The sequence below is a fragment of the Archocentrus centrarchus genome, chromosome 16 (genome assembly GCF_007364275.1).
Source record: "Archocentrus centrarchus isolate MPI-CPG fArcCen1 chromosome 16, fArcCen1, whole genome shotgun sequence".
Classification (NCBI taxonomy): domain Eukaryota; kingdom Metazoa; phylum Chordata; class Actinopteri; order Cichliformes; family Cichlidae; genus Archocentrus; species Archocentrus centrarchus.
Window position 1 is genome coordinate 25,015,367 of NC_044361.1, and position 227,937 is coordinate 25,243,303.

At 41.4% G+C, this 227,937-nt stretch overlaps 13 protein-coding genes and 1 long non-coding RNA gene across 21 annotated transcripts; 13 read left to right on the top strand and 1 right to left on the bottom strand.

Moving 5' to 3' along the window:
* The first annotated feature begins 700 nt into the window (after positions 1-700).
* On the top strand, positions 701-34,162 carry celf3b (cugbp, Elav-like family member 3b). Of its 2 annotated transcripts, none has more exons than XM_030749309.1 (15): positions 701-1,351; positions 1,635-1,665; positions 2,131-2,374; positions 4,358-4,440; positions 25,623-25,671; positions 26,254-26,382; positions 26,469-26,548; positions 26,874-27,029; positions 27,468-27,612; positions 28,265-28,408; positions 28,724-28,789; positions 29,513-29,617; positions 29,800-29,943; positions 30,116-30,279; positions 32,750-32,808. In XM_030749309.1, the coding sequence occupies exons 3-14, from the start codon at positions 2,230-2,232 to the stop codon at positions 30,241-30,243; spliced, it is 1,374 nt and encodes a 457-aa protein (XP_030605169.1). In that variant the 5' UTR covers positions 701-1,351; positions 1,635-1,665; positions 2,131-2,229; the 3' UTR covers positions 30,244-30,279; positions 32,750-32,808. The 2 variants fall into 2 exon arrangements, with proteins under 2 accessions (XP_030605169.1, XP_030605168.1); XM_030749308.1 differs by lacking the exon at positions 32,750-32,808 and adding an exon at positions 33,723-34,162 and having other exon boundaries at positions 702-1,351.
* A 2,548-nt stretch (positions 34,163-36,710) lies between these two features.
* Positions 36,711-61,087, top strand: cers2b (ceramide synthase 2b). Its single transcript, XM_030749868.1, has 11 exons — positions 36,711-37,190; positions 48,733-48,906; positions 50,074-50,191; positions 50,289-50,407; positions 53,125-53,182; positions 53,419-53,469; positions 57,506-57,598; positions 58,640-58,768; positions 59,641-59,747; positions 59,835-59,988; positions 60,850-61,087. Exons 2-11 carry the CDS (start codon positions 48,734-48,736, stop codon positions 61,003-61,005), a joined length of 1,158 nt encoding a protein of 385 aa, XP_030605728.1. The 5' UTR covers positions 36,711-37,190; position 48,733; the 3' UTR covers positions 61,006-61,087.
* Positions 61,088-65,920: 4,833 nt separating this feature from the next.
* On the top strand, positions 65,921-81,714 carry arnt (aryl hydrocarbon receptor nuclear translocator). 5 transcript variants are annotated; one of them, XM_030749471.1, is made up of 21 exons: positions 65,921-66,268; positions 66,845-66,938; positions 67,093-67,131; positions 67,212-67,262; positions 67,461-67,508; positions 68,149-68,362; positions 69,997-70,210; positions 70,306-70,408; positions 70,498-70,563; positions 70,693-70,778; positions 70,949-71,025; positions 71,440-71,574; positions 71,690-71,764; positions 73,582-73,733; positions 73,940-74,062; positions 74,531-74,609; positions 77,144-77,334; positions 78,573-78,768; positions 78,945-79,143; positions 79,228-79,349; positions 79,438-81,714. In XM_030749471.1, the coding sequence occupies exons 1-21, from the start codon at positions 66,232-66,234 to the stop codon at positions 79,519-79,521; spliced, it is 2,385 nt and encodes a 794-aa protein (XP_030605331.1). In that variant the 5' UTR covers positions 65,921-66,231; the 3' UTR covers positions 79,522-81,714. The 5 variants fall into 5 exon arrangements, with proteins under 5 accessions (XP_030605331.1, XP_030605332.1, XP_030605334.1 ...); XM_030749472.1 differs by having other exon boundaries at positions 78,948-79,143; XM_030749474.1 differs by lacking the exon at positions 73,940-74,062.
* Positions 81,715-86,436: 4,722 nt separating this feature from the next.
* On the top strand, positions 86,437-106,178 carry setdb1b (SET domain bifurcated histone lysine methyltransferase 1b). The gene is made up of 25 exons (XM_030750606.1): positions 86,437-86,556; positions 89,242-89,445; positions 89,579-89,745; positions 89,847-89,890; positions 91,254-91,380; positions 91,466-91,636; positions 91,745-91,946; positions 92,032-92,105; positions 92,196-92,386; positions 96,148-96,271; positions 96,383-96,569; positions 98,171-98,284; positions 98,385-98,688; positions 98,788-99,049; positions 99,791-99,881; positions 99,990-100,106; positions 100,242-100,411; positions 100,495-100,719; positions 100,822-100,992; positions 101,731-101,858; positions 102,028-102,047; positions 102,193-102,311; positions 102,446-102,696; positions 102,796-102,884; positions 105,876-106,178. The coding sequence occupies exons 1-25, from the start codon at positions 86,540-86,542 to the stop codon at positions 105,991-105,993; spliced, it is 3,687 nt and encodes a 1,228-aa protein (XP_030606466.1). The 5' UTR covers positions 86,437-86,539; the 3' UTR covers positions 105,994-106,178.
* A 357-nt stretch (positions 106,179-106,535) lies between these two features.
* Positions 106,536-116,417, top strand: LOC115794052 (meiotic recombination protein REC8 homolog). The gene is made up of 17 exons (XM_030749289.1): positions 106,536-106,591; positions 108,718-108,786; positions 108,862-109,004; positions 109,078-109,153; positions 109,243-109,363; positions 109,470-109,551; positions 110,556-110,623; positions 110,707-110,785; positions 110,920-111,043; positions 111,137-111,314; positions 113,013-113,214; positions 113,592-113,743; positions 113,831-113,873; positions 114,606-114,684; positions 114,762-114,851; positions 114,936-115,039; positions 115,975-116,417. Exons 1-17 carry the CDS (start codon positions 106,536-106,538, stop codon positions 116,076-116,078), a joined length of 1,770 nt encoding a protein of 589 aa, XP_030605149.1. The 3' UTR covers positions 116,079-116,417.
* Positions 116,418-117,000: 583 nt separating this feature from the next.
* Positions 117,001-123,922, top strand: clk2b (CDC-like kinase 2b). The gene is made up of 11 exons (XM_030750127.1): positions 117,001-117,166; positions 117,682-117,772; positions 117,856-117,922; positions 118,012-118,128; positions 118,225-118,391; positions 120,793-120,887; positions 122,828-122,957; positions 123,038-123,120; positions 123,199-123,278; positions 123,360-123,450; positions 123,532-123,922. Exons 1-11 carry the CDS (start codon positions 117,101-117,103, stop codon positions 123,706-123,708), a joined length of 1,164 nt encoding a protein of 387 aa, XP_030605987.1. The 5' UTR covers positions 117,001-117,100; the 3' UTR covers positions 123,709-123,922.
* Positions 123,923-125,357: 1,435 nt separating this feature from the next.
* On the bottom strand, positions 125,358-129,782 carry LOC115794556 (retinol-binding protein 1-like). Its single transcript, XM_030750129.1, has 5 exons — positions 129,636-129,782; positions 129,158-129,336; positions 128,686-128,870; positions 126,438-126,539; positions 125,358-125,627 (listed from the first exon to the last, which is right to left on the bottom strand). Exons 2-5 carry the CDS (start codon positions 129,231-129,233, stop codon positions 125,574-125,576), a joined length of 417 nt encoding a protein of 138 aa, XP_030605989.1. The 5' UTR covers positions 129,234-129,336; positions 129,636-129,782; the 3' UTR covers positions 125,358-125,573.
* Positions 129,783-130,142: 360 nt separating this feature from the next.
* Positions 130,143-133,655, top strand: LOC115794557 (uncharacterized). Its single transcript, XR_004021180.1, has 3 exons — positions 130,143-130,331; positions 130,479-130,535; positions 133,326-133,655. It is a non-coding gene; the product is annotated as an uncharacterized LOC115794557 (long non-coding RNA).
* A 2,617-nt stretch (positions 133,656-136,272) lies between these two features.
* LOC115794555 (complexin-4-like) lies at positions 136,273-140,780 on the top strand. The gene is made up of 4 exons (XM_030750128.1): positions 136,273-136,554; positions 136,809-137,178; positions 138,968-139,055; positions 139,996-140,780. The coding sequence occupies exons 2-4, from the start codon at positions 136,943-136,945 to the stop codon at positions 140,218-140,220; spliced, it is 549 nt and encodes a 182-aa protein (XP_030605988.1). The 5' UTR covers positions 136,273-136,554; positions 136,809-136,942; the 3' UTR covers positions 140,221-140,780.
* A 392-nt stretch (positions 140,781-141,172) lies between these two features.
* Positions 141,173-150,091, top strand: cyp11c1 (cytochrome P450, family 11, subfamily C, polypeptide 1). Of its 2 annotated transcripts, XM_030750125.1 has the most exons (9): positions 141,174-141,564; positions 141,646-141,801; positions 145,081-145,295; positions 146,580-146,783; positions 146,873-147,054; positions 147,165-147,331; positions 148,635-148,713; positions 148,849-149,055; positions 149,862-150,091. In XM_030750125.1, exons 1-9 carry the CDS (start codon positions 141,272-141,274, stop codon positions 149,970-149,972), a joined length of 1,614 nt encoding a protein of 537 aa, XP_030605985.1. In that variant the 5' UTR covers positions 141,174-141,271; the 3' UTR covers positions 149,973-150,091. The 2 variants fall into 2 exon arrangements, with proteins under 2 accessions (XP_030605986.1, XP_030605985.1); XM_030750126.1 differs by lacking the exon at positions 148,849-149,055 and having other exon boundaries at positions 141,173-141,564.
* A 131-nt stretch (positions 150,092-150,222) lies between these two features.
* On the top strand, positions 150,223-169,637 carry pklr (pyruvate kinase L/R). 2 transcript variants are annotated; one of them, XM_030750123.1, is made up of 12 exons: positions 150,223-150,306; positions 157,143-157,307; positions 157,905-157,996; positions 158,486-158,617; positions 159,973-160,159; positions 161,020-161,293; positions 162,052-162,202; positions 162,970-163,122; positions 163,237-163,403; positions 165,400-165,466; positions 169,062-169,176; positions 169,265-169,637. In XM_030750123.1, the coding sequence occupies exons 2-12, from the start codon at positions 157,169-157,171 to the stop codon at positions 169,369-169,371; spliced, it is 1,584 nt and encodes a 527-aa protein (XP_030605983.1). In that variant the 5' UTR covers positions 150,223-150,306; positions 157,143-157,168; the 3' UTR covers positions 169,372-169,637. The 2 variants fall into 2 exon arrangements, with proteins under 2 accessions (XP_030605983.1, XP_030605982.1); XM_030750122.1 differs by lacking the exon at positions 150,223-150,306 and adding an exon at positions 151,858-152,063.
* A 2,864-nt stretch (positions 169,638-172,501) lies between these two features.
* On the top strand, positions 172,502-192,232 carry LOC115794449 (potassium/sodium hyperpolarization-activated cyclic nucleotide-gated channel 1). Its single transcript, XM_030749974.1, has 9 exons — positions 172,502-173,199; positions 182,603-182,809; positions 183,197-183,410; positions 183,643-183,804; positions 184,686-184,904; positions 188,712-188,858; positions 188,960-189,200; positions 189,359-189,523; positions 189,916-192,232. The coding sequence occupies exons 1-9, from the start codon at positions 172,502-172,504 to the stop codon at positions 192,141-192,143; spliced, it is 4,281 nt and encodes a 1,426-aa protein (XP_030605834.1). The 3' UTR covers positions 192,144-192,232.
* A 6,574-nt stretch (positions 192,233-198,806) lies between these two features.
* zbtb7b (zinc finger and BTB domain containing 7B) lies at positions 198,807-218,590 on the top strand. Its single transcript, XM_030750884.1, has 4 exons — positions 198,807-199,200; positions 201,447-201,564; positions 214,985-216,063; positions 216,188-218,590. Exons 3-4 carry the CDS (start codon positions 214,991-214,993, stop codon positions 216,816-216,818), a joined length of 1,704 nt encoding a protein of 567 aa, XP_030606744.1. The 5' UTR covers positions 198,807-199,200; positions 201,447-201,564; positions 214,985-214,990; the 3' UTR covers positions 216,819-218,590.
* A 3,759-nt stretch (positions 218,591-222,349) lies between these two features.
* On the top strand, positions 222,350-227,661 carry LOC115794068 (NADH dehydrogenase [ubiquinone] flavoprotein 1, mitochondrial-like). The gene is made up of 10 exons (XM_030749310.1): positions 222,350-222,597; positions 223,398-223,483; positions 223,591-223,761; positions 223,864-224,047; positions 224,123-224,312; positions 224,445-224,657; positions 224,769-224,935; positions 225,019-225,100; positions 227,040-227,185; positions 227,322-227,661. The coding sequence occupies exons 1-10, from the start codon at positions 222,514-222,516 to the stop codon at positions 227,415-227,417; spliced, it is 1,419 nt and encodes a 472-aa protein (XP_030605170.1). The 5' UTR covers positions 222,350-222,513; the 3' UTR covers positions 227,418-227,661.
* Positions 227,662-227,937: the final 276 nt, after the last annotated feature.

A 227,937-nucleotide genomic window follows, 5' to 3' on the forward strand; every position in this document is an offset into this window, starting at 1 on the left:
ATGGTGACCTTTGGGAGTAAATTACCATGAACCTTATGACTCCGTTCGCTCAGGCTCCCTCTCCTTCAAAGGCTCAGGGCACGCACACTGGCTTACAATTCAAAGATATGAAAAGCGAGCGTGCTGTTATCAGTAACTAGTAAAATGCCTTTTTTTTGTTTGATATCACAGTTAAATAGCCCAGTGTCTGCCGGTTTTCCAAAGTACAGGCTGTAAAGTAGGCCAACTCCAACCTCGAGCTATCTCTCTTCCCTCTGTCACACATTTCACTCTGTGTGGGTGTGAGCGTGATTTTCGGGCTCGGGCGTGAACAGCTGTAGTAGTCGTGACTGCGTGCTCGTTGGCGGTGGCGCGCTTCGGCTTCACGTCAAGAAGCATCGTTTCAGCACCAAGGCCAGGGCTCGCGGCGAGAACAATAGGCGGCTCCGCGCACGGTGTCGGCTAGGCATCCTCTTTAAAGTAGTCACCCGCAAAGATAAGATGGGGCTAAAAAAAAAATACTTTAAATGCCTCTAAAAAATTTACTTTTCGTTATAAATACCGACGCCACATCCAAAAGTTTATGAGTAAAGCTTTAACAGATAATTGAAGCGTTTAATGAGGATTTCTATTTTGACTTTTCGTGTGTGTCGGAGAGTACTGTTATTGATGGTCCCTGCGGCTGACGTCACAGGCTAGCAACCGCTTTGGCGATAGGAGGGGGAGGGGGAGATAGAAAGTAGAGAGACACCGGTAGGACGTTAAAAGCCATACAACCGTTGGACGGGCCAGTAGCTACAAGAAATAGAAAATAGTTAGTAAGAGCAGCCCCCATTAACGGTTAGAACAATAACGACAAGGCTGAAAGAGGCCGTTACGAGTGAGCAATCAACTTTAAGCAGCTATAATAAGCTAGCCAAATTTAAGAAGCTGCTTTACCCGTTATCACTTTATTAATATAGCAGGACTCAAGAGTAGTGAAAGTGATAACCGGCCAGCTCCGTCAACTCTGGATTTTTAAAGGTGGGGACCAAGTGCCAAAAGCGGTGGCGTTCGGGCTCACCTGCCACCAGGACTTCTCCTCCGTCACTTCCACACCCGAAGACCGGGAACACCGGGGTTTTTTGTTTTGTTTTTTGTAAAAACACAAGTCGAGCCTATAGTATCGGTACACCGAGAAAAGAGGAGGAGGACACACACACACACACGGAGAGAGAGCACGGCAGGCACAAAGAGCGGAGAGCATCCAGAGAGGGGAGGAAGGCGGACCGGACGGAGACAGAGCGCGGTGAGGACAACAACCCGACAGAGCGCATCCCTCTTTAATTTTTGATCTGCATAGGAAACACTGCACGAGTGGAAAGTACAAACGGTAAGAGCTTTAATGTGTGTAGCCTGTATATTTCCATGTGTTGTTTTGTTATGGCGTGACTGTATATATATATATGTATGTGCGTGTGCGTGTGTGTGTGTGTGTGTGTGTGTGTGTGTACATTGAGGGGGGGGGGGGGGGGGGGGGGTATCGGACAAAGAGCAAGGGAGCCCCATGACATCCGTGTGTATGCTGTAACCTACAGCTGGCTAAACAAAGAAACCGCTCTATTGCAATGTTTTACCCCCAATCACACTGTTTCCTCTCCTTTTTCTATGTGTAGGGGGTCCCGAACGCCGTTTATCCACGGAAAGGTAACGCATGTGCACACATATTTCCTTTTCATATATATTTAATTGGAGGGAAAAGTGCCATTATTGTTTTTTGATTGGCTAATTAACATTTGCATAATTGTTTTACCAGAAGCAACTGGAGCCCTTTGTCATCAGCGTGGGCAATAAATACACAAATAATCTGTACTTTCTTTTCTTTTAACGTAATGGATGCATATATTTTATAGTTTAATATATTCAAACAGATATTTGATTAAGAATTTATCATCTTTTAACAATACAATTGCAAATTTGCTAATTCTATAATACATGTAATTAATGTTGTATAGAATAAAAATAACCAAGTATCCTACAAATATTACTATAATAAATACTATAAAAAATACTGATTATTATATATTACATTAAATAAATATTCTAAGGATGATAATAGAGTTTTGTCAATTGTTTTCTTTTCCTCTCCACCTTTCTGGCTATGACCCAAAGACTCCTCCAGCATCAGTTGCTCCTCTCCAGGGATAGCTGCTCCCGATCTGTTTGCCCCTGAGCCCTGCAGTACCCAGTCGTCCTCTCCACTTTGTCCCGATGAAGGAGGCTGATGCCATCAAGTTGTTTGTGGGGCAGATTCCCCGTAATCTGGAGGAGAAGGACCTCAAGCCTATCTTTGAGCAGTTTGGCAAGATCTATGAGCTAACTGTGATTAAGGACAAATACACTGGCATGCACAAAGGTAGGATTTGCCTTCATAATGCACAGTTAAAAATACACCTCAGTGCTAGATAGATGTGCATCACTGAGGCAGATAGATGGGTGAAAAATTTTCTTTGGGTATGTCACATGTATCCATGGAAACTGTCACAGCGCCTTCATGTCTTCATCGCGTGTTAACACTGAGGCATGAGAACCTGAAGACGAGCAAGCAAAGTCAGTTACTGCACATACACTGAGAGCAAAAACACTGTTTTGCAGACGCGTGCTTCATAAAACAGTCGGTGCCTACTGTATTTAAAAATTTACTCAGATTTGTGACGCTTGTGTTCCACGGGGGAAAAAATGTAATGAAAAGGTTTATATAGTAGAAATAAGCATCTGTTGGTAGATTTTGGTGATGAAAAAATAACTTTCTACTATACACGTGCACATACACACGCACACTGACCTGGGGTCCTTTGTGTTATGAGCCAGATTAGACTGTATGCTCCAATCAGTGTAATGGGCCTGTAAGCCCGGGTGACACAAGGGAAAGAATCTGTTGTTTTGAGAATCCCCACAGCCACAGTAAGCCCCTCTTAAAAGCAATGAGATGGACCATAAGATGCATGTGTGTATGTATGTGTGGTCTGTATACTGATCTGAGTGCCATGCCAGGTGTGTGTCTTCATTCTTTGTATTTTTTTGTTACTTTCGCATGGCACCATCAAGTTTCGAGATGCACACTCTGTGAATGTTAACTTCATTTCTCTAATCTGAATCTACATGAGCCTGTCTGAGATGTCACCAGGATGCTAACCTGCTGCTAATCTTGTTGTCTTAGTGCTGGTGACAGGTGTAGTAAACAGCTCTGGGCAGCCAGCTCTACTACCCACCCCTCCCTCACACACACAGGCACAGGTACAGCACGTAGGAAAACAGAGGGAGTGTATTTGGAGTGATCGTGAGGCATGCATAGTGGTTGGTATAGGGCAGGAACCTGACAGTGGCAAGCCTGTAAGGCCTTGTTAGTTCCGCGCACACGTCTGTGGTGCTGTCATGTGTGCTGACTCGTGCCGTGCCGTACTGAAATGTGCCGTGCCGTGGAGTGTCCTCTTCTGCTCTAGAGTAACATCATTAGGGAGCATAGTTACTGTACAGTGCATGATTATTTATCTATATTTTTAATCTTCACACACATTTATCTAGAATAGATGATGACAAGTAATCAGGGAAGGTATCAGAAAAGGGCAAAATTTAAGTGATTTAAATGGATAATGACTGTGTGTATATGATGGTGTGTGTGTGTTTGTTGGGGTGCAAAATAACAACACAGTCTCAAGGCAGTGGTGAAATAGTCATAACCTCTAATCTATTGATTCATGCTTCTGGACACGAATGTTTCATTTTTTTTATGTCCTTGCACACATTTTTTTAATCTGTATGCCTCATATGTACTGATTCATGTTCATGTACATTAAATTAATATTTTACACTTTTAAAGTGAAAAAAGTCCACATTCAGAGACTGAAGGGGTTGGTGTCAAAGCGAATCATTTCATCACTTACACCAGAGACCACAGTTTGAGTCAAAAAAGACAGATATTGACATTTCATTTGTGTCATCCATTATTAATTGCCATTAAAAATGACTTGGGTAGGTTTAGAAAAAGATCAAGGTTTGGTTAATAAAGTGCATCATAAAGCTCTGTTTTCTTGCTTGCCAGGTGACACATCCCCGGTCAAGACTCTGAACAGCACATGTGCTGCAGACATGAAATCTCCTTCCTATTAAAAAACATTACTTTCAAAGTTGTGCTGATTGTCTCGAAAAACCATGACAATTTGTGTCCGTGAACATGAACAAATACATTACTTTTTTTTGTGACTATTTCACATTTTGTTGTGAGACCCGGCTGACAAAGACAGAGATAGAGGATGACAAATAGAGCCGTTCCCTGACCTTTTCTACTATTACTCTCTCCCTCTCTCTTTCTCTTTCTCTGCCTCTTTCTGTCTGACAGGATGTGCGTTTCTGACGTACTGTGCGAGAGAGTCTGCGCTGAAAGCCCAGAGCGCCCTTCATGAGCAGAAAACACTACCGGGGGTAAGTGCACATCAACAGACATAAACACACACATACATCCCCAGATAAATCATACTTAACACTTATATAACAATACACACATGCTTCCATGTACATTCATATTGCAGTGAACACAGAGACGCTGTCATCCACCTTGTCCAAACACACACACACACACATAGACATTCAAGTGGCCTTGCATCAGTGTGCGTCTGTCTGATTGGAGGTTCAGCTCCCATTAGTAACCCTGACATAACTCAGCAGCCGGCAGGCGTCTTGCTGCTAAGGACAAACACTCCCTCTCACTGGAAACACATAGGGTACTCCGTAAACATTATCATTTCCATTTCTCTATCGTTCTCTGTCGCTCCATCTCTCTGTCGGTCCCTGCGTTAGCCTCCGGTGATAGCTCCCGCCTAGAGAGTGTGTGTAATTAATGTGGCCATTCCCCTTTGTCTCATCCCAGACTCCCTCCGGTCTCTCTAGTGAGGGATTGTGCGCTTACACCGGGGCTGGGGTAGGACGCTGTTCATTATGGATGGGAGACTGTGCGGGAGCAGTGTCTGTCTCATAGGCTCTACCTCTCTGTCACTCCCTCTCTCTCTTTTTTTCCTCTCTGACCTGGTTTCCACTGCAGTTAAAAACCGGATTTTACAGTATGTGTTTTGGAGCATTTTGCAACTTGCACACAGTGCTTAATGCTTAAGCGAAGTGACATTTTCCCAGTTTTATCCAACTTCTAATTTCCACCATTTATAACAGAATAGTAAGTGTACTTCTACCATCCCTGAGCTGTTCTCTCTCTAATTCTCTGTTATAAACACCTTGCTTGTGATCAGAATTTCACGTTATGCACCTTGTTCCCGAGTTAGTGTTGATAAAATCTATGTGAAAAAATTGTGGAAAGAGAGCATGAGAAAAAGGCATTGGGGGAAGGGAAGTGTTGTGATACACACAAGCACAAAATCTCTACATACATATTGCAGTCATGCATGCTTTTTTTTCAACCAGAGAAGGTCTGTGCACTCGCACATTCACAGTCACCTATACAAACACACTATAGTGACAGTAATCCAATTAGGGACTGCTAAGAAGTCTGAGCTTTTTTCATAATCACCTTTCTGCTGTCTGCTGTGCCTCCTTTTTCTTGTGCGCTGCCCTTTGTCCTTTAATTCGTTCTTAGTTTCTCTACATTCCTCTTTGACATCTCTAAGCGCAAAGGGGAAATCGTCTATACGCCTGACATACAAGAAGATAATTGCTGCAAATTTCCAGTTAAATTGTGATAAATATTCTGGACACACAGAGGAAACATTTGCAGGGGAGGATACTCATTAGCTGCAAAGATTTACTAAAGAGTCAGCATGCAACAATCAGAGGCACCACTCCCCTGAGGACGACTGGTGCTGAAACAAGGGTGTGGCATTCTTGAGCTGATATACTGTAGGCCTCTTAATGAAAAACATTACTTTTTCTGCATTTGGTGTGTCTTGCTTTCTAGTTCAGTAACTTATTCTAATTTGAGCCAGAAGTCTTCAGAATGAAGCACTTGCAAGAATTTTAGCATGTCTGAGCTCAGTGAATTGGTTCATGAATAGCAGTAAATGAGGGGCTGACACAGTTTGTCATCAACACTTGCCTTTATTCAAAGCACTCACAAATATTTCCATCAGCAGCCCCGTTAATCACTCTGGATGTCATTTGAGGTTGGAATGAGGACCAAAGTGGAGACGCTGAAGTAGAGGGAAGTAGCAAAAGTCAAGTCTTTAGTTTGGCTGACATAAAAAGGCCAGAAAGGGAAGTGACACAGAAATCCAAAAAAATAAGCACAAAGAGTCTGTGAATCAATCAGGAGAACATGCAAACAAGCAGAAGAAGACAAGACTGAGTACACAAAGAGACACAGGTGAAAACAGTCAACAGGTGAAGTCAGTTTGGGGCAGGGCAGGTGATCACAGTGGAGGGAAAAGAACAGAAAATAAGACTAGAACAAGGCACAAAACTAACTTCAAAGTAAAGTGATAATCAAAAGACAAATAAGACTAAAAAACTGAGACAAAAGAGAGACACAAAGACAGAGACAGGGAAACACAGGGGGAAGAGTCATTAACGGAGAGAGACAAAATGGAGAAACAATAAACTAAAAACACAAGAGGAATCAATAACCTGACTCAAAAAAGAAATCAAAACAAGAATCAGAATTCAATAATATTTAATAAATACCCGGGACTATGACACACTAGTATGGTCACTACAGCTAATATTTGATAACAATTCAAAAGGATAAACCAAATGAAATTTCCCCATTTAAGTCCATATTTTGATGGATATTTCTTAGCTTAGATGCCTCTACATAACACAGCTAAGGTTTAGCTCAGCTATCATTTCCACTAACCACTGCACCCTGTTTGTTGACCTGGTGTCATGGCAAAATGTGAAACAGTAAAAGCAAAAGTTCATGTTCATGGATGTGAATGTTTTTGGTTTTTTTGGGTTTTTTGTGACAGCCAGCACAACTTTAAACTAATGTTTTTCACTGCTAAGTATGTTTTGTGAGGAAACCAAGAAGATGGAGCTTTAAAGGAAGTGGCAAACATTGGTCAACCCCCAAACCATGATGTTTTCTAAACCTAAGCCCATAGTTTAAATGCCCAAACATAAAAGGGTCATCCACACAGGAAGCAATTCTCTTTGTCTTGCATAGCTTTGTAACCGATGGCTAGTCGCGAAGGATATTTCAACCTTCACTTGCCGAGGTAACCCTCTAATGTATTTACCACTCTGGCATATGTTAGTGGTATGTTTTGCTTTAATGGTTATCACTTCAGTCAATGTCCTTGAAGTTGAAAATTTGGGATTCACCCATTTCACAGCTTCCATTGTTTCTTGAAGTTGCTGAATTTCATTGCCTTTCTATGGTCTCTGGTTGCCACGTCACAGTTTAAATGCCTAAACCTAACCAGGTTGTTTTTAATGACAAATAATAACATATTTGAAATTAATAAAATCTTAAAAAATAAGAAAATGTTTAAAAATCTGTCACATGTAGGACTCGAACAATGTCTCCGATGTGACTGATGGAATCATTCATTTCTACCACCACTAACCCCTCTAGTGTCCAAATATGAATTTTTTTTACTTTTTTTTTTTTAAACTTTTAAAAGTGAAAAATATTAAAATTTTGTGTACACGAGCACAAATCAGTACGTATGAGAACAACAGAACAAAAATCATGCTCAGGGCCATTAATGTAAGGATGGGAAATTTGTGTACAGGAACACGAAAAAGCTGAAAAATTCATGTACAGAAACACAAGTTAATAGATGTGACTGTTTCACAAACTGTCGTGCATGTCTTCCTTCTCCTTCCTGCCTTTCCCTTGCCTATATTGACTTCTTTGACAGGATTTAGAAATGACTTAAGAAGATTTTTCACTCTCTTTCACACATCCTCCCTTTGTCCCATTCTTTTCTCTCCCTAAGAAATGCTTTTTCATCTCTTCTGTATTCCTCCTTTTATTTCCCCAGACCTGCCATATGCTTTCCCTCTCATTCAATTTCAACCCCCCCCCCTCCCCCCCAAAATCCCCTCTGTCCTGTGTTCAACTCCTCCTCCTCACGTCTTCCAGTTTCTCTGCAGCAGTCGAATATTACACTAGCCTGAACCCTTTCATTTCATGGTATCCCTCTCTCATCCCTCCTTTTCCCTCCCTGCTGTCTTTTACTCATTTTTTTCTCTCACTGCACACTAGCGCTTCCTCCTCGGATTCTCATTTCACAGTCATTAATGGTAACCCTTCTAAGTCCTCCTCCTTCTCTCTCTCTCACCATCTCCCTTGTCCGCCCTCCCCCTCACAGTTCCTCCACCCCTTGTCTCATTTCCCCTCCTCTTGATTAGTTGACCCCTTTGACCGTTTCACACACACCCCTCATCTCCCCCTTTCTTCTTTGCCAGCTCTATTTGTTAAGCTTCGTGATGAGTTTATCACAAACTCATTTTCATAGTCAGATTCTGAGCTCACTGTGAGGCAAGAGGGCTGAGGTGCATGTGTGTGTGTGTGTGTGTGCGTGTCTTGAATCTTGGGATCACTCTAAACTGCAGGCAGCGGAGGAATGTCAGGCACCTCATGCAACTTTAATTGAACTGTAGCATCGTACACTCAGATTTGTTGCTTTTACAGCCACAGCCAAGCAATTAAATGTTCGATGACAAGTCCAATGCTACAGAGTGTTACTGCTCCTGTCTGCCACTCACTGATGGGATTTAATGCTCCGATCAGCCAGTAGAGAAATGAGAAGAAGGAGAGAAATGCATAGAGGTATGCTCTATAGATTCAGCAAGGGGCAACAGACTGTCAGATTGAATAAGAAAAAAAGTACAGAGAGATTGAGAGAGGGAGATATAAACAGATGGCCTTATCAGAGTGTCCTGCGCCTTGTGTTTAATTTGGACACAGAGGGAATGAAAAGCAAAGAGGGAGCATGACATGAAGAGAGTGAGAGGGAGGGGGAGAGAGATAGTACATGATATTTGTCACAGTAGCAGAAATTTAACAGTGGAACCACTAGCAAAGTCCCACTGTAGCATGCAGATGTTTTGGTGTATTAGAGGTGGTGCAAAATTTCCCTCTGGGATACATCCATATCAAAGAGCTTATTTTTATCCGTCATACATTATATTCACATGTGCATGCAGGGGTTTCCTCATTATTCCCAAATGTGAGTAATGTAAATATGCAATGATGTAAAAGCCTACCCACACCCATGTATTTTTGGTCTTGCTTTGTAGATATTTCATTAAAGGGAAGGATGCATCTCATTCTGGCAGTCATTTTTAATTATTTTGATAGGAAAAATAATATTTTATTCATACCAACAGCTGGGAAATTATTGTATCACGGCAGCCAAAACACTACACAAAACCTATAACAACATAGCTTAAATAAAATAGAATAGCTCAACAGAATACACACAATAGCAAGGCAAACCCTCAGTGATCATATTATCTAAACATACATACATTTCATCTATTTATTTAAATTTAAAGCTTTGATGATCTGCTATTCTAGGGACAGAAATACGCTTTTGGTTGGTGTGGGTCTTGTTATTTCAGAGAGATTGTAGCACTCGGGTGATAGCATGAGTCCGAGGTCAGAGGTCAAGGCTCAGCCTCCAGTGAACAAATCCAGGATAACCATTAGAAGGACATGACATCCCCAAAGAGTGTTTGGACCACTGTAATTTAGCACATTGCATTTGATGCAGTGGCAACATCTATTTCCACAGTATAATTAGTTTGACATATTGATTTGTTCTCTGATTTTTTTCTCATATCTTAAGCTTTTTTTTCCCACAGTTTTGTCTATAAGTTAAAAAGTTTGTACTTCTGAAAACAGAAACCATGGCTTAAAAGGCATAATCCTAATTTGGCGTTAATACTCTGTCATTTCCGAGAGCTCTCATCATTTACCATCCATTGGCAACACTAACAGATACACGGCTCAGTAATAATTAGCACAAATGTTTTAATAGACTGGTAAAAGACCCTCTTATACACATAGGCACACTTGTGCGTTTGCAAACAGCAAATTTAGAAAAATCACTGATACAAAACTATCCCTGTTTCGTCCTAATCCCCCCACGCATCCCTCCCTCCCTCGGTCGCTGTTCATCAGGCCACACTTCCCTCCCAGCCTGGTTAGATTATAACCTCGTATCTCCCTCTGCTCGCCATCTATCGCTCTATCTCTCTGCAGCCCTACTGCTGCTGTATTTCCTCCCATATCTCTCCTCTTATCTGCTGCTTTTGTTCTATGCTGTCGATATCTCTCTCTCCATTTAATCTGCACGCGCTCTTCTCTTTGTGTTTATCACTCCCTTCATCTTTGTGCTACTTCAAACACAACTGTTTGTACACACACATACATCTACCCACTTGTACACACACTCTCTCTCACACACACACACATATCTGTTTGGTCACACCGACATCCGCAGATCTCAATGTAGGTGAAATTAAAGTGTGATAAGCAGCTTACCAGGTGTGTGTTGTCATGCTTCACTGCTCTCCAGGCAGTACTCTGCTCCCTGTTTTTTGATTAGAGCCAAATCCAGGCTCACACACCTACACCTACACATGCATACACACATTGTACTTCCCATGACACACCGATGTCTAATGAATTATTATAAAGGCAGAAGAAGCATTACAAAACAAGTACTTAACAATAACAGATACAGCAGAGGCTTGATGCATTTATTATAAAAAATATAAAAGCTTGTAGTGGTGGTATTGATTAAATAAATTTGGTCTGACTGTAATTGTAATTGACGCACTGCTCTGGCTTTTTTCATTTCCGATATGACACAGTTACCTTAGCTTTGGGTTTCTTCTGATAAAGAGTACTGATCTGATACCAGCCTTAAATTAATAAGCTGTAATCCTCACTGCGAGGAAGGGACTGGGAATCGTTCCTTTATTTATAAGACAACATCGGGCTACATTTAAACATTGCTTTCCTAATAAAATAAACACATCTAAGAATATAAATGTACTGAATTATATTTAATGAAATAATATGAGACAACAGGATCAAGATAGAGACAATGGAAAAATAAAAGATGAATTTATTTGCACTAGTCTCTGTAGACTACTTCATGCTGCTGTCTTTTATATTCCTGCTAGCTTCTGCTTAATATAATGTTTCTGACTGAACTTAATGTCTGAGCGTTACAGACGTGTTGACTCGCTAGACCAAACTTAGCAACGAAATAAAACACTTTTTCATACACAAAGAAATTCTGTTAGTGTAGCAGCGTGAAATCCCTCCAAACTCTTGACCCTTTGCTGTTAGCTTCCTCCATTCTACGTTAGCTCTCCTGCTAACAACCAGTTTGCAGCCGCTGCATGGACTAGAAAACAGAACAACAGAGAACTAATGTGAATAGATGAGCATGATGCACCAGTTTCAGGGTTAATGCTGGATCTTGGAAATGTGTCAGGAGCTGTTGTGCATTTTACTCACTCTGTGAGGTCTAAGTACTTTCTGGTTATGACCCGCAACCCTAACCCTATGTTGTGGAGAAATAGTTTGTATAGTATGTCAGAGTCAGCTGATGACATTTCACAGGGTTCAGCTTTTTGGCTGTAGAAATTTAAATAAAGTAGTTTCAGGGTCTGGATCAAAAGCAGGAAGACTGAATTTATTTGCATCCTGGGTGTGTATAATATTGACTAGCTTGGACACAGCTGGTTTAGAGGGTGTAGTAACAGCAGCTTCTTCTTTACAATTAATGTCACTTCATTCTTTAAAGTCAGCCCAAGAAACAGAAACAACACTGCAGATATCACCATAAATAACCGCTTTTCCCTTTAAGTACAGTACCAGTCAAAAGTTTGGACACACTTACCCAATGTGTCCAAACTTTTAACTGGTACTGTATGTCAGTAGTCTTATGAGCCTGGGAAGATGGATGCTATCTTTTCAGGTGTCCATCATCTACTACTTTTAGTTGATGTTTATCAGATCCACTTAGGATATGTGCATGTTGTGTATGTCCTGTGTGTGTTTCCATGTGGAATCTAAGATGCTTGGCAGACAGCCTCCCTGTGGGGCAAAGCTATGATGAGCAATTATCCACTAGGGCGACTTTGTAGGCTAATTTAGCATATTTATGTGGTCAGCAGCACTGTTTACTATTCCCCTTCACTGCTTACTGCTGCACTTTCAATTTAGAACAGACCCCAAATCCCTCTCTCCCTCTTTCTCTCTATATTTCCTCTCTGTCTCTTCCTCCTCTCCCACTATCTCTCCCCTCCTGATGGGGTTTGTGATGTGTATCGCTTCCCCCCTCCCTCATGCTGTTTCTCTATTTTTATCCACACTGTGTGTGGGATGGGAAGGGAGTAGAGGGACAGGTGTAAAATTGTGTGTGTGTGTGTGTGTGTGTGTGTGTGTGTGTGTGTGTGTGTGTGTGTGTGTGTGTGTGTACAAGAAGAGACAGAAAGAGGAGGAGCTAGAGAGAGTGATGCAGAGGGGATATGCAGAGCAGAAGGGTGTTTGTGAGGGGATGTGTACAGCTAAGACCAAAGGGGATTTGGCTTGTTTGTTTAAAACAAAAGTCTTTGCTCTGTGAGTGCGTGTGTGTGTGTGTGTGTGTGTGTGTGTGTGTGTGTGTGTGTGTGGGGGGGGGGGGGGGGGGGGGGGGGGGGGGGGGTTGTACATTTTTGCATGAAACATAGGGAGAGAAAAAGTGCCTGCCTCATATTTCACCACAAAAATGAGGCAGAATCTAATCATAGCCTCATAAAAACCTGACCCTGGAGAGTGCCTGCCTCTTTAAGGCTTAACACACACACACACACACACACACACACACACACACACACACACACACACACACACGTGCACTCACAAACCAGTACACACTGTTGTTTATACATGACTTCAGAGGACATTACACTGACTTACATTAATTTCCTAGAGACTTACCTTAACCCTAAGCTAGTGCTGGGTAGTATAAAAATATGTGTGGTAGTTTTTAGGATTCTGGTATGTCACAGTATTGTTATTAATAGTATTATTTTTGCTTATAAGCCTACAGATAGGCTTACAGTGGCTCATTTTTATGTTATTTCTATACTACATAGACTATAGTAAAATGACTTTAATGTCATAATAAAAAAAGAAATAAACCTTAAAATAAAGCTACACAACCAAAAGCAATACATATTCAAATTTTAGGATGTGCTAATGAAAATTAGTGGCACAGGGCTATAGAGTCCATCCTTAACAGGCTGCTTATGCATATGTCAACATATGCTTCATTACCAGTAAGAGCTGTGATGTGGAGCTTTGAAACAAACTCCATTTGGACTTATTTTTCAAAATGTTATGGTCCAAATTTCTGTCGCTGAGTATAAACACCTGCTTAGTTTGAGTATCATGTTATCTTTGCCTTACCTCATTCACTGTCATTGTGAGTGCCCCATAACATATGTGTATAACATGTATAAGCAGATTTTAGTGAGTATTACCTGAACCAAATAAACACAGGGGTACCTTTATATGTTGGCCAGTTTGTAAAGTAATGTTTGTGTGGATGGATGATTACCAGGGCATGTGTTCTCAGATGCTGAACTCTAAAGTAGCACTAAAGTTGAGTGCGTATCACCCACCATCTGTTTTGTAAATCCAGGCAGCTTTTGCACAGCCTTGTGTCCACATTCAGTGAATGAAAAGAACTGCTGAGCTGTAATTTAAAGTTTGCTTCAAAACTTGCACAAGCACAGACGGCTTTGTTGTGGCCATTTATATCTTCGGTTCACACATCGACTTATTGTAAGCTGCATGCTTGATGAATTTGGAAATCAAACCTTGCATATTGAATCTAAAATCTTCATATTTATGTTTCCCTGGCTGACAGTGGGCCTTTAAGGTGACTATGCAAGCAAGCATGATCTGTCAAGGCAATGAGTTTGTGTTAACTTAATATATAAAGAAAGGTGCACATTTGTGCTTTTCTGGCCAACTGATAGAAAAAATATATGTATACTTAAGTAAATTACCTCCACTTAAAAAAAAAAGATTTTCTTTTTTGGTGAAGGCCATTTGATGTGCACCTATTTTTTTTTTTTTTTTACAAACCCTGGATAAATAAGATAAAAGTTACACATCAATGCAGATAGAAACTGGAAATACATTTGACTGTTTATTGTTGATTGAATTGAATTGAATTGAATTGTAAGCTTACAATAGAATTATCTTTCCCTTTTGAACTTTTTAATACATTTTAAGAGAACAATTGCCAGAAAGCAGAACATACCAAAAATCACCCTAAATGCAGTGATCTTAGCAAATCTCAGCATTTGCACTTGCATAGGGCTTTCATCTGTGATGTCTAGTTCCAGAGTATATAGCAACCCCCTTGTTTTACATAAATTACTCTACTCTTATGAACACTCAGTTTTTCATAGATTGCCATGCCATGCTTTGGCATGAGTTGGCATCTTTTATTTTGCCCATGTCCATGTGAAACTCTGTCTTTCACAAACCTACAGCATGCAATCCAGACATGTTGGCTCAGCATGTAATATTTATGTGTCTGTACTGAGGTGGACGTATAGAGCCGGATCGTGCCAGGGGGGTGAATGAATGTGTGAATGAAAGGGGAGGTTAAGCGGAGTGGAGGAGGGCCGTGAAGAGGTTTGGCATGAATAGGGGTGTATAGACGGGGAGGGGGGAAGGGTGAGACAGGGGAGGAGTAGAGGAGTTTGGGTTAGAGAGAAGGAGGAAACAAGACAAAAGTTTCCCATAATGAGCGTGGAGGAAGGGGCAGGCGGGTGGTGTGTGGAAGAAAGGGCTTTTTCTGGGTGGTGGAGGAGTGGGAGGGAGTCAGGGCGCACTTCTGTCAATTTAAACAGAGACATCTGTCAGAGGGGGCCGCTGGTGTGTGTCTGAATATGTGTGTATGTGATTAGGCGGGCAGGGGGATGACAGGACTTTAGTTGCACCTGGGGTATGACCTCCACTCCGAGGTCCCCTCTCAAGCCACACTTCAACCTCGTGTCTGAATAATGGCCTTTTTCCTCTGACCACAGGGGCAGTGCTGGAGCTTTATATGACCAAATTACACAGGTGTAGATCACCATACTTAATAATGCTGTGTTCAAAAAACAAAAGACAATGAGAACAGGACTGCAATCCCTGTATATCCCTGTTGGTTCTTACAGGAGAACAGAGGAAACTGAGCTTCAGCTTTTGCTTTTAGTTCATGCAGATTTAGACAAGTTTAATTAACAGGGACTATGGCTGACTGGTTGATGTTGAATACCAGAAATCAGGCTTTATCCTGGCTCACTGTGTGTCTTTGGGGAGGGTGATTCAAGCATGTAAGCATGATATGGTAAAGGCAATGGCCCACATTTACTAACATTTGTATCGAAACATTTTTACACGGCACAAAAAAGCGTGTACACAAAATGACCTTCAGATTTATGAAATGTGTGCACCAGCAAATAATAATAATGATAATAATAATGTTACTGTTAGTAGTAGTGTTCATTTTAAAGAGTTTAAATTTCCTAAGACAGCCAGGCCTTCATCATTTTTTCATACACATGGTCAGAGGTATTTCTAAATTTGTTCATAAAGTACATACAAATTCAGGTATGAAAATATTGATAAATCACTGATTTGTGAATGAAACGTTTGATTTACACACTGATTTGTGCTGTTAGTAAATTATGTTGTGCCTTATTTGACAGAAGTCTATGCCTTTTTTCTGTTATTTCTGACAATTTGATAAGCAAAAATGTCTGTAATGCCTGTATAGATTCAATTCCAACTAACAAAACTGGTTTAAAAAATATATTTTATTACCATGCTGGTGATTTTACTTTGGCACTGGCTAAAATCTCTTTAGGGAATCCAAAAATGTGTCTATGTGAGAAAACCCTCAAAATAATGCTTAAATTACTTACTTTATTAATATAAAGCAGCCACTACCTGTTGGTTAAATATTACTCCGTCACCTGCCACTGGCTGCAGGCTGTGCCTTTCCTTCTCTCTGTGATGGAAAGTTGTGAACAAAAACTGAAAATCATCACAAGAACAACAATAAAGTCAAAATGTGAATAAAAAAAACAAAAATAAACATTGCATATTAATGGACATCAATAAAAAATATAAATGTAAAGAAGCCACATTTTAGTAAAACTGCAAATTTACATCTACAGTCCCTGGACAGGTTACATGGAACTACACACTATACAAGTAACACACAGATTAACAACAAAGCACAAAGAAACAAAAGACAAATACAAGCAATAAATCATGCTAAATTAAATATGATCACAGCTCTGGTTTGCTGTAAGCCTTTGTGGGATATGTAGAGTGTTCCTTTGTTACAATAGGTAAGCTATTCCAACATTTACTTTTCTTTACTGATAGCACAGTTTGTCCAAATGTGGTTTGCCCGGAGGCACCTCACAGTGAGTTCTTTGTTTAATAAATTCATTTATAGAAGGAGAGGGAAGGCCATGCAAAACCTTACACATAAAAACTAACACAGTTTTAATTTTTTTTTTTATTCTCAAAGCTAAAAAAAAACATTTTTTTTCCCAAAAATGTCCCAGTGATGAAATTAAAAAATGACCTTTTATCAAACATTTTTATGGCTTTTATGAAAAGTGATCCTGTTGAGTGCCGATTTACCTACTACTCAATATGTGAAAAAAAGTCAGAGCATAAGAGCTGTTTTGCTAATGAATGAAATCTATATAAATTATATAAGTTTTATCACATTTTGCATTTTATAATATAGATTTGGATTGGCTTGAAATGTAAACTTCAGGGTTAAATTCTCTCAACATGTTTTAATCAAAATGACATCCTTTCTCTATTTAACCCTGAAACAATGACTGAGTCGGATCATTTATTATATCATTATATTTTATACAGATATACTTTTTAAATTCATGTTTATAATCTCAATCCAGCTTTCTGTACCAACAAAATTCAATTTTTTAGACAGTCCTTATCAGTTACCTCTTTTAAGAAAAGTAAAAATACATTTTAAAACTTAAAGTATCTTTAAATAAAATGTGTCTTACACTATGCCAGTATTTTAACACAAAATAATAATAAAGATAGTTTGATCAACAACAAATTCCAGTGTTGGTTTTTTGTGCTTTATTACTTCCATGCTTCTCTTTAAAACTAGATCTTAACAAACATCTTGTTTCTAGATAATGTAATATATGTGTAATATTTAAAATATTTTGTGCAGAAACACTTAAAATACTGAAATACATGAAATTTCTTACTCTCAAAATGAGATGTATAATTATGGAGTAATTACCAACAAATCATAATAAAATCAGACTGTAATGTTTAGAAAAAAAATAATTATGGGGTTATAAATGGTCCCACACAACTTTCCTTTTTCCTGTAAAACAGATGTGAAAGGTTTTAGTAGAAGATTGTGAATTATTGAGATTTATTGTAGCAAGATTTTTAGCAATAAAAAAATATATATATACCATAGCAGTGCAAATAAATATACAGCTGTGGTCATAAGCTCCACTTAACTCCACTTGGTCACTTGAAGTTGTTTTCCTGGACTTTATAGAACAGAGTAAGGAAATTACTTTCTGGTTAGAATAAGGCATGTGTAAACCACCAGATTTATACAGTTAAAGTAAGAAAAGGCTAACACAGTATACCTTTTAAATTTTTAAGTATGACTGAATTGTTTCTCATGAAATAGAAGTAGTTTAAAATAAAGATGGAAAAAAAACCAGTTTCATACATCTATTTTATTCTATTTTATTCTTGTGACATGCAACAAAAAGCTAAATCATGAAGTCAGTGTGGTGTTTTGAGTTCTGTTAGAACACACAAGTCATTTGCATGTTTTTCTTGCTTTCATTTTCTGGGATCCTGCCTCATGCTGTAACTATCTGAGCATTCAAAAACGTGTCGCTGGCTCTGTGTTGAATGTAATCTTGGTGAATATGAGATTTTTGCTATTATGAATTTGTATGGTTTTGAGCAGCCTTTTTAACGCAACAGTACATTTCTCAAAGGACTTACACTCCCTAAAATAGAAAGAAGGTCCAAGTGCATAGGTCTAGCAGTTATCTGCTATAGTGCTGTTGGATTATGTTGGACTAAATCCAGAGGATCAAATTTCAGTGAGTGCTCCACTGCTGCATGTAGAATGTTCTCATTGGGGTTTGACAAAAACAGCATAATATTATAGGGATCAACAGGGTAGTTAGTTCTGCTTTATGGATGGTTTGCTGCCATTACTATGAAGCGTGATAAAGAGAAAAAGAGAAGGAAAAAGAAAAAGAATATGTTGCTAATCCAATCTCCAGCTGATCAAGGGTTAACTGCTACACAGAGTATTGAGTGGAGAAGAAGGAGGGCGGACTTCTCAGGTGTGAAGAAGAGAATGAGGGAGAGACAGAAAGAGGAGGGATGAGAGCAGGGGGATGGGCCGCTCAGGAGCTTGCATTGTGGTTGCAGGCCCCCGTTACCAGGCAACGGAGCTGAGCTGAGATGCCAGGTTGCTAGGTAACCTGAGGGATGCAAAGCCTAACGTGGTGTGATAGAGAGACGAGGTGGGGTGGAGCTGTGCTGCTGGGCTGCTCCACCTCAACACTCACTGTCTCTGTCGCTCACGTTTCAGTATCTTCATCCAGCTGTGACCGAGGGGTGCGAGCCAGGGTGTCGCATTTACAATATCCTAAATGTGACACCCTGGGGTGACTACACATGTAACCACTACTGGTCACATGTAGTGAAAGCAAAGAGTCTGTCTTACCTTACTTAGCAGAGGTCTATTTGTTTTCCTTGTATTTTTGGCCATCTTTTACTGTTGAATAACAGTTTAATTTTTTTTTTTATAATTTACAATGAATAATATCTTTATCACAATCCTGATGATTTTCCTTTGGTGGAAGGCCAAAATGTCTTTGGCAGGGCCAAAATTTTAAATATGTAGGAAAAATTCTGACTGAAGATAAATTACTGATAGTGTATTTTTAGACTAAATATTCCCAGTAATATTGATTAACATGGAGTATCTCTCTGTCTTTAGATATGAGTTAAAATTAGGGCTGCTTGATTATGACAAAAATTATAATCCCAATTAATTAGCAAGGACCACAACCCTAAATGTGAATGAAAAAAAGGGGCCACAAGCCAGTCTACTCTTTGTGCCGTTCCCAAGCCTGGAAAAATGAGGTGAGTTGTCTCAGGAAGGGCATCCGGCGTAAATCCTTGCAAAACTCAAATGTGCAGATCACAGTAACTCCACACCAGTTTGGTCCAGGCCCGCATGGAGGGAGGTGATGAAGAAGACGAAGAATGAAGATAACTGATTAATTAGAAGCTATGAGCTAGGCCAGGGAAGGCCTCAGTGAGGATCGGCAGCAGCTTGCAGGCCTGGCTGATCCCTCTGATATCTTTGAGAGGAGGACGGAGGGTGGGGAATGTGGAACATTTATAGATGTACGACAGCAAGGAAAGTGTTCGGGGGTGTGGTTCTTCTCCTGAACTTCAAATGAATTATGTCAGAGTTTTTTGGCCACTATCTAGATTAAAGTTGCCTATATTATGCACATTTGTTGGGTTTTTAGGAGAAACCAGCTTTGTATTTGTCGCTTCTTGCCGGACTTCTTGAAACCAGTGTTTCCAAACGGCTGAATTGGTTTCACTACTCTTGGTAATCTTTCCCTTTCATCTTGGCTTTAGCTGAGCTAAACCTGCCGCAGCCTGTTGGAGAGTGACTTTGGTGTTTTAGAGGAAAAAGTGTGCCGCTGTGAACAAAAGATGAAAGACGAGCATCACTGGAAAGAAGAAGACAGTAATTGCTGCAAATGCTGTACTGAAATTATCCATTATCACTTTGTTTATTTTGCATATTTTTCTATAAATACATATTTTCTAGTGGTTTTTTTTTTTTTTGGGGTAATGGATAAATTAGAGTACACTGTAAAGGTAGGCAGGGAATAAGATAGGAGAGAGAGAGATCTTAAACATTAGGCCACTAGACACTGGAACCAGGGATTTTAAAAAAAAAACCAAACTGAAGCAAATAATCTTTTAACAAAATCACTACACAGTTATTTCCACTCATTTAATTATTGATTTGTCTTCATTTTGAAAGTGTTAGGAAAATTCAAAATTTGCATTCTAGCTTAGATTCTAGATGGTACACAGTACCATCCATACAATTGTTTGCCTTGTTTTCAATTAATTTAGAGTGATTTAATTTTATCAGACTTACATTGTGGACATGCTGGAGTCCCTCAAATTAATCAGCATGTAAAGTTGAGTTCAGAATAAATCCAGAGTCATATAAAATATTCATGCAGTTTATTCTAAAATAATGGTTTCAAGATGTACAGATATACAGTGAACAGTACTGCTGCTTAGCTTAGTTTTGGTGCACCGATAATGAGGATGAGTTCACAAAAAGGAAGAAAAAGTTAAGTGAGACAGTAATGGAAAGAAAGAAGAAATAGAAAGAGATAAAAATGCTGTGACGGCCACGTCATCAGGCAGGGTATGGAGGGATTATGGAGCCGAGAGTTGGGGAGAATTGACGATAGGCAAGAGGGAGAGAAATAATGCTAGATCGTGGAGAAGGGGTAAAAAAAGTTTTCCTTTCTTGTGCACTCTGGAAAATAGACATCTGAAATTGTGTGGATGGAGTGCTCCGGAGGGAGACTGAAGGGGGAAGGGTGTACAAACACACACAGACTCACACACATGTGCCCGCTCACGATTGAATGTTGTGATGCTGTACTCTGTAATCAGTTTTATATTACTGTTTGTGATAACATTTCATTCTTCTTGTGATTTAATGGCAAAAAAGGGTCAAAAGCACAAAACGATAACATTGATTCAGCGCTGTTGTTTAATCCATGTTCCAAATAGTGTGTGTGCTCACACATTTACATGCACACACTACCCCCTTCCCTCATAACATGGCGCAATGGTTTATTCCACTGATTTTGTGTAGGTGGGGGAGGGGGGAGAATACGATTTGATTGGATAATCCAAGGATTTAATATCCCCTAATCCTGGCACAATCCTCTCTGCATTACTGCAGGGAGTAAGATTAACAGTATGTGTGTAGTATGTGTTTGTTTCGGTGTGTGCCAAAGGGCGGGTGCTCTGAGAAGGGGGAAAAGTGTAGTGGATACTGTGTGTGTGTGTGTGTGTGTGTGTGTGTGTGTGTGTGTGTGTGTGTGTGTGTGTTTGTGTGTGTGTGTGTGTGTGTGTGTGTGTGTGTGTGTGTGTGTGTGTGTGTGTTTTCGTGCGTGCGTGCATGCGTGTTGTCACCACAGCATGCAAATGGAGCTGTGTTTGCACGCGGTATATGGTCATGCATGCCCGCGCCTGTGTGTGTGTGTGTGTGTGTGTGTATGTGGTGGTGGTGGTGGTGGGGGGGGGAAGGGCACCCCACCCCCACCCCCACCCCACCCCACACACACACACACCATCATATATCACATATCTCGCCCTCATGCGTGGCCTCACATATGAATTCACTTTCCTCCGAGATACAGAAACTCTGCCTCTCAGGGAGTGCTTCTTAGTATGCAGCAGGACGGATCAAACCACGCTCCAGTATGAAGCCAGCTCCTTGTGCGTGTTTGCAGATGGTTACTGTTAATTAAGCCCTAATTGGAACGTGAGTAATTAGAGGATAATTCGACTCGAAAGGAGCGTGTGGCTGTTCATGAGTGTTGGAATAAAGGAGAGACAGAAATACAGTGTGAGTGACTAGCAGGGGCTATACTATTTTTGCATTTTTCACTCAGGCTCAAGGGAATTTTAATTACTACAATATAGATTCAGTCCCTCACCCTTACTTCTTAAGATTGCCTATATCTCTCTCCATTATTCTCAGCCAATTTTTCATATATATTTACTCATATTCAGTGCTCATTTCGCTCTCTTATGTTACAATAAGAGGACGTGTTAGAGGGAGGTTAAAGTCAGGAAAGCAGACGTCACAACAAAAAGATTAACCTGGTATCAAAATGTAGGTAAACAGGAGACCTTTACAGTGGTACAGTTTGTTTTGACCAGCCACATAGCCCACATAGTGATATGACCCATGTGAAAAGATTAAACATCCAGGATACTGGTGGTGGTGGTGGGAGAGATTAAATGGGTGCAATTTTGCTTTTGTGACATATCCTGTGATACTGATTGTACAAAGGTGGTTATAGAAAAAAACATTCTAATCCAAATCTAAAACTTTGAGTGGGTTTAAAATTGATTTGATTGCTGTTTTTAAAAGAGCTTAAATGTGATTTTCAGCCCTGAAAATTTTATATGGCTACCTCCTTATTTACCACCAAATTTCGACCCACCCCTGTGTACACTAAAATTTTCTGTAACTCAGAAAATTTTCGTGCAGGGCTTCATTAAATATGGTGAAGTTATTTTACAAAGAAATCTGCTGATTCTGAGGGGTTCACAATATTTTTATGGTGTGACCTTATGATAAATGCTCGTTTTTCTCTTATTATTTCACAACCCAAAAAAATGTGTGATTTAAAGCCAGCAAATCCTCCTCCAGCACAAATTCTTTGTTTACTCAAAGAGCACAGGAGTCGCCCTTGGCAACCAGCGTCCTTGTTTACCTACCCAGTGTGCCGTCATACGATTGCCATGACAACGATCTGGTTGCTATGCCAATTTTCCGATGCCATTGTGTTGTATTTGTAGCAACCGAGAGCACCTCTCACCTGCTGATTTTCCTCATCTCTTCTGATTCTTCCTCTCATCTTTCTCAATACATCATGTGGGATTCATATTATATGGTTCCATTAAAGTTCACACACGCTCACACACCTACCCACACACACACACAACACATTCACACACCTAGAGACACACGCACACACTTGCACAAATGCTTTGATAAGCTGTGGCCTTAGTTTGAAATCAGGAGGTGTTTCTGTTCTGTCTGTTTCAAGGGTGAGGTTGAATAGGCCTAATGAAAGAACAAATGGAAGACGTGATGGATGGCTAGAGGGATAGGGAAAGGGTCAGTGGACGTAGATCCTGCTACAATCGGCCTGCTCTACAACACAATCCGAAATCAATAGACAAGACGGAGCTAATCAATGAGTTTGTACCTCAAGATGGATGGTAGTATAGATGGACAGCAAAAATACCATGAGTAGGGATGGATGGATGGATGGATGGTTGGATGGACGGACGGTAGGCCTCAAGGTTAGGGAAAATGGTCAGGGTGAAGTGTGTGTGTATTTTCCGTAAGTTTATGTTGATGCTGACAGCTCAAGTCGATAAAGGTGTGGGGTTAAAAGTATATATCATTCCTTCCTCTGCAAACCTCTTGCATATGTGTGTGTGTGTGTGTGTGTGTGTGTGTGTGTGTGTGTGTGTGTGTGTGTGTGTGTGTGTGTGTGTGTGTGTGTGTGTGTGTGCGTGTGTGCGTGTGCGTATGTGATGGCCGTGCCTTAGATCAATAGCTTTGTGGTGACAGCTAAGAGCTGATTAATCAAATGTATGGATCAGTCTCTCTCTGCTCTGCCCTCTCCTCAATTACCAGCTTCATTACATTGCCTTAACACCCCACTGGGACCTCTCTCCATTCTTTCTCTCCCCTTCCTCACTTTCTTCCATCCTCCTCTCTGCCCCTTCCCATCTCTTTTCTCTTCCTCTCTTTTTACCCTGATCTTTCAATAACTCCCTATAGCTGTAAAGTACATATTATTGAGCTAAAAATCATATTTTCACTGGCAGTGAGACATTAATTAGTAGATGATTTCTTTAACCCTGAGCCCTATCTATAACAATATTTATTTAAAACTTTTAGAAGTCCTGATTTATTTGTTCTATTTTTTCTTTTCTTTTTTTTGCTTAAAATGAAAAATGGAAGTAATTTTGATTCTTTTTTGCAAACTGTAAAACTGCACCTCATAAGCGTGCTTTGGTTTGCTGCAAATTTTGATGTCATCTCCCTGCCACATATCTCCTTTACCCTTGTCTCCTCCCTCCATCACTCCTCTCGATCCATCCTCCTTTTTTCTCTTCTTGTTCCCCTCTTTTCCATCACACTCATTCTGCAGCCCTCATCCTCCTTCTCTCTGTCCCTTCCCATCCCTTTCTCTTCCAGCGTTTTTATCCCCATCTTTTGGTAACTCCTCATAGATGTAAAGTACATATTTTAAAGGAAATATCACATTTTGACTGGCAGTGAGGCATTAATTAGTACGTGATTTCTTTAAATCTGAGCCCTATCTATAACATTATTTATTTAAAACTTTTAGAAGTTATTATGAAAACTAGAATAGTATTCTACATCTTTACTGCTTTGCCCTCATCCTTTCCTTCCATACCTCCTCTGGATCCATCCCCCTCCTTCTCTTCTTGCTTCCCTCTTTTCACCGCCATCATTCTGCAGCCCTCCTCCTCCTCCTCTTCCTCCTCCCCCAGCCCATTCCCTTGGCATTAACACTGTGCCTCATTGCCTTAGTGCTATGACTAAGCACTGTGTGTGTTTAGTATGTTTTCGTGCCTGTGTGTGCTTCTATATGTGTATTGGTTTTTCTAAATAGCGTATGAATAAGAGAGACATTGAGAATGTGTTTGCATGCGGGCATTAGCATTCATGGCAGTGGATCTGTGTAGTCGTGACATTTTTTAAAGATAGAGCAAGTCACGACTGAATCACGCCCGGCTCCTCCCATCATCCCCTATTTCTCTTTCTATTCTTTTTGAATCATCCTCTTAGGGGCAGCTCTGCTTTCATCCTCCTACACTCAGTCTCTCTGTCTCGCTCTTCATGTACTACTTCTTTTTCCAGCCTTTTCCATTCATTCCCCAGGTTCCTCTTGGCCTTCCACCTGCCCTTTCAGTCGGTCGAAGTCAGTCAGGGTCCCCCAGGCCTCTCTATTGCTGTCTCTCGTTCAACATCCTTTTATTTTTAGCTGAAAGCGCCTGGTCCCATTACACACTTGTCATTTCACCCCATTATAAAATATCTCTCTCTCTCTCTCTCCCTTTCCCCTGCCTCCCCCGCCTCTTCTCCGTATCTCAACCTCCTCTTGTCCCTCATCTAATCCGTAGTTCTTCAGTAATCCTGATCAGCTGGCCTGCATTCTTAATCTCGTCACTTCTCAATCCTCCTCAGTACTCGTGTGTGTGTGTGTGTGTGTGTGTGTGAGAGAGAGAGAGAGAGAGAGAGAGAGAGTGATAAATCAAAGGTAGTAAGACTGTGCATATTTGACACAGAAAGGGATCAGCCAGCCTTGGGCAGAGTTCAGACACACCTGTTACCTGCTAACCTTGATTTATCAGCTACTTAAAAAAGACGCACAAAATGTTACGTGAGCTGCATAATGGGAAAAATATCAGCTACAGTCTGATATATTTACTATTACAATAATATTAGTATTGTCCTCTAATTTCTCATTTCACTTGATGCTTTTCTGGATCTCAAAAGTCCACCAAAATCAGACCTTGATTATGCACATAAGTGTAAATATTAAGTAACAGTAGCATAAATGAATAAAGAAAGCAAAATATGTTAGCTAAAATGTAATGAGAGAATTTACTGTATGTTAAGTCAGTCTTAGAAAACAAATATGTCCCGTAGAAACTTGTTTATGTTGACCATCTGCCTTCCTCCTTGTTTGTCCCTCAGATGAATCGGCCAATCCAGGTGAAACCTGCTGACAGCGAGGGCAGAGGCGGTGAGTAACAGGCTTTAACATCCTAACACACACGCACAAACACACGTGCCTCTCATTGACCATAATGCATTCCCTCACCCCTTACTGTAAACTTAAGCATCATAATTTTTGCCAAAAAACCCTAAACCGTTCTAGCCAGCACTGTAAAATCAAGTCTGCAGTAAACCTTTGACGTTTTGCAGACTGTCCAAAATTTCCTCATAGTGTACAAATGTCCTTGCTTGACAGATAGAAGGTGTTAAGATGGATCAGATAGAGATGAAAAGTAGTCTGTGGGGTGCTTGGCAAGTTGATTTTTGTACTGTTTGCACGCATACATTCACATTCAGATCACACTCTTTTCACTCCACTTTCTTTGTAACAGTCGCTGGAGTCAATACTGCACCCTGGTGGACAAAATTGGTAGTTTCCATAAAGAAATAGTTCTGTTTTGCTTTGGGATTTTTTTTTTTGGGGGGGGGGGGGGGGGGGGGGGGCAGCCTTTAGTCTTTAACAGAGATGTGATGTCTCCAGCTTTGGGGATATCAAGTTGAATTCATATCTTTTTTTCCCCCTTTCCTCCACACATCTTTGGCCTCTCAGAGGACAGAAAGTTGTTTGTGGGCATGCTGGGAAAGCAGCAAAGCGATGAGGACGTCAGAAGGCTGTTTGAGCCCTTTGGCAGCATAGACGAGTGTACAGTGTTGAGAGGGCCTGATGGCACCAGTAAAGGTAAAATGCACTCAAATACAATACCACAAAAGGACTTGATGCCATGCAGTACTGTTCTTTTTTAACTGAATGACTGTTTTTTATAGGGTGCGCTTTTGTGAAATTCCAAGGACACGCTGAAGCCCAAGCTGCCATCAACAGCTTGCATGGGAGCCGTACAATGCCTGTAAGCAGCATGCCCATGATTACAAATGATAAATAAGATACATAAAACAAACACACACACACAATAAAATGTGGGTACAGACTTCTAAAGGCTTATACAGTCAATTGCAGGGGAGCATTTACATTTTCTATAGATAATAATGTAATGTAAATGTATTTGCTTTGGTCCTGCACTCATTGTGCTGGGATGAGCGTGAGTCCCATGAGACTCATAACAGATTAACTGGATAGAGGAAACGAATGAATCAACACGAAGGCTAGGCCCATTAACACTGAAAATTACTTGCAATTGAAACTTAATTCTGTCTTCACCTCTGTCCTCATAGGGGGCGTCGTCCAGTCTGGTGGTGAAGTTTGCGGACACAGAGAAGGAGCGGGGGCTGCGGAGGATGCAGCAGGTGGCCTCCCAACTCGGCATCTTCAGCCCCATGACCCTCAACTTCCCCGCCTACAATGCCTACACGCAGGCGGTCAATGCACAGGCAAGTACGGACACACAAACATTCATTGTATTGCGCACACGCGCACCAAGTTTGTAAGAGGAGTGCTGTGCTTATGAAAGGATGTAATAAGTTTGAAGAGGCTATCAGTGGTCTAATTCAGGCTAATGTTATTACCTAGACAACAGAACATACGTCATCTGGCATTAGCCTTCCCGCAACACACAACCATTAACCCACTGACTCGGGACATAATGGCCTTGTAATTAGATCTCTATTCATCTGTTCCTCCATCACTCCCTCTCTCTGCCCCTTCCTCTCATTTTTCTTCCCCTTTTTCTCTCTATCTCTTTCTTTTTCCCATACCCATTTAACTGGCTTTGTTTTCTCTCTCACCCTCACTTTTCCCCCTCTCTTTCTACCTCCTCCTCTTCTGCTTCTCCATCTCCTTCCTGTCTCTGCTTCCTTCCTTGTCTACAGCTTGTCCAACAGCAAGCCCTGGTTGCCCAGTCAGCGTACTTGTCTCCTGTGGCAACAGTTGCCGCCGTACAGATGCAGCAGATGGCAGCACTCAATGCCAATGGAATCATTGCCACACCCATTACACCCATCACACCGTCCTCGGGTAGGCTCACACGCCATGCATACCTAAAAACATTCTTGAATTATTGGTAGATAGGATCTTCTAGTTGTACCTACCAGTGCATTATAGCACCAAACATGATGTATTGGAATAATAGTTTAGACTCTTTTCCCTTTTACTGCTTTATGTTCTCAAAAAAAAGTCAGTGTTGCTGCTTCTAGACGTTTAAAGCCTTCAGTTGTTCATATTTTTACAGTGTAAGTATAGCAAGATGAATGCATAAATGAATGTTTGGGGATAGAAACAGGTGTAGTCACACAGGAAATATAGTTAATGTCGTTCTACATGCAAGACAGGCCATTTGGTAGTGATCTTAAATGGCCTAAGGGTGCTTATTTTGAATCTATCTTAATCTTAGTTAATTTTATTTTCACTGGTTACTGGGACATATATAGAATTGCCAGTCAACTTTAACTTTAAAAAAGAACAAACACTTAAAAGGTTTCCTGACTTTGTTCCAAAATAGGTTTTCAAAATCTGAAAGTTATAATTCTACCACCATCTTTGCACGTGTTGCACAGTTCTCCCATATATCTGAATTCATGATTCCTTAAGAGCCACATCTGTCATGTTCTGGTACAGTAGAATATTTTCCGTGACAGACTCTTTGTTTCGTTGTGATCTCTGTCTGTAGGTACAAACACCCCACCAACTATCGCGGCAACACCTGTTCCAGCGCTTCCTCCAATAGGAGTGAATGGTTACAGCAGTGTGCCAGCTCCCTCCAATGGACAACAAACAGAAACACTATACACCAATGGTGTTCACCCATATCAAGGTATTTTGATCAAATCTAAGGATAGAGACATGTAGACTAGTGCGATGTTGTCAGTGATGAGCGTGATGAGGAGAGGACCCAAATTATGGACATGAAGCAGACAAAGTGAAATAAAGCAGGTGTTAAAAAAAAAACAAAAAAAAAAACCTAACAGATGGAAGCCGAAACAGGGAGGGAAAATGAAGAGGAAGCAGAGACAGGGAAAAACTGGGGGAACTGAAGTAACAATAAAAATCCAAATGGGAAAGAAGAACTCTGTAAAGCCTCCTTTTTTTTTTTTTTTGATTCTCACTTTTTATAATTTTATATCCCCAGCTCAGAGTCCAGCAGCAGCCTTGGATCCACTACAGCAGGCCTACGCAGGCATGCAGCACTACACAGGTTGGTGTATGGACAGATCAAAGAACCAAAAGGTTGTAGTTTTCATCTGAATTCTTCATAGAAATTAATTTCTAGGTACTTGACTTACATTCAGATGGGAGGCATTCAAACACAATCCATAGTAAATGCAGCAGCTCAAAAGCAGCTGAAGATGATTTGACAAATGTTCACCATATTTATGTCCTAGTAAATACAAAACTGCACATATGTGTATACAATATGTGGCTCTAAAAATCAGTTCAGGTTCAGTGAAGTCATGCGTGTGTCTAATCCATATTCGGCTGTATTATTAGTAATGCATATGTGTCTATCTCAGCAGAGAGCTCAGGGAGGAGGTTAAACCAAGATGAGCACACTTGTGACTGTGTTATGAATCTGTCTGCTCTCAGATTGTCAAGGATAAAAAGACAGTTTGATTGATTGAATTCATTTTGTTTTGATTTATCTGATTTAATTAAGACACAAAGGGCTGGCGATAATTTAATACAGCACGTATCATATGTACATGATTCAATATCAAGGGGAGATGAAATGTGTGTACCAGGCTCAGATCAACAGTGTCATTGTCTGGTGAACTTATTCCACTCATATGTTACAGTTAATAGTTTTCACCTTCAGTAGAAGACGTTCAGTTCAAACAGAGTGACTCTATTGGATGCGCCTATGTTGCCACTCGTTTTTATGGTCCAGTCATATTTTGTTGCTCTCTGTCTCTCCCAATAGCGGCATACCCTGCTGCATACGGATTGGTCGGGCAGCCGTTCCCCCAGCAGCCAACACTTGTTGCCCAGCAACACCAGCAGCCCCAGCAACAGCAGCAGAGAGAAGGTGATGTGGTTTCCTTTCTGGCTGGGGCCACGCCCCTGTCTCTCCAGTGATCTTATTTAAAGTTTTTTTTTTGCAAAGTTTTCACAGCCTGAGATCATTTATCAAACTTTGTCTAATGTGTGTGTGTGTGTGTGTGTGTGTGTGTGTGTGCGCGCGCGCGGACGCATGTGTGTGTGTGGTAGGACCAGAGGGGTGTAACATCTTCATCTACCACCTGCCTCAAGAGTTCAGTGACTCTGAGATGCTGCAGATGTTCCTGCCTTTTGGCAATGTCATCTCAGCTAAGGTGTTTGTGGACCGTGCCACCAACCAGAGCAAATGCTTCGGTGAGACATGCAGACAGGGGAAAAAGAGGGGGGGAACAGGGGAGGACTGGTTTATCAGAGCGAAGAAAGGACAAGTGGAAAAAGTCACTGGCTGATGAAATACTGTGTTAATTAATGCATGTAAACTTGGCTGACAAAATGGGAAAAAGTGAATATTTTGTCTCTTTTTCAGGATTTGTGAGTTTTGACAACCCAGCCAGTGCTCAGGCTGCCATCCAGGCCATGAATGGTTTCCAGATTGGCATGAAGAGACTGAAAGTGCAGCTCAAAAGGCCGAAAGATGCCAACCGCCCATACTGAGTGATTACTGAGAGGAGGAAGAACAAGTAAAGAGAGGTGAGGAGGTGGAGAGCAGGTGAAGAGTGGCACTATATGAGGGAAGTGAGCCTTAGTATAGAGACAGAGTGCAATTAAGCCCCGCCCAACCAAACCCTTATAAAGACAAACTAACCCTAAAACACTAAAACTGGTAAGTGTGCAATAGGCATTTTGTTACTTATATCCAAATGTCAGTTTTAAGGGATGCTACTGGGATGTCTACATGACAGTGAGTCATATTCAGAAAGTATTTAATTTGTATTGTAATATTTTTTTAATTTTCCCCCCTGACAATTACTTTTATATATTAATATTATATTCTTTAGTAAAATTAGTAACGATCCTTGAAAAATCTTGAAGCTAAACAATAAGATTAAACAATAAGAGCTAAACTGAAATAAATAAACCCAGGTTATAAACTAAATGAAACTAAACTGAACTGAAAATAAATAATTAAAAATAAAGAAAAATAAAAACTATTATAAATATGGGGAGTTTCTCTCCCTACGTTGGATGTGGTTTTCAGATGCATTGCGCTCTGTCTCTATGTTTGGGGGGCAGTTGGATAAATTTGGGTTAGTGAGAAGAGAAAGTGGACAAGGTAACTTAGAATTGACGGTGCAAAGCTAACTGAAGGGGGAAAGCTTTAACATGACATTTCAGTGAAATATGCTTTGAATAACTTATAGAAAAACAACTTAATCAACTCAAAAAGAGTGAAAATACTAAAATATTGTTTCCCTTTTTTATTTTCTTTGACAATCTTATTTATTTTCTTTCCTGCTGTTTTGATCTTTTCCTGAAACACCCAAGATCCTTCCGTCCAATCATAATTCACGAGGACCCCATCGCTATGGCAATGGTTGCCTAGTGACCGATAAAGCCCCGACCCCCCCTTCCTCTCGCATTGTTGTAAGTTGATTGGTTGGCCTGTGTTTGGGTTGCTGTGGCGATTGATTGCCTGTGTTGGTTGCCCTTGGCAATTTTTGTTCTGTCACCTCGAGCAACCAGCCATGCGTTGACCTGCATGTCCTGTTGCTGTAGTGACCACAGACTGTGTTTGGTGCATTGTGACTTTATTTTGTATTGACCTGTGCACATACTGATCAATAACTGTCAATAGTCAGGACTGTACTCAGACTCAACTGATTCGATTGGATATTTGATACTCTTAATCATTTTATAGTAATTTGATCAATTCTGTAGCAACGCTCGTTATTTTTTTCAGCCTCGTTTTTGATCAGTTTCTGTAGTGTTCTGTTTGGTGTCTTTATTATTTGAACAAATGGTTTGGGTAAAGTAGTGAGCGTGGGCAACTGTGTGTACGTATGTGTCTGTGTTACACTGTTAGTGTGTAATACAGGAGAGCATAATCCTCGTTGTACTGGTGTCTGTACAGAAAGGTGTGCAGAGGCTTCCACGGTGGACTGCTGGAGAAATGTAGAGCAACAATACAGTTTACTGCAAATTACAGTTATTTGCATATTTTATTTTATGCAACATACAATAGCAGGCCATGTTGGACAAGAGGCCATGATGTGGTTGAACAGAACTCTAAATATGGCCACAGACTGGTCCAAAGTATGGGCTGCACAGGCTAGGAGGGAGACAGACAAGGTTACTTTAATTCTACTGACAAAGGCACACTGTACTTTGGGGCGAGCATGCATTTTGTTGAGCTGTGCTCTGATAGGCTGAATTTATAATCCTGGATTGTGATTTATTACACTGTTCGATGTGCCACTTTAGTTTTTTTTTGCTCCTTCGTTTTTCTCTCCTGAGCCGTTTTCACACATGAACTCCAGACAATGTCGGGAGAAACAGGTCGGCACGTTGTCCGAACTTGCCCTTCATCACGTAGTCCACTTAGAACACGATGGCACTACAATTCATCGGACAATTACCTGCTCTATTTATATCTATTGGGGATGTTTATTCTATGGAAAAGGAACAATGCACATTAATTAACATGAGCACTTAGGTCCATTATGTAAATGAGCTGGATTTAGAGACACAGGCTAACTTTCATCTGCAGCCCCTGACAGGTTGAGGGCATTTATAGGCAGAAAAAGAAAAGGAATGATTTGAGGGCACCTGAGCACAGGTAAGAGCCAGAATCATATGAATGATAAAACAAAGGCATCAGGCTACAACATTATAAACATTTATGAAACTCTCATACAGACACAAAAGCTCATAAACACAATTACAAAAACTGCGACCTACAGTAGCACTAAATCCGATTATGTCATGTTTGACTGAAATGGACTTTGTACTGGAGAGCAGGCACTTTAAAAACTGTTTCATTTTTCACGTGCACCTCTTTCACGTCATTTCTAGAAAAGTTCAGCGCTCCAGTGCATGTATGAAAACAGCTCCTTATATATTTCTATCACTTCTTTTGTGCTCTTTTCTCCCTCTTCCCTTCACCACCTCCTTCCTGCTCCTCCTTCCTTCTCATCTTCTTGTTCCCTCCTTTCTCTGTCAGATTTTTCTCTCTACTCCCCTCCAGTCTTCTTTTTCTATCCCTCTAGCTCGTGTTGTAAGGTAAAGGGTATGTGGTTACCATGGTGGTTAAAAAAATAATAATAATAAAACTGTGAAAAAAAAGTGCCTCTTGCTTACTGGAGAACAGCCTTCAACTATAGGAATTCTGGGAGAAAAATGACAAGAGAGACTGTGACGTAAATGTAATCCTCCACAAACCCTAACCTTTACCAGAGAGGAGAAAATGTGTAGCTGCTGTCAGGTCGGTGTGTGGAGGCACTTTCAAATGGCAGTGCACATTATAAATAAAGGATTCAGTTTCTATTTCTAGACAAGCTTTTACATAACAAATCCTTGTGGGTAATAAGAAGGCCATATAATACCTCTGTATAATAAAAGTTGCGGCCACTTCTTTATCCGATTAAAATGATCACCCAGAATTTCTATACTGCAAATGCCAGAGAGTGATGCATGTTGGTAGTAGTGTTTGCTTGCTATGAATCGAGGCACACGTTCATAAGGACACAGACATAAATGCATATGTCGAGATTCTGTAGAATTACTAACACACACATTTACACACACACACACACACACACACACACACACCTTCAATCCCACAATTACACATTTGAGTGATTTTCACTGTAATGAGTTGCATGATCCAGGCACTGTGTGTGTATGTGTTTAAAGCACCATGAATTACCGCTGCTGAAAGACAGAATGATGCTTTCTTGTTTTAACGCACTCACCTGAGACTGGAACTAAGTGAAGCTAGGAGCATCCTAAGGTGCAGTTTGCTGCAGGAAGTGTGGCAGTCAGGCCTACAGAGGAGTCTTGTTTGACAAGATGTGAAGATCAGAGAGAAACGCAGAGCCTCAGAGTATTTATAACTCTAACAGATCCTCCCTCCCTCTCTGTCCCACTCTCCTTGTATCACTCCCCTCTACCCTCCAACTCTCCTGCCTTCACAGGTGACCTTTCAGAGTCCAGCCGAGGAGGAATCCCAGGGTTCATTGTGCTTTCAGACTGTCTGCTGCCTGTGAGCGTACGCGGAGTGCAGCCACACTCACACAAACACACAAACATACATCAACACCGAATCTCGAACGATTCATGGCTGATATGTACATAAAATGCACAAACACACCACACACACACACACCTGCTGACACTTACACAAATACACACACAAGTCAGTAATCTCACCCATACAGCCGAGACCTTGGTTTGGCCACAGACTGTGTGGAACAGGGTGTTAAGTTCAGCTAATACAACTCAGACCAAGTGTGAACGGAGGGTGAAACCAACCTGCTGATATATCACTCTAATAGACTTTAACTTGTCTATACCATGTCTAATACATGACAAATATAGAGGGACCGATGTTTCATAATAAAAATACAAAAAAATTTAAAAAAAGACGACTAAATGAGTAGGTTAGAGAGACTTTGGAGAAGATCCTAATGACCTGTAAATAGTTTAGTTTACAAAGAGCAGCATTTAAAAAACAAGAAAAAAAATGCAAAAAGAATACTACTTTAGATAAACACTGAGCAGGACACAGCAACATTATTATTATTATTATTATTATCATTATTATTATTATTATTATTATTATTATTACCACTAGTAACATCATCATCTTCATGAAAGGATAATACATTCCAAATTGTAAAATGGGAAATCACTAACCTATTTTAAATTTCTACTTAGATTTTAGGTGAAACACGGGGGAGGGAGGGATTGCACTTTTATTCGGGAGGTTTTAATATTTGAGCTATTTTTTATTTATTTACTAATTTATCAATTATTTTGTTTATTGGGAGAAAGGGGTTTGAGTGGGTTGCAATATTTTGATTTAGAATTTTCTAGAGAAAAAAAAAACTTTTGAGGGTCTGTTTCTCTCACTCTTGCAATCGAGTAATTATAATGTATGTATTAATTATTACAGCAATTATATTTATTTCTAATTTATTGAATCCTGTTTTTGATCCACTCTCTTTTTAAGTTTAAATAAAAAGTATCATACGAAATGCCTGATGTAATTCATGTGTGAGTGTGTTTGTGTTTGCGTGCGGGAGAAGAAGCAAAGGAGCGGCACAGGTCATAAAACTCTGGTTTTTAAAGGTTCAACGGGGAAGAGAGCGCACATCCATGTTTTCACCAGAAGAGGGCACCACTAGAGAGCAGTAATCAGAAAAGTGGGAGAGCATTTTAATACCAATTACGCTACAAAACTTGTGATTTCATCTGTTCTTTTATGTTATCAGGCTACTTATTTTTTAGTTTTATTTATTTATTTTGTGTGCATGTTTACTTATATGTAATGATACTCTCCTTTTCTCCTCCGAAAGGCTTTGCCCTTCCCAGGCCACAGTTGTAAATAAGAACATGTTCTTAATCTGTCTGCCTGGTTAAATAAAGGTTTAAGTAAGTAAGGCTACTTATTCATCAGCAGGTTTAATTGTCTTTCTCTGGAACAAGATTTTTTTCTAATGATCAATTTCCCAAAAGAGAGAAAAAAAATAATAATAATTTGATGTGTGCAGACCACATTTTTAAAGACAGAAGCTCTAAGTCCACAGGTGCAGGATTTGTCTGAGCATCGAGGGGATGCATTAAGTAGAGGGTCTGGGGGTCCTCCACCAGGACATTTTGAGTGCTTTGGTCAATTTATTTCCTTCTCTACTTCAGCATATGGTGGAACTGTCTTGATTTATGTAAAAGGACACACAAAAATCAGGCAGCAAGTAACAGTTGGGTATTTGGTCTCACTTTCACATAACATTCAGAGTTAAAGCAGCTGTTTGACATAATCCCTCTGCTTTGATGTTTTCCTCTGAAATCTACACCTACAAACGCAGGAGTGTTTTTCTTGCCAAAACAAGTATAGAATTTAATAGGAAGAGATCAGTCTGTCATTTGCAATGTTTATTGAGGTTAGCAGCTGAAAAAGACTGGCAACTAGAACTCATCAATTTCATATTTCTTATAATTATTTTTTTGGACATGAGCCCATTTAAAGATAAGACATAAGATAAGGAATATTTTAGGATATGACAGCGGTCTACTATATTTTTGTGACCCTGTGGGCTTTCTTAATATTTTTTCAGTAATTGTATTGAAGTATATACTATTCTACTTATTGAAGCGCTTTTGTTATAGATTATGCTGGATTGAACTTTTAGCTGTTGCAACAAATAGATAAATAATGTATATCTCATCTAATTTGATCTTTCAGATTCTTCCAATGATCCTCATTTAAGGTAACACCAACAACCTTATTTAGTATTTAATATTGTTAAATCGAGGTAAACTCAAACACGGCCTGAACTGAACTGTGACCATCTGGGACAAACTTTTACAGGTTACCTGTGAGTCAGAAATGACACAGTCTCTCTATCACATCCTTTGACCCCTCACCTGCTTCTCTTCTTGTTCATGTGTCAATAGAAAAATAGATAAGGCCATACAAAATATACTAAATAAAATATCCTAACCTGCAAAGGCAAGCATTTAGGACAGTTTTATTAAGATTTACTGCAACTGCACGTTGACCCATTAAATCCAAATAATATTTAATTAAATGCCCGATGAAATGTAATAGAAAGGTCAAGAGTGTGAGCGAGACCTCAGGAAAAGATTTCTATATAGTAAACATCAGATGCTACGTCAGCAAATAACGAGGTTAAAGGTCCGCCACAGCAAAGCCCTACGAGCAGGAAAGTATAATTCCTAAAAATTCCAGGAATTAAGAGGGTTTTTTTTTTTTTTTAATTTATTTTAAGAATCAGACACCTCGGATTAACGTAGCTCTTTCTGGCACAAAGATTTAGGGGTAAAACTTTCTTCTGAGCGGAAACCAAACGCGTATGTCAGCCAAATGCTCACTCTCATGTGCTTGGACGTCATCCGCGCCCCTCCCTCTCCGTTATCCCCTCACTCCTCCTTCTGTCTGCGCCTCTCAGTCCGCTCTCCTGCCGGCCCGACCCGACCCGATCCTCTGTCCGGCCACAAAGACCCCCGCCGACTCCCGGGACACACGAGGGGGAATTAGCTGGGACACGACGAGGAAGGGGGGGAGAACAACTGCCTGAACATTGTTGGGAGATAAGCCGCCGGTCGCATTGCAGCATCTCACATACTCTCTCCATATGCAGCTACCTTTTTCCTTCCCTTTTTCTCGCACGTTGTTCTCCATGGAAACATGTAAAAATCACTCAGCGCCCTTCTGAGCACAACCAGCGGGCTGGGCGCACGCAACGGGACCGTTAGGTTTTTTTCTTTTGTTTTGGTTTTTTTTTTTTTGTTTTTTGTTTTTTGTTTTTTTTTCCAGCGAGCTACACGGGACCAAAAAGAAAAAAGGAAGAAAAAAAAATAGCTGATTTTTGTTGGAAAAACGGAATTTTCGCTTCTTCACCGAGGAGAAAAACACCAAAGTAAGTACCCTTTCACTTTCATGTAGGTAAGTAGACGTTTGTCGTTTTTGTGCGCGTGAGTGAGTGAGTGTTTGCGGGACACGCACGCTCCGCGCAGACGTCATTACGTATTCATGCAGGAAACGGGTAATTAAATATAACAGGCCGCTTTCGGCCTTTTAACGTGAAGAAAACAATAAAAGCACGGTTTTAGTTGGATATATGTGTGATGGTAGGTTTACTATTTTCAGCAGTGGCTATCTCATTTATGGGCACGAGGGCAGCCTGGCGCGTGGTTCAACGGTGGCTCTCTGACGTTTCCTATTAGTACTAGCCGCATTATCACTGTAGCTAACACACACACAAGTCACAGCTCCACTATACAAATATCATTTTAAAATGATATGTTTATTTATATCCGTTTAGGTCTCTCCTCTTCCTCTCGTCTTCAATCTGCTTCACTTAAGAGTAGCTGCATTAAAGCTGAAAGCAAACATCAATGTGAACGCTTTAAATGAGAGGTGGCAGCTGTAGCTACCATATGGGGAATAGTGTTGCTTGTTTTGCTGACATTGACCACGATGAGGCTCGTTCATTCTCAGACACCTGTGTAAATACATGACATCATAACAGGCAAAATATGTGTGATATACTGTCATAGTCATTATATTCATAACAAGCTAATTACAGTGGTGTCATATTTAATCTTAAGTTCTTTTCCCCCCTTTCTTAAATGTAAAGAAGGACACTGAAAATGTTTGCTAACACCTCAACCAAGATTTAATAAGCTGAAGCCAAAAGTGAAAAAAAGACACCCCACTTTATCCTCCTGCTTCAAAATTGTTAGAGAATAGAATGTTTTGTTTCTTGTTAAATTTTTTCATTTAATTAGCAGTTCAGTAACAAAACAGATGATAGCCTGAGATTTCTTAGGAAAAAAAATTGCAATTTTGTTTTGTCCACATTCATTGAGTCTACTGTCATTACATTGTGCATTACAGTGGAAAGGCACAGTATATATATTTGAGGCTTCAGTGTAGGAACCATTATTGTTTTGTGTTTGCACGTCTGGCTACCAGCTGGCACTTGTTGTGTTTACTGGTTAATTACGTGTATGTATATAAGGGGCAGCTACAGGTGCTGTCTGCTACCAAAGCAAACAGTTTTTTGACTGTGCTATTGTGCAGCCATTATGTGGTGAGGAGATGTGCACTCAGTGGCACTTTAAAAAAGACACTGCATTTACAATTCAGTCAACTTGTGTGGGTATAGAAGTACTTTTATCTGTAAAATCATTTTCACTCCTGTGTAGTAGTGCTGGCATCACCACAAAAGGAATAGCAGTGCATTTTATTGAAAAGTAATAGTTAATGACTTTTCACACTTTGGAACACCATAGAGTGGGCCAAATGGGATCACTAATTAGGATTTATACTTCTGTGTGAAATCTACACTGTAACCTATGCTGTAACCTTACATTCACCTCCTTGAAAATGTAAATAGAAGTCATAACGACACAGTGTGCACCAGCTGTCATTGGACTGTTTGGTACTGTTGTTTCCTCCTGTGTATTTCCAGCTACTTGTTCTTCTGCTTCCATTTTTATTTAATGACTGAAGGATCTGCCAACTATTGTTTTGGCTGGTGTGCACGCCAGCAAAATACTGCGTTCCAGTTGAAGTCAGAAGTGAGAATTTTTGAGTTCCTAGTTAGAATTTTCAACTGGAACAGCCCCTCGAGTTGAATTCCCAACTTGGGTTAGAAAGCTTAGGCGTAGAAGAAAGTGCTTGTATGAATGTATGTGTGTGAATGCATGAATGAGACTCATAGTACGAAAGAGCTTTGAGAACTCAAATGGAGAAGAAAAGCACTTTACAAATACTAGTCCATTACCACTACACTATGCAGCCGTCCTTATACATAGATTCAAAATATAAGTTTAAATTAAGCTTTTCTGGAATTCACAGTATTGCATTGTGTCCATTTGGGTTGGCATTTGGATACGCTGAGTGAAGTATTGTGGGTATGCAATTTTTGGTGATGTACTTGAGTGCAGTTCTCCAAAAAAACCAACAGTAGGATGAAAGGTGTGTGTGCGTCAAATGCTGATTGGTTGAAAAGCTTGAAAAGGAAAGGGAGGGACAGTGAAGTACACTGGAAAGAGGGAGAATTGCGATCAAAGATCAAAAGGGTAGCATGAGAAGCATAAACAGCGGCTACAGTGGACAGTTTTCATTATTTTTTAACACTTGGTTTCACTTTAAAGACGTTTTGTCTATTTTGACTAATGTGGTAGGAGCTAAGCTAAAGGAACACAATCAAGAGTAGCCCTCAGACTGTGTACTTTTGACCAACGCACAGCCATGTGGATTGTGATGACGTCACAATTAGCAGCAATGTGATGACCAGAACCACGGCTTTAGATGGGCTAGTGCTGGCCTGTGCCCGAGCTGTGCCACAGTGTTGGCTGATGGCTATTTTAAACTTCTTTTTTTTTTTTAAAGCTTTAATGCAGCAATTTAAATGATTAATCAATCATCCAATTAATAATGCCTATGATTATCATCTTGTGACAGATTTCTTAGGAATAAAATGACTCTTGCTCAGGGTTCTAGACAGTGGTTGATTGCCCGGCTCTGTGCTGGGCTGAGGTACTGTCGCGCTGGGCTGAGAATTTCACTGGTTATCGGAACTGTTTGCTATTACCACAATTAGCAAGAGGGCGCGGCTTTTAACTCTAGGGGTCGTCTGATACCCATGGGAACTCCCCTGGTCATCCCATACTGCTGGGCTGTGAATTGTCTAGAAATAGAAACTGAATCCTCCAATTAAGAGGGTTAAGCGAAATGTCAAAAAAGCAACTCAAAGGGCCAAATTGTATGTTATTTTTGACATCAATTTGCGGACCAGAAGGGGGCGGGGCCGGAAGCGGCCCACGGGTCGCAAGTTTGGGCACCCCTGGTCTAGATCCCTGTTACTGACTAAATCTTTGCATCCATCCAGGTTAAACAGTGTAGAAGTCCAACAGTAGAGAAAACACAACACACAACAGTTTTTCATTTATCTCTACCTAACCTGGACAGATAGCAGCTGCCAGCTGTCAATGATTACATCTTCTTCTTCCGAACTGTTCAAATGAGTAATCAGTAATTCTGTTGGGCCTCATTTTTGTGTTGCCTGCTTTTGAGGCGACACAAAGAATAGCCTCAGCAAAAAGAATAGCCCTGCATATATACCCAGAGGGCAAACTAATTGCCCTCAGCAAGGGCACTGTGCTTGCTCAAAGGGCCAAACTGGACTGTGAGAAGAAAATCAGCGTGACAATACCCCCACCCCACCTGAGTGAGCCTATTCAAATCAGTCCGCAGCCTGATTGAACTGCCTCATCAATAATTCATCAGTGTCAGAGGTACTAAAACAGACTTACATGTGATCTCTATCTAAAACACAGCAGACTGCATAACAGTGGTGAAACTGTTCACTGAACTGTCGGTCTGCTTCAGGATGATTTGGCATTTTCTTATAAATTACATATACTCTTTTGTGTGTTTGTTTATTCACTGCGTCAAATAAAATGCATACAAAAAAAAATGTTTTTTTTTTTTTAATCAAGTGCAAGAATGTCTAAAATGTGAAGGATGTGTATGACTCACCCTGAAAAGCCTCTGGCTCAGAATATCCAAAGCATGACCTGAGTTACGGCTAATGAACCATGTGCAGAAAGCATCCCAGCCTCCTGAACTGCAACTTCATCCCACAGTGTGTGCATTCAGGTTTTCACGGCTTTTACTGTGATTCCTAATCTGTGGCAGTGAGCTGAAATGAACATTGTATGTAGAGAAGCTTGACATGCTGTATTTATTGTGCAGCTGTATGTTTCCGTCTTGAAGGATAAGATGAAAGTATTTGGAGGGTTTGAGTTGCAGAAAATTACATGAATCCAATGTTTCCCCCAAACCCTGGGCTACATTTTGGGGTTGATGTGGCCGATTATGTGGGCAGATATTCCAGCCTGGTCTCACAGCAAAGCATGAGGAAGTAATGAAAATGTAATTTTAATGTGAAGTATGTTTCATGTCTGCAGCACGTATGTTGTCCAGACTGTTCAACAGGGGAAGTGTCAGCATGACAGCAAAGAAAATAGAGCTTTAAAAGAAGTGGCGGCCACTGTATTTTAACCTAAACCACAATTTTTTTCCTAAACCTAACTGAGTAGTTTTGCCAGACTATAACTGAGTTGTTTTTAATGGCTAAACCTAAAAATCTATCGTGTGTAGGAAATGTGGACTTTTCTGCCCCTTTAAGTCTCATTGCAAAAGCTTTGTTTCCAAAGGTCAGAAAAGACATCAGATCAGAATATTTCCTCAGTACTTGTATGTTATTGCTACTCTGGTTATTTGTTATTGTTCATTTGTTATGCATGGTGCAATAATAAAAATCAATCACTCAATCAATAATGAAGAGTGGTAAATATTAATTCTGTGTGTATGGGCACAAATCATTACATAAGAGCAGAAAAAAAATGCAAATCAATAGATTGGATGTTGTGACTATACCAAAGGGGCAGCACAAAGGTGCAGTGGTCAGACGTGTTGCTTCACAGCAAGAAGGGTCTGGGTTCAAATCTTCTGTCTTTTTGTGGGTCAGGTTTACAGATTCTCCATGTGGCTGTATAGGTTTCCTCAAGAAATCCAAAGACATGAACTTTAGTTTAGTTAGAAATTTTAAATTGACTCCAAGTGTGAATCTGTTTATACTGACTGTGACAGACTGGTGACCTTTTGCCCAGATCAGCTGGGATAGGCTCCAACAATCCCATGACCCTGAAAAAGAAAATGGATTGATGTTTTTTTTCCCGATATCTGCAGAGATATTTCCTTCAGTGTGGCTTAACACTATCTCCACCAATGATGAAGTTTTCCAGCTTAAAAAAAAAATATGTGTGTGTGTGTGTGTGTGTGTGTGTGTGTGTGTGTGTGTGTGTGTGTGTGTGTGTGTGTGTGTGTGTGTGTGTGTGTGTGTGTGTGTGTGTCATTGATGAGTAGATTGATAATGATGGATAGATCTGGAAATTCTTCAGTGCAGGCTCCACTATTGTTACGGACCTTAAGGACTCAAATTTAAAGCAGTCAAATTTATGAAATTCATAAAATATCTCAGTAAACAAGAATGAGCAAGAGCCAAGTGGCTGAGAAATAACTCAATATCCAAATCAGACCAGTAATAAATCACCTGGCAAGTGAGTGAGATATTTTATCAACTAAAATTAATTAGATCATTTATGACTCCATTATATTTTACACACTAATGCTATATGCAATAGCTCTGTTTGTGTTTATATCCCTAAACTGTTTCCTTTATCTGTGACAGATATTCTATATTCTTTATCTAGTCTATGTAATTATTATGATTTTCTAACATTTTTATGTAAAAAGCAATTAAAAGACAGAAATCCTGCAAAGTTACATTTATTTTGTCTGTTACCTTTTACAAAACATGTTATTTGTTTCAGTAATACTAGAAAAAATACATTGAACTTAAGGTATGTTTGAATTAATTGCGTCTTGCAGTATGATGTTTAATGCTGTTTAAATAATAAACAGCCACCCTGTTTTTTAGATGTGGACTGTGTAACAGGGTTTGATCCAGCAGCTGATCACCCGGCACCGAGGTATCTCTGTGCCAGGCTGAGAATTTCATTGGTTCGCTGATTGCTATCACCACTAAGCGTGTGCGGCTATTAGCACTAGCAAACAATTGTCCGATACCCAGTGGAATATCTAGGAGGGAAGAAATTTCACAAACTGGCTTGTTGCAATGGTGGCATCCTGTTACAGTACCACACTTGAATTCAGTGAGTTTTTTAGAACAACCCATTCTTAAACAAATGTTTGGTGTATTCTTTATAGAAACACTCAAAATCAGCAGCAGACCTTGCTGCTCTAGATCTGTTTCTGTGGCAAAGTACAATAAGATCAAAAGACTGTAATGTTTGAAGACCGCATGTAATTCTATGGTTATAAATGACCTTGTGTGACTTTCCATTATCCATGTCACACCAATGGAACAGATCTTGTTAGAATATATATATATATATATATATATATATATATATATATATATATAGTATGAAAGTTGTAGGAGAAGCAGATTTTTACAATCAAAATGATGAGAACAGCACATATAAATATGCAGCTACTCAGTCAGTAGAGGTGTACCTCTAAAGTGACAATAATTAGTTCATGAAAGTAGTCATGGCCACGATTTAATTCACTTTTCACTTGTCCATCTCTGCTGCCTTTTTACTCCAGTCTTGTAACTTTTGGTAAAAGTAGTCAGTGTGCCATTCTTTCTCTTAACTTATCAAACCTGAAACTCATGTAGTATCAGTAGCCGTATAAATTGTCCTTTTTCTCTGCGTCGATCTCCCATAATAGTTTTTAAAGATTGTGGTGTGGGTGACTCAGCTACTGGTGAACATGCTAAGTAAATGTGTAGTTGTACAATCATAGGTGGTATGGTACAAGTGACTCACAGTTCGAGCACATCACTACTGTCTCATGACTTATGTTCCTATGGCTGACTCAGTCCTCTACCATCCAGAAAAAGGCTGACTATAAATCTCCAAGAGATGTTCTTAATCTGTGGAGATGAATGGGGAATCTGGAGTGCTTCCTTTTTGTGGTGGCAGCATGTTTACATTCCCCAGATATTCCTGGACTCGGTACCAGGTTAAGTCAGGTCTGTGTAGGTTTTCCTAAAATTTCAGAGAAACAACATCACTTGTTTGAAAACCCAGGATCCAGGAAAAAAACAAAAAAAAAAACAGCAGTGACAGCTGGAGCGAGACATCTGTTGATAATCACCAAACATGCTTATACTGTACATTCATTGTCAGAAAAAGAGAAGGAAAGTGCCAGACACACAGAACTTCCTTTTCCCTCCCCTGCCAGAGGCATCCTTTATTTTTATTGGACATTTAAAATGGTCAGAGTCTGGTCATATGATCTAGTGGGCCAATGGCATGTGGGGTTAGAAAAACTGTGGGGGTGTGGTGGGGGGTTGTAACATGCTGAATTCACTGCATGATCTCTACAAGTCACCCTAAAAATACCCTCTTGCATCCTAAATTGAACCAACTCCACATACTGCTGCAATAATGAGAAATTGAACTTTGTCCCTCCCCCCTTTTTTTTTCTGTGTGTGTGTGTGTGTGTGTGTGTGTGTGTGTGTGTGTGTGTGTGTGTGTGTATGTGTATGTGTATGTGTGTGTGTGTGTGTGTGTGTGTGTGTGTGTGTGTGTGTGTGTGTGTGTGTTTGGTGAGCTAATTACAGCTGACACACATATAAACAGTGTGTAGTTTTTAATTATAGGAAATCACATATTTGCACAGGAAAATAAATGCTATCTGCTCTTTGGACCATCCATTGTGATGCTAAGAAGCTTGATTGGTTATCAGATTTCGATTAGATTAAACCACTTTTTTTATGGAGCCAGACATGCACACAAAACTCTTAAGATCTGGCAGCACACTTCGGGAAAAGTGAGATGTAGTGCTACCGAAGTGGAAGAAGCTGGCAAAATGAACAGAAAAAATATGTCACCCTTCCCATCCACCACTACCTGTGTTAAAAGGGGGGAAGAGGTGAGAGAGGGGGGCAACCCAGTGCTCAGCCAGGCATGCTGCTGCAACAGGAAACGGGGGCCATGACTAACATGACATGATGAGGAAAATAACTGACACACTCAACCATGAGAAGTAATCAAAAGTGTCAGTGAGCTGCAGTTTACATCAAGTGAAGCTGAATTTGGAGAACTAGTTAAGGAGTTAAACATAAAGATAGATTAGGGCTTCTCTATTACAGCAACAACAACAACAAAAAAATCACAGTGATTAGAAAAATGGTGGATTAATCCCTAAAATTTAGTTATAATCAAAATAAAAAACAAAATAAATTAATAAATGTTAACTGAGCTAATGCTGCCTCAGTCTATCTGGGAGTGAATCTGGAGTTTTGAGGAAGGACAACAGAAAAGGAAAAGGATGTGCTGAAAGGCAAAAAGGAGAAGTGTTGCGAAACAGAATGTGGCTTAATAATTGTTTTAATAATTTGTAGAAGCTGAAATTTTAAACGTAATGGTGTTTAAAATTCAACTAATTGTACAGCCTTAATAAATGGGTTGAATAGCTGGTCACGTTCTTGAATTTGAAAAGACTTCTGCACATGAACTGTTCGAGGAATCAGATCAAGATTTTGAAGTCACTGAAGTATTCAGTTTGATTCAGGTGATTTTGTATGAGCAGGATAGAGGTGGGTGGTAGGGCTGTCCATTTGGTTATGTTTCACTCACAATTTTGGCTCCCAGTTATTAATAAAACAAGATAAAGATAATGTTGTTATTATACTGCATTTTTTTAATGTCACATTTGATACATTTTCCCAAAGTCTGTGATTGAGTTAAATACATTTACATTAGCTGCCCTTCCTGACACAATCCCAAAGGGATTTCTGTCTCATCCTGGGATCGAACTGGGACTCTTTTGCTTATGTAAAAGGTGTAAACTACTATGCAATGGAGCCGGTAATAATCACGATCTCAGTATTGACCAAAATTATTGTGATTGTAATTTTTGCCATAGCTTGCAGCCCTAATTTGTGGCACAGCTTCAGCAACTTCTACAGTGTGTGAGGATAAAGTACGGGAGAGAACAAAGTCTGAAGAGGTCAAAACACCAACAACATTTGGAGTATGTAGAACAACTATTAAACCAGATGAAGGCCAGTAGAGGAAAGGGGTCAGTCAAGCAATAAATTTCTTCTGTATACACTGCTAGAATAGGCAGGAAACAGGAGACTTTTATGATTGCTCTTGCTATTCAAATCAGTGTGAATAGACATTGCACAGACTTTGATGAGACTGATAATCTGAAAGGTTAAATTTACATTCTCACTTGCACCTCTGCCAGATAATGCCTAGAAAAGCTCAGGGCTGCACTGCATGCTTGATAACAGCTTCATTCTTTGATCCGATTGTTCCTGATTTCAGTCAAAAAAAAAGAATATGAATAAAATGCATTTTTAATCAATTTAGTACAATACAAAAGAAAACTCTGGTTTCCACACTGTGGAAGAGAGCCAGAGATTAATAATAACTAATGATTAAATGCAGAGTGGTGTATATAGAGACTGAACAGAGGTGAGTGAAGGAGAAACACTCACTGCATTTTGGGAATCCCTCCAGTGGCCTAGGCCTAAGCAGTGGAACTAAGGGAGGGTTCAGGGTCACCTGATCCAGCCCTAACTATAAGCTTGATCATAAAGGAAAGTTTTAAGCCTAATTTTAGAAATAGAGAGGGTGTCTGTCTCCCGAATCCAAACTGGGAGCTGGTTCCACAGAAGAGGAGCCTGAACACTGAATGCTCTGCCTCCCGTTCTACTTTTAAGTATTTTAGGAACCACACGTAAGCCAGCAGTCTGAGAGCGAAGTGCTCTATTAGGGTGATATGGTACTATGAGGTGTTTAAGATAAGATGGTGCCTAATTATTGTATGTGAGAAAATCAGTAATTCCAGTTACTATTTTTAAGTGGAATTTTCTTGGGTATTAAAACTGAATGTTTTTCAGGTTCTATCTGTTGGTCAGGAGAAGCAAGCAATGTTTAGATGTCCTCTTTGGGTCCATTTAATGGGTGTTTTTCACATTATTATGGAATAATTTGAAGAAAAGAGGTTCCTTTATTTCTCAGAGTAACTTGGTGTCCGTATTGATTCTCGGGTATTTCGTGTGGACTCTAATCAGAAACATTAAAACCAAACCCAACTCCAAACACAGATAAGGACATGCAAACAATTTTGTGAATCACACAGTTGTTTTTCTGCTTCTGCTTCTCTTACTGTAAAACTCTCAGTATAAATAGCCAAATATAGTTTAGGCTGTAATTTTTAAAGATAGTCAAGACAGGGAGGCATTATGCATGGTTTTGGCTCTCTAAGCCAAGGAGGGAATCCTTTTTAAATAACTGGCAGGGTGCAGCAGGGTGGGGATGGGAGTGGGAATGAAGCGGTTACAAGGCTTTGGCATTTGTGGTTGCTGATGGTGGGAGGGAAGTTACTGTAGATCTGCAAGGGGACTCCGGAGTGCAATGGGGGCGCCCCCGCTGCTCTGCACTTACGAATGACTCATAATTCACATCCCTCAGATACTCATTCAAACCCCTTTACACACTCTGTCTCTGCCACTCCCTGAACTTTGCAGCAGAAATATTCAGCTCTGTCTGAGGAAAAACCGACTCCAGCAGCTGCCCTCGACTAAAGCACATGTGGAGGAAAAGATTTGCTCAGTTGTTGGTCTCCTTTCTCCTCCCTTGTGAGGGCCTCCTTACTTCAATGCATGCTGTCTGTGCTCTGTTATATGCATTATGAGAAACATACAGGGAGGCTTCCACTGAGGGGGAAATCATCCAGTTCTCTAAATTCACAGCTGTCTTCCTATATACAAAGCCAGGCATGTAGGTGTATAGTAGGTGCCTATATAGCCAGCCTATAGACCAAACATGGGCAAAGTATGGTCTGAGGGCTGGGACCAGCTTGCAAACAATCTCAGTCCAGCTCATGACATCCTCAAGGGCAAACAATACAATGGCTTCAAAAAATCATTAAGAGGCAGCAACTTAGGTGTGTTTTCAGTGATCTCTGCAGTGGTGCATATCAGATAACAAGATGTAGGCTAATTCAAGTGTTCTCATAGCACTTTGTTTTTTAAAAATTTATTCTCCCTCCCCATCAGGGGAGGGAGCAGAGCTGCTGCTCCTCCACATTGAAAGGAGCTAGTTGAAGTGGTTCACAACATCTGACTGGGATGCCTCCTGGAGAGACCTAATCTCTCCAGAACACACTGGAGAGATTAGGTCTCTCGGCTGGCTTGGGAACATCTCGTGTCCCCTAAGAAGAGCTGGAGGAGGTGGCTGAAGAGAGGGAGGTCTGGGCGTCTCTGCTTACACTAATGCCCTTGCCACCTGGACATGGATGGATGTTAGTTATATTTACATTGTTGTAACCTGTAACAAGGTTATTATGGTGAACTAAAACAAAACTAAAAATGAATTAAAATAAGGTCGTAAATATAGCCAAAATCCACACTAACTCCTGAGCTACAGCCATCACATGGACCCCGCCCCATATTACAGTAATTAAAAGACTATAGGTAACAGTGAAACTATTAAAAACTTAACTGACACATGCAAACCCACTCTCAAAACTAACTGAATCTAAACCAAAAAAAATAAAGATTCAGTAGCGGCTGCAGCCAAAAACTGCTTCTGTTTGTCCTCCACTGTCCAACGGCTTTTCCTCAAACAGATTTCTGCCAGGACTATGATGGAACATAAATTCAAAAATCTAGGTGTGGCCTTGCAAATAGTGACCCTGCAAGATCCAGCAACGATCCAGCGGTTCTTTTCTTCATTTCTTTTTCTATTTGGACAACTTCAGAGATTGTGGATCTATAACAGAGTAGCCTGGGTCTCTGAATGTGCTGACACTGTGTGTGTCCTGTGTTTCAGGATGTTGTCGGAGATCAGTGACTGGTTCTGGCAGGAGCGGCTGTGGTTCCCGGAGGGCCTGGGCTGGGCTGATCTGGAGGATCGGGATGGACGAGTATACGCCAAGGCCCGGGACTTGTGGGTGGCGCTGCCCATCGCCCTCGTATTCCTCATTATCCGTCAGATCTTTGAAAGGTCAGTCCATTTTTCATTCTGTCTTACTGTGTCTCAAACATTTACTTTCAGTGTATTCATACATTTTTTTCTTTCTTTTTATCCTTCAATCTTCCCGTCAGTTATCTCTTCTTCTGACTTTTTATTCAGTTAGTTTATATCACAGACGATTTTTTTTTTCCTCCTCTGTAGTTGCTTAATCTTTTCTTTGTTGCGACCTGATTTATGATGAGCAAATGCCCATTGTTTCTTCGACTGGTATTCTTTTCCACATAAGAGCAGTGTTCCTGTTTCCAGGAGTTAATCCTTTGGAAATCAGACAATCATTACAGAGTTCACCTATGTTTCCCTTGCTAATGCCAGGAGGCTCTTTTCCTCATTGTTGCTTTTCATTTCTACCTCCTGTTCAGTCACAGAATGGCTATAAAAAATGATTTAAAAAATGTAATCAGTACAACACAATCTTTTTGTCATCCTGTCTTTTTTTACAGGGTTCTAGCCAGAAAAAAAAATTACAGGCCAGCCTGCGTGTGTGTTGGTGGGGTGGGGCTAATGAAGTAGGTACTTGGATAGACCCACTTGCGCGTGTCAACAGTGTGTTACAACACCGGAGGAAGAATTAGCGATTCGTGTTGACTTGCTCTGCGTTAAACGCTAAAAAAACGGGACACCGCAGCTCCCGGATATGACGTCATTTTCATTATCCGCCATCGGGGGTCTCCCCCAAAGTTTGTCCGGTTCAGATCCAATTTCTCTAAAACAAAGTTATATTTTTACAAAGAAAGGTGAATTTTAATCCAATATCTTGCACCCTCACACCGCTCATACCACCAAGAAAACCCTCTATATAGATTATTTGGTCCCTTAATCACAAAACTATGAAGTTTGAAACGATTGTTCGACCGCGCCGGCACTTTACTAGGCACCGCCTTGTGACATTTGGAAGGTACCAGGAATTGCCGAAAAAACTTAAATTAAGATTAGCTTGCTAATGCTAAGCGCTAAACGCCGTGCCCACTTGCTAATTGCTGTGATAGGATTCCCGGCGCAAGACGACCTCAGCGTGGTGCAGCCGCTGGCTAGAACCCTGGTATATAATAGCTTGAACAATAGTTTATGTGATATTTATCACATCTAGGCTTCTTCTGTTTGCCACTGTCTTTTAATCTTATCATTTTATGGTTGCAGGATTGTGGCCACGCCTCTGGCCTCGCTGCTCGGGGTTAAAGACACAGTGCGGCTCAAGGCCCCACACAACCCCACACTGGAGTCCTACTACTGTAACATTACCAAAACCCCCAACCAGGTAGATCTCTGCAGCCTTCCATACAGAATTACAGATAGTCTAATATGTTTGTGTCACTGGGAAATAATTGAATCTGATCTCTTTGTGCTGTTCTCAGTCTTCAGTAGCAAGCCTTTGCAAGAAGACTGGCTACTCAGAAAGACAAGTGCAACGATGGTTCAGAAGACGAAGGAACCAGGACAGACCAAGTTTGCTCAAAAAATTTCGAGAGGCCAGGTATGCACCCGTACTCTTCTAAACATATGTGACTGCCGTAGAGTCCAGAGGATTGTACACTCTTGCGTTCCTCTGGCCATATAAGTGCATTTCTGAGGGCAAAAGTAGCCCTCTATTCTTGCACTCATTACAGTGTTACTACACACACACACACACACACACACACACACACACATACAGATCCAACCATCCACATGCTTATTAGCACAGGGCCTCTGCAGCTGGGGCTCTGTCACCACTGCCAACATTTACTGTAACAGAAGCCGAGTTAAACCAACGGCCTGATTACCTGATAAGACCAGCTAATGCCAGCTGCCAGGATTCACACTTGAAGATACAGTACAACAGACAATAAGCAGCAGATAACATGATACTGGTAGTAGAACTAATAATGAAGATGTACTGTACACTGATATGCATGTAGACAGATCTAATGATTATACTATCATATATGTCCTATGCCTAAGTTTGTCATGGCCATTAGCTTCAATGTCATGGACACTGATCAAGTTTGATGACAGAGCCATGAAAGCTCTTTTGACTTACAGCATCACCGTAATTATAAGAAGACAGTGAACACACTGAACACTGGATGAAAAAAGTCCCTGTAATAATGGTTGCGATAGAAATTAAGTTTTATTTTTTTAATTTTAAAAGACAAAAATAATCACACTACTTGGTCTCTGTAGTTTTTCCGGAGCCTCTGATTGTATCACTCAGTCTTCCTCAGATGGAGTTATAACGGAAGCATTACAGCTTTGTTTTTTCCGACAGGGTTCAAAAGACACGACATTTTACACTGCAGGATCACCCTGGTAACCCGTTTCATACCCCCACTCTCTCACCCCATATTTCCTGTCCACCAGTTCACTCTTTGTGCTTAATAACGACAAAAAATGCTGCTGTTTTTGTCAACCTATAAATGTGGCTCATGATTATATACATTTATATTAATTTTGGAACTTTCTGTGGAGAGATGTCGCTGATAAAAATGACATTTACAGGATGGGTTCATATCAGCCTTGTTTGACTGATATTGTTGACAGCAGTGTTGGGTTTTTGTATTACACATTATTTGTTACTTTTTAAAGACATTATACTTTATTCCCTGAAGAAACTACTCATTACATTATTTCTTGTTCATATGTACTGAGATGCTTTGTCACATAATTACCAGTTAACAATATAAAGCTTAAGCTGCAGTCACACACTCTAGCACTCAAATCTCTATCCTAATGAAGACACACATGACACTCGCATGAAGCAGCTGTAGAAATGGGCAGCAGCAGAAATGGAGGCTTCAGTGCTACAAGCCCGACTGCTCATCACTGTTTTTGTTACTTGTTATAAATCAAGCTTTGGTTACTCGGTTGGAGTCGGCTTTAGCGTCACTCTGGGTCTTGGGTTCTTCACTGCTAGCTTTGTTTTAGCTTATTGCAGATGTTTGCCAAGAGTTGATGTCATGTTAAGTGCAGTTGCTTCTAGGTAGGGTGCAGTTTGCACTTTACCAGCAAAAGCAAAAAACATCATATGAAATTGTTGAAAATGTGCATCTCTAGTTTTAATTAATGCAGTTTACATATATAATCTGTCACTGTCTGGCCCTTGAGCCGTGACAAATAATGGGAGACACAGTTTTAACCAAAAATATATACAAATGTTTTAACCAAAAGCAAAGACCATAATTAACCTCATGAGTCTGTTAACAGTGTGTTAGCAGTTTGATGAGCGTTTGAATCAGCTCAAAACCAACCAAACAAATAGCATAGTGAGGACAAAGACTTAGGCAGCCAGCTCTTAAAGGCTACTGACCAGGTGCTCCCAGTTAACTCTGAGAACCTGCAAGGCAACGCAGAGGGACAAACACAGAGCAAGCCCAGCCAAGGCAGAGAGGGCCATCAAAAATATCAGAAAGAAATATCTTTATATTGTGTTAAATTAATCATTTTGGTGAACTGACACTTCATTCTGGTGCCTTTACAGTACTTCAGCTCATTTATAGTGATGTATGTGCAGATGTGATGTGTGTGTGTGTGGATGTGTGCAGGCGTGCATGTGACTGCATGCTTGTCGCTCCCTGGTTATGGTGTGTCTTTCACTGTGCGCACTACAACATAATGGCATTTTTCTTCTGAATCGATCTATTGTTTATGTGCACACAACAGGCTTTCTGTCTTTCTTCCTTATTACCCCCCCCCCCAACCTAGCCCAATGGTGTATCTCCCACACTCCCACTCCTTCTTCTCTGTATCCGTGTCTCTGCTGCATCGTTCTCTGTGATGTCTTATGACGACACCTGTATGAGCAGGGGCAATTGCAGTTGCTGTCTCTGATACAGGGTGTTTGTCTAGTAGCCCTCATTGTTTGTTAACACATGTTTGGTGTCCTGGTTTGACATTCTCAGCAGATTTTTCCAGGCAGTTCACACAGCCTGGCAGCTTGCTCTAACTTGTGTGTTTGTGACTGTAAGCAGGAATTTGTGTGTGTGTGTGTGTGTGTGTGTGTGTGTGTGTGTGTGTGTGTGTGTGTGTGTGTGTGTGTGTGTGTGTGTGTGTGTGTGTGTGTGTGTGTGTGTGTGTGCATGTGTGTGTGTGCGTGTGTGTGTGTGTGTGTGTGTGTGTGTGTGTGTGTGTGTCTGCTGGTAGAAAATGTGCCTAATGTCTTTTCTCATTGACTGAGTAGAAAGTGTGTTTGTATGTGTGTGTGTTCTCTTGCAGTTGGAGATTTACCTTTTACCTTCTTGCTTTCATTGCTGGCCTGGCCGCCCTCATCGATGTGAGTACTGCCATTTTAACCTTGACCACTCCTCTTCCTCCTCTCATGCCTTTATATGTTCACCAACTGTCCGGCTATCAGACCTTTTCTATGGTAGTCTGCCTTTTTTGCAGTGATAATGTCACCTCTTGCACTGTCAGAGGGAGAAGCATTGACTCATCCTTGTGCTGAGTCAGTTGTTATAAATATACCTGTCGTGTTTTGCTGTCTCATTCATATCCTGCATCTCCTTCCAGAAACCTTGGCTGTATGACCTGAAGGAGATGTGGCAAGGCTTTCCTGTGCTGGTACGTCTGTAGGATGACTAAGTACAATAAGTGCACCAGGTATCGCTTCATTAAATTAGGGTCCTGAACAAAAAGGCCCTGGAAGGTAGTAAAATTCCCCCCCTGCCTGTTTAAGTGATGACAGAAGCAAAGTTTCCAGAGTGGATTTCCTGGTTTTAGCTTAGTTTTGATTCGTTTCAGAATCAAAATCAGCTTTATTCATCATATACATGTGAACCTACTAGGAGTTTGGCCTCTGTAATTTTCTTTCTTGGGTGTTATTTACATAAAGTTTAGAAAGTGCAAAAAATTATATAGTACTAATGGCCATGCCTGTTTGCTAATTGTGGTAATAGTGAACAGTTCCGATAGTGAACCAGTGAAATTCTCAGCCCAGCGCAACAGTACCTCAGCCTGGTGCAGCCAGCAATCAGCCACTGGCTAGAAGCCTGGATTAAGCTCCAGGTGGTTCTGATCACAACAGAGGGCGAGGGTCACCTCATGTCTGTAGGAGGCCTCGTGGCCGATGCCTGTTGTGTCATCCGCAAACTTTAGGAGTTTGACAGACTGGTCCTCTGAGATGCAGTTGTTGGTGTAGAACAGGGGTATTCAACTCCAGGCCTCCAGGGCCGGTGTCCTGCAGGTTTTAGATGTGTCTCTGCTTCAACACACCTGAGTCAAATATAGAAGTCATTAGCGGGACTCTGGAGAACTTGACTGCATACTGAGGAGACAATTCAGCCATTTGATTCAGGTGTGTTGGATCAGGGACACATCTAAAACCTGCAGGACACTGGCTCTGGAGGCCTGGAGTTGAATACCCCTGGTGTAGAGAGAGAAGAGCAGCAGGGAAAGAACACACCCCTGGGGGGGCCCCCAGTGCTGATGGGCTGGGTGCTGGAGGTGATCCTCCCTGGCTTCACCTGCTGCCTCCTGTCAGTGAGGAAGTTGTAGATCCACTGACAGGTGGAGGCCGGCACTGTGAGCTGTGATATTTTTGGTGGAGGGTTTCTGGGATGATGGTATTGAACGCAGAGCTAAAGTCCACAAATAGGATCCTTCCATAAGTCCCAGAGTTGTTGAGGTGTTGAAGGATGGAGTGCAATACCGTGTTGACTGTGTCATCCACTGACAGGTTTGCCCAGTAGTCAAACTGCAGGGAGTCAAGCAGGGGACTTGTGGTGATCTTCACATGGTGCAGAATCAGTCGCTCAAAGGATTTCATGACCACTGATGTCAGGGCAACAGGCTTGTAGTCATTCAACCCTGTGGTGGTGAGTTTTTTGGGGCCGGGGATGATAATAGAACATTTGAACCAGGGAGGAAGTCACATAGCTCCAGAACTCTGTTGAAGTGCCACCTGGTCAGCTCAGATTCTCAGACAGCAGCAACACACACCATTGGGTCCTGGAGCTTTCCTGACCTTCTTTCTCTGGAAGAGCCGACACAAATCCTTTATACAGACTCTCAGTGCAGGTGGGTGGTCTGAGTGGAGGGGGGAGGGGTGGCAGGGGGTTCAGGTAGGACACAGAAGTTGAGTGTTGTAGATGGGGTGGGAGATGGGCGTGAAAAACAACAGTAGAAGCCATTCAGCTCCTCTGCCAGACACTTGTTTACCCGTGGGGGTGGGGGGGCTCCTGTAGTTGGTATCATCTCACAGGCCTCTCCACACTGACGCCCTGTTTACACAAGAACATTTTCAGGTGAAAATGGTAACGTTTTGATGCGTTAAGGCCTCCCGTTTACACGAGAATGGTGTTTCCAGTCTCTTAAAACGATACTTTTTCCAGAGTGGAGCATTTTTGAAATGCTCTCTTTCCGTGTTGTGACTACTATGCCCACACCGCCAGCTTGTGGCCCGGCAATGGGAACTACATCATTTTCAACATCTTGTGCTTCTGTGTAAACGGAGTTAGTTTTTAAAACATTTCCATCTGAACACGTTACTTTTCGAACTCGAAACCAGAAAAACAACACCGTTTCCACTGGATCATTCTCATGTACAGGGGACCTGAAGCAGGGTCGGTGCCTGAAAACTTGTATTTCAGCTTCTCATAGTAGCTCCTCTTAGCTGCTCTGATCTCCCTTGTTAGTGTGTTCCTGGCCTGTTTGTACAGGGCCCGGTCCCTACCTCTGTGGGCCTCCTCCTTGGCTTGGCGCAGCTTGCTGTTTGGTGGTGAACTCTGGCTTATTGTTGTTGTATGTGCAGACGGTTTTGGTCTGCACGCACGAGTCCTCGCAAAAGCTGATGTAAGATGTCACAGTGTCAGACAGCTCATTGAGGTCTGTAGCTGCAGCTTCAAAGACACTCAAGTCAGTGCAGTCAAAGTAGACCTGTGACTTCAGCTTTGACTCAGCTGTCCATCTCTTGTCCTCACTACAGGCTTTAAACTACCTAACTTCTGCCTGTAAGCTGGGATGAGATGGACCATGCAGTGGTCAGAGTCCCAAAGCAGCATAGGGAACAGAGTGATAAGAATCCTTTAAAATAGTGTAGCAGTGGTCCAGTGTGTTAACATCCCTGGTGAGACACTTTTTCTGCCATCTATATTTAGGGAGTTCATAGCTGAGGTTTGCTCTGTTAAAATCCCCAAGAATGATGAGCAGAGAGTCCGGCTGTTTTTTAATCCACATCTTTTACCTGGTCAGCCAGGTGTTCTAACACTTGTATTGCACAGGCCTGAGGTGGAATGTAAACATTGACCGTGATGAACAAGGAGAACTCCTGCTGTGAATAAAAATGGTTTGCAGTTACTGAAAATAGTCTCTAGATGAGGGTTGCATTGAAAACTAAAAGTAAAGAGGAAGAAAGTACAAGAAAAATCACCCATATGCTGAGGAGAAATTGTGGTTGGCGTCATCTTGTTTCAGTGTTAGTTTTAGTTCAGTGTCTGTTATGGGTGGCATTTGTCAAGGTCAGATTTCAGGACTTTGAAACAATACAAACACTTAGTTCACAGTCTCACAGAAGATGTCCCAGTCTCAAACATCTGTGCCAAAGCCTCCTCAGACTGACTGTGTTGACAAATTAAAATATTTTAGTTATTTTACTTTTATAAGTGCACAGTTTTTAGTTAGTTTTTTTTTTCATGTTTAGTTTTTAGTTTCGTTTTAGCTAACCTTGGGTGGGAGGCCTTACACTCACTGACTAGTACTGAATTCATCCCCCTTTTGCCTCAGAACTGCCCTACTTCTTCATGGCATAGATTCATCAAGGTGCTGGAAACATTCCTCACAGATTTTGGTCCATATTGATATGACAGCATCGCACACTTGCTGCAGATTTGTCGGCTGCACAGCCATTGCGCAAATCTCCTGTTCCACCACGTCACCTTTCTTCCTCATTCTGAGTCTTGCTTTGAACTCCAGCAGGTTGCCTTGACCATATCTGCATGCCTCAATGCATTGAACGGCTGCCATGTGATTGGCTGATTAGATATTTGTGTAAACATGCAGTTGAACAGGTATACGTAATGTACTGGCTGATGAGCTTATTAACTGCAAGTTAGAGCAAGTCAGCACTGTTAGTACTGCTACTTACAACTAAAAGGATATCAGAAACATTTTTTTTCATTAACAAGAATTAATAAATTATTTTTGATTTGGGGTCAGGTCATGTTGACTTATTAATTATATTACTGGGAGTCACTGTCATGTACTTTGGTAAACACTACAAAACAAAACAAAACAAAATATACCATTCACAGACAGTTCATAATGTGCTTGATGTGATTAACTGATTGATTTAGATCACTGGTCTATTATTTGAGATAACGGGTCTCCGTCTCTCAAATGTCAATATGTGCTGGTTCTCTAAGTCTTATGTGATAATCAGCTGATTATCTTTGGATGTTGGAGAAATAAAACAAAGTGTTAACTGGGATCATTTGAACTTACAACAGACATTTGTCATTTTTAAAATGTCACTTTTAATCATTTTTTCAGAGAACATTTAGAAGGTTAATCTATAATGCAAACAAATATACAGTTCCCAATACTGATTTGTACAAACTGTTCTATCAATTTTGAAATTAACGATCTGTCTCTTCCTCTTCAGACTCTCCTGCCGTCCCAATATTGGTACTATATGATTGAACTGGGTTTCTATGGCTCTCTACTCTTCAGCGTGGCCTCTGATGTCAAACGCAAAGTAAGTGACTTTATCTCACGAACACTAAACTTTTCCTTATTCAGGAATACAAAGGATTTGAACAGGAAAAGGTGGAAAAGACATCCATCCAGCCATCCATTTCTTGCTGCTTACCCAGTCCGGATCTCAGGGGCAGCAGCCTAAGGCCTGAATTATGCTTCTGCATCAGGTCTTTGCCGGTCCTACGTACGTAACCGTATCTGATCTATCTATTACCCTATGTGGTAATCACAGGCCTTGCGGGCTGCATCCACTCGATGTGTAGTTATATTATTTGAGAGGTGCGCATCAGGTTACAGCGTAAGTTACATACGTAGGACCGACTCAGAAGGATAATAAATAAGCAGGCATCCTGTTCAGATGTCCGAACCACGTCAGCTGGCTTTTTTTCCATGTGGAAGATCAGCTCTACTCCGAGACCCTCCTACATGACCGAGCTCCTCACCCTATCTCTAAGGGAGAGCTTAGCTACCCTTCGGTGGGAGCTCATTCTCATTCTTTCAGTCGCTACCCAGAGCTTGTGACCCCAGGTGAGGGTAGAAACAAAGACTGACCAGTAAATAGACAGCTTCACTTTCATGCTCAGCTCTCTCTTTATCACAGCAGACTGGTCAGACTGCCATTCATGCAGATATGGCAACCACTGGATGTCTGTGTGGTTATAGCATCATAATTGTACACAAGAGACTGACAGTCTTTTGTCACTCTCTGATCGGTTTCACATCTGCCATTTGACTGTGAGTGGATAGACTGTTGTGACAAGTGTATGTGTGTGTGTCTGTGTCTGTCTGCCTTTGTGTGTTTGACTTGGACTTTGCTCAGCTTGGTCAGCTGAGCACAGTGGGGTGAAAACTCTTGCCAAACTCTTTCACAGCGTGTTTCACCAACACAAATGTCTAACCCGGATAATGTTAAGCTGGATTTACCAACACTCTCGCAGACCTGATTAAAAAGCAGCGCACAGTTATATATGTGTTCTGTTTTGATGTCTGCAGAATAAAAAAAGCATGTTTGTTTCCCCACATATCTCTCCCTCTCCAGGACTTTAAAGAGCAGATCGTTCACCATGTAGCAACAATCCTCCTCATCAGCTTCTCGTGGTGCGTTAACTACATTCGTTGTGGAACTCTCATCATGCTGGTGCACGACTCCTCTGATTACCTCCTCGAGGTAAAGCCTCATCACAGTATTTTATATATTGATGACAAATGTGCCCAAAAATCAACTGACATGTAGCTCCACATGCATTTACAACCCGTGTCCGGGTGAAGTTAAACTCAGTAAGATGTGGGAACTGTGTTTGTCATTATGTAAACAGAGTGAATATGAATGTTGCACAGTTTGTGTTGATGCCATTTACCTCTACCACTAAGTGGGATGTTTTGGCTTTTGAGCCATGTGTGTGATGACAACACACTGATCATATTCTGCCCCCTTGTGGAGAAAACTGCACTTAAGTTATTATTTGTGCGATACAAGCACTGTCACTTTCATTATTACTTATCATGGTTTTCCTTTTAGCAGGGAAGTCACTGGGATTGTAATAAAAATATTTATTTTTTTTAAGTTTTTTTAAACCAGACATGGCGAGCGAGGGGGTGGAGCTTACTGTGAAACTGAGGGACACTGCTCACAAGTTGCTAGCCAATGAGCATATCCTGGATAATCCTCCTTTCTGACTTTAATATTGACCATAATTTACATAATTAACTACAGATGGAGCCCATAAAGTTATCAGGAAAGTAATACTGCGGTCACAGAGCGAGGGATTAGAAGACCAGAAGCCCAAACCTGTATTTTTTTAAAAAGACTTCAAGTTTGGACTTTGGCTTCACTTTTCAGAAGCTACGTCCCTCTTTTAATACCCTCTATGCTCTTTGGGTTTGGCTACACAGACCAGTCGTGCCTGTCTGTGTAGCCAAACCCAAAAAGACCAATTTAAAGCCAGGAAAACCACTGACTAAAGCAAGCATCAAATGCTTTTTTTTTTTCCCAGAAACTTTGCCTTTTCAGTCTTTTGTTTTTATCTGTTCCACTCACAGTCTGCAAAGATGTTCAACTATGCTGGGTGGCGAAATGCCTGTAACTACATCTTCATTGTATTTGCTGCAGTCTTCATTGTCACCCGCCTTGTTATCTTCCCCTTCTGGTAAACACACTACACTTCTACATTTTAAACAATTACTCTAACTCTTTGTTATGGTACACTCTCCTTAATTCTCGCTGTCTCTTTCAGGATTATTTACTGTACGTGGGTGTACCCAGTGACCATCTATGAGCCATTTTTCGGCTACTACTTTTTCAACGGACTGCTGATGACTCTTCAGTGTCTACATATCTTCTGGGCTGTTCTCATTATACGCATAGCAATCCGCTTCCTCAGCAACAACGTAAGCAAACCAAATGACAAACATTAAGTGGTCTGTTTTTTTTTGTTTTATTTTACATCCATTAAGTCAAACAGTAAGTGAAAAAGAAAAAAAAATACTAAAAAACACATTTTTTCCTGAATCAAATGTGAGCATACTCTCTTATGAAGACCTGCTGTTCAAAAATGGATAAAGCTATGAAAAAATATTAAGAATTGTACTAAAAGAGCCGGTTGAAGTCCAGGCACTGTGAATGTGTTTTAATCCTAAAGGTTTAGTCAAAAATAATAACTCAGACCTAAAAGAATTTGAACTTTGTCACTTGATGTGAAAGCTCTGAAAGTGAGTGAGTGTGAAACACTGGAAGTAGCAGTTTAACCAGCAATATCTGATTATCCCACACTGAGTGGGGTCACTGAACAAAACACTGCATACATAAAAGTTTTCTTACATTTTTGTGGCAAACAGTTCCTTATTTTTCCTTATTACCTGAAGTTCATTTATTGAGACCATCTCCTGTTGTGGTGTCCCAGATACCAAATATTTGAAAACGTGAAAAAACGCTGGCTCTGTCTGATTAAGATTTCAGTGTGGACACGAAGTTTTAAGTTTACAAAGTCATGGATGGATTCAGACCAGAGTTCATGTAATACAGGTGTGAACGCGACCTTTCTGTCAGAGAAGGTGGCATAAATGAGTGGGTTTGTCACTTCAAGCTTTTGCACACACTTCAAGGATATTTTTATAGCTGCTTTGCGTACAGCTGAGTTTGTTCTGACACTAGCCAGAGCTTCAGGATAGGGTGAGCCGGAGGTCTCCTCGATTAATGGCGTGTTTCTAAAGGGACACCTCTTCTCACACGTTCTTCTTCATATTTTTCAGGAAAAAGTGGATGATGACAGGAGCGACAAAGATGAAACAGACGAATCAGAAGAGGAGGAAGAAGAGGAGGCAGGAGTGAAAAAGCATATGAAGAAAAATGGACCAGTGCAGAATGGTCACGCAGTCCACAACAACAACCACAGCAAGAGGAAGTGAAATAAAGTGACGGGATGGAAGAATGTTAGAAGGACTTGTATCCCTCAGTAGGGGAGCAGCAGGGAGGGAAAGGAGAGAAAAAGATGAAAGGTGGCGTGTGTGTGTGTGTGGGGGGGGGGGGGGGGGGGTGATTCCCTAAATCCAAGAACAGCAGGTATCTGAGGAAATTTGACACTGTTACTTTTACACAAAAAAACACGTTCATTTTTTAGAGGGCACAGAGATCCAGCAGATGACATACACTACATTAAGTGGCACGGCTTTTCACTTTGTCATCCGAGAAAAATTTATCACAGCCTTTGTTTGATGTTAGTCCCAAACATTTTCAGTGAGACAGGGAAGAAAATGGAGACAAGCAAAGTTTGGAGAACACAGATTGGGGGGGGGGGCTACTACTTTAGCTTTGATGTTCTGACTGTGTGCCTTAGAGCCAGCTGATGGCTGCTAAAAAAAAAAAAAAAAAAAAAAAGCCATTTTAAAGCCTTCTGCTTTGAAGTTGTGTTGCTTTATTCTTTGTTTGCTTTTTACTAAAAGAACAAAACAAACTGAAAGTGAGTTACATGAAGGTGAGACAATAGGGCGTTTATTTCCCTAGGTTTCTGTCTATGCAACTATCTGTTCAGCTATTGCAGTGTCTTTGCACATACGTACAGTGTGTCTCTCATATAAAGTAATAACCTGCAGTAGGACTGTTCACCTCTGCTCTCCAACATGACTTGTGCCATTTATAAAGTGCTCTGATTTCAGTTGTGCAATCAGCAAGAAACGTTTTAATGGGGACCTATCAAACTCTTCCATATTTTCTGTCATATACTTTTAATGGTGGGTGTTCATATTAAACATGGCCAATGTTTCAAAGAATGAGGTCTGTTTACGTGCGGGTAATCCCTGTGAGCCAAAAGCTCAGATTTCATATTGCTCTAAATGCACTGTTTTAGGCAGTTTTTTTCTACTCTTGAATCTGTATGATGTCACAGAGAGAGGTTATCCCTAATATGGTATACTTGGGCACACAGCTCCACCCACTTGCTGTCAAAATCTTTTGTTTACAAGGGGCAGCCAATCAGAAAAAAAAGCTGTCTTATGCTTGATTTATAGCACTGTGTTAAATGTGTGACATAGACCTCACCAACTGCAATACATTTGTTTCGTAGTAACACACAGTGTAAACTCAGTACGCTGGTTAGCACAAGGATAAGAGTTTGGTTAATAGGCTTTAATTGTATCTAATTTGCTCCTTACACTAATAAATAGCTAGTATTCTGCCAGATTTATCAGCTCCAAATCCAATATAGACAGCTCAGTTTTATTCATGTTGACAGAGTGACAGCACCCGAGTGTGAATGCAAATGTCGCCCTCTACAGTGAAGATTCAGCACAGTACTATAAACTGTGCTTTAAAGGGAGCAGGCAGGTAGCTAAAGCTGCTTCTTTCAAGATAAACCATGATTATTCTGAACTCTGGATTATACAAAGCTACTTTAGTTCAAGAATAAAAATACGGTGCTGGAAACGAGCATCATGGGTCCCCTTTAACTTCTGTTCATTCCTAATCAAGCAAAGCTCACTTTGTACAATTCCTGTTTCCAGTAGAGCCATCTCAACAGTTCCCTGTAGGCAGTAAACAAGAGCCAGAAATTAATATAAAAGCTGGTAGAAAAATCTAACTTCCTGCTGAATAACCTTTTCCTCTCTGCTTCAGCTCAAGCAGTTTGACCGCATTGACGATGCCGCCCACTGAAAAGCAATGACTCAATGTAATCACTGCAAAGGGGTGTTGCTCTGTTGAAATGCTGGATTCTCACTAAGTACAGTGGAGCAGGACGGTTTCACAATTTCAGATTTCCCGAGTTCACTGCCCAATAGTGCGGGTTATGTTTGTTAACCTGACCGCAGGATTTAAAGTGTTGATCTGAGTTGATGATTTCAAGTATCATTCTGGGTATTAAATGTGTTTACAGGTATGTTCTTTGATGCTTTTTGAAGGAAATTTGTTGTAGTTTTTAGATGAAATCATTCAATGAGTGTTACAGAGTTTTGTTGCTCTAAAGCTTTGTATGTCAAGTGCCTTATCTGTAATGTGTGGGAAGCTCTCCTGTCTTCATGCCCTCTCCTTTTCTTTCCTGTTTCCACCTCACATACAGTAGATCCAATTCTAAGACGACAACATGCTCTCACTCACTTCTCCTCTTTATAAAAACGCCTTCCTGTTTAATTCACCCATATTCCACTACCATGTTCTTTTTAACTAACCCTGACCAACCAGCAACCTCTCTTTCCCAGCGATACAGTAGAAACAGCTGTGTCCCAATTACAGTGTTATTTTTTTATTTTTTTTGTTTCTTTTGATTGTTTAATGATGCCTAAGTATTGTTATTAATGATAAAAGCAAAGATAATGAATCACAATGAAAGCAGTTTGAAGTTGTGGTTATTTTTGCATTCATCATACCTGGAGGAAACACACTGGACACGTTAACCATCAGATATGATCTAACCTCTAGCAGGAAATCAGTTCTGTTAAAATAAGAATATACCATGCATACAAGGGGGTCACACTCATTTTACATCATGGGCCACATATAGTGATCTTAAGTTTAGCCTAATAAAAAATAGTTTAAAAAAAAAAAAACCCCTCCAAGTTGTTTGCCTGTCTTTCAGTGTAATAGTTTATACATTTAATCCCTGAAGTGTCTTAAGAAAAGGAAGTGAATTTTCAAAAAGTCTCAGTTTTATACATAGCAAAGAAACGCTGCTGCTGAAAATTAAGAAACTTGTCAGCACAGTTCTGTGGCCTTAGACTTTTAAAAAAAAAAAGGAAAACAAAGTGAAAATTTAAAGAAAAAGCACTAACAGCTCAGTATCTGGACTTTGTCCCATAATTAAAAAACTGAAAGTTTCTGTTAATTCACACAAAACATCCTGTTTTTTACTGTGGACCCAATGTAAAAAAATTAAATCATAATAAAAGATGTCAAAGTCGTGCAGTAGTTGACACTGTCACCTCATACCAACAAGGTCCTGGGTTTGAATCTACCATCTGGCTGGGGCCTTTCTGCGTGGGTTCTATCTCTGCTCCAGCTTCCTCTCACAGTCCAAAGACGTGCGTGCTGAGGTTAACTGCTTATTCTAAATTGGCTGTAGGTGTGAATGTGAGCATGCATGGTTGTATCTCTGTGTTAGCACCATGATAGACCACCCGAGACAGGTGGTCTATCATGGTTGTATCTCTGTGTTAGCACCATGATAGACCACCTGTCTCGGGTGTACCCTGCCTCTTATCCCTGGGATAAGCTCCAACCCCCTGCAACCTGAATTGGACAAGCGTAATAAAACTTTTGTAAATACTAGAAAAAACAGAACTTTTTTGTTATTTATTGAATGCCAACAATAAAATAAAAATTTAAAAAAAACCTCAATTTCTGTCTTTTTTGGTTTATTTACTACATAGTTTAGTGTATGACAGGCAATGGGTGATGTCTCTGCTAGTAAGACTGTAAAACTAAGGAAAATATAGCTGTGCCCTCTTTCTTTGCAGTTTTCACATTTTCCAAAGCTATTCAGTGTGGGTCACTTTGGGCCATTTGGCCGGCCCATTCTGGTCCCCAAGTTGTACATTTGTCACCCCTGATTTATACAGTTAGAAAATTACTGTGCTAAAGTACAATTTTGTACCATGCCCACTCCATTTCAGAGGGAAATACTGTACTTTCCATCTAACTAAGTTTATTTGCTGCATTTGTTTTCATACATTTTAAGTCTAAAGTTAGAGATTGTTGCAAAATAAAAAAAACACTTGTAAAGCGAATGATAATGCAGTATACAAAGTGTAGTGTAGACAACATGGCAACAACACTGAAATATTTACAATATCAAGAAAAATAGACCTTTTTACTGCACGCTGTTGAGAACCTTTAACAGTTTACCCAACCTGCGTAAAGCTATAATGCAGGACTGTCATTCAGAAAATAGCTTGACTTATGGTGTACTTTAATTTACATAGAAATGTTTCCATAATTTTCCATAATCAATTTAATCAAAGCTTGGTTTGATTAATTACTCAAGGAAGGTTTTTGGTAATAATCATTTCTGTACTTTATGTACCTAAACACTTTGTGTTTCCTTGTTTCTTTTTTCTTTGGTAAGTATATGTCATATTAACATTATGTTAAATCTATGTCATGTAAATATGACTGGAAACTTTTAGTTAATGCACAGAATAAAATATTTTGGAGGGACAGTATAAAGTGATCTATTTAAAGGTCTGTTCTAACAGTGCTGTGATATTTGATTTGTGTGGCATCTTAGAAACGCTCAGGTTGAGCAGTTTGCAGACAAAGTTAGAGAGGTGAGGCTGAGTTGGTTTGAACGTGTGCAGAGGAGGGATAGTGGATGAAGTGGACAAATGATGCTGAATATGGAGCTGCCGGGGCAAGAGGAAAAGAGGGAGACCACAGAGAAGATTGGTGTGACAGGTGAGGATGCAGCTGAAGGCAGATGATCTGCTGTGGCGACCCCTAAAGGGAGTAGCCAAAAGAAGAAGAAGAAGATATATTACAAGCACTAAACAAATAATCCAACCTTCAGAAACAAAAGCAGCGGTGCATAAACACCAATTTCTCTCTCTTTTTTTTTAAACCAGTCTTTTATCAAAACATTTACTGGAAAAATCTTCCACGTTCAGGGGCAGGAAGCAGGATTCCTGTTCACGGCTGTGCAGTTAAAGTCTGCAGTAACATTATGTGAGTGTTATTGTGTGACACGAGTTTCAGTCGAGCTGGTTATGTACTAAAAGCCCATCACATATGCATTATGTACCTTTGTCACGCGAAGCGGAGGAGCTGCAGTTCCCTTCGCTGCCAGCAGTTCGGGTATAGAGCAGTGACGTCACTGGTGTCGATACTCTGTAGCTTTAGTCCGACTGGCGAGAAACGCCATCTTAAGTTGACGGGGGTTTTAAACGGGGTGAAAACAGGAAAACGGGCACAGAGGGAGATAACCTGTTAGTTTGTAATTAAAATTACCAGAAGTATCTGTATTAGTGTTAATTATGGCTCGGGGAGATTCATAAACACAAAGGAAAAAAGCGCGATAAGTGAGGAAATCGGCAAGATACTAGTTAGCACTTAGCAGGTTAGCGAGCGAGCAAGGGGGAGGGGCGGGGTATTGAAGGTTTTTTTTTTTTTTTTTTTTTTTTTTTTTTTGGGAGAAGCTGAAGTTTTTGTTTATGTTATTCCACACGGACATGTCTTCTTCAAATGCAGGTAAGGTCAACTTGAAGTCACGGAGACGATGTAGTCGCACTGCATCATGCAGCCGTCAACTGCTGGTGAGGGATTTCTCGAGCGGGGCTTTAAGCAGACACTTTCCCAAAGATAGCGTGACAGCGTCGGCTAACTTAGCTCCGTAGCTCGGCTAGCCTTGTTACTGCATAAACATGCTAACTAGCACGTAGGAGCTAACTTTTAATGTGGATTTTTGCACCAGTAACTGAGCTGTGCTGAAGATCCCAACCTGAGTTAGGTGACTGTCAAGTTGCGATAGGCGGACTCTTCAAATGTTTCGTTTTCAGGCAATGCTGCGCACAAGATTGCATCTATATGATAGATGTAGCTTTATGCTTAGCTCAAGAGTCATGGCAGACACGAACCAAGGGAACATGGGGTTCATTTTCTGTATTGTAGCCGTGAAATCAAACCTTACGTTAATGTTAATTTGAGCTCCGTGAGGTGGTTTAGTTGGGGGTTTTTTTGTTTTTGTTTTTTAGTACATCAGGCACACTATTAAATCAGTTGTCATCTCGATCATTGCGCCTCTCTGTCGTCCTGTGTTATTAATAGAGTTGTCAGACGCAAATCTGGGTATGGGGGCCAGTGGGACCCAAACAAGTGGCGGGGCTGTTGTACCAAAAGGGACCAACAAAAGACGAGCTGCGTAAGTGTGTGTTACTGGTAATTTTTGTGCTGATGTATACATATTGTGTTATGCGCATTTGCTGACTGGCCAACTTTTGTTTCTGTTAGTTGTGGTTGAAAATTCTTGTCGGAATAAATGTGAGTCTGTGACTCTCTTGTTTCTTCTCTCGCAGGCTGGACTTTGATGATGTTGATGAAGGGAAGATGAGCAGGTTTGTTTCTCTAAGATATGTTGAATATCAAGGGTTTAAACTGGCTGCACTGCCTTTACCATCTCCCTGTTTCTCCTTAGGTTTGATGATGACACAGGAGGCTCCAGCAATGACAAAGAGCGCTTTGCCAGGTAGGAGGATGAATTTAGAAGAATAGATACGTGCAAAGGGAACATAGCAGATTTTTAATATAGCTGCAGCAGCTATCCCCATGCCTCGCTCCGCACTTCTTTTTTTTTTTTTTGTTTTTTTTTGTTTTGTAGTCTTACTCTTTTTCTTTTGGTAGTGATTTTTGGGCATGTTTTTTAGCGGGTTGGTTTCATTTCCAGGTTTTTGGAAGAAGATCAGAGTTTTGCAGATAAGGAAAAACTAGCCAGGTATGGCCTGTACCACTGTGGAAGGTTCCCTCCCCTGCTTGTATCCACATCAATATTGAATGCACTGATCAAATACTTCTCTGTCCCGCTGGGTTCCCAGCACATTGTGGTTTCAACAGCACAAAACTACCAGTATATTTTGCCGCTCTGCATCTGTTTTGGTGCTGTCAGAATGTTTTGCTTCTTTCCTCAAAGCGGCTGGTTTCCCCTTTAAACCCACCACTGTTATGTGTCACTAACTGCTACACTGTGTCTGAGTTAAGGACCTTTTTTCTCCAGTAATCCCTTCCTCTTCAGCAACTATCCTTTCTGTCTGTTTTTGTCTCCCTCGTCCCTCTCAGGTTAACTGAAGGGTCTTTCTCTTTCGGCACTTGCTCTCTTTTATCACACAAACTGGCCTTGAAAGACCGGGCTCTTTTGCTTTCTCACTTTCATTTTTATAGCTCATTGACTTCATGTTATTGTTTGACGCATCCATTACATGTTTCACCTTCTCTCACTCCCACCACTTGGTCCTGATTGGCATCTTTGCATTGTGACATAAACGCTAAAATGTACTCCATGTTGTCCACCCGCCCATCTTTTTCCCCCATCTCGATCCCTCCTCTCCACCTCTGCCACCCTCGTTTCCTCACTCCAGGGAGAACCACAGTGAGATTGAGAGGCGGAGGCGTAACAAGATGACTGCCTATATCACAGAATTGTCCGACATGGTGCCCACCTGCAGCGCACTAGCACGGAAACCAGACAAACTAACTATCCTGCGAATGGCAGTGTCCCATATGAAGTCTCTGAGAGGAAGCGGCAATACCAATGCAGATGGGTCATACAAACCTTCGTTTCTCACTGACCAGGTATGAGAAACAGAAATGTCTGCTAAAATTTGAAGAACCCTTACTGTGTCATTTTCAGGAGAGGCCACAATTAAATGACTACATAGCTACATGACTACTGCTTATGTAAGAATTGGTAATACAAAGGTTTCACAGTCACAGTGGAGCTCGCACTAAATCTGAGATCAGTAGAATTGTGGGAGACTGAAAGTAACACCTTGATAAATGTGTAAGTTATATGTGTTTTCTCACGTTGTGGCTGACGGTTGGCTTCTACTTTCAGTGACTTTCTTTATTAGGTAGTTGGTGTCGGCTGAATTAGTAATGTCAAAACTTGTGTTCATTTTTATTTTACCCATCTTTAATCCAGGCCCTTGTTCAATATGTAAATTTTTCATAAACAACTATTAATATGCCTTGTGTTCAAGTGAGCCTCATACACTTGTATATGAAACGTGTGTGTGTGTGTGTGTGCGCTCACACGCATGCGTGCTGTTAGCACTGGAAGGTGGGTGTGTGAATTTAGGGTTGTCTGTAGGTGGTGTTTGTGACTAAATTTATTACATAATAGTACTCACTAAAGTGATGATCTCCTTCATTTTGACGCTGAGTAACATGCTGCATCAGCTTCACCCCACTCTCACTGGGTATTGGTAGAATGGGATTTGATTGGCTCATATTTGAACTATCAGTGGGAGTGGGAAAGTTCAAGTCTGAAATGCGTGCATGCACATTGCTATAGTGGAAGAATCTACTACAAGAATTTGCTGTGTGGTGTTTTTATTGAGTATTCCAGGTTAGTGTGGGCTTACCAACCCAGAGAGTGGGTCTGGGAAGGTAGGCCTACCCCAAACCACTGAAAAAGCCCTTCACATCCTCATACATAAGATGTGAAGGGACGACAATCAGTGAGCGCATAATCAACATGTTGAGGTTAAGCAGAGACAAAAACATCAATGTGACAAGATGAAAGACTAAGACACACAGGTAAAACAAATATCTGCTAAGGGGCAAATGCAACCGGGGGGCAGGCAGGAGCAGCACCTTTTCACCTGAATATGATATAAGTCAAGATTTCTCTTTATTTTTCAAACAAAGTGGAAAGGAAGACAGATGATAGCAGTGCATGCTTATGCAGTTCTGCAGTACTTTGATCTAGGAAATGAATGAATGAATGTATGTCAGAGTAAAACTGATGTATGACCGCTAGAAACGTGTGAGTGTGAGAGATGATATGCACAGTGCAAAGGTGCAGCACATTTCAGTGACATTTAAAACACAATTTGATGGTTTCAAATGGATCTAAAATTCATATATAGATGTTTGGATGGACTGTAACCTCACACTAGATTGTGCTCAGTTGTTACTCTTGCCTGATGGGTTCTTAGTTTTAGACTTGTTGGTTGTTTGGTAACATACCTAGATGAAACCATCAGGTTTGAAGTCTACCTATTAAATAACCAGGTAGCCAATGCCTGTATACACTCTCCCCATAGAAGTGTGTACAGTGTATAAGCAAGTGGTTGCTCTCAATTTAGAGAACAAAACAAAACAAAAGAAGGATTTCCTGCATTTGCACAAAGACTTTAGATTGATGCCTCCACGACAGACCTTTGATCTTCACTGCTTGCTCTTTGATGCTGTCTTGTCCGTAGGAGCTGAAGCACCTCATCCTGGAGGCAGCTGATGGCTTCCTGTTTGTGGTGTCATGTGAGACGGGGCGCATTGTTTATGTCTCTGACTCCCTGACCCCCGTCCTCAACCAGTCACAGTCTGATTGGTTGGGCTCCTCCCTGTATGATCAGCTCCACCCAGATGATAAAGACAAGCTCCAGGAGCAGCTCTCGACTGCAGAGAATAACAACACAGGTATAAAAAAACAGAGTAGTAGAGTGTCACAGTGATGAGGGAAAATGTGTGTTTCCTTTGTGAGCACAGTTTAGTGTTGTCTTTGCCTACAAAAGGGAGGATGTTGGACTTAAAGACAGGAACAGTGAAGAAGGAGAGTCAGCAATCTTCAGCTAGAATGAGTATGGGAGCTCGGCGATCATTCATCTGCAGAATGAGGTGACCTACAGTTAATGATATTGTTTGTTCACTGTATTGAAACGTGGTGGCATGCACAGGTTCATGTGGTGGTCTGTTTGTGTTTGCAGGTGTGGCACGTGTCCAGTGGAACCAATGTCAATGAACAGACTGCACTTTCTTAGGAATAGGAACAGGTGATCAAAACCAAAAAAGATCTCCTTTAACAATTTGAATGAATGAATTTATTGTGCAGAGAACAAGCATACCTGATTATACGCAATGTGGAAATTGATATTTTCATTGTCTTTACTTCTTCACCTAAGAAATGGTTTAGGTGCAGCCAAAGAAGGGGAGACACAGTACGTAGTGGTGCACTGTACAGGATACATAAAGTCCTGGCCCCCTGCAGGTAAAACAAGTAATTCTGGGTCTTTAGATACACAATCTTCTGTTATATTTGCGTCATTGTGTTGAAAAGACCTTTTTAAGATGCTTACAATCATAGAGCTAGAGAAATAACTTTAATCCCTTATATTTTTTTGCTGATGTCTACACAAGTTTTCCATGTTTGTCTTTCAGGAGTATCATTAACAGACGATGAAGCAGACAACACTCAGGGGAGTCGCTACTGTCTAGTTGCCATTGGGAGATTACAGGTACAGTGGATGTCTTGTGTATGAAGATGTGCATGTCTGTTTTGCTGAGAAGCAATTTAAAACACGCTCATCATGCTTGTTGATAACAAACTGCAATAACCTTTGACCCTTAAATCATCTGAACATGAATAAAGCCACCTGTACAGCTGGTGGGAGCATCATTTATTAGGTAGAAGAGAGAGCATTTTCACTTTTTAATAGTCTTATCTAAAGTTGATTTTGGACTGTTAGTAGAAATAATTGTGAAATATTGATATGATTAAGAACTTCTGCATTTTGTTTTGTTCTGTTATTCCTAGAACAAAAACTGAACTGAAACTGATTATGGAAAAAATATAATTAATCTTACTCATGCTCATTATAACTTTTAAATGACTTGTTTCGTTTGCCTCTTGCTGTTTCACTCTTCTACAGGTTACTAGTTGTCCAGGTGATACAGACCTCAATGCAATCAGCGTTCCCGTGGAGTTCATCTCCCGCCACAACTGTCAGGGCATGTTCACCTTTGTAGACCACCGCTGCTTGCCTGCTGTTGGCTATCAGACCCAGGTAAACATAGCTGGCTGAAGTTCAAGGGTCGCATTGCATTTCCTCAAAAATGCTTTATGTCAGAAGTTTGTATTCATGTCTTGTAAACTAATCATATTTTCTGCTGCTGTTGCAGGATTTGCTGGGGAAGAATATCCTAGACTTCGCCCACCATGAAGATCAGGGCTTATTAAGAGACAGCTTCCAGCAGGTGAACTAAAAACTGTTATCTCTTGTCTTTAATTTAGCATTGCAGTTCTATAATTGGGGATGCACTGATCCAACATTTTCCAGTTCCAATATGAAGCACATACCTTGCCTTTGGGTATCTGCTGATACAGTGTTAGCTGTGTTAAATTTATACAATGTCAGGAGACCATTCTTATCTACAAGGTGCCATCAGGCTTGACTTCAAAAACACTGCTTTCCTAACTCTGTAAACTAAAATGCAACAAATAAATACGGCCACAAATATACAGTTATTGAATTTACTGGACCAAGATAAATAAATAAATTTTAAAAATGTATTCACCTAATGCCTTAGTCACATAGACCTAGAAATCAGTCGGCAATGAAGTGGTTGCTGGGGGAAAATGTGTATTCCCTGACCAGTTCGCATGAAGTTGCTGGACATTGTTGGCTGTTGCTGGGTGAAGTTGGTCACAAAAACCTGCTTGTGATTGCTTTGGTCACTAGCAGATGGTCTTGATTGCCCATAGTTTGCATGGAATACAGTTTCACTGCTGCTTGGTGAATAGTTTTCAAACAAGTTGGATGTCAGTGTGCTGCCGTATACCTCTTTATAACCAATTTCATGCTCGCAGTAAAGAGCAACCTCCAGCAACTACCGCCAACCAGTCAGGAGAATACACATTTCTCCCCTAGCGACAAGTTGTTGCCAGATGGTTGCCATTTGATCTCTAGGCCTGTGTGACTGAGGCCTGATCTTTTCAGTACTGTGCCCGTCATTAGACTCCTGAATTCTTCTGTCCCTGTTTGTTTCTCTTTTCCCTGCTCTCACTGTGAGTGTACCTGCTCCAAACGTAACAAGGTAATAAGTGAAAGAGAGGAGCTGACACTGCAGTTTGAGCCTTTCAGTTGTGTCCACTCACGCTACCACTGTTTGTAGTTAAGTGATAAACATTTAACATAGAAAGAAAAGCATTTCAGACATTGTGTACCATGTCTGAAACACCTCCAAACTGCTGACCCATGGCTATTAGCTTCCTACCCGGCTCTCCTGCTAGCAAATGGTGCACTGCTGCTGGCATGTAGTGAAGTAAACCCAGAGCAACATAACATTTAATAGATTGGCCTGTTTGATTTCAGCTGTAGAAACAGACCTCTTCAGGGTTGCATCAGGAAGGACATCGGACTTAAAACTCTACCAAATCAATAGTGATGATGAGAGAGCGGCCAAAAATAGCTTTTAGTATGGATAAACTGTTGTTGGTGTACTCTGGAGCAACAAAAGACTTCTCCAACACCACTTAGATATGTGAACTTTAAGGAATTGGATTCATGTTTCCTGTAGTTGTATTTGAGAAACACAATTTATTTAATCTGAATAATGTGAACGAGATTTCAGTGAAAACTAATTTGCAGTTTGGACATTTATTTGTTTAACTACATATATTTAAATGTACAGGTCTGCGTGTGCAAAATGGGGAAAGCATTGTTGCAAGAGTAGTGTAGCAAAAATGAAAGATAAGATCTAAGAACATTCAAAGTAAATGATGCAAATTCAGACTAAAATTGAAACTGACCATATATGTGTAAACCTTCTATCTTGCAGAGCAGTTGCCTGATTGTTCCTGTTGCAAGGGAGAATGTTCTGTCATTATAGACAGAACATTTTACATAGTCTGTAACATAACATAGTCTGTCTGCACCACCAGTTTCGGTCGTAGATACTGTTGTAACCTGATATCTCCAAGTCACTCTGTTTCTTTGTATGTGCATGTAAGCCCTGTGCTATGAAAACACCACAATATGAATGTTTGGCTTGTTGGACATGTGTGTCCACAGGTGATTAAGCTGAAGGGTCAAGTTCTGTCAGTGATGTTTCGGTTTCGCACCAAAACGAGAGAATTCATCTGGATGCGAACCAGCTCCTTCACCTTCCAGAACCCGTTTTCAGAGGAAATCGAGTACATCATCTGTACCAATGTCAACGTCAAGTGAGTCAAACTGACATGATTACGCAATCAACTGTGTCAAATAATGAAAGCATTGAAGTTTCACTGTGCCTGTGAAACATTCCTGTGTCAACGGTTACAGTTCCTCTTGCACCCACAACTACCACAGCCTCTTTTAATAAACCACACACTGATCACTCTCTCCCAACACTTCTCCTCTGCACCCGTCAATAATTGTGGGGCAGTAGAAACTCGACTCAGGACCCCCTCACTCCCATCTCCTCCCCCGGGGGTTCGATGCCCCCCTCCTTGGGTCAGAGCAGCCCAAGTGGTCCTCCTGTAGTGCTCAGCCCGGGCCAGATGGCCACCAGGTGAGACCAGGCTTGACCTGCCTATCCCCCCCACCCCTGCATGGGAGAACAGGGGCTGTTTCTTCATGGGAGAATTCTGCTACTACTAGCAATCTACAGTCCTTCTGTTTTGTTTTGTTTTTTGTTTGTTTCTCATTTCCCTCTCTGGGTCGCTCTTGCTTCCTTCATTTCTGTAGTGTCTGAATAGTGGTGCTAAAATAGAGCATGTCTTATTTTTCTTGGTTAGTATTAAATGTACTTTAAAGAAGTGAGCTTTTAATCTAGGTGGTGTGGCATGTTAGCTGTATGGATTCTCACGTTCTTCTCCTGACACCTTTTATGTTACCGCGGTGGATGGTGGCGGGTTGAGTGCTAGTTTGTCAGCAGGTGTTTGGGATTTGTCACACAACAGTGGAGTGTATGAGAATGAAAATTAGGATGTTTTAGGCACACTTCAATTAACGCACTTTTTCTCTTTTGCTTTTTCAGGCAGTTACAACAGCAACAGCAGGGCGACCTGGAAGGACGAGATGGCCCATATGAATCAGGCTCAATCACTCACCCACAGGTCAGGGAACACAAATTTACTGCTTTATTTTAAGCTTTTTTTTTTCTTTTGGGTTATTTGCTTTAGTGACTAATGAAGGCTCTTTTTATAGAAACAGTAGCAGGATGAGAATTGTTTTGCTTTCCAGGAAAACACATTGTTGGAAGAGTTTTCGCAACTTCCTTATGACTGCCTGCTATTCTTGGTTCAATTAACTGCAACACTTTCCGTTGTAATACTTAGTCATTTAAAGCAGGGATATGGACAATTTTGACATTATATATATATATATATATATATATATATATATATATATATATATATATATATATATATATTTATTTATTTATTTTTTCCCGACCTGCATGAATCATGCTGATCTGTTAGATATTATATGCCAATCACAATAAACTAGATTCCAACACCGTGTCCCTCATAATTGTTGGGTTTTCCAGTCAATTTAGTGCTGACTTTTTGAGAACTGACCACAGAAGAAAAAAAACATTGCAGCAGTTCCACAATCACATTGAAAAGTAAAGTGTCTATAGGGAGTAGCTAAAGCAGGTCAATATTTACTTGTTCTTACATCTGAATAAATGCTGGAAGCGGTGACATCAGTTAAACTGTAACTCCTGTGGATCTGTGCCAGTATTGGCTACTAAAACAACAGAGTATTCACAACCAACTGAAACCAGCTGCCGGTGGTAGAACGCATGTTTATTTGATGGTCTGTGTTCACAAGCAGCTGCTTGTGTTGGCAGCATCAGTTTTTACATTGCCCACCTCTTACTGCAAAATGACCGTCAGTGTGCAGATTTTATTGGTCAGACTGGCAGCATAGGACGGTTGTTGGGTGTTTTTGATGTTACCAGCTAATATCTAGCAAATAGGTTACAAATACCTGAACTTGAGAGGCATCCCGTTCTTAATCCATAGGGGTTAATGTTGGTGCACCATTTGCAGCAATAATAGCTTCAAGCCTCTGGGGAGGCTTTCCGCAAGGTTTACGAGTGTGTTTATGGGAATTTTTGACCAATATCTTCCAGAGGCACACATGTGAGGTCAGACACTGATGTTGAATGAGAGCCTGGCCTGCAGTCTCTGCGGTAATTCATCCCCAAAGGTGTTCTATCAGGTTGACGTCAGGACTTTGTGCAGGCCAGTCAAGTTCTTCCACACCAAACATGCTCATTCATGTCTTTATGGACCTTGCTTTGTTCTCTGGTACGCAGTCGTGTTGGAACAGGAAGGGGCCATCTCCAAAGTGTTCTTGCATGAAATTGTCAAAAATGCCTTGGTATGCTGAAGCATTAAGAGTTCCTTGCACTGGAACTAAGGGGCCGAGCCCAACTCCTGAAAAACAATTCCACACCATAATCCCCCCCTCCACCAAACTTCACATTTGGCACAATGCAGTCAGATGAGTACTGTTCTCCTGGCAACCGCCAAACTTAGACTCATCCATCAGGTTGTCAGACAGAGAAGCGTGTCTCAACTGCTCTAGAGTCCAGTGGCGACATGCTTTACACCACTGCATCCAGTTCTTTGGATTGCGCTTGGATGCAGCTGCTCAGCCATGGAAACCCATTCCATGAAGCTCTCTACGCACTCATTTTGAGCTAATCTGAAGGTCACATGAAGTTTGGAGGTTTGCAGCAATTGACTCTGCAGAAAGTTGGCGACTTGTGCAGACTATGCACCTCAGCATCTGCTGACCCCCCTTTGTGATTTTTCATGACCTACCACTTCATGGCTGAGTTGCTGTCATTCCCAATGGCTTCCACTTTTTTATAATACCACTAACAGTTGACTGTGGAATATTTAGTAGCGAGGAAATTTCACGACTGGACTTGTTGCACAGGGGGCATCCTATCATGGTTACACGGTGGTATTCACTGAGCTCCTGAGAGCGACCCATTCTTTCACAAATGTTTGTAGAAGCAGGTGCTTCATTTTATACACATACGGCCATGGAATTCAGTGGTTTCAATGGGTGAGTGAATACTTTTGACAAAACATTGTATGTCTTTTTCTTTTTAGACTTTAGGTGCACTGCTGCTGGCGTAAGGAGAGAGAATGATTTAGGCCATCATAAGTACATAAGTAGATAACGTCTGTACATCTAAAGGGAAACAGTTTAGTCATAACATTTGCCTGGTTTTACCATTTTCTTTGTCTGGGATTTGTTGGCCAATTTTGACATCCTTAATGATTATCTTTTTGTTATCCTCATTCTACTGTGACTAGATCTATTGTAGACCAAATTGACCAACTGATAAAAGGTTGGGCAACTATATTATGTTTGTTCACTCTGTCCATTCTTGCTGTATGTTTGTCCATGTCCAACTTGGAAAAGCGACCTATCCTGTACATCTGAGCTATTAAGCCTTTACCTTGGGATGGGCTGCAGCCATCATTTATTTCCATTATTGATTACCACAAATGTTCACGATTTAATTTTTGAGCCTGTTCGTCACCATTTATACACTTCCCGAATGCAACTCCTGACTGACATTTTTTTTTTTTTTTTTTTTTTGGGGGGGGGTGGGCTTCAGATGCCAGTGCAAGCAGTGACAGCAGCAGGGCCGGACCACAGCAAGAACATTGAGAAGCCAGAGCTCTACCCCTCACTCTTCCAAGGACAAGATCAGACAAAGGGCCTTCCCTCCTCTACCTCTGCTGTAGCCGCTCAGATCTATGCCCCAAACAGCAACTTCGCTCCTGGTCGTTCTAGCGACGCATACAGGTAGGAAGTCTTTTGTGCCCGTATGAGTACATGTACAACTGATCTTAAACCTCAAGGCAGCTCAGTCATTGTGACTGTGGCTTCTGTTGTGTACTATCACATTTGAACACGTTTACTTTGAGAGATTTAATCTCAGTTACGTAAGTCACTAAGTATGTAGTTATTTTTTGCATAAATGAGCATTGTTTCTAAGTTCCTTTAGTTATCGTGTTAACTTGTAATATGACGTAAATAGTTTGTTGTCACTTTGGGAAAATTGAGATGTAAAGTTAATGCTGTAAACCTCACTGTAGTAAAAATTTTGAAATGTTTGTTGTCTACCAACTAGTTTGCATGGCAAATCAGATGCTAATTTACATCAGCAGCTCATGTGGAAAACTCCATTATTCCAGTTTTGAATCTTCCACTGTGTCTTGTCCAGATGAAGGAAGATGGGATTAAAGGCTTTAAGTGGGTGCAGAAGGTGCCTGGCAAATATGTTTATAGGTCCCTTCAAAATCTGCTCTCCAAAACATGAAGTAGTTACACTCCTTGTTCTGCTGACTTTAAATATAATTTGCTATCATTTTTATGTGTAGTGAATGGTTTCTATTTTTATTTCAGTAGATTTCCTGCAACACTGAATAAATCATAATATAAAATGTGGCATATATAGCCTGTCATAACAAAATATTGTATGTGTGTAGAGATAGAATATGGGCTGAGAAATGGATCAGCACAAATACACTATCTACAATAGCAAGACCAAGCTGCTATGGTCAGAAAGCCAGATGATGGAATAAAATGAAAGATTTTCCAACCTGTTTGAAGTTCTCTCCGTGTTATCACATCATCAAACTTGCTAAAAGGCCATGAGTAAGTCCTTAATCATCACTGTATCCCTGAGATATGTATTAGTAGGAGCGCTTAACCACTGGTATTACATACAGGCACTTATGGATGTCACTTATGGTAACTTCCATGTTTCTTCCATAGTTTGCGTTTTCAGAGGCCTAAAAAAAATTAAGTTGTTTGTCCAATCTAAATCTGGCAATGAAGCAGCAAAAATGTTGACATGCAGTGATGTTAACAGCAGTTATTGTCCTTCAAATGTATGTGCATCACAACATTAGTGAGGAGATGCAGACAAAGCCAGAACACTATAACGCATCTGAAAGTTATATACACATAGACATTATGGCTGATTATTGGGCTCTGATTTTTATTTTGTCCTTGTGTGTGCCATCAATTTCCTCCAGACCAGTCAGTATGAATCAACAGATGCCTCAGCCCACTCACTCAGCGTCAGCAGGGCAGATGCTGGCTCAGATGACTCGTCAGAATGGAGCCCCGCAGTCAGTTACCCAATCCAGCACTACCAGCCCCCTCCATGGAGGCCCAGCAGGAGGATGGCCTGGGGCTGGACCTGCAGCCAGACCACAATTTAATAACCAGGTAAACTAGTACAATGAAATTTAGAGTCTAGTTTTGTGTTTAGTCATTCTTCATTCACAAAATAAGCAGATAATATCAAGAATAATGTGTTTATGTGTCTGGTTGGTTATTGATCACATACTTGACAATACTTAACAGCTAGCAAATGAAGAAGTCACTGTTTCTATTCTAACCAGCAGGTAGCTCCCCAGGCAGCAAAGACAATGTCACCACCATTTACTCCCATGGGAGGGTTTGGAGGTGGCTCTTCTAATACTTTCAGCCAGATGCCTACAGGTGCCGCTCCCATGCCTACAGGTGCTGCTCCCACCCCTACCAGCGGTGCAAACTACCCGCAAATCAATGCTCGTGCCAGCCTCAACAACAACGGTTTTGGTAGGTTGTGTGCATATTGTGTGCGAGTCTCTGTCACTTTAGTTATACTGGTCCATAGTCTCACTCTTCTCTGCTTTGTACCAGATGGCTCTCAGTCTGGGGCACAGTTCCCCCCTCGAGCAGCTGAGGCAGTGTGGCCCCAGTGGCAAGGCCAGCAGCATTCACAGAGTAATTCAGAGCAGGGGAACCAGCAAGACATGTTTCCTGTGAGTGACACATGCTTATTCACTTTCAAATGTTGTTTTACCTTTGTATTTGGTGACACTTAAAATAAATTTGTTTCTTTTGACTCAGGATGTGCTGTCCATGTTGGACCAGCCTGCCAACTTCAACAACGAGGACTTTGAGATTCCTATGTATACGCCATTTAACGAGTGACCTGGACAGTACTTCTGGGCTACCCCTTTGTATTCTTGCCTGGTTTTGACCTCACAGTTTCTTAAATTTAGCTCTTCTGCTCATCTGTTCTTCCTGCTCCTGAGAGTAGCACTCTGCCCCTTCTTTGCATGGCTTTAGCTGCAAGACAGTTAAGGATGGAAGGATAAAGTTGAATACATATTATGTAAGGGAGAAAACTTAAGAATTTGCTACTGACTAAAAGATTATTTTAACAATATACAGCCATTGTAAGAGAATTCTCTAGCTAGCACTGCCCAAAGCTCAACAATCCATATTGTAGATATGTGATATACAATATATATATGAATATATATATATATATATATAAAAATATATAAAACGCACAATCTCACAACCACACTTGAATAGCCTTCACAAAACCATTCTCCTGTACTCTGGTAAATGGAAATTAAAAATGGAAGTACTCACACACACAAAGGCCTTTTATCCTAATGTATTCATGGTTTTTCTCAGGCATTTTTTAAGAGTGTGTTTTACTATTTTAGCCTTAGGCATGTAGACTAATCACTCCAGTCACTGATTTAAACTCTCGGGAAATTGCAGGGATATACAGCGTTTGTGATTTTTTTTTTTTTTTTTTTTCTTCTCAGTTCTCAGCTAATGTCACTCTGTTTTCTATCCACAGCATGTCTCTGCATGGCTGAACTGCTTTCATACAGTGTGTGTCCATTGCGTAGATTTTTATTGTGTAGTTTTCCATGTACAAAGTTGGCCTCACCTGTAAATTCATTTATTTTCCCTTTTTGTGAATCACGTGAGTTTTTTTCTTTGTGTACTTCAACACATTACAGTGGCTTACATACAGGTTTTTTCTTTTACAGCGTCCATTGGAAACGTATACAGTCTATTTTTCTTTGCCTAGATAGACATAGATACAGTATGCACGTGTTAATGTTTGTTAAATGGATGCATACAGTATCATAATCAACTCAATCTTCTAAGGTTTTTGCCTTGCTTGATTTACTTCTTTCTGCTTCCCTGATTACTCATTAATTACAGGCTTTTGTACTCATTTTATAAGAGAAATATTTTTTAAAAATCACAGCAATAATTAACAAGCAGGAATTCTGTACTTTTCAAGCCATTTTTATTGTTACATTTCCTTTAAATGTTTTGAAATGGATACGTGTGATTTTATCTAAATGTCTATAAGATTGTTCGATCTCTTGACCTATCCATTAACCCTTCTCTGACTGGTATTTTATTAATGGTTTAATCAGGGTATTCAGGATTAAAATGGAATCAACAAAGATAAAACTGATATAAGTGAGAATGTCTGTCTACATATTTATCTATCTATATATTTTTTAATCAGTGTTTTGTCCTTGTGCTTTTTACACTTGGACTACAACTGAGTTTTTTTGGCAAATTCCTTTTCTACCAGAATGTCTCGTGATGAAAGGCAGCGCTTCAAAGATGATTTAATGTTTAATATGTGGAGTTTAAAGTTGACCCGTGGCGTTAGGTTCCCTTGTTTGTGTGTAACATGCACACGGTCACGATAAGAGATTATGTCATTGTATGTAAACCCATGTAGATATCTGCCCAGGCTTCATCTTGCAGAGGATGGTATGTTGGTGACTGTTTTGTCTTTGTTAATGATGAAAACCTCTTTGGTTACTCTGTATCCATTTTTTTCCCCCCTCACTCATAGAAACACAAATATATAAATATACTGTATAGGTATATGAAATTTTAAACAAGAGAAAAATATGTTTTTGGTTTTGTATTAAATTGTTATAATGTCCAACATGAAAGTGTTTTATTGTAATTTGAAATGGACATTTTTTTAGTTATGGTGGGTTTCTATTTTATTATGTTCATTTTCAGCTCCAGGTTTTGATTCTTTACTAAAGTCACTTTGTGCGAGTGACAATTCAGTATCATCTTTATTTTATACTGATCCTTGGTGCAACCCCTCAGTTCATACAGTATCTGAATCGAGTTGCTTTAGCACCGTCCTCCCTCTCCTGTCAAGCCAACTTTATTCTGATTGGCCGCCCCTCTCAAAGAAAAGTTTTGAAAAGTTGGTTGAGCATCTTTGCTCACAGCCAAAGCTGTGACCCTGAGTTGACTATATTAAAGATATGCTTGATGAAAGTCAAGATGTGTTTGAAGTGCAGACTTTTGTCTTTTATTCAAGACATTTAACAGCAATATTTTATTAATTGGGAATTAAAGCCATTTTAAACACATTGCCCTCAAAAGTAGTGGATTAACAAGTTTAAAATGATTCTTTTAATATTTTAATTGGATGAAAACCCTTTGCAGTCAGTGACTGCCTGAAGATGCTCTGCCAGGCTGTTACTGCAGCCACCTTCAGCTGTTTGCGGGCCTCTGAATTCAGGTTCGTCTTCAGTAAATGAAAAGCTGCTCTATTGGATGGAGATCAGGTGACTGACTAGACCATTTGCAGTATGGTTTGGGACATTATCCATTTGTACTGTGAAGCACTAACCAATCAGTTTTGCTGCATTTGGGTGAATCTGAGCAGAGAGTATACCCCTGTACACTTCAGAATTTATTCCGCTACTTCTGTCAGCAGTCACATTAAACACCTGTGACCCGGTTTCACTGGCAGCCATACATTCCCATACCGTAACATTACCTCCATGTTTGACATAGTGCAGTGTCCCTCAAGTTGTATCTTGTTGTAAACGCTTTATTTTCATCCGTGGAGGCGACTATTAATTGTAGACTGACAATGACGCACAGTGGTGGAGCGATTAGCATTGTTGCATCACTGCAAGCTAACTCCTAGGTTGAACCCTGAGTGAGTGGAATTTGCATGTTCTCCTTGTTCCTGTGTGGGTTCTCTCCAGATACTCTGGCTTCTTCCCACAGTCCAAAGACGTGCATGTTAATTGTTAATTGGTGACTGAATTGACCGTAGATGTGAGGTACATAAAGTGTTTGAAGTGTATTAAAGCACCCCATGAATGTATGGCTTGTGGTCTAAAGTGATTTGCGTCATCAGTAAGTCTAGAAAAATGTTGAATGTGAGTAGAGTGCACATCATGCACTTTAGTTGCTTTCTTTTGGTGGTGCTGAGCAGGTCAGTGCGTTCATTCTTTTTAACCAGTTGACGTTATTGGACACGCCTACATTTTTTTGCTATCTCTGATAGGTTTATTTGGGTTTTTCGGCCTAATGATTTCTTCTTTCACTTGCATCCACATCTCTTTGGACCTCATATTGAGAGTTCTAGTAAAAAGCTAACAAATGAAAGTTCATTTTGAATCAAGAAATGGAAGATTGTGTATAAAAACTGTAATTCTTCAACAGCTAATACAGTGCTTTTCCTTTTCTTCAGGTATGCAAATTGATCTTGTTTGTTTTTTTGTGGTGCTGCACAGAGGCAAAATTACAAATAATATCTCAAATATAGGAGCTGTTTATGATAATGGTCTCTCTTAGTTACTTCCATTCTTGCATTTGCCTTCTTTAAACAGTTCTGTGTTCTTATTTGCAGAAGAAACAAAAGCTGCCTCTCTCTGGATTGTATCCGTTTTCTTTCCTCTTTCTGTGTATGAGTGAAGACTGAGAGATCTGTGGGTATCTCCTGGGATCAGGTTCCACCTTCGTCCTTCCCTCCTCTCTTTCACAGGCCGGGGGTGAAAACGGATGGAAGTAATGCTGCAACTCGTCTAAAACAGGTTTACAATGTCAGCTCTGCAGTCTTTGGGTTGCACTTGAGTGGCAGCGTGTGCTGTAAATCTTGTTTTCCTGGTATCGTTTCAACAAATTCGTACTCTTTGCCAGACTTTTTACCCGGATCCACTGTTATTTACGCAGAGTCACTTTACTCATTGTGCGTGTGTGCGTGTCTGTTGGTGGCATCAGAATACAAGCAATCTGCATTTTTTTGGTCAGGATCAGTTTCCAAACCCTCTCAAGTGGATTACCACTAAGGCATCATGTCCTCTTTCTCCTTTTCAACCCCCTTTCCCCGCCCTTTTCTCTGCATCTTGACCATCCTCTACTCTCACCCTCATCCTCTAATCTTTCCATCTCTTTTAGGCCATAAAATGGCCCAAACTTCTCACGGCTGTGCGGGAGGGCTTGTGGTGCAGTAGATGGAGAATCTCAGTCTGTACACTTGAGAAAGATGTGACAACTTTCTGCCACGTTGTCATGTGTCCACACCTTGCACTGAGAGCCTGCTAAGGTGTAATCTCCTGTAAAGGTCTCATCTCCTGAAGAGATGCCTCAGTGTTCTAATCTCAGGAACGACCCAGTTGTTACCAAACTCCTACTTATTAACTATTCATTGAACACACGGTTGCCAAATGGGACTCTGTGTGTTCATCAGTAAATCTTATCATTGGGAGGAGGACGATAGGTGTCAGTGTGCAGTGAGGAAAAGCAGACAAAACAGAAGAGCTGTATGATACATGATGAAGTGAAGGCATCAGCAGATGAGAAGAGAACTGTGAAGTAGGGAAACTTTGGATTTATTTGGATATTTCAACATGGACCCTCCAGTCCTCCCTGTGGCCAGGCTGGATGTGGATGTAGATTTTGGGTTTGTCCTCTTCTTCTTCTTCCTCCTCTGCTTTTTCTTGTTGGTGACCATCATCCGCTGTGCTCAGATGGTGCTGGACCCTTACAGTGCAGTCACCGTAACGACATACCAGGAGGAGCAAACAGAGGAGTGATGGAGACCAGAGACCAATTCAAACTCAACAGATGGGATAACAGAAATTAAAACCCAGACACCACAGAACATTTTTAGGCATTTTTTTTTTTTGTGAATAAGTCAGTGGGTTTGAGCGGTTTGAGACCCTCTTTTCTTTTTTTTTTATTGTTTTATAAAGTTTCTACCATACTGCAGTGATAAGAAGTGATGCCAACAGCATGTGCACCTTCCAGTCATGTAAGCATCCTTCTTAATACGCAGAACATGTTTAATGATGTGTTTTGTTAAAACCAACATTAACGCCCACAGGTCCCTATAATATATCATATAACTTTTAAATGCCAGAGCAAAGTTTTCAGGGGGAAAAAAACAGTCTGGGGTGACTTTAGGATTAAATGGAATCTGTTCATCATACCAGAAAGTATATTGTGAAAAGCTGCTTGATTTCAACAAAAGCAAATCCCCTCCCTTCCACACTAATGAAGCACAGATGTTTTCAAAAGTTCTCAATGCAAAACAGATGTTCGATTCATTCCCCAAACTCTGTCACACTATGGTTTTGAGCTATTTGCGCAAACTCTCGTGCAAGTAGCTTGTTATTGAACAAATTGTCTAAGTAAGTTAGCTTGCAGCAGGTGTCAGCAGTGGTAGTGGGTCTTTTTGTAGAGGAAAAGATGAAGAAGTGCTCTCTGTGTGCAGTGGTTTTATAGTAAATCATTTGCATTGTGGGACGTGAATTTTCAGCTCCCAGAGTCCTCTAAATGACACCACAAACTGTTAAAGGCAACCTTTGAGATACTAAGTTTTTAGCATTTTTCACATGTTTGTTGTTTGTTTTTGTTTAGTTTATGTTGCTGTATCGCTTTGTAGCTTTCACTCTTTCAAATGCAGGAATTCACACCCAACGCTCCTGTCAGGAGAGACTGACTCATTCCATGGTTAATTAACTAATTGCTCTACACTAGCTGGACACCTTATTAGGGACTCCTTGCTAGTACTGGGTTGGATCCTCTTTTGCCTTCAGAGCTGCTTTAATTCTGCATGGCACAGATTCAACAAGGTGCTGGAAACGTTCCTCACATTTTTGGTCCATATTGACATGAAAGAATCACACAGCTGCTGCAGATCTGTTGGCTGCACATCCATAATGAAAATCTCCTGTTCCACCACATCCCAAAGGTGCTCTATTAGACTGAGATCTGGTGAAAGTGGAGGCCATTTGAGTGCAGTTGACTCACTGTCAAGTTCAAGAAACCAGTTTGTGATGATCTGAGCTTTGTGATATGGTGTGTTATCCTGCTGGAAGCAGGAGGAAGATGGATACACAGTGGTCATAAAGAAATGGACTGTACTCAGGCAGGCTGTGGCGTGTAAACAGCGCACAGTCAGTATGAAGGGGCCCAAAGTGTGCCAATAAAATATCCCCCACACCATGACACCACCAGCAGCCTGAAAACCATTGATACAAGACCAGATGGATCCATGCTTTCATGTTGGCACCTTTCTTCTCCATTGTGACTCTTGGTTTCAACTTCAGCAGGTCATTTTGACCATGACCTGAATGCACTGAGTTGCTGCCATTAACATTTGTGTTAATGAACAGTTTAACAGGTGTACCTAATAAAGTAAGAAAAGACACTGTAAAATTCCTGGATGGAGAGAACCTATGAAAGCAGTGTTTAAAGCAGATTTTGTTCACGTCCACACAGTTAGTTAAATCTCACGTGCAGTGTTGTACAGCTTAACTACACTTGTGTGGAGTCTGTTAATAAAAATGTTGCAATCTAGCTTCATTTGTTGTTGCTGTTGTTCTTGTTGTTTTGGGATTTTTGGAGCAAAAGTTTTATGATGATGAAAAGAGGCCCCAGGGTGATTGGGGGTCTTTCCCAGGAAATTTCAACCTTGACACTTGATTTTCTTAATTTCTGGTAAATTTAGTACTTTTTTCTGTATCAGTTTATGATGGAAATATCTGTATTTATGTGAGGAAAAACACAAAAAGTTGAACATATAACATATACTTGGGTGGCTGTCCTAAGCAAATCTCTTTCCATACTTTAATCTCTGGTGGGGGTGGGGGTGTCTCCCTGTGTCCCATGTGAAATCTAGCCCAATGGTCCTCAGTATTCAGAGCATACCGAAGACTGCACAGGCTGCACTTTTCTAAAACCTGGGTAACCCGTGTGGGTGGAGCTTTTAAGTCTTTCACATTACAGAACGTAACCAAGCGAGCTAACACCGCCCACGTCGGTTTCCTTGATACACAAAGCATGCACACCCCCATCGTAGCTAGCCGGTAGCATTGACTAGCTAGCTATATATTTGGGAGCGAAGAGGATGGAAACCGTCGAGGGGTGAGTGTTGTTTTTAGGAGAAATATTACATGTCGGGCCCGGCCTTTCTTTGACTGCAGCTCCACAGCACGCATAGCAGTCTGTTTTCCAGCCGCACCTATCAGTTATTCAGCAGACGAGACATTTATTTATGCTAGGCTAACGAGCTAGCCTGCACTCCCTTGTGTCTGTGTGGCTTCTTTCGGCTCCTCTGCACGTCTGAATGAAACGTAAATGGAGTCATGGTGGTCAGCAGCTACGCTAAAATTAAACTGAAAATGATCCAAAATAAATTAAGTGGATTTTTAATTCAGAGCGTCTCCATGTGTGCAGTCCTGTAGCAGCCTACTATATTCACTCGTGCAGCTGCTTTATTAATAGGTCGACTGGCGATTAAAGATTTAACTATAAAATAATTATTGCGATTATTAGCACAAACAGCTTCTATCTTTGCTTCTTTTATCTGCACTGCACTTCAGGTTCAAGTTTAAGCAGCAGCATGTAAACAAAGGCACTCGTGACATGTTGTGGGTACACTGAGGAGGTCATGTGCGGTTTCTACATATGAGGGCATGCAGTCTAAGATCATTTTACACATTTGCAGCAATTGATGTTTTTTAGTGTGTCTTATCAGACACTTTCACACAGTCCAACACATGTTCAGTCTGGGTGAGAGCCAACGCTTTACAGTAGGTAAAGTTTCTCTCACAAGGATCTCGGGTTTCCAGGTGTCTCTGTAACTTGCTTGGTACCATGTTGGCTGTTACAGTAGTTGCTTTTGACAGTTTTTTTTGTGTGTGTGGTGATCAGTTTTACCTCCTCACACACCTTATCCTCCTCAAAGTCTCCCTATCAAGTTTAATGGGCCTTTGGTGTGCAGTAATTTAAATTTCATTCATTGCTTTCTGTCCATTTTACAGTATTAATGTTTGGTTCACACAGATTCCCCAGGCACACCTGGACTCGCCTCAAAGCAGGCCACAGTGCTTCACCACAACAGTGGTTACTGTTTGTATGTGTGTGGCTGGTGTTAAATATGCAGGTTTATTGGTCTTTGTAGACAAGTTCATGAAAAACAAGGCATTAAAAATGCAATAAAGTAGCAGTTACATATACATTACTGTTCTTGCAGCATTCATTAGGTCCTGATCCCTGATTGCCTGCAGCAGTTATGGCATTAGGGTTAGGATCTTATATCGGACTACCAATCATGCCGCGTGGACATGACAACATGGCGTTGCAAGACTACTCACATGAAATGAGCTACTAATCCCTTTTCATTACTTTTGTTTGGCTATATTTATTTTATGAAAAAATTTACATCAGTACTTGTTTAGTTTTCTGTACCTCTTAGTATATTTTAAACATAAGGATTTAAGGATTCTTTATTGTCATTCCATTGCATTTGCATGCAGTGGAATGAAATTCCATTCTCAGGTCCCAGTGTTGCCCATGTAACGGTTATGACATTCAAGTAATTAAAAAAAAAATATATAAGTAACAGTAGTATAAAGAAAATATATACATATATATAAAGAAAAAAAAATACACACACACACACAAATATATATATATATATATATATATATATATATATATATATATATATATATATATATATATACACATACACCTTACTCCCCCAGAGTAGTAAGGTCTCAAAATGGCAGGTAGATTAGATCTTGAAAATGAAAAAATATGCACATATTTAACAAAATTATTTTCTCAGTTATAATTGGAGTACCATCTGGAAACTCCAGAATTTTGTTCTTTTCGGATTAGGCTATTTACTGGTATTTTGTTTTTTGTGGTGCAACTTGTGATATTTACTAAATCCAGCATTTTTGTGACTAAGAATTTCACGTTGAGAAGTATTCTTCGTGTTTCATTTTGCATTATTGTGAAATACAGCTGTATACCGTTCTGAAATTGTTACTAGTTGTCTTATGCAATGTGATTTTTTTTTTTTTTTTTTTTTGCTCAAATATGGGACTTTACAGCACAGCTTTAATTTTATTTATTTATTTATTGGATGAATCTGTCCTGATTTACAGATCGTGATTTATGGTAAGGGAGGCCAGTGAAAATTTCAGCAATTTTTTGAGAGATTCATGTTCAAACATTGCCTCAGATTTTAAAGTGAGGGAAAAGAAACATGCTGGAAGTGGTTTAACAGACTATTTTTCCAAAAAAAAAAAAAATTTAACAGCAATTGTTTTATATACCGTACCAGTCAAAAGTTTGGACACATCCATTAATATGAATGGGTAAGTGTGAAATTTTTAAATGAAAATTTAAAAGTAAAGAAGAGATGGGAGACACACTCTTCAGCTATGTTATGAGCATTGAGGTTGCATAGTTTGTCAGCCAGAGGGCACTCTGCAACTTCCCTGTTGGCAACAGGCTTTTGGACCATCACAAAAACAACAACCAGCTGATCCGTGTAGAGTTGAGAAGAGCATAAGGGGTAAATGAATAACTACACATAACAAATGTTAGGAAGTTCTGTTTACGTTTCATATGTCTGAAAGAAAGAAAATCAGCTAATATATCAGAATATTGTATTTTTAAATCACCAAATATCAGTATCAGTCTTTAAAATACTATATCAGGGTGTGAGAAAGAGTTTAATGGGCAAATATGAAGAAATCTTTGGAAGACGGAGCAGTATGTACACAATTACATGTTTTTGTGTTCCTTTCTCAGAATGGAGGTGGATGGCTGGGACTCCAGTCTGGAAGAAGAGCTGGGTGTTTCTTTGGATGAGCTGAAAAAATGGATTGAAGAAGCTGTGGAGAAGAGCGAGATTGTGCAGAAGAAAAAGGCTCAGTTGTCAGAACTGAAGGAATGGGTGGAGCAGAAAGAGGAAGAGAAGGCCGAGACAGAGAAGCTTCTCAATGATGCCAACCAGTGAGCAGCAATTAAGATATTTCTTTTATTCATTAAGGGATGTGTGTGTTGGGCTGCAAATCAACTGTCTATACTGCCATATGATGCACCAATCCACAGCTCACTTATCCCCCCCCCCCACATTATTTCTCAGATCTGTATTGGAGTGTGAGAAGCTGGTGAAGGCAACTTACAGAAAAAACGGTCTCGTCTACCAAGAGAGCAGCTCAGAGGATGAGGGAGGTGGAGGAGCCGTGTTGTCCTCTGAAGTCATTGAGATAGACGACGATGATGATGATGATGTCATTGCTGTCGGCTGTTGTAAGTTGTGCCGTGTAGTTTTGTGAAGAGTTGCAATTCAGTGCTCGTATGTAACGATCATCCTGTTAATGATCCGTTTTGCTTCTGTTCCTCATTTTCAGTGGTTCCTCCAAAGAAGCCTCTAACTCCAGGGAGAGATCCAACGGTGAGAGCATCAGAAAGCATTACTGTATTTACTGTATTCTCTTTTATATTGGTCTGTTTGGGGAGGGTATTTATCAGTAGAATAATTGCTATTTTGCTGGTTTAACGCTCTTAGTTGGCTCAGTTTTTCCTGATATCAAACAAACGTATTGCCAGACATGACTGCTAAAGCCCTTGGTAAAACCGGTGGGGCAAAACCACCATCTGTCCTGCTGGATTTAATCCTGGATGACTGACCAAAATCAGACAATTTGCTTGATAGTTTTTCACATTGATCGCACAGAGCAGGAGAAATGCTTCATACTTTATTCAGCTTTTAGGAGTTCATAAACGGTGCCTTCAAAGTCATGATGTTTGTAAGCACCGTTTCTTCATTTCAAAGGTTCTTTTTATTGTTTTACTTTTTTCTAACTTGCATATATAGGCATTGTGAAAAGGCTGATACATTATTAATATTAGCAATGTAAAAAAAAATCATCAATAAGTGTGGAATCTTGGTATCATTTGCACATTTCATTTCTATACATGTGGATTTTTACAACTATGCTAGCACTGACTTGCATTTTACAGTGTGCACACAACCTTCAGTAATCTTTTTTTCTGTAAATTAGTTATTCACTTGTGCCTGTTTTAATGACCGTTTATCACACCTTTTGTTCATATGGTTGTTTTCTAACACTTAGGACAATTTAAATATACTGCAGATATAAACTCACAGTTGCCAAATTGTTTACCACATTTTATCGTTATTTTTTTGCTGTGCTAACAAAACTTATTAAAAGTCATGAATACACTTTTAGTGATAGTTTACTGTCACTGGGTGTTTCTTAATACTCAAGTATGAAAGTGAATGACGCAGTGCGGTCATTCTATGACTGGAACAGTAGCGTACTTGATGACATCACAGCTGACCTCCAGTGTTTTTACTGCTTTTCCTCCTTAATTTCACTGATTAATATTTGCAATGAAAATTGCCCACGATATATATATCCCACCATTAGCTACACTGAGGCTATCCAAGCTGTCATAAGGCAAGAATCAGAGTACACCACGGACGGGTCACCAGGCACAGAGCTATGATTTCTATTCAGTGTTTTTCCTGCATATGAAAAACTTTGGCACCCACCAAAGGAAAATCACCAGGACTGTGGTTAAAAAAAAATTCTAACCACTAAGTGTGATTTAATTTACCCATGCTTGAAATACTTTTTTATCAAACTGACAAAAAAAAATAAGTGACAGGGTGAGGTAACAAAAACTGTTCCTTCAGTATACGTAACCAGTTGTGCTTACATGCACCCTCCACCAAAGGCCCAGTGTGAGCAAGGAAAAAACCCTCATGTCCTTTTTATTTCTAATGCCAGTTAAAGGATGCTTCTACAGCGCTGCAGAAAAGCTCCCAGCAGGTGCAGAAATTGGTCCAAATGGTCAACAAGCCATCACCAGCTGTTCCATTGCTCCGACCGCCAGCACAGCCTTCGGCTCAGTCAGGTGAACACACACTAAGGTGCTGCTGCATTCATCAGGCCTGTGTTGAAATACTGATTCTAATGTGTGTTGCTCTTCTACCCTTCAGGTATTCACAGCTCAACACCTGCCGTGTTTGTATCCCAAATAACATCTCAGTCACTGGCCCAGCCGAACCCTAACATGCCAGAGGATGAGCTCAGAGTCGGGATGAGCATTCTGGGAAAGAAACGCACCAAAACGTGGCACAAAGGCAACCTCGTCGCTATCAACCCGGTTGGTGCGTTATCATTTTCCTTTTCTGCCAGGTTCTATTGCATGTGCTTTTTTTTTATTTTTCCTTTGTCTGCTTTGTCTTTAATGCCCCACACCCTCTGTCCATTTTCAGGAAATGGTATATTCAAGTATAAAGTGAAATTTGATAAAGGCAAGAGTCTGCTGTCTGGAAATCATGTGGCTTTTGACTATAACCCCACTCTGGAGAGTCTGTATGTCGGTGCTCGTGTGGTCGCCAAGTACAAGGATGGAAACCTGGTGTGGCTCTATGCTGGAATAGTAGCAGAAATGCCCAACAACAAAAACCGCATGAGGTGGGTTTGAAGGACCAAAATCTCAGGAGTTGTGGTGGTGCTGATTGCCTGGGATTCTTCATAAATTTCTATGTGTTTGTTTCAGGTTTCTGATCTTCTTTGATGATGGCTATGCTTCATATGTGACACTACCTGAGCTCTACCCAGTTTGCCGACCACGTAAGAGCCCTTCTCTCAGATTTTCTTAGATTTAAAGAAGGGAAAAAAAGTTGCGCTTTCTGTTAAATTTCATTGTTCTTGTTTTTACAGTAAGGCGTACTTGGGAGGACATAGAGGATGCATCATGTCGAGACTTTATCGAGGAATACATAACCGCATATCCCAGTAGGCCAATGGTGCTCCTAAAGGTTGGCCAGATAATCAAGACAGAGTGGGAGGGAACGTGGTGGAAGAGCAAAGTGGAGGAGGTGGATGGCAGCTTGGTCAAGATTCTCTTCTTGGTATGTTTGCACCAGAAATGGCATTAATTTAGTGCTTGTTTATAAAAGATATGAACTGTGCTAATATGAAGTTTTATTTAAGCCGCGTTTCCATACTGAACGACTCAGCGCGGGTCGACTCACTCAACACAACTCTCCACGGTCGTGTTGTGTTTCCATTGCAATTAAGGACCACCGCAGTGTTGGTAGAGTCGATATAGCAGCGCGGGCAGTAGTGTCTTTACGTTATTTGTATGCGGCTCAAAACACAACACAACAATGGATGAGATAGAGGCAAGCTAACAGCTAATGACGGTTTAATATCATCATCATGCATAAATCCCCCGTACAGTGTTTTAATGGATTAAGGTAATCGTTGTTAAGTCCCTATGTCCCGAACATGTCGTAATCGGTGTACTTCAAAAGTGCCGCCGTTCGCGGACTTACGGCAACAATTACCGTAATAACAACAGAGTAATACCCTATGTTTGTTGTGAAGTTCAGTTTCGCAGCTTTCAGGAACAGTTTGAATTTTTCCGATAGGACAAACGGTAATTCAAAGTTCCTTTGATCAGCCGCCTCAGGCTCTGTGCAGGTAACGGGTGCTTCATCGGCGATCGCCCGGCAGTATAGGGTTATAATATGTATGCAGGGTGTGCGTTTCAGATGACTCTCATGTTGCAAAACTGCCGCTGCAAACTGTCGGTCTGGGCATTCAACTTGTGCTTTGTAGCTCCAGTTTCTTGCTGTCAGGTTTTGAAAATGGCACGGTTGATCGATTCTGGTAAAGTAGTCGCTCTCCTGACTCCGCTAGTGACGACACTCGCTGGCCAATCAGTGGCATGCTGTTCTTCCGCGTCACATTTTCGGATCTCCTCGGATCGCTAGAACCTCGAGTGAGCAAGTATGAAAAAAGGACCGCAGCCTTGAACCTGAATCTAATGGAAATGCCGGTGTTGTGCCAAAAAGTGATCGTCTGCCAGAAAGTGATTTTTGATGTTTCTATGTGCTTTTATGTGTAATGTATTTGCTCATATTGGTGAATAGAGTGTAGTCAATAGGATTTATGAAGGGCTTAGATAAAAAATGAAGAAATGACCTGTTATTCAAGTATGTTTATGACTTTGCATTATTGTACGTACATTATAATAAATCTAGTCCTCTTTGGTCACTTAAAATATCTTTATAGAGTGTAATGTCATATTTGTTCTGATTTCTGCTGCCCTCTTGGCCACATATCTCTTTAAAAATCTGGCCAATCGCAGTTTTTACCCTGATAAATAAAGAATATATAAAAGTCGCTGCCAAAAACTGATTGCAGCTTCTACCTTGTGACAGAAATGTTGTTTCTTACTCAAAATGACTTGATATCATTCACGAGAGAAATGTTTGACATATTTTTCACAGATTATAAGTCAGAAAGTCATTTACAACAGTTTAAATATGGACAATCACTTTCTGGCAATCACTTTTTGGCAGATGATCACTTTTTGGCACAACACCGGCAAATCGCGGCGAGTCGAGTCGTTCTGTATGGAAACGCGGCTTTATTGACCTGCTATATCTGTGGAATTACACACTACAGCGCCCTGTATCACCTAAAACATGAAATATTTTATAGAGGATGCTTTTTAGGCCTACACAAACACATGGAACCACTGATGCCACTGATTGTGAAGAACCTGCCTTCTTGCTGCCAGCAAACCGGATTGTGTTTCTACTTCTGTGAGCTTTTACATAGGGATGCTTAATTAATGATGAAATCATAATCACAATGATTTTTTTTCAATATTAAGATCACAGTTATTTAACACGGAGCTTCATTATCCTTTGAAAACAGAATCTCAGGCTTTATTTAAGTAGATTTTCATGATCTTGAATTATAATTCAGCTGTAAAAAATTTTAAACTGATCCTAACTAAACCTGCCTGACAGGGAGTCAGTTTGGACTTTTAGTGAGGGGGGAAAAGTAAAACAAATTGTAGGGAGTAGGTGGAAGAGAACCTGGAGAGGTGAAGGTATTCTCTGGAGAGAAGAGGAATGAAAGCCAGTAGAAGCAAGACAGAATACATGTCTGTGAATGAGAGGGAGACCGGTGTAACGGTGAACATGCAGGGAGCAGAGATAGTGAAGGTAGATGATTTTAAATACCTGGGGGTCAACCATACAAAGCAATGAACAGTGCACAAGAGAGAGGACAAAAACAGAGTGCAGGCAGGGTGGAGTGGGTGGAGACGAGTGTCAGGGGTAATTTGTGACAGAAGGATAGCAGCAAGAGTGAAAGGGAAGGTTTAGAACATGATAGAGGTCGAGCTGGAGGTGGCGGAGCTGAAGATGCTAAGATCTTTAATGGGAGTGACCACAATGGACAGGATTAGAAATGGACTGGACATGTGCAGAGGAGGGATAGTAGATATAAACAATGATAACAATGGCATTCACTAATAGTTACAAATTAAGTATTGCTGTTATTGTGAATAGAGGTATATCCCTGTATTCACACCCTTCCTTAAGGATGTACAAACGGATAAGCAAATGAAAACTAGACCGTTTCAGTTTGGATAAATGTCCCTTATAAAAACTGACCTACAGTGGCTTGCAACATATTCATACCCCTTGAACTTTTCCATATTTTGCCACATTACAACCACAAACATAAATATTACACAAAATTATACATGATCCAAAACATTTTTTACAAATAAAAAACTGAAAAGTGCGGTGTGCAAAAGTATTCAGCCCCCTTTTCTCTGAGTGCAACCAATTGCATTCAGAAGTTGCCTGATGACTGCTAATGATTAAAAAGAGTCCACCTGTGTGTAATCTAATCTCAGTACAAATACAGCTGCTCCGTGACGGCCTCAGAGGTTGGTTAAGAGAATATTGGGGAGTAAACAGCATCATGAAGTCCAAAGAACACAGCAGACAGGTCAGGAATAAGGTTGTGGAGAAGTTTAAAGCAGGCTTAGGCTATAAAAAGATTTCCCAAGCTTTGAACATCTCACGGAGCACTGTTCAATCCATTATCCAGAAATGGAAAGAGTATGGCACAACTGTAAACCTACCAAGACAAGGCCGTCCACCTAAACTTACAGGCCGAACAAGGAGAGCACTGATCAGAGATGCAGCCAAGAGGCCCATGGTGACTCTGGACGAAATGCAGAGATCCACAGCTCAGGTGGGGGAATCTGTCCACAGGACAACTATTAGTCGTGCACTGCACAAATGTGGTCTTTATGGAAGAGTGGCAAGAAGAAAGCCATTGTTCAAAGAAAACCATAAAAAGTCCCAATGGCCCAGTCAAAGTCCAGACCTAAACCCAATCGAGAATTTGTGGCAAGATCTGAAAACTGCTGTTCACAAACGCTCTCCATCTAATCTGACTGAGCTTGAGCTGTTTTGCAAAGAAGAACGGGTAAAAATTTCAGTCACTAGATGTGCAAAGCTGGTGGAGACATACCCTAAAAGACTTGCAGCTGTAATTGCGGCAAAAGGTGGTTCCACAAAGTATTGACTCAGGGGGGCTGAGTACTTTTTTCCGCACTTTTCAGTTTTTTATTTGTAAAAAATGTTTTGGATCATGTATAATTTTCTTTCCACTTCACAATTGTATACCACTTTGTGTTGGTCTTTCACTTAAAATTCCAGTGAAATACATTTATGTTTGTGGTTTTAATGTGACAAAATATGGAAAAGTTCAAGGGGTATGAATACTTTTGCAAGCCACTGTAACACCTGAGCAGCTGAGTGACTACACCTCTTGTGTTGCCTGGTGTTGACAGGATGATAAGAGAAGTGAGTGGATCTACAGAGGCTCCACCAGGCTCGAGCCGATGTTCAATCTGAAGATGACCACAGCCAACACCCAGAAGCAAGCTGGCCAGCAGAGGACAAGACCTAGCATGGGTAAAAACCCTTCACACACATACATTAACAATCCCTTCATTAACATTGTGATTTTCAATTTTTGGTCTTTCTAATTGAGCTTTATTTCTTGCCCTGTTTTAATGTCCCCAGGGGCATTGAGGAGCAAAGGCCCAGTAGTTCAGTACACCAGTGACGGACATGTTGGTGCGTCTCCCGTCAAAGCACCGCAGCCCTCGACCAGCCAGACTTCACCAGCAGCACAGCTTCAGCAGCGCCCACAGACCCTGCAGCCTCAACAAAGCTCTCAGCCCACGCTTCCATCACAGCCACCTTCACAGTGAGCGATGCTTATAAACATGTTGGCTTTACTTGGCTGAAAAAAGTGGAACTTAAGGCAGATTTAGAGTTAGAGCTTCATGCCAGGTCCAATTTAAAAAAATATTTTACAAATCGTTTTATTTGCTTATTATAATGTTGTAGATTTTAATGAGTTTTCATTTCACCAATGCAATGTGACATGTTTCTAAATGAAAAGGAATATGTGGGTGGAATGTTACAAGATATGATTCGTTTTCTCCAAAATCAGCATAGGATTATATTTATGTAATTGCCAAATCTTTTGAGATTAACAGGATTATCAGCAGGTGGGTGAGGTGGTGCTGTCACCTCATATCACCTCATATATTTGTTGTCCTGGGTGGCTGGGGTCTTTTGTGTGGAGTTTGCACATACTCCCTCTGCCTGTGTGGATTTCCTCCAGCCCCTCCGGCTTCCTCCTACAGTCCAAAGACATGCAGGTTAGGTTAGGTTAACCAGTGATTCTACATTGGGTGTGTGGATGTGAGAGTTTGTGGTTGCCTCTCTGTTTGTGTTAGCCTTGTGACGGACTGGCGATCTGTCTAGGGTGTATCCCACTGCTAACTTGGATAATTGGTTAAAAGATTAAAGGGATGGGTTCTCAGCAGGTCCACATTCTCCTTATATCCCAACAGCAAACAAACACTGAGGCACCACTTAGACTAAAAGGGGTCCAAATTTCTCAAAGTTATCTTTAGCTGTTCTACCATGTGTCACAATCAAGCAGAAGGGGGAAAGGGGGAAGTTAAATGTTCACAGTAAATTTAATAGTTATTTATTAAAAAAAAAAAAAACAGGGTTCTAGCCAGCGGTTGCGCCATGCTGAGGTCGTCTCCCGCCGGGCTGAGAATTTCACCATTAGCTGTTCTGCCACTGCAATTAGCAAGCCCGCATTCTGTGCTTCTAATTTTAGAGCAGCCTAACATTGACTACAGGGATCCACACTCCCTATCCGGACGTCACTTCTGGGTCCAGATGTCCATAAATGGACAGCAATGGCAGCCCAGTCACTGTTCACTATTACATTCGGATCGGTCAAAACAACGAGGGACACAGCATTGCTGAGTATTGAACACAGGAGAGTTTGGACCCGGAAATGGAATTCTACGTCATCACTTAAAGACCAGATTGGCATCAAGTCACATGGTCCAATCAGATTCAGGTGCCTTCAATGACCCATAGGACCAACCATTATAACAGAATATTACATACATAATATTGTCCAACTGTTCACATCACTGAATTAGCAAGCTTGCACAGCATTTAGCATTAGCTTGCTAATGCTAATCCCCCCCCCCCAAAAAAAAACAAAAAACAAAAACAAAACAAACAAAAAAACAACAGCAAAAAACACACTTGTGCACTGGGCTGAGATTTTTTTTCTGGCTAGAACCCTGCAAAATGTTTAGAACTGCTCTAAAAACTACCAGCATGATTTTGCTGATATTTCAGCAATTGCTAGAGTCAGATGGGGAAAGGTATGGCAGAAAGAAAAGAAAAACATTGAAATGTTGAGGGTTTGGATTGTTTTTTTCTTTAGCTGACTGTTCTTGTGTTCTTTTCCTTTTCACTGACTTGAAGGAATAAACATCAGATGGCCAAGAAGAGTACTTCTCCATTTGTTCCTGGGGTGGGAGGCACCCATGCCTCTAAGGTCTTGCAGTCTCTTTCATCCACTAACAGCAACCTCTCAGGGTGAGTCCGTCTTCTTATGTTGATGAAACTAGCCACGCACAGCACAGAAAGCATTAACTTCACTCTCTGTTTTTTCCCTGTTTTGCTCATCAATCCACAGTGCAAGAGTGTTGAGTGCCCCAAATACTGTGGCACCCACCTTTACACAAACGTATCAGAGACAGATGACCCCTCTAGCTCCAGCCCCTGCTCCTATTACCCACGCAATGGCCACCATCCCACACCAGCCCTCGTACCGCGCCCCGACCGACCGCATCTTCTACTTGGCGCACACGTGTCAGCCCGCCTGTCTGAAGCGCGTCCGACCCCCAACAACAAGCATGCACAGAGGGAAGAACCCGCTCCTCACACCTTTGCTGTACGACTTCAGACGTATGACGGGACGGCGCAAAGTCAACCGCAAGGTAAACATGAACAGCAACATGACTGATGACCTTAAAATGTATTTCTTGGTTTATTTATATTTATGTATAACGCTTCCTTTTTACATGCCTACTCCTCAGATGTCTTTCCACGTGATCTACAAGGCTCCATGTGGACTCTGCCTGCGTAACATGGCGGAGATCCAGCAGTACCTCTTCCAGACGACCTGTGACTTTATATTCCTAGAGATGTTCTGCCTGGACCCCTACGTGCTCGTCGATCGTCCCTTCCAGCCACAAAGGCCGTTCTATTACATTCCAGACATAACTGGAGGAAAAGAGGATATTCCACTTTCCTGCGTCAATGAGATCGATTCCACTCCACCTCCTGCTGTAGCTTACAGTAAGAACTACACTGAGATGGTAACAAAGGGACAGAGATTATTTTGGGTTTGTTTTGAAGGTGGGATTTTTATCTTTTTGGTCAGATCTTTGTTTTATTGGGGAACCAACATTAGAGTATGTTTACTGATCTTGTAAAGTACTAAAGAGACAACACTAACAAGATCTTTTTTTTTTTTCTTTTTCATTCGCCCATTACATGCTCATAATTTAAACTGTTAGAGGTGAGCAAAAAAAAAATGGTATTGATTAAAAAAAAAAAATAGTTTTGATGAGAAAACCTGTCCTTTATTTAGTTTAATTTAATTTAATTTTAAGTTTGCTGGTCTGGGCATTCAGGTGTGTGTTACCACAATGCCACAATCTTCATAGGAGTGGACATCCCAGCAAATTCACCTCAAGGACAGATCGTACAATTCTCAGAGAAACTGCAAAAACCCAAGAGCTACATCTCAGTTTCTGTGGGCCTCAGTTAACATGTTAAATGTTAAAGTTCATGAAAAAAAGACTGAACAAGAATGGTTTGTTTGGGAGGGTTGCCAAGAGAAGATCTCTTGTGTCTAAAAAGAACATGGTCGTAAAACTTAGATTTTTAGAGTTGCATCTGAACAAACCACAAGACTTCAGGATCATGTGGATTTTTCCCAGCCAGAAACTCATTTTTATTAGTATTCTGACACCATGTGAATTCACAGTTACTTTGTAATGAGAGTCTAATAGAGCGTGTTGTCCTCTCTTTCAGGTAAAGAGCGTATTCCTGAAGGTGGAGTAAACATCAACACCAGTGCAGACTTCTTAGTTGGCTGTGATTGCACCGATGGCTGTCAGGACAAGTTAGTGAAGCAGCTTTTTTGTGGCTGTTCATTTTTCATATTTCTCCCAGTGCCAGAGCTCTGAGGATGTGTCTTTTGGTTTTAATACCTTTTATGTTTTAATTACAGGTCCAAATGCTCTTGCCACCAGCTGACCCTTCAGGCTACAGCTTGCACACCAGGGGCACAGATCAACCCAAATGCAGGATATTCATACAAACGATTAGAGGAGTGCCTGCCCACAGGGTAGGACACTGAACAATAATACTGAACGTTCTCACCCCTTCTAACCTCATAAGATGATAATTACTGTTGAGCAGAACAGCTTATTGGGCTGTCTTATCTCTCGTCTTCTTGTTTCCCACTCCCGCTCTCTTTCAGGATCTATGAGTGTAATAAAAGATGCAAATGTAACCCTCAGATGTGCACCAACCGGCTGGTGCAGCACGGCCTGCAGGTCCGTCTTCAACTCTTCAAGACCCAGAACAAAGGCTGGGGCATCCGATGTCTGGATGATGTGGCTAAGGGCTCATTTGTGTGCATTTATGCTGGTGAGGAACAGACTTTGAATTCAGATGATGACTTGATTGCAAGAAGACTTAATTGCTTTCTTTTTTTTCTGCCACGCTATCAGGTAAAATCTTGACAGATGACTTTGCTGACAAAGAAGGTCTAGAGATGGGTGATGAGTATTTTGCTAACTTGGACCACATAGAGAGTGTGGAGAACTTCAAGGAGGGCTATGAGAGCGAGGCTCACTGTTCAGACAGCGAAGGAAGTGGCGTTGATGTATCCAGGATAAAAATCCAGCCTTCTGCTTTAGTATCTGCTAACACTGTGGGGCGACAGTCTAAGAAGAGTAAGTCCAAATCCAACAATGAGAGATCAAGGTGTTCTCATAACCCCCAGCTGATCTTCTCATTCTCTATATAATTTTTCAATTTTCTTTTTTTTCTTACAGCCCAAATCTCGAGCTCATCTGGCGACAGCAATGACGATGAGGACAAAGACTCTAAGAGTGAAGATGAAAGCGATAGTTCAGATGACACATTTGTGAAGGACAGCTACTACAGCTCCAGCTCTGTGTGGAGGAGTTACACCACACGTGGGCAGGTCAAAGGCAACAAGGAAGGTGAGCCATCTTTGTAGTGTAACTTTGATTAAAAAAAGATTCACTGTTTTTTATTTGCACAGATTTCACAGCAGGGACAGTTCACATTAGACCTGGTTATACGTGAATATGGGAAGTTTGTGTATGTGTGCTTTGAGATCTCTCTTACAATCACTTTAGGCTTTTCTATCATCTCCCTCCCATCTCCTGTGTTATAGGTGGCTGATAGTTGGTGTTGCAGGCCACCACTTCTGTTCAGTAATGGTCATTTGCAGTGTACATTGATTGGCCTTATTTACTCTCAAATAGTCTCTATTATCTGGGCAAAATGTGAACACAAGTATGGTCAAAAGAGTCTGTTTAAGTACAGATGGACAGCTGAGTCTTGTCCTGATGAGTGGGCTCTCCTGTGTTGTCCATGAGTTTTGGTGTAATACACAGCCATTAATAATAAAAAAAAAAAAAAAAAAAGGTTTTTGTAAATAGGAATAATCAACAATGTTTTCCTCTTATGTTATTCTAATAATACATATATAATATAATACTGAGTGTAGCTTTGGTCAAGTGAGACTTTCAAAGTGTCCCATATGGTGAGAGTTAGGGACAGCCTGATTTTGTACGGATTACATGGAACACATTTAAGCTTTCCTCCCTCAATTCATGTACAGTATTTCCTCATTAATTATGTCGGTCTGAAGCCATATTTAAAAGATTTCTGAGCTGTGTTTTTATACTTGACTCTCTCCTGCTCTGCCTTAGGGAGTCAAGATAGTAAAGATGGAATGAGCGTCTCAGCCAGAACAGATGATGATAAGCCACCATCCATGCCAGAGGAGACGGGAAAAAGTAAAGTGGCTTCCTGGCTAACGAGCCAGGGGCTCAAAAAGGTGATTAAAGATTTTAAAGTGTCTACACAGAAATAAAGGTGTAATCCTACTTTCATCTTAGTACTGTAGGAGGATGAGTATTAAAAGGTGGCTTTTTTTTTAAGGTTATTTTGTTTATGAATTGTTGCATGATTATCAGTAACCCCTCCTTTTTTGTTTTCCCTCACAGGAAGCTGGAGATAATAAGAGGTCAGTTTGGATTCCACAAAAATTTACTTAAAACTGATGTTTAGATTGTTTTTGTTTTTACATGTATTTCAGTTAATTTTGCAGCTAAGCATTCCTGTTGAGATTAATGTTTTTTTTTTGTTTGTTTGTTTGTTTGTTTTTGCAGTCCAGTCAAGGCAGAAGTGGTGAAGAAGCAGGATGTGATGACTCTGTCTGACAGTGATGATGTTCAGACCATCAGCTCAGGATCTGAAGACAACAAGGAGAAAGAGAAAGCCACGCCAGGTAAAGAGAAAGGAAGAAATTGGATTGCTTTTTTAAATATGTATTTATTTATGTATGTATCTATTTAATTATTTTTAGTCACCACACTTACAATAACTTTCCACTGGCTTTCTCTCTTCTTGCATCTGGATCAGGTGTGACTAAAAAGCAGGTGGCTGTGAAGTCTACTCGTGGCATTGCCCTGAAAAACAGCCACGGGATGATGGTAAAAACAGGTGGACCTGGAGGCGGAGGGCCTGGAGGAGGTAAAGCTGGACAGCAGGGGCAGACGGGAGGAGGTGGAGACAACACTCCCACAAAAAACACCCGCCAGTTCTTTGATGGTGAAGAGTCCTGCTACATCATTGATGCCAAATTGGAAGGAAACCTCGGCCGTTACCTCAACGTAGGAATCTGAGGCAGTGTGACCATTTTATGCCACGTTAATGCCACTCTGATTATTTTGCTCTTACATTTTCGTCTGTGCTCTCTGTTTGTGTTACAGCACAGCTGCAGTCCAAACCTTTTTGTCCAAAATGTGTTTGTAGACACACATGACTTGAGGTTCCCCTGGGTGGCCTTCTTTGCCAGCAAGTGAGTTTTGAAACTATTTTTTTAAGTTTTCTACTTAATCTTATAATTTATATTACTGAGGAAAGGATTACCATACAATAGTCTTTCATTGTCTGTAGTCAAATGTGCCTGCAAAACAGTAGTATTTTTGTCATTACCATTGGGTGCATTCATGGAAGAAAAGTTGAGAAACGTTCAACATATCTGCCGTTTCATTTTGTTTTGATATACTGTTACTGAGGTCAGTGGCCCCCTGGCTACCACAGATCACCAGGGAAAAATGCGCATTCCCTGAGGTTGGAGAGTGGTTGCTGAAGTTTGCTGGCAATTGCTAGGTGAAATTGGTCGCAAAGAGGTATGCCGTACTACACCAAAACCGTTCTCATAAATGTTTTGCTCTGTAGCAGATTGCAGCAGTTGCCTGTGGTTTGTGTGGAAGACACCAATTTGTCTTCACTCATCACCTACTCTCAGGCGAAGCTGAAAAGTGCAAGATCATGAGGGTAAACGTTGCACTTTTTGAAATGTGTTAGCTGCCGTGGTCAGGCACTTTGAAGGTGAACATTCTACGTTTCAGATTTCTTCAAGATTTATGACTGCTTGGTGAGTAGTTGGCGAGTGTTTGCAGACAAGCTGGTGTCTTCCATGCAAACTACTGATGTCTGTGGTGATCTGCTAGTGACCAAAGCAATCACAAGGAGGTTTTTTTGGTGCAGAACCCTCTTTGTGACACTGATCAACCTCCAGCAACCACTTGCCAGCCTGTTGAGAATACACTGAGACTGTGGCCCCAAAGCATTACATCTTCTCTCATACTGCAGGAGAGATTTACTTCCCACAAGAAACCAGCTAAATCAGACTGAGCCACTCACACGTGCAGTTAGGCTGTTACGTTTTTAAGTGAAGAGATGGAGATTCTTAATTTAAATGCAGTTTTGTTCTCTCCCCTTGCTGCATCTCCTATGCCAGACCAAACAATACAAAAGCTTGGCCAAAGAAGACACCAAGCAGCCAAGCTGCAAAAACTCCACTTGTATATGGGTGTCCTATTCGGTCATCCATGGTAGTGACAAGTAACAAGCTTGGTTGTATTTGACTTGCTTGCCCCCCTAATAAATATTTAGTGTGAAAGTCTACATTCATAAATTCATGTAAAATTCAGTGAAATTAGGGCTCACTTTTGCTTATATGCTTGAAATTTTCCCTACCTCCATTCTTCAGCTCAGTAATAAGTGCCAGATATTTGCCCTGCACATATTTAAACTTATATTTATTTTAACTGAGAGATCAAAAATCTCAGAACTGATCATCAGAAAACGTATGTGTTCCTCTGAGGGATGGTGGTTGTGTTCTAAAGCATTGATAATGTCTGTTAGTTTGTCCTCCATAATCAGGAATCAGTTAATTCACTAACAGATAAATCATGTGATTTGGAGCCACTACAAAAGGGAAATGCTGCCCTTTAAGGTAAAGCAGTACGCTTCTGAGTTGGATCACATGATATGATAGCACAGTATCCCCAGTGAGTCACGCGACGAGTCCAGCTGAGTGAGTGGAATCTTATTTTGGTCAGTCTTTTGAATTGTTTGTCCTCCTCACCTCTCTGCTTATCCAGTGTTTGAGCTAGTTCCCCTGTGAGACTGAATTGTGACTCATGGGTGTTTTTTTGTTTTTTTTTGAAAGGATTGTCTCCTTTTCTCAGTGAGTCACTGCAGTTTGATGCTCCATTTTAGCTTCATGATGTGCAGTGGACAGATTGACTCCTGCATGCATCACTGACAGTTATTCATACTGGTTTAGCCAATTTATTATTTTTTTTGTTTCCTGTGCCTTATTAGTTAAATCATCCATAATTATCTTAATTTTATTTATTACTTAATTTTATTAGTTATCAACATGTGAATTATTTTGTCCGTGATAATGGTATTGAGACAGCCATGCTTTGACTTCTTTTAAACAGGCTGGTGTATAGAAATGTGAAAGATGCAGAGTTGTTTTCTGTGTGAGCACAGCCGCAGGGTGGCACTGCTGCTCATCTTTAGGCCTGCCTTTGGGTTGTACAGGAATGGTGTTATAGTTGTGGAAAGTTGTTGCCATCAGCAAAGACATCATGTAAATGGACTGGATTCATGTCAGTGACCTAAACAACAAGTGAGCTAGATTGCTTCACACTCGCAGGCCACTTCATTAGGTATACCTTGCTGGTACTGGGTGGGATGCCAGTTTGTCTTCAGAGCTGCTTTAATTTTTCATGGCACAGATTCAACGAGATGCTGGAGATTTTGGTCCATATCGACACGACAGTATCACACAGTTGCTGCTGATTTGTCTGCTGCTCATCCATGATGCCAATCTTTCATTCCACCACATCCCAAATGGGCTTTAATGGATTGAGATCCGGTGACTGTGGGGTGCAGTGAGCTCATTGACATGTTTAAGAAACTAGTTTTAGATGATTTGAGCTTTGTGACATGATGTGTTATCCTGCTGGAAGCACCTGCCAGAAGATGGGTACACTGTGGTCATAAACATGATCAGCAACAGTACTCAGGCTGGCTGGGGTGTTTAAGTGAGGCTTAGTTAGCACAGTGTACCAAGAAAATGGCCTCCACACCATTACACCACCAGCAGCCTGAACCATTGCTACAAGGCAGGGTGGATCCATGGTTTTAAGCTGTTTACACCAAATTCTGACCCTACCATCTGGATGTTGCAGCAGACATGGAGACTCATCAGACCAGACAAAATTTTCCCAGTATTCTGTTGTCCAATTTTGGTGAACCTGTGTGAATTGTAGCCTCAGTTTCCTGTTTTTATCTGCCAAGAGTGGCACCTGGTGTGGTCTTCTGCTGCTGTAGCCAAGTGGTTATTTGAGTCCATCTCTCTACATACCTGAATGCACAGAGTTTCTGCTATGTGACATTTGTGTTAATGAGCAGCTGAACATATGTACCTAACAAAGTTGTCGATCTATCTTAACATGTTCTTGCACTGATTTGTGTCCTCGTGCAGGCGGATCCGGGCCGGCACAGAGCTGACCTGGGACTATAACTATGAGGTGGGCAGCGTGGAGGGTAAGGTCCTGCTCTGCTGCTGCGGCTCCACCGAGTGCAGAGGAAGACTACTGTGATCCATGAGGAAGCTTAGACCCCATCAACACTGTACCTGAGTTTGTTTTGTTTTGTTTTTGAAATTTTACTTTTACATTTTATTACTGCTGCCTTTTTGGTTTTCTTTTATATGAGTATGTTGATTTGTCACGTTTTATCCATGACCTGTTCCTTTGCATCTCAATAAAATATACTTTCCTTGAAACTGACGAAAGCTCCTGAATCTAAAAAAAAACCCAACTTCACAATAAAACCAGTGTATTAGAAACATTTTTACTACTGTATTGATTTTAATTGATCTTTAACCTTTTGTGTACTTATTTTTTTTTAAATCACATCTTAGTTCAAGCTCTCACTGTTGAGGCTCCAGAGTGACCAGCAAATCACGTAAATGCTCACAGAAGGACTGACCAACCATCTTGTCTCAAACAAATAAACAAACTGGCTAACACGCATCCCACACAGTGGACAGAATCGGCTCCGATGTAGACCAAGAAGCTGTAATCTGTCAGCTTTTATCGCCTATTTGATTGTATTATTATTTTTTAAAACCTTTGCTAAAATGTTTTACTACCCTGCAGTTTTAAAGCGTCACACAGGATGCTTTTCTACCATCTGGTGAGTAAAAATCTTTTAAAAATCTTTAAATTGAGCTTTTTAGGTGTACTCCACAGTGCTTAGTCAGAAGGCTAATTAGATTATATCAGTGGAGTGTTAACTAACCTCATGGATGGGATATCTTAAAAAAGGATTGATAGTAAAACATTATCTTAGATTCATTCCAAACCATAAAAAAGCTTCCCAACAGTGCTGCTATTCCGCACAAACCCCTGAAGTCTACATTCAGGCTCACAAGTGGTTCCATTTTGTGCCCCAGTTGTCCTTTAACCAGACAGAACAGGACATTTATGTACATTTGAAGTGGTTAAACATATCAATAATTTAGCCTCTAAAAGCCTGATTAGAGGCATATATCTGTTGACCTGTTAGGAGTGATCAAATGTATGCGCTTCCTCACTGGAAAATGTCCAGTGCGCTGTATGTCACAGCTGAGGAGGGAGTTTGGTGCTTTATCATTTTTACATACATTTTACTGACATTTTTGTGTATTTAAAACTCATATTCAGCTATATTTCAAAGTACCTTTTGAGTGTGCATTTATTTAACTGGATTAAGAAAGAGTGCAGGTGCATCTGAGGTAAAGCAAATGTAAACAAAGTTTAAAGTGTTTGAAGCTGTTTATAAAAGGCGTTAGCTTTGAAGATGGAGAGATCAAAGGCTACGTGATTCCTAGGTGTAAAATGAGGGCATTCCCAACTTTGCAAGGTATGTTCAGACATTTTTATATCTGTAAAATAGGAATTTATATATTGAACAAAAGAATTTTGATCAATATTAGTTGAAAAGCAAATTAAACTGCATCCATAAAAGGTTAAAAACTGGTAGATTACCAATGTGCCTAAGCTAGAAGAACTTCTCATGCACCAATGTGTACTTTAAAAATAGCACTTATTTTCAACACCTTGTCCCAGCTGCAGAGCAGCAAACTGACATGCAACTAATTAGGTTAACTGCTAACATGATTGGGTGTAAAAGAATATCTTTTTGGGCAGAATTGATCAGAAGTAGAGATGGGCAGAGGGCACCAATCTGATGGAACAATTTCCTTAATATAAAATTGCAAAGTCTTTAAATATCTCGTCATCTACAGTACATAATATCATCCGAAGATTCAGAGACAAGGCTGAAAACCATTACTGGATGCCCTCAGGCGGCATTGCATTAAAAACAGACATGATTCTGTCATGGAGATCACTGCTGTCTGTGAACACAATTCACTCTGACATCCACACAGCCGGGTTAAAGTTCTATCATGCAAAGAAGAAACCATAAGTTAACATGATCCAGAAACACTGCTGTCTTCTCTGAGCCAAATCTCATTTAAGATGGACTGAGGCAAAGTGGAAAACTGTTCTGTGGTGGGACAAAAAAACATGGACGGAAGAGGAGAGGGACTATACAGCTTGTTATCAGTGCTCAATTCAAAAGCCTGCATCTCTGATGGTGTGGGGGTGTATTCCATGCAATACTGCCTATGGAATTGTGTGAATTCGTAACTACATAGCTGTCTATGGAACTGGAGGCTGAACTGGCCTGCCTGCAGACCATTCACCAACTGAAAACATAAATGACCTTTATGTTTTTTCCTAAACTGGTACATTTTCTCAGTTTAAATATTTGAAATGTTTTATTATGAATAAAATATGTATTTATGAGATTTGCAAATCCTTGGATTCTATTTTGAATTTACGTTTTGCACAGTGTCCCAACTTTTTTGGGATTGGGGTTGTGGTTTATCAGTGAGCCTCTTTTATCAGTATATTTGTAATGATTCAAACAACTGAGTCCATGCAAGCAACACATACTGACCAAAATCCAGCATCAAGCTTCAAATTGTGTCAAAACTATAAGAATATATTCACATTTATAACTGATATTTTCTCAGTTTTACTTAAAAAAAAAAAAAGGGCCACAACCGCAAGTGGCAGGAAAGGTCTGTGGGGATTTAATTCAATGGTCCCATAAACTGTTCCTAACCATAGACTGTCTTTGGTTCTTCTTTTGTACAGTTTAAAAAAAGTTACACATTCTCTAGTTCCCTTCATTCTTTAGCTTTTAATCTTGATATTCATCTTTAATAAAATATGAAATCAGACTGCATCAGTGCCTTGTGCCCATTTCAGGCTGGTAGCTACAAAAGGCATCAGAGTTCCCCGCCGCGATTTCCTGAAAGTCAACGTTGGAAGCACCTGGTGAGGAGTTATTTGAATCAGTTTCTCATATTTATAGTTGGCTTAGATGTTAAAATACAGCTAATGTCCATCCAGTGACAACATCATAAACTATGTCCTGGAGCGGGTCCCGCCACCTCATCTGGGTCTGCCACGGCCTCGCTTCTCCCTCTACCTGTCCTCCCAGCTCCAGTATGGTGTCATTGTGGTCTACCACCGGCAGTGTGCTCTTTTTCTGGGTAAGGAGGCATTAACACACTGGGAAGGAATGGCATAAGTGCTCTTGATGTTGATGAGCTTCTGTCCTTATAGAGGAACTTCAGTCCATTGTGGGACAGATGGCCAAACAGAGAACCTCACAGAAAATTGATTTGGATGACCACAGCAGGTGAAGAATGGTGCTCAGCACATTTACCTTCATGTACAAGCACAAAATAACAGCCTTTTCCTGCTACTGATCTTCCTGTTGTTTTCCAGACCATCTCTGGTCCTGCCAGATTTCTTGGCTCTACTGGAGGACACAGAAGGAGCTCCTGACCCTCTATTTGGAGTGATGCAGCTGCAGGACACCATGCCCAGCCCCAGTACACTGATACAGGTCACAACTAACCCTATGAATAATAGAAGTTAATAAGTGAAGATGGAGCTGTAAATCATCTCATTAGTTCATAAACTAAGAGTCATCTGGCTGTATTGATTCTCAGATGAGTCGGGAGTATCTGAGAGAAGCTTCTCCTGAGCATCCTGAACTGATCAGTCCAGCTGCTGCTGCTGCGCTAGAAAGTGGTAGGATGTGTTAAAGTCCTGTAATGACATGCAGAGTCATGTGCAAAAGCACATGCCTTTTCATTGCTAAGGTTTTGTGTATTAAGGCATACTAAAAAATAATGTATGTGTTCCTTAGCAGTTCTTAAAATAACTTAAAATATATGAATATGAGAAAACATTGGTTACTGGAGTATGGCATTAATCAAGCACTTTTAATTAGCTGCTAATCAACCTCTTAATTCTTATGGAAGCAGGAATGGTGTACTTAATCTTTCACACACTGCTTATCATATTTACTTCAACACAACTGGGAGATAAAAACATTTTCACTGTAAAACATGGCGTTAGTTTTTCCTAAGCATTTGGAGTCTAACAATAAGTTGCTCCTGGCTTTTATTGGAACTGTAAAATCTCTCTGCTTTACGGCAGTGAAACAGTAAATCCCTGCAGCACCTTTTCAAGGCCTGTTGTTCAAAGCGTATTCACTGACCAGTTACATTGAAAAGTGGCTTTCGGTAATGATTTTAAGCACATAAACCTGTACTAATCTAACAAAATAATCTCAGCTCACTGGCTTTATTTTTCAGGTCTAAATACAAAGGGTTTAAAATATTAATTGATTGACAGCTGAGAAAAAGCACAAAAACAAAGGTCCTGTATGCTTGAAATGCTGGAAATCCTGATTATCTGTAGAAATGTGACCAGGGATGTGCAGCACGTCAGGTTTCGTGCAGTGATATGAACAAAGAATTCCAGCAGGACGGAGCTCACATTGCAAATCCAGTCAGGAGTACAGAGCAGAAAGAAACGGCAGGTCCGAGCAGCGCGCCTTCAAACAGTTAATTTTCAGAACGTGATGCCACAGAGTCAGGAGGGGTTCGTTAAGCTAAAATTCACTCTGCAGAAGAGAGCACTTTAATTTAAAAACGTGATTAGTCATAGCTTCTGCTGGCCTCTGTGGAGCTGCTGTTGAAATTGTGACTTTTTTTTATTAATGTCCATTAAGGATTCTGTTTTCTCAGGTATAACTGTAACTCCAGAAGCCATCACTCTGAGAGAGGCGGAGCCTGTTGGTATCCCCATCGCTGAGGTACGGCTGTAAAAAGAAAACAGATTTTTCAGTGTAATTTCTCTTTGATTTTTGTTCCTCATCTGCCTTCTTTTCACTGCTAGTTTGAGGGTGCAGAGCTCGTTGATGACCAGGTAGACACCATTGACCTCCTGCTGGCACAAACAGATCACTTTCCAGAAGGTGTGTGGCAAAACTATGAGCTTCTGTTTGCGTGTGAGCAATAAGCATTTTCAAGAAAAAAAAAAAGAGTAGAATGAAGGAGAGATGTCAGTTATTAGTATGTTTTTTTTTTTTCCTTTAACCTTTTCTAACAGGAGATTTGGAGATGCCAGGAGAAAAGGTGGCACCGGGAGAAGAAGAAATAGAGGTGGAAAGGGAAGAAAGAGTGGGAGAACCGGAGAAAGAGGGAACAAAGGAGATCACGGGATCCACTCTAGAGTAACTTATAGACGCTTATGTAGACAAAAAACAAAACAAAAGCACCACCACAAATGCACAGTGATCCGCTGACTCTGTTTGTACCTGTGTCAGATTGCAGCCCACTATTGTTTCCAGTGAGGAAGCCATTTTGTTGCCTCAGGAAGAGTCAGACATGCCTGTGGAGAAGTCCCCCATAGACCAGCTCACCCCCGTCTCTGTGCCCGGCCTGCCTTTGCCACCCTCTGCAGCAAAGATACATGAAAGGCATGAACGAAGTTTGGAGTTGGAGGTGCTGGCTTTTTACTTATGAGTTTGACTTTTGAGATGGTGCTTATGACTAAGACAGGTCCTACTTAATGAAATACACACTCACTGGACACTTCATTAGGTACACCTTTGTTAGTACTGGGTTGGACCCCCGTTTCCATTCAAATCTACTTTTTCATGGCACAGATTCAACAAAGTGCTGCAAACATTCCTCATGAATTTTGGTCCATATTGACATGATAGCATCACACAGTTGCTGCAGATTTGTTGGCTGCACATGTGTGGTGTGACTCTCCCATTTCGCCACATCCCAAAGGTGCTCTGTTGGATGGAGATCAGGTGACTGTGGAGGCCATTTGAGTCGAGTGAACATGTTCTTCACTCTTTCTGCTGCTGCGATGTTCAGTTTGAGAAAATATGAGCTTTGTGACATGTGTTATCCTGTTGACCTGCTGACCTGTAGAAGTTGGGTACACTGTTGTCATAAAGGGATGGACATGGTCAGCAACCATACTCAGGTAGGCTGTGGGGTTTAAACAATGCTCAGTTGGTACTTAAAGGGGTCCGGAGTGTGCCAATAAAACATCTCCCACAACATTATATATTCATCAGCCTGAGCTGTTTGGATCTATGCCTTCAGGTTGTTTACACCACATTCTGACCCTACCATCTGAGTGTTGCACTAGAAATAAAGACTCATCAGACCAAGCAACATTTTTCCAATCTTTTATTGTCCAGTGTTGGTGAGCCTGTGTCAATTGTAGCCTCAGTTTCCTGTTCTTAGCTGACAGGAGTGGCACCTGCTGTGGTCTTCTGCTGCCTTAGCCCATCTGCTTCAAGGTTCAACATGTTGTGCATTCAGAGATGCTCTTCTGCACACCCTGGTTGTAACGATTGGTTATTTGCTTTCCTATCATCTCAAAGCAGTCTGGCTGTTCTTCTCTGAGCTCTGGCATCAACAAGAGATTTTTGCTCAGAGAACTGCTGCTCACTGGATATTTCCTCTTTTTCGGCTCATTCTCTGTAAACCTTAGAGATGGTTGTGCGGAAAAAAAAAAATCCCAGTAGAGCAGCAGTTTCTGAAATACTCAACAACAACCATGCCACTTTCAAAGTGGCTGTTGCTCAGAAGGTAGAGCAGGCCATCTACTAATTAGAAGGTGTGTAGTTTGATTCCGGGCTGCTCCAGTCTCTGTGTCAAAGTATCCTTGGGCAAGATACTGAACCCCGAGTTGCTCCCAATGTGTTCATCAGAGTGTGAATGCTAGACGGAAAGTGCTCGCATGAATGTGGGTGAATGAGACATGTTGTATAAAGTGCTCATGTAGAGTTCAAAAGCCCGATTTAAGAACCAGTCCATTTAGCAGCCGCTGCACTGAGACCTGAAGTGTTGGCACCTGTCTTACAAGCAACAAACTGCATCCTTTGAATCATTGTTGAAAGATAAAATTGTTTTCCTGGGAAAATTATTGTCATTTTTCTTTGTTCAGATCTTTTAAAGGTGTAGAAATTTCTTAAATTTGAGTGTGATACCTCCCTGAAAGCATTCCATTCTGGTGGAAGATAAACACCAGCTAGAGGTCAGCTCTATGATGACGCTCCAAAAATGCCCCTAACTGTCTTTTACTGATGGCTTATGACATTACAACAAGACATAAGTTACAACTTACAAATCCCTAAAGTTGTACCCTCTGGTAAATCTACTTCCTCCAACCACCAGGATGTGTCTCCACCAGAGGTGAAGAAGAGGAAGAGGAGAAGGAGGCAGCTGATCTTCTTCGACCCGGAGACGCAGCTCTCCCAGGACGTTCTGCAGCAGCAGATTGACGACCCTTTGACCGAGACCAGGCGTCCACGTCTCGCCCCACTTTCCTCTCAGCGGATCCTTCCTGCTGCTGATCTCTTCAACAAGCCCTGCACCTGTCAGTATCACAGCTGCTAAAAATAGAGCAAAGCATCCTCACATCACCCTAAAAATACGCCTAAAATCTCACCTATTCTTAACTTAGGTCGAAATTGAGTAGAGCAATGCATGCATTCCTACACTAATGATTTTCTAGTATGGCCATACTATGCTGCAAGCCTCTTTCTCTTCTGATTAGAGGTTTCTAATAATCTAACTGCTGACATTTTTCATGCTGTTTTCTCTAAATTGCTGCAGTACAAAGCTGCACGTGGAACCTTGAATTCTATTTGTTTCCCTCACTTTTTACACTCAGCAGCCGCCCCAGCTCTATTAATGGTGTGACTCAAGTAACCTTTTCAAAAATAAACCACAAAGCTATTTTTCCCCCTGCAGTCTTGCCTGAAGAGGTTCAGTTTCTATGGAGACAGAGTGCAACCATCACACCCCTCTCAGGCTCGGACCTGCAGGCCGGGGAGAGAGGCCCCGAATCCACTGATTCTGAAAAGGAGGGAGAGCGTGAGATGATGGAGGCTCACGAGAGAGAGGTGTGGCAAAGTGTTTTGTGTGCAGCGATGCTTTGGAAAAATACTGAAGGTCATTAACTCATTATATGTGTCTGTGTGCGAATGCAGGTCCCCAGAGAAATGGCAGAAACAGAGATGCTTGATATTTCAGGTAAAATTATCAGCTGTATATAAAGATAGATGTAGATTCCATTTCTAAAAATTGAAGCCGCTGCTTAAGTGTCATGGCCAGCAGGGGGCGACTCCTCTTATTGCAAAAAAAGTCTCAGGAAAAACAACCCAACTTCTGGCTTAGTAAACACTTCTGAAGAGTTTAAGATTCCAGGTGATAGGTTCAGGTCTTTTCTTTTGTTACATTATAAAAAAAAAAGAACCATAAATGCTTTAGGCCGGGCCTACATTGTGATTGACGTGCTGCTACTGTGTGCAGGTCCATCTGATTCTAAATCAACCAATTGCTCATCACATATGATTTTAAAACACCAAGATTTGCAAAACAAAATTCGATTCAATTTTATTTCTAGAGCGCTGACAGCCACAACTGGGTGGAGGTGAGGGGACGAAAAGAAACGCTCAGGTTGTGGCTTCAACGGGATCTCACTAACCAGAGGGTGCTGTCACAGTGGCTACATCCATCTTAATGTAGAAATTCATAACACACAAAACTGAACAGAGACAAATTCTAGATTTAAACAGGCAGTTCTTTTAAGCTTCACCGGGCATAACATTTTGTCCTCAGTGTGTTAGCATTGCAGATGCATTTGGCACAAGCTAAAGTGTTCTGTGCATTCACATGGCCTGAGGCCGAGGTTAGAGGTTGGTTGAGGCAAATATCACTCGTGGCAAAAGGATGTATTCATTTAATATGCATGTGTACATCCAGCCCAGGATACACTGCCACTGGAGGGAACTGACCAAAGAGAGGTGTCTCGAGAGATCTCCCCCTTGTACACATCTGAAGGGTAGGCATCAGAGAAAGATCTCTCTGCGTGTGGGTGTGTCTGAGCAATCACACTTATGCGCACACATCTTTTGGCAGGTCCACTGTCTCCAGGTCTGTTTCTATAATGCAGGACATCCCAGAGGTGGTAGACAAGCTGCCTGAGAGAGTAGCTGCAGAGCCTCCTGGGTAAAACAGAGATGACTTTCTTTTTATTTTCTCCTGATCTTTGAGTTTGATTCAAAGACTGATATATGGTTTGTTTGTTTCCAGTTTGATACCAGAGTTGGCTGAAGCAGAGACTGTGCTTTTTCAGTCCCTCTTGCCGCCTGAGGTCACCCGCAAAACTGTCAGCAACATTTTTCATCGGCTGCTGGGTAAGGAGGCACTTATCGAATCATCGTGTTACAGCATCTATGGTAGAGGAAGCTCTCTGTCGTAGTCCTCGAGTAATGATGCGTGAGCTTCAGTTTAAACAAGTCCTGAGTTAAGTCTCAAGAAAATAACAAGCGGTGTCACTAGTGGATGCTTCAGTAATGACCCAATGCTGTTGGAACCAACAACAAACACACTGGTGCTTCATGTACATTCATAGTCATTTGATTTAATTTAATTCAACTCAGTTTTTTTTTTTTATTGCACCAAATTACAACAAACAGTTCCCTTAAGGCGCTTTATATTGTAAAGTACAAACCATACAATAAACAACCAAAACAACCCCCTATGAGCAGCACTTGGTGAGAGTGGGAAGGAAAAACTCCCTTTTAACAGGAAGAAACCTCCAGCAGAACCAGGCTCAGGGAGGGGCAGTCATCTGCTGCAACAGGTTAGGGGTGAGGGGTCGGAGAATGGACAAGGCACACTGTGGAAGAGAGCCAGAGATTAATATTAATCAATGATTAAATGCAGATGTGTATAAACACTGAGAGTGAAAAGAGGTGAGTGAAAAAGAAACATCTCAGTGCATCATGGGAACCCCCCAGCAGTTCAGGCCTATTGCAGCATAACTAATTAAGGGGTCAGGGTCACCTGATCCAGCCCTAACTATTAGCTTGATCAAAATGGAAAGTTTTAAGCCTAATCTTAAAAGGAGAGAGGGTGCCCGTCTCCCAAATCCAAACTGGGAGCTGTTTCCACAGAAGAGGAGCCTGAAAGCTGAAGGCTCCGCCTCCCATTCTGCTTTTCAGTATCCTAGGAACCACAAGTGAACCAGCATTCAAACCAGTTTAATAAGAAGACTTTTATTTCCTTTATGTAAATAGAGCCTGTTTCAGTAACTGTTTGTGTGTGTGTGTGTTATGTTGGCGTGTAGTGTCTTTATCTGCCAGGAAGCTGCGTGCGGAGCAGGATGAGCCCTATGGTGACATCTTGATATTTCCTGGCTCCAGCTATGAAGAAATGCATCTGATGTTGTAACATGGAAACAGTCAGCGAAGCAGCCGTGGGCCTCCTGTTGGGACTTTTCCTGCATTAAAGTCAGACTGTAAACTTCTGGTTCAAGTTCAAACTGTTTCATACATACAAAACGGCCACATGAATTAAATGTTTTGTGAGAGATCATTTTGTGAGAAGCATTTTATCTGGTCTTTTTATGCGATTGTAATTGTTCCTTATTGCTTATGAGACCAGCTTTATGAGATTTCGGATAACTGGTTTAACAGTTTTGATTGTTTTATCTGTGATCAAACTTTAATGAACTGCCCTCTTGTTATTCTGCACACTCTGTTCGAGAACTGTGTTCCTTTGAACCGCAAAATAAACAACATTATATGACCTTTGCCAGTTATTTCTGTGAAGAAAGCGTTGACTGTATAAAGTATCTGTAGCATGCAGAGGAGGTCGGGTATGGAAAAACATACTGCCGGGGTTAAGGAGGTGCAAGGTGAAGAGTAAATAAGTTAGGTGAAACTGGATCCACTCAGCCCCTGTGACCACATCTTGACTCTCCTCTGAAGACTTTCTCAGGGGGTTGCGACCAAAGTTTATTCTTAGCGTCCGTCTCAGCCGTCTCTCGTCTCTGTCATTCTGTTCCGCACTTTTTGGGGTTTGTCTGCACTTCAGCTGTCTTAATCGCTTATTTTCTGTGTTTGCCTTTTACTTTTTCTTTAATCTTCCTGAAATTGTTTTTTTTTTCCTTTGTCACTTTTGTGGCTAGACTTTGTTGTCATGTCTTCCTTGCGCTTCTGGTTTCCGCTGACAACACTGCAGGCTATTTTTTACTTTGTCACAACTCCACGTCCTCTAGTTTGTTCCTGTGCCACTGCTTGAATATTTATTGTCCCCACCTTGGCGCTTTTTCTCTCCACAACTCCTTGCTGTCTTTTGCTCCTGCCGACTCTTCACCTGCCTCTCGCCTTCATCTCATTGCGACATCCCTCCATCCCCTTCTCTTCTGCTCAGGCTCGTCTTTTCCCAGAGTAGATCTGCACTGCTGTGTGATGGGAAAGACAGAGCTGTATTCTCTATTTAAGGGTTTTCTGGACTGTATTTGCCTCTGCCTTTCTGTGAGTATCTGCATTTTTTGCGCACGTTCTTGCATCTCTTTCTGAATCTGTGTGATTTACTTTTAACCAGCTGCACTACGTGGAGATCTCTTAAAGATCTCCAGCTTTCTAACAATAAATCCCATGCAGATTGGATGTGTTTATTTATGTCAGTGGCTCATGCCCTGCGCTAAGTGTCACTTACTCACATGCTGAGCTTCTGATATTAATAACAGTCTCAGAATGTAGATGTAAATAGAGCCTCAGCTCCTTCAAAAAGAGTCATCTGGCATTTCTCATTAGCCCCATTTGGAGCAGGCTCATGTCTTTGCCATCAAGCTTAATGCATTAATCATGGCTGTGTTAGGACAGTCTCAGCAGCAGGAAATACACAAAGCTGTGTGAGCTTTTATAACCATGCATGGATATGTCCAGCTGGTGACCCAGAGGTCAGATGTTAGTCTGTTTTTACTTGGACTGTGACAGAAGCAGATTTTTTAAATCTTTGTCATGAATGCAGCTGACTTTGTTTACAGAGGGGCAGCGGCAAGGCTGCAGAAGACAGTAAGAGGGACTCTGAAAACGGTCACCTGATCTACAAAAGTGGTGACATCCTTGAAGACAGATGTAGGTGATAGTATAGATGAAGGAAGAGTGAGCAGCCTCTTTATGCTGCTCCATCATTAAGCTGATCACAATCTGTCTTACAGATGAGATAGTCGACACTTTGGGCGAGGGGACTTTTGGAAAAGTGGTTCAGTGTGTGGACCACAGCAGGTAACTTTTTCACTTAGAAATTCAAGTTGAACCAATATGCAGTGTGTGTGTGGGTTATTGCTTTTAAAAAACTCTGTTTAAACACACAGAGGAGGAAGTCAAATTGCACTGAAGATCATTAAAAACAAGGACAAATACAGAGAAGCAGCTAAACTGGAAATCAACGTGCTGGAGAAGATCAGTGAGAACGATCCGCCCAACAAACAGTGAGCCTGTGGTTATGAACGGGGCTGAAATGATGTCACTTGTTTCACGTGCTTCATGTTTCACCTCTTTCCCCCCCCCCCTCTCTTTCCCATCAGTAACTGCGTGCAGATGCTCCACTGGTTTAACTACTATGGCCATGTGTGCATCTCCTTTGAGCTGCTGTCTCTCAGCACATTTGACTTCTTAAAATCAAACAACTTCCTGCCATTTCCAATGAACCAGGTCCGACACATGGCCCAGCAGATCTGCCACGCTGTCAGCTGTGAGTTCAATATGCATCATGCAGACTGTGCAGCACCATTTTCTCTTGTCTTCTATACCTCTGCTTTAATGTCAGTGATGATACTAAGCAGATTACAGCAAACAGGTTATTTAGAGGGTAAATATTATCTGAAAATTGTGCACATTCCTCTGTTTTAAAAACTGCAGGCCAAGTTAAAGTAACAGGTCAGTGACAAACTGAGCTCCCTCATGATGTCATATTTATTACTATGGCCCTATAAATAACTTGGTCAGGTAAATAATTTGGCCAAATGTAAATAAAAACAGAATGCAATGATTTGTAATACCATAAACCAATATTTAATAGAACATAGAAAGCATATCAAATGGTTAAACTGAGAAATAGAAATGGACAATTTTAAGAAAGAGTTTGGAAAAGTAGGTGATACTGAAAAGAAACAGCTGGAGGACCATTTTGCAAATAATTAGGTTCACTGGAACAGGTCAGTAACATGGTTGGGTATAAAAATAGCATCTTAGAGAGGAAGAATTTATCAGAAGTAAAGATCTGCAAAGGTTCATCAATCTGCAAAAAAACTGCATCTACAAATTAACAATTTCAGGATAATGTGCTTCAACATAAAATTGCAAAGAGTTTGTCTATCTCATCATCAACAGTACATAATATCAAAAGATTCAGGGAATCTGGAGAAATCTCTTTGTGCAAGGCTAAAAATAAATGTTGGATGTCTGCGATCTTCGATGGCACTGCATTAAAAACAGACATGATTCTGTCATGGACATCACTGCATGGGCTCAGGAACGCTTGCAGAAATCATTGTCTGTGAACACAGTTCTCTGTGCCACAGATGCAGGCTAAAGCTCAGTCATACAAAGAAGAAGCCATGTGTGAACATGATCCAGAAACACTGCTGTCTTCTCTGGGCCAAAGCTCATTTAAAATGGACTGAGGCAAAATGAAAAGCTGTTCTGTGGTCAAACTAATCAAAATTGGATTTTTTTTTTTTTTTTTTGGAAAACATGGATGCCGCGTCCTTTGGACTACAGCAAAGAGAGACCATCCAGCTTGTTATCAGTGCTTAATTCAAAAGCCTGCATCTCTGATGGTATGGAGGTGAATTAGTGCCTGTGGAATCGGCGGCGTGCACATCTGGAAAGGCACCATCAGTGCTGAAAGGAGTCTACAGGTTTTAGAGCAGCATGTGCTCCTATCCAGATGACTTTTTCAGAGAAAGCTGTGCATATTTCAGCAAGACAATACTACTGCAGCGTAGTGCACATGCCCCTGGAGACAACTTTTTTGTTTCACTGGGAGTTTTTGAAGGCTCTTTACAGCTTAACTACTCAAAAAAAAGGGCACTATTGAGTAAAGAGCAAATGGCTTGAGACACAGTGTGCTACAAGCATGGTTAAAAAGGAAGTCTGCTATATCTAGCCATACCAAGCACTGATTTAATAATCAGTGCAAACATTTGTTATGATGCCGTAACGTAATTTACTCGACAATTTACGGACAAATTAACTTCAGAATGAAACAGGATGCTGCCAACTATGGCCCATAATTATCCAACGGAACAACAGAAGAGCACACGCTTAAATATTTGAAATGCAAACATAAACACCATTAAAGCTGAACTGCAACCACAGATTGTTTAAGAGATGGATGTAGCCACTGTGAGATCACGCTCTGGTTTTGGACTATGCATTCTGCAGCTGTAGCACTACCTTTTTGGCCATCACCATATTTATTGGAGGCAGAAGTTTTCATATTTGCATGAAACCTGTACAAGTGCAATGTACAGATCAAATACTGAAGCACAACACAGCACATTATAATAATAAAGGTTTCTATTAAAAACTCATTAAAATGCATGCATTAGGACACCTGACAATCAAAGCAGGTATGCCTCTAACTCCAATGTACAGATGGATAAGTCGTAAAAAAAACAAAACAAAAGTCACCTCTGTAGAGTTGTTATGAAAGAGGAAACTATCTGTAGAGGCCAAAACTGGTTTTGTACCAGGCTGTAAACATGCTTTTTAACACAGGGGTCAATGGGGACTGACTTGCTTTTGGAACCAGCCATTAGAGCAGCTTTAGTTTTTGGCAGCGTCACCTTGGTTTCACTTTCAGCCCTGGATGTTGCCCCTTGGCAACGACACATCACACTATCAAAGATTTTCTCTTGCTTTAATTAAACCAACATTTTATCAGATGGGATGGCTTTATTTGGGTTTCTGATGTATAAGCTTTGCAATATTTTCTTCACTAAAATTTAATTAGCTCCTGTAAATCTATCATGACATCCATCTGTTTAACCGGCCAACCAACCGAGATTTGACCAGAGGAGGGCGTCTGCTCCTGATAAATTTACTCAGTTTAATTCCCTCCTCTCCCTCTTGCTCTGTCTCCTCTGCAGTTCTCCATGACAACAAGCTGACTCACACTGACCTGAAGCCCGAGAACATCCTCTTTGTCAACTCAGACTACTCCCTCATATACAATGCTGAGAAGGTCAGAAACAGCTGTAGGCATGAAAGCTGGGCCCTTAAGGGAATGTTAAAAAAAAAAAAAAGACAGAAACACTTGGGATAAGTTTTTATGGCTTTGTGTTCATTTGGGTGCAAATTTGTTTAAGCAGAACTCTGAGCCACCCATATGTATTCTCGTTATAGGCTCAGGAAGGCTGCAGCTTGTTTGTTGACCTCTGCAGAAGAATGGGTGCCATCTCTGAGGCATACTGTTATAAAATTTTATTCATGGAAATCTTTAGTTTATTTAATTAGCAATTATTCCAGTCATATTATACAGCCATGTGAAAAAGAATGTTTTCCCAGGACTCTATGCAGCCCTGTGAAAAAGTAAGTACACACTTACTGCTTCCATAGGAATTCAGAGGGTAAGCAGCAGCCAGGTGCTGCATTTAATTAACTGATCATCAGCAAGTTTGACCACCTCTGTAAAAGCAGATGTTTTGGCAGTTTGCTGGTCTGGAGCATTCAGGTGTGTGTTAACACAATGCCGCGATCTTCCCAGGAGTGGATGTCCCAGCAAATTCAGCCCAAGGTCAGACTGTGCAGTGGACACAGAAAAAAAGCAAACAAACATCACAGACTCTGCAGGCCTCAGTTAGCATGTAAATGCTAAAGTTCATGGCAGTACAATTAGGAGAAGACTGAACAAGTATTGGCTTGTTTGGAAGGGTTGGCAGGAGAAAGCCTCTTCTCTCTAAAAAGATCATGTCAGCATGACTTAGGCTTACAAAGTTACAGCTGATCAAACCACATGACTTCTGGAAACTGTCCTTTGGACAAACAAGACCAACCTGGAGATGTTTGGCAAGAAAACATAGATCTACATTTGTTGAAAACTAAACACAGAACACCTCATACCAGCTGTGGTGGAGGGGAGATGATTTGGGCTAGTTTTGCAGCCACAGGACCTGGGCACCTGCAGTCATTAAGTTCACTGTGAACCCCTCTGTATACCGAAGTATTTTAGAGTCAAATATGAGAGCAAAAAAAAAAAAAGTGAGACCATCTGTTAACAGGTAAAGCTTGGCCCAAATTATGCCATGCAGCGGGACAATGATCCCAAGCACAGCAGCAAATCTACAACAGGATGCCTGAAAAAAGAAAAAAAAAAAAAGAATCACGGTGTTGCAATGACCTCTTAGCTGTGCATAAACAAATACCTGCAACAAAGAAAAATGAGCAAATGATCATGATATGAGAGACTGATAAAGACATACAGAAAACAATTACCTCAAACTAAAAGTGGTTCTGCAAGCTAATGAATTATTGGGTGCCCTTAGTTTTTCCACAGGACTGCACAGAGTCCTGAGACACTGCTCTTCTTCACATGACTGTATTTGCTTTAACACAGCCAAGACTGAAAGAGAAACAAAGGCAAACAGAAAAAAAAAAACGGAATTATTTGATGTTACAGAAAACGTGCTTGTTGACATTCCTGGTATGGTGACCAGGGTTTTTTTTTTAAGGTTAACTGGGTTAATTGAGACATTGATTCAGTTAGTTAATTGAGCTGTTTAATCTAATTAGGTTAATCCAACCCAAAAAGAAGTCACGGATTAAGGGGGTTTATCTGTTGGATGGGGTTGCATCAGTAAGGGCAACTGGCGTAAAATGCTGTCAAATCAAACATGCAGAGTTAGCCGCTACGGCGACACGTGAACAAGAGAGCAGCCAAAAGTAGCTTTAAAAAAAAATAAAAAATCTGGTGGACTAGTTCTTGTTTTGTCCCACCATGTTGCTTTGTAGCTAAAGAAAATCATCATCATAGCTTTTTACCATTTATGTTGTTTTATTTACTCAGGCCTAATACACTTTATTTTTTATCAAACATCATAAAAAATGGCAAAATATGTAGATTAAACTTTAAATGATGAGTGAAGTTAGGAGGCTTCTCACTGTTTCCATCTGTCATCCATTTAGAAGTGCAACGAAAGGCGGGTAAACAACACCACGGTGCGGCTGGTTGACTTTGGCAGTGCCACCTTTGACCACGAACACCACTCTGTCATCATCTCTACTCGTCACTACCGAGCCCCGGAGGTCATACTTGGTAAGAAATGTAACTTTAGCCTGAAAAGTATCCAGAAGCCGTCAGTCCAGCGGGTAACAAAGCTCTTCCTTCTCCCACAGAGCTGGGTTGGAGTCAGCCGTGCGATGTGTGGAGTATTGGCTGCATCTTGTTTGAGTACTACAAAGGCCTCACACTATTCCAGGTCACATATTCAGCAGAAAAGTGAGATGAACCTTGCCTTGTTGTCATGGGCTTCACTTCATCTTGTGTCCTTTTACAGACGCATGGCAATAAGGAGCATCTTGCTATGATGGAGAGAATGCAGGGACCAATTCCTCAGAGGATGATTGAAAGGAGCAGGTATCACACTTGTACACTTTCTTGCCCTTAAAATCATCTGAAACACTTTAATCTGACGGCATTTAATTTTTTTACCCTTAGAAAGCAGAAGTATTTCCACCGTGAACATCTAGATTGGAACGAGTGCTCCAAGGCTGGACGCTACGTCAAGTCCAAATGCAAACCGTTAAGGGTGAGCTGCAGGCAGGTGGAGGTGAAATGACCTGCTCTGTGCCCACTGTTTGAATAACATGCTTCTCTCTTTGTTTTCAAGGAATATTTGCTGTCACATGCGACAGAACACCACCACTTGTTCGATCTCCTAGAGAGAATGCTGGAGTATGAGCCCTCAGAGCGCATCTCTCTTCCCTCTGCTCTGAGCCATCCTTTCTTCCAGCCCCTGACAGGAAGGACTCATGTGTGGAGGAACAGCTGCGACATGAGCAGATGACCTTTCTTAGACACTCAACCTTATGTGGACCATACAGGAGTGTTTACAAGCTTTAGCGATTTTTCATTTGAGAGAGACTAATTCAAAGAGGTTTATTTATTATGGTATGCTCAGCGCATCTTTGAAAGTGGAGTTGAGGTGGACTGCAGCAGCTGAACACTGAAATGACAGCTAACAGCAGCAGAGAAAAAGGAACAGATTTTAAAGTCTGAAGGCATCATTGTAAGCAGGTCCTCAGATAATGTGGCTCGCTGAGCTGAAAAGTATGAACATTTACAGCTGATTGAGCTGGAAGAGGGAGCACAACAATAATAAGACAAATCGGAGTGGTTTCTATTGTATAGTACAGTTCATTTCAAGTAGGACCTGCTTTTTTTTAAAAAAAAAAAAAAATAAAACAAGCTTTATTCATTTAGTAGAGTTTTTTTTTTTTTTTCCAGAGGGGCTAACAGTTTTTCTGAGCATGGTTTAGAGCACATTCAGATCATCAGTTTTAAGTTTACCTGCTTTTCTATGCTTCTGTTAAACTTGAATAGAAAGACTTGACAAATATAAACTATGTAACATCATATTTACCTAAATCTGCAAAGTCTGTGACTTTCTGGTAACTTCTTTCCCTGATGGGTATAGCATTAAGCAGGCTAACCTCCACTTGAATATGATAAATAGCCATCCTTGCTTTCTTTACATTAGGTAGCAGCCAGATTTTAGAAAAGTGCACATCCTGCAGAGCCAGTAAATATGTGAAACAGGAGAACAAGGGATAAAAACACTACGAGTCCCACATAAAGGGAGACATCTGGCCACCCGAGCCACAGCACCTTTAAGTTTGAAAAACGCATCTAGTAAATACACATTTAGGAGTCAGTGGGTTATAACATGAACAAAAGCTATAGTCCTTTACAGACAGACGGCTCTCGTGCTAATAGAAAAATATGTTCTAAATTCAAAATTTAAAAGGAAGAAAGTAAAATGCATTCATGTCTTTAAAATTTATAGATGTTGCACATGCATGCTGAAGGTCTGTGATCCGTTCAGTTTTGTACTTTCAGTCACTTTATAGCAATTTTTGTAATAAATTTTGCATAAAATAGCATCTTCAGTCATAAATTCACTTCATGTTTTGCTTTCAACCTTTCTCACACACACACACACACACACACACACACACACACACACACACACACACACACACACACACACACACACACACACACAGAGCTCATGTAAATGTCACTGACTCTCAGCCCTCCTCTGGGCATCTTGATATTGAATGCAGCTCAGCAGAGAGCACGATCACACTGCTGAGCGTGCACGTGTACTCGCCTGTTTTCCTCACGATGCCCACTCGCCAGCAGTGAATGTGCCACATATTTAGGTGTTCTACTGTCACATGGGTACAATCTGATATCACGCAGACTTTGAAACAAGGAAGCTGGAGGTTAAAGATCAGTTAATGTCCGATCTGAATGTATCAGACTACTGCGTTATTTCCACATGTACCTCCGTTTGGTAATTTCTAGAAAAGCTCAGGGCTGCAGTGCATGTGTGAAAATGGCTTTAGATATGAAACAGCAACAAAACACACACACACACACACACACACACACACACACACACACAATTCAAGACACAGAAGAGAGACATCACAGATTCGTGACTTCTTTATAAGATTGTAAACTTCCTTCCTCATACTGCACAAAGTCTCTACTGCTCTCTTTGTTAAAACCATCTGAAAGAACACAAATGTTTCACAAATGTTCAGTTTTCTTGTTATATTTAAAATATACTGTTAATAATGCTATAAACATGACAACAGCTACTTTTAAAATACGATTATTCACTGTAAACATTTTCCAGTGACTTCAATCAGCCTTCTTGAAGACTTGCTTGGCTACGATGCCTTGAACTCTCATCTCCTGCAGAGAAGAGAGAGGAAAAAATAAGAGAAGAGAGGGAGTAAATGAATAGTGAGAATCAACAAGAACATTTGGCACATCAAGGAAGAGCACAAAACTGGGTTTGTAGCCAGACACCCCCCCCCCCCCCCCCCCCACCAAAAAAAAAAAATCCTTTGACCTTGTGATCCGTCTTACACTTTTTCACCATCTATTCATCTGGTCTTTTCAGCCCGCTCCCACCTTCCTCCCCCACCTCTTCATTAGTCCCCCACCATCCCCTTCCACTGCTTTGTGTAGCCTTTAAATCCCACCATTTTAAGTCTTCACTGGCATTTCTTTCCCAATTCTCTCCCAAGTTTAGCATCAACAACAAACTGTTTTCTCCTAAATGTGAGAGCTTTTTAGTGGGACAATAGGATTGTTTCAGCATATAACCAGCAAGGAAAGATAAGCTATGAGCTTTGACTGTTTTAGAACAAAAGTGCCACTGAGCTCCTGCAGCACTTCATAAGACGAGCATTCAGGGCTCCTCTGCCTCTTTGTGTGTGCGCGCTCCTTTGTCAGGTCATGGAGTTTTCCTCTTTAGGCACATAAAAATTCCACAGACCTCTTAATAAAAACCTCTTCCCACAAAGACGGTAACAGAATTAGACAATGAATAACCTCCAAAATTTGCCTTATTTGCAAACCCTCCCTCATTTAGCATATCAATTTCTTCATCACTTCCCTTTATGCTTTCATTTTCCTTGTTCCATCTCCCCCTGCCTTGCTTTCTCTTTGCACTGGCCTCTTCTTCCCCCTCTTTTCACTCTGCCCATGCACTCTTACCAAATGCAGCTTGTCACCCTCCAGCCAGTGCGTCCAGCCTCGTCCCTCTTTCTCGCCTCGCTGTACACAAACCAGCTTGTCTCCATCCCAATCCACTGTAGTCTGTGTAACCACAGAGATGCCGCATTAGTGTGTGACATTAGAATGTAAAGTAGCTTAAGCCATACAGACACAAGAAACTTTGTGCAGTGCAAAAAAAGGGGAGACTGATACAGTGGTGCGTGAAAGGTCGTAAACCCTTTAAAATGTGCTAAATCTTTTCAAAAACATCTCATTTTTATACAAGCAGATTTGAATGTAAAAATGACACACATGTATTAACTGGTCATTTGTTCACTAAGAAAAATGATCCAAAATTATATCTCTAAATAGAAAAAGTATCATGTGACCCCCTGCAGGCTGCAAAAAAGAAAAAAAAAGAAAAAAGAAAAAAGTTTGACTTTCACTTTCAAAAACATGTTTTTTCTTCTTTTCCTGACTTTGGTAGAGCAGCTTTTGTCCTTGTTGCATGACTCACCTTCTCTTGAGATTTAGTCCACAGACAGATGTGCTGTCGAATTTGCTGGTATAATTCAGAATTCACTGTTTCATCATCGAGGACAAGTCGTTTAAATGCAGCAAAGCAGGTCGAAACCACCACTTCCTTTGTCCAAACAGAACACGTCTCAGTTTATACCAAAAGGTTCTGGTTCAGTATCATCTGTACATGAATAACAGTTGGAACAACCTCCTGGTTTGTTCATGAAATCTTTATCAACCTGCAGATGGAGAGCAGTGATTTCCTTCTATCCCTGACTGCAGATTAATGGAGTCCAAAAGGTTTTGGAACCTTCCCAGCCTGATGAGCATCAACAAATCATTTTCTGAGAAACCTCCTTTGTTTGGGCCATGATGCACATTTGTGTTTTTGAACATCAGACTTCAGATCCCCATCCCGCTCACACCTGATTACCATGCAAAGGACCGACAACATCTCACTCAATTTTACCTCAAAATTTCACAGCTGGGCTGAAAACATAAATTTACGATTGTGTTGTTTTTTTAACCACCTTTTAAAGAATATATAAGCACAGAAGCTCAGAGACTCACAGTTCATACAGAGGGAGATGCTGCAACAGTCTGAAAAGATGAGACTTCCAATCAATTTTTGAAGTATTTTATCTCACAAGATCATAATGTATAAACTGTCTTTGATGTCAAACTGTAAATTTTCATCAAAAGATAAATTTATCCAAAGATAAATCTTCCACTCAAACTATCACCCAGTACAGGACATGCAAGGTTAAAACACAATTAACAAAAAAAAACAAACAAACAAACAAACAACAACAACAACAACAACAACAACAACAGGGAAGGAAGGAGTGCTCTCAGTTACTTCATCATTAGTGGCTGGCCTTCAGCGAGAGATTCTTGTAATGAATCACAGAAAACTAGGAAGGCTCTCCATGTGTTCATAAAAGTTTGAAGGGACCCTTTGATTGCGCATCTAATTTTTTGTCATTTTAAGAAATATAACGTATTTAATCCATTGCAGAAAGGCTGGAGGAGCATGCTCTATCCATTTCAGAAGAATCAAGTGGCTTGCAAGCAGCACGGTAAAGGCTACTATCACACCAGCCCCGGATGGCAGGAGTGCACAGGACTGTACTGATAAAAGACCAAAAAGGGCAAACAGTGTCATATCACATTTTAAACATTTCACTAAATGTTTTAAAAATCCGTAACCATTAGGAAGGCAATCTCGGGCATGATCAAATCATATGTGCCAGATCTGCCATCTGGCCTCTAAACTGAGGACATTTGGGGTCAACATTTGGATAAATCCTCTCTAATCTAGGATTTATTAAGTGAACACTTTGCACCAGTAGAGACAGATGATTAGTGCACCAAGTTTAGGACAGAGTTCCACTGCTCATCAGTTAAAGTTATCCCCAAGTCAATGTCCCAGGTCCTGCTCAGATTGTCAGTGGAGTAGGGATTAAGGTTAAGTTGATAAGTTCTGTTTTGAATTCAGCTGAAGAATATCGTCTATATATGTTTATATGGGAAGAAGCTGAATGTCTTGTGTGTTTTTTTAAATACACGTCACTGCTAATCGCTCATTTAAACAACGAGCAATGGTTACAGAAAAACCATCGCTAATTCTGCTCAAATACTTAGCACACAAAGCAAAACTTGTATAAGAAGTAATGATTTACATACAAAATCAAGCCTGTGTTCGCATTTGAAAAAACAAAGCACACACCTGACAGGTACGGCCGTCCACTATCCCCAGGTCCTCCGTAAATTCTTTTCCAATAATGAAATCCATGTTGAAGTTCTTGAAGGTGGTGACTGTGTTGATTTTCATGGCACCTGTCTCCGGGTCATGGGTGATCTCTTTAGTGGGCGTCAGCATACACACGATCTTCCTCAGAGCAATGTTAACGTCTGAGAGAAGACAGAGAGAGATTTTGAAGCATAACCTAGACTTCATGGAGGGCGCTTTGGTCTCACACACACACACACACACACTGCAGGCGGAGGGAACACAAATGAAGATGACCCACATCACTGAATCAGACACTGAAGATTACAAATCAGTGAACATAGACAAAATAATTAAAAAAAATAAAAGATTAATGTTACATTGGAGGGTTTTAGCTGCATGCCTGTTACACAAGAAAATGTGTTTGATGGTTATAATAGTATAAAATATGCTGCATAAAGACTCGTACCTAAACCTGTCAAGTAGGCGTCCATATTCTCCTGCTCCATCATGTGATAGGTGCCGGTGTAATTAGGTTTAGACATTTTTTGTTTGTTTGGTCCTTACGAAATTCCAGAGATTCCTGCTTTTCGTTCTTCTTGCTTTTCCTCCAGTCCTGTCTGGATCCCACAGATCTGCTGCCGCTTTCTGAGTGGAGTGAAATTAGTCCCAAAGTGATATGATCCGCAAGCCTAAACTAAGATTTACAAACGTGAACAATTATTTGTGTGTAAATTTTGAGCACTCTCAAATGCCTGCTCCGATCCACACACAAATACAATTCAAACACACGTAAAACCAATTTAAAAATAACATTAATAAATAGTGACAATTAAACACAATTTTTTAAGCTCAGCTTCACAAATCTGATCATTTTCGCCTTCAAAGAGCTTCCTGTGCGTACAAATGTCTAAAAAATAAGTGTAACACCCGTCTCGCTCACTTACAGATCGGTAAAATAGGCGTGCACGAACCGGCTCTTGATTGCAGAATCAACACTTCTGCTGTGAACCTTTGTAAAGCCGGCGACGTAACCTACGTAAGTGACCAACGCAGTTGCCAACTTGTGCGTGGTGTTGATGGGTTAATTAACTTGTGCTCATGTCCCGGTGTTATCGGTGCCAGCCTCCCGATTCCCCTCTCCTCCTGGGTCCTCTTTATTTGTTGTTTTCTTTTTTTTCTTTTTTTCCGGAGGCAAACATATTCGTTTCTGGAGTTTCTCATTTTGTACATTCTCTCACAATCTTACTGAAAATTACTGATAGTTTCATCAATATCCCACCCATCCATCCATCCATCTTCTCCCGCTTATCCAATTCAGGGTCTGTGAGTCCTCATATGATTCTTATTCCCTCAGTGATAAATTCAAAAACTGCGGCGAAAAAGTATCCGGAAACACATAGGAGGAATCCACGGTACTGTACAGGCCAATCACAACAGCTGCGGACCTCGTCGATGCCACGTGTAGTTACATTTACAGGTAGGTGCACGTCAGGTTACGGAGTAGGGTTCGGAGGGGGTTGCGGTTACGACGTGCCTTCACAAAAGTATTAAATCCCGGTGACGTGCACAGATCCCGTCACATGTGCACGTGGGGTTTGGAGACACTTTGCAGGCTTCCAGCTTCTCACAGACCCACAAAGGTAAGCTGCGTTCATGTGCTAGGAGAAAACTCGGCTGGAAGCATACATTTATCACCTTTACATATGCCATATAGTAGCCTATGAAAGTTAATATATGCTTTAAATAATCAGCACTACATGCTGGGTGTTCTTCTGTTGGGAAAACAGCACAGCTGCAGACAGGAACACACCATGGCCGCTCATCACTGTGGCTCATTCTCTGAAGTGAGTATATGCTAACTAGGCTCTTACATTGTTTTTGTTTTTTTTTAAGTGATGTGGAAAATCTAGGCTACTATATGGCATCTGGACATAGGAATCTATAGGAAGCCCAGATGTACCAGGTTTTTCTGTAGCATTTAAACGCAGCTTACATTAGTGGATCTGTGCCGGCATCCCGAAAAAGAGTCTCAAAACCCCACGTGCACATGTGACGTGATCTGTAATACCCTCTGCATCGGTCTGTGCGTGTATCCACTCGTGTAGCCGGCCAAATGAGGATCAGTTCACGTTTATCCTGCCATGTGGGGTCTTTAACCTGATAGCCCACCAACCTGTGTGGAGTTTTGTCACCATGAAGAGAAAAACTGAGGACCCCATGAGCCCCCTTTTTGTCACAAACACTTGCTTTTTGGCTGGTCCTTTATGGATCCACATATTTGATTTGGTGGCAGATTTCACACCAGATGCCCCTCCTGATGCATCCCTCCCATTTGTCCAGGCTTGAGACCAACAATAGGAGTACACTAGCTTGTGTCTCCTGCTCTCAAACCTGGGATCTTTTGCATGTTAACCACTATACCACTGAGCCACTTGCTGAAGGTTAGGGTAAGGGGCTAAGGAAGGCATTAGCCTTCCTTATTGCGTGAATCCACCTGTGTGCATGTGTGTGAGAGACAGCTTTTCATGGAAGTCACCCCCAAAAGGAAAAAAGAGCCAGTTAAGGAATTTTCAGCTGGATCAGTAACAAAACAACAACACACACACAGCTTGAGTATGATCATTTTACATGATAGTGCTGATTTTGTTGTCGAAATGAGACAGCTTTGCAATACTGGAGACTATGAACATGTTTTCATAATGGTCCGTAATGTGCTCTGTTAGGTTCGGACCACCGTTAAATAAGGAAAGACACAGAAACCCGTAGTTGATCTTTTCACCTGCAGGAAGAGTCTCCGTCAGCCAACACGCGTGTGTGTGTATGTCTGAGGGAGAGTCTGATCCGTCTTCCTGCTTGGCTCTTTTATTTTAGCATCACGTGAGTTTACACAAAGCTCAGGTAACAACATCACTCATGTCACATGATGTAATCATGTATGTGTATGTGGGTGTGTGTGTGTGTGTGTCCTCAGGAAACAGGCGTTACCTGCTTTCCATGTGCATGTTTATGATAAACACATTGTGATACATAGAAAAACAGTTAAACGTTTATCTATTCTAACATGCTCCTTAGCTGTGTCGCCCTTTGTCCTGTTAATAATTTATATTAACTGATGCAGGATCACCCCAGGCCCTCTCCATTCAGTGGTAAAAGCCTACACTTTGGAATAGCAAACTGATTTCAGACCTGTATGAGCTCAGTCGTGGCATGGCTTTGCTCTGTGATCTTGTTAAAGCATTAAAGCTTCCTCACCTGTTAGAAATCAAAGTGGTCTGGGCATCAGATGGTGGTGGGGGGTGAAAATGAGTGAGGGACTTTAAACGGGTTGGTTGAGGTGTCCATATGTGCTCTCAGTGCCAAGTAGGGCATTAGAGTGGGTCACAGAGAATAAAACTCACGGTGGAGTCGTTCCAAGACATTCAAACAAATGTGCCAAAAAAAGAAATCAGGAGAAGAGCTGAACACATTTCTCAAAAAAAAAAGGGACACAGAGAGGCCTGAGTATCCTCATTTTGCATTCAACAGCAGTATGTAGTTATATTTAATATATAATTTATCACAATGTTGTAAGCAGATAAATTCTTTATAATCTATTTGTCTTTGGAGGCAAATAATAAAATTAAAAGCTATGTTGTTTTGCTTTGTTTTTTACAATGAAGAATGTTCTGACAGTGGAAATTATAGTTGTTGGTAGCAAATAACTTGGATTACATAATATTGTGTTACAAACAATTTAGTAAACACTTATATTGTAAATGTTAACTACAGTGACTTCAAGCAGACATTTTTATAAATGGGTTCTTGCAGTATTCACTGTTTAGGCAGTTTCTTTTTGATAGAAACATATCTGCAAACTGTAGTCAGTTAAATATGAAGAATTTAATTTAATGTATCAATTCAAGAAGCAACAAAGCCAAGATCAGCAAGGAATTAGGGTGGAATAATTGAAGAAAAAAAAAAACTGATGTCAGTGCCAGTCCGAGTCAGCTGATGGCTCAGCTAAAATCTTGGTCTCCATCCAATTTGCTGTCTTGTGTAAAGCACGTTATTTAAAGAGACTCTGACTGCCTATAGTTGCATGTGTTATCCCCTTTGCAATCCACTTCCAGGTCAGTTCCTTCCAACTTAAAGTCTGTTGTCTCTGAAGCCTGTTTTGTCCTGGGGGACTTCCCTGCACTTTCATGTACTCACATGGAGGTGCAGGGAAGTCCCAGAACAGCCATACCTGACATGCAGCCAATGGCAATGACTCACCCTGAACATCTAATTCTGGGTCAGACTGACCTGTTGTCACTTTCAGAGTGTCTCTCTCTTCCTCTTTGCCTCTCTCTTTCTCTGTGATGATGTGCCTGCTTTTGGAGGAGTGGAAACAGGTGTACTTTGGTCAAAGCAGAGCTTCACCAGCTGCAGCCAGTTCTTTAAATCAGTGTTTTTCAACCTTTTTTGAGCCACAGCACATTTTTTTTTTTTTTACATAAAAAAAATCCTGCGGCACACCACCACTCACTTGTTGTTTAATCTGTGTCTTGTAGTTACAGATAAGATAACTGACATGTGCAATCATTTTTTTCAGAAGAAAACATTCAAAACTATTCATTTGAAATCTTCTTCTTTGACTTATCTATGTCTTGCAGGATTTTGGAAGTGATTCTGATTATTATGATTCAGATGTGGTCCACACAGACAGCAGCAACTCTGAAGACAAATGCTTCACCTGCAGTTTGCCACAGCAGACAGGATATGGAAAAAGTGCAGCTCCTCCATGCACGTAACACAGAGTGCAATTATGTTCTGTGTTTAAAATAAGTCCACATGCTGGACATGCTAAAAAGTTGTGCCTTGTTATTAGTGCTTTATAACAGCAAGACATTTGAATATTTAACAATTTCTGTTATGTTCTGACTTTGTGCCTTGTCTGTTAAGATTTCAACATTACTGTTCTGTCATGAATATTCTATACTGTCAATGGCTTCAATCTTAAATGTTTTTCAAATTCAAATATATAATTGGAATTCATCTTTGTTGTTTCTATCATTCTGAAATTGTGACTTCCACTATCTGTACTGGGACTCCAATTTCAATAGGAGTACTAAATCCAGGCAAATAAAATAACCATCTCCTATTACCAGCATCAATTCACTTTTTATATCAAATGCATTTATATAACAATGGAACTATGTGTATATTTGAATACAATCAAACTGTCTCTTATTACTGTGGGCCCGAAGCATGACACCATGGTTTGGGAACAAATGAAGTACAGGAATGTAACTGGATTTTGCGCATAATTTTGTCCAAAACCGTACAGTTATTTGAGATGAAAGTCAGTCCATACACAGTGGGGGTCAAGCTGAGCAAGAATCAGGTTTAAGACCTGCGTCAATTTAACAGTGCTCCTATAAATTATAAATACAATTCAAAAACGTCAGTTTGAGTAAAACAGTGCAGTATACATTAATTCATTTTTGTATTGAAAGTTTGAGATGATAAGAAAATTACACCTTTACAAAGCTGAGTATTTAGAGGCTTGACAGTATTTCTTTTTTATGAAATATGCATTACAATGGTCGAAATTGAAGGATAATAAGACTTCCGATGTGTTTTTTAGGTCGACCGGCAGCCGTACTGTAATATGTGGTATAAATGCGCAACGTAATTCTACGTGCGGCTAGCTTGACTGTGTCTTCGAAAATGAGGGCTCACATGACCGCAGTCATCGGTTGTCGGTTAAAAAAAAAAAAAACTATCTTCTTTTTCTTCTGTAAGCTTTATTCACGCTGGACATTCCTATTTGGCTCATTAGTGCTACTGGTGTTTCTGCACGAAATTGCATTTGATCCTCGCTCTCGGACAAAGGACAGATGAGTGACAGGACAGGGGCACTTCAGGGGGCCAATCAGATTTCAAATAGGGCCAACGTCCCTGTGGCCCCGCCCCTAGAACCGCCAATGTTTTCAGGGGTCTTGACGTTACAAAGTTTACCATCCGCACGACATCATCCAACACAGGCGCTAGGTCTGCTGGTAAAGTCTTTGCAACGAGCGCCTCGTGGTGCAAAAAACAGTGCGTAACAATAACAGCTGGGTGTTTCTCTTTAACTCTGTCTTTCTCTGCACCCAGCCCAGTGGCCTCTCTCAATCCTCACGCTCTCAGCCATCAGTGCAGCCACCCCATCTGGCTATATTCTTGCCTGCTGGCAACCCCTGGCCCTCTTCCTTTCCACGAGAGATTTATAATAAATCAGTTTAGCTCATCTCATGTCTCATGGTCTGTGTCTGCACATAGGTTTACTTGGTTTGTGGTTTGACATAATATTGATAGATACACTCACTGGTCACTTCATTAGTTACACCTTGCTTGTACAGCTTTGGACCTCCTTTTGCCTTCAGAACGGCCTTAATTCTTCATGGCATGCATAATAGTGGCCTGGAATACATAATATTGTGTTTAGTTAGTGTTATGAATTTTTACTACTGTTTTTCTTTGTGTATGTAGATTTAAATATTGCAGCTTTCATTAAGAGACTGTCTGCATGCCTAAATGCGCTGAGTTGCAGCCACGTGACTGGCTGATTAGACATTTGCGTTAACGAGTAGTTTAACAGCTGTACCTAAACCACCCGTAACAATCCTAATAACAATCCTCTTTGTCTGTAGTGATCCTAACAGAAACTGAAGTGATTAGCAGAGGAAGAAAATGCCTCAATGAACGTTTTTTTTTTAAATTAAAGTGACAGAGGGGTAAAATGAATAAACAAAAACTTTTACATGGATACAGTTGCAGTGTAATAGATTACACTGCAGTTACACTGATTATTTTAGTTAGGGGTAGTTTAGTGAGTATCCACGTAAAAGGCATCTTAGTTTTTATACCTAGAAACATTTTACCATTAAATCAATTATGCAGCTGTTTTAATCAACTGATTTATTATTTGTCTTTGCAGATAATATTTAATATTTATTTAAGACATTGTTAAAACATCTTTGATGCAGGAAAACATGCTCGGCATTTAAACAAATTTCAGCACTGATTACACACACACACACACACACACACACACACAAATAATGCTATTTATGGCTATTTTTGTTGTTGTTTTTTGGGTGAAGAGGCTGAGGGAGACTGGAGGGTGACCCCACTCTGTCCCTTCCTTTTTGACAGTTTGGGCAGCTTTTCTGGCCAGCTGTCAGTACGTTTCTCTTATCTCCCACTGACTCAGACGCTGCTGTCTCAGGCTGGATTCCCTGCATCCAGGTTTCATTTCTTCTTTCTACATCTCTGGTCATTTTTTAATCTATGAATATTCAGTGAACTAAATGCCAGCATTATTCTTCTTGGAAAAAAAAAATAGCACTACAATTCTCTGAACTAGATTATGCAAACAACACACACAGGAAATGGAGCTATGCAATAGCACAAATGAATCTATAAATATACAAACAATGCTGATGTCAGGCCTGTAAATACATGCGTGTGTCACTCAACATCACCTCTAAATCTTCATCACACACGTGAGTCATCGGGTGCATTCCCTGCCACAGCTAACAAGATTCCCCTCATTAAGTCCTTTAGGTAGTAATCTGTATGGTAGAGTTGGGGGTAGCGAAATGTGAAAACGAGCCTGAGGGAGGGAAAGAGGGAAGGAGAGGCTGAAACCTGAACAGCAAACAATAATTTTCTCCTGTGAAGGCTGGGAAGGTGCTGGCTTAACATCTTGTGGAGAGTCTACTGTTTTTTCTTCTTGTTTTCCTCAGTTAGTTGGGATTGCCTGGTGGTGGTGGTGGTGGTGAAGGCCATCTGGCAGGGGTGCTTTACCAGGATTTTATGCTGTAAGCCTTAGGCCAACTGTGACCACCTGCACGGGTAAGATAACTGTGAACAGGAACACCATGGCAAACCTAATTTGGGTTTAAATCAGTGGTGTCAGACCTTGAAAAATTGGCCTGTCCAACATGTTAGTGTGGCATTTGTGATGTTTTGCCTTTGCATAGTTTTCGTGTTTCTCCTTTAGTGCCCTCCTTAACCTCATCTAGATGATAAATACTTCATCTGTGTATGTAACCTTTGTGAGTCTGTATGTCTGAGCCTCGTCTGACTGCCGTCCTTGTCCTTGGCAGGAGTTATTGCTGTGAGATGTCAGACTGAGCGTCCTGAGTTTGTCCTGTCAGAGCAACACAACATGAGGGAAGGAGAGAACAACTGTAAATTCACCTGTCATTTGTTGAGGAAATAAGGGTGTGTTTGGTATATCATGGAGTCTGTGATGAGATTAAAAAATTCCCTGAGCATGCCCATCAGGAAACTGACCAGCTGCGTGTCGGAGGTGAAGGGGAAGAAGTTGTGCGCCAAACGCAGGAACAAGTGGGGCATGGGTGGCGGAAGCCGAGGAGGATGCGCAAAGTTGGGGAAAACACCCCCACCCCGAGCTGCACATCCCAAAGATTTATCTATCATTTGCTCATACCAGACAGAGCTGGAGAAGGAGAGGCAAGTAATGCTGTGTATGATGTAGAAACAGACATGCAAGGGTGAAGGAAGTCTTCAGATACTTTAAAGTAGCAACAGTTACTATTGTAAACATGAAATATTACAAGTAACATTGTTACAGTGAAAATGTTACTTATAGGTGTCTTTTTAAAAATATATATATATAAATCACATTTCTGGAATCTAAATGAGAAAAAGTTATTTATTTTCTCCTGAATTGTTACGGAGAAGAAATAAAAATGAAATATAATGACTGGCTCACAAACTGGCAGAAGGAAGCGGTCCACACAAGAATTTCTCTTGAATAAAAGAGAAATTATGAAAGATAAACAAAGCACAAATACTAAAGAGGGTTGATGCCAGGTAGAGAGGGCGTGTGTCATATTGTTTCTCACCAGCAGACGACCCTCCCGTATCAGCTGATTGCTGCCCTTAACTGGCTCTGAGACAGTGGGAGGGGCATCACAAATGGAAAACTCCTGTGTATCTCACGTATCACAAAACTGCACAGCACTTACACCAATCAAGCGTAACATTATGACCACTGACAGGTGAAGTGAATAACACTGATTATCCCTCCATCGTTGCACCTGTTAGTGAGTGGGGAAATACTTGGGAGCAAGTGTACATTTTGTCCACAAAGCTACTGTGTTACAAGCAGGAAAAAGTGTCTATCAAAAGTGGTCCAAGGAAGGAAAAAAGTGGCAACAGCGTCGTGGTCGGCCGAGGCTCACTGATGCACGTGGTGAGCAAAGTTTGAGCCAACAGACGAGCTACTGTAGCTCAAATTGCCGATTTAATGCTGGTGCTGATAGAAAGGTGTTAGAATACACAGTGCATCGCAGTTTGTTGTGTATAGGGCTGCATAGCTGCAGACCACTCAGGGTGACAATGGGCACGTGAGCATCAGAATTGGACTACGGAGCAATGGAAGAAGCCTGATCTGACGAATCACGTTTTCTTTTACATCACGTGGATGGCCGTGCACGTCGCTTAGCTGGAGAACACCTTGCACCAGGATGCACTATGGGAAGAAGGCAAGCCAGCGGAGGCAGTGTGATTCTTTGGGCAATGTTCTGCTGGAAAACCTTGGGTCCTGCCATCCGTGCTGATGTTACTTTGATATGTTCATGGAAACATTATTCCCTGATGACTGTGGCCTCTTTCAGCAGGATAATGCTCTCTGCCACAAAGCAAAATGGTTCAGGAATGGTGTGAGGTGCACAACAACGAGTTTGAGGTGTTGACTTGGCCTCCAAATTCCCCAGATCTCAATCCAATCAAGTATCTGTGGGATGTGCTGGACAAACAACTCCGATCCGTGGAGGCCCCACCTCGGAGTTTACAGGACTTAAAGGATCTGTTGCTAACATCTTGGTGCAGATACCACACCTTCAGGGATGCAGTGATGGGTCAGAGCAGCACAATATTAAACAAATGGTCATATTATGCCTGATCGGGGTATTTTCTGCCATTACAAATGACAGGCATAGTTGCTTTTTAGATGCATATTGTAAACAGGTGTTATAATTCTCAGACTTTGAACACACATGAAATCAAGTTTTTTTTTTTTCCCCCGAGTTACATGCAATTAAAGCACAAAGTGAAACCACCTGAAGTCCTTGTCTGCTCAGGTCACGTGCTTTTTTGTTTTGTTTTGTTTTTTTTTTTTTTGTTCTCCCTCTGTGCTCTCACTGCAGGATGAATCTAAGATTAACTGAGTTAATGTCACCTGTGCAGAGATTTCATCTTGTTATATTTAAGATGTATTTGTCTGCTGTGTTTACAGGAAGCTGCGGGAAGCCACGAACGCTCAGAAGAACGCAGAGAGGGCAGCTATGAGAGCTCACTTCAGGAGAAAATATCAGCTCTCTGAGGTCTGTTTGGAAAATATTTATACTCTAGTTTTCTCTTTTTTTTTTTTTTTTTTTTTTTGTTTTTTTTTTTTGTTTTTTTGTTTTTTTTTCCCCCCCTTTCAGTATCTTGCAGAATTCACACTGGTTTTATTGCTTTGAAACAGTCTTTACATCTTCACTAAGAATTGAATGGTAAATATTGGAGAGATTTCAAATATCTATGCATCCATTTTCTTAACTGCTTATCCAATTCAGGGTTGTGGGAGAGCTGGAGCCAAGGTGGGGGTACACCCCTGCAGATCACCAGTCTATCACAGGGTTAAAACAACCAGTCACACCTGTGGCCAACTTAGAATCACCAGTTAACCTAATATACATGCCTTTGGCCTGTTGGAGGAAGATGGAGTACCCATGTGTATATACATGGAGAACATGAAAACTCCACAAGGCCCCAGCTGGCTGGTGGATGTCAACTCTGCACCCTCTTGCTGTAAGGTGACAGTGCTAACCACTGCACCACTATGCAGAATGAAATTTCATAATCATTAGACCGGGCCTTTTCAACTCCAGGCCTCGAGATCCCCTGTCCTGCAGGTTTTAGATGTGTCCCTGATCCAACACACCTGAATCAAATGGCTGAATTACAAGTTCAAGTTCTCCAGAGTCCTGTTAATGACTTCTATATTTGACTTGGGTGTGTTGAAGCAGAGATGCATCTAAAACCTGCAGGACAGGGGCTCAAGAGGGCTGGAGTTGAAGAGCCCTGCATTAGACATTTAAATGTTTGTAGATCAAAGTTATAAATCAAACTTGTATACAGTTTCTCTTATACAGAGACTTAATATTCTCTAACATTCTCTACAAATACTCTGCACACTTTGATGCATGCAGTTGATCTTTTATTTTTTTGCCACATGTTCAGCCCTGTAACCCATTTATTTATTTTTCATTCATCCTTCAGAACCCCAAGGACGCGAACCACCTGAGGTCAGTCGGAGGCAAAGTGTCACTCCCCCACGAGCTAGCAAAGATAATTCATCCTGAAACCGAAACCAAGGACGACGGCTTCAACCTGCTGAGTGCCTTTCAAGGCCTCAGCTTCAGCACAGCAGTGCTCACAGGGAGAAGAAAACGCAGCGGGACGCCCACTCCTACAGCAAATGGGGCTTCATGTAAAGTCATGTAATCAATGTGTAGCCACAGTGCTGATTATTACTTAGTAAAGGGAACAGCATGGGAGTTTATGATTGCTGCTCACATCTGACTTCTTCAAATGAACTGAACTCAGACTTCTATTATTGTGTGGCTATCATAAGTAAATTTCTTACTTAAAATGACCAAAGATTTGAGGCAAGCTGTAATTATGATCCCCACATAACTTTGATGTATATGACAGTGAAATGTGCTTACTATTTATAAGCTATTACATATATACGCAAACAATTTTATCCTTATAAGGTGTTGAATTATTGGTCAATACATGACCATGAAAGTAAAAGTTGTATTAGTGATCCCTTTAATGGTTTCCCTCCTTTAAAATTTTCTGTTTTAGAAAGCTGTTTTATAATTACATTATAGATTTAATGGTGATATAAGCTAACAGGGTTTTTTTTTTAATTAATATAAGCTAAGTCACAGCTACTCTAGAGCTGTTGGTGCTCTTTTAAATGAGATCCATCTTGGTGATCTATACACAAGTGAGGAACCTCAGGGCAACATGTTCACAACACATTCACACAGCAAATGTAAAAAAAAACATGAAACTTGCTTATTAAATGTCTTGTTTTCTTGTAAAGTTGTTTCTACATCATGTCTATAGTATCTGGTGCGTATGAACCAAATCTGCTAGTTTCTAAAGACTGTTAAGCTTATCTTGGTGCATTAATTGTTGAATTTTATACAACATGAAGAAAACCAGGAACTCACCATAGTAGACATTTAGCCTGTTTATTTGCAGCTGATTAGCTGTGATTGAACTTGAAATAAAACACATTTTGGGAAGCTATACTTGCCCCTTATGTGGTTTGTGTGTAATCAGCTTGACATTTTGGCTCTGTTGTGTTTCTCTTGAACTCTGGCGCTCAGATTTATAAATCATCAAACTCCTGTCAGCAATAAATCCCATTCAAGGGTGAAGTTTGGTGTTGGGGGAGGGCAGTGATGAGCCCTGCAGAGACAAGAAGTGTCACAATTCTGGATGAGACTGCCTGGTACAGCTCACTCAGACCAGAGCCAGCATGTCCACACGAGTGACTGCAAGTATCAGAGCAAAGGGCACTTGTGGATCCAGAAATGTGTTTTTTGGCGTCACACCACAAAAGAGTCTTTGTGTAACTGCAACAGGGGCTGTGGTGGATAGAAAGCTAGAAGGGGGGAAAAGAGCAGTGAAAGGGGTGCAAAGCTTTGAGGAGATCCCTCACACAGGCAGGAGTGGATGGCTCAACCTGGTGAAATTCTGGAGAGAAAACCGTTTCCAGCAGCTCCACAAGCACATGGAGTCGACCTTCAACACACTGGGTCCCATCTACAGGTATAGCGAAGTTTAAAGCTTAATGTTCTTCAGTATATTGATGTGCTTACACCATATCCTTTCTGTGTGTGACTGGAATAGAGAGAAAGTGGGCACCCTAAGCAGTGTGAACATCATGCTGCCATCTGACATCAGTGAGCTGTTTAAGTCCGAGGGCCTGCACCCCCGACGGATGACCCTGCAGCCCTGGGCGACACATCGAGAAATACGCAACCACCGCAAAGGAATCTTCCTCAAGTGAGTGCCACATCTGTGTTTTAAATTACTCATGATGTGGTGATATGAATCTGTTTAAGCAGTCACATGATGGGGACTCTCCTCCCCTCCGTGGGTAAAATCTCATTATTCTACTGATTAAATTTTAAGTGTCGAAATTTGACTAAATCAGTTCAGTGTTCCCTCGAGCGATGGAAACAACACAGTCTGTGTAAATTAATATAATCACTTGTACCATCATCATGTCGCTTGATTTTGGGGGGGGGTGATTTAATCAGCGGGGAAACTTTTTGTTCATTATTTAATTTCTTCTGACAGCATAAGTTTTGCATTGAGTGTTGCTTTCTGCTCATTCATTTCTATGACAGATGATAAACATCGCTGCAAAGGTACCAAAGCTGACACATGTATGGAGATCAAGCAATAATTATGACTTTAAAAAGCACACTGAAGATGTTAATGATAAGACCACAACAAAGTGTAGTTAAATTTCAGTTTCAAAATGAAGCCCTAAAAGAACAGCTTTTCCAATAACATTTCAATTAGTAGGAGAAAATACAAAATTAAAACAACGGATGAAGAAGTCTTCTCATTTCATAGTGGCATAGTAGCACAACTAAATGGAAGTGAGCCTACTTAAAAGGCCACTGTTGTAATATAAATTTAAAATTATATATAACTAGAGATCTATAGACATTACTTTGCTGTAGGCAGTGGCGGATCTAGGATTTTTCTAAGGGGCATCAAGGGGCCACAGTATTCATAGAGTTGCCAAGTATTTGTGGTAGATGTGGTGATATACGGACCAATAAAAATTAAAGCCATTACATTAAAGTTATGGTAAATCTTATCACCATGAGGTGATTCAGTGAACTTATGTGCCATTTCACTAAATAACAATATCAGAAGTTTCATACATTACAGCATTAACTGTTGTTGCTCTCCCTAAATGATTTCTGACCTGATGAAAAGGGACTGGAGGTGCTCTGCTCTTGACCAGCCTCTGGTCTGCTGTGTCCTGCTGCTCTCTCCCTCCTCTCACCCTGCTCATTTTCAGCTGGCAGACTCACTCTGCTCAAAAACTGCTGAATTCCCGCCTGAGACTGACCCTTTCTTTTCATATTCTTCTCTGTCACTGCCAAACATTATAGTTAATGTCAACACACAAATGCAAATTACAAAGTACATGAATTAGTGAAATGCTAACATTCATGTCCAAACACAAGTAGGGCCTCAGTTAACATTACTCTTAACTAACTTTGCCTCTTAAATTAATGTTTGTCAGACTTACGCTGTAACAGCTGTGAGCAAAAAGGGATTTATGACTTATTACCAACAAACTCCTCAAAATGTAGACTGGCATCGGTTGCCGGTTAAAAAACTTTCTCCGCGAGAGCGTTCAAATCTTCTCTTTCTTCTGTAAGCTTTATTCACACTGAGCATTCCTATATTGGCTCATTAGCGCTACTGGTGTTTCGGCATGGAATTGCATCCACCTCTAATTTGATCCTCGCTCTCGGACAAAGGACAGATGAGTGACAGGACAGGGGCACTTCAGGGGGCCAATCAGATTTCAGATGGGGCCAATGACCCTGTGGCCCCGCCCCTAGAACCGCCAATGGCTGTAGGTATGTAGTAAATTTGTTGTTTTGGATGGAAAAGTTCTTTAAAAAGTTGTGATTTTAGTGCATTCACACATTGTCTAATTCATTATTTGCAAGTAAAACAAATTCTTTATGCAGTTAGGATTGCTGGAAAATTCTAGCCAGTGATTTGGTATCATGCCCATAAAGTCGGGACACTCACATGAGAATTTAAAAAAAAAAGATAAAAACTAATCATCAAAATCAAAGCAGCAGAGGCTGAGGAGGTATGCTGAATCCCATATTTTCCATAATTTATAATGAATTATCTTTTCTTACTCTTTTAGGCTCAGAGTTTGGAAAGCCATAATGAAGGGTAACTTGAGATTCCCCATTTTAATTTGCTTTAACTCAAGCAAAGACACACACACTGCAGTCTAACTGCATATATAGGAGCTGTAATCACAAATGTGCTTTCAATTTAAATAAAAATCTTATACATTTTAAATTAACTGGCTAATATATTTCAGTTATATTAAAATGGTCACAGTTGTTTAGTTTCAAGGGGTCAACAATGCAAAAATACACAAAAGACACAAAACATTTTGTGTGGGGCTTTTTGTACCTGACAGTCATATTAATCCCACCGCTGTCTTCAGGTGCATGTGGAAAAGAAAATTTTCACAGGATTCTGTGGCGTTCTGTGAAAAACTAAATACACACCATGATTGAACAGCTTGTAATGACCTTTAACAGCAGTAACTTGAAGTAATGACTTGCTTTGCATTTGGTGTTTGTTTGACTTTATCAGTCTCTTACATCATTGTGGAGGAATTTTCCCAGTCTTTTTTACAAAGTCAATTCAGTTCATTGAAGTTTACGGGCCCTTGTGAGCCTGTGGCTGAAAAACAAGCCCAAATCTTCAGCCCTCTGACACCATGCTTGACCGTTAGTTAGATGAGCTGTTTGTGCCGATGTGCCGTGTTTGGTTTTTGCAAACTTGGTGGCCAAACATCTCTACGTTGGTTTTGTCTGTCCAAAGGATATCGTTCCAAAAGTGTTGTGGTTTGTTCAGATGCAACTGTGCAAACCTAAGTCATGCTGTCATGTTCTTTTTAGAAGGAAGAGGCTTTCTCTTGACAATCCTTCAAAACAAGTCATGCTTGATCAGTCGTTTTCTAATTGTACTGTCATGAACTTTTACATGCTAACTGAGGCCTGTAGAGTCTAAGATGTAGCTCTTGTTTTTTTTCTGTGAGCATTGCACAGTCTGACCTTGGGGTGAATTTGCTGTGATGTCCACTCCTGGGAAAATGGTGGCATTGTGTTAGCATACACCTGAAAGCTCTAGACCAGCAAACTGGCCACCTGGCTGCAACTTACCCTTTTAATTCCTATGTAAGCAGTAAGGGTGTATTTAATTTTTCAGAGGACTACATAGTGAAAATTTTCTTTTTCACATGACTGTATGTTCCATATTGAGGATTGGAGAAGTAAATGGTTTGGGTAAAGGTGGAGGAGAGGTTAGAAACAGGTCAAGTACCAAAAAAGAGACTTCTTTCATTTGGGCTTTCTTGGAATTCATGTTTAGGCAACAATAAATCTAAACTGATAGGGAATCAGACTTGAACATGATGCCCTTACTTTATTTCACAGTGACTGAGCAGAAATAAAAGAGGCTCATTTTAATGCTTCACTTCCACCTTTCTCTCTGCAGGAATGGTGAAGAGTGGAGAGCTGACCGTGTTCAGCTGAACAAGGAGGTGATGATGAGTGCTGCAGTAAAGCGCTTTCTCCCGCACCTTGATGAGGTGGCGAAGGATTTCTGTCGAATGCTGCAGTCAAGAGTGGAAAAGGAGGGAAGAGGAGAGAAGGGAAAACACAGTATCACCATCGATCCCAGCGCTGACCTTTTCCGCTTCGCGCTGGAAGGTTGGAGGTCACCTCCCCCCCATGATATCTTTGTGTATCTCTATCTGTCACAGATAGTAAAATGAGTATTAATGAATTCCTGTTTGTTTACAATAGGGACAAAAAAACTGACTTATTCTATCTAGAAAAAGTGTAAGTATAGAGAGGTGTGAAAGGATGGATGTTTGATGGAAACATCCCATCCCATCCCATAACTGTCAAGTCTTGTTTTTCATCCAGCAGTGATCGACCTTGAAGCCCTGGGGGATGGGAGGGCGTGGATTCATGTTGCCTCCCCCTTTTGACAGTCTTTCATTCAGCCTAACTATCAGTTCTATGCATTGACTCACAAATGCTGACGTGAGCTGCGGCAGCTTTTGACGTCAGAGGAATTATAAAATCTGCAGGAGCATCACCTCTTTAAAATCTTCACACACACACACACACACACACACACACACACACACACACACACACACACACACACACACACACACAAAAGAAAAACTTCACCCTTGCAAATAAATCAGTGCTGCTCTCTCTGCTTTAATTCCAAAATATTCACACCTTTCATGAGAATCAAACCTCATCCTATCCCCAGGCATCTCTTAGCGTACTCTGGGTGTAGGAGGTCAAAGAGAACATGCACCTTTAAAAATAGAAACGCCAACAAAGATGATCAAAGCTCCGGCGTTATTTCAGCAGGTCTGCTCCTTTCATGTGCCTATCTGCTGTATGCCATGTTCACAAGTGTGAAAGCCTGTATGACTCAGTGAGCTGTACACTTGTTTGCATCTGTGTGTATGTGAGTGTAAAGGGGACAGAGCTGATGACTTTGAGTCATGCTGCTTTTCTCCTAATGGATCCCAGCACCAGAAACCAAGTGCTAAGCCGGAGTAAGAAACTCTATTCCAGTCACTGATGTTGTGTTAATATAACTCAAGCATGTCTGATAGGTGATGGATGGCTGCTGGAGGGGAAACATCATGTGCACTGTGGGGAGATGCATATGAGAAAGGGTCTTTTTTTTCCCTCTCTTTTTTTGTTTACAGTTAATAAGAAAAAAATTTGGCTTTTTGAATTTGATTATCTGTTATTTGGAAGAAATAAATGAATTCATGACTCATAGAGACATTCAGTACAAAGGTCCATGTAATCCTCCAGGAGGTGTAATAGTCTACTTAATAAGTCTCAGCGATTATTCTATAAATCCTTTGTTTGCTCATGTTTAAGCACATCAGTTATCTGTCTCATCTTAACCTACCTATACCTCCCTCTTTTTTTCCTCCCTTCCTCCCCTTCTAGCCAGCTGCCACGTGCTCTACGGAGAGCGTATTGGCCTCTTCTCCTCATCCCCCTCCCTGGAGTCTCAGAAGTTCATCTGGGCTGTGGAGCGAATGCTAACAACCACTCCTCCTCTCCTCTACCTGCCCCCTCGCCTACTTCTACGCATGGGTGCACCCCTGTGGACCCAGCACGCCACTGCGTGGGACCACATCTTCAGTCATGGTAGAAATAGCTATAATCACACAAGTCTCAAATCAGTGTCAGTGTGCTTCCTTGTCCTGTCTCTTCTGACCTGACTCTGCTTCTTCCAGCGGAGGCGAGGATCCAGAGGGGGTACCAGCGCCTGTCATCCTCCCTAGGTCGAGGGTCTGTGACTGGGGTAGCTAGAGGCCAGTACACTGGAGTTCTGGGGCAACTGATGGAGAAAGGGCAGCTATCTTTGGACCTCATCAAAGCCAACATCACTGAGCTGATGGCTGGAGGAGTTGACACGGTGTGTGTGGGTGTGTGTGTGTGTGTGTGTGCTGATACGTCTGATACCCTAACTCAGCCTGCGTCTCTATACCTGATTCTGTGTCACTTCTTATCCCATCCTCTCTGCAGACAGCAGTGCCCCTGCAGTTTGCTCTGTTTGAGCTGGGACGCAACCCTGAGGTGCAGGAGAGGGTCAGGCAGCAGGTGAGGGTGTCGTGGGCACAGGCTGGTGGGGACCCTCAGAAAGCCCTGCAGGGGGCACCACTTCTGAAAGGCACAATTAAAGAGGTTCTCAGGTACACACATCAAGACTCTGACTGCATATGGTCTGTTGTATCCATTTGTTTGCACCTGGGAAATAAATGGATACAACACCTACACAGACACATCTCTGCAGCCTGTTTCCAGTGCCCACACTATGGAGGACACGTTTACTACATGTCCCAGGGCTCACATGTTTTCAATCACCTGTCATTGGGGACACCGTGGATTTGTTGACATGTGACTCATATACGATTTTTCCCACTGCACATTAGGACTTTTGTTTTATGTTGGTGAAAAATTGAATCATGAAAGGTGATTACTGACCTTGGAAAAAAGCAGTTTGTTCAATCAATACCAGCTCAGTGCCCACTTACCACCACATGATCACCAGATCTGCTGACTTGGAAACTTAGTTTGTGTCTGTCTTGTCTAAGCATTTTCATTGATTAAATCAAAAATATCTACTGGGTTCACATGTCAACATGTCAATCTACCAATGAAGACTTTGTAACAGATTTAAAAGCTCCAGAAAAAAAAATATTGAGTTCTCCTTGAACCATCTTGGTACTTTCGATGTCAAGACTGAAACTTTGCCCTTAAAATTTCAACTACTGTTGCAAAAGAAGTGCGATGTATCAAGGATACTTTTAACCTTTTATTCTCCTAATATCCTTTGCTTATAAAGGAGAAATATGTGGCAGACAAAATGAATAAATTAGGTGGGTAATAGTGCTGTAAAACTGAAATGGCTGCACTTAGGATTAATTTATTTACTTAACATTGCTTTGAACAGTCATTTTAAATATGCATTTACACACCTCAAAAAGACTCAGCCACAAGCCTAAGAATGTGGGATACAGATGCTGTATGCTGTATGATGAAAGCTTGAAATTCATAGTTTATCACACTGCAAGCAGCTGACACACAGTGAATCTGGAGCATTTAATGGGATGTGGCAAATGACCAATAAATAAATCCAGCCTTGTGTCTGCATATCCATGAAACTGACATGAAACCATAAAGGGCTGCAGGTTTTAGTAAATATTAATGTGAAGCAAAAACATCTCTAGCAACTTCAAACAGGAATGGCCTACAGTAATCGATGTCAGTGAAGATAAAACAAATTGTTCCTTCAAATCACGTGTTGAGATTTAGATCAGCCATCTGAGACTCTGTGTCCATCACAAGGAATTTCATCAGAAGACGTTTCCATCAAGCACCTATACTGGGAATTGATTACCAATAATCTTGACCATATGAGACAATTGATGGAGGAGTCAAAGGTAATATCTTGAAAACTTAAGGTTTTATATGTTTGGCTTGCTTTTGGTTTAGGTTATACCCAGTGGGAATCACAGTGCAGCGGTATCCAGTCAGAGACATCATTCTCCAGAACTATCACATACCTGCTGGGGTGAGTGTTCAGACTGCAACTCTGACTTTTTTCTGTTAGTTTCTTCCATGCATTCACATAGACATTGATATACTCACATTCAGGTCTACATCTCACATGTGTCTAACGTGTGTTTGGTGGTAAATTCTCCATCAGACATTAGTCCAGGCCTGTATTTACTCAATGGGGAGGAGTTCAAAGGTATTTGAAGACCCACTGCGCTTTGACCCCATGCGATGGAGCAGAGAAGAGGCCCAAAGGGGAGAAACTGCAGGATTTCGCTCCCTGGCGTTTGGGTTCGGGGCAAGGCAGTGTGTTGGGAGGAGGATTGCTGAGAACGAGATGCAGCTTTTACTCATGCATGTGAGTGACAGCAGACAAGGGAAGGGGAAAGAGCAAGGAAGCAAGAAAACAAGTGCTGGGATGGGATGAGAGTGAAAGGACATGATGCAAGATGAAAAGAAGAGCTGTAAATGCTAGAGCTGAGTTATAAGGCTGGAAAGGCAGACACAAAATTTGACACTCTGCTGAGAATTATTCTGAACCTTGACTTGAATATAAGTAAAGATACCACAAAGTAAAAATAGAAGTAAAAGCTGTGTGTTTAAAAATTCACTCAGTGCGTTATAAGTAATTGTTTTGCAGAAAATCAGCCCCTGTGAATTATTAATACTGATGCCTAAATCCATAAGCACCATTTTACAATACTGGTTAAGGTGAAGATACTTTTAGCTGGATTATTAACAAGTAGGCAGCTTAGTCCATTGGTTATAGACACAGGGGCCCAATGATTAATGGGAGGAGACAAACACACAATAATAGAATTTAACACTATATTAAAGTTTTGGAGGGAATATGTTACATGTATGTTTATGCAATGAGTAAATAAAGCTGTGAAGTGTGAGGTAAAATTTATTTCACTGAATTATAATGTACCAGAACTATAAGGAATGGGAAATGTAAATGCAAACTATTTAAAGTACAACAAAATATACAGCATTTTGAGCAAATACACTTATTTCTATCCCACCCCTCACTGAAGCATGATTTTAATCCCTGTAAACGTCTCTGCTCCCTCTCCTCATCTCTTTCTTGATGCTTCCATCACCTCCTCCCCCTCCCTGCCTCCATCCTACCCTCTTCTCCCTCCTCCCTCTCTGCATGTCTAGATCCTGCTGAGCTTCCATCTCAGCGTGCCGTCCTCAGAGGACCTCCAAACCACAGTCACCCTCATCCTCCAGCCCAAGACTCCACCGAGGATCATTTTCAGCAAGCTCTGACACACATGCACATAGGAGAGAGTCATGCTGTCATCATTTGACAAGTTTAATCGCGTAGCTTAGTGTGCTTTAATTATTTATTTCTGATTATTCCTAATAAAGGTTACTGAGCTTTTTAAGAGTCCTTATACACTTTGCATTTGAAACTGAGGTAAATAAAGATGAACTGTATCCACTGTTGTATTTTCATGATGACTAAGGCAGCTTCCAAATGCAGCATTAACGTCTACGTCCATCAGGTGGCAGTAAAACTCACACCAACTCATTCATTCACATTTGTAGCCGGTCCCTCCTCACCTTTCACTTGTTACCTGCTTGAGGAGAGGTTCGACAGGTTGGTCACTTCCCTTGTAAACATTAAAACCTTGCAGCATAACGTAAACGGACTGTTGGGGCCAAGTAAATACTTAATTCTGCTTATCAGTACTTGCCTTTGTATCCTTCTGTTATGGAATTAGCTGCTAGATTTTTTTGTGTTTTTATCTGGAAATCTTTCTTGCTGATTATTCCCGCCGCTCCACCTGATAGTGATCGCTCTGTGTGTCCCTTTTTCTGCAACTTACACTAAAAAGTAGTCGATGTAGGCGCCACATGGGAGCAAGTTTTCATAGTAATCCAATAGCATTGGGAATTCTCATATTTGTAGTGTTGCAAATGTAGTTTTAACTTTGGTTTCCGTGCGTAAAATTGACCTTTACTCCTGATAATAAGTGCAGTATCTAGATCATACAGGGTGTGTGCTTTGCACGTCAGATGACTGCAGGGGTAAATTTTCAGCAGTCAACATAGGGGCAAAGTTCTGTTTGTCCTCTGGCTAACGATTTACACTCCCTGTCAACCAACCCGGGTCCATGCGTGACCGTGCATAGAAACAGCTCTGCAGAACGCCACTCCACGGACACGCAAAGTGTTTCTTAAGTGGAAGCCACGTCTCTTCTGCGCGTTACCTCATTTCTCAAAGTCTTACACTTCACTAAAAGCCTTTATCGATCCCACAGTTTTCTAATAGCTGCTGTTGCGAGTAAACACTAAATGTGCAAGAAAAACAAACGCTGTTTGACGTCAGCATCCTCAAGCACCAATACACCCCTTTAATTATTTGCGAACAAGAAGGGCTCCACTGTCTACTCTGAGATCACTCTTTGTAAAAGCTTTATATGTCGTGTAATTGTGGTTAATTATTTTATTGCCCCCAATAGATCAGTTGTAGTGCATTATTAAGAATCAAATTTGGATTGTGGTTGGTGTTTATGATTCCATCAGTAAATAATTTACCTGGTATTAATAAAATGAAAATATTTTGACATACTGACATAATGGTTAAAGTGGCGCTCTGTTGGAAATGTTTAGAATATGCATCACTAAGCCAAAATATTTGTTTTGAAATGTTCTAAAAATGTTGGAAAATATGTAGAAATTTTTTTCCAACCTATTCATATTTCTAGTTTTGTCCAGACAATAGTAGAAACCAGAAGATAATTAGTTTAGAACAGGCTAAAACCACTGGAAGAACTGGAGGGGTGCATTTATTTAGCACTTTTCTTAAATAAGTGATAAATTATTGTTGATCATTTTTCTGCCAATAATATATTACCATTTCATACCAATATGTAACAGGATGAGTTGTGATATTTGGCTTGGGGTTCACATTTTGAGGTCAAGGGAAGGGTTATATAATTTGCAAGCACACATGTGACCCTGTGGTGTACCCTGATGGTTTACTGGACTATTGACAAAGATTTTCCATTTTTAGCATCATTTTTAGCCAGGTCACACTGGCTCTCCTATGCTAATTCAGCCCAATCACGTAAGTGTTGCATGCTGTGGACCCAGTCCAGATGGTGTGAGTGGGAGGAGAGCTAGATGAGGGGGGCAGCAGAGGGGAAAGTGAAAAAATGAATGAAAGCGACATGAACAGGCTTGTTCAGGTGACACAGGACCAGCTCACAACGTTAGTGCGTTAAAGGACAAAGAAGAGGAAATTTGTAAAAACAACAACAACAAAAAAACCAAACCAAGCAGAGACAGGAGAAAGAATAGGACGGTGGAGCAGTGGGTTTGGATCCATAATGGAAGGGTTACTCAACATGGGTAAGCAGATTCATGCACTCTCATGCAGCTTTAGCTTGATTTACAATCCAAAAATGAAAACTTACTGATTGTTCTACACTTACTGCTATTTCATTAAGTACACCTGCTCAGCTATTCAATACTGCAAATATCAAATCAGCCAACCACATGGCACCAACTCAGTACATTTAGAAACATAATGCTTTATTAATGCCTAGGGGGTTAAATGCTTAAAGATGACCTCCCATTACTAGAAGCCAGGGTTGAACCAGGGACCCTGTAGGGCATCAGGCTAATCCTATCCCAACTGCGCTATTTCAGCAGTACTACTTAAGCATGAATGCATGATCAAAGTGACCTGCTGAAGTTCAAGCAAAGCATCAGAATGGGGAAGAAAGGTGATTTAAGTGACTTTGAATGCAGCATGGTTGTTGGTACCAGATGGGCTGGTCTAAGTATTTCAGAAACTGCTGATCTACTGGGATTTTCCTGCATAACCAACTCTAGAGTTTATAGACAAACTATCCAGTGAGCAGTAGTTCACTGGGTGAAAATGCCTTGCCAGAGGTCAGAGGAGAATGGCCAGTCTGCTTTAAGCTGATAGAAAAGCAAAAGTAACTCAAAGGACCACTGGTTACAACCAAGGTATGCAGAAGAGCATCTGTGAATGCACAACATGTAGAACCTTGAAGCAGATGGGGTACAGCAGCAGAAGACCACACCAGGTGCCACTCCTGTCATCTAAGAACAGGAAACTGAGGCTACAGTTCCCACTCACCAAAACTGGACAATAGAAGATTGGAAAATGATTTCTGGTCTAACATTAAGATGGTAGGGTCAGAATTTGGCAAAAAAAAAAATTAGGAAAGCATGGATCCATCCTGTCTATTAACAGTTAAGGCTGTTTGCTGTGGTGTATTGGTGTGGGGGATATATTCTTGGCACACTTTGGGCCCATTAGCACCAACTGAGCATTGTTTAAACACCACAGCCTACCTGAGTATTCCTGCTGAGCATCTTCTGTGTACCCATCTTCTGATGGCTGCCTCCAGGAGGATAACATGTCATGTCTGAAAGCTCAGATCATCTCAAACTGGTTTCTTGAACATGACAGTGAGTCCTCTGTACTCAAATGGCCTCCATTTGGCCTTTCAATGCAACAGAGCACCTTTGGGATGTGGTGGCACGGGATGTGCAGTTGACACATTTGCAGCCACTGTGCGATGCTATCATGTAAATAGGACCAAAATCTCTAAGAAATGTTTCCAGCACATCGTTGAATCTGTAACATCATGAATTAAAGGGGATCCAACCCAGTACTAGCAAAGAGAGCCTAATAATGTGGCCATTAGTGTATGTGGATTGGTGTTTAGTTTAAACAGCCAGGATAAATTGTGTGTGATTTATGAGGTATATCATAATGGCTAAATTTATTTTTTGGAATATCAGTGATTGTGCAGTATCACATTTTTACATTATGTCCTATTTAACTTGTACAACAGATGTTGCCCTGCTGTGTCATCTGTCAAATGCTTTTGAACTTTAGTGCCACCACAGTTGGATAAATATCAGCACTCTTACCGTGGGTTCACTGATCGACTGCACACACTATGAAAATATGAGCAAGTCCAGAGCATTCCTGATATACTGGGGCCACACCCATCACTGGTTTTAATTTTGTTATCTGTCATGAAGCTTCAGTGTTGACCGTTACTTTGCAACTTTGCTGTCTTTGACCTAATGTCTGCTCTATTTATAGCCCGCCTTCCAGTAACAGGTATCTGTGTGTGTACATTTGTCTGCATGTTTGCTTTGCAGGTGTGTGTGTATTGAATGTGTGTATGTTTCCATGTGTACTGTCTAAGATGTGTCAGGAGAGGATCTCAGTGGGACACGTAATGATGTGTGCAGCAGTGCGGCAGAACTGGGTCACAGGGAGGTGGAGAGGAGAGAAATAGAAAATAGAGACATTGAATCCACAGGATAGATGAGTTTTGCAAGTTCACATTATTCTGCAAAACCACCATTACCCATTTTCATCAGGGAATTTCCTTTGCAGACTACAAGCCATGTCCTCGCATGTTTCTGCTTATCCATTCATTGTAGAGCCCTAATGCATAATTAAAAAAACTGCAGACATGCTTAAGACAGTTGCAAAACACACAATTTTGTAAAATTCATCCCTTTTGTCACCTGTTCATCATTCTTTCTTCTGTCGTCTTTCTTTTCTTTGTCGTCACCTCTTCACACAAACCCTAATGTCAGACTCAGCTCTCATCTTCATGGTCTCTAGTCTCTTGTCCTTGTGGTGGCTGAAATTGCAGGCTTGACTGACTGTGACATTCTTTAAAATGGATTCCATTGTACTGGCTCAAAGTCCTTAGTCAGGTACCACAATGCTCTGGATGAAAGGCATGGGCTCCATTTCCTGGTTATTAGTACTCTCAGTTTGCACAGCCCATAAACTGTATATAGAAGATGAAGGTAGCCACTATGCCATCACCCACATTTTTGAACAGTCCTGTTTTGAAGATCTGAGTTTGTTATTACGGCTTTTGCCATTTTTTTTTTTTTTTTGGTTAGCAATGTCCAGCCATAAACTGTAGGCACCATCTCTCATTTCTTCATATTTTGCTAGGAAAATGGGGAAAAGGTGCAGTGATTTATTGAATCATTCAATCATACATGGAAATACAGTATATAAGGCAACAACATAGTGTCTGCAATTCTAACAAGCTTGAAAGTCAATATTTCTTATGTTCACCTTTATTCTTCAGCACAGCCTGAACTCTCTGAGGCAGCTTTCTTGTAATTTCTCAAAGTAGTCTTCAGGAATAGTTCTCCAGGCTTCTTGAAGGACATTCAGAACTTTTCTTTGGAAAATTCTTTCCAAAATTTTTTCAGTACCATGTCTCTCTCTCTCTCGTTGATGTCTCTCATAATGTTTCTGCTGCTACCCATGACCTAATCTAGCTGTGACCATGTATACCATATTCTGTCCTGCACCAGTCTAGCATAGTCCTACATACCAAGCCACAATACTGCAAACTACCGAGTTCAGCCTGCACTTACTGTCCTCTATAACCTCTGAAAAACATGGAATGATTACTTCGTCATTTGTTGTTATAGACCTTCCTCTATATGAAATAACCAGGGAACTTCAGCAGCACATCATGCACAGATCCACTGCCTTGTTAAAAAAGTCTAATAAGAATGAGGACAGTACATGTAAGCTGCAAATTTCCACTTAATCAAATGTCACTTGCTGAGTAGTCTTTACCTTCAAAAATAATCTCTCATCTTCCTCTCCTGTCCTTTCTTACAGCTTTCTTCATCTCTCCAAATTACCTGCTACTTCAAAAAAAAAAACCCTTCATTCATGCTTGCTTCTTTTCAGCAGAGTTAGCTACATGCTGAAGTACTGTGACCACAATGTTACTGATACATGCATGCATGGATATATGACAGAGATGAGAAAGCTGTGTGCAGGCGGGGGCACGTAGTAACTTAACGGGCATGAGCTGCAATCTACACCAGGCTGTAGGACATGAAAAATTAACTCCCATGACAGTATTTTGTATTAAATTGCCAATCAAATTTAACTACTCACCGGACTGAAGGTTCAAACGCAGTTCAGGACGGTTTTGTAACCTCTGAGTACACCTACTTGTATAGCATCTATCAATTTGAGCACTGAAAGCACTTTCTACTATAACTCTCATTCACCTAATCATACACACACATTCATACAGTGCTTGACTAGCACTTTTATCTAATATTCTCACACACACACACACACACACACACGCACAGACAGACAGACAGACAGACAGACAGACATGCATCAGGAGAAACTTGAGGTTCAGTATCTGGCTTAAGGATACTTTGACACATGCACCGTAGGAGCCGGGGATCAATCCACCAACCTTCTGATTGGTAGATGACCCACCCAAAATAGTTAAATAGTAATCTACAACATCAAAGTTTTCTTTAAAAATTGGTGTAATTAATATGTTTATAACAACAGATCAAATGAAAGGGGACGCTGTTCATTATTAAACTGTAGATTTATTAGCCAAGTTCTCTGGTTTCCCTCAGATCGATAAAGGATTGCAGCATTTTCAGCTCGCTGCACTGGTTTTAATGCCCACAACTGTAGTGTTTTGGTTCACTCTCTCAACTCTTGCAGTTTCTTTTCCAGCAGCAGAAGCAGCTGTCAGACTGCCAGATGCTTCTCTCTGGATTTGTCGGAAAGCAAAAACAGAGCTAAAAGGAGAATAAACATTAAACTTAGATCATCTTTGTCGAGTGTACAGCGCTGCACATGAATGCTAATGTTCCTGGAACACTTTTGCCATAACAGCTTTATAGCTCAAAATATCACCGTTACTGAATTACTGAATTATTATTGCTGATATGTGGTTTTAGCTCTTCCAGCCACTCCTTTGCCATTTGCTTCTGGAGGATTTGTTTTTATTATGCTTCACATGCTGACAGTCTGGATAACAACAGAAATACAGCCGCTGTCTCCTTTCAGTCTCAGTGCCTCTTCTTTAAAATAAATACTGTATCCAGTAGAGAGAGAGAGAGAGAGAGAGAATACTTTATTAAACTGTATGCATCTTCGTTTCATTTGGAGGAAAAACAGCCGGCCTTAAATTAAATGGTTGCCACTAGCTTGAAATGTCAGCATAAATACCTTTATTACCTCCCATATTATCAGTCATCATCTCTGCTTTCAAATGACATTTTAGTGCTTGTCAGAGTATAGTGTATCTGCATGGCAGCTGTGTATTGTTTTCATATTAGTGACTCATAAGATGGGTGAATGCCAGCATGTAAACCTGTGTGACCCCTGCCGGTGGCAGTTAATGTCAGGTCGGTGTCTGTTGTGTTTTATGTGAGCATATTCTGTGTGCTTACTCTGGTCCCTCCTTCTTAACACACAGCAGAAGTGTTGTTCCTCTTCACCATTAAAACTGAAGTCACACACTTTGTTCAGTCGGAGGCGTTCAGTTCATTTGTTTTTCACAGGTGCAGTTGGCAGTTGAGTTTCGTACTTAACTTCACCCCACTGACAGCATTTCTCTGTCTCTACAGCTCGCATCAGGCGCTACTCCGATGTGATGACTCTGCCGGACTCTTTCATCCAGCGCCAGCAGCTCGACGCCAGCATGGCTGACACCTTCCTCGAGCATCTCTGTCTCCTGGACATCAACCAGGAGCCAATCACAGCGCGCAACACCAGCATAATCTGCACCATCGGTGAGTGTGACAGATAGTGAGTCTCAGTTTCAAGTTTGTTGTCTAACAACTGTTACGTGTCATCGTTGGCTCCCTGTCAGAAAGCCAAGCTCCTGGAGGGGGGTGGGGGGGTGGTCTTCAGCGTGTTGGCAGGGCTTCTTGGCTGACGCACTTTGAAGCTTTTGCTGCCCAGAACAGATGAAAAATAATTAGTAGGAAATACATTATACAAAATGCTTCTTAGTCATCCAGAGCTCTGACTTTCCAGCTGATGTTTTGATTCCTCGCGAGGGCAGGTGTTTGTTTACTGCTCGCTGAAGGATTTGCATTTAAGTGATAAAGTAACAGAAAGGTGGGCAGACAAAGTTCATTTAATGTCTCTCTGTAACTAACAATCATCTCCATCATAAATGAAATATACAATTAATACAATTATTAATAAAATAGGAAGAAAGGAGATTTTTGTCTTAACTGTCCAAAACCCAAAGATCCTGCCACAGAAAACAAATAAAATCTTTTTTTCTGGGGGGTGGGGGGGTGGGGGGGTGTAAATGTGATGAATGAACATTTAATTATTAAAGCTGCTGTTTTTTTTATTTGCTCTTTTTTCTCTCTCAGGTCCTGCATCTCGATCGGTCCCCAAACTTCAAGAGATGGTCAAGGCTGGAATGAATATTGCCCGTCTTAATTTCTCTCATGGATCACATGAAGTATGTACAGTATACACACTTATCAGCCACAATATTAAAACCGCCTGCTTAATGTTGTGGAGGTCCTCACACCACCAAAACACCTTTTGATCCATTGGGGCATGAAGACACTGGGAGATTGGCAGCTAATCCTGTTGGTCCTGTGGGTTGCAGGGAGGGATTTACATGACTTGTTCTGATGCATCCCACAGAGGCTCAGTCAGACTGGACTCTGGGGAGTTTAGAGACTTTATGGTCTTTGTTTCTTGTGTTCCTTGGGCTGTTCCTGTGTAGTTGGGATGTGTGAATGCCATCTGGAACAATGTTTAGGATGGTGGCTTGTGAGGAAGTAAACGCCAGCACCCAAAGCTTTCCCAGCAGAACAGCGATGATAATCCATGTGATTAATTTCACCTGCTATTGGTTTTAATATTGTGGTTGATTTGTGTACATACAAATGCCTTGATTTTCCACTCAGCCAGGTATTGATTCTCTGTCTGTGTCTTTCAGTATCACGGTGAAACCATCAAGAACATCAGAGAGGCGGTGGAGACAATAACCTCTGACCCATTGTACTATCGACCAGTTGCCATCGCTTTGGATACAAAGGGCCCCGAGATCCGCACCGGATTAGTTAAAGGGGTAAACATACTTTGCTTCATCTATCAAACAGTCTAAACCTAATCAAACAGTCACATGCAGTCAGGTGTAAGAGGTGCAGAAAATATGCCGACATTTGTTACAGGTTGCTACTTTTCTTGGAAAAGCAACAGCTGTGGGCGTGTGCTCATCTGCCTTTTCATCATCGTCTTATTGTGTTGTTCATCGTGTTGCTGTTGCCTGCTGTCTGCTTTGCTGAACAAATAACTCCAGGCTGCTGGAAACCTCTTCGTGCCTTGATTAGCTTCAAAAGTGCTCTGCATGGCATTTGATCTGAGTCTGAGTACTCTAATTGGGAGGTGCTGTATATAACTGTGTTTTTATTAAACATTTGTTTTTTTAACAGACAAGAGATTTACATTATACAGTATTATATAGCTGTACCGACATCAGGAGACATAATCAGTTGTTGTTTAACTCTGAATGTATGTAATTTCAAGCAATTAATTATTATTTTGAAGATATTGGAAGAGAGATGGCGTATCATGACACTTAAAAGTGCAGGTCTTTCCTACAGAGAAACTGTGAAGAGAGTCAAGGCGTCAGTGAGTACAGTCTCCTTCACCATCAAAAGGAAACTGGGGGAAACTGACAGGAAGAGGTCTGGCAGAGGCAAAGCCACAACAGAATCAGATGACAAGTTTCTGAGAGTCAGCAGCTTGCATGATAGGCAGCTCACAGAACCACAGCTTCAAGCACAGCTTAATAGTGGTTGTAGTAAGCAAGTCCCAGTTTCAACTGTAAAGAAAAGACTTCAAGTTGCAGGTTTGGCAGGTCGAGTTGCAGCAAGAAAGCCATTGTTAAGATGTCAGACTAAGACTGTCACACCAACCCTCTGCACGTCCTCCTTCACTACATCCATGAACCTTCTCTGTGGGCTTCCTCTTTTTCTCCTGCCTGGCAGCTCCATATTCAACATCCTTTGTCCATTATATCCACTATCCCTCCTCTGCACATGTCCAAAGCATCCCAGCCCTTCCTCTCTAAATTTGTCTCCAAACTGCTCAACATGAGACGTCCCTCTGAAATACCCATTTGTATTTTTGTATACTCATGATGTATTTCTGTGACAGTTTTCATCATTGCTTGTACCAGAACCACTCATTACAAGGATTATCAACACACAAGCTTTTTGTAACACAGCAAGCCTTTTAATCAATCAGTTGTGGGTTTCACAGTCAGCTTTTCTTCTTCTTCTTTTTTTTTTGCAGCAGCAGCAACCAGAGATCCTGTATCACAGAAAAATCAGTGTGCTAGAAATGACAAGACTGCTGCATGTTTGCTTGGAATAATAGCAGTAATTGGACATTTTGTGCTTCACGTCTGTGTTTACACAGAAAGTGGAAGAAGAGGTGGAGCTGGTGAAGGGCAGCCATGTGCGTGTGGTGACAGCAGAGAGTGACAAAGACAAGACAGATGCAAAGATTATCTGGGTGGACTATCACAACCTGCCCAAAGTCCTCAGGAAGGGAGGAAAGATCTACATTGATGATGGCCTCATTGGACTCAGAGTATTAGAAACAGGTGATATCATTACACAAACTTTAGCATGTCTGTTTTACTTCTGTTGTTGAAACATCAGAAAACAAAATATTGGAATTTATGCTCCCACACCAGTGACAGCTGTGGTCAGAGGCACTATGTTTTTGGTTTGTCTCTCTTATTATTATATTATATTATTAATGTATTTCTTAAAATTTGGCAACAGTTCCTGTGACCTCTCAACACATGTGTTTGGCCATAAAGCGAGAATTCATATGCTAATAATGAATTTCATTCAAATGTCTGATTAGAATGACTTTAGGGTGTCAACACCACTGTGACGCCCTGAAGTCATTGAAACACACATTTCTGGCTATTCTTCCAGTCAGAAACAGAAACAGAGTTCAGATACTAGATATTTATCTCCCCCTCAAAAACCACAGCCCACTAGTGGGGCCCAACCCACAGTTTGAAAACCATTGCCTCCTTTTTTATAGAATCAGGGTGCTGTGTGTGAACATTTGGTGTGAAATATATTGTTTTCCATGTCATATCCTGCTGCAAGGTGATAATTTCAATTTTTAATTTGCAGCAACTTTGCTTTTAAAGAAATCAATGCATTCTTATATACTGTATATTGATACAAACATGTATATACAGTAGGCCTATAAACCTACATTCCTGCATACACAAATATTAATTGTAATTCTTTCTATAGCTTCCTGAGTTCCATTATTATATATTACTTCTCATTCATTTTTCCATATTATCCAACTATTGCTCAATTTCCTGTGCCCTGCTTTGGGTTCCCAAATGTTTTTATAGTGTCAATGCACCACTCTGTTTGTGAGTTCCTTAACCAAACCTGCATCTCCAACAATTGTCTTGTGCGGTCTCCTCAGGTTCTGACTGGGTGGACACAGTGGTGGAATCAGGCGGCGTCCTCTGCAGTCGTAAAGGTGTTAACCTTCCCGGCTGCGACCTAATCGGCATGCAGGCGGTCAGCGAGCGGGACGAGGCTGACCTGAGGTTCGGCGTGGCACAGGGTGTTGACATGGTGTTCGCCAGCTTCATTCGCTCGGCCCAGGATGTCAAGGATGTGCGTCGGGCTCTGGGACCGCACGGACGAGAAATCAAAGTGATCAGCAAGGTGGAAAGCCGGCAAGGAGTTCAAAAGTGAGTCAAGGAAAATGCTTTCCAATAAAGACCATTTCTGGAGAGTTATTTTTAGCAACACAGGCGCTCACGGCAGTGAGTCTTTTATAATGAGGCTTTGACAGGTCTTTTAAATTCACCACTGATGTGATCTGCCGCTCCTGTGGACAGCCAGCTGTCAGCGAAGGAGAAACATATGTCAGCTCTGGATTTTACACATCTATGATAGGCACGATCTCTGTGGCTGTGCGCGAGAGTTATGGCAGCCAATTAATATATCAGACACAATTTATTTCCCTGCCTTCTTACCTCCATTACTTATCTCATGCTTTGTCTTGCTGCTCCCTGGCTGCTGACAGTGTTTAACTGCAGCTTTAATGGAGTAGGATTTTTTTTTAGATTGGATCATAAAGATTAATTCTTAACAATTGTGAGGCTGTGTGTGAAGATTTGATGTTAAAAGTCCTGTTTACATATCCTGCAGCTGTTTCTTTTTTCTTAAATATGCATCAGCGTTACAGCTTCCTGCTCTTTCTCACTTTCTTTGTTTGTTACTCACATAAGCGTTTGGATTTCATCCAGATGATTTAGGATTTAAATTGCAATTTTACGCTATCCTCAATATTTTCTGAAGATCTAAAAGCAGTGCGAAAAAAAAAATCTGTAGTTGAAGACCTAGATTTTGGATAATGTGTAGAATCTCTGCCTCATTCCTCCTTTTGTGCTCTTTTCCAACTCTCTCTTCTTCATCCTACTCCTTCCCCTAATCTGTCTGTCAGTTTTGAGGAGATCCTGGCTGAGAGCGATGGCGTGATGGTTGCCAGAGGCGACCTGGGGATTGAGATCCCTGCGGAGAAAGTCTTCATCGCCCAGAAGATGATGATTGGGCGATGCAACTCTGCTGGGAAGCCTGTCATCTGTGCCACACAGGTCAGAGATGAGCATGTACACACACACACAGAAAAAGGATATAAAAATGATAAAATATTCAGATTAAGACTCTTAAATGCAGTTTTAGTCAGTCAAATTTCAAATGGCTCCAACTGCGCATTAGCCTTACATTCATGCATAATGTCACTTGTCCAGTGAGTTCATTTTGAGAGATGTACACATTCCCTCTCTTTCACACCCCTCTCCTTTTACACACATACACACACATGCATGCACACTCCTGCAGCCATGTTGAGTCACAGTGCTGTACTTTGTTTATGCTACAGCTCTTGACTCAGAGTGACAGCGTTATAGCAGGTTTGCTACTCCAGACCTGAGCCCACAAACAACACCCACACACATGCACTAATCAGCATTAGCTGGAGCTTCTTAACTAAAAATGCAGTCTCACAGGCGATGCTGCAAGCTATCTCATTTTCCAACTGTCAGCCTCGCTTATTGACTCATAACACTGAGTCTCCAGCATACCAATAACAATCTCGCTAAGTCATACTCACCTGCGTCAGCCTAAACAATCTCTCATTACACCTACTCTATCATTTATCCATCTACAAAGCCATTACCTCCTCTCTTTCTACTCTCCCATATCACTTTGCCATACTGGACAAAAATTGACATACAAATACTCAGAGTGGCTTATTTTTAATGGACTCATTGACAAAATTTATAGTACCTTTATAGAGACTTTCTGGTTATAGCTGAAATGTATTATGTGTGTGTCTTTTTGTATTTCTGTCTGTTTGCAGATGCTTGAGAGCATGGTGGCCCACCCACGGCCAACTAGAGCAGAGAGCAGTGACGTTGCCAATGCTGTGCTGGATGGAGCTGACTGTGTAATGCTATCTGGAGAAACTGCCAAGGGACTGTTTCCTGTGGAGGCAGTGGCAATGATGCATTCGGTGTGTGTTTCTGTGTGAATGTGATGTGTGCTCTATTCCATCTGACTTAGTGACCTCTGATAATGCTCTAACCCTCTGCCTGCCCCTCTCTCGGTCTCTGTCGCTCTGTCTCAGATCTGCAGGGAGGCAGAGGCGGCTATTTTCCACCAGCAGCTGTTTGAGGAGTTGCGCCGCCTCACTCCTCTCTCCTCTGACCCCACGGAGGTCACGGCAATCGGAGCTGTGGAGTCTTCCTTCAAATGCTGTGCTGGGGCAATTATAGTCCTCACCATCACTGGCAGGTTGGTATACCAACTTGTAAGAGTGTCATAGCTGGATCATTATGCTAAACCCTGGATCAATCATACTTTTTCAGTTTGGGACAGCACTAATATTTTGAGCATTAGATATATACGGACTCTGTCATGATATGCCACAAATCAGAGTTTTGTGTGAATTTGCATGCCATGATCTTCAGTGAGACCCGAACCCTTATGAAACCTCTGCAGTTTGCCTTCCAGCATGTTTCTTACCAAGAAAGAATAAGTCAGTCAGGACCACTATAGTCAAAAGAAGTGTATTGTTTCCATCTGTTCTGGAGGAGCAGCAGCAAGACCCAGTGCAGTGCAGAACAGGAGATCAGTGATGAAGTCAGAAATGGCATGAAAGGAAGAGCTGTGGTAGAGGTGGGTTGCAAAGTAGCTCACAGATGTGAAGCTGCTATGGGGAGGCTAAAGGAACTTAAATAGTGCACTCTATATGACATTTATTGGTTATATGTGCAGAAGAGCATCAGTCAATGTGGCCTGACACTGAGATCAGCTGATCTACCAGGACTGTAGCTGGACTTGATTTTGTGTCCTGTTAGTTTAATAGAGAGATGTTGGTAGGTGGATATACTGCCATATTGCTTTATTTATCCAGTCCCATTGCAGTGTTTAGCTAACTGGGTCTTGGCTTAGATTAGATTTGGAAAACCATTTGAAAATAATTAACATAAATAAGTTATCATTATTTGGGCAGCATGGTGGTGTTGTGGTTAAAACTGCTGCCTCACAGCAAGAAGGTGTTTGAATCCAGCCTGGGCCTCCCTGTGCGTACAGTTCAAAGACATACCTGTTAGGTTAACTGGTGATCCTAAATTGGCTATAGGTGTGAATGTGAGTGTAAAATGCTGGCTGTCTCTCTGTGGTAGCTGTGCAACAGATTGGAGGTTTAATCAGGCTGTTTCCCACCTCTCGCTCCACAACAGCTGGGACAGGCTCCAGCCCTCCTGCAACTCTGGACTGGATAAGAGGAAGAACATGGGTGGCTATTATGTTATTTAGAATACTTAAGTTTGGTTTAAGGTGCATTATCTGAAGTTAATGTTAATTCTCAAATATGGTACAGTGCATACAATGAAATGCATGCACTGTAGACTTATACATTAATTTCTGTGTTAGACCTCACAGGTGCTGGAAACACAGTTTATTTGTCCCTCTGCAAACAAGCATTCAGTGTAGGCTCTTTAAAGGTTGCAGCTACAGATGTTTGTCTTTTATCCCGAAGGTCCAGGCTGAATATTGCAGTAATTTTCGCTGCTTGAGCATCCTCTGGGTGGAGTTTTATGTTGCTTTATTGCGCACTCTATGTGTTTTTGTGTATTTTGTGATGTATACTCTTCTACCACAACAAGGATTCATCTTCTCATGCAAATCACAAGAGGACATACACATATATATCTCCTGTTACCAAAAAGTAGTGGCATTACATCTAATTGAAAACTGTACAATAATGACAACATATAAGATATTAGAACCAAGAAATTTAATTATGTCTGCAACATGTTTCAAAAATGTCAGGACAGAAGATGTACATAAACAAAGTGTGTGCATGTGGGTGACACTTGAAAGCAAAAACTTGTATAAATGAGTGAAGGTTTCTGCACAGGTGCACTGCACTTAATATCCTACTGAGTTCTGGGTGTTAAGCTGCTGAGTAAGTGGAGATTTCACTTTAAGATGTCAAGAGGAAGAAGTCTAAATGACCTTGAAAGAGGGTTTAATAATGGGGCACGGATGACAGCAGCTTCAATCATAAAATGTGAGTTATTATCTTTGGAAAAAAGCATCAGATATGCAGGAATAGGATGATGTTTTTGAAGAATAGAGTTCATGCCTTGGAGTAGAGGTCAGGGCCCTGTATGAGGAGCACCAAAGCTGCTTTAGTTTTTCCCTCAGTATGAAAGTGTTGTTTAGTGCGTGCCATCACTGATAATTTATTCTCCATCCTCAACTTTGCACTTCTTCTCTGCAGGTCGGCTCATCTTCTGTCCAGGTACCGCCCTCGCTGTCCGATCGTTGCCGTCACCAGAAGCCCGCAGGTACACTCTGCTTCTGCGAACCAAAACCTTTATTTTTGTGCTGACACCCGGTGCATTCGTCTTGTGGTAAACACAGCTTAGATGATGATAACTCACACTTTTCAAAAGTAAACAATTCGCGATGTCTACTCTTACTGTATGGCGTGGTGAATTGCGACAGCGTTGTCAGAATGGTATCACCAATCTAGAGTATTTATTACTGAGTGTATTTCTGTTTTATAGAGTTGTTTTATGCAGTTGTCCCGTTCTGACACCGGCAATCGAAACGTGTCACACAGTCTTTTAAAAGGACTCATGGCCACCTATAATGTTAAAGCAATAATCAGTAAATCTGTATAGAAATCAGTGAATATCAGAGTTAGCTTTGAAGGAGCACAAAATAAAGCTCTATAATAATCCCAATACTATGAATAATCACTGACATGAGGGTTTCTCCCTGTGACCCTCCTTATGACAACAGCCATACTGTTTAATCAGTTCAGGGCCATCTTTTAATGTCAATTAAAATCCCAGGATAAAACATACAGAATAAGTCTGTGTAAGTCATTTGCACTTTTCTTAAAAGCTTATATGCATCATCAACATCATCTGTCTGCCCTCACAAAAATATCCAGAATGATTTTCATGTGGAGTTTTGAGCATAAGTCAAAATATATATGAAAACAGAGTACAGAAAAATAACACAAAGCACCTACAAAATAAAATGATGTCAGTTAACCAAACAACAAGGAATGCATTAGCATTAAATCATTTAACTAAGCAAACGTTTTAGTGTCGACATCATCACCTTTCTGTGTAATGAAAGATATTAAATTGTCTAATAGTGAAATAGACAAAGCTACGTGACATGGGTCCTAGAGCTTTGTGTTGTTTTCTGGTTGTGAATTTTTAGTTAATATATTTGTTTTGGAGTTTCTATTTAGGTTTGAAGTTTTGATTTTTATGTGTTGTGCTGAGCTGAATTTTGGATACCTGTTCTGATGTATTTATTGTTCCAGTAATGTTGAATTAGTTTTATTGTATTATTTAAATTCCTGTTTAGTTTTTATGGATTCTTGGACTCCCTTTAAGTTGGCTTTACTGTCCTAGTGTAAGTTTTGCTTTCTTCATCTTTATAAAGCTTCAATTCCTATTTTAGTTTTATTTCTTGTGTATTTAGTTCCCTCAGTGTTTCTTTGTTCCTTCCTCTCTCTGTATTTATGTATGTACTGTATGTCTTTGCCCTCCAGTGTTCCCTCGTCTCTTTGTTCATGTTTAATGTGAACCTTCAGAGACCTGTACTACAAAGCACAATTTTGGCTTATCCAGGTAACTTCAGGGTTAGTCTTGGGTTTTCTGCACTAAGAAGGTGCTTCACTTCTTACCGGGGTAAATCACCATGGTAACTTATGCTATAGACCAGACCCCCTCTGGACCAGGTTAGCTTCCAGATTTAGAGATCAGCAGGTATGAAATCACTGCCTACTGACAAAGCACGTCTCTAGATAATAGCGTCACCATTCCTGGAATATCCCTCATATCTCTGCGGGGAGAGTAGGCGGGTATTAAGCTTTTCAGTGGTGTCTAAAGTCTTTGTCTTTCCCTGATGAGCATCAGTAATAAATATAGATTCTTAGATCCAACTTTATTCTTTTTTTTTTTTTCTATTGGCTGTAAACAATTTTACAACAGTTTTATTGTTCTACAAGTGTTAATATATGATCCTAAAACAGGACACCTACACTGTATTTTCAAACCGTATATCAAATTTGTATATGTAGAATAAGCCTATGTTTTAATTCTATTTTTATATTTAATCTTTACTCTCAAACCCTTGAACAGCACTGAGTCTGCAGCTGAGAGAATAAAAAGTAGCAGGTTATGTTCAGAGTGTCAGTTTAAAATTAGACTCTGTGAATACATTTTTTTTAATGGCTTATTAAGCCGTACCTTAATAGTGCATACTATGTCTCACAATTTGGGGGTTTGGGAAATGTATAAAATGTTCAACTTGATTCTAATCTGCTGCTGAGTCTCTTTTACTCCGCTAGAACACAGAACACACAGCAAGAGTACCTGTTTGATCAAATTAATTTAACTTTGATCTTCCAAGAAACTAAAGTGACTTCCACATGTCCTTTATCAGGCTGTGGAACAGTAACCTTAAATGTTTAAATGTATCCAGTTTAAAGCTTCAGAGCTCTAATGTGCAGCCATCAACTTACAGCAGCACTGAGCGAGCACTCAGTAATAAAATAATTAACTGGAAGTAAAATGTTTATTTTACCACTCTACGCGCTAAATCCCCTGATTAATGATTTGCTGCAGCATTAATCTCTTGCCCTTTTTACAACCATGTTGCATTTTGCTGTATATTTTTTATGTTCTTTATATCATTTTTAATCACCATTTGATAAACATCTGGTGTTTATCAAATGGTGGAAGAAAAGTCACATGACCCGCAAAACACCCCTTTTAGATTGGTTAGATGCTCCTTTAATGTCAACCCCTGTGCGTGTGACTGTTTTTCCTGATTGCAATGTTAGGGTAAGTGAATCCAGATAACAGAAAGATACCCGGGGTATGTTGAACTCACTTCATAGTATACAGCCCAGGCCTCCATATTTAGTATGTGTCTTTAGGATTTTTTTCCTGTTTTACTTTGATTGTTCATTTTCTGCGCTGTCTTGTTTTCAGTTTTTCTTCCTGTCTGTCTGATTGTCTTGATTGCTTTCATCTGTGTCTCCCTCCTCTCCCGTTTGCCCTCATTGTATATCTATACACTCCTAGATAGATATACATTGTATATCTATACACTCCTCTTTGTCATGCTCTGTTTGTATTCCTGTTTTTGCTTCCCTATTTGCTTCCAATTGAACCCCTCTGTGTTCTCTTATTTCTTTGCTCTTGTCACGACAGAAAAAAAGAATCCAAACAATAAATTACATATTATTTAGAAAAAAAGACATCTTAAAAATCCAACACAACCATCAGAGAGAGTAACAGGATAGAGCTGATAACATATGACACAGTGGTTAATGTGCTTCCATTATTTTGGCAAGTGAAAAAACAAAAATGGAAAAACTGAGCAGCCATCGCTTTATTTACCATTCAGCGCTGAGCAAGCAAGGGGTGCATCTGAGTTACAAAATGAGGATACTTATCTAACCAGCAGCACCAGCCTGAAGTGTATCTTGCTTTGTCATTTATTTTACTTTAAATAGAACCATAATTTACTAATTGGATACTGTGATGTATAAAAGCAGACTTGATACTAACAATAATTACTCAATTTAGGATTTATAAATAAAGTGAGAAGTAGGCTCATTTTCTCATAGACTTCTATGCATTTTGAAATAGGAGGGGTTGCCCCTGCTGGTCATTAAAAAGAATGCAGGTGTAAGGCATTTTCCCCACTGGTGGACCTTGAGGCCCCGCCCATCTTTTATATATGGTCTGTGCATTAAATTTACCAGGGTGTGACCGGGGACTTGACAGATTGACAAACTTTTATTGCCATATATAAGAAAATTTAATAAGCAACAAACAATCTGCAGTTATTTGACAAAAAATATATATCAGCTGTAATATACCCAATCTTTTTCCTCTTCCTCAGGTCGCCCGACAGTCTCAGCTGTTACGAGGCGTGTTTCCTGCCCTCTTCCATCCTCTGCCTGCTCCTGTGTGGGCTGATGATGTGGACAACAGGGTCAACTTTGGCATGGAAATTGGTCAGTCTGTGCTCCGTTCAGCCTGCTGCCAGTTCTTATATAATATAAAGCATATTACTCACATGCCCTTATCTGTCTAACACCACAGGGAAAGCAAGAGGATTCTTCAAGTCTGGCGACATGGTGATCGTGGTGACAGGCTGGATCCCAGGGTCCGGTCACACCAACATTATGAGGGCAGTGAATGTCCCATAACAGCATGACATTACCAGACATCTGACTTCCTCGCTGGCCATCCATTAACAGAGCCTTTAAAATCTAATGATGCGCCTAGAACCCAAGAACCACCACTAAAATTAAACCAATGACCTCTGTCAAAAGCAGCAACAACACTCTCATTTGAACTTGAGGTTATTACGAGGAAACACTTGCTCTAATAGCTGTTCATATGAATGTACTATGACTCCCCTGAAATAAAACTTGACTTTAACACATTGTTCTCCAGTTCTTGTCAGGACACAGGTTTCACTAACTGAGCTGTCCAGCCTCCTGTTTTCATATTGAAAGTGAAAGTATTGTCTCTGTGGCTGCCATTGTTGAAGCACATTGGTGCTCTTTACAGAATTTGGAGATAAGGCTTTCATTCCTGCCCAGAGTCCCAAGCTTATCTCTGTGCAGCTGCAATTATTTGGCTATTATAAGCAGCACCGGATGATGCAGAGCTGACACCCCCTTTGTCAACTGAGATGACCCAGATGTCCACATCTGCATATTGCTCTCCCATAAAGTAATTATATCTGTTCCAGTGTGGGTCTTCCTTATGTCTCATAATCCTTTATTTTGTGACATCCTTGCTCCTCCTCCTTATTTTGCCATTTCCTTTTGAGCTTTAATGTGCCTGGAATCCTCCTGCCGCAGTTTATCTCTCTCGCTCTCTCTTTCTGCCACTAATAGCCACTTTTCCAGAGGCTGACTCACTGTAAATATTTCTGTGGTTAGTCTAATAACAATTTGTCTTTCAAGGACAAATGGAGCAAAGAGTTTTATGTCTATATTTGCAGAAATCTGTTGTCCTCAAAACTGCAGACATAAGAGTGTTTTTCATTGTCTTCATATACATGTATTCAGATCAACTGCCAACGTTAAAGTAGTAATACCACAATTCAGAGGAAAACTTTAAAGTACAGACATCAGCTAAATGTATATTTAATCTTTGAAGCCTCTAATCTGAACAATATATCTAAAAATTGTAACACCACATAAAAATTAGTCTGTTAAAATTCCTTCATTCACTATATTTCTTGACTGAAAGTACTAACAGGATAATCTTTAAAGTACCTTATTTAAGTAGAATATCCAATAAACCGCTAACAAACAAGGTCAGTCTTTTTCTAAAAAAAATTAGTGGAGTTGTTGAATGCATTTAAAATACTTTAAAGAAAAAAGCACATGAAAAATGGCATTTAAGTAAACTATCCTATCATCAATTTTATATTGTATGGGCCTCAATATTTCTCTAGATTAACTCAAGCGCTGGAATTTAACTACAGACTATTATTTCCGTTATAAACGGTATAAAGGTTTTATCTGCTTCTTTTAGTTTGTAAAACAGCGTTTTTAATGACCTAATACAACTGTGTTTGATTTTTCCTTTATTACTTTTGATGTTTTTTTCACTTGTGATTCCTTCCCATTGTTGATACAAAAAGAAGGCTTGCTCCTTTTTCCTATTTAAATAAAGTTTCATCATCCCTCTTTCCATCACGCGCTCCCTCGCCGCATTGGTGAGAAGGGATGACGCGCATCCTGTACCTGCGAGGGATGCGTGCGTCTCGCGCCGGCTGGGCATGCGGCCTTGGGGGAAGGATGATGGGGATGCGGATGCCATGGCAACAAGCTGATTAGATTCCGACTATTATATAGACAGTTATTTATTTAATATTTCATTTGCACGCGCTAGCTGCGCGCTTCAGTGGACGTGCCAGACCGACCTTTGAGTGTTGAGTCAGAAAAGGAAGTAAATTCAGCTGTAAACTGGACTCCATCTGCTGTGTACAATCTGCGGAGGACCAAAGCATATTAAAGGCTCAACAAGTTGCTTTATTTTTCTTTAATGAAGGTTTGAAATTCTTGAGAGCGCACCGTTTTACCTTGGAGCGGCTTTCTTTATTTAAATGTAGAGCCTATGCCCTTGGTGCCACAAGAGGGGAAGGGACATATCCGTATCCCTGTAGACTGGACACAATGTCATTGAAAGTCGGTAGAAGTGGGAGTGCATGGCAGCGCCCACATGTGAGGGAACATGGGATTTGGAGCGTCAGGCTGTGAGAACCTGATCAAGTTAATTCCGGCATCAGTTTTTGCAAAATAGCTTTGTTGTAGAGGAGGTAATCTTTTCTCTGTCTGTCTGAGCGCTTCAGTCGCGGGTAGACGGGTATTTTGATGCGCCTTCCGTCATGGTGAAGGTGTTTTTTCCGTACGGATACTGAAAATGACAACGTGTGGCGGACTCAGTGAAAACATGGGCTAGATCTGGGGTAATTTGACTTCTGTCTCCTCAGCCGTGTTTGTCCCTGTTTTTTTTTTTTCTGTGTGCGTGTTTCTGGTTGCTGGTAATGTGCGTGTCTGTATGAATCAGTGCGCCTCGGAGTGCGAGCGCTCGCGTGTGGCTTTTATGTGCGTCCCTTCTGTCCATTAACAACCCATCCCTCCTAACAGAGTATCGAGTGTCCTTGTCTTTCATCCTCGGATGAATGTTCCCTACTCTGACACCTTAGCGCCCAAAACATCTCTTACATAATGCTATATGTTGAAAGAGGCAAAGATTGGGTAAGCAGTCTGGACATATAGGTTACACAGACAGGACACGGACGGCCAATGAGCGTCGAGCGCTGTTATCTACAATAGACCGGGAATCCGGTGCCAATATGACCGGTGTCGGAGCGTTAAGGGCGACTGAGAAGAGGAGAGGGAGGGCCTCTGGCGGAGAACAGCGTTTCAAGGACGAGGAAGGAGGAATGGTACAGAAACATCTGTAAGGACAAACGAGACTCTTTAAGAAAAGAGGGAAAGTAAAGCTGCTGGCATCACACTGGCAAGGGGAGAGATTTTTTTGTCTGGATGGGGCTTTTTCCAAGGGCACTGAGGTAAGGATGGCCACAACCGCGGAGAGAGGGCGGAGGTGTGAGCTTACGACTCCAGGAGAATGACTGGAGACACAGAGCACTTTTCTTTCGCGTTTTCAGTTTAACAGTCAGAGCGACGTGACACTCTCACCTATGTAACCTAGACAGGTCGACGATACTAAGTAGTTTTTTTTCTGAGGGGTGGGAGTTACAGGTTATATTGATCCTCCCCTCACACTCCTCCTGTTCCCTGAATTGGGATGGATGGGGTGGTGGGAGGTGTGGGTACCCCCAGCAGCACCGGGGGGTCCGGGGGTGACAGCCTACCCAGGCGTAACGGAGGGGACTCGAAGCGGCGCAGTAAGGGCAGCCTACCCTCTCCGGGCTACAGGCTGTCCCAGGCCTCACTGGAGGGAGAGAAGGGCTCCTTTGGGGCAGATAGCACTTCCTCAGGTGGACGCGGGCGTCGCCTCTCCATCATGAGTTCCTCCACCAGGGACGGCCTGCCCTTCCGTACAGCAGGCACTCCAACTACCCCGGTTCCCCTGCCGCCCCCTCCTTCCTCCTCTTCTGGCACAGCCCATCCTCCTCCGCGATCAGTAGGTTTTGCCGCCTCACGTGCAGCCCTGGCCTCTACCTCCTCCACCGGGACTGGAGTCATGGTGGTGGCCACCGGCGCAGAGACGACCACCACCACAGCATGCAACACCACTGCAGCAGGAACTCCTGAGATGGTGGGTCAGTCTGGGCTGGGTGGGTTTGGCATGGGGCTGGATGGGGAAGACTACAGCAACTCCAACCAGAGCACCTTCATCCAGAGACAGTTTGGAGCCATGCTTCAGCCTGGGGTCAACAAGTTCAGCCTGCGCATGTTTGGATCCCACAAAGCTGTGGAACAGGAGCAGGAAAGACTGAAATCCGCAGGAGCATGGATCATCCACCCCTACAGTGACTTCAGGTATGGAGCCCTACCATGCACACACACACACACACACACACACACACCCTCCACAGCAGCTGGTCACGCTGATGTTGGTTTGTGAATTAAATGCCACTTGTAGCATATTCAAGACAGATGATGTTTTTTTTTCTGAGAAATGTGGATCAAAGCAAGTTGAATCTGTGCTCACGTTTACAGAGCCCACTTGAAGCATAATGATGGACACTTAACTACAGAGAGAAACAGGAAAAAGAAAACAGATCATACATTCAGCAGCCTCTTCAGTTATTAACAGGGGAAATGGGGAAGAGGAAAAATGGGAAAGGAGAAAGAAATGCAAGAGGCTAAATTTATATTTCTGGGTGGGACATCAGTAGTGAATTGCAAGTTATGTCAGGGTTAGAGGAGAAGATGAAGCTTAGTGGGTACAACAAAGAAACAGTTATAGGTACTCATGGAAAGAGCAGTGGATAGGAGACAAGGTCTCCAAGATATACGCAACACTACAATGGCTGATCTCCATTTTTAAGTGAAAGCAAAAAACGTTATTGTAGCCTGCTGTTTTCTAGAAATAATGTTTTACAGATATAGACAAGAGGAGACACAAATTAGGAGGACAGCTTTAGCCAAGAGGTACATGATGCCTTCCATGTCACTTAAGTGAAATGTTAAGTATGTCTTCATGTGAACAGTGGCTTAACCCAGCACAGCACTCCCTGTTGGCGACTTTACAGAGGGATTTTGATTTTTCCACTACCTGAGCTGAACAATTAGTACAGGGATGAGTAACTTCAGGGGTGAAAAATGAGTACTGAGACTGGTAAGTTTGGGCTTCCTCCAAATGAGAGACTGGTCTTAAAGGGAAAGAAAGTGAATTTTCATTAAGTTGCTTTTTGGCATCCAGTCTTTTGAATGGAGGCAAGTATGGGAGAGAAAAGTCATGGATGTCTGCCAGGTTGTCTTTAACACTCCAAGCCAGATTGCATGCACCATTGCATACATTAAATATGCATTATTATTTATTAGTTAACAAGTCAGGTATTCACAGACAACAGCTCTCCATAACTGCACGTTCCTAAGACGTGCAGATGGACAGCAAAGGGATAGACAGCGTTCATAATCTCCAGACAGACTGCAGCAACAATGGATGCCTTGATCCCCAAGGCTCCTGGCCCACTTTTGTCTCATCAACCACACACAGGCACACACACTGACTGTGTCATTTTGTATTGTCTGTCAATGTAATGATCACTCTCAAGTGCTTCTTATGGGGTTGCTCACAGGTAATATGATGTAGGTGGTCAGTGGAGAACATAGGGCAGGATCGATAAAGGGTGTTGTGGATGGGTTTCTGTTACGTTGAATCTCAGCCTGTCCTGCACTAATTGATATTCAACCAGGACATCTGAAGAGTTTAATAGTTCTAATTAGCCTATTGCAGAATTACAATTGAATTCTATTCAATTATGTATGGCATTCTAAATTATGCAAGTTGAGTATGCATTATGCATTATTCAGTCATATAACTTTTCCGTTAAGTACCTGAGGAGGAACTTTGCAAGGCCGAGCACGAGAGAAGAGAAGGCATTACCTTCAAAGCTCCTTTATGTGTTTTGGTCTTGGCATCCGCAAGAAACTATATGTGTGTGCAGCAAGTGTGGTAAAATTTATGCTTGTACATTGGGTCTGTCCTTACTGAGTCTGCTGATAAGCGCTCACACCTTTCACCTCATTAAGAAAAGATGTGTTGCTGCTGCACCTATAAGAATACATAACGAGGGGCAGAAGAGGTGAAGAAAATACATACTGTGGCATGAGGAGCGTACAGAATGAGAGATAAAGGAGAGGAGACGTAGGAATAGAAGGGTGAGTTCCCTGCAGAGAGGATTCATGATGAATCAGGGATGCTGGTGATACATGTACAGTTGTGCTTGTTTGTCTGTATATGCAAAGAAGGATGATGGGTGGAAACTTGCAAGAAACTGACATCTGGCCAACTGCAAACAGGGAACCAATCACAGGTGACACAGGAGACACTTGGCCGCAATTATAGTAGATTTAGTTTTTGATATGACAACAGCTGAGCAGGTAGATGCAGGTCGGTTACCCTCCACCACCTGTTCATGTTCAAAATGGAATACTGATGAGGCCACGGAGAACAGCTTTGATTGCATTTGCAATTCTTGTGTGTGTGTGTGTGTGTGTGTGTGTAGTTCACAAGTGCGCACAGCATGCATTTATACCTGAATGAACCGCACAGAATACACGGTACCTGGTGTTGCATCAGTCACCAGGTGGAAAATCAGACACTGGGTCTTGTCAGGTATTTATCCTGATGATTGGATCTCACATCTTCTTGTCTGTTTGGGTCTTCCCTTGCTCATTCAGGTTTGAATCAGCTGCCACATCCCCATGGAAACAGCAAACTGTAGTACATAGAAGCAAATTCATGTGCAGTGTACTTGGACAGTGTCACTTAGTATGTTTCTTAGCAAACTAAAGCAGCATATAAAACCCAAATTCAAATCTGTGCAAGATGTCTGGTAGATAGTGGAGAAGACTGCAAGAATAAATATACTTTCTAAAAACAAATTTCCTAAATACATCATAGAAGGGCAATTCCCTGAAGGGTAATGTACTATATTGGGTAGTAGGAGTAAGTACTCAATAAGTACTCAAGCAAAAACATCAGTACAACAAGAGCTTTGCTCCATTAAAAGAAAAGGTCAAACAGGAATGTTACTGTTTTATTTTATCAAAGGGACAAAGAGAGAGAGAGAGACAGACAGTGAAATTTTCTTTAGGTGAACTGCTAAAAAGTCACCATCTAAAATTTCAGAGTGTGAGTTGTTAACTGGTACTGTAATACATACATACATACATACAAGGAAGCAGCATAAACAAATAGAAATAAAATTAATAGGCCAAAGAGCAAATGCACATGGAAATAAATCCAAGCACTTCAAAATTTATTATGTACATAAATATACACCATCAGGCATGACATTATGACCACTGACTGGTGAAGTGAATAATGATTATCTCTTCATCGTGGCACCTGTTAGTGGATGGGCTATATTAGGGAGAAAGTGAACGTTTTGACCTAAAAATGGGCAAGCATAAGGATTTGAGTGAGTTTAACAAGGGACAAATTGTGATGGCTGGACGACTGGGTCAGAGCATCTCCAAAACTGCAGCTCTTGTGGGGTGTTCCCGGTCTGCAGTGATCAGTATCTATCAAAAGTGGTCCAAGGAAGGAACAGTGGTGAACCAGTAACAGGGTCATGGGCAGCTGAGGCTCAATGATGCACATGAGGAGCAAAGACTGGCCCGTGTGATCTGATCCAACAGACGAGCACGCCCATCCCTTTATGACCACAGTGAACCCATCTTCTGATGGCTGCGTAGGATAACGCACCATGTCACAAAGCTCAAATCATCTGAAACTGATTTCTTGGACACGACAGTGTGTTGACTGCACCCAAATGGCCTCCGCAGTCAACAGATCTCAATATAATATAGCACTTTTGGGATGTGGTGAAATGGGAGATTCACATCATGGATGTGCAGTCGACAAATCAGCGGCAACTGTGTATCTGTGTGTCATGTCAATATGGACCAAAGTCTCTGAGGGATGTTTCCAGCACGTTGCTGAATCTGTGCCATGAAGAAGGCGGTTGTGATGGGAAAAGGGGTCCAACCTGGTACTAGCAGGGTGTATCTAATAAAGTGTCAGGGGAGTGTACGTGCTCTGTAATGTAATTTTTCATAATCTGTTAGATGTGGGAATCAGACAGTAAGCTTTGACATGATATAATCACAATATGTTATTACAATAACAATGATATCACAATATATTAATCATAGCAAGACAGGTATCCACAATGGATCTGAATAATTTAATGGGGAGAAAACCTCAGCTGGCAAATTCCATCCATCCATCCATTTTCTTCCGCTTATCCGGGGCCGGGTCGCGGGGGCAGAAGCCTAAGCAGAGAAGCCCAGGCTTCCCTCTCCCCAGCCACCTCCTCCAGCTCATCCGGAGGGACCCCAAGGCGTTCCCAGGCCAGCCGAGATACATAATCTCTCCAGCGTGTCCTGGGTCTACCACGGGGCCTCTTCCCGGTGGGACATGCCCGGAACACCTCACCCAGGAGGCGGCCAGGAGGCATCCTAATCAGATGCCCGAGCCACCTCAACTGGCTCCTTTCGATGTGGAGGAGCAGCGGCTCTACTCTGAGCCCCTCCCGGATGGCCGCACTCCTCACCTTATCTCTAAGGGAAAGGCCAGCCACCCTTCGAAGGAAACTCATTTCTGCCGCTTGTATTCGCGATCTTATTCTTTCGGTCACTACCCAAAGCTCGTGACCATAGGTGAGGGTAGGAACGTAGATCGACCGGTAAATCGAGAGCTTCGCTTTTACGCTAAGCTCCCTCTTCACCACGACGGACCGGTGCAGCGTCCGCATCACTGCAGAAGCAGCCCCGATCCGCCTGTCGATCTCCCGTTCCCTTCTCCCATCACTCGTGAACAAGACCCCGAGATACTTAAACTCCTCCACTTGAGGCAAGAACTCGTTCCTGAGCCGGAGATGGCACTCCACCCTTTTCCGGCTGAGGACCATGGCCTCAGACTTAGAGGTGCTGATTCTCATGCCAGCCGCTTCACACTCGGCTGCGAACCGTTCCACTGCGAGCTGGAGGCCCCCCCCTGATGAAGCCAACAGAACCGCATCATCTGCAAAAAGCAGAGATGAGACTCTGAGGCCACCAAGGAAGAAGCCTTCCGCCACCTGGCTACGCCTAGAAATTCTGTCCATAAAAATTATGAACAGAATCGGTGACAAAGGGCAGCCCTGACGGAGTCCAACACCCACAGGAAACAAATCCGACTTATTACCGGCTATACGGACCAAGCTCTCACTGTGGTTGTACAAGGACTGAATGGCCCGCAACAATGGGCCAGACACCCCATACTCCCGCAGAACCTCCCAAAGAACACCCCGAGGAACACGGTCGAATGCCTTCTCCAAGTCCACAAAGCACATGTAGACTGGTTGGGCAAACTCCCACGCACACTCGAATATCCTTGAGAGGATAAAGAGCTGGTCCAGCGTTCCACGACCAGGACGAAAACCGCATTGTTCCTCCTGAATCCGAGGTTCGACTAACGGACGCACCCTCCTTTCCAGCACCCTGGCATAGACCTTACCGGGGAGGCTGAGTAGTGTGATACCCCGAAAGTTGTGCTCCAACAGCTGGCAAATTGCAGGAATTATATATATGAATTCACCGAAGCATGGTGTTTGTGTGTATTATCGCTGTAATTCAATTTCAATAATTTGTCAGAGTTAATTAACTGAATTGCTTTCCCCCACCATCTACCGTTTTCCCCCTGTGACCTTCTTCTTTTTGACTGCATCTTCTGTTCACCTTAATCTCATTGGTTTGCCAAGTGTTACCAAAAGGAGTCATGAAATAGTGGCTCTGGTAAGTTAAATTTACTGGGGATCAATTTCAGAGCTCCTACATGTTTTCATTTATTTAAATATTGACATTGTATCAACATCTACAATAAGTGGATTGTAAGAGGAAGAACAACCATACATTACTGTATCCAAGCAATGTTTTTACAAGTGATTAATCCATTATCAAGGGTTGGATAATTGATTAATCACTGGTGTGTGATTATTTTCTGTTGATCAATTACTCACTTCAATAAACACTTTTTTACAAAAGCAAAAGCAAAGACCATACATCAATGTTAAACTAATCATTTTTAAAATACTTTGTCTCTGCAGGAGCTCTGTAAGGTTTTCCATCAGAACCTCGTTAGGTACGGCATTATGGATCATATTATTTCTGTAGTCCAGACAGGCGTGATGTGATTTACAGATGTGTTCGCCACAGTCTGAGTTAACAAAGCGAGTTCTCAAGGTCTGGAGTAAATCGCCTTCACTGCTACGAAAACTACAGAGCCGCTGTGTTGCTGTAAATAATCCCTGTCTTTGTTGCCAGTGATTATGAAGTGATACATCTGTCACTGTAAGTGACAAAGTCAGACAGAAGAGTGTGTGTGGCCAAGCGATGACTCATGCATGCTTAATATTCATCAGTCTAGTGGTAGCATCACACCATGAGGTTGCGTTACTAAATTAGCGCTCAATAGCAATCGACCACAGAGCTTGAGTGTACTTTCTCCAAAAAAGAGACAGTGTATATGTAAATGAGCGAGACAGAGACAGAGTGAGGATGCAAGGATACACAAGTCATTGATAACATGACAGTTAAAGGGCTTAGCAGAAACGAGAGAGATGACACAAATCCTCTCCTGATGATTGGATTGGCTCTTCTCTCATACTTTAATCACTTTCAGCATCCAAATGACATGACTGATCGCCTGCCTTTTTATGAGACCACTACCTCACAGAGTCCTCCAGCATGACATACAGATTGATGAGGCCTCCCAAGGTTACTGATTGTTTGCCTCTCTCTGGTACTCACTGTCTCCTTTTCTTAAATCATTTGTGGTTTGTTTTATTAGTATGAAACACAGGTACTTTATCTTGCCAAAGCACAGGATGAAACTGTCTTGAGGGAAACATTCATATCTACTACAGCTTGACTTTCACTATATTGCCAAAAGTATTCACTCACCCATCCAAATCCAATCAATTCCATGGCCACAGGTGTATAAAATCAAGCACCTAGGCATGCAGACTGCTTCAACAAGCATTTGTGAAAGAATGGGTCGCTCTCAGGAGCTCAGTGAATTCCAGCGTGGTGCTGTGATAAGATGCCACCTGTGCAACAAGTCCAGTCGTGAAATTTCCTCAGTACTAAATATTCCACAGTCAACTGTTAGTGGCATTGCAACAAAGTGGAAGTGACTGGGAATGGCAGCAACTCAGCCATGAAGCGGTAGGCCACGTAAAATCACAATGGGTCAACTGATGCTGAGGCGCATAGTGTGCAGAGGTTGCCAACTCTCTGCAGAGTTAAACTTCATGTGGCCTTCAGATTAGCTCAAGAACAGTGTGTAGAGAGCTTCATGGAATGGCTTTCCATGACCGAGCAGCTGCATCAAGCCTTACATCACCAAGCACAATGCAAAGTATCAAAGGCCGTGGTGTAAAGCGTGGCCCCTTAGTTCCTATAAAAGGATAACAGGACATTTTGGACAATTTGATGCTGCCAACGTTGTGGGAACAGTTTGGGGATGGCCCCTTTCTGTTCTAACATGACTGCGCACCAGCGCACAAAGTAAGGTCCATAGAGACATGGATGAGGGAGTTTGGTGTGGAAGAACTTAACTGGCCTGCAGAGAGTCCTGACCTCAAACCGATAGAACACCTTTGGGATGAATTAGAGTGGAGACTGTGAGCCAGGCCTTCTCCTCCAACATCAGTGTCTGACTTCACAAATGTGCTTCTGGAAGAATGGTCAAAAATTCCCATAAACACAATCCTAAACATTGTGCAAAGCCAGAAGAGTTGAAGCTGTTACAGTTGCAAAGGCTGACATATTAAACTCTACGGATCAAGAATGGGATGTCACTCAAGTTCATAACCCTGTGAAGGCAGACAACAGAATACTTTTGGCAATCTAGTGTATTTAACGAGGACTGCACTCATTATTGATCCTGTTCAGGCATGGAATAAACAGAAGTTATTTAAAGAAAGAAACTCACATTCAAATGTATTTCAGAAAAAAAAGACATACTTTGTCTACTCTCAAACCTGTACAAACACCTGTTTGGTAGTTTATAAGCTGTCCTTTTTATGACAGCTTTCTAAAGCTTAAAGAAAATCATGAGTGTGTCTGTTTGTTTGGTAGAAATGGAAATTTTGAAAGGTCAGGGTGTTTATCAGGCAGGATGGATCCAATGTGAGAAAAAGTTCAGTTGTTTTTTGAGCAACCAGCAGCTGGCCCTCATTCTGCAAGTTTGAGAGCTGAATGTTACATAAAGTTGGGCCCTACTTTTCACAGACACGCCTCTCCTGCTTTAACTAATGTGTCTTGCAGTAGCACCTCCCACAGCCACTGGCATCAGATCCTCCAACTTTGGGACCACCTATGTTGGGTAACTGTACCAGCAGCACCTTTTTACCACTAGCACCAGTCTTTTTTTTTTTTTCCCTCTGTAGATGTAATGTAAGTAACAATTTCTAGAAAATGCACCTGCACCAAGTCAGTAGGAAAGCTTTAAGACTCCTGATACTTATCTTGCCCTCAGCTGCTTCAACTTTGACCAGTCTTGTTTTGATGTGTTTCTTTGAACTGATGGAAATGTAATATTGAATCGTTTGAATTTAATTTTTCAGGTTTACATGTTCAGGATGGGAATGTAAAATGCACAGATGTGTCAGCTCTGCCTTCTGCGGTGTGCAGCAGCACAAGAGAAAGACATGGACACACAGCCCCCTCATCCAGCTTAAAAAAGATTTTTTAAATGAATATGGAGGATACATTATAAGATTAAGTCCATATATGCAGGATACAGTCTTTTTTTTTTATCTTTACAGCAGGCATTTTTTTTCTCTTCACAGTAGAAGAAACAGAAGTGTTATGTGGAATATTTTTGTCTTTCTATACTGTCTCATCTTATTATACTTGACCACATTGTCATATCACAAACAGCTTATCAGATTCACACCAGAAAAGTGAGAAAGTGACACATGGCAGATTTCAGTCACAGTGCATGCTAATCCTGTTGATTTTGAGTATGCTGTTAATCCGCATCATTTCTCTGCAGTGTAACAGATGAGCTGCTCACAGGTGAAAAAACTGTGGTGTCTCTTTGTTAAATATAACTGCCAGTGGCTGTTAGGAAAATCATGTTGATATTTCAGCATATTAACCTATGTTGAACATCCATATATTCACAGCTTATATTTTTGCCAGTAAAGATAGAAGAGAAATTTTACTGACATTAATATTTAATACTTATTTCTTTTGCTTTCCAAGATGTTTCTAAAGCTCTTTCACCACCATATGCAAGTGCTTTTCCTGTTTTTGGAAAGTATTTTTTTAGCATTTGTACCCTATGATTTATGTCATTTTACAATTTTTACAGTGCAAAATTATTTTGCGCAAAAAAACATGCCAAGAATTAGTGTGTAATATGGATTTGGGTCATGTGGCATATTCAGCTCGTTAAGATGCTGCCAAAGTGTGCAAATCTGTTATCAGTCCAAACAGTTGCTTGAGTTTTCTTTTCTTTTTCTTTTTTTTTTTTAAATGTTCTTTGCCTCTATTTTATGTTCCATTTATGTTATTTCATGTTTTAGGTGTCCTCAACATTCTTCTACAAGGGCGCAACTTTAAAAACAAAAAAAACAATCTAAGGACATGAAAAGATGAAATTAGATGGATAGACTAAGGGGCAAATAATAAGTAACTCTTCATCTTTACTGCCTAGATTCTACTGGGACCTGTTGATGTTACTGTTGATGATGGGAAATTTAATCATCCTGCCAGTAGGCATCACGTTCTTTCGAGACGAGAATACTCCTTCGTGGATCATCTTTAACGTGGTCTCGGACACTCTCTTCATGGTCGACTTGGTCCTTAACTTCAGGACTGGCATCGTCAAGGAAGACAACACTGAGATATTACTGGATCCAAGGTTAGAAGAGGGATTTACGTGTGTGTGTGTGTGTGTGTGTGTGTGTGTGTGTGTGTGTGTGTGTGTGTGTGTGTGTGTGTGTGTGTGTGTGTGTGTGTGTGTGAGCGTGTGTGTGTGTGTGGTCTAGAATATCAGCGCAACAGGCCCAATGCCATAAATTTAAATTTGCTCTTCTGGCCATCTGCTGGGTTTGTGTTCAAACAAATTAATGTGTGGGATGTGAAAAGGTGATGTGGGGCCAGTGGCATAGCTTTGTTCAAATCCCAGTGTTTTCCTGTTGAATATTGATGAGGAGGGTTTCATGCCAAGCAAATGTTGAACTCTCTTCCACGAGACTAGACTGCCAAATGAGGACTGACACTGGTCTTCCATCTCACTCTAACTCAGGGCGATCCGCCAGAAATACCTGAAGAGCTGGTTTCTAGTGGACTTTGTGTCATCCATCCCAGTGGATTACATCTTCCTGATGGTGGACAGTCTGGACTCAGAGGTCTACAGGACAGCCAGGGCACTGCGCATAGTCCGTTTCACCAAAATCCTGAGCCTGCTTCGGCTCCTGCGCCTGTCCAGGCTCATCCGTTACATCCACCAGTGGGAAGAGGTGAGAAGCACAAACACAGATATTTGTAAAAAAGATTTTGCTCCCAGCTTATTTAATATTGAAGGCATGACCCATCACAAGCCCCTTTTGTATGAAATAGCATGTTTTGAGGACAGAGGTCCCCTTATTTTGGATGCATTGCTGATTAAGAAGCTTTTTGAGATAAAAACCTAAATCCCCATTTGCTCTCTTTATCCACACTTATTTTAACCTCTTCTTTCTTTCTTCTCAGATCTTCCATATGACCTATGACCTTGCCAGTGCTATGGTAAGGATAGTAAATCTAATTGGCATGATGCTGCTGCTGTGCCACTGGGATGGCTGTCTCCAGTTTTTGGTCCCCATGCTGCAGGACTTCCCTCCTGACTGCTGGGTTTCCAAGAACCTGATGGTGGTGAGCGTCTGTGTTATTTTTAATATGTTTTCGGCGAATGACTTTATTGTCAGATAAACAGACGCAGGACGTGGCGTTTGGGCTGAGCTGAGTGAGTCACACAAGGCCCTATCTGGGATTGTTTGAACAGCATGTGCAATATTTGTTTGAGATTAAAGCAAACCACTGCTTCTGAAAAGACTCGGTGTTTATCAGATTTGACATGCTTTGCTCCTTATCTGTGTTAATTGGCTCATGCAGCAACATGTCCAGTTGGATTGAGATTGACTATAATTAAAGACCTCCTAGAGATCAGGTGTAGGTGTGAATGAGCTCAATCAGTGGAAGGCCTGGGGACCTGCTGGAGATTTTGCATGAAGGCATACAAACTCAGATATTCAGCTGCATGAAAAGCTGACTCATGTCTCACAGTTGCCTATGTGATGGTTGCTAAGCAGATTGATGCTGGGATTTTCCCCAGAGAAGGTCCCTTCATCCATTGGACCATTAAAATCTTAGTATAATTGGAGTCTCTCTCTCTCTCTCTCTCTCTCTCTCTCTCTCTCACACACACACACACACACAAATAGAGGCGGCTCATTTTATTGGCAGTCTTTAGAACATATATTTAATAATGCAAGGTGACGGCCCTTTTATTGTCTTATATGTAGTGCAGCCATTCAGTTTTATGATTTTGATCAGCACAATGGGCTTTGACAGTTAAATTGCTCTCCTGCAATATGTTATATCTCCACTGTATTTTCTAAAGTGAGCAATTCAGAGGGGAAAAGGCTCCCATAACCTGACTAAAATAAGAACAGTTCAAGGCCGCAGTGTCTTGGTAATTAACACTTGAAACTTGTATTCCTCTGTCACCCTTCCTTTCCGTCTTCCACTCACAGAACGACACATGGGGCGTGCAGTACTCTTATGCTCTGTTCAAAGCCATGAGCCACATGTTGTGTATCGGCTACGGTGCCCAGGCTCCAGAGGGGATGACTGATGTGTGGCTCACCATGCTCAGTATGATCGTAGGCGCCACCTGCTACGCCATGTTCATCGGCCATGCCACCGCTCTGATCCAGTCCCTAGACTCATCACGACGACAGTATCAGGAAAAGGTGAAACATGACTCTCATTTATGAGCGTGGTACGAGTGTGGGTATGTCTCACTAAGTACATCTACATTTTAAATTGAGGTGTCAGATTTAAAATGACACCTCAGAGGTCAGAGGCTGTATATGACCTATGGGTCACAATTTGATCTGAAGTGGGCGAAACCAGTAAAACCACTAGATGAAAACCAATAAGAAAAATGCTTTGTTCCTTTACAGAACAAATGTAAAACACCCTGAGACATCAGAAGAAAAATAAACAGAATTTCAAAGATATTCAGTCACTCTACTTAAAGTATGGCTACTTGATTTGTAATGCAAACCTCTGGCTCGAATGACACGAAGACTCTCATTATGTGATTGATTCTTAATGACTTGCAACACAGTGCTTCCATGTAAAGCCCAAAACCTTTGCCCTCCTCCTCTAAAATCTTTTGCTCTTTGCAAAGCCATAAGCCTGGGCTGGTTCTGGCCTGTAGGAATTAAGATGACTCCATTAGTTTAAACATTGAACTTTGTTCAGTATATTTCTGTCTGGAGATTCAACTGTTATTATGAGCTGTAGGCTAGTTTTTGCATTAATTAGTCCATTAATCCTGAAGTTCTGGAACAATGGTGCTAAGAAAAACAATTTAAAATGAGACAAAAAGGCTGCAAATGCAAATGAGAGCCCCAAACCATCAAATGTTTGGTATTTTCTTATTAATCATGATTTAAATACTCCTACATCATTTTCAATATAAGGACTACTCTACTAGTCCACAGTGGTTCCCAAACTGCAGGGCATAAGGGGTGCAAGGGGGAGCATAAATGACCAAGACGGGGAAAAAAAGTTTAGTAAATATGAGTTATGTTGGAAAAATAAACAAGTTTGCTAATGTTATCACAGTGACCCACAGTTACACACACACACACACACACACACACACACACACACACACACACACACACACACACACACACACACACACACATAGGTCCTTTTCATTGTTAATGATTGATAATTGTGGGAGGCATGAACTTTTTTAGCTTCTAATGGGGACATGCCAGAAAAAACTTTGATAACCTCTGCGATAGTGTTTCCCAACTTGGGGGATGCACCCACCAAGGAGTTCATGAGATAAACCAGAGAGTTCAAAAGAGGGGGAAAAAAAAACACATTTAAGTGTATTTTTAAAGCCTGTAAATGAAGCATTTGAGAAGACAGACACAAAAATTCTACTGCATGATAAATATCCACTGCCTGGCCAAAATAAAAAAGTCGCCACCAAAAAAAAAAGGTCACACACTAATATTTCGTTGGACTGCCTTTAGCATGCATCTGCTGTGGCATTGTTTCGAGAAGCTTCTGCAATGTCACAAGATTTATTTCCATCCAGTGTTGCATTAATTTATCACCAAGATCTTGCAGTGATGATGGCAGATTCTGACCACTGCACAAAGCCTTCTCCAACACATCCCAAAGATTCTCAATGGGGTTGAGGTCTGGACTCTGTGGTGGCCAATCCATGTGTGAAAATGATGTCTCATGTTCCCAGAACCACCCTTTCACAATTCGAGCCCAACGAATCATGGCATTGCCATCTTGGAAAAAAATCAGTTGATGGAATAACCTGCTCATTCAGTATATTCAGGTAGTCAGCTGACCTCATTCTTTGAGCACATAATGTTGCTGAACCTAGACCTGACCAACTGCAGCAACCCCAGATCATAGCACTGCCCCCACAGGCTTGTACATTAGGCACTAGGCGTGATGGGTGCATCACTTCACCTGCCTCTCTTCTTACCCTGATGCACCCATCACTCTGGAACAGGGTAAATCTGGACTCATCAGACCACATGACCTTCTTCCATTGCTCCAGAGTCCAATCTTTATGGTCCCTAGCAAATTGAAGTCTTTTTTTCTGGTTAGCCTCACTGATTAGTGGTTTTCTTAAGGCTACACAGCTGTTCAGTCCCAATCCCTTGAGTTCCCTTCACATTGTGCATGTGAAAATGCTCTTACTTTCACTATTAAACATAGCCCTGAGTGATACTGTTGTTTTTCTTCGATTTGATTTCACCAAATGTTTAAGTGATCGCCGATCACGATCATTCAGGATTTTTTTTCCGGCCACATTTCTTCCTTGAAGACGATGGGTCCCCATTATCCTTCCAGTTTTTAATAATGCGTTGGATAGTTCTTAACCCAATTTTAGTAGTTTCTGCAATCTCCTTAGAGGTTTTCTCTACTTGATGCATGCCAATGATATGACCCTTCTCAAACAGACTGACATCTTTTCCACGACCACACGGTGTGTCTTTCGACATGGTTGTTTAAGAAATGAGAAGCAACTCATTGCACCATTTGGGGTTAAATAACTTGTTGCCAGCTGAAAGATAATCACCCCTGCAATAATTATCCAATAGGAGGCTTGTACCTGTTTGCTTAGTTAAATCCAGGTGGCGACTTCTTTTTTTGGCCAGGCAGTGTAAGTGTATAATGAATTAGTGTAATTTATGTTGTACAGTTAAAAGTAATATTACAGTGCTGTGAAAAATATTTGCCCTCTTCCCGATTTTTGTCTTATTTTGTATATATTTGTCACACTTAAATGATTCAAATGATGCTGACCAAAAAGAACACAAAGGCTCGTCTCACCTTTACCAAAAAACATCTTGATGATCCCCAAGACCTTTGGGAAAATATTCTGTGAACTGATGAGACAAAAGTTGAACTTTTTGGAAGGTTTAAGTGCTGTTACATATGGCATAAAGCTAACACATCATTTCATTAAAGAACCACATACTAAGAGTCAAACATGGTGGGGGTAGTGTGATGGGCTGGGGCTGCTTTGCTGAACTATGAGTTCTGTTCTCTACCAGAAAATCCTGAAGGAGAATATCTGGCCATCAGTTCATGCCCTGAAGCTGTAGTGCATTCGGGTTGTGCAGGAGGACAATGATCCAAAACACACCAGCAAGTCCACCTCTGAATGGCTCAAAAAAATAATTAAATAAATGAAGGTTTTGGAGCGGCCTCGTCAAATTCTGGACTAAAATCAGACTGAAATTTTTTGGTATGACCTTAAACAGGCCTGATCTCAAAAACCATCCAGTGTGGCTGAATTAAAGCAATTCTGCAAAGAAGAATAGGCCAAAAATTCCTTCACAGCGATGTGAAAGACTCATTGCCATTTATCACAAACACTTGATTGCAGTTCTTGCTGCCAAGGGTTATTAGTTTAGGGGGCAATTACTTTTTTGCATAGTGCGAGGTAGGTTTGGATAGCTTTTTTTCCCCTTAATTAATGAAATCATCATTTAAAATCTGCATTTTTTATTTACTCAGATTATCTTTGTCTGATATTAAGATCTGTTTGATGATCTGAAATATGTAAGTGTGACAAAGTGGGCAAACACCTTTTCACAGCACTGTATGCCTATGAAAATGTCCACATTGTTAAAGAGATGCACAAAAATCTCTGCTAACTCTCCACTGGAGCTGTGAGTCAACATTTATAGATTTGAAAATTATGGTTGTTCAATGTTACACCTCTCTGTGATTGTGGAAAATAATGATGATGACGATGGTTTACTTTCTAACATTTATAGATCTCATTATTGAATAAAGGTTTGAGTATGTGCTCAGGCACTGACTCACACACAGCCACAAACATATTAAACTGGGGTCACATGAGAAGTTGACTCTTTTAAAAGACAAAAATTTTGGTAGAATTTCTAAGGGAGGTATTTGCACAGTGGCAATGGCAACAAATCACATTATGTACCTTTCTTTGTACACTGAATGTGTTTGTGCCTTTGTTATTGCAGTACAAGCAAGTGGAGCAGTACATGTCGTTCCATAAGCTCCCGGCAGATGTTCGGCAGAAGATCCACGAGTACTACGAGCACCGCTTCCAGGGAAAAATGTTCGATGAAGAGAACATCCTGGGTGAACTTAGTGAGCCGCTTAAAGAGGTAATAAATTCACAAACACCCACACTATCACACAAATGCTCCATTCATGCCTGCAGCAGATCTCTGACTCCTGTCTTTATCCCTTCTTCCTCTTCGTTTAGGAGATAGTCAGCTTTAACTGCCGCAGCCTGGTTGCTAACATGCCGCTGTTCGCCAACGCTGATCCCAACTTTGTGACCGCCGTACTGACCAAGCTCCGCTTTGAAGTTTTTCAGCCATCAGACTTCATCATCCGTGAGGGCACAGTTGGACGTAAGATGTACTTTATCCAGCACGGACGAGTCAGTGTGCTGACCCGTGGCAACAAGGAGACCAAGCTGAGTGATGGGTCTTATTTTGGAGGTGAGGATGCTTTGGGGACTTGTTAAACAAAAATAAGGAGGCGTTTGACGGTAGAGTAGAAGATGAAGATGGTGATAGTTTATTCAGTGGTTGGTTTTGCAAAACTACTAAATGTACTGCAATTTCCCCTATGGAACTGTTTCTCCTCTCATTGTCAGAGATCTGCTTATTGACTCGAGGACGAAGGACAGCCAGTGTCCGTGCAGACACATATTGCCGTTTGTACTCTCTCAGTGTGGACAGCTTTAATGAGGTTCTGGAAGAACACCCGATGATGCGGCGCGCCTTTGAAACTGTCGCAGCTGACCGACTGGACCGTATTGGTAACTTGTGGTTTTCTGATTGCTACATACATTTTCTCACCATCTTGTATGTCCATTCACTATCTGTTTTTTTTAACAATGACAATGCCAAATACTTATCCCTGCAGTTATCCCAGACCCTTTGTTAGGATTGTTCAAACAGCTGAAAGGTCAGGAATCCCCTTTGAAAAGAAACTGCAAGAATTAAAAGTTGAAAATAATTAAAGAATAGAAATATTCTTCATAAAAAACAGAAAATGCTTGAGGCTAGAATTCTAGCTAGATGACAAGTTTACCTTCTTTAACATCATTCCTTTATGCCTATTTTTTTCACACTTAATATCTCAGGTTACAAAGACATCTTTGAGGATTTTATTTTGTTTACATTTGCTCTTTCTTTTTCTCCTCTGCAGGCAGGAAGAACTCCATGCTCCTGCGGAAGTCGTCCCAGGGTGGTTCTCTTGGTGGCAGTATGGGTCGTGGTGGAGGCCGGGGTGGAGGGGGTCCAGGAGCTGGAGGTGGCATGACAGCAGGTGGTCTGGGTTCCTGTGACAGCATGCTGGTGCAGCAGATTGTTAAACACGACAGCATGCCAGCCATGCAGGATGCCATCGCAGCCGCTGCTGCAGGAAGAAGTGGCACCGTGTCTCCTCGGCCTCGCCCTGTCATCTGGGCACCGCTGGTCCATGCTCCCCTGCAGACTGCAGCTGCCACAAGTAATGTAGCCATTGCCCTCATGCACCAGCAGCAACAGCAACAGCAGCAGCTTCAGCAACTGCAGCAGCAGCATGCTCTTGGAGGGGCTTTTTACCTGCCCTCCCCTCTCATTTCCCCGTCTCCCTCCTCCTCTTTCCCTCTTTCTCCTCCTCGTGCTCCTGTGTTGCAGCCCCTTCGCCCCTCTGTGAGCTCTCTCATTGGGATGATGGCAATGGGAGGAATGGGTGGTTTGTCTCCAAGAGGAGGATTTCCCACCTCTCCCTCAACCATGGGCCCTCCTGGTGGGGTGACATCGCCCCCTATTGCTAAAACTCCACCCACTCCAGCCTCCTCTGTCCCAACTTCTGCCCAACAAGGAAGAAATCTCCATTACAGCCTCCGCCTTCAGGCTGATCATCCCTCAGGGATTTCTGGATCTCTGGGAACCCCAACAGGGGGAGGACCAGCCCCACCACCCCACAAGGCATCAGCTACCAACCCTCCTGCCTCCAGTGGCCCATCAGATGGCAACACTTCTGTTACAGCTCAGCAAGGTGCAAAAGAGGCTCTGTTACGTCATGGAGGAAACACTCCACAGGGTCTCCCAGCATTGGGAAGGCTCACCCAGGAGGCCAGGCTGCTGTCAGCCTCACAGCCCACCCTGCCTCATCGTTCTTGGGCTGGAGTACAGCCTCACCCTCCTCTTCATCGGAAGGCCTCTGGTGGTAATTTATTAGCAGCTCCCTTTCTGGCAGGGCAATTAGCCAGGGGAAGCAGTGCAGGCCTGTTGACCTCTAATCCATCAGTGCAGCTGGTGACAAATATGCCATTTAATGCACAAACACAAGCACAGGGCACAGTTCCTGTCCAGCCCACTATAGCACAGTCTGCAGCTCACACTGCCTCTGTACCCACAGCTGCACACATGCCTTCTGCAGTTTCTGTGCCAGCATCTATCTCTCCTCCAAAGCATACCCCACTCTCCTCTGCAACCCCTTCCCCTGCACCCACTCCTTCATCTCCTACACCTATTCTCTCCCAGACACCTCGCCCAAAACCAATCCCAATGACCCCTTCCCGCTCCTCCTCTCCTCCTCTCTGCTCCACCCCTCCATCAGCAGGAACAAGCCCACTGTCATTCTCTTCAACTCCTCGTCCCAAACCGATTCCTACACCCTCCTCCCGCTCGTCCTCTCCCTCTCCATCTTCCACACCACCTCCATCCTCTGTTTCTACCCCTGTTCCACTACCTCAGCCTTACGGGACCAAATCCTCACTTACATCCTCCTCTCCCCCTTCCTCTTTGGTTTCTTCGTCTTCTCCACCCCATCCCCAGAGCCCCAGAGCCAAGGCATCTAACACACCACCTTCTGCTTCTCCATTGTCTGGGGCCAGCCCTGTCCTGACTCCAGTCCCTTCTCCCACTCAAACATCCCGCACCCGAACATCTACCCCCTCCCAAACTACAACTCCCTCCCAAACACCTGCCAGCACTAATGTGCCAACGAAGGTAACTTTTTCAGTTCATCCTGTAAAGCAAACATCTCCTGTCCTTACTCCAAGCTCCACTGCCAAACAAATCATATCCACAACCTCCTGCTCAATAACTTTATGCCCAAACCAGAGCTCCCCTAACTCCCCCTCTCTTTCTACCCCCTCCTCCACGACCACTACCAGCAGCTCTCCTTGTGTCCAGTCGGCCTCTTCTAACCCCCCAAAACAATTACCAAGCACCGTGGCTGCCCCTACCCAGTCCTCAAAACTCAATACACCCTCCACCCCTGTCCAGACCTCACAAGCATCCACCACTGCACCCACCCAGTCAGCACTTGCAGACTCCCCTGCCAAATCCACCTCCCCTAAAGGTGGACAAAAAGACCCTCAGCTGTCACTCAGCAAAAAAGACTCAGAGGGACTACGACACAAGCTGCCCGCCAACATGTAGAAAAAAAATTTAAATTAAAAAAAAAAAAAAAAAAATGAGGAGGTAAACCTCATAGGATGTTGGACTTTGTGTTGTGGCGGGTACCTGAATAGCAGAGCCATGGATATGCAGAGTTGTGTCAAACCTGGCACCAGACAACAAATGATCTCATGAGGACAGGTAGTACATGTCGTTTGCATTCACTCTAGGATGTGATTGTCTTAGAACATCAGGTGTTCATGTGACTCACAGCCAAGCCATCGATCAAGGAGAAAGACTTTATGTGGCTGTGGAGCGATTGATAAGGCAGAGTCTAAAAAAACATCCAAATGTATACATACATATCTGTGTTAGTGATTGTTGGAGCAAGCGGGGGAGCTGAAGTGGAAATATGCTGCAGTGTATCTACACAATAAAACTGGATGGAAGCAATGGCTGAGAGTCTGAAAAATATTTTTAAAAAATAGTTAATGAAAAAAAAGCAATACTTGTGAAGCATTTTTCTCAGTAATTTAACAGGAAATTTCCTTGACAATAATAATGAATGTGGGAAGATAATAATCATTTTGCTGTTGGAAAGAAAGTCAATTATGATGTCAAGATGCAGGCAATAGAGCAGATACTTCCTGGTTTCCAGCTCCAACTCCCTCTTGCCTCCCATTCTTCACCAAAGTGTAATATTTTCTCATCAGAATAATAATAATTATACTGATATAGCGTTTGAAAAGCACTGTAAAGTCAATATTAATATTAATTTGAATAATTAGGAGCAGTCCACTTGTAGTTTTGTTGTCCCAGGTGTGTGGTGTTTAGTTTTTGAACAATACAAACCTTTTAAACCTACATGTTCACTTTAACAGCTTCTGTAAATTGTATTTTTTTTTTCTGCGTGTGTGTGTGAGTGTGTGTGTGTGTGTCACACACAATACTGCTCAGCTGTGCACTGTGGCTGACTCGATTTTTTTTTTTTCCACCCGTCTCACTGTACTGTAAATACGTGCCTCTCTGTGGGTCTGTTGTGTGCTTTCTCACTCCTCGGTCTCTTTGTCTTTCATCTCTCGCCTGTCTAGCTGCCTTTCATCTGATTTCACAGCTCTGGTCGCTAACTGTTTCTTTGACGCTCACAGACTCACTCCCTTTCTCTCAGTTTGCCCGACACTTTGCTCTCTGCTGCCGTCAGCCTCATGTTCAATTAGCGGTCTCCTTCTTCTGTCGCCCTATGACACTGTTTCAGCACAATTTCCAGTGATGTTTGATGTTTTCTGTGGGTAGCAACAAGGCATTTCTGTCTTAATCCCTGATACCATGTTGCCTAGACTATATATTTAAGGACCAAATGTTTTATTTTTTATTTATCACAGCTTTAGTTTTTGGAAAGAAAAGACAGCTAATAGTGCTGTCAAACTGATGATCATGAGCGTGGCATTGAGGATGATGATTCTGCTTGTGATGATGATGCTGACAAGATGATGATTATGGTGGTGTATATCTGGATGTAAGAATAAAGTGGATTTAGATATCATCTTGTTAAGTGTGTTGAGTCGTGAGCTTATTGTGTGTGTGTGTGTGTGTGTGTGTGTGTGTGTGTGTGTGTGTGTGTCCAGTCTGGCAGAGTTAATTTAGATTTGAAACTGTATTGAATCCATAATTTTTGGAACATTTAAGCAGAAATATTACGCGGGCATTCATGACTAACACCCCCCCACACACACAAACTCAAGCAATGTGAAATAATTATATAGTTTAGTGCCACAAAATTATGGAAAAAAAAAAACCCTGAACACTGTCAAAAGTGACCTCTTCAGTAATGAGTGCGTTGTGTTTTTGTAAATGTGTTGTTTAATTATCCTCGGAGCTGTGACTGGGCCTGAAACCAGGAGTCAAAACACTCCCACACAACTGTGAAATTTTTGACCAGAAAAGTACAAAGATTGTCTCACAGATTTTCTGGGGTTTTTTTGTTTGTTTGTTTGTTTTATTTTGCAGCTCAAATATATTTTGCATTGTGATTTTTTTTTCATCAAAAAGGTGTAAATGATCCCATAAATACAATTCTCAGGAAAGTACCAGCATAATTTGTATAAATAATCAAATTTAAAACTCTAATTGTCTTGTAGTATATCCGTATTTTGCAACTATAGGTTGTAAAAAATTTTAAACCTTATTTTGGGGGGATAAACTCAAAGTTTTTTCCTTATAGTTTTTTTTTTTTTTCAGATTTTAGTGGCAATCCACAGTGTAATCATTTTCTGATGGCTGCTTCGAGCAGGATAGTGTGCCATGTCACAAAGCTTAAATCATCTCAAACTGGTTTCTTGAACATAACAATGAGTTCACTGCACTCACATGACTTCCACAGTCACCAGCTCTCAATCCAATAGGGCACCTTTGGAATGTGGTGAAATGGCAAATTATCATCATGGGTGTGCAGCCAACAAATTTGCAGCAACTGTGTGACACTGTAATGTCAATATGGTCCAAAATCCCTGAGGAATGCTTCCAGCACATTGTTGGATATGTGCCATGAAGAATTAATGCAATTCTGAAGGCAAAAGGGGGTCCAACTCGGTACTAGCAAGGTGTGCCTAATAAAATGGATGGTGAGTTTTTAAGACAAAAAAAAAACATTTACTATTGGGTGACCTGAGAGCTTCTAATAAGTTTTTCTTTTTCAGATTGGGATGTGATGAGCTTATCATATGTTTTTCATGTAAAATCCTTAAATTAGTAACAGTCAGCAAAATGCCAGATGTACATTATTATATACAAGACGCAGAAATTAGACAGTGCAAACTCCAAACGTGCCTTAAAATTCAACTCAAGCACAGAAAATAAACAAAAATCAGCTACTGCTACTTCCTTTCACTGCCACTATCTGCCAGTTTTATTTCCTGTTGAATAGATTACTTGGATGGATTATCCGTCCACAGAGTATCACTTGAGGCCCGACTTGGACTTGACCCCTGTGATTCAGACTTGGAGTCATACATGATCTCTGAGGCTTTAGGACTGAAGGTTTAGTGATTCAGGCCCAGCGCTGTGCAGTATAACCTTTACCTGCGTGGGATGTGTCTCTCCTCAGCCACCCATTCTAGCTCTGCTGCTGCTGCCTGCTGCTCATGGATCCCCAACCCTAATCCTGTACCTCTCCGCAGAGGGCAGGCACACTCACATTCAAGGTTAAGCTTGTGAATGTGGGGACACTTAAATCTCTGCCGCTCTTGAGAGGAACTAAATGAATATCCGCCTTCATGAGGGTGGATTACATTCTCACTGATATACCTGCTAACTTTCTGTCTCTCGCATATATTTCCCCTCCCCTCTCATTACAGCCCAAGAGGTTTTCAACAGCTCTTCAGCCTCTGTGGGTGTCAGAGAGGGAATTATTTTTCACATCTACGAGTTAAGAGGCATTACCATATTGGATTTGCACTTGTTTTTATTTGCACTGTGTTTAAATAGCCCCTGCAGAGTCTCACAAAGCAGCATTAATGTTTTGGTAAAAGGATGAGTGCCTCCTTGTAAACATTTCAGCGTTTTAGCACCTGTACTGGCATTTTAATTGAGAGATTAATTGAGAGAGAGGTGTGAGGCTGGAGAAAGCGGAAAGAAATGTGCTTCTAACCCATTGGCGGTTCTAGGGGCGGGGCCACAGGGTCATTGGCCCCATCTGAAATCTGATTGGCCCCCTGAAGTGCCCCTGTCCTGTCACTCATCTGTCCTTTGTCCGAGAGCGAGGATCAAATTAGAGGTGGATGCAATTCCATGCTGAAACACCAGTAGCGCTAATGAGCCAATATAGGAATGCTCAGTGTGAATAAAGCTTACAGAAGAAAGAGAAGATTTGAACGCTCTCGCGGAGAAAGTTTTTTAACCGGCAACCGATGCCAGTCTACATTTTGAGGAGTTTGTTGGTAATAAGTCATAAATCCCTTTTTGCTCACAGCTGTCACATAGCGTAAGTCTGACAAACATTAATTTAAGAGGCAAAGTTAGTTAAGAGTAATGTTAACTGAGGCCCTACTTGTGTTTGGACATGAATGTTAGCATTTCACTAATTCATGTACTTTGTAATTTGCATTTGTGTGTTAACATTAACTATAATGTTTGGCAGTGACAGAGAAGAATATGAAAAGAAAGGGTCAGTCTCAGGCGGGAATTCAGCAGTTTTTGAGCAGAGTGAGTCTGCCAGCTGAAAATGAGCAGGGTGAGAGGAGGGAGAGAGGAGGGAGAGAGCAGCAGGACACAGCAGACCAGAGGCTGGTCAAGAGCAGAGCACCTCCAGTCCCTTTTCATCAGGTCAGAAATCATTTAGGGAGAGCAACAACAGTTAATGCTGTAATGTATGAAACTTCTGATATTGTTATTTAGTGAAATGGCACATAAGTTCACTGAATCACCTCATGGTGATAAGATTTACCATAACTTTAATGTAATGGCTTTAATTTTTATTGGTCCGTATATCACCACATCTACCACAAATACTTGGCAACTCTATGAATACTGTGGCCCCTTGATGCCCCTTACTTAGAAAAATCCTAGATCCGCCACTGTTCTAACCACATTTATACACTTACACAATGAAGCAGAGCAGGTTTGGAGGCCCTCAGTTCAGCAGACAGACTCGAGCCTGCCGGTGATAAAGTGGCCACTAGATGGCGACGACACTCTAATAATCAGGTGAGCACATTAGGAAAAACGAGCATCTTGAGAGATAGACGCATGCATGTTTGAATATGTTTCTCTAGAGTAACGCGAGAACAGGCGAGCCATTAAAGCGATGACAGTCTGTGAAGTGAAGAGGAGAACCCAGTGTGGAGCCAGGAGCGTAAACGAGGTTAATAAAGGCAGACCAGCCTGGATTACCAGCCATGAATAGAGGCGGGGGGGATGAACAGGACTTGTAATTGCCGCTTGTAACCTAGGCTCGGAAATAGACTTAGAGGGAAGTCTTCCTGCTGGAAACTAACCAGCCTAACAGGCTATTTGCGAAGGCAACTTTGATTATTTGAATTCTCATTATTCTATAATACACAGTGACAGCAGTCAGCCAACAAGCAGATTAAAGGGCATTTATTTTTTTGCTTCCGATATTAAAAGCAATGTAATGTCTGTCTCACAGGCTGTCAGTCCGGACATAGACTCGTGCTGCCTTCTCAGAGTGCTTCCTCTGAATATTGTTAGATTAGGTGGTGCACCTAAAGAATGTTTTGTACCTAAGTAATCTTTTTAAAATTTATATTTCATGGTTTACGATCTAAAACTCCCTTACTGATTAATTACATTTCACTCCATTAAGTCTACTGGGAGTTTTTCAAAAAAAAAAAAACTTGTACACCCAAAACATATGATCAGTTTATAAAATACCCCCCAGTGTGACCACACCAAAAGATTAAAATGTATCAGTAAAAATAATCCAGTAATCGGACCTGGTACATTTCTTTATGAACACCTTTCTTTTCTTTCTTTCTTTTTTCCAGAAAATACTAAAATTCTGTGACTGTGTGTTACATATTGTAATGAATTTAAAATAATAGAAAAACTAGAATAACAATTTTTGAAGCAGCAGCTTTTCAAGCATTTTGGGAGGTCCCGACCCTCAGTTTATGAGCCACTGTATAGTCTTATGTGGGGGAAAAGGTGCATTTATGTAGCGCGTAACATGTTATTCTGGTAGCACAACCACAGCACAAGCACAGATTTAGTGTGTGTATGTATGTATGTATGTGTGTGTGTGTGGGGGGGGGGGGGGGGGGGCAATGGGTGGGCTCACCACAAAATTATATATAGACTTCCTGCACCTTCACTGCAAAACCCACCGACGCACACTCCAGGAGCTACAGTAGATGAGGATAAGACTGAAGCTTTGAAAGAGCGAGGTGATTCCCATAACCACTTCAAACACGAGGCGCAGGCTTATACGCAAGTCTTGAAAGTTCAGTAGGGAAATGAGGCTGCTGTTTAGTGTCTGTGGCTGTGTCACAAAAAAATATACCCCACTGTTCTCTCTCTGGAAAAAAATGTTCATAAATGAACTGCTGTGTTTTGCACTTCAGCAGATTATAGCTTATACTTCTTTTTTCTCTCTCTTAACTGATTCACTGATTCACCAAAAGTCCTTTTAAAAAGTCCCTTTACAGTTGCCCTTTGTAGACACCACATTGGATGTGACACATCCTCTATACGAGTTTCATTTATCATATTCGTTTCCGTTTAACTTGAATCATCTATCAGCATATGTCCTTGCCTTTAATTGGAGTTGGTACCCTTTCTCTTGGCTGTCTTCCACTTCTCCATCCCTGGTCACCTCCAGATGACTTCTCAGGGAATATTGCTGAGTCATGATGAGGGCGAGAGGGGGCGATGTTTCGACTCAAAATACTTGAACCTGTGGCAAGTGTTCTGCGCAAATAGGCAGATATCCTTCAATCCGCTTTCAGCGCCCACTGTGCTCTGCTTACCTTTGCACGGTGATGCCCAGAGGAGAGAAGGGGAGGAGCGGGGTCTCCAAACCTGCCCACCTTTCTCCTCCCTCCGCTACTGACAGCTCGACAGACACCGCTGCTGGCCTATCGCACCAGAGCCGGACCCCCTCTGGTCCTTTCTCTCCCTCCCTCTGTGCCCTGCCCACCCCGGCGGTCTCCTCTCCAGCCCTGCCAGAGCCAATCCGCGACTGGGTGTAAGTAGGGCAAGCCGCTTCCTGGTTCTCAGAAAGGAGGAGCTGGGAGTCGGAGTGGGCCAGCGGAGGCAGAAGACAGGGGGTCAGAGCAGCCCAGAGAGCCGGCGGTCTGCAGAAAGAAGCGAAGGGAGCTAGAACAGGGAGAGGAAAAAAAAAAACGCCGACGCACAATTTGGCGAGTAATAAAACCTCGCAGGTGTCGAGCCGAGGACTACAGGGGCGGCGAACCCCCCCCCGCCCCGTTCGCCCCCTCCAGGCGAAGAAGAAGCAAGAGCTGGAAGCATAAAAAATAAATATAAGAAGTAGAAGTCTGCAAGGTGGGAAGGAATAATCCAGGAAGTGTGGAGGACGGTCAGGTGGGAGGCGACGAACCAGGACAGGTGACACACCGGCACTCAGGTAACTATTCACCTGTCTGCCTTCGAAATGACAGCAAACTAGAACAAACCTGAAAGGTAAATGTTGTTTAGGAGACATGTTTTGCCGTGACAGCACCGGCTTGCCTCAAGCGCTTGCGTCCCTCCTCCCTCCTTCCCGGTTCTGATCGGGGTCACGGGAGGACTAAACACGTCACGGCTATTGAGTAACTCCCGTCGACATTTATTAAGCGGTTTCGGTTTACTTTTTGAAGCGCACAAAATAACACACAGTCTCGTGGTTTCTTTGCGGGGGGAGAAGCAGGTGCTGCAGCCGCTGTTTGATACGTGCGTCTGTGCGCGGCGGCCAGGTGAGCGATAGAGAGCGGGGTCGCCGGGTACATTTCTGGAGACTGGGCTGCTAATTATAGCCGAGAACACCGGCTGACATCCAAAACCTATAACCTGTTCTCACGCACATCACCTGCCTCTCTGCGCCGCTCTCGGGCACGCAGTACAGTGGATCTGCTGGATTTAGTCTCTTGCACCTAAATGATCCACCCTCAGTGGTCTGTTAATCATCATCATCATCATCATCCTCCCCGTGGCGCACCCAGTGTTTTATTTTAATCCTGTCACAATCCTGTGTTACAAAGGCTGTAATGTTAGGTTAAGGTTTCAGCCTGCATCGTGGGTGGAGAGGGCTGTCATACCAGTGGGCTTCTGTATGTGTATGTGTGTGTGTGCCGTTGAAGAGGTAACTGTGTTGCTGACTTGCCCCTCTGACAGACCGGCCTAACAAGCTCAACTGGCTTGGGTTTGGTTTCCCTGTGTTGTGAGCAGCTTGTTTGGTTAAATCTTTAGGTGCCCTTGCAGGCAGTTAAAGCCTCATGAAGATTCCAGGCTCAGGTGTTACCAAAGCCTTTTTATTGTCTTCCTTCTGCCTCACTTCTCTGTCTATGAGGGGCAAGAGTGGGAGGCTGTGAAACCAGGGAGAGAAAGTAGCAAAAGACAAGCAGGAGACCATGAAAGACAGCCTGGGTACTTTCTGTTTTCATTTAGTCTGTGTCTCTATGAACCAGTTACCACCATCATGTGACAGGGCATTTCTAACACTTATACTGGGCTGGCTCTGCACATGGAAGAACCATCAGGGGTTTTGAAATAATTTCTTAAAGCCAGCTCTGTTTGCCCTAATGTTGTCTGCAACATAATTAGACATCTGCGCTTCATCCCTCGTTCTCGCTGTCCTAACATGACCTCCATCCTGGCCTGCTGTCTACACGCCTGCTTCTTGAAGCCTCGGTCATTTCATCATCGTGTTTAGTCTGAATCTGCAGGTACATGAATACATATTCACTGTCCTTCATTTACAGAGCTGGGGACATTAAAAAAAAAATGCCCTCATCACTTCTGCGTGGTATGTTGCTAATCATGTTCATCTAAAAGATATGTGTGTGTAGGGGTGGGTGGGTGTGTGTGTGTGTGTGCGTGTGTGTGGGCTTTCCCAACCCTACTTACAGTTGGAGAACTTCTTTTCCGAAGAAGTCAAAGTAGGAAGCAGTTGGTTTCTGTCGGTGATTTTTTTTTTTCTGTTCTTCTGCAAGAACTCCCCACTCCACTCTAAATTACATCTGGTGCATCATATGATAACTTGTGGGTGTGCAAATGTGTGTGTGCTTATCCACATGCACCGTAGCTAACCCAACATATTTGACAGAACAAAAAACGAAACAGGCGTTAGTCAGCACCTTGTTTTATCTTTATCAATTGATCAAAACTCCTGTGCTTGTTCGTGCACCGTTTGGTTAAAGGTAATAATATAGTTAAATCTGCAGGCATTGTGTTCTTTGATATTATTGGGCAAAAATCAATAACAGGCTCTCATATTGTGATTCAAGTGCTCTAAGAGAGAGCGACACTCCCGCACCTCCTCGGAGCTTTGTTTTCAGCTTTTAGCTTTTTTTAAAATCTAGACTATGACAGGAAACGAGTTACAGGTATTTTATAGACCAGATCAAGAGAGTAACACAGAGCAGTATAAAAAGTGAAAATTAGCAAAAGTAAGGCAGAGTGATGTATTCAGTTTAAAGCAGAAGGTTTAAATTGTATCTGAAGGCAAGAGTATATACAGTACTCATTTTTAGCCCATAGCGACTACTCTTTTGGAGGAAGGGGTATACAGCAGAGAAGGGAGCTGGTTTGTGTATCTTCTAGGTTTCTCTGTGTGTCATTAAATTTGATAATTTTGTTATTAAATCGTTAAACCTCCTTTATTTTTTTTCCCAGGTGTATGACCTCTGCGGACCTCTCTGCAAAGAACCAAAGAGGAGGGGGGGGTGTGTGTGTGTGAAAGAGAGAGAACAGAAAGCAGGCACCCATCTTCTCCTAGGTTTATGGACTGGAGGTAGGGATCTCACACCTTTTTTATAATATGGTTAACACTGTAAAGAGGCGTGCATTCAGGAAGAGACTAGCACTTATGTGGCAACCAGAGACCATGAAATGTCAATAGATTTCAGGAGGGTGAAATAATCAGTAGCAACACAAAGTGGGCAGGTACAGAATTATCCTAATCTCAGCTTTGAGGTGAGCAATTGGAAAAATACTGTTGACTGGCATGTTGCGTATAACCTACACAACCAGAGTTCGGAAAGTCCAGGAGCAGCTGTCAGCCGTGGAGCGATGGCAGACGGGCAAAGCTTTAGTCTGCATGTCACACTCACTCTCTCCGTCTTCCTGACACTTACGCTGTCAAGCAGTGGCGCGTTGCTGTGTAATGGGAAAGCGATTATCTTGAAATGCTATTGTGTCATTCAAGCATATTTAAAAGCCAGGGTTTTAACACCTGTTTAAAAAATGGCCACGCTCAGAAATGGAGCTGAAAGTGTGAGTCAAGGACTAGGTGGAAATTAACAGTACGAGTGGAGATAACACTTGCAGGACATGTGTTATAAAAGTTATGTGTGGTGTTGAGTCACAAAAGTAATTGTGTGAAAAGGATGAAAGGAGCTTGCGTCAGTGTGTATAAGGTCACCTCAGGAACTGTGATTTTCCTGTAACTTCAGGATGCGGGTCTCGCCTAATAATATTCAAAAATTGTGACGTGGGAAGGGATTTCAAAATGAGACGTTACCCTGCTAGACTTTCTTCCTTCCTTAACAATTGTTGCTCTCTTCACCTTGATGGTATGCGTCATATTGATACTAACCAGCCCCCCCTGGAAGCACACAGATGAATTAGAAAAGCGGCATTAAACTTTATAACTTTTCATATTTATTGTAGAGAAAAGTCAGCATTAAGATGGTGTCACATTAGCAATGCTTTTTCACCCCATTGCTAACTTGTTAAAATGCAATAATGCAAATGTGAACGTTAATACGCTGGATGAATTTCATAACAATGTATTAATTTAAAACTTTTGCAGATTTCGGCAGTTAAGCCTGCTTTAATTGCCACCAAAACTTGTCTTTATATCGTCATTGTCATATATGAAACAAGATCAATCACTCCCTTAATGGCTTTAAATATTCTGAGCTCCATTTACACTCATTTATCACGCTGAGTAGTACATACATGACTAATTTCTCTGATATTACCTAAACATGAGCTTTATTAAATCAAACATGTTGCGTTCGGGGGGGGGGGGGGGTCAGTCCTCAGGAAATACTGGTCTCCGTGGGATGGGAGCAGCATCTTGAAAGCATCCCTGTCCTTGGAATAAATATGAGCTGAATAAAGTGGTCAAACAGTTAAATATTTTATAGGCAACCTGGAAGTTAACTCCACTGTGGTTTGTTGGCTGCAGATGCTCTACTGGCTTTTAAAGATGGTTCAGGAATAAGGCCAAAAATAAACCCTTGTGTTTTTAAACCAGGCTGATGATATTTATAGGTTTTTGTTGTTGGAAAATAAGCACAAAGGAGCTTTTGAGAAGCTTTAAGGACATCATAACAGTAATGTTAGACGTAATCACATAGCAGAGGATGCAATCTTCGAGGATTAGCAGCTCCTTCACCTTCAGCGAACAATTTGCTGGCTAATTTAAAAAACACGCAATTAAAATGGAACTATGAATCTTATTCATTTTTTTTTAAAGACCCAAAGCTAAATTGTAATTCCAGTTTTGATTGTAAAATTGTTATTAACAAACAAACCATGCAATGCATGATACCCCTTCTGCTAACATATTGTCAGCTCAACCTACTGAGAAAATTGAACTCTAAAATAAGTCTTAAGGCCAGATTACTCATGCTGATTATTATTTAAATGACGACGTTAGAGTTTCCTGTCAATTTCAGCAAGAGCCCGCAAATCTAACAAAATTTATGCTTAATGAAGTACAGTTCCAGCCACATTCAGGGCACATTTTGTTGTGTTTCGACACAATCCAGACAACTCTGATATTTAGATCAAGTTAAATTTCACCTATAAAACAGCTGCATTTCTGTCTCATAACCGTCATAGGAAGCAAAGTATCTTTAAAAAAAATTGCATCATCACATCATATAGATGACACTGCAGAAGACTTCTCTTTTAAGGAAGTTGGAGCATGAAAAATGTTCTGTATAGTTATCTACACTGAAGGTTAATTTGAATTAGGTTTGAATTGGTTTATGACTTTGTGTGTGTGTGTGTGTGTGTGTGTGTGTGTGTGTGTGTGTGTGTGTGTGTGTGTGTGTGTGTGTGTGTGTGGTGGGCAAGCTGGTGTGACAGTTCATGTGATCACTGTTTTGCTAGAGTATGACTACTGACTACCATGTGTCCGTGAAAGGGTGGGTAAAGGGAAGTGACATTGAGTGGTCTGTGAGGCGAGACACACACACACACACACACACACACACACACACACACACACACACACACACACACACACACACACACACACACAAAAAAAACACATACATGCATGCACACAGTTCTGGGAAATGCTTTAATTAGGGCATGTGAGCCCATATAAATTCCCCCTATTCAGACATGGGTCTTTCAGTTTCATATGAGCCGACTGAGTGGGAGGAAGGTGGGGGGGAGAGAGACAAGAGAGAGAGAACGGGGGATGGAGGATGGAGTTGAAAGAAGTCAAGCTTTCTATTTTAGCCCCAGATATTTGAAGGTGTCTCACCCTCTGTCTTGTGTCTCCTTTGTTCTCATCCACCATCAGTCCATTTACCAACACCTTAAATAACGCCTCTGCACTCAGGCTTGTGTGTCATGCTGTGTGTGATCACGATGTGTTCCTCCAGTGGTTTACTGTCATGATATCCTTAAATAAATCCACTGCGGTAACTGTGCTAATCAGATTTGTGCCCCAAAGTTCCCTTTATTTAAGCATGCATGTAAACCATAATCTTTGAGTTTTGGACTAATTGCGCGTTTTCACCATATATGGCAGTTGTTTCTCCACTTTAAAGCAGTAGTGACAGAGGGGGTGACTACATGGTGTCCGTAATCCAGTCTGCAGTGACTACAGTTGAGTCTTGCCCCCACTCGATCTGTGTCAATAGAGGAAGTTATGTATCTGCCATTTCCTCTTTTCAGTCATGAGTTTCTGTAGCATTTGACAGCCCTCCCTTGCTCTCGACCACCAGCCTCGCAGCCCACGCCACCCTAGTGTTAACCAAGCAGCAGGTGGCCATGACTCTTCTTCTTCTTGTAAAGAGTTAAAAAAAAAGGGGAGGGGGGCTGAGAAAAAGCTACAGGCTGAAGGAGTGATCATGATTCAGCTCTTCTAGTAACAGTGCAATTGTTTCTGTACACATTGAGCGGGCGGTTATCATAAATAGGTACAATGAGACAACACTTCAGGGAAAGTGAGAATAAACACCCAAACATGCACAGGCAAAGGGAGTCATTGCAGCTGAAACTGACCCCTTTCATGTGTGCTGTTCAGAGGGGGAACTCCAGCTGCAAATGGAGGTGTTCATTCCAAAAGGCTGCACATTATCCCTTTTGGAAAAATACAATCACTTTTGGTTTTGTTAAAATGTGGATTGCATTGTTTTGTTTTCAATGTATTCGGCATTTTTGGACCACAGAGTTTTGGTGAAGTGTTTCTCCCTTCGTTCGAGCTGCAGAGGTTCCACTAACCGATCATTTATCAGATAAAGGTTCAGGTTTGTTGTTGGTTTTTTTGTTCTTGCCTGGTTTCTGATACCACAGCAGTGGGTGTTGCAGTTGTACACCAGTCAGTTCCACAGTAAAGCCCTCCCTGACACTACGCTGAAGTTCTGATAATATTTCATGGATTGTAGTTACAGTAAACACAAACTGCCTCCTCCTCTCACATACAGCTGAGCCGATTTGTCAGGAAAGTGACACATTGTGCACTCATATCCTCTGGTTGTCTTTCTTTTGATTTCTACCAGTCTGACGATGTTTACCTGTTTTTGTGCCTAATCTTCCCCTGAGCCATTTCTTTTTTCATGTGTTTGCCTTGCATTTATCTCTCCATCTGTTCTAGTGGTCGACCTTTTTTTTTTGTTGTTTTTTTTACTGAGCACAGGAAGAGGAAATTGATCAGGATCAGTTAGTTTTGCAACATTGCTCTCTCTGAGGATGTGTGTGTGTCCAGTGCTTTTGCAATATCTTCCTCTGATGTGGGAGTGTATTTGTGCAGGAAAACAGCAGCTGTTAAGACCCCTCCCACTGTTTTGGCAACTTAATGTAATGGACCCGCAATTACACACATGCATATGAAGTGCTTATCTAGGTTTTTCCGTTGATTCCTCCATCCTCAAGTGAGATATTTATAAATATACTGAGCTAAGCTGAATTGCAGTATATTTACTGGCAATGTACAGCAGTACACTTAAAAATCCTGCAAAAATATGTTGCTGAATGGTTTCACCTAACTTCTTTTACCGCATCTACTGATTGCTGTCTCCAAAAACACCTCACCTGCCCCACCTACCACGGCCTTAACTGTATTCTCAAACACCCTCGAGAATATACACCTAAAAGTTTGCTTAGCGTTTTTGGTTTAGGTCTTCTGTAATTTCTGCAGCGCAGGTGATGGTGGGGGTTTGCGTTTGACTGCATTAGGCTGATCACAGGGTGAAACCTCCCCAGCAGTCCTATAAATATCATTTTATATGCTGCACCTCAAGGCTGAACGCTTCAGTTGGACATTATATTATAAGCGGCTCCATGATGAGTATTGCGCAGGACAAGTTAGTTTTCATTTAGCTCGAGGAGGGAACTGGAAATGTCTAGTGTAGAGTACAGGCAGGGCTGTCACGATTTCAGATTTTAAATGCGTGATCACTGCAGCCAAAGAATTCATGGTAATGATATTATTGTGATCTCGCTAGAAAACTGTGAATTGTTGAGTGGTTTGTCTTTTTTTTTTTTACAGCAAATTAATTATTAACCATAAATCTGCAAAAAATATATATTTTTTAAATTACGAGTATTATTTTCATGGTATATTGCTGCACACTTAGTAGTACATTATACATATTTCTATCATTTTCACAGTACATATATCGGATAGGATTGTGGCATTTACATACTTGCTTTCCACAGTCAGGACATTGTTAGTTGTTCTTATAATATTGCTCATATGTTTACACACACAGACATACACACACTTATACACCTATGTATACAGACCAGGAAAAAAAAAAAAAGAAAAATAATATTTTATGTGTGTGGGTATCACATGTAATTGCATATGTATTACTTATCTACGTTTTATTTTCATTCACAAATAAAGTCTGTTTAAATATGTTATTGCTTTGTTTCTGTGTTCCTCATTTTTGACACTTTTTTTTAAAAATTTAAACAGCTGGGGGTCATAAAACTATTTGCATTTACAAATTATGTTTTACTAATACAGGCTTCTTTAGCGAAGGTTACTTTGAAAGCTCACACTGGCTTGGATTGAAAGTGTTACTGAAAAATGACTTTCTAGTTGCTCGTGAACTTTACTACTGCACCTGATTTAAATATTTTCTCAGGTAGTTTTTTAAATTAACATAATGAATAAATATAATTTATTTATTCTTGGCTCTCCAAGTGATTGCTCATCTAAAACTAACTGAGCGACTTTAGGTTATGATTTTGACCACAGTTACTGCACTCGGTGCACTACGCCCACACACTTCATTTGCTGTACCTGATTGTCATGTTTAAATAACTGACAGCAAGTATATGTTTCCATATGTTTGACTGTAATGATACTTTATAATGCTTTCGTGGATTCTTTCTTGTTTTCACATGTAGTCGTACGTTGTCGTTCTCTCGGTGGAAACATTCCTCAACTTCATCAGCTCAGTTCAGCTCATCAGATATAAAAGCGCACTCAATAAGATAACGTTTCCTGCTTTTTGCCTATTAATTGACGCAGGGCGCGGCATTCAATTCGCCCACACACCTTGATGCTCCAGTGTTCACACATGCACAGCTGTTTAGTGCTGGGGCTAGAAACTGCTGACCAGATAAGGAGCTAAAAGAGGGGGAGAGCAAAGTGTGAAACCACTCCGTCAGCATGCCTTCTCTCTCACACATCTGTGCATTTTCTAAATCTTAGGGTGAAACTCCCTTTTGGTGATGCTAATGATAGAGGTGGCTGCTACCCTCAGACATCTGCACACACACGCACCCACACACACACACACACACACAAATGCGTACACCTGCAAGGACTCAGTGACTTCCTGTGGCTGCGTGCATGTGTTCACCTCTTGCTCTATCTCTCTGTTTACCTCCCAGTCTTCATGTCAAGGCTCCTCTCCCTTCTCTTTTTCTGTCTCCCCCTTCCTCCCCTCCACCCCTTGTAACTTAACCCTCTCTACTCTTGTTTCATGTCTCTTCACTAACACAGATTGTTCGAGGCCGGGACTAGATTTTCCTGTCTTAACCTCCTCTCTGCTTTATCTTTCAGAGTATCTCAACACCCACTCCCCATTCACTCACTCACTCACTCACTCTCATGTGTTTCTCCTCCCCCATACCCTCCTTATACTTGTTTGATTTCTAAGAACATGTGTGTTTTTAGAAAACATACCTCCCTCATGTTCCTTTTTTTAACTTTTGTTGCCTCTTCTCAAATCTCAGACCATTTTCCTTCCAACCTCAGATTGATTTTCCTTTTGTGCTTCTCCTTCTTTAACTGGGGCAAACAAACAGAAACAGTCGACCTAACGCCGAGTTTGGAAAAAAAATGGGTTTTTTTGTTTGTTTTATGGAAAAACCATATTACACTCAATGATCTGCTTTAGAAAATATTTTCAGAATCCAAAACTGAAATGGCTTTAAGTAAAAATTGGAAAATTCACTGGAAATTTAAATTGTGTCTGCCAGTGTTCTGCTCTGTTTTCTTTCAAATACAAAATCATTTTGGAGCCTAAACACGAGTTTACTTTTATAATTCTATTACACGGAGGAAAAAAAAAAATCTAAAATGCAGATATGGTATTGTTTGAAAGTCTTGCAGCATCCCCTCATCCTCTTCCCCTGCAGCAATAAAATACACACATGCATAAAATTACATTCATCTCTAAAAAAATATAATTGTTAGAAATGGTAGCCCCACACAGCATAAATCCTGCATTCTAGGTTACAGCTAAACAATGTTCATAAAATAAAATAATGTCTTTCTAGCAATTATTTCTAAAAAGCCAAATATTTGTCCCATGCAGATTATTATAATTAAGGTTTTCAGTAGAGGCTTTGGATGTTCAGTTTTGTAGATCGCTCATATGGTAAAGCTTTTATTCACATAGACCTCAGGTTAGAAGTTGGTGGATATTACACAATGTATATGTGCACCCAAATGTCTTGCCCCATGTGCTGATAAGCTGATAATCCTCCAACAGATTCACACGGGTGTTCAGGTCTGGCATGCAAACCGGCTGCTGTTATAGCTCGCAGTGGAGTGTTGTGGTGTGGGAGGGCGAGGGGATAAGGGCCTTCGCTCTGCCAACCAAATGAATAATGTAATGTGTTCTTGGAACTAAGACCACAGTGTGCGCATGCGTCACACTTTATGCACACACACACACGCACGCACGCACACACACACACACACACATATCATAACGCCCCAGTTACAGTAAGGACAGAGGAGGGCTTGGTTGCAGGGGCTCTGTTAAATAAAGAACAAACTTCAGCTGCGTAACATCGACTCAGCGGACTTCTCTTTTCTTCTTTTCTTTTTTTTCTAAATTCCTCTTCAGTTAATGCTGGGTGCAATCGTTGTAATTATCAGGATGGTGTCTCAAGTCTTGTCTTTGACAAATTCAAATGGCGATTCAAATTCAGCCCCCGGCTGCGTCTGTTTTTATATCTCCTGGTGGGATGCAAATGTTCAGTCCGGAGGGAACTGTCGGGACACAGAGCAGGTGGAGTTTGTGTTTTATCTCCCAGCAGAGACGAGGTGCTTTATTAGAAGGCCAACCTGTGTCCATTTTAGTATTTTTTTTTAATTTTTTAAATGCAGTTTTGGACACGGCTGTCACTCAGATGTGAAGGTTTTGCGCCCCTGTAGTTCTTTTTGAGAGCGCTCAGCCTGGCTGAAAGCAGCAGTTCTGGTTTGGCAGACATTATGTGTACACTCTCATCTCTTCTCATCCCCCCCATTTCCTCCTCCCCTACTCTTCCTCAGCGAAGGTGTCCCAGTACCACATTCAGCTCACTACCCCAAATAAGTGAGGTGTAAAAAAAAAAAGAAAAAAGGGTGAAATCTTTCTAAACCCTCTAAATCTGTCTGTCACACAGAGAAGAGAAGTGGTGTGAGCAGGACGAGGTGTGTGGAGGAGAAACGGTATGAGCTCGAATCTTACTTTCCATGTCTTTGGCTGCTTAGTGGTTTGTTTGTTTTTTTGTTTGCTTGCTTTGTTTTTTTGTGGCAAAGGTTGTTCAGCATCATCATTTGTTTTGTTGTGGTTTGGATTAACTTTGTGCTAAATGCGGGTTTTTATATGAATGAAAACACTTGCACACGTGTTTTGTTTCTTAGTCAGTGTGTGCCTCCGTAGGAGGAATTTCATTTCATACAGAAACTCCATTTGTAATGAGGATTTTTTATAATATATTCAGAGCTGCTAAAGTGCATCTATGTGTTCCTTTTGAGGCACTGAACAACATAAATGTTTAAACATAAAGATGTTTAAAACTGCTGCAAAATTTCCTTAAGCCTGCTTTAAAAATGTTTTGCTCGTTTGCTAATTCACATGCACTTAATGACGTTGATAAAGTCTAAAATTGATCCATAAACTTGTCCTTCAGTCAGCGCAAGTACTGAGAAAGCCTGTCGCAACACCACAAGTGCTCACATTAACCAGCATGGACACACAGACGCATAGTCACAAACACACACATGAGCAGGCACTCTCGAAAACATCTGACATCAGAATTCATAAAAGCTTTTCTCCTTCTCCCTCTCAGCCACAGTTTTCTGTGAATAGTATAAAGTCATATTTTCCCCCTTAGTGCTGGAGCCTGATATAATTGAGGTGGACTGGGAAAACTTACAGCCTTTAACGGAAAATAAGAGCCATAAAAATAATACCAACAGTTCTAGTTCCAGTTACCACACGCTCTTAGTGTGTGCAGTGGGATTTCACGATATAGACGGTGGAAGCTGCTTTTATACTGAAGAGTAAATCTTTGTGCACAGGTTTGGTCAATCTTACAGCTGTCATTTTCCTGGCCTTCGCACAAGCTGCTCTCTTTTTCTATTAGGGGCCGCAGAGAGTTGAGCTAGTGGACAGTAACAGTGGATTTAAGTTTCCATTTCCTCTTCAGTAAAAGCAAATCCACGGCAGATTCTCCTCTGCGTTGTTTAATAACTTCTTTGATTTATTTTTATTTTTTTTGTATTTTTCATAACCTGCAGGTTTTTGGCCATTGGTCTGGCAGTTAGAGGGAGACAAAAGTGATTTGAAGTTTTCATCTGTATATTTAAAAAAAACAAATAATTCTTTGTTGTTAAAAGAGAGGAAGAGCGTGCACACAATGAAAGCAAGGGATGAGGAAACCGTAGAGTTGCAGAGGTGGTGAATTCCTCCACCGTCGACTAAGAGTAGGAGGTGAGAGCAAAAAAACTAAGAAAGAGATGAGATGCAATTGTTGGAAAGATAACATCCGCAGCATTAAATGCACAGAAAATGAAGACATAACAAAAATTGGAGAGCTAAAATCCCTTTTTAACCTACTTTGCATACTCACTCATTTGTAGGTGTATGTTTTGGCAAGAGTAAGAGTGACATTAAAAGACACACCTAAAAGCAAACAGTCCTATCACTTATTTGACTTTAAGGTACTGAGTCCTGTTTAACATAAATAAACTAAGCGTGACAGTTATTAAGAGTTATGCTAGTAGTTGATTTGCTTGAAAGTTCTCAAGTGCATGACAATGTGCATTTGTGGTGTCTGCCTGTGGGCTGGTATAACATTAGTTACAATGTGTTGCAAGATTCAGCAACTTATGCAGACATGTCCTTCGTACGCAGCAAAAACAACCAGAAACAAAGCGACAAAGAACAAGAAGGGGGGATACGAACAGTGTGTAGTTTGTGGCTGTTCATGTCATAATGTGTCAGTATTAAGTGACTCACAGGCAGACAGAAAATTGATGGGAATCATTGAAACTTCTATGCAGTCTTATTATTTTCCGAATACGTTTGCGTTCTGAGGAATATGCCTAAAATAACAAGCTTGAACCACCAACCACCCATGATGCTTTTTTTTTTTTTCTCTCTCTCTCTCTCTCTCTCCCCTGTGCCGGAAATTTAATGTGCACCGTTGTTTGCTCCTACCAAAACACCTTTGTGTCTCGCTTTTCTGCACGGCTTCAATTTCTGGTTGTTGCCTCTGAGTGACTTTTTGCTCGCTGAGGGGCATTTCCAAATTTTATAATATGTTCTGTGTATTTTAAAACAAAGAATCAGGTTTTAATAGAGTTATTACCAATTATGGAGCTATTTGTATGAGTTTCTGGGCTAGTATGATGTCTGCTTAGTTTTTCAATTCATGATGCTTTGCCCACATTTTGATTTGTATGTTGGGTTAAAACTTAAATAATAATTTTCTACATTATTTTACACATTTGTAATCATTTGTCTGTAAAATGTCAGAAAACTGTGAAAAATGGCTGTGACAAAGTGACATCTTAATGTTTTCTCTGTCCAGCACATGCTCCAAAAGTCAAACGTATTCAGTTTGCTCGGATATACAGTCAGTGTGTCCAAATGTTTTACTGGTACTGTAAGACAACAAAAAGCAGCTTATCCTCATCTGTAATAATCTGAAAATGTTTGGCATCTCAAGTCTCAGAACTGTGAATTTAAAAGAACAAAATTAAGTATCAAAAACAAAGTTGAGAAGGCCCTGAACTTCTTCACTCTTCTTTATCAGCGGGTGGCCCGACACGTCGTCCTTGATGCCTTAAGTTCAGCGAGATAATTCTTACTAAAATGCTTTGGCTTGAGAAATATTAGTAAATATTTGTAATAGAGGCTGCGGTGGTATTTTGTGACAAGTACCTGGTGACATTCAGCATGCCTGGGTTTCAAAGGAAGAGCCCTTTGCACAAGTTTGTCTCAGTGGTGCAATGTGATATGGTTTAACTCTCATATTGCACCTACCTGAATGTTTTAATATGACTCACAATGTCAATATGATTTTGGTTCTTACATGGTTGTTCAATTTTTTGGATTCTTTGATTTCAACAAAAAAGACTTTCTTTTTTGTTTGTTTGTTACTCATGGTTTTTGGTTGCGTGCGTTGATTTCCTTCCTGCGAAAGTAGTTGTACTAATGTGCATGGTCTCAAGAGGGATGGGTATTAATGCAGAGCAACCGCAGCGATGCCATAACCTTAGCTCCGCTGCAATCCCCATACCTGTTAGCCTCCTTCTGAGCAGGGAGGGGACGACAAGGAGATCGTGTTTATCGGAAAGTGTTCGGAAAATGGGCCGTTGGGTTTTGGAGAGAGGGGGCGCGTAGGCGAGTTGGGGGGGAGGGGTATCTCTCAATCTGTCTTCGTCACCGTGCACCCTCTTTTGGTACGACAGGAAGGAGAGTGACAGACAGAATGTGCGATAGAGGTAGACATCCCCAAGGATGAACGCTTAACCCCAAATTCTGACAAAGAGATCAGACCTTTAAGTTGTCTGAACATCTAAAGGAAGGAGGAAGTAGGAAAAAAAAGTGGTTTAGAGAGAGCGTGACAAGGAAAGTGAGGGAGAAGACTTGTGAAGAGCAAAAAGATGGAAGCCGTGAGACAGCCGCTGCCTCGTCTCCAGCTGACGGTGCCCATGCCCATAAAGAAAGGGAAGGTAGGATTAACGTTTGTGACCTCTGGGTGCTTCATCCTCTCATCTTCAGATGAGAAAGGGACGGTTTGAGAAATCAGAAGGATCAAAAAGTTTGCAGAAAGGTATCGGCATGTTCTTGATAGGTATTTAACTGTCTGTACTTTTCATTTCTTGTTGTTGAATAGGTGGGGTGTATTTCTCCATGACTTAAATAGTCTGTCGTTAAGATCGTCACATAACAGGTTATATCTAACAATGGTGGGTGGGGGGAGCCACAGATTGGCACGCTATGTGTGCAAGTGTTCATGTACTGTGTGTATATATATATATGTGTGTGTGTGTGTGTGTGCGCTTGTGTGCATGCACGTGTGTGTTTAATAGGGTGTGTTTTGGAGCAGGTTAGTCAGGTGGATGTACTGTTGTTGAGCAGAGCCCTCTGGGCACTGTGTGAACACTGTTATTGGATGGCCAGGGGGCTGCCAGTTGCTATGGGAGGGAGATGAAGGGCAGGGAGGGGGAATCTGGAGGGTGAGTTGTTTGTGGAAAATCTGGTCTGCTCAGGTGTATGAGAGATATTGTCGACCAGGTACAGTGTGGACAGGGTGAGGTGCGAGCTTAGGGATCCAAAGAAGGGAGTTGTTGGATCTTATTACCATCACATCTCACAAAGGGAAATAAAGAAAGTCATTGTCCTAGCATGACGTTCATTACGGGATTTTACGTTCAACCCCCCGCTCATGCTTCTTGTCGAAAAACTGGTTTCTAAAATATCCTCTTGTGATTTAATAAAATAAATAACACAGAGTATTATAATGAGATAAGATGCACTTAACTATGGCAACCTATTGATATATTTATTTTAGTCCTTTATAAAGTTCATAATTCTCTTTCTGTTTTTTTTCTTCCTCATTCTTTCACTGGTACTCCCCCTTTCACCCACTCTAGTCTGTCACTTCCTCCCTTGCTTGCGTTTTTTTCCTTCTCTCTCGCTTCCATCGGCCCCCTCTACCAGGTATTTTATTTCAATCACCTAATGCTATAAGGGTTTCACACGAATTAACCTACTGCCCTCTCGTTACAGTGCCTACAGTACATTACATAACCTTTCCCCGTCTTGACTATCATTTTTGTTTTATATTTCCACTGTGTCACTGATCATTCCTCTTGGTTTTTATATTTCACAAATCTCTGACACTGGCTCTGTCATCTTCTATGCACTTTTTCTCAAATGCCCCAACCTCCTGACATTGCCACCAAAAATCACCAACTCCTGATTTAACAATCTGGAGCAAAACACAGGGCGAGTGAGGCGAGGAAGATCATGAGGGCGAGTTGTTGTCAAGCAATGTTTAAACTGTACGTCAGGTTAAAGGGGAATCCTAGCGTCAGTGACGCTTCTAGAGATTTACTTAATTGTGGAAGAGCTGAAGGATGGTCTCTTATTTTTAGAAACTACAAATCAGTAATGCTACTTTCTTTGAAAAATGAACCTGATTAAAGTACCATATTGTAATTTGCTCAGCGCTCTGCTTCTCCACATATATTAAATTACCTTTCTTTCATGTAGGTGGTAATGTCTCCAGGAGAGGACGGGCTGATTGGGATTCCCTTCCCGGAGCACAGCAATGAGCTCTTGTCCCATCTCAATGACCAGAGAAGGACAGGGCTCCTGTGTGATCTCACTCTGACTTCCCGCGGGGCACGCTACCCGACGCACCGCTCTGTCATGGCTGCCGTCAGTCTGTACTTCCGCCGGCTGTTTGGCACAGAGGAAGGGGGCGGCGAGGGCGGAGGAGGTTTCAGCGTTTGCCAGCTGGACTGTGTGGCACCTGACGCCTTGGATGCTCTGCTGGAGTTTGCCTACACTGCCACCTTAACGATCCCCAGCTCTGGGATGAGAGATGTGCTGCGAGGGGCTCAGCTTCTGGGCATCCAGTGCGTGGCTGATGCCTGCAGAGACATCCTGGGGGAGACTGCGGAGGCAGAGGGGGAGGCAGCAGAGGAGCAGAGAGCCCAACACACAGCTACTGAGAGAATGATAGAGAGAGAGAAGGTAATAGAGAAAAAGTCCAGAAGAAAAATAGATGGAAGGAAGGTGAAAAAAATTGGGCCACATCACAACATCAACTCCTCACCTTTGAACCCACCTCCTGCTTCTCCCATCTCGCACCCTTCACCTGCATCTGACAGCCTTCGTTCCCTGCCCTCTACCCAGCCTCCTAGCCCTGAACAGCAGGAGCTTCGCCTCACACCTGGCCAGAATGGGGATCCTAAAGAGATTAGAGAACCTGGCAGAGGGGCCACACTAAATGGAGGCCTCCCTTACTGGCTACAAGAGCGCCCCCGTATAGCCCACCCACCACCCAAACCACCCTTGAATGACAAGCTCTCAGGGGATGATGAGATTGAGGGTTTGGGCGATGATGGTATGCTGATAGGAAGAACCTCCTTGCCTACCTCTGTAGCTAATCGAGGTGCAGCCACTTCAATAGTGGCAGGAGGTAGGAAGAGGAAGTCTCAGACCCCCCAACAATGTCCTGTCTGTCAGAAAATCATCCATGGAGCAGGAAAACTGCCACGACACATGAGAACACACACTGGAGAGAAACCCTTCCAGTGCACTGCTTGTGGAGTCCGCTTCACCCGGTATAGAAACTTCTTACTACAAACATTCACAAAAATCTGAATCTGCTAGCAGTTATTGGTTTTACATCATATGTTTACAATCTTTCTACATCTTCATCCTTTGTCTTTGCTCTCTTTTCATTAGCAATGATAAATTGAAGATCCACATGAGGAAACACACAGGCGAGCGGCCCTACCCATGCCCCCACTGCCCTGCCCGCTTTCTGCATTCCTATGACCTCAAAAACCACCTGTCCCTCCACAGTGGAGCACGGCCCTTCGAGTGCCCGCTTTGCCACAAGGCGTTTGCCAGGGAGGACCATCTCCAGCGTCACCGCAAGGGTCACAGCTGCCTAGAGCTACGCACACGTCGGCCCAGACGTGGGCCTGAGCTGGTGGAGGATGGTTTCATTGATGGAGGCATGAGGGAGCAGTCCAACTCCCTGGAGGCTATGTCTTTGCAGGGCCACTCCTCTACATTCCTCCCCCGCACAGTGCTTGAAGGGGGAAGTGGCTCGGGCACTGGCCCTCCTCTTATATTTCCAGGTGACATAGAGAGGGAGCGCTCTCTCGCCCTTCAGGCTCTGGCCCAATTTGGGTCTCAGGGGCTAGCCAGCTACCCTGAGCTTTTCTTGCGAGGGCTGGAAATGCGAGCAAACAGGGAGGCGGAGGGAGAAGATCCAGGAAGAACCCACTCACCAGCTACGCAACGTGACCGGTGGGCCGATGAAATAGAAGAGGAAATTGGAGATGAGGAGGCAGAAGAAGAGGAATAGTGAAAAGAGAATGTCTGTTTGATTGAATGTGTGTATGTGCGTGTGGTAAAACATCCACAATAAAAACAAAAGAAAAAAATCACTCAGGTGGCTGGACTAATTACCTGCTGCTCACAGATAGAGAGCGCTTAAAAATAAAAAACAAATATTAAAAGAAAAATTATATTAAAAGAAAAATTGTAAAACGGGTTTTCTGAGATATTTTAAATGTTTGTCTTCTGGTTGTTGGCATTTGATTTCATTTGTCTTTTAAAGTTTATTTCTTGTTTGCTGTTTAATTTCATGTACTTTAGGTCTGAGCTGTTTCTTATGTCTTGATTTTATTTTTTTGAGCTGGTGTGTGTCAGTGTGTGTGTTGTTCTTGGGATGCTTTTTACTATGCAAACTCAAATCCATAGCTGCGGCATGGAATGATAATTTAAGATGTATATTTTAGTTACAACCTAAGTTGATTCAGGTGCAGTTCAGGAGTCATATCACCTAGATCACAACAATGAGTTTGTGTGCCCTGTCCTCTGGTGGTTATCAGTGGAAATACAGTCTAAATAATTAGACTTACTCTGTGCATTGAAAGCAATAATCTTACCTATTTTTGTTAGCGGTACAGTGAGCTTTGATTTGGTGCTTAAACCAAAGATTTTAGGTTTTTCTTAAGCGGAGGGGAGAGAGGTGAACTGTAGCCAATGTTGGGTTTGAAGACAAGATTCTTCCCAACTGTTTTGATAGCCATGAGAACGAATCTGCTTCTGCATTTGAGTGTTTAAGAGCTGCAGATCTCTGTGACCAAAAGAGACAAAGTCTGGGTCAGTGAGTTGATGCTGATAAATGGTAAAGTCAATTCTTTTTTTTTTTTCTTTTTTTTTCTTCTTCCCCAGGAGCTGTGGACTTCAGTCTTCCAATGCACTCATTTGGGTTCTAAGACAATGTGCCCCCCCCCCCCTCATCTCTATTTATTTATTTATTGATATTTATTATGGCTCTTCTGCTCAAACTTTTCAAAGACCAAATAAAGGATTGGACACAGATCTAATCCACTCCTCATCCAAGCTGCATTACGCTAAAAATCTTTCCTTGTGATCTCCACACACCTCAATGCCTTTTTACAGGCAGTGTCTTTGTTTTTTTTTTTGTTTGTTTTTTTACATTATTATTTTAAATTTTTTTTTGTTTTTTTGGCGGCCATTCGTCCTCAAATGCGTTCTTTGCACATTTAACCCCATCAGGTTCCATAACACAGACACATTCCATCCTTCGGGGTAGAGAGAAGGGAATAGCAGTAAGAGGGTTTAAAACCCTTCCTCTTAAATGGATTTTTCAGCATGCTTTTTGGTTCTTAACCCGGCATGTAGAGTACTGTATCGCATATTGTTGCATGGCAGTTCTTATAGATCGGCCACCGCTGTGTGTAAAAGGGCCATTATCTTTTCAGTTTGTTCATCTTTGACGAAAAACCTTTATCAATGCTTTACCTGCAGCAGAACTTGTACAGGGTGTGGTGCAACCATTAATTGCTTGAAATGACAGCAGTTGTATTTTTATTTTCTCTTCTATCAAAATCTGCAGTGTCAGAGCCTGCTGTATCAGCCACGCTGGTCTGGCCTTGTGTGCACTATCAGCTCCTTTCCATGTAGTGAATCTTTTCTCTGTTTCCAGTTTATTTGCACTATGAGATTTTGGAGCTTCAAGCTTTTTTTTTTTTTTTTTTTTGTCTGACCTTTAAAATCAAGTCCATTAACTCACTTGGTACCATTAAAAAAATTGTGATTGAAATAGAGAATACTTTGTTATAACCCTCATACTTCCTCCTGTATATTAGTACAGAGATATTGTCAAATATATATATATTGGGATAAAGTTGCCTTAGTTTTTGTTTTGGTTTTTTTTTTGTGCTGCAACTATTCTCAGGAAATCTTGAGCAATGCACTAAATGATTATACAAAATATCAAATGGGAAGAAACCGGTGCTGTAGGGTGATTGACACTCTTCATACTTGTGTAATGCCAGTAGTTAAAAGAAATTTGCTTTTATATTAATATGTTTGATGTTTAAAACACGAATGGATTCATTAAAGTGTAGACAAGTAAGAGTAGTGGCAGTAAACTACTGGCCTTACTAGAACCAGTCTTACTGGAATGGCAGTATGACGGTTGGTACTGGGCATGAAGGGTGTTGGTACTCCCAGTCAGAGCTTTGTGAATGAATGTGGTTTAACTGATGCCAGCTGTGAAGTGTGAGTTTTTATGTGAGCTGTTTGTTTTCCTGGCTTTGGTGAAGGGACATGGGGTACAGTCTGAGCAGGGACCCCGCTATCAGGGATACATTTTTGTCTTTCAGTTTTTAGTGGACCTTCTCAGAGATATGAATTCAGTTTCCCAAGATTTGTTTCAGTTATTGTAAAGAAAATAAATAAAGATATCTAAGCTTGGCTTTTCTGCGTTACTGTTATTTTCTTTCGGCCGCTCCATTTAGAGGTCGCCCCAGCAGATCATCTGCCTCCATCTCACCCTATCCCTTAGCATCATCTTCTGTCACACATCCATGAATCTTCTCTGGGGGCTTCGTCTTTTCCTCCTGTCAGGCAGCTCCATCTTCAGCATCCGCTATTCCTCCTCTGCACATGTCCAAATCATCTCAGCTTTTCCTCTCTAACTTTGTCCCCATCTGCTCAACCTCCATCTGACACACTTACCCATTCATATGAATGGGTCACTTTTGACTGGTACTGTACTCATTTCTAATCTTGCTCCTCCTGGTCACCCCCGATGAAAATCTTAACATTTTCAACTCTGCCACCTCCAGCTCCACTTTCTCTCATTTTGTCTGTGCCACCTTCTCCAAACCATACATTACAGCAGGTCTCACTACCATCTCATAAACCTTCCCATTCACTCTTGCTGCTATCCTGTCGCAAATCACCCGACACACATCTTCACCTACTCCACTTCCTCACTTCTCTTTGTTCACACTTGTGTCTGTTGTTTTGGATGGTTGACCCCAGGTATTTAAACTCATCCACCTTCACTTCCTCTAGTCCTTGCAGTTTCACTGTTAACACCTGTCTCCCTCTCATTCACACACATGTATTTTGTCTTGCTGCTACTGACTTTCATTCCTCTTCAGTGCATACCTCCACCTTCCCAGGCTCTCTTCCACCTGATTCCTACTCTCACTACAGATCACAGTGTCGTCTGCAAACATCATAGTCCACGGAAACTCCTGTCTGATCTCATCTGTCCATCATCACTGCAAACAAGAATATCTGCAAAGATGTAGTATAACTCATTTTGACCTTCTCTACACTTCTCCATCAACACTCCATACTGCTGCTTACTGATTGTCACCTCTCTTAACCTAGGATTAACAACTCTTTCCATTCCTCAGGCATCCTTCCACTGTCCAGGATTGACCACTGCCCTCTCTCCTAGATATTTTCATACCTCCACAGGTATGTCACCTGGACCAACCACCTTTCCACACTTAAGCCTCTTCGTAGCTGCCCTCACTTCCTCCTTACTAATCCTCAGCACTTCCTGATTCACTAACTCTCCTCATCTGCCCTCATATACTGCTCTGTAGCTGTAATATTAGTGAATTTTAACTGTTTTAAAAGGAACACCAACATTTTGTGACTGAGCTGTGTGGGTGGAAAAGTAACCTGTGCTCTCTGGTAGAAAAAAAAAAAACTCTAAAATAGAGATGCTGTTATTTTTAATATTCTTGTGCTTTCTTGTTAACTGCCAGTGTGTGATATGAGCTAATATTTTGAAATATCACCTCAGTGAGTTGTCAGTTTTGCTTTCAATGGCATTGTCAGAAACAGTGAAAAGTGACAGGAAATGAGGTGTGCCTGAGCTAGCTGACATGAATGTATAAGCTGAGCTCTCACTGTGTCTTTATAACCTGATTGCCTTCTGTATTCAAAGTTCATTCTGCTGTCAGACTCAAGTGACAGACGAAAGGACGATCGGTTAAAATGTTTGTCTGTCCAAATTCCAATCAGCTTATTAAATGGTTTTTGGTGGTTTTCATTTATTCTTTTGATTTTTTTCTTCATTTTATAGAATCTAATTGGTTCTTTATAGTATTGTTTCCTTTATTTACTTTGACATCATTTTGCTTTCAATATTTCTTATGTTTATTTGTTTGGGTGTTGCTCTACTGGTCACTTGATTGGGTACATGTTTCATGTTGTTTATGCCAAATTCTGACCCCCTACCATCCAAATGTTGCAGCAGAAGTCAAGACTCATCAGACCAGGCAACATTTTTCAAATCTTCTTTTGTCTAATTTTGGTCCCCCCAGGTGAACCGTAGCCTCTTTCTGCTGTTCTTATCTGACAGGAGTCAGATAAGAACTTCTGAATACCTTGATTGTGACAAATGGTTATTTGAGTTACTGTTGCATTATTATTAGCTTGAAGCAGCGTGGCCATTCTCCTCTGACCTCTGGTATCAACACGGCCTTTTCACCCAGAGAACTGCTGCTCACTGGATAGTTCCTCTTTTTTGGACCATTCTCTGGAAACTCTAGAAATGGTTGTGTGGGAAAATCCAAGTAGACCAGCAATTTCTGAAATACTCAGAGCAGTCTTTCTGACAACAACAGCCATGCCACATTCATAGTCACTTAAATCACCTTTCTTCCCCATTCTGATGTTCAGTTTGAGCTTCAGCAGGTCATCTTGACCGTGTTCACTAGTTTAGTTGCTGGTTGATTAGATATTTGCGTTAAAGAACAACTGAGCAGGTGTACCTAACAAAGTGGCCAGTGAGTGTTTGCTTCAGCAGCTTCTGTAAATCATAATATAGACTGAACTTAAGCTAACTTTCTCTTATAACTCCAGGTTACAGAAACTTGCCTCTAACACTTGAAACCCATTATTTCTTAGTTGAAGTGACTGAGCTGGAAATGGTGGGGGAAAGAGTGAATAGGTATTTTACATGGAAGTCATTCTGACATATGAAAGGCACAGGTGCGAATAATAAAATAAACTGTGGCTGAATTGAATGGCTCACTTTCAGGCTCCTAATTTTGTTCTGGCTCTGTCTCGCTGTGAAACACGGCTGCTGTTAATTTAATGAGTAACATTTGTATGTTTCATTTGGTGACATATTCAAGCACCTATGGACTATTTCCACAGCAGACTACTGGGAAAAGCTCGGGTGTCCCAGTAAAGTACTTAGGCTTTTCCAGTGAACCAGCACACACAATTCTAAGACAAGTGAGATGCCAACCCAGGTGGGAAAGCAGGCCTCACGGATGGTATTAAATACATCTGTGCTTCTCCTGCTATGCCATGTCACATTGTTTGTCGTGAAATGAAGCCACGGGTTTATTTTCACATTAATAATCCATTTATAACCTTGTAAATGTTACACGAAATCCCTTAATGAAAACGATCGTATGTGGCCCTGATACTGACCCAATAATTGTTTCTGTGCATGCGCATGTGCGTGCGCGTGCGTAGCACAGCATAACGGATACCTGCCGCGCGCAAGACGTGACGTGGTCTCTAATCGTCTTAGTTTAATTAAGCTGAACCAGCAGGCGTACGCTGCAGCTCCTTCGGCAGCCGAGGTTTAAAAGTCGACTCGATCTTCTGAGAAGTCAAACGCAGACCCTGGGAGGAGCAGCTGTGGAGTTTAAAGCAGTTTAAAAGGGAGCTCGGTGTAGGTGTCTTGGGCCCCCTGCAGGATGCTGCCTCCGCGGATGCTGTGGGGAGCTGTGGCGCGTCAGGTTGCTCCGCGACTCACCTACAGCACTGCTGCACAGCCACAGGTAGGTAGGCCTGCGGTCACAGAAACCGTCACACACGGTACATTGTAGAAAGTGGCAGATTTCATTTCATTTCAAACTTTTATTTAACCAGGAAGAAAAACACATTGAGATTAAAATCTCTTTTTCAAGTGTGTCCTGGGTGGGACAAATATTCACAGAAAACAGCCATAAAGGATAAAATTTGTGACTGAAGATTTGTGAGTGAAAGAAGATCATCCAGCAGAGCTAATTTTTTTTACACACGATCCAATACGATGGCGTTCCTAAGGTTTTTTTTTCTTTTCTTTTTTTTTTTTTTTTAGAGCAACTTGTTGTCTTTGAACTTTTTTTTTTTTTTTTTTACTATATTGTTATATTTACTGTAGATGCTACTGTGATCGATAAAGATGAATACATACTGTGTAATTTAAAATGTCTTAAAAAATATCCTTGGGTTTGATTTAGATGTAGTCCAAGATTAACCTTAAAAAAAAAACTTGCCAAATCACATCAGTACTGATTTCGATTCACTTTTCATTGTAGACAGTGTAAGCACTGTAAACCTACAACATTAGAAGGTGTTTAAAGTAGCAAATCTCCAAACCCAGAAAGCCTCCACGTATAAAGCTATCTGGGCTTCAGCTTCTCGTGTGTTCAAATGACTTTTCAACTTAATATTTTCTAGTTTTTGCACTTATGTCAACACTATAAATTCATAAGCAGTGGCTGCTGTAATATTTCATTTCAATATTGCATTTTTCTTACTTTGAAAAAGCTGGCAAGAAATAATCACACCTTTCTTTAACCTTTCTTGCTTCCAGCAGGTGAAGCCAAAAAAGACCAAATTTGGTCCTCTGAGTGACCAAGATCGAATATTCACTAACTTATATGGCCGGCATGACTGGAGGTAAAAGTATTTAACGTAAAACAACCTTCATTACTCTCTAATGACCTGTAGAAACATCCCCCTCCTCTCTCTTCTGCTTTTCTTTTTCTCTTCTCTTTTTATACCAGACTCAAAGGAGCACTAAAAAGAGGAGACTGGTATAAGACCAAGGAGGTCTTACTGAAGGGACAGGACTGGATCCTGAATGAGGTGAAAATCTCAGGACTTCGGGGCAGAGGGGGAGCAGGATTCCCAACAGGCATGAAATGGAGTTTCATGAACAAACCCAGTGATGGCAGGTAGGAGCGAGAGGGAAAGAAACCATCTGTGAGGGATGCAAAGGTGTCATCGATTAGCAGCCCATTGGCACAACTGTGCTTTTCTACTTTGCTGTGTGGTAGGCCAAAGTATCTGGTAGTAAATGCTGACGAGGGTGAGCCTGGGACGTGTAAAGACCGCGAGATAATGCGTCATGACCCCCATAAGCTGGTAGAGGGCTGCCTGGTGGCTGGGAGAGCCATGGGAGCTCGTGCCGCATACATCTACATTCGAGGGGAGTTTTACAACGAGTCATCAAACCTGCAGGTATACATATGGACAGATGGGTGATGAACAGTCCATGGATAAAGAGTGTTTGTCCTAATTGCTTTCCTCAAACAGGTGGCCATTAATGAGGCATACAAAGCAGGGCTGATGGGAAAGAACGCCTGTAGCTCTGGGTATGACTTTGATGTATTTGTTATGCGGGGAGCTGGAGCATACATCTGCGGAGAGGAGACGGCACTAATCGAGTCTCTTGAGGGCAAACAAGGGAAGCCCCGACTCAAGCCGCCTTTCCCTGCAGACATAGGTGAGGTAAACTCTCTACAGCCTCCTACATCCTGTTTCCTGCAGCACTTAATTATGGTTTAAGAAACTGTAAAATAGGGTTATATTGTAATTATAGTTATTTACTGCTCTCTCTCTCTCTGTCTTCCTAAAGGGGTGTTTGGATGCCCAACAACAGTGGCCAACGTGGAGACAGTTGCTGTGGCGCCTACGATCTGTCGTCGAGGCGGAGCTTGGTTCGCCAGCTTTGGGAGGGAGAGGAACTCTGGGACAAAACTGTTCAACATCTCTGGTCACGTGAACACCCCATGCACAGTGGAGGAAGAGATGTCTATTCCTCTGAGGGAGCTGATAGAAAGACATGCAGGTGTGTGTGTGTGTGTGTGTGTGTGTTTAGCCCAATTCTGTCCATGGATGAAGAGTTTACTTTATGAAATATTATCATTTTTTCTTCTCTTGTTTCATGTGACTGGTGCAGGAGGAGTGAGAGGCGGCTGGAGCAATCTATTAGGAGTGATCCCAGGGGGGTCCTCCACTCCCATCATCCCTCAGCATGTGTGCGATGATGTGCTGATGGATTTTGATGACCTGCTTCGCGCAGAGAGTGCCCTGGGAACCGCAGCTGTCATAGTCATGGATAAATCGGTAAACAGTTGCCCAAATGATCATACAGTGCACAGGATCCTCAGTGACAATGGAATGAAAATCTGAGTGTTCCTTCTCTGCAGACTGATGTGATCCGAGCCATTGCACGCTTGGTTGAGTTCTACAAACACGAGAGCTGTGGCCAGTGCACACCCTGCAGGGAGGGTAAGAAACTGCATTTAACAACAGGATCAGGCAGTGATTGTTTAAACATCCATCACCTCACCCTTTAAAATGTTTTTACAACCTCCTTACATTTCCTGTGGCGCTGTTCTCTCTTTAATAAGCTATAATAAGCACCCGTGGGAAGTTAGTTTAAATAAAGTCTTTACTACTCAGGATATGCCTGAAGGGTACATAGGTGTGATAAGTACTCAGATATGTTATTAAAGCAAAATAAACACTCTGGTAAGGTAAGATGTATCTGTAAATAGTAAAATTATTGAAGCCAAGACCTGCCAAAATAAAGCCAATCCTAATCTGATCCTCGGTTTACTCAGTTGATGTATTTTGTTTGCACGTATGGAAAATAGAAAAAAAAAAAAGTATATGTTTGTATTTTATATGCTTTGTATATATGATAAGAGATGTCCCGGGATGAAAAGTGGCACTGTTCTGTTAAGTACACTTCATATTGAATCATAAAAATGTGAATGGAATAAATCATAGTATCATCACTCTTATATACAGTACTGTACAAAAGTCTTGAGTCCCTCATTTCTTTATAGCTCGTTTCCAAGGAGCCAGATGTTTTTGTCATTTTTTTAAGTGGTCTTGATCAATAGCTCTCCAGCCTTTCTTAAGGTCTTAATGTCTTTGGACATTGGCTGCTTTTTCACTGATTTTTAGTCCAGTTCTTATACCTGACATTTCAGGGGATTTTTTTTTGTGCCACCTAACACTGACCTATGAATCATTCAAGCATTAAAAAACCACCTAACTTAAGAACTGACTCAGGACCTGAGAGATGCATCTGGCCCTTCAGTTGATCCATCTGCTTTTCACTGAAGCCTCATCAGAAATAATCTCAGTGGAAGGGTGGCTTATGGAAGGGAAACAGGGAGAAAAGGCTGAGATATGCCAAATTACACAAGAACTGGAATGAAAATCAGTGGCAACACATCTGATGGAGTGATGAATGCAAATTCAGAGTTTTTGGTTCAAATTGTAAGTTTGTACAGAGGAGGTCAGGAACAGGTACAACAGTTTGTGTCTACAGCCATCTGTAAAACACAGTGGAGGCTTGGTCATGGTTTGGGGTTGCATTTCCAGCAGTGGTGTTGAGGATTATGAATGCAGAAAAGTAGCATCAGATTTTGATCCATCATGTAATACCATCTGGAAAGATCCTGATTGGCCATGGCTTCATTTTTCAACACGACAATGATTTCAAACACAATGCCAAACTGGTCTTTTAAGTTCTGTTAAGTGAAAGTTTATGCTTCCTTAGATTTCATATCCAAAGACATGTATGCCATGGATGTGAGGTAAACTGCAAAAGTGCTCTGTGAATGTATGGTTAAATGTGGCTTTTAGTCCAAAGCACTTTGAGGGGTCACTAAGGCTTGAAAAGCACTATGCAAATGACAGCCTGCTTCCAAACAGTTAAAAGGTAATCAAATCTGCCGGCGGCGGAGCACTCCGGACACCGACTGAGAACAGGATTCACCTTTTTAATATTCATCCGAAGAGGAAAAAGCGATAGGCTTTAGCTAATACTGACTCTCAGTGCAGGATCAGCTAAAGCCTGAGAGTCATGGATAAAGCAGCACATTTAAAAAGCCTGACTTTTTAAAGATGCATTTTTTGGGGGAATTTTGCCCGAATTTGGACAAGCAGTGCAGCAGTCCTCTTTTCATTCTCCTGGTAAACCTAGATTCATAGTGTACAAATCGAGGTTTAATGTATGGATTAGTAGTTTGTAAAAAAAAAAAAAAAAAAAAAAAGGAAGCTATAACTGTCATTTTAAGGTATCAGACAGGTTTAAGTAGATGTTAGAATCATTTGCCAAAGGCGGACTATGTTGGAATTAAACAGCGCTTAAAATTTCAGTTGAGTACTTGTATGCATTTTTCAGCTTTCTCTTCTTTGTCCTCTCCCTCAGGAGTGGACTGGATGGATAAAATAATGTGGAGATTCGTGCGAGGGGAGGCAGCAGGTTCAGAAATCGACATGATTTGGGAGCTCAGTAAACAGATTGAGGGACATACCATTTGTGCCCTTGGGGATGGAGCTGCTTGGCCTGTGCAGGTGAGATTTCTTGGAGCAGTTTTAACCACTTAAACTAAACTCAGCAAGAAAAAGCCTTTCAATTCTAAACAAGTACTAAATGATAACAATCAGGGGTGTTTACATCCCCTCCCCTCCCCCTCTTTCCTGTGTGTAGGGTTTGATCCGCCACTTCAGGCCAGTTATGGAGCGCCGCATTGCTCAGTATAACAAGAAAAATCCTCCAAGAGAGCCAGAGATTGAGATGATCTGAAAGTGAAATGTCTCCATAGACCGACCATTTTAAAATACAAATATTTCTTGTTGATCAAAGTTATGCACATTACAAAAGCTATGCAGTTTGTCATGTGTGGACACGTAGTCTGCTTTGGTGATATAAATGCATATAAATCCTTGACTTAGTTAACTGCCAACTATATCAAAACTGATTTTAAACAGCAAATGCCCAGTTCAGTGAAAGAGAGGATCAAACACGTCAATAAATTAGCTTTATTTCATAAACTTGTGAAAGAAATTCAAATGGTTCACTGCATACATTTCCAATATGATCTGTACAAAAAAGGAAAAGATCAGGAAAAGGATTATGTCACTCATGTTTTTTACTTTGAGGAAAGAAAAGGTGGCATGAACAGGAAAAGCTGTGTTGAGATAAAAGGAAAACTGGTCTGTGATTTACAGTCTGTGATATATATATATATATTTTTTTTTTTTTTTACAAAGACATTTTGTAAAACAGTTGAGCTGGTGTGGATTTTCCTTCAATTCAGACCAAC

Bases quoted from the DNA above. Each gene is read 5' to 3' on its own strand.
- zbtb7b (XM_030750884.1), top strand. From the start codon at position 214,991: ATGTCTCCAGGAGAGGACGGGCTGATTGGGATTCCCTTCCCGGAGCAC. The intron at 216,064-216,187 runs GTATAGAAACTT...TCTTTTCATTAG, and splicing joins TGTGGAGTCCGCTTCACCCG to CAATGATAAATTGAAGATCC.
- arnt (XM_030749471.1), top strand. From the start codon at position 66,232: ATGTTATTCCACACGGACATGTCTTCTTCAAATGCAG. The intron at 70,409-70,497 runs GTGACCTACAGT...TTGTGTTTGCAG, and splicing joins TCATTCATCTGCAGAATGAG to GTGTGGCACGTGTCCAGTGG. The intron at 79,350-79,437 runs GTGAGTGACACA...CTTTTGACTCAG, and splicing joins ACCAGCAAGACATGTTTCCT to GATGTGCTGTCCATGTTGGA.
- clk2b (XM_030750127.1), top strand. From the start codon at position 117,101: ATGGGAAAGACAGAGCTGTATTCTCTATTTAAGGGTTTTCTGGACTGT. The intron at 117,167-117,681 runs GTGAGTATCTGC...CTTTGTTTACAG, and splicing joins GTATTTGCCTCTGCCTTTCT to AGGGGCAGCGGCAAGGCTGC. The intron at 120,888-122,827 runs GTCAGAAACAGC...TCATCCATTTAG, and splicing joins TCATATACAATGCTGAGAAG to AAGTGCAACGAAAGGCGGGT.
- LOC115794449 (XM_030749974.1), top strand. From the start codon at position 172,502: ATGGATGGGGTGGTGGGAGGTGTGGGTACCCCCAGCAGCACCGGGGGG. The intron at 173,200-182,602 runs GTATGGAGCCCT...TTTACTGCCTAG, and splicing joins CACCCCTACAGTGACTTCAG to ATTCTACTGGGACCTGTTGA. The intron at 184,905-188,711 runs GTGAAACATGAC...TTGTTATTGCAG, and splicing joins GACGACAGTATCAGGAAAAG to TACAAGCAAGTGGAGCAGTA.
- LOC115794068 (XM_030749310.1), top strand. From the start codon at position 222,514: ATGCTGCCTCCGCGGATGCTGTGGGGAGCTGTGGCGCGTCAGGTTGCT. The intron at 223,762-223,863 runs GTAGGAGCGAGA...GCTGTGTGGTAG, and splicing joins AACAAACCCAGTGATGGCAG to GCCAAAGTATCTGGTAGTAA. The intron at 225,101-227,039 runs GTAAGAAACTGC...CCTCTCCCTCAG, and splicing joins GTGCACACCCTGCAGGGAGG to GAGTGGACTGGATGGATAAA.
- LOC115794052 (XM_030749289.1), top strand. From the start codon at position 106,536: ATGTTTTACTACCCTGCAGTTTTAAAGCGTCACACAGGATGCTTTTCT. The intron at 110,624-110,706 runs GTACGGCTGTAA...TTTCACTGCTAG, and splicing joins TTGGTATCCCCATCGCTGAG to TTTGAGGGTGCAGAGCTCGT. The intron at 110,786-110,919 runs GTGTGTGGCAAA...CTTTTCTAACAG, and splicing joins AACAGATCACTTTCCAGAAG to GAGATTTGGAGATGCCAGGA.
- LOC115794556 (XM_030750129.1), bottom strand. From the start codon at position 129,233: ATGTCTAAACCTAATTACACCGGCACCTATCACATGATGGAGCAGGAG. The intron at 126,540-128,685 runs GTGTGTGCTTTG...GTGGTTACACAG, and splicing joins TGGACGGCCGTACCTGTCAG to ACTACAGTGGATTGGGATGG. The intron at 125,628-126,437 runs GTAAGAGTGCAT...TCTTCTCTGCAG, and splicing joins AGGGTGACAAGCTGCATTTG to GAGATGAGAGTTCAAGGCAT.
- setdb1b (XM_030750606.1), top strand. The intron at 89,746-89,846 runs GTAAGTTGTGCC...CCTCATTTTCAG, and splicing joins TGTCATTGCTGTCGGCTGTT to TGGTTCCTCCAAAGAAGCCT. The intron at 100,412-100,494 runs GTGAGGAACAGA...CCACGCTATCAG, and splicing joins ATTTGTGTGCATTTATGCTG to GTAAAATCTTGACAGATGAC.
- LOC115794555 (XM_030750128.1), top strand. From the start codon at position 136,943: ATGGAGTCTGTGATGAGATTAAAAAATTCCCTGAGCATGCCCATCAGG. The intron at 137,179-138,967 runs GCAAGTAATGCT...CTGTGTTTACAG, and splicing joins ACAGAGCTGGAGAAGGAGAG to GAAGCTGCGGGAAGCCACGA. The intron at 139,056-139,995 runs GTCTGTTTGGAA...TTCATCCTTCAG, and splicing joins GAAAATATCAGCTCTCTGAG to AACCCCAAGGACGCGAACCA.
- pklr (XM_030750122.1), top strand. From the start codon at position 152,042: ATGGAAGGGTTACTCAACATGG. The intron at 157,997-158,485 runs GTATGTACAGTA...TGTGTCTTTCAG, and splicing joins TCTCTCATGGATCACATGAA to TATCACGGTGAAACCATCAA. The intron at 165,467-169,061 runs GTACACTCTGCT...CCTCTTCCTCAG, and splicing joins CCGTCACCAGAAGCCCGCAG to GTCGCCCGACAGTCTCAGCT.
- cers2b (XM_030749868.1), top strand. From the start codon at position 48,734: ATGTTGTCGGAGATCAGTGACTGGTTCTGGCAGGAGCGGCTGTGGTTC. The intron at 53,470-57,505 runs GTACGTCTGTAG...CTTCCTCTTCAG, and splicing joins GGCAAGGCTTTCCTGTGCTG to ACTCTCCTGCCGTCCCAATA. The intron at 58,769-59,640 runs GTAAAGCCTCAT...TTCCACTCACAG, and splicing joins CCTCTGATTACCTCCTCGAG to TCTGCAAAGATGTTCAACTA.
- cyp11c1 (XM_030750125.1), top strand. From the start codon at position 141,272: ATGTCCACACGAGTGACTGCAAGTATCAGAGCAAAGGGCACTTGTGGA. The intron at 148,714-148,848 runs GTGAGTGTTCAG...ATTCTCCATCAG, and splicing joins ACTATCACATACCTGCTGGG to ACATTAGTCCAGGCCTGTAT. The intron at 149,056-149,861 runs GTGAGTGACAGC...CTGCATGTCTAG, and splicing joins TGCAGCTTTTACTCATGCAT to ATCCTGCTGAGCTTCCATCT.
- celf3b (XM_030749309.1), top strand. From the start codon at position 2,230: ATGAAGGAGGCTGATGCCATCAAGTTGTTTGTGGGGCAGATTCCCCGT. The intron at 4,441-25,622 runs GTAAGTGCACAT...TTTGTCCCTCAG, and splicing joins AGCAGAAAACACTACCGGGG to ATGAATCGGCCAATCCAGGT. The intron at 26,383-26,468 runs GTAAAATGCACT...TGTTTTTTATAG, and splicing joins GCCTGATGGCACCAGTAAAG to GGTGCGCTTTTGTGAAATTC.